The sequence below is a fragment of the Phascolarctos cinereus genome, unplaced genomic scaffold (genome assembly GCF_003287225.1).
Source record: "Phascolarctos cinereus isolate Bilbo 61053 unplaced genomic scaffold, phaCin_HiC Scaffold_4;HRSCAF=312, whole genome shotgun sequence".
Lineage (NCBI taxonomy): Eukaryota > Metazoa > Chordata > Mammalia > Diprotodontia > Phascolarctidae > Phascolarctos > Phascolarctos cinereus.
In genome coordinates, this window is record NW_027555847.1 from 660,473,127 (window position 1) to 660,724,447 (window position 251,321).

A 251,321-nucleotide genomic window follows, 5' to 3' on the forward strand; every position below is an offset into this window, starting at 1 on the left:
TCTGGCTTCTATCCCTACTCTAATAATCTTTCCAAGGTCACTAATTATCTTTTTATCAGTATAACACCTCCCTTCTGGGCTACTTCCCCAGGGGATAGCAGCTAGTTTTATACTCCTCAAACTACAGCTCAGGAGCTGCTCCCCTACTGATGTGTCTCCTATTAATAGCGAGCAATAAACAGAATGAGCTCAAATCTAGGCATTGTAAGAATAGAAACTACAAAATATTCTTCATATAAGTCTGGCCAGCACTCTCCCACAAGTACACACAGTGTCCATGGGAAAAGTGGACATGATGGTACAAGGGGAGCGAGGAACACATGTGGGACACATGTGGCTAAGGCAGCTTATGCCTCTGGAACTACATGGATGGTATTGGCATGCTGTGATCTTGATGGCGTGCTTGTGTTTGGACCCCAATTTCTCTCTAGCCTCAGAAACACTATCCCTGGCAGTTTCTCCTCAGCCCAAGGACATTGTGCCTAGCAATTACGCGTGAGTGGGCCCCAGCAAGACCGTTATCTCTTTCCCTGGTGCAACTACAAACAGCACCTGAAGGAATTATTAGTTTGAACTGACTTTGCACTAGGTCATAAAGATAGTCTGACCCACTAGACTATCTATACTACCTCCCTACCTCATTATCTACATCCTGGACTCCTCATCATCTGTATTCTAGCTCTAAGACACATGTATACTCCCTGCATCTATCTTGTCAAACAAGACATTTACTGGTGGCAGACTGGACAACTCTCAGTTACCCCTGAACTCTAGTTAACTTTGTGATATAGCAGACCTAAAACCACACCTCCATGTAGTCCCCCTTGTAGGCTTTTCCTAGTGAACTCTGGGTAAAACGCCTGCACAGTAGGTACAAGAAGTGCATGTTCCTTTAAGAACTGACCACTCCTTAACCATTCCCTAATCCCACCCTGAATCACCTGGTTAGCATATTTGGCACATGTTTTATTGTATTTTATCCTATTTAAACTTTAATTGTACCCCTCTAAGGTTGCAGGTTCCTTAAGAATCCTTGCCTACTGAAAAGAGTAACAATAAACTTTTTGCCAGCTTGACTTAAAGAACACTTTAGTCTGTGAATTCATTCCAGACGACCCTGTCCTGTACTCCAGTCTTTGAGGGGTTTCAACCTCTCAGACCGCAACAGTCTAAGGGTCACAAAGAGTAGGGAAGGGCTAAACAACAAGGCCTTGTCTCTTTATGCACCCCCTTCCTTGGTGATCTCATCTACTTTCATAGTTTTAATATCACTTGCATGCAGACAATTTCCAAAATCTAGATCTCAACCTTTAACCTCATCCTAGAGCTTCAGGTGTCTTATTTCCAACTGCCTGCTGGATTTCTCAACTTGAATCACAAAATTACAGAATCTCAGACTTGGAAGGGATTTCAGACCTATACCTGAACAAGCAGCCTCTTTATAACATACTTGACCAATAATCATACAATCTTTGCTTAAGACCTTTAGTAAAGGGGAACCCATGACCTCCCAAGGCAGCTGTTAAGATTTTTAGATAGCTATGATTTGGCAAAAGTTTCTCCTTACGTTCTGCCTCTTTTCAACTTCTACTCACTGCTCCTAATTCTATCCTTTTGGGCCGAGAACAAGCCTTATTTGTTTTCTAGATTCTCCACTTGGCCTCTCTTGCTGTGCCTGGTTGTAGCTCCACAGAATAAGAAGCCCCATTGCCATGCAGCTGATCCAGGCCTTGACCAACACTGCCTCCCTTTGCCTCTTCTCTGACTGGAGGGCTGGAGGGAGAGTGCCAAACTCAACTGGACTCAGCTCCCTCCACTTGGCACCTGCTGCTCTACCTGGTTTCCACTCCATGAAACAAGATGTCCCCGAGTACTGTCCCCTTTCTCCTCCTCTTTTCTTATACCCTTTTGTGTGGTGTTTCCCACCATTAGATTGTAAGCTCCTTCAAGGCAGGCACTATCTTTCTTTTTATTAATTGTATCTATGGTGCTTAGCATATAATAGGTGCTTAATAAATGTTTACTGGATTTATTGGATTGGATTTTCTATATGATAGTCCTTAAAATACTTGAAGACATCTATCAAGTCCACCCAAAGCCATCTCTTCTCCAGGCTAATCATCCCCAGTGGAGTGTCTTCAGCCTATCATGATATCTGTCATATGGCATAGGAAGCCCTTCCCACCCTGGTCACTTTCCAATTTACCAATTCAGTTCAACAAAAGTACTTACTAAGTAATGGCAGAAAAATAACAGAGCAGAAGTACTAAATTTGAAATCAGAGGATTTAGGTTCAAGTCCCAGTTTGACTACTTATTAATCAATCAATAAACATTATGTACCTACTATGGGCCAGGCACTGTGCTGAGCATTAGAGAGCAAAAGACAGTTCCTACCCTCAAGGAGCTTACAATGCAATGGAGGAGACAACATGCAAACAAATATATACAAAGTGAGCTATATACAGGATAAATAAGAAATAATGAAGGAAAGACACTGGAATTGGGAGGGGCTGGGAAAAGCTTCCTGTAGAAGGTGGGATTTTAGTTGGAACTTAAAGGAAGCCAGGGAAGCTAGTAGTCAGAGCAGAAGAGGAAGAGGGTTCCAGGCATGGGGGACAGCCAGAGAAAATGCCCAGAGCTGAGAGATGGGAGTGTGTTGTTCATGGAACAATAGCTAGAAGGCCAGTATCACTGGATCAAAGGGTACTTCTTGGGGAGTAAGGTGTAAGAAGACTGGAAAGGGAGGAGGGGCTAGGTGATGAAGGGCTTTGAATGCCAAATAGGACATTTTGTATTTTATCCTGGAAGCAACAGGGACCCACTGAAGTTTATTGAGTGGGGAGGGGGTGGTGGTGACATGACAGGACCTGTGATATAGGAAAATCACTGTAAGTGCTGAATGGAGGATGGATTAGAGTGGGGAGACATTTGGGGCAGGCCCCACCAGCAGCTATTACAATAATCCATGTGAGGTGAAGAGGACCTGCACTTCAGTGGTGGCAGTGTCAGAGGAGAGAAGGGGGCATATTCAAGAGATGCTGCAAAGGTGAAATTGTCAGATTAAATATGGGGAGGGGGATGAGAGATAGTGAGGAATCCAGGCTGACTCTTAGGTTGTGAACCTGAGGGATTGGGAGGATAGTGTTAGACTCTACAATAATAGGGAAAGTAAGAGGGGGGAGATTTAGGGCAAGGGTGAGGAACCTGCAGCCTTGAGGCCACATGTGGCCTTCTAGGTCCTTAGGTGCAGCCTTCTGACTGAGTCCAACTTGTAGAGAACAGATCCTTTTATTAAGGGGATTTGTTCTGTGAAGTTTGGATTCAGTCAAAGGGTGGCACTTGAGGACTTAGAGGGCCACATGTGGCCTCGAGGCCAGAGGTTCCTCATCCTTGGTTTAGGGGAAAGCTAATGAGTTTCATTCTTGACATCCAATTCAAGATTTCTGAAAGGCAGTTGAAGATGCAAGATTGGAGGTCAGAAGAGTTTGTGGCAGGATTGATAGATTTGAGAGTCATTGGCATAGAAATGGTAATTAAACCAATGGGAGATAAGGAGATCACCAAGAAAAGTAGTAAAGAGGAAGAAGAAGAGAGGGCTTAGAACAGAACCCTGAGGAATAACTATGGTTAAAGAGCATGATCTGGAGAGGGATCCAGCAAAGGAGACAGAAAAGAAGTGGTCAGAGAGATAGGAGGAGAAGCAGGAGTGGTGTCCCTAAAAACCTAGAGAGGAGAGAGTATCAAGGAGGAAAGAATGATCAGCACTGTCAAAGGCTGTAGAGAGGTAGAGGAGAATGAGGATTAAGAAATTGTTACTTGTACAATTTTGGGCAAGTCATTTAATTTCTCTTGGTCTCTGTTCTCTCATCTATAAAATGAGGGGGTTTATCTAGATGACCTCAAAGGTCTCCGCCAGCTCTAAATCTGTGGTCTTACAAGGCACTGTGCTAGGTTCAAGAGATTCAAAGACGAAAATGATCTCAAGGAACTTAAATTCTGCTGTTCTTCCTAAAACATGGAGCCCAGAACAGAAAACAGTGCTCAGGAAATGGTTCAACCAGGGCATGATACAGTTAAACACTTACATTCCTAGACCTGAACACTCAGATGTTGCTCTTTAATGCAGTCTAATCATATCAACTCAGTTCTTTTTGCTACCACATCACACTGTTGACTCATATTGAGCCTGCAGTCAGACTTCTTTTCAGATGAGTTACTACTGCCCAGCCATGCTTTCCCCATCCTGTACTTGTGAAGTTAAATTTTTGAACCCAAATCTAAGGCTTTACATTTATCCCTATTAAAATTTATATTTATTAAATTTAGTCAAATGTGCAAGCCTGTCCAAATTTTCTTGGATCCTGACTTTTGTCATCCATCATGTTAGCTATCCTTCTTAAGCTTTGTGTCATCTGCAAATTTAATAAGCATGTTATCTCTCCAAGTTTTTGACCAAAATGTTACAGCACAGGGCCAAGGACAGATCCCTTACAAATCATCCAAGCTGACATGGCACCATTAATGACTACTCTTAGGGTCTGGCCATTCAACAAATTCCACATTAACCTAACTGTACTATTGTCTAGCATATAGCACTCCATGTTGCCCCCCCCAAAATCCACAAAGGACTTTGTTAAATGTTTTGCTAAAATACAGGTAGACCATATTCCATAGCATTCCCCTGATTCTACCAATCTAATAACCCTGTCAGAAAAGGAGATGAGATTAGTCTACCATGACTTGTTCTGGATGAAGCTGAATACTGGCTCTTTGTGATATATGTGTGTGTGTGTTTGTGTGTGTGTACATACATACATACACACATATATACATACATATCTCTGTGAGATATATCTCTTTGTGATATATGTATACATATGCACACAATCCACATACATACATATATACATATACACATATATACATACATACCTAGGATATTTCTTTGTATACTCAGTAGATGAACACAGTGCTTTGCATATAGTACACATTTAATAAATGCTTGCATATAGTAGACATTTAATAAATGTCTGCTGAATTGAAGTGACTTGCTGGATGATGTATGGAAATTCCCAATCCTCCTTTGTGCTCCATGAGTTTTCCATTCTTTTCTTCATTTCCTGGGGATTTTGTGTGTAGTTCATACAAGAAATGAATTAATGTCCAGCCCAGCAGGGTGAGAAAAACAGAGACTATTACAGATAACATCATTTTAGGTGAGATAATCCATCATTAGCAAACAGAAATATTTGCATTGTAAGCCAAAGCTTACTTAAAGATTCTCATTTATTAATGTTGTTTTAAGGGAGAACTATCTGGAAATCAAGGGCTAGGCAAAGATCTAACAAACAAAGAGTGTCTTTTCCCCTTCCAGGAAAGACACAAATGCTGAACCTCCAATAACCTTAACCAAATGACCTGAAATTTGCAAATCAAGATAAACATCTTGCATTCCCACTGGCCCCTTGGGTTTATTCCCAGGACCACTGGGACTCCCTCCATCTGCAGAAAAGTAGAACAAGCCTTCCTATTAAGAGACATCAGTTGGACTTGAATGGCCTGGGCTTTCACTCCAGAAACTAACAGTGTTATTTGGCTCAAGCCACAAATTACAACCAAAACTTCTTTTCTAAAGAAGAAAAGCTACAGAGAAGGACTCCTGGATGAGGCCAAGAATCTCTCATCTCTTTGCAATTTTAGTTTGTTTTCATCTTGTATGGCAATGATCACTTTTAGTTTCTCAACAAAGCGTTAAAGCCCCACTCTTAGTTACTGAAGAGACTGATCCAGAGATATTCTTATGTCCGCAAAGGCCAGTTTTATAATCTAGATCTTGGAGAGGAAAATAATAATTGGGAATGGTCCCAGAAAACTATACTCAGGCTTCATTGTTTTTTACCAAAGGCTGTTAAGAGGCCTTTTAAACATCTGTTTCAGAGAGAGAGAAAACAGTTGCTTCAGATGGTCTGAGTTAAACACTCCACTTTGAAGGACCTTCTAATACCTGGAAGGAAAGAAAAACACATAAACCTTGAAGAGGCTCTGAGGTCTGAGCCACCTGAACTGTCTTTTTCAAGGGTCCTGCAGCCTTACTTCTCTTTCCATTTTTTCACAGAATGGGAGCAATGTGTCACTCCCTTTGCAGGATAGGGAAACTGGTAAGGGGGCTGCTTCCCAGCTGCTTTTCCCTTTCGGTGCTTTAGGCGTCTGAAGGATTCCAGGTCCCTATGGGTACTCATGATCAGTCGGCTAAAAAAGAATGGGGGAAACTGGATGTGAGTTATTATCATCTATATTGTCATCCTCATGGGCAATTAGATGATGTAGTGGACTGAATTCTGGACTTGGAGTCAGGAAGAACTGAGTTCAAATCCTACCTGGGATACTTCCTAAGCTATGTGATCCTGGACAAGTCACCTAGCCTCTCAATATCAGTTTCTCATCTGTAAAATGGAGAAAATAATATGCCCTACCTCTTCCAGGTTTGATGTGAGAATCAAAACACTCCATAAATCTGAAAATAGTATATTAATGCTAGCTATTTTTTTAATAAGCTAGAACAATATAAACCTATTTGAGTAAAAAAAAAACCCAACAACAAAACCCCTTTCTACAGTCCCAAAATTGTGACTTCTAAATCATTCTAAGAACATGGTGACCTGAAAAGGAATACAATACAAAATGGGAGATGAGTGATGAGGTCAAGGCAATCTTCCCCCAACTGGACCTGACTGAGTAATTAAGAGGAAGCCATCAGACCACACAACAGAAGAATAGATACCCATGATCTCCCTAGTCTCTAATCAAAATATTTCCATCATAGTGGTTCAGTGGTAAGTAGCACTGGACCAAAAGAAGAACTGTGTTCGAATCTCTGCTCCGAAACCTAGAGGAATTGTTATTTACTGTTCAGTTGGGTCCAACTCTTTGTGATTTTCTTGGCAGAGATATTGGAGTGGTTTGCCATTTCTTTCTCCAGCTCATCTGATAAATGAGAAAACTGAGGCAAACGGGATTAAGTGACTTGCCCAGGGTCATACGGCTAGTATGTAGTAAGTGCCTGAGGTCAAATATGAACTCAGGTAGATGAGTCTTCCTGATTTCAGGACCAGCAATATGTCCACTGTGCCACAGCTTAGTTGAATAATACTGGGTAGATTGCTTAATCTTTCCTAGACTTAGTTTCGTCATCTGTAAAACTGACATAATTATGTTTGCTGCACTACCCACCTCCTGGGGTGGACAGGAGGAAATCAGGCCATAAAATTAAAGTGCTATAGAAATGGGAGTTGCCATTATTATGGTAATCAAAAGAGCCCTGATCTTGGTTCCAAGAAGAGTTGGTTTCAAGTCTTGGCCCAAATGTTTGATGGCAACGTGCCTTGGCTAGTCTCGTTACTTCTGTGAGGACTAGCTGTCTCATCTGTTAAATGGAGATAAAAAGAACTGCTCTCTCTCTCTCTCCGAGGGCTGCTGTGAGGGCAATGGTTAGCATTCTATGAATGTGAGTCACTGTCATCATCATCATCATCATCATCGCTATGTTCATGGGAAACTTCAGGAATTCCACCAGAGCTACAACCTGCATGCCTGGGCAGGTAGGACATAGGTTTGGCTGTCTGCAGGTGGATTTACCTTGGGATTTGTTTTCTTTGCCTTATTATTGTTGATTCACATCCTGCTGTAGTCTCTGACAGAAATGTTTCTTTAATCCTGAACTCGCCCCCTCTGTTCTTCTTTCCCTCAGCCGCCTAACCTCTTACATTCCCATATTTATAGAGTGCTACTGTCCCCTTCCCTGATGCAGAAGCAAGTCCTTACTTGAGGTTAGACAGCTCAACAGTCAGGCCACAGACAATAGCTGTGGCGTCTTCTCTTGGGGGGTCACAGATGCTTTCTGCCATCTCATCCCTTACAGCAAAAAAGAAAGAAAAGGGTTAGGAGAGACTCAGTTGTGTGGATTCACTCCAACTCATTCCTTGGTAAAACAGATTTGAAGGTCTTCAGGCAAACCAGACATTGGCTTCTATTATCCCCCAAGCCACCCATTAAGTACTGTTAAAATAGCTGTGATTTCAAAATGGAATCCCCTTAAAGATAGGAGTCACAAGGAAGGCAGAAGGGGCAGCTGCTAATGAGGGACTATCAGGCGGTAGGCTGATCCCTGCAGGAGGGACAGAGGGACTGCTAGAAGCACATACACCACCATGATGATACAGGGCATGGATCAGAGCAAGAAGTGGGGACTGACAGAAACTGACAGCACAGGAGAAGAGGAGAGATGCTAACCAGAGGAGCACAGGAGTTGGGGCTACTTGGTGCAGAGGCAACTTGCCCTATATCCCTCAAGAATTCCTTAGGGAGTACATGGAAGTATTATAGAATAATAAAATAAATGATGGTCACAGTGGGGACCCAGAGTAATCGAGAAAAGTTTGGAATACTCATGCATTTTAGACTCTGAAGAAGGAACCTAAGAAGCCATCTGGTTCAACTCTTTCTGAGTAGTATTCCTCACTAGAACCTTCATCCTCTGCATGGAAACCACCAGTGATGAGGAACTCACCATGTTCTGAGGAAGTCCATTCCACTTTCAGAGAGCTCCAATTATTAAAATTTTTTTCAAGCCAAAATTTTTCTCTCTTCAATTTTCTCCTTATTGCCCTCTGGGATCAAATAGAATAAATACAATTCCTCTTCTGAAAGGTAGCATGGTTTAGTGCAGGAGTGGGGAACTGTGTCCCTTAGGCTACATGTGGCCTTCTAGGTCCTTGGGTGTAGCCTTTGACTGAGCTCAAGTTTTAGAGAACAAATCCTTTTACTGAGGTGACTTGTTCTGTGAAGTTTGGATTCAGTCAAAGGGCCACACTTGAGGACCTAGAAGGCCATATGTGGCCTTGAGATTGCTGGCTCCCCACCCCTAGTTTAGTGGATAAGGTGCTGGACTTGATGTCAGGAAGATCTGAGTTCAAATTCTGCCAATGACCCTTAGTAGCTGTATGACCTTGGGCAAGTCACATGACTTCCCTGCACCTCAGTTTCTTCATCTGTAAATGGCAATAATAATACCTGTAGTTCCTAATTCACAGGATTGTTATGAGGCTCAAATTAGTTAGTGGACCTAATTAATGTGCTTTGTACACCTTAAAGCATTATGTCAATGTTAGCTATTGGGTTCTTTTCTTTTATATAAAATAAATGTATTTTTGGTTAAAAAAAAGGTATCTCTATGCATTGAATACGTGTTACTAATCTGACAGCACTGCTTCCACGGAATAGGTCCAGTTAGATGGAGGAGATGCATGAAGGTGATGAGAGGCATGTGGCCCCACTCAGTGTGACCCTCAGTTACAGAGAAGATGCTGACCTGTACTGGTAGAAAGAGTTCCCTCGGCCTGGAGCTCTACATACAAGTGAAGTCACAGTCCAGGGCCTGTGCCATTTAGGACCCAAGTTACACATGTATAACAGTCCTTCAGATGCCTGGAGGCAGAAATCATATCCCCCTAATTCATCTCTTCTGTAGGCTAAAGTATCCCCATTGCCTTCAATCCCTTCCTGTACAGCACAGCTTCCAAGCCTCTCAGCACCCTGATCACCTCCACTGCAGAGGCTCTAGCTGTTAATGTCCTTCCTAGCAGGTGGTACCAAGAACACAGTCCAGAAGTATGGTGACTAAAACAGAAGACAGTGTGCAAATGACTGCCTTTGTTCTGGACATCATGTTTCTATTGATGAAGCATAGGATCACTTCAGCTCTTTTGACTGCCAAATCACACTGCTGGCTTGTACTGAACTCACCCTAAGCCCTCACTATTTCTTTTTTGTATGAACTTCTTTCTAGCTGGAATCTGTAATCCTGAATTTACAGAGCTGATTTTGTGAACCTAAGTTAGTGAAGGATTTTACATAATTTATTAACATACGGAGATACATTAAACATTTTATAAAGATTTACATGCAAATAGTTTAAATAAAATTTATTTTTGATGCTTAAAAGGATAAATTAGTTATATGAAAAAATTAGTCATTTAAAACACCCTAAAAAGAATTGATAAATGAGAGTGCCATACTCACCTAAGCAGGCCGGGCTCACTATCACATGAACATGCCATATTATTCCAGCCTCCCTGCCTCTGTTCATGCTATTCTTTCTTCTCTCTACCTTGAACACTCTTCTTTCTACTTCTCCAAATCCCATCCAGCCTCCAGGGATCGGCCCAAGTCCCACTGCTTCCAGGATGCCATCTATTAATCTTGTGGCTTACAGGTGAATTATGGAGAGAATCTCACTTTTGCTACTTATCATCTCCTTCACTTCCCCTCTGCAGGCTTGTGTAAAACAAGGTGCCTAGTTCTAAAATCCTATAATCTCATGACCACCACACACTCAAAGACAGAACAGCAAAACAAAGCAGTTGATAATCACGTGACAAATGAACAGTACAGACCACAGCAAATATGAAAGGAATTCAGAAGAAGGTTGACCACTTCCTGTCTGGGAAGGCTTCACTTATTTAATAAGATAATGGATTTAGGGCCTGAAGGGATTTTGTTGTTCTTCAGTCCTGTCTGACTCTTCAAGATCCCATTTAGGGTTTTCTTGGCAAAGATACTGGAGTACTTTGCCATTTCCTTCTTCAGCTCATTTGATAGATGCAGAAACTGAGGCAAACAGGGTTAAGTGACTTATCCAGGGTCACACAGCTAGTAAGTGTCTGAGGCTGGATTTGAACTCATGAAAATGAGTGTTCCTGATTCCAAGTCCTGTGCTGTATCCACTGCACCACCTAGGTTCCCTAAAGGGACTTTAGGAAACATCTAATCCAATTCCCTCCTGGTTAGTTAGTTTGTCCTTTCTTGAAGAGGACCATGACATCAGGAAAGAGATGTTATGACCTGCATGTGAATTGGATTTGAATGAGGGGGGCTATGCAAAGTCACTAGGCTCACTCTCTCCTTGGGAGCCATCTGGGTTCAGTGGCAAGATAGAGATCTGGACAATTGGGGATGGCCCCAGATGCAGTGGGAGACCTTAGCCTTTTTAAGTTATGGTCTTTCCCAGGTCTCAGTTTGTCTGGGGCAACACCCATTCAGTGATTAAGGCTAGGTAAGAAATGAGGCAAAGAATGCCTCTTTTACATAGAAGAAAGAAAGAAAGAAAGAAAGAAAGAAAGAAAGAAAGAAAGAAAGAAAGAAAGAAAGAAAGAAAGAAAGAAAGAAAGAAAGAAAGAAAGAAAGAAAGAAAGAAAGAAAGAAAGAAAGAGAAAGAGAGAGGGAGGGAGGGAGGTAGGGAGGAAGGAAGGAAGGAAGGAAGGAAGGAAGGAAGGAAGGAAGGAAGGAAGGAAGGAAGACAAGAAAAGATGAGGAGACCAAGAAGAGGGAAGTGAAATGACTTTTCTGAGTCATCAAAGGTTAAAGGAGGGGCCAGAATTTGAGCCAACATCCCTTGACTCCAGTAAAGTGCTCCCTCTACTGCACCATACTGCCACTGTCTTCTAGAAGCAAAATGGGGATACTCATGATTGTTTAAGTAGAAAAGAAAGTCCAGAAAGTCTGCTTCCTATGTTAACAATCATTTAACTCTTACACAACAGCCCCTTGAAGGAAGCAATCCCATAGCCTGGATTGGTGATCTCAAAGGGAAAGGGAGGCTGGAAGGACCAGGATAGCTTTTCATTCTACCACCTACCTGTGCTGTTGCTTGCTGTGGGAAGAAGTGCTTTTCAGGGCCCTTGGAGCCTTTGAGGGAACTTGTTCTTCATCAGGATGAGGATTTTTGCCAGGCAAGGAGGGGACCAACCCGTTCTCCACAGGAGATGCCTGGGAAAAGAGGACACATAAAAAGGCCATATGTGTGAACAGCAGCTCGAAGCCAAGCACTGCAGTAGGTACTTGGAGAATGGTCATTCAAACAAGCCTTCAAGTAGCAGCAGCCAGGTGCCCATAGCCTTTACTCTTACCCAATCAAAAATTAGGTTTGGGACAAACAGCAGTTAATATAAAAGAGCAGTGGGATAAAGGAGGAGGACCAAAAGGAAAAGAGGTAACCTGGTGTAGTAATTAGGGCACTGAACTGGAAGCAAAAGGACATGGATTTGAATCTCAGATTTGTTACTTACAACCTGGATAACCTTGGACAAGTTCCTTAAAGCCTATGGATCTCAGTTTCCTCATCTATAAAATGGATTTGCCCTACCTACATCACAGGACCACACAAAGGCAGTGATAAGATGGCAGAATAGCAGGAAGAATTGCAGTGGGCACTTCCCTCTCCCCTGCCAACTGATCTAAAAGGATCTAGAAAATGCACCAGAACAAATCTTGATCAGAAAAAAAAATCCTTCTAGTCCAGGTGGGCATAAGGAGACAGAGAGGTCTGTGTACCTTGGGATCACGCTCTGGTCAGAGAGTACAATAAATGAAAGCAAACAGAGCCTAGATCCAGCACAGAGGGACCCACATTTGTGTAGGGAACAGGAACAAGAGTCACCTGACACCTCTCTCACTCATTTCTGAGTTTCAGGTCATAGGTCCAGGGCAAACTCTGAAGGGGACCCACGCTTAGAGGCAGCATTACAGGTTAAGAAGCTGTCTCAGGCTCTAGACTATGTACCAAGAAAGGGGCACATTCAGAAGCAAGTAACAGGTGTGGTTTGGACCAGAAGAGCTGAGCAGAATCTCGGTTCTAGCTTCTAGATATCTGAAAGTTGTAGGGCAACAACCAGGGCAGGCATGCCAGCGTATAGTTCCATCACGCTGAACTAGCCGAGTTTCGTAGATGACTGAGAAAGCCTGGGTACGGCAGCAGACCACTGAAACTCCAAATGAGACTGCTGCTTAGATACAAACCCAGGGCCAAAAGTCACAGAGCTCAGACCAGGGGGCAATCATCAGACTATGCCCGATCACGTCACTTTGGGAACACCGAATACTTATAGGCCTCCAGCCTGAGATGCTCCTCTCAGAAGTGCACAGAGTCAGACCCAAAGTCAGGAAATAGGCTGGAAGGATGAATGAACAAAATAAGAATCCCTCATAAAGAGTTATTATAGTGACAGGGATGCTCAAGATAAAAGGCCCAAAAGAAAAGAATGACTCTAAAACATTTACAAGAACCTCAAAGAGAAACAGCTTGGGCTGGTCCTGCAGCTGCTTTCTTGGGGTATTGAGTGTTGTATTATTTCAGGATCTTAGGGATAGCTCAAGCTGAGAACCCTACATATTCAGCTAGAATTTCTAGATGAGATGAAGTAAGAATTTTTTTTAAAGCTTAAAAAGTTTTTATCAATAAAATGAGTGTTAAGAAGTGAAAATGGAAAAGAAATTAGAGCTACAGAAGAAGGAATTGGAAAGGCAATTAACAGGTGGCACAAGAGGTACAAAACTTTGCCAAGCAACACACTTCCTGACAATTAGAATGGAGATAGAAGCTAATGACTCCACAAGAAAAGAGATATTAAAACACAAAAGATAAAAAAGTAGAAGAAAATATAAGCTATCTCATAGCAAAAACAACTGACCTAGAAAAGTTAGAGGAGAGATAATTTAGGAATCATTGGGCTGAAAATCATCACCAAAAAAAGAGAGCTTAATCATCGTATTTCAAGAAATCTTAGAAAGAAAACTGCCCAGATCTTTTAGAACCAGAGGATAAAGTGGAAATTGAAAGATTATCCCAGTCCCCTCCTGAAAGAAACTCCCAAATGAAAACTCCTAGAAACATTATAGCCAAAATCCAGAGTTCCCAGGTCAAAGAAAAAACACTGCTAGCTGCCAGAAAGCAAGTGCAACACAGTAGCTGCTGGGCCCTCTATTCTGGTGGGGCAGGAAGCAGAGGAGGTGGGGGGGGGGGCTCAGATCTCCACTCCTCCTGCAGAGGTTTGGGGGCTTAACTCTCTGCCATAGGTTCTAGCCCACACATGATGGTATTCCCCAAGTGTATGAGGGTGGTCCCCAACACCCTACTTCCATCTGGCCACTAACAATCAGGTCAGCTTTTGCACTTCAGAAGGTACTATCACAAATAAACAAACTTAATCCCCCAACTCAGGGAGGCTAATCTTGCTCCCCTTTGCACCACCTCAGTCTCTGGGGAGAAAAGGCAGGGATCAGGTTAATAGTTTAGCTCAGTTCCCATAAAGCTCAGTCCTGGGTCCAAGTCTGGGGCTTGAGTCCCAGGACTCCTGGCTTCTCCCAGCTTCCATGCCACCTGCAATCCTGGCTTCAAGGTTGCCATGGCTCTAATTCCTGGTCTGTAAGGATCACTTCTAGAACCAGAAACTGAGGAGGAGGAAAACAGAACAGAAACAAACAACCCCAGGCCCATTTCTTGGAGCAAGGGAGAAGGCAAATATGCTCAAAAGGCCCCTCCAGGGTGTCTTCATGCTAGAACTGAGCATGCCCAGAGAAGCCTGGGTTACAAAAGAATTCAGGTATTGAGTAGTCACATTCAGAATCACACATGATTTAGCAGCTCCCATAAAGGAGAGCTTGGAATACCATATTCCAGAAAGCAATGGATAAAGACTTACAACCAAGAACAACTTAACCAGTGAAAATGAGTATAATCCAACAGAGAGAAAAATGGATCTTTAATGAAATAGAGGACTTCCAAATAGTGCTGATGAAAGACCAGAGCTGCAAAAGATACTTTGCAAACACATGAATTAAGAGAAACACAAAAAGGTAAACATGACTGAATAATCATAAGGGACTAAACAAGGAAAAACTGCTTTAAAACTATGGGGGGAAAAGAGAGGAAGGTACCTTTCATAACTGAGGTGTGCAAGTAGATGCTATAAAAAACGAGCAAGAGGTTGGGAACCAGTTGACAGTTGAACCCCATTCTCATCTGAACTGGTCAAAAGAGCAAAGAATACACACACACACACACACACACACACACACACACACACACACACACACACACAGAGGTAAAGAAATACATTTTGCCCAACAGGAAAATATGAGAGAAAGAGGAGAAGGGAGAAAGGAGAATAAGAGAGAAGGTAAGTTGGGGGTGGGGAATTAGTCCTAAGCAAAACAAACTTTCAGTCTGCACTAAAATATTGATAACTATTTTTGCTGTGCCAAAGAGTTAGAAACCAAGGGGGTACCCATCGACCGGGGAATTGCTGAACAAGCTATGGTATCTAAATGTGAGGAAGTACAATTGTTCTGTAAGAAGGAGGGAATGGAAAAGACTCATAATGAAAAATGCTATCTATCTCCAGAGAAAGAACTGATAGAATCTGAATGCAGATCAAAGCATACCTTTTTTAACTTACTTTATTTTTCTTGGGTTTTTTTTTCTGTTTTCTTTCACAACATGACTAGTATGGAAATATATTTTGCATGAATGCACACGTGAAAAAAAGAAATAAGGAATAGATGGGACAGTTTCAAAGAAACCTAGGAAGATTTTTATGAACTGATACCGAGTCAATTGAGCAGAACAAGAAGAACAATTTATAGAATGACAACCATATTGTAAAGACAAACAACTCTGAAAAGCTTCGGAACTCTGATCAACACAATGGCCAGCCACTATTCCAGAGGACTCATGATGAAACGTGCTACTTCCTGATAGAGAAGTGAAGGACTCAGAGGGCCAAATGAGACATGTTTTTGTTTTTATTTTTTTTGGATACCACCAATGCAGAAGTTTGTTTTCCTTGACTACATATATTTATAACAGGGGTTTTGGTTTTCTTTTTTTCTCAGTTGGGGTGGAGGGCAGAAGGAGAGAAGTTGGATTTCTGGTAATTAAAATATATATAATAAAAAAAACCTTTTAAAAAGGTAGTGTGGTATAGTGAAAAGAATACTAGATTCATGTACTATCTCCAACGCTTATTGTGTGGCCATAGCTAAGTCATTAATACTCTCTGAGCCTCTGTTTTACTTCTGTTACCTGTCCAATAACCTCAAGTTATTGTGATGAAAGCACTTTGTAAACCTTAAAGCACTACAGAATTTGAGTTATTATTGCTATTAATTAATACATACCCCTATGTGCCCCACACTGGACTAAAAATATTAGCCAGATCTGGTTCCCTAAAAGATAAGCTAAACTAAACACTTAGAAAACTAGTAATCCAAGAGCAAATCTTGAATCTGATTTCAGATCCAGGAGCCTATGCCAACTCCTAATTTACTTCAAGCCCTCTCAGTTTATTCTGAGTTACTGGATGTAAAGGTGGCAGAGAGAGTATATTATTATTCTATCTTTTTTATATCCTTCCAAAGAACCTAATATGACCCTTTGGTTTAGGTAGGCTTTAACTGTGGTCTTTAAACATGCAGGGAAATAGTTGTAATTTCTGTTAAAATCCCGTCAAGGTTACGCAGTAGATAGAGCACTGGCCCTGGATTCAGGAGGATCTGAGTTCAAATCTCACCTCAGACACTTACTAGCTGTGTGACCCTGGGCAAGTCACTTAACCCCATTGCCTAGCCAAAAGAAAAATAAATAAATAAATAACAATCCAGTCAAGGTGGTTGGAATGACCCAGAATGCAACATCAGGGATCAACCATCTGATGATGACTACTGAGCTGTGTGCTCTCTGCCTGAACACCGAGACTCTCCAACTTTCCACAAGCTGCATTGCACCCTCTGACCACTAGAGGATGCTCAAGGCCTGAGCTATCCCCCTCCCCCTTCCTGAAATGGCTGCCGGCCACTTTCAGCCTTTCCTGAAAAGTGCTTCCCCACTACTCCCCTCCCTGCTGCTTCCTATGTTCACACCTGGGGGATAAAAATATTAAAACAGTAACTGCTACAATTATCATGGTTCTGTCCCTACCCCTTGAAAGAATTCACTGTCTCAGTTCTCTCTTTACTCTCTTCTGGATACTTTCTAAAATCCAGAATCTGGTTTTGACACTGCTCTCTCCTGGTTCTATTTGCAAAACATTCCTTCTCCCTTCCTGTGGGCATCCCCCAGCGCTCTCTCCTGGGCCCTCCTCTCTCTATACATTATCTCACTTGATGCTTGGTGATCTCATCCCATGGATTCAATTATCATCTATCTCTATGCAGATGATTCTTAGGTCTATAATTTATCTAGCCTAGGCCTAACCTCTCCTAATTTTTAGTCTTGCATCTCCTATTAGACATTTTCTCATCTCTCCAGTCCAGTCTATCCTCCACTCAGCTGCCAAAGTGATCTTCCTAAAACACAGGTCTTGTCATGTCACCCTACCCCCAACCTCTACCCACTCAATAAACTCCTTATTACCTCCAAGTCAAACATAAAATCTTCTGGTTGGCTCTTAAAAACCCTCCACAGCCTGGCCCCCTAGTATCTTTTCCGTCTTCTTATAATTTCCTCTCCTCTACTACTTGGTGACCCAGTGACACTGGCCTCACTGTTCCTAGCACACTACACTCCATAGCCCTACTCTGATATTCTCCCTTCTGATCTTGGCTTCCTGGATTACAGACACTCAAATTCCACCTTTTGAAACAGTCCTTTCTCAATCCCTCTTCCCTAGCTTCTTGCCTTACAAATTACCTTTCATTTCCCTGTATATATCTTATATGTACACAGTTTGCATACTGCCTCATTAGAATGGGAGCTCCTTGAGGGCAGGAACTGTTTTTACCTTTCTTTGTATCCCCAGTGCTTAGTAGAGTGCCTGGCACACAGGAAGTACTTAATAAATGCCTGTTGACTGACTGACTGACTCTCTTCTGTACACACTGGTTCAAACATATATCATATAGGTCATTAAAGTTTTAATATTTGTTCAATTGAAATTTAAGTAAAACTGAGACTCTCTCTCCTGTCACTCTTAGATGTCATGATTTCTTTCTTTTCTTCCCTATTCCTAACCCCCTCTTCTGTGCTTGGAAATACTCCATGTACAAACTCCTCTAGCTTATGGAGTAAGAACACTTGCTCACAGCATTTCTCAGTAATAAAACAAGGCAAGGCAGCAAAGATTCTCATTGGTTCATGATTGTTAAGTAGGATTCATCAGGATGCCCTGGGCAAAAGCTGATTATGGTGTTTTCTCCTACTCCTCTAATCCTCTAGCAGGTATCTCTGCTCCTGATATGTTGGCAGTATCTTGACTCCCCTTAAAAGTTCCAAAAGAGGACAGTTAAATACAGCCATCCTTCTTTTATAGGTCCTCTGTCATAGGAGATTATTACTATCCCCAAGATAGTCCCTTTATAGTGAAAAAGGATCCTAGATCCTACAATTTATTCTACCTTCATCCAACTCAGAAGTTCAGAGGACAAGACCTGAGAGCTGAGGAGAAGGAAGAAACCTAGGATGGGAGGAATAAGACAGAGTAGTCAGTTTTTTTAAACATATGGGCCTTATAAGGCAAACACCTTTGGTCATAAAGGTTTTCTGGGAATTAGTTCATGTACATACTAGTTGGAAAACACTGTTAGGTGACTCATACTTGTCAAGTCACTGCTGGAACTGACAATAAAACCCAGGAATCCTAATTTCCAGATGATGTTACCATTATCAACTACTCAAACTACACCCTCTTTCCTTATCATTCACCTTTACCAAAGCATGATGATTTTTAAAAAATAGTACCATTTAACCATTCCAGGAAGAAGTTAGGATTTAGGGTACTACCAGGGCAACCTTATCAAACTGAGTCAGGACTGTTTCACAGGCAACCCTCCCATCTGCCCACTCCCACTAGTGAGGGGAAGAAGGGTTTCTGTTCTTCTCTTCCAACTGAGTCTGCTCCCTTGTCAAATAAAACAAAGGAATACCCTGATTCACAATAATAGAGGTAGTCAAATTAAACCCAGATCATTCATCCTCAGTGAGGTGTGAATTCATATACAGCAGCCCAGGAAATATCCTTTGCCTTTTCAATGAGACATTAATGGGAAGAGCCTTACCCTCTATAGGGCAAAGTTAGCCAAGTTCCCCAAAATGCTCACTGCTAATTAATTATCTTCTAGAACTACTCTGCCTTCTGAAGCCTCAGAAAGGTGAAGAGTAAGCCCACCATATTAAATACTCACTTTATAATAGGCTAAATGACACATGGAAAAATGTGATTATTTTTTCAAGGTTGGACTCTGCTGTACTCTAGCCTTTCAGTAAGAAATAGAAGCAGAAGATCCACTTATTCTCTACCTGAGCTAGCCCTGTTCCTTCCCTTTGGGCACTGAGCTGAGAGACTAGGCTGCCCTGACTTGCTCAAATACACACACACACACACACACACACACACACACACACACACACATAAATGTATCATTTTAGAACAATCACACACAACCAACAGACTTTGTATTGGGTCAACAGACTTGCTATCCCCATGAAATGAGGGCCAGCTATTGCCTTATTAAGTTTGCTTAGGTTCATGGTCTAAAGAAGGCCTGCACAACCTACAGCCCACTAAAAGACTTTGGTGGCCTGAGGGTTGAAGGTTGTGGAGTCCTGGTCTAAAGCAATAATCTCCTAAACTTTCTGATTGTGCAGCCATCAGTGAAAAGTTTTTGAGCACATCCTCTACCATAGATGCACGTTTACTTATTTATAAAATATATACATGTACTGCTACACAAATAATTATATACATTATAAAATTTATACAAAAATACAAAATTTAAAAGTATGAAAGATGAAATAAAGTCAAGTTATTGAACAGGGGAGTGATTTGGTCAGAACTATTCTTCAGGAAAATCTCTTTGGCATCTGTGAGGAATGGTTTGGGGGGGGGAAGACTTGAGGCGAGTAGGCTGATTAGGAGACTGTTACAATAGTCTCAGTGGGAGGTGATGAGGGTCTGAACTAAAGTGGCTGCCGAGTGAGCAGAGGACAGAGATCCTAGAAACATTATGGAGGAAGACGTGACAGGATGTGATAAGTGACTGGATATCTGGGATGAGGGAAAATGAAGAGTCAAAGATAATACTAAGGTCACAAACCTGAGCGCCCATAAGGATGGTGATACTTTCAATAAGGTAAAAATAGGGAAGTTCAGAAGAGAGACGTATTTGGGGAGAAAATAATATAAAAGGGGGACAATGACACTGGCCTGCTACACAACACTCCATCTCCCAACTTAGTACATTTTCACTGGCTTTCCTCCACTGCCTGGAATTCTCTCCCTCCTCATCTTTCCATCCCAAAGTCCCACCTTCTGCAAGAAGCTTTTCCTTGTCCTCCTCAATCCTTAGTGCCTTCCCTCTTAGATTATCTAAAATGTATCCTGTATATATTTTGTTTGTACACAGTTGTTTGCATGTTGTCTCCCCCCTAAGGCTATGAGTTCAGTGAGAACAGGAAATGTTTTTTGGCTTTCTCTGTAACTCTAGTGTTAAGCACATTTCCTGGAGTATGGTAGGCACTTAACAAATGCTTTTGATTTGACTTGACTGAGATGAAGACTGCAGCTCACCCATGCCTCTTCATTCTGTGGGATTCACCCTGTCCCACTCAAAACAAAAAGGGATGGGTGGTTATCTTACTCATTGGTTATAGTGCCTTCATAGCCACTAGGGGCAGGAAGTGGGTGGACTGGGGAGAGAGGTCAGTAGGAATTTTCCCAACAGCACCTGTACTGTTGCTACTAACCTAGGTGTGAGTAGATTACGACTGCCTATGCTGAGAGGCCAGTGCTGGAATCAGAAGTAAAGAGGGGGTTAGGATCTTACATAGCCAAGGGAAGGGCTGGAATAGGGAAGTACTGAGGAACAATGGGTAGGTGCAGTTGTGTTAGAGATCAGCTATCACAGAGAGGTGGGATGCAATTTATCTTCCCACCCTCAGACTGTTTAATCACACACCCCTTGGGATCATGCCATGGCCCTCACTTTACAAACCAATGGTCTAGAGGATTGATGCCTAAAGGGAAGAGAGAAGGGTGTCATCAAACATTGGGGTCTTTCAGAAGAAAAGACACTATTCATTTGTTCAGCAACTATCAAGACCAGATCAAATAAAAGGTTCTTTGAGCCCAAATATTCTCTGAAAGTCTTTCAGTGTTCAGCAAGCTATGCTCTTAAGTGACTCTTGATTTATAATAAATAACAAGTACAGAAGTACCTAAGGCAGGTAGAAGGCAGATTATACCTAAAGTTTTCTCTTATCCTTTTGCCCTCTCCCAACTCCCTAAACTTTTAAAGGTACTTTGCAACTCTCTCCTCCCATTAGAACTCTTATGAATGCTTAGGAATGCTCTCTTATCCTGTGTTCCCACAATGCTGCAAGTAACTGTTAACAAAGTAAAGTGTTTACTACATCTTGAGTGTCCTTTCCTTTTTTTTTAAACAGGATTCAAATTAAGGCAAAATTAAAGAGATTTTAATATCAGAACTTTAGGTCTTAGCCAAAGCCACTGAAATTACAAATATCATTACTAATAATGAGAGTCTGTCAGGGCAACCTGACCAACTTCATAGAAATTACAGGAAAGTGAACTTTTTGGGGGACATGGATTACATCTCCCTTTGGAGAGTATACACATGCTCCTTGACTGAGAAGCTCTTCATTGAGAAGCTTGAGGATATCTCTTGATTTCTTTCCAGTCTCAGATAAAATCTTGCCTTCTAGAGGCAGCCTTTGACAACCCCTCTTCATTTTAGTGCCTTCCTTCTTTTGATTCTTTCCCATTTATCCTGTATAGAGCTTTTGTGTACATAGTTCTTTGCATACTTTCTCTTCCATTAGATTGTCAGCTCCCTGAGGGCAGGGGGACTATCTTTTGCCTCTTTTTGTATCTCTAGTGCTTAGCACAGTGCCTGGCACACAGTAGGCCTTAAATAAATGTTTATTGACTACCTGACTAGATACCCATTCATGCTTCACTGATGATGAAGATATAATGTCATGGAGGACCAAAAACCTAGACTCTACCTTTTGCTACTACTTTGAAGTATCTGGAAGGTGCAGGTCCAATGGGAAAGATGATTATCTCTCTGGCAACTCTAAATTCATTTTCCATCAAAGACTTCTGTCTTAGGGTCATACTATTAAGTCCCTAGGATAAACATAAGACTCGCTAGACTGACAAGGGATTGCCCCTTTAGAGACTTAAGTTTGTTTTCCTTCCAGAAAAGGGAAGAGAATGGTATTAGCTATTTGTGACCTACCATGAGTCCTTTGTGATGTTTTGCGTTTTCTGTGGGATGAAATGAAGGCTGCAATTTACCTGATGTTCATTGTTACCTTCAGTGCTTACATGGGAACTAGAGACCTTTTTACACATATCTACAAAGACCTAGAGAAGAGTAATATTCTGAGGATCCCAGAGGAAACACTGGGTGATAGAAAAACAAACCACAGAAAAATAATTTGGGAACAGCCGGTCCTAGGAGTGAACCTAATCCATGTAAGCCTAAAACTTTGGGTGCTGGACCACAGGTTACAGTAATGATACCACATTGTAGGAAGCCAGGAAAGTCAGGTAAAAGAGATGAAGAGGGAGAACATTCCAGGTACAAGAGAAAGTCAGTGAAAATGCCTGGGGTCAAGAAATAGGAGTGACTTTTTTGAGGAATAGCAAGGAGGCTCTGTAGGGGAGTAAGGTGTAAGAAGACTAGAAAGGTAGGAGGGGGACAGGTTATAAAGGGCTTTAAACATAGAAGATTTTTATATTTGATCCTGACCACTGGTGTTTATTGAGTAGGGGAGTGACATGGTTGAACCTGCACTTCAGGAAAATCACTTTGGTGGCTAAAGGGAAGATAGATTAGTGTGAAGAAAGACTTGAGGCTAGTGCGACACACCGGCAGACTATTGTCCAGGCATGAGGTGACAAGATCACCAGGGTGGTGGCAACATCCGAGGAAAGATGGAGATATACAGGAAAGATGGTTAAGAAGGCAGAAAATCACAAGTCTTGATTAGATATGGGATAGGGGGAGAAAGACTGAGTAGTCAAGGATGACACCAAAATTGCAATCCCACATGACTAGGATAGTTGTACCCTCCATAGAAATAGGAAAATTAGAAAGAGGAGACAGCGTGGCAGTAAAGATAATAAGTTCTGTTTTGGACCTTGTTGCAGTCTCCTGGAATGTTGTGGGGGGATCATCTCAAAGAATTCAGTCAGAATACCTCTAATCCAAGTATAGGCATTTATTGAGGATTGGCATCCCTCAGAGCGGGCTAGATTCTAAGAGGAACCAGCAACTTAGTAAGACAAGATAGGCAATTTTATAATGTAATGATGCTGATTATACAACAGAAATTATGAATATTAAAAAGGCAGGAGGGGCTTGTTAAGGGATTAGGTAATGGGGAGGGGTCCCTTCTATGGTTCAGTGGTCAGACATCCTGGTCATACTGCTTTCTGGTTGGCTAGCTATTGTGATCCTGTCTGGTCAAGATGGATAGTTAGGTATTGTGGTCCTGTCTGGGGCTAGATGGATGATGTGATTCTGGTTGAGTACAAGGACACACTTGTTCAAATATGTGAATTGGATCTGGGGGCAGGGGCTAGCTAGGGGCAGTGACTGTACTGAGTCTGGGGGAGGCTTTATTAGGATTCCATCAGACCTGATGAGTTTAAGACGTCTATAAGACATTCAGTCTGAGATGTCTGGTAGGCAGTTGGATACACAAGAGTGGAGGTTAGGAGAAAGTTAGGGCTTGATAAGTAAGTAATCAGAGAATCATCTGCATAGAAATGATAATTGAATCCATGGAAGCTGATGAAATCACCAAATGAAATAGCACAGAAGGAGAAAAGAAGAAGGCCTAACACAGAGCCTTGAGGGACATTAACTATTAATGAATGTGACCTGGATTTAGATCCAGCAAAGAAGGCTGAGAAGCAATGGTTGGACAAGTAGGAGAACCAGGAGAGAGTAATGGCTAGAAAACCTAGACAGAAGAGAGTGTCAAGGAAAAGGGGATGTTTGACAGTGTCAAAGTCTCCAGACAGCTTAAGAAAGATGAGGACTAAGAAGAGGCCATTAGATTTGACATTTAAAAGAGCAATGGTAACTTTGAGGGGGAGCAGTTTCAGTTGAATGATGAGATTGGAAGCCAAGTTACAAAGAATTAAGAAGAAAGTAAGAGGGAAGGAAGTAGAGGCATTGACTACATATGACCTTCTCAAGAAGCGTAGCCATTAAAAGGAGAGTTATTGGATAACAGTTAGCTGGGATGAGTGGATCAAGTGAGAGTTTTTTGAGATGGGGCAGAGGTGGGCATGTTTTTAGGCCACTGGAAAGAAGTCAATAGACAGGGAGAAACTGAAGGTTAATAAAGAGGAGGGATGATAGAGCAGACAATATTTAAGAGAAGATGGCATGGAATGGGATCACTTGTGCATGTTCACATTGGTCAACCTAGTAAGATAAGCCTTGTTCCCACTATATGGATGAAGAAACTGAGGCTCAGATATATAAAGTACTTTGCCTATCATTGCAAAGTAAAGTAAATTACAGTGGCAGTATGCATGGCAGTTTACGACTGATGCATGGACATGAGGGAAAAGTGGGCCCTGAATGCAGTTCTAGTCCTAGTTTAGGTCGCTATGCCGCTTTGGTCAGGTCTTACTGTACTAATTCGTACAGAGATGAATCAAGGAGATCCAGACAAGCATTTGTTGACTGCAAGGCCCTGGAAACAGAAAGATGAATTGTACTCCAGTACATCCTGATTTATCAAGTGAACAGGGATCCTTCACTCATCCTACATGAGATTTACCAAATATAATGCTTCTACTTGTCCAGGCAAGTAAGCACAGATGGCTGGCACTGAGTCAACAGCAATAAAAGCCAACATTTATTTAGCTTTGCTCTTGTTCTGTTAATGGCTATTAGATCCTTAAAGGAAGTGAAGTCCCAAAAGAATCTCAAAGGGACTCAAAAAACTACATGTTTTCCACATGTAACTATCATGCTGATGTCTCAGAGTAGTCAGTCAAAAAGCAAAAGTTTAAGAAATTCTTCATTCTAGATTTGGCAGAAGCTGTGTGAGAAAATGGTAGTAATGAAGGGTTCACACCCAATTCTAGACACACAGTGAATGAGACAGTATTTAATTTGCCTTATGATATGTTCCAGGGATGGCAAAAGAAATTATTTTTTGCTGCTCATGGGTTCTTCAAAGCCCTGTAATTGATTAAGCATAGAAACAAGGAACATATATACACAGTATGCCCCATTGGTGATATATACACATACATAGACATATACATGCATATAATCATATATATGTATATGTGTGCGTATATATATGTATATGTGTGTGTGTGTGTGTGTGTGTATATAAAACTGAGACACTCAAGCCTTGCAGAATGCAGAATGCAGAATGTCTATAGTTTGTATAAAATTATTTTTCACTTCACTCATTACCATAGAAGTTCAACATGTTCTGGATGATATCCAGAATTAACAAATTAGATATTAAACACTTAAGACTTTTTTTGCTATACAAATGGCAAACATTAAGTTGTTATAAGAGAGGCTTAAAAATCTAGAGACAGGTTAGAAGTAAATACCATATTGCAACTGCCTTAGAGAAAGGAAATCACAAACATTCAGATTTAATTGAATCAGTGTCACTGACACAATGACTGTCTGGATACAATATGGAGAAGGCCTTACTTGCTCAGATGGAAATCCAAAGTTAAGGTCATCAAGAGCATCACGTATCTGGCTGTCTGGCAAAAAATCTAGTTCCAGAGCTAAGGATTCTCCCCAGTCAATGTGATCTTCAGAATTACATCCACTTTCAGACAAACCTATTTTTTCTGAAGATTTTCTACTGTTGAAGTTGGACTCAGTTTCTCCGGCAGGATCAGCCCTCATCTTTTCCCCTATAAACAAACAGGCAGTACTAACTGACAGATTGCTTTCTTTAGGGAGACCAAGGTTTTGCTCACTTCTCCCACTGATGATGCCTAACCCCGGTTCATTTTCATCTACCAAATCCATCAGCCACGGAGATGTGACTCTTGTGTTTGGAAGGTGACTTACTTCCTTTTGGTCAGTGCTGGTAGTTACCTGTTTCTGTTCCATATCTGGATACAGACTCTCTTTTTCCAGGGCTAGAACTATGGTATCTTTGTGTTCAGTTTCGGGTATAAGATCCTTAGTTGCTGATACAATAGAAGTCAAATGGTCACAGACCACCCTGATGCCTTCAGAGGGCTCACCTTCATGTTTTGCCTCTTCTCTATCTTCCCCACCCTTTTCAGTATAAGAGGTTCCTTCCAGAAGGACCTCAACAGAGGAGTTCTTATTGGAAAATGAAGGCACTCCAGTGCTTCCATTGATAGGCTGGCTAATCTTAGAAACCTGTGCCCTCCCTTTGGATTCAGAAATATCTGTGATTACTTTTGAGTCAGTATCTGTGGGACGTGAGTAGCTAAGACTTTCCTGCCTCAACATTCTGGACCCTTGGCTGTCATGGCTGAGTTCTGCTTTTTGGTTCATCTTGTTGGATTGTGGCATATTATCAGGGCACCCCTGATCTGTAGCATTGTCCCAGGGGTTCTCTTTGCCAATATTTTGTTCTCTAGCAGTTGGTAAATTAGAATCTGATGGAATCATAAGTGAGCTACTTTCTTCCCTTTTTCCTTGTCCTTCAGAGAAGTCATTACTATATAAACTTCCTATAAGCCCATATGTGGTTGAAGTTCCTACTTCCTCTTGAGTAGTGTCACCTTCGTGGGTGGCTCTTCTGTCTGGCAGAGGTCTGTTTTGCTGTAGCATTAAAGTATTACTGATTAACTGAGCTGCTTCTTTTTGGCTATGGCTGCCTACAGCCAAATTCTCATACATTGGCGTACCGTTCATTTCCATTTCAACAAGGGAGCCAGATTTCAAATTCTTGCTTTCTGGATTTTTGCCATTCAAAGTATTTGTCATTCCCCCTGAAAGATGCTCTTTGTTAGTTCTTTCTTGCATAGTGGTTATACTTCCCATCTCTTGAGGAGCATTGTTGAATGTACCAGCAGCAATATAATAGCTTCCATCTGTGGGCTTCAAGGGACTTTGGCTGTCCTGCTCCTGAAAAAGCAGAACTCTCCCACCACCAACACTGTCCATTTCAGTAATCAAAAACCCCTTTTGCTTCTGATCTTCCAACTCCCTGTCTTCCCAGATAGCTGCTACCAATGACTCATCAAACTGAACATTTTCTGCCTTCTGATGATTAGATTCTGGAAACATTATCTATGGAGAAAAAATTAGAAATTTTAGAGTCTTAAGTAGTTACTTGGCCTATTTTCTTTTTAAAAATATATTTTAAATTTATTTTGTTAAATATTTCCCAATAACAATTTAAAACATTTTAACACTGATTTAAAAAATTTTTTTGAGTTTTAAATTCTCTTCCTCTTCCCCCACCCCTTGAGGAGGCAAGCAATATGATATTGATTATTTATGTGAAGTCATTGAAATATCCTTATCTAGAAGTATTCTACAGCTGAAATCAGGGGTAGGATTAGGAATGGGACAGATACAAGCAGAAGCTAACCAGAATGGCCAAATATGTCAATCAACAATAATTTATTGAGTACCTACTATGTGCAAGGCACTATGCTGGTGTAGATAATATCACATAGTCCTGCCCTTAAAGAGCTTATAATCCAGCTGGGGGCGGGGTATAAGAATCATATGTATGAGTAGTTAATTTTTTCAAAAAAGACACCATATGGTAAGTGAAAGGCAGCATGGTTTGATGGATAGAGGGCTGATTTTGACGTCAATAATACCTAAATTAAGTCTTGCCTCTGTCAAATACTATTTTAGAGCTCATAGCCAAGCAAATGGACTCAGCATACCAGGAAACTCTTATGTCTTTAAGTTACAGAGGAGTTACCAATCTGCATTAGTAAAGGGAATTTCTACACAGGAGTTCCCTGTACAGAGGAAATCTATGTGGGAACCAAAGATAATGTTCAGCATCAAATGTGTGGTGCTGACCATAAGAGCCATCAGAGAGTCAAGATGGCAGAGTATAGGCCAGAACCTGGCTCAACTCTCCCAATATACCCCCTCCAAACAACTTTACAATAACATCTCAAATCAAATTTTGGAGCATCAGAGCCAACAAAAGGTCTAAGGGAGACAATTTTCCAGTCTAAGACAACTTAGGAGGTTTGAAGGAGAAGTCTATAAAATCAGGGTGGGTAGGGCTGGGGCATAGCAAGAACACCAGCGGTGAGCCTTGGAGGTAGCCACAATGGCAGCAGCAGTTCTAGAGCCCTCAGCCCAGAGACAGTAAATGGTTCAGGCAACTGATCAAAAAGAGATTACAGGGGATCTTTTGCTGGCACTGGGTGCAGCTGGCATTCATTTTGCCATTGATTTTTGGCATTGATTTAGTGTGATTTCCTACTCTATTGCCCATATACAGTTTTGGACCACAGTTCCAGGACAGAGAGGACCACTAGTGTTTGTGGCTGCAGCAGGGGCAAGGGCCCTTCCTAGGTAAAAACCAGAAGGGCAGTGACCACACCTCTCCCAGGATAACACTACCTTGGAGGCACTGAAAGCTTGCATACTCCCAGAACTAACTCTGAAAACAGCAGCACAAAAAAGTCTGAAGCTTGGCACAGTGCCTCCTCACCCCTCGGTGAGCAAAGCCCAACTTTAACATAAAGTTCGAAGTAAAGAAATAGGCTGGAAAAATGAAAAGAAATGAGAGGGTTGGCAGAAAACTATGAAAAGAGAATTAACAGCTTGGTAAAAGAGAAATATTGAAAATGAAGAAAATACTACCTTAAAAATAGAATTGGCCTAATGATAAAAGAGGCACAGAAATTCACTGAAGGAAAGAACTCCTTAAAAATCAGAACCGGACAAGTGGAAGCTAATGACTCCATGAGACTTCAAAAAACAATAAAACAAAGTCAAAAGAATGAAAAAAAATAGAAGAAAATGTGAAATATCTCATTGGAAAAACAACTGACCTAGAAAACAGACTGAAGAGAGATAATTTAAGAATTATTGTACTTCCAGAAAGCCATAACTGAAAAAAGAGCCTAGATATCATATATCAAGAAATTATCAAGGAAAACTGCCCTGATATCTTAGCTCTAGAGGGTAATAATAGAAATGGAAAGAATCCACCAATTATCTCCTGAAAAAGATCCCAAAATGAAAACTCCTAGGAACATTAAAGCCAAATTTCTGAGCTCCTAGGTCAAAGAGAAAATATCACAAGCAAGATTATTGCAAGCAAGAAACAATTCAGATATTATGGAGACACAGTCAGGATCACATAAGATTTAGTAGCTTCCACATTAAAGGAGCAGAGGGCTTAGAATATGATTCCAGAGGGCAAAGGAGCTAGAATTACAACCAAGAATAACCTACCTAGCAAAAATGAGTATAATCCCTCAGGAGGGGAAAAAAATAGGTATTTAATGAAATAGAGTACTTCTAAGCATTCCTGATAAAAAGACCGGAGCTGAATAGGAAATCTGACATTCAAACAGAAGACTCAAGAGAAGTATAAAAAGGTACACTTGAAAGAGTAATCATAAAAGACTCAATGGAGTTAAACTGTTTACACTCCTTTAGGGGGAGATGATACATATAACTCCTAAGAACTTTATCATTACTTGAGCAGTTAGAAGGAGCCTGCATAGACAGAAGGCATGAGTGTGAGTTGATTATATTGGGATGATCTCCAAAAAAGAATATAGGGGTGAGAAAGAGAGATGCACTGAAAAGGGAAAGGAGAGGTAGAATCAGGCAAATTTTCTCACACAAAGAAGGTGCATAAGGAAAAGCTTTTAAAATGGAGAGGGAAATGGTGGGTTGGGGTGGCAGGCAATGATTGAACCTCACTCTCATTGGAATTGATTTAAAGAGGGAAGAGAAGAGATATACACCCCCCCCCAACTGAAGATAGCAATCTATCTTATCCAATAGAGAGATAGGAGGGGAAGGAGATAAGAGAAATGGAGTGGGGGGAGATTATAAGGGAGAGGATAGATTAGGGGAGGCAATGGTCAGAAGCAAGACAGACTTTTGAGGAGGGACAGGATAAAAAGAAAAAGAGAAAAGGATAAACAGAGGAAAATGAGATGGAGGGAAGTGCATAGTGAGTGATCATAACTGTGAATGTGAATGGCATAAGCTAACCCACAGAACAGAAGTAGATAGCAGAATGGACTGGAAACTAGAATCCAACAATATGTTGTGTACAAGAGACACACTTGGGACAGAAAGTCACCCAGAGTTAAAATGAAGGGCTGGAGCAAAGTCTATCATGCTTCAACTGAAGTGAAGAGAGCAAGAGTGGCAATCATGATCTCAGACAAAGCAAAAGCAAAAATAGATGTAATTGAAAGAGATAGGAAACTTATTGTTCAGTCATTCAGTTGTGTCTGATTCTTTGTGACTCCATGGACCGTACTGTCCATGGGGATTTCTTGACAAAGATGCTAGAGTGGTTTCTTCAGTGGATCCACTTCTCCAATGGATTAAGGCAAACAGAGGTTAAGCAACTTTCCCAGGGTCACACAGCTAATGTCTGAGGCCATATTTGAACTCGGGTCTTCCTGACTCCAGGCCCAGTGCTCTATGCACTGAGCCATCTAGCTTCCTCCAAATCAGGGAAACTATATTTTGCTAAAGGTACTGTAGACAATGAAGTAATATCAAAAAATTTTACAGCAAGTTTCTCTGATAAAGACTTCATTTCTCAAATATATAAGTAACTGAGTCAAATTTATAAAAAATAATAGCTATTTCCCAACTGATAAACAATCAAAAGATATGAACAAGCAGTTTTCAGAAAAAGAAATCAAAGCTATCAATAGTCAAATGCTCTAAATCACTACTCATTCAAGAAAGGCAGATTAAAACAACTCTGAGGTACCACCTCACATCTATCAGAAATGACAAATGCTGAAGGGGATAAGGGAAAATAGGTACATTAATGGACTGTTGGTGGAACAGTGAACTAGTCTAACCATTCTGAAGAGCAATCTGGAAATATGCCCAAAGGGCTATAAAACTGTGCATACCCTTTGATCCAACAGCACCACTATTAGGTCTACACCCCAAAGAGATCAAAGAAAAAGGAAAAGGACCTATACATACAAAATATTTATAACAGTTCTTTTTATGGTAGCAAAGAATTGGAAATTGAAGGAATGCTCATCAACGGAGGAATGGCTGAACAAGTTGTCCATATGATTGTAATGCAGTACTACCATACTATAAGAAATGATGAGGGGAGGGGGGCAGCTAGGTGGCGCAGTGGCTAGAACGCCGGCCCTGAAGTCAGGAGGACCTGAGTTCAAATCCGGCCTCAGACCAAACACTTGACACTTACTAGCTGTGTGACCCTGGGCAAGTCACTTAGCCCCAACCGCCTAAAACACAAACAAACACACACACACACACACACACACACACACACAAGAAATGATGAGGGGAGTGGTTTCAGAAAAAACATGGTAAAATCAATATGAACTGATGCAAAGTGAAGTGAGTAGAATCAGGAGATCAATGTGCACAGTAACAGCAGTGTTGTAATGACGATCAACTGTGAAAGACATGATTATTCTGATCAATATAGTGATCCAAGACAATTCTAAAGGGCTCGTGATAAAAAATGATATGCACCTCCAGAGAGAGAACTGATGAACTTAGTGCAAACTAAAGTATAACTTTCTTGCTTTTTTTGCAATATGATTAATATGGAAACATATTTTGCATTATTTTACATGTATAATTGATATATTGTTTTCCTTCTCAGTGGGTAAAGGGAGGTGTGGAAGGCAAGGAGAGAATCTGGAACTCAAAATTTTAAAAGAATGTTAAATAATATTTTTTTAAAATTAAACAAAAATAAAGGCTATGGGAATTCAAATGAGGAAGAGATCACTGCAGGCTGGACTACAAAGGGAAGGTGTCACTGAAGAGGCAGGATACACATCATATCTCTAAAAATGGCTAGGGTATAAATAGGCAGAGAGAAGGAAAAGAGGACATGTTTTCTACTGCTGTTTAAAGCAGCAGAAGTAAGAATAAGCCAAGAATATCTGGATGACAATGAGTAGAACCACCTGGCTTAAGCTGAGGGGTCAGAATGTGAAGTTATGTCACAAAATGTACTAACTTGGAATGTGAAGACTGTACCTTATGGGCACACTACAGAAGGGGCTAGCTGCCCTTTCTTCCTCTTCCACATAGTATTATTACTGTCCCCAGGATCTAGATATTCACTTCACCATCAGCTCTTTATAGCCCAAAGTCTATAACACACTGATGACTCTGGTGATACTCTGGGACATAACTGACCAACTACAGGGCAAGCAAAACATTTTAATCCAATTTCATCAAAGTCACTGGGAACTACCTTTCTCAATTACTCTGTTCTGACAAGAGAGAACCTCCCCTACTTCTTTTTTTGTTGGAGTTACTAAATTCACATATTGAAAGTTGTGACACAACACTCTATTCAGCTATATTTGCAGCAAGAGACACTAATACCATCTGCAACTATACTTCAAAGCACTAAAAGCAGGAATGGAGAGTATCATGTTCATGTGTGAGACCTTAAGTGTCCCACAAGCCCCAGAAAACTTGAAAATAAAAGGTTGATTACAGGTATCTAAACTGGGCTGTCATGGGTTTGAATACCTACTAAAAAAGTATATAACTCTGGTTTTGTCTTTTACAATTCCCACAGAGCCATCCTAAATTCCTTTATTAAAAAAGGCTTACATATTATACATTTGAAAGTATACTTGCTTTCAGTGCCAAAGACTGACCCATGTAAAAACTCATATGACTCACATAAGGCAAAAAGGTTATTTTACCAGTAAGTGTTAACCAAATACTAGGATGATTTCAACATAGCATATTTCAGAGCTGTACCTGCTTAGTATTGCTACTCCTAGCAGCTTTTTCCTTTCTCTCAGGTTTTTGAGTCAAAGATTTCTTGGATTGTGCAAACACTGGAACAAACTTCATTTCTGAGTTCTATAAACAATAATAAAAGAGCAAAGTCAAAGTAGAAAATTAAAAAGTCATTTAAAGCTTTTCCTTTTAAATTAAAAGATTAACCATATCAAATGTTTTCCCAGGTAAAAGCTTTTGATGCTACTGAGAAAGTTACACAGAAGTAAATTTTTATCATTGTCTAGAAAAATCTGGCTCGATGATCTACTTCACAGTTCAGCAGTGAGAAGTTACACTTTTAATTTGTTTTTAGCTTTTCATAGATTTTTTTTGCATCATTTTCATCTCTTAATATGTCCCTCCACCTATCCCCTATCCAGAGAACCATCCCTTGTAATACAGAATAAAAAACAAAAAGAAAAAAAGCAATTCAGCAAAACTAATGTGTTAAACACATCACATCCCCCCACATCTGCAAAGGGAGGGGATTGCACAATCATTTTTCTCCTTGGGGACAAGCTTAGTCATTACAGTTATGGTGTTCAGTTTTGATTTCTTTTTTTTTGTTGTTGTTGTTGTTCTATTTGTATTGTTATAGTACATGATCGTACACACTCTTTCTAATTCTGCTTATTTTCACTTTGCATTAATTCATAAGTCTCCCCATACTTCTCCATATTCTTTATATTTGTTTCTTATGATGCAATAATATTCCATTACATTTACATACCATAATTTGCTTGTCCATTTCCCAGTCAATAGGCATCTATTTTTTGTATAGTTTTTTGATACTCCATAAAAAATGCTTTTATAATTATTTTGGGCAAATAGGACCTTTCTTTTCTATCTCTGGTCCCTTAAGTTATATGCCTACTAGTAGGATCTCTGGGTCAAAGGATATGGACATTTAAATCCTATCTTTAGCATATTTCTAAACTCCTTTCCATAATGGACATTCCAAATCATAACTCCAGCAGTAGTGCATTGGTATATTTGTTTTTCTAACCCTTTAACAAAGACTACTAGCATCTTTTGTCATTTTTGAAACTTTTCTGGTTTTGAGGTAAAACCTCAAAATTCTTTTGATTTGCATTTCTCCTAATATTAGAAAATTGCAGCAAACTTTCATATAGTTGCTAGCTTTCAATTCTCTTGAAAACTGGTTGTTCATATTCTTTCACCATTTATCCACTGGGGAATGGCTCTTGGTCTTACATATTTGTGATAGTTCTTTATATATCCTAGATATCACAGCCTTATCTTATTTCTGCATGTTTGATACAAAGGGTTTTTTTCCCCCAATCAATCACTTCCTTTCCTATCCTTGATCCTTTCTTATAATTTATTTTGCAAAAGCTTTTCACATCATATGATCTACATAATCCATTTCATCTTTTGTGATCTCCTTTATCCCTTGTTTGGTTAAGAATTTGATTAAGTCATAGCCATAAAAGTCATAGCCAACATTCTCTTCTAAATTTTTTTATGGTGTGACCTTTAAGGTCACATACTCATTTTGAACTTATTATGGTATATAGTGTAAGCTGTTGGTCTAAACCCAGTTTCTGCCAAACTGCCTTACACTTTTTCTAACAATTCTTGTCAAAAAGAGAATTCTTCCCTAACTAAATATTTTATGTTCTTGAATTATGTTCTTGAACACAGAGTTACTGAGTTCACTGGTTTCTGATTCTTCATCCTGCAGCATTTCCACTGATTTCTATTTTTAGCCAATTCCAAATACTTTATTACTTTATATAAAATTTGATGTCTGGAAGTGCTACACATCCTTCATTCCTACTTTTTTTTTTATTATTTCCCTTGAGATTCTAAAACTTTTATTCTTCCAAATGAATTTTGTTATTGATTTGACTAGCTCTACAAAGTATCTCTTTGATAGTTTGATTGGCACAGCACTAACTCTGTAAATTAATTTAGGTAGTTTCACCTCATTTTTATTTTACTGGTGCTGCCCAACCATTATCAATGACTCTTTATTCAATAAACATTTATTAAGCACCTACTATGTGTCAGGCACCATGCTAAGTGCTAGAGACACAAAAAGAGACAAAAGACAGTATCTGCCCTCAAGGAGCTTACAGTCTAATATCCTTCCAATTATATGTCATTTTTTTTCTTCAAACAGTGTTTTATAATTGTATCTATACAGTTTTGGGTGTGCCTTAGTGGGTTAACGACCATATATTATATGCAATTTGTATTTATTTTGAATGGGACTTCCCTGTTTTTTTCTCACCAATTTTGTTATTGCTGGACAGTAATGCTGTTGATTTTTGTGGGTTTATTTTATATCCCACTACTTTACTGAAGCTACTGTCTCAACTAGTTTCTTTGCTGATTCTATAGGATTTTCTAAGCAAATCACTGCGTCATCAGCAAAGACAAATAGTTTTATCTCATCTTTGCCTATTTATGTCTTTAATTTCTTTCTTTTTTATTATTACTATCACTAGTATTCCTAACACTACCAAATAACAAAAGAGAAAGGGGTATCCTCTTTTTATGCCTGTATTTACTGGGAAAGCTTCTAACGTCTTTCCACTAAATATAGTGACAGTTTCGGGTTTTAGATGCATAGTTTTTCATATTAAAGTGGTTCTAGCCTATGATTTGTAGGGTTAAAATAAATTAAAGTTATATGTTGCTACAGGATTTTTCTGCATTGATTGATATATGCATGTGGGTTGGTTTTGGATCTTTTTTTTTTTTTTGGTGTGAGGGGGAAAGGAGTGTTACCTTTTTAACATGATTAATAATGATAATTGTTTTCCTAATGTTGAATCATATTTACATCCCTGGTGTTAGATTTATAATCCAACTTGATCTTGGTGAATAAGCAGGTTGAACTTTTGGGGACTAATGAGGTCTTATCAGCTGCAAAGTGCCTGGAGGCTTTGAAAATAAGCTCACCTGGGAAAAAGAAAAGGGAACTGGGTCCTTTCTTGTTTGCCTACGTTCATTAGTAGGATCATCTGTTCTTTCATCAACTGACCTGGTTGGAGAAAGAGATTAAATTAAAAAGCAACTATAACTCAACTGGAATGCCAACTGAAATATAAAAGAAACATAAAGAACCGTCCAACAAACAGTATTGACAATCCCTAAAAAGAAAACCAAGATTATTTGACACACCCCCTCCCAAAATTACACTGAGTGAAGTCTAGCTTCTTTCTGATAGACATATAGAACAAAGACTGGTTGGCATAGGCCCTCCAGATAAAACAATTTATGTCAGTAAAAAGTTGAATAATAAAGTTAGATAATTATCCCCCTGTGATGGCTTAGATATAATTTTATTGGATGCCCCTGCAACTACTGACTGCCTCCTAAAGGCACTAGAAAGAGCACTAGATTTGGAATGAAAAGACCTGGGCTTGAATATCTATTGCCATTTACTAGTTACATGACCTGTTATAAGTGCATTAATCTCTACCAGTCTAGGCTTCTTCATTTATAACACAGGGGGAGTTTTACTCTTATGTCCTCATCAAGTGATCCCAGTTCAAGAAAAAGGAGGCAGACAGAATAAAAAATAAGACTGCACTGGGAGGTAGTATATATGCCTTCACAGGATCAAAAGAAAGACTTAGAACTGTAGGGATCTTCAGAGATCATCTAGTCCAACTCCCTTATTTTACAGATGAGAGATCAGAGGTCCAGAGATACTAAGTAATTTGTTCAACATCACAAGATTTGAACCCAAATCCCAACAAATAACCTTAAGCAACTCAATTTCTCACTTTCTGTAATTAAGGGCCATCTATGGATGGGAAACTGTGAGAAGTAATGAGCATTTTCAGGTGCTTTGAGATATATGAAGAGTGACAGAGTCAATAAAACTTTGCTGTAAAGCATTCCATACTATCTGGTCTCTGTAGTTCTACGCTCCTCTTCATAATGTATATAAGGATATGTCTGTATTTAGTATTTTTAAAAGTGAAAATATTATCCTAGTAAATGAAATTGCATTACTTGCTAGAAACATATCAAGGAGGCTTCCGGGAGCCAAGATGGCAGCGTGAAAAGGTAGTCGCTCTCACTCTCCCCTATCAACCTCTGCAAACCCAGAAAATATCAGCCCAGGAAAAAACAAAAAAACCCTGGAACACCTGAACTAGAAGAAAGATAAGGAGCAGCAGTGCAGTAGCCCAGCAAATGGATCTCTCAGTGCCTCAGCAAAAACAAGGGGCCCCAGGCGGATAAGTACCCTGTGGCACTCATCTGAAAGGAGATGAAGAAAACAACCTAAAGGCTTCCTAAAGCCCCGGTCTTGCTGATTCCAACCCAACACCAGGTGAGCTGCAGGAAGCCTCCAATTGTGAAGAAATCCTGAAGCCCAGGTGGTAGAGCAGGCAAACACCAACACCTGGTGCCTCAGTGAGGGCGGGGGAACCAGTGGAAACCAGCTCAGAAAACCACCAGGAGCCTCAGCACTCCACTGCAAAGGAATCTCCCGGTGCATTAGCAGAACTGAGGGAGACAACACTGCAGGGGACCCCAGGCAGATAAACATCCTGCAGCAGCCATCTAAAAGGAGCAGAAGAAAGCTAAAGGAAAGGAAAAGCAGGCAACCTAGAATTGCCTGAAAGTTCCAGCCTTGCTGATTCCAGCCCAACACAAGGTAAGCTGCCAGAAACCTACAGCCTCCAATCCCAGCATAAGAGGCCCCAGAACGCAAAGCCAGTGACCAAGACCTAGGCTCCCAACACAAGAAGCTTGGGTCAGTACCCTCTGTTCCCCAGCAGGAGAGCTCAATCTCTTTAAAGGCCAGGGAATAAAGAAACACCATGAGTAAAAAGAAACGTACCATAGATTCATATTATGAGAAGAGTGAAGATCAAGACAGAAATTCTGAAGAGGACAACATTGTCAACAAACCCACATCTGCAACAACAAAAGGGAATATGAACTGGTCTGAAGCCCAAAAAGCCTTCTTAGAAGAGCTCAAGAAGGATTTTAATAGTCAAATGAGAGAGGTAAAAGAGTCCTTCAAAAATACAATTGGCCAGTTGGAAAAAAAATACACTGAAGAAAACAAGTCCCTAAAAAACACAATTGGCCAATTGAAGAAGGAAGGACAAAAACTAACAGAAGAGTACACTGAAGAAAAAGTCCCTAAAAAACACAATTGGCCAGTTGAAGAAGGAAGTACAAAAACTAACAGAAGAAAACAATCTGTTAAAAACTAGAATTGGACAAATGGAAACTAATGTCTCTATGAGAGAGCAAGAATCAGTCAAACAGAAACAAAAAAATGAAAAAATGATGAAAATGTAAAATACCTCATCAGTAAAACAACCGACCTGGAAAATCGACTCAGGAGAGACAATTTAAAAATTATTGGACTACCTGAAAATCATGATGAAAAAAAGAGCCTGGACAGTATCTTTCAGGAAATCATAAAGGAAAACTGCCCAGAAGTCCTAGAACCAGAAGGGAAAATAACCATAGAAAGAATCCACCGATCACCACCTGAAAGAGATCCCAAATTGACAACACCAAGAAATATAATAGCAAAATTCCAAAATTACCAGATGAAAGAGAAGGTGCTGCAAGCAGCCAGAAAGAAAGAATTTAAATATCATGGAACCACAGTCAGGATTACACAGGACCTTGCAGCTTCTACATTAAAAGACCGCAGGGCATGGAACATGATATTCCAAAGGCAAAGGAGCTTGGAATGCAGCCAAGGATCAATTACCCAGCAAAAATGAGCATCATTTTTCAAGGGAGGAGGTGGATATTCAACAAATAGGAGACTTCCAAACTTTCCTGATAAAAAGACCAGAGCTCAACAAAAAATTTGATCTTCAAGTACAGGACTCAAGAAGGACTTAAAAAGGTAAATGGGACAGAAGGATACAATATGTTGTTAATAAGGGGGGGCTGTTTAAACCCCTACAAGGGAATATGAGACTTGCAACCCTTGAGAACTGTATTGTTATTACACCTTGTTAAAGGAGTATACATAAAGAGGGTGGATATTAGTTGACTTTGATGTAATGATAAAAAAAAATCTAATCAAGTGGGTTAAATGGATCCAAATAAGTGGATCAATCTGATCTTAGAAAAGTACTGAGAAAGGAGGAGGCAGACAAGGGTAAATTACATTACAGGAAAAGACACAAAATCCTATTACAGCAGAGGGAAAGGGGGGGGAGCATTGTTTGAACCTTACTCTCATCAGATTAGGCTCAAGAAGGGCATAATATAATCAGTTAGGTATAGAAATCTAACTTGCCCTATAGGCAGTAGGAGGGAAAAGGGGAAAGAAAAGGGAGGGGGAAAGAAGGGAGGGGGGAAAAAAGGGAGGGAAGCAGCAGTAAGACTAAAGGGGAAGAAAAGGGAAAGGGATAATAAAAGGGGGAAGGGACTGAAGGAGGTGGTGGTCAAAAGCAAAACACTAGTGAAGGGGAGAAAGGAAAAAGGAGAAAGAAAAGCATAAATGGGGGAAAAGGATGGAGAAAAAGACACAGATAGTAATCATAACTGTGAATGTGAATGGGATGAACTCTCCCATAAAACGGAAACGGACTGCAGAATGGAGGAAAAACCATAATCCTACAATATGTTGTTTACAGGAAACACATTTGAAAAAGAGTGACACATACAGGGTAAAGGTAAAAGGCTGGAGCAGAATATATTATGCGTCAGCTGAAGTAAAAAAAGCAGGGGTAGCAATCCTGATCTCAGACAAAGCAAAAGCAAAAATAGATCTAATCAAAAGAGATAAGGAAGGAAACTACATCCTGCTAAAAGGCACCATAGACAATGAAGTAATATCATTACTAAATATATATGCACCAAATGGTATAGCACCCAAATTCTTACAGGAGAAGTTCAGGGAGTTACAGGAAGAAATAGACAGCAAAACTATACTAGTGGGGGACCTGAACGTCCCCATCTCGGCACTAGATAAGTCTAACCACAAAATAAACAAGAAAGAAGTTAAGGAGGTGAATAGAACATTAGAAAAGTTAGGTATGATAGACCTCTGGAGAAAACTGAATGGGGATAGAACGGAATATACTTTTTTCTAGTCAGTACATGGCACATACACAAAAATTGACCATGTACTAGGGCATAAAAACCTCACAATCCAATGCAGAAAGGCAGAAATATTAAATGCATCCTTTTCAGATCATGATGCAATAAAAATTATATGTAATAAAGGGCCATGGAAAGATAGACTAAAAAAAAATAATTGGAAACTAAATAATCTAATCCTAGAAACATATCAAGGAGAAGCTATAACTCCTTAAAGCAAAAGCTCCAGCATTCTCCCCCAAAGAGCAAGCCTCAAGGCTATTCCTCTTGACAATGGAAAAACTGGTCAGAAAGAAAATAAAAATCCTTAGGATACTTTGTCCTCTGCCAGTCCACGCAATGTGCTACAATTATATTATTTTTCCTGATACCTCTAAATGGTTGGGAAGATTTCTCCCTGTTTCTAAAATTGTGATAATGTTCATCTCTGCCCAAGTGATTTTTTTGTAGCACCCTAGTTCCTTAGATAACAAATTTCTGCATCCTAAGTGGAGATAAGAAAGGCAAGCTTTTTCAGTCCTATGCTCATCATCCCATTCAGCCAGCCACTGCCCTAGAATCCCTGGGAAGTAGAAAATTTAAACATCCCTAATGTGCGTCAAAAAATATGAACTTTTTTATATAACAAGAAAACTTGTGAGCCATCTTTGGGGTAAGCTACTACCTCTCTCCCCCAACTAGCTATCAATAGTGCCAACTCAAAGGTTACCTTCTCTATACTGACACCCCACATATCTATACTAGCTGATCTGAGACCACAAGCCTCTTTACTACCCAGATGGCTAACAGAAAACTACCTTTAGAGCTGCAACCCTCCAAAAAACCCAGATAGTTGCCACCTAATTCCCACTGACCATTTGGGGAGTTGCCACTTTTCCCTCTTCCTCACTAGCTGATCTGAGACCACAGACTTTTGTTCTCAGATAACTAACTGGTGGAGACCTAACTCAAAGCACAGACATGAGGAGCATCCCATCTCATTTCTGGCTTTGCCAAAACTTCTACTGTTTACATGGTATATCCTTCAGTAAATTTCATTAGGATTCATAAGTTCTAGGTGTGTGGTGTGCTTTTTTTTCTTCTCTAAGGGCATTGCATAGTATACCACAAAATCACTCAGTTAAAGCGCACTAAGTAATATGAACAGAAAAATATGATCAATTCTCCTTTCCAGTTATTTTTTTGCAAACATCAAAAGTAACCCTAGTCCACTGGGAAAAGGAGTAGAGTACTAAAACAGAAAGGTACTACTAAGGTGTATTATTATGATTGACCTTGTTCTTTCAATAGAATCCTCACTTCCTTATATTAATGCCCTGTCTACTGCTTACATGCTGCTGTTTTGATTTCTGCTGCTGGGAAAAGCTTGCATGACATTTTACTTTAGGTTACCTGATATCTGCTTGGCTTCTCTCTTCTCCATCTTGTTTAGTGACTGCTGCTATTTCTGAATCTTCCAAATTAAAGTATCCTCCCATTCCAGAGTTCTCAGGCTTCATGTAAGTGTCTCTTATCCTTGGGATCTTCTTGAATTTAAGAAGATGGTTTTCATCTCCTGATTGGGAGACAGAGGAGGACAGACAAACAGGTATGTTAAGCTTCACCTTGGACACAGTAGGTGGTACTATCATTCCAAATAATTCAAAAAGCAAGTTCACTGCTTGATTAGGAAATGAAAGGGTACAGGTTTATTTCATGGGTATGTGGCAAAATAAATTGGTCCTGGAAGGTTATTGAATTGCAGAAATTCTCAGCTATTGGCTAAATGACAGCTTGGATTTAATTATTTTCCTACAAGTGTTATGACATTTAGGGACTGAGGACTTATGTGTGTCTGATAGTCCTAATGACTTTTCTATGCACTTGAGATATCATGAATTTTAAAGCACAAAGTATGCCTATGTTGGTTTAGTTGGATGGAGAGCTAGGGAGGAAAGACAAGAGCAGAAAATCTTAATAACAATTCCCTTCAACCCCAATCCATGCCAAGATGATAACTCTAACCAATAAATCTTACATCTCTTTTACTATTTGGCCTAGTCTGTTTTTAAGGTATTATTTTCTTCAGTATTTTTTTCCCTCTTTACCAAGTTGTTGACTCTTTTCATGATTTTCTTGCATACTCTCATTTCTTTTCCCAATTTTTCCTCTATCTCTCTTATTTAATTTTAAAAATTCTTGTGGCGCTCTTCCAGGAACTCTTTTTGGGCCTATGACCAATTTATATTTTTCTTTGAGGCATATAATCTGTTTTGGCTTTGTCGTCTTCTTCTGAATTTGTGTTTTGACCTTCATTGTCACCACGGTAACTTTTCATAGTCACATTCTTTTTTCTTGTTTACTCATTTTTTCAGACTATTTCTTGACTTTTAACTTTATGTTAAAGTTGGGCTTTGCTCCTAGGGTGTATGGGGTCAGGGTCCCAAGCTTCAGGCTTTTCATGTTGCTGTTTTCAAAGCTAGTTCTGGGGATCTGTAAATTTCCAGTTCTTCTAAGGTGGTGTGATCTGAGGAGAGGTGTGGTCACTGCTGTCCTGGACCATTCCTGGTCTGTGAGCCACTATAAACATTCTTTTCCACTCTGGAACTGTAAGCAGGGTCTCTGCTTCTCTGCAGCCATATGAGCTAGTGTGCTAGTGGTCCTCCTTGCCCTGGAACTGTGACCCTGAACTGTGTATGGGCAACGCAACAGAAAGTCCTGCTTCCTGTACCAGCAAAGAGTTCCTGGTAATCTTCTGTCTGACTCCCATCTGTGGACTGAGAACTCCAGAAACCTCCACTGCTGATTCAGTCACCCCCCACTCATGGCCTGAGTTACCACAGCCCATACTACCACACTCTCCACTCTCACCCCAGTGAGACAGACCTTTCCTGCTGACCTTTTAAGTTATCTTGGGCTGGAAAATTATTTCACCCTATCCTTTTATTGGTTTTGCTGGTCCAGAATTCATTTTAAGGCATTATTTTAAATTTGTTTGGAGAGGAATCTGGGAGAGCTCAGGCAAGTCCCTGCCTTTACTCTTCCATCTTGACTCTGTTTCTCCCCTCCCCCCCATCCCATCCCAATAAGTCTTTGTTCAGGCTGTATCCCACACTTGGAGTGACCTTCCCTTTTGTCTGATATCCAGATCTTGCCCATTTCTTCAAGGCCCAGCTCAAGTCCCACCTCTTCCAAAAATTAAATATTACAGGTATTTATGTAGTGATATTTGCACTGAATTCCATATATGTAAAAGTTGAGGAGTTCAATAGTTGCTCATGGGGCTTAAGGGGAAACTGAGTCCTGAGTATGAACTCTGGACAGGAATGAAGCTCTGTGAGAGGTAAGATAACGGGAGAGATTTTGCATATATACATACATCTCAGTCCTTCCCCCGTTTGCTGTTTCATGGGTTTTGTCTGGGAGAAAGACTGCCAGTCTACTATTCCATCTAGGTCTTCCCATATAGCTTATCTACCATTCTTTCCCATTCAGATGCCAGTTTGGATGCCAGAAGGCTAAGAAAAGAGACAATGAACTGCCTGTAAGTTGGCTATGATGACCATAGCAAGCTGGTGGCCAGAGCAGCACTCGAGATCAATATTTTAAACATGCTATCACTAAAGCAGCTGCCAGAGTCCCTCACTTCTGTGATAAGGACCAGTTAGAACTAAGATATAGACCTGGAACAGAGATGCAAGCTATCTTCCTGGCCTATGCATGTCAGCACTGCTGTGGTAAGTTAGGTCTAGACAAGGGATAGAGTTGCAGACATCTGGCCTAGTAGCCTTTAAACATTCTTCTAATTATATGTATATATAATACACACATACATACACACACATCTTTTGTTTTTGTTTTTACATCTTCTCCACTTCTCAGTATAACCCAAATGGACATGTCCAGACTAACCCTGGTGACACACTAGTATATCCCTCTCTTCCCTCTATTCATCAAGCCATTCCTTGTTATAATGACTAAAAGAGAATGAGGGGAAAAAAAAACAAAACAGCTCAGCAATCTAACCAACACATCAGTTGTGTATATATTATGCCATAATCCACACCCATAGTTCCTCAACTCTGCAAATAAGAGGACAGTATGCTTTTCTGGGCCAACCCTGGTTATTACAATTACAGTGTTCATTTTCATTTTATTGTTTTTTCCACTTACATTGATAGAGTTATTATGTATGCTTTTTCCCTATTCTTATTTATTTCACTCAATAACATCTAAGTCTTTCTAGGCTGCTCCAAATTCTTCATACACATTGTTTCTTATTACGCAGTTCCATTCCGTTTATGTATCACAATTTAACTATTTCCCCAATTGATGGGCATGTACTTTATTTAAGTTCTTTGCTATCACAAAATGTGCTGCTATGAATATTTTGGGACCTTTCCTTCTCTCTTTACTATCCTTGGGGTATGTGCTTTAGCAAGGGAATCTCTGGATTAAAGCAAAGGGATTTGCTAGTCACTTTTCCACCATCATTCCAATTGCTTTAGAGAATGGTTGGTATTGGTGCTATTTTCCTATAGCCCCTCCAATTTGACTTTTCATCTTTTACCATCTTTACCAATTTTCTGCAGGTGAGGTAAAACCTCAGAATTATTTTAGTTTTTAAAATTATTAATTATTAGGAGCAATGTTTACATGATTGCCAATAGGACACAATTCTTCTTTTAAGAACTATTTATTACTTTGACAATTTGTACTTGGAGAAAAGTCCTTGGCCTTATATATTTGTGTTAATTTCCAATATATCTTAGCTATAAGAACATTACAAGAGATTTTTGATGGAAAGATTTTTCCCCAATTTATTTCCCTTGTTATCATAGCTACATTTACTATTTATTCAAGATAGTTTCGATTTCATATAATTGAAATTTTCCATTTTGTCTTCAGTGATTACTTCTATTCTGTATTTGGTTAAGAATTTTCCCGTGAACCAAGGCTGTGAAAGGTACCTGATAATTTTCTCCCAGTGTGGCTTTTTAAATTTATGTTCATTTTGAGTGTATTATGGTATATGAATGAAAGAAAAAGCATTTATTAAACACCTGACATATGCCAGGCACTGACTGTGGTCTGAGACAATGGCCTAAACTCTGCCAAACTGCTTTTCACTTTTTGTAGTAGTTCTTGTCAAAAAGAATTCTTCCCAGAGTAATTTATATTCTAGGATTTACTGAACTCTGGGTTATTAAATTCACTGACTTTAGTCTTTTTTTTCTAGCTTGTTCCATTGTAATTAATCTCTTTGCTAATTCCTTGGGGTTTCCTAAGTGCCAGTAGCTTTTTTGAGAGCTAAATCAGCCATTACGTTAGAAAGAGGACAAACTCCTCCCTTACAACTTTTTCTTGCCCTCAGTTGATATAGGTTCCTGACCTCTGAAAGGGGGGACTCTGACACAACTCCTTCCTCTAATCCTTCTGCCCAAAAGGTTAGCCACAGTAAGGTTGGTTGGAAGCATCAACATGAGTGAAAGGGCTAAGGTCTCTATAGACTATCTCTTAACATGTAGCTTAGCAATTTTATTTGTATAATAAAATATGTATGACTATAGTGTGTATCATCTGTGCAATATAGAGAGAGAGTGTCAGATTAAAGGAAATCTCCTTAAGAATGGGATGGGAAGGGTACAAACAAATCAAGATTTTTATTATTTTAGAAATTTAGAGTGATAGTTCATATTTCATTTCCCTTAGATTAAAATTTTAGTCTGGTTCTTGAGGAAGGTTATACCTGCCCAGCTGTGCCTGGGGTAGGAACAGGAGTGATCTAAAAGCTGTCAGCAAGCACCCTCCATTGAGTACTGAGGATTCTGAAGGTTTAGGTTAACTTCCTAGTTAGTCAACATGGGGCTGGTAATCTCAGGGTGGTACTACCTGGTGGTTACACATAAGCTTCTTTGCTGGGAAATTAAATTATTTTCTTTAGGCTTTCATTAAGTGTCACCTAAAACATTCTGCCCCTCCCCCCCAACACCCACCAAGTACAAAGGTAGCCCACAACACTATTTCATTTATTCAGTGGCTAACTATGTGCAAGGCACCATGCCAGTTTCTGTGGGAGATGGAAGATGGGAATTGCTCTCAAGGAATTTATATATTTACATAAGGCATATCAACAAATATAATTCATATTAAAATAAAGTATATGAGAGAGAAAAATTGGCATGAGGGATACTGGAATCAGCCCATAGTGATCTTTCCATCCTTTGAATTCTGTACATCATTATATCTATGAACATTTGGCTTGGTGGTATAAAGGCAGAAAAGTGTGGTAGAAAGAAAGAACCTGAAAAGAGGAGACCTGGGTTGGAATCCTGATTTATACTAGACATGATAACGGCAAATCAATTAAACTTCTTGTAAAATGGGGGTTAATAATATTTGTTTTATTACCTCACAGACTTGTTTGAAAGTGTTTGTAAGACTTACAGCACTATGCAAATGTGAATTATTATATTTTCTAAGATAAAGTTGGAAGGGACCTTGGAGATCTAGTCCAACCACTTATTTTATAAAGGAAGAAACCAAGGGGTTATATGACTTGTCCAGGGTTATACAGGCAATAAGGAGCAGAGTCAAGATTATACAGGTAATAACTAACATAGCCAGAGAAGTAGTGAGGCAGAGTAGATAGTGAGCTGGCCAGTCTCAATACTGAAATAGCCCTGCTGTCTGACTCTGGGCAAGTAACTTAACTACTTGGCGTTCCAGGCAATTCTGTGCCCAGGGAGACTACAAGTTTCAGAGAAGGCACCAACATCCATTGGGTGGGGGGAATACCTTAATCCAGGAGTTCCCTATACTAATGAAATCACAGGTCTAGACTGTATCCTAGTTCTCAAGTAGCAGAGCCAGGATTTGAAGCCAGTCTTCTGATTTTCACATCCAGTATTCTTTGGTACTTGTTTTGCTGTTCAGATCATAGATCCATAGAGAGAACTGGAAGGGCCAGATGAGAAATCAAAATTCCTGACACTTGGCCAAGGTCATATAGTCAATAAGCATCAGAGGTAGCATTTGAACCCAGGTCCTCTGACCTAAGCCAGTGTGCTTTCTACTGTCCTATGCTGACTTGAACTAAACTGTTGAATAAATACATGCAAGTAAAGCAAAGTGTCAGTTTTATTTATTTAGGGGTTTTCAGATTTAAACACACTAGCCCTTGTTTAGTCATTTAAAGACATGTACCAAACAAAGCACAGCACAAACATGAAAATAGACTCTATCCTGTAATTCCCATAAGGTCATTTCAAGAAAAATCACATTTTAAAGAACTTTGTATTCAGTTCTGAAGGTCAACCAACTCCTTCCTGAAACAGAAAGGAAAGCCTATTTCTTCACATGCCATACTCTCCCCTCCCTCCTCGTCAAACAGGTACAGTTTAGGAACAAGCACAGTAACTCAGGTACGCTGGATCAGCCCAGCTCCCCTTCAGGTTACCATTCTGTTTCCCAGCGATGTGCAGTGAATGACCATGTCAGGGCATGCTTTTTTGTTCAGTCAGGTCTAACTCTTTGTGACCCCATGGACCATAGCATGCCAGGCCCTTCTATTCTCCACTATCTTTTGAAGTCTGTCCAAATTCACATTTGTTGTTTCCATGACACTATCTATCCATCTCATTCTCTGCTGTCCCTTTTTCCTTTTGCCTTCAATCTTACCTAGCATCAGGGTCTTTTCCAATGAATCCCATCTTCTCATTATGGAGGCACACTAGTCCTTACAATATCAACCTTAAAATGTGTGTGTATGCACATATAATATATTATGTACATGTATATGTACGTATATATACATACAAATGTGTGTATATATATGTTTTTTATTAGTAGGCATTTATTCACAAATTTGTTCTAACACGAGTTTTTGTCATCCAGCAAAACTATTTCTCTTAGTTACTTAAAAATGATTTGTTTGGAAATGAAAGTACCTGAAATCTGTGGCCTCCTCCTCTTAGGCATCTTGACCCTCCCTCTAGAAATCTGCAAACAAAAACTTCCATCACTAGTTATCACCATCAAAGACCAAAAGCCTGAGGCCCAGTATTCAGACTTCAGTTCACTACAGCATCTCTAGAGAACTGGGACAGCTAGGTAGCACAATACTTAGTGGACAGACTCATCTTCCTGAGTTCAAATCTGGCCTCAGACACATAGCTAAGAGAGAATTCTTCCCAAAGTAATTTACATTCTACAATTTATTGAACTGTGGGTTATTAAATTCACTAGCCTTAGTCTTCTTTTTCTACCTTGTTGCACCGTAATTAATGTCTTTGCTAATAGTTATGTGACCCCGGGCAAGTCACTTAATCCTGTTTGCCTTTGTCAAATGAATTGGAGTAGGAAAAATGGGAAATCACTCCAGTATCTTTGCCAAGAAAACCCCAAATGGGGTTAGTAAGAGTCAGACACCACTGAACAACAGAGATAACTGCCCCTGGTTCTAGGAACTAGCGCCTAGATTTGAATTATGAAGGTGGTTGTCCTTCTAAGCCATGTATATTTTTCTCCTTAGGGCTCTGGTTACACAGGATTCTATGGGATGCCAAGTATAACCTTGGCCTCATCTAGTACCAGTATGAGTTGTTCTACACAAACCATCTGCAACCCTTTAGCAAAACTAAATTGATTTATAGTGTGATAGATTTGTTTTCTCAGGGCTTGGGAATGTACAAGTTGAAACTGCCCCGAAGGAATCTGTCCAAGCTTCTGTCCTAATAATAAGAACCATCCCTTAAATTTGTATATATTTTATACTTTCTGGGATATTATACAGCACCCAGCAGCCTCTTGACTACAAGTACAATGTTGCCTTTAATGCACTAACTGAATTTTGGTCTTCTACATGGGGATATGGATACAAACTATATGGCCACTTTAGGTTTAAGTGAACCCAGAGCCCTAGTTAGAACTGTTCCCTGTCCTTTTATCTGACTCCCCTGAGATTAGCTCTGATTCAGCCTATCTCCCCCATTATACTGTGAGCTTGAGAGCAGGTTCTGTTTTTTGCCCTTCTTTATATTGGTATAGTTAGCATAGCGCCTGGCATATAGATTGTGCTTATGGATTGGGTTGTGACCAAGTGTGAGGAACCTGCAGCCTCAAGACCCCCCGTGGCCTTCTAGGAGTCCAAGTTTTACAGAACAAATCCTTTTCTTAAGAGTATTTGTTCTATGAAGTTTGGATTCAGTCAAAGGGTCACACTTGAGGACCCACCCCTGGGTTGTGACCCTCTATTTGGCTCCAGTGAGCTACCTTACACTATAGACAGACTGTACCCAGATAGCTGTGTTTTCATTGAAATAATGTATTGCAGATTCATAAAGTGCTGTTGGAAAGCTATATAATCCCAGTACCAGATAAGAGGTACCAGAGCACTGTCTGCCATGGGTGAAGGGGCAGCCCAATGGAGGGCTATGTGCCCATCCACTGAGCCCATGACTACAGCTCTGACTGGAAGACTGGGGTCCTCAGTCACCAAATCCAAAGATAAGGAAGCAATTTACAGCAGTTTTAATCCATTTTCCCCAAATTCCAAAGCAGCTAAATGGCAGTAGATAGAAAAATGGATTTGGAGACAGGAAAATCTAAATTTAAATTCTGCCTCAGGCACTTACTGGCTGTGTGACCACGGACAAGGTACAACTTGTCTGCTTCAGTTTCCTCATCTGTAAAATAGTAATAACAACAGCACCTCCCTCATATGGTAGTTGAGGATCAAATGAGATATCATGTTAAGCAAAGCATTTACCAAACCTAAAAGTGCTATTAATTTGTTGTTGTAGTTCAGTTGCGTCCAATTCTTCCTAACCCCATTTGGGGTTTTCTTGGCAAAGATACTGGAGTGGTTTACCATTTCCTTCTCCTCCCCATTTTACAGATGAGGAAATGGAAGCAAATTAGATCTAGTGACTTGCCCAGGGTCACACACCTAGTAAATGTCTGAGGCCAGATTTGAACTGAGGAAGAGGAGTCTTCCTGACTCTAGGCCCAGAACAACACCTGTCTATTAATTAGCCACTAAGGTAGCTAAGCAGAGCAGTAGATACAGTTTAGGTCCTGAAGTCAGGAAGATGCTAGTTTAAAACTGACCTCAGGCACTTCCTAGCTGTGTGACTAGTTGTCCTCACATACCCCTGTTTGCCTCAATTTCCCCATGTGTATAACAAGCTGGAGAAGGAAATGGCAAACCACTCCAGTGTCTTTGCCAAGAAAACCCCAAATGAAGTCAGGACTGAAATGACTGAACAATATCACTGAACTCTGTTGGTGCATTAAAAAGATTTCTGGGTTTGGAATCAGTAGACCTAACTGGGTTTCCATGCTGCCTCTGACACTTTCTGCTTGTCCTCAGAAAAGGCACCTCACTGGGACTGTTTCCTAAGCTGGAAAAGGGCCCCGCCAATTTGAAGTCCCCACCCGGGCCAGGGAGCAGGGCACACGCTCGCACTTTGGCGCCTTCGGCCTCAGGCTCCCCCGCCTGAGGGGGAGAGGAGGGAGGAGGGCCGGGGCCCATTTGGGCCTGACCAGGCTCGAGCAGGGCAGGAGCTCGCGCCTCCCAGCCCTAGCGCCAGGGCCAGCTTGACCTGGTGGGGAGGGGTCACAAGGGCGTTCCCAGGCTTTCAGGCGCCAACATCCCTTCCTCACCTGAGAGGAAAACCGCCTCTGACTTCGCGCGGGCTCAGCTTTCCCGCCCAATCTCAATAACACCGTGGTACAACTCTGGCAAGCCGGGACAGGCGCGCATGCGTGAATGTGCACACAGTTGGGGAGTTCCCGCGAGAGGAAGGGAAGACAGTGCTCGTCGGGAATTGTAGTCTCTCCTTCCTGGTCTCTCGCGCCGGCGCGTCTCCTGCCCGCTGGCACAGCGAGGGGCGGGGCGTGCATCTGGGGACAGGGCCTAGCCGGAAGTGAACCAACGAGGGAGGGCGGTCCTGGGGTCCCCGCCCCCCTACCCTCTCCAGCCCCGACGGAAACATGCATAAGAAGAAGGCGCCCTCAGGACCCCCGGGACGCGGCGCGGCGGCAGCCAGACAGGTGAGGGCTTCCCTCCCCCAAGGGAGGCCTGGTCCCCTCGCTCTTTGCCCTACCTTGCCTCCTCTCTCTGGCCCCCGCCCCCCCGTCTTCTGCCCTCTCTGGCCCTACTTTCCTCGTCCTCCCCAGCCCCGCCCCCTTTGCCCCCCGGGTAGTCCTGACCTCTATGGCTCTGCCCCCTTCAGCCCTCTCCCCTCTGGGAGGCTTGGCCCTCTCCCCCTTCCTCTCTTACCTGATCCTTCTGGCCCCCTCCTCCCTGTCCTCTGCCCTCCCGGGCCCCTGCCCTCTGACCCCCTCCCCCCTGGAGGCCTCGACCCCTTCCCTTCCCTCCTGCCCCCTCCTTGCCTGCACTCTCTGGCCCCCTCTCTCCTGCTGTCTGCCTTCCTTGGCCCCGCCCCTTCTAGCTCCCTCCCCTCTGGAAGGCCTGGCCGCTTCCCCCCACTCCCTTCCCAGGCCTTACCCCCTTTGCTCTCCTTGGCTCTGGGAGACTTGGCTTCTTCACCCCCTCCCCCTACCTTGTCAGTGAAGTCCTGTATAGTCCTGTTTCTACCCTATGAGAATCAGCCACCCCACTCTCTCCTCCTCCCTCACTGAGGCCATGCCACCCCATTTTCCATCCTTTCCACAGTGGCCCCCTTCTGCCTTGGTCCTGAGGATTGAGACACCTGCAGCTTTTTTGGGGGGAGGGTAAAGTAGGCCAGAGTTGATGATGGAAAAACCAGGGGCAAGACTGGAAATTACTCTGAGGTGTTTCTCTGGGTCCTTCCCTCCCTAATCTGCCCTCGCTCAGTTCTCAGGGTGCGTTCTCAGGGTGCTGAGCGGGTGTTAGGGATGAGGTTCAAAGCAGATAACAGGGAGGTGGCCTCAGTTTGCCATCTGGTGACGAGAGGTAAACAGGCCTGTTTTTCCTGTTGAGCTTCGCCCAGGAAATTTATGTTATGGTCTTCCTGGGAGCTAGGCTCAGACTCAGGCCCAAGTCCAGACTACTTAAGCCCTGGGGTGGAGCAGGCTTCAGGTGCTTGCCCTTTGCCCCAAGTCTATGAGATCAGATTGGCTGCTGTCCAGGGTGCCAAGATTTCTCTGAACTCCTGTTCAGTGACATTCTCAGTTTCTTCAGTGTTCCATTCAGATGTGGATGTTTCCTGGGGTGCTTGAGTAGGGTATCCATTTGGGACCCACCTTGAAGGCAAAGTGCTTCTCACTAATTCCCTCTCATCCAAATTTTTGAATCCACCCATTTGGGGAGAATTTTTCCTTGGGATGGTATATCCCCTTTCAGGAATCCTTATATATACTTGTTGTATCCTCAGAGAAGGTCTGAAAGGTATCTAGACTTAGCGTAGGCTACAGAGGAGTAGAGAGGTTTTAACATTCAATCATCTACTAGTCTAACAAGACTTTAATGAGGGCAGAGGCTGTATCTTAACTAACCTTTGTGTCTCTCCCAGCATCCGTCGTGGTACTTTGTACACAGGTGGTACTTAATACATGTTTTCCATATTTATACTAAGGATAATGAGCTTTTCCTTCCCGGTTTGACTCTTTATAAAATAGTCTTAATATTCCTCCAAAGGAAGATTGGTGATTGGTTGTGTGAACGCAAGTGGAGAAAGTAGCTGTGACCAGTAATAGTAGAGATTGTGATAATCCCAAGCTGATTGGGAGGGACCTCTAACTTGGCCTGGCAGTGTCCACTGTGGCTTTGCTGGGTGTCACTTTGAGGCTTGCTCTTACTTGGGTCTTTTTCCCTTGCCCTGAAGCTGGGCCTTCTGGTAGACTTCTCCCCTGATGGGATGATGATTCCTGAAGATGGTGTCAATGATGCTGACCTTGAGGCAGAGTTCATGGCCTTGGTAGGGGCCCAGCCACCTCAGGAGCTCAAAAGCAAAGGTGAGGGGGTCCCCACTGCCTGTTGGGAGTTGTCTTCTTATGCATCCAAAGCCTAGGAGATCCTGCTTATGTTCATCCCTGACTGTTCGTACTGAAGTTCTCCCTCTTCCCTGCTTACCATTGTCCCATATATGCTGCAAATCCTGAGCACCACTGGAAAGCCTTATTCAAAGTAGGATGTGGAGCAGTGTGATTGGGATGGCTGAGGGGTCCTGAACTACATCTATATTTGTTTTCTCTTTAGCTCCTTTGCCTATGGAGACCATTGAAAAGATGGCCTCCCTGTGTATGAAGGACATGGATGAAGGAGAGGAGGAAGAGGATGATGATGATGATGATGATGTGGAAGATGATGATGAGCTTCTGGTGAGGAAGAGGCTTGGATGGCTTCTCCAAGCACGAAGGGTCTTCCACATAGATCTGTTCTGCCCGAGTGTGGGGCGGGCTGGGTCCCTGGCCTCTGCAGAAGGAAGGAATTGGGAAGGGTGGGTAAGAGGAAATATGACAGCAACACTGTTAGCGTGGAACTCTCATGGAGCCAGGAACCGTTGAAGCAAGTTCTACCCCACCCCATCCTACCCAGAGAGCTGCCTCTTGTCACCACCATGGGACCTTTTCACTCTGTCACAAATCATATGGTTCTGCCTACACTCTGGACAAGGCTATACCAGGGGCTTCCCACTCCTTTTACTAACAGAACTGAGGTCAGTGGTGTCTCTGAGTGAGTAGTGGATATTAACCAAGACTCACTAGCCCTTATCCTCTTCTATGTGTGTGTCTAGGCAGAGCTCAATGAAGTTCTTGGGGAAAGGGAGGAGCCCCAAGATACCCAGAGCCTCCCCCTGGCCAAGGTATGCTGCTGTCTGTCTCTTTGGTTTGTTTTGTGTGTGACTTCCAGAGTTCCCTCCACAGCAAGCAGTTTCCTTACCGTCATCATTATCATCATGGCTGACGTTTATACAGCGCCTACTATGTGCTGTGCTGAGCACTTTACAAGTATTGTCATATTTGATTTTTACAATAACCCTGAGTAGTAGGTGCTGTTATTATCCCTGTTTTTACAGATGAGGAAACTGAAGCAAACGAAGATTAAGTGACTTACCTATGGTGACACAGCTAGGAATTGTCTAGATTCAAACTCAGGAAGATAAGTCTTCCTGACTCTAGGCTTAGCACTGTATCCACTGCTTCCACTAGTTACCCCTGCGTGCAGGACAGCCCCTCAAAGGTCATCCCTGAAGGCCCCTTCTAGCTCTCAATCCTGTGATTTTATGGCCTGAGCCCTATCCCAAGTTGAGCTAAAAGCTGAGATGTTGTTCCAGGGACCAGGTATGGGACAGATCCTGCAGCATGATGGGTGAACAGGTGGAATGGCTCCTGGAGGAACAATTCTTGGGCCTGGGGCATAATTTCCCCCTATCTCAGGGTCAGTGACCCCCATATTTCCTTGCAGTCACCCGGTCTTCTACAACCTAAGGTCAGCCCCAGCAGTGCTGGCATGGAAACCACCCTGGCTGAAAGACTGGCCATGTACCAGACTGCCATCACCAATGCCAAGCAGGCTGGGGACAGCTCGAAGGTCCGGAGATATGAGCGAGGTGTCAAGGTGAGCAGGAAGGGTCCTTGTTCCATAATTCAATCTCATCTTAAGCTGGCTCTGCCTTAGACTGAGCCTAGACTTCCCTTCTCTTCAGACATTAGAGAATATGCTGGTCTCAGTTAAGAAGGGACGTAGCATCAACGAAGACGACATCCCACCTCCTGTGGCCATGGGGAAGAGCCTGACACCTCCCCTGGAGATTCCACCGACACAGAGTACCATACCCACCCAGCCCCCTGAACGTCAGCTGCCAGCTGTTCCTCCCAAAACACTGTCTGTGCCTGCCAGTCATGGCTCTGGGGTGACTGAGAAGCCAGTTTCTGTGGCCTCACCTGTGAGCTCTGGTAAGTCTGACATGACCTTTGGCTGGTTTGGGCACTAGGAATGGTCCTTAGGCCCCAAGACAAAGTGGAGGAGATTGCAAAGTTCCATTCTCTTTTCTGTACTCCTGCACCCCCACAATCTTTTGGACATTAACTATTCCCCATCCTCTCTTAGAAGTTTCCAGAACTCGTGATAAAAAATGCTGTCTGCATCCAGAGAAAGAACTAATGGAGTCTAAATGCAGATTAAAGCATACTTTTTAAATATCTTTTTTTGGTCTTTGTTTTCTTTTACAACATAACTAATATGGAAATATGTTTTGCATGACTGAACATGTATAACCCGTATCAAATTGCTTGCCTTCTCAATGAAGGGGGAGGGGAGAGAATTTGGAACTCAGTATTTAAAAAAAGAAATGTTAAAAAAATTTTACATGTAATTGAAAAAAAAGATGTTTTAAAAGAAGTTCCCTGAGCAGCTTGACTTACCAACTTCTTTGGGCATCATCTCTTCGTAGGTTCTGGCAGCCCTGAGTCCCTGACCCTGTTGCAGGAGCGGCAGCGAGAATACAAAAGGGCCGCTTTGCGCTCCAAGCAGGAAGGCAACTCAGAAGCAGCCACTAAGTATTACCGAGTAGCCAAGGTAAGATGTGATAGAGGGCAGGGATCTTGGGCCTGACCTGGCTCCTTTGGTTTCCCTTATCACAACATCTGGCCCATTTCTTCTCTGTCCTGTCCCTGAGATAACTACAGCTATCTCCCCATCTCCCCCATTCCTCCCCTAGAGCTTTGATGCTGTCCTGGAAGCAATGACCAGGGGTGAGGCTGTGGACCTATCCCGGTTACCTCCCCCACCTGGTGAGGACTGTTCTATATGGCATCTTGGTCCGGGGAGGGAGTGAAGTGTTAGGGCATGAGTCTCTTCAAGGACATGCCAGGGACGTCTTACAGCTCTGTATTCCTGCTGCACTCGCACAAGACTGGGGACTCAGCAGAGGCTTGTTGGTTGTTTGAATAACTGGTCCTCTTGGTTTACAGATCAGATGCTCAAGACCTTGCCATCCCCAGGGCTCCAGCCTCGTGCTTCTACCCCTGGTGCTAGCACTGTCTCCCCTTCCATGCCAGGTAAGCACAGTCCCTTCAGGGGAGGACTGACAGAGCCAGCTGAGCTGCTGAGAGTCGCTGGTGGGAACCGAGGACCCGAGAATTCCAAGGCCAGGGAATCCAGGGGGTGGGAAGGAAAGGAAAGACTTGTCAATCACCTAGTCACTGAGCCTTTCTGCTTCTCTGCAGAGATGCCCCCACCTCCACGGGCCCTGCTAGAGGCCTTGGAACAGCGGATGGAGCGTTATCGGGTGGCTGCAGGGCAGGCCAGAGACAAAGGGGATGATCGCAAGGCTCGGATGCATGACCGGATAGTCAAAGTGAGGGGATGCGCAGGGTTGGGTCTGGGCTGAGCGTGGAACCAGGTTCAGGCTTAGCCCGTCTGTCTTTTCCTCCCCCTTCCCCCCCCAAAGTGAACCCTTTAAAAAACACTCATAACAGATATGCGTAGTTCAGCAAAATGAATTCCCACATTTATTGGACGTGTCCAAAAATGTCTGTCTCATTCTGAATCTTATGTCCACCAGCTTTTTGACAAGAGGTGGATATTGTACTCCATCCTTGGCCCTACAGAATTATGGTTTATCATTGCATTAATCAGAATTCTAAAGTTTTTCAAAGTGGTTTCTCTTTGCAATGTTGTTATCCTTATAGCTAGTTCTCCTCACTTCAGTTTCTGTCATTTCAGAGATATTCTGAACTGTTTCCTCTGTCATTTCTTATGATGCATTAATATTATATCACATTCATATGCTAGCCTTTGTTTAGCCATTCCCTAGTAGATTTCCAACAGTCTTTAGTTTCCAGTTCTTTGCTCCCACAAAAAGAACTGCCATAAACATTTTTGTACATAGGAGTCCTTTTCCTCTTTGATCTCTTTGGAATATAGACCTAGTATCAGGATTGCGGGTCAAAGGGCACAAACAGTTTAATAACTTTGGTGGCATAGGTCCAAACTGCTTTCCAGAATGGCTGACCCAGTTGACAGCTTCACCAACAGCTCACCGTTTTGTCCCCTCTGTTTTTCATTTTCCTCTTTGTCAGCTTTGCTAATCAGCCAGCCTTTTTCCTGCAGCAATATCAGGATGCCATCCGGGCGCACAAGTCGGGCAGATCTGTGGATGTGGCTGAACTGCCTGTTCCACCGGGTAGGTTCCTGGCAAGGTTGGGCCTGTTGGGGCAGTCCCTGGGTACAGGGCCCTAGCACCCAGGCTCTCCTCTGACCTGAGAACAAGAAGGAGCTAGGTCCCTCTGAGAGCTGTGAACTGGACCTAGGGATAGCATGCTTGTACTCCCTCCTCTGGGGAGCCAGGCAAGGGGGTTGGTCAGATTTGTGTGTGAGCGATTGGCTTTAGGTGTCTATATAGGTCCATGCTCTGTGAGTGGAGAGCTTCAGGGGGCTTTTATAGTCTGAATTGACTATAGAGGTTTATGTCATCCTAGTATGCTGTTGACAATCTTTGTTGGGGTAGAAGAGGTCTGTGATAGCTGGAACCTCTAAAGTATGATGCTGATTGGAGTCTCTTGCTGTTTTTGGGGCCAGGTTTCCCCCCAATTCAGGGTCTGGAAACAGCCACACCCACACAGCAAAGCCTAGTAGGGGTTCTGGAGACTGCCATGAGGTTGGCCAATCAGGATGAGGAGGAAGAAGAGACAAAGAAGGTATGAGAGAGAGAGAGAGAGAGAGAGAGAGATGGGGGTAAGGGAGAATGCTAAATTTGGAACAGGATCTGCGCCCCCCAGAATATGGTCGAGAGGCACTGGGACATGTGGCATCTGTCACCTGTGTCACCCTTCTGAGTCCTAGTGTCTTTCTGTCACGATGTTTGCACTACCTGCTTCACAAGGTTGGTTGTGAGGAACGTATTTTGTAAACCTTAAGAGAGTATAGAAGTGGAAGATATCGTTATGTGTCATTGCCCAGGACTATTGTAGTTGGCATTTGGACCCTTGGGTGAGGGGCACCTTGAAGTTGCATAGGTTGGGCAGTGCCATGACTTGTTTTCTTTGTTGTTCCCTCCATACCAGCCCAGCACCCACTCCCTTCCTTCTCCACAACCCAAAGTCCAGGCCTCCCGGCCCTCCATTCCAGGCCCTGGCCCAGCTGGGAAAGTGGCTGTAAAAGGCTCCACCAAAGGTAGGCTCCTTCTCCCCCAGAGGCAGGGCCTGGTGGGTGGTGTGCTTCCTGGCCATCCCTGGAGCTGGCCTCTCCCTGCCTCCTCCCCTGCCCCACAGCCCAGCAGCAGCTGGCTTTCCTGGAAGGAAGGAAGAAGCAGCTGTTGCAGGCAGCCGTGCGAGCCAAGCAAAAGAATGACCTCGAAGGCGCAAAACTCTTTCTTCGCCAAGCCAAGGGACTGGAGCCCATGTTGGAGGCTTCGGTTAATGGGCTCCCTGTCGACATCACCAAGGTGAGGGGCTGGCATGAGTCCCGGGACCCCTCGCTGTGTTCCCTGCTCACAACATCCCATGCCTTACCAGCATCACTGCCCTTTTCAGGTGCCGCCAGCACCTGTCAATAAAGAAGATTTCACACTGGTCCAACGGCCTGGCGCAGCCATCTCTCTGGAGGAGGCTGGGCATTATGCAGAGCTCACCAAGTTGATGAGGCAGCAGCATGAGGTATAGAAGGGAGGGCTGAGGCCACTGGGGCAGTGATAGTCCTGGACTCCAAGGCACTGGCTCCCCTAATTCTCTCCTTGTCTCTTCCCTTCACCAAGATGTGCCTGAAGTACTCCAATCAATTCACCCACCTGGGAAATGTTGTGGAAACCAGCAAGTGAGTTTCCTCTCCCTTCCTGTCTCCTCCCCTCAAATGGAATGTAGCATCTAGAATTGGAAAGCACCTGTGAGTTCATCCGATCCACGTGTTCTTAACGTGGGCCATCTGGTGAAGCCTACGGACCCCCTTCTCAGAATCGTGTGCTTAAGTGCACCAGATAAAATACTAAACCCCACATTTGCCTTGCATCTAATCAAGAAGTAATAATAGTATTAGCAGGTAGCATTTATATAGAAACCACTTTACATATATTCACTCATTTGGTCCTCACAGCAACTCTCTGAAATAGATACCGTTGTTATCATTCCCATTTTACAGATGGGAAACAGATGAGACAGACAGAGGTTAAGTGACTTGCCCAGGGTCACCCAGCTAGTAAGTGTCTGAGGGAGGATTTAGAACTCAGGTCTTCCTGACTCCAGGCCCAGCACTCTCTTCACCGTGCCTCCAGTTGCCTCTGCCAAATGGACAACATGTGTGTCTTCCTTCCTTCGCAGCTCTGAACTTGTCCATAGATAGGTGTACTCCTAAGGTATTTAGACTGTGGCAGAGGCAGAGAAGGAGGCTTTCTTCTCTGAGATGGGATCTGGGAAGGGGCCCTGCCTTGCTGTCACCTAAATGTCTTTTTTTCTCCTTTGCCTCCCCAAGGTTTGAGAAAATGGCTGAGGACTGTAAGAAGAGCATGGAGATTCTGAAGCAAGCCCACAGCCGAGGCTTCCCACTTCCCAAGTTCCACTATGAACAGAGGACATTCAGTGTGGTCAAGTAAGACCTTTAAGGATTCTCTCATCTCCCCTGCCCCAGGGCAGGCTTGGAACTAGTGAACCATGGGCAGCCATGGTCTGTGGGCATTTGCCCGTCTCCTCTGGGGCCATTGTTTCTGCTCCCCTGCCCTATTCTGTCCTGACCCTTCTTCTAGGATCTTCCCAGAGCTCAGCAGTAGTGACATGGTTCTGTTCATAGTGAAGGGCATCAACCTTCCCACACCGCCAGGTAACAGGGCCCTGCAAATGGGAAGGGGAGGGAGCGGGCTGGCTCTTGGGGTTGCTTTCTCCCTTTACCCATCTTCCTGCTTTTTTCCCCACCGGGCTGAAGGAGCCTTGACCCCAGGCCTTCATTACAGGGCTATCCCCCAGTGATCTGGACACCTTCGTGCGATTTGACTTCCCCTATCCCAATGCAGTGAGTGAGGACTGTGGAGGGAAGTAGGGGAGGTGGAGAACTGAGTCCCAAGGGCCTTGGGAGGTTGTATGCTTAAGATTGTTGAAGGGGTGGGCTTGAGCAGATCTGGGTGTAAGGGAGGATGCCTCTCCTCCTCCTTCAGAGGGCTCAGGTCTTAGGGCAGGGTCCTGAGACTTATCGGGGCTGGAAGTGGGACATCTTTTGGCCACTATCCAGCCTCAGCTCTCAATGTAGGAAGAAGCTCAGAAAGATAAGACCAATGTGATAAAGAATACAGCCTCCCCAGGTAAGTTGGAGACAAGGACAGGTTGCTCAGTACTTTGGAGATCCAGGGCAAAGAGGCCAGGGTCTGACGTCGGCCTGCCCCTTCTCCCTCTCCCTCCCGGGCAGAGTTCAAGGAGCAGTTCAAGCTTTTCATCCAGCGGGGACACCGGGGCTTCAAGCGTGCCATCCAAACCAAAGGAATAAAATTTGAAGTGATGCACAAGGGGTGAGTGAGGGAGTAGCCAGGACAGAGTGGTCCAAGCTGGTGTGAGGGCTCCTGTCCCATGGCTGCCTCTCCTCCGCAGGGGACTGTTCAAGCCAGACCGTGCCCTGGGCACTGCCCAGCTCAAGCTGGAGGGCTTGGAGTCAGCCTGTGAGATCCGAGAAATCCTTGAGGTATCTAGTTCTCACCTGCCTCCTCTCCCTAATTCCCTGTCCCTTGTACCCTGTCTTGCCCAACAACTTGACTTCTCTCCTCCTCAGATCCTGGATGGCCGTCGCCCCACAGGAGGACGGCTTGAGGTGATGGTCCGCCTGCGGGAGCCACTGACTTCACAGCAGCTAGACACTGTCACAGAGAGGTGGCTGGTCATTGACCCTCTGCCCCCGGTGAGGAACAGGGCCTGAGGACTCAGTGGACAAAGGGTCACCAGGGGCCAGGGACCTGGGAGAGGGAAGGGTACGAAACTAGAAGGGTTGGAATGGAACTGGGGTGGCCTTTGAGAACAAAAGGGACCCAGGTATCTGAGGACAAAGGGGACCTGATGAGACTTGTTCACTTTATCTTCTTCCTGTACCACCCTGAGCAGACGGCAGTACCCAAGGCCAAGGCCCCACCCATCCCTGTCCAAGGACGAGACCAAGGGGGCAAGTAAGTGGCTGGGCTGGGACGGTGGGGCTGTGTGACTCCTTCCCATCCCTCAAACAGAGAGTCATTTGTTTCATTGAATTGAACAGCAGATCAGCCCGCAGCTTACAGAGCCTCAGTGTCATGGCCTTTGACCGGGAACGGCTGGAGAGGAAGGTGTGTGATGGTGCTGGGGCAGGGGCTTTTAGGGGCCTCTCTTCCCACTGTCTCCTGAGGTGGGGCTCCCCAGGGCAACATCCTCTCCCTGCTCCCTCTTCATGGGGGTATTTCTAAAGCTCTATCCCAAAAGGAAGAGGTGTTTGGACCCTCACTCCCAGCTGGTGTTTGGCAGATTGTGGCATACAAGCAGGCCCGGCGGGTGGTGCCTGGGGAGCTGGCCCAGCAGTACCAGGACCTTGTTCAGCACAGCCAGTGGCAGAGAGCACAGCTAGAACAGGGAGGCTCAGGCATCAGGAGAGGTGAGATGTGTCCAGGAGGCAGGGTAGGCTGCCTCTCCCACCCCACCCTGGGACTTGCCAGGAGCTGGCTCTGGAGCCCCCTGTCTGAGCCCTCCCAAGGGCTGCTGGAAATACAGGTCAGCCTTACCAGGAGGCATTGGTGGGGAGGGCTTAATCCTTCCCTGGCCCCACTGGAGGTGGCTGGTGGGGGAGAGAATGGAGCGAATGGTGGAGGCAGAACAGGGTTTCTCCCTAAATCCAAGAAGTCGGGTACTTCCCTAATTTTCCCTAGGTTTTGGTGGGGACAGAGTTGGGTGGGCCACATCTAGGTCCTCATCACTCTTTGTCTGGCCTTCCAGAGTACCACACTCAGCTGGAACGGTACCTGCAGTACTACACAGAGGCCGCCCGACGCCTGGGCAGTGATGGCAATAGGGTAAGGCGTGGGAAACATCTTTAGAGGGCAACAGGGTGCCCTCCATTTCTGGATGCTAGGCCACAGGCCGGGATAGGTAATTGATGGCAACTGTGTTCCCAACAGGATGCGGCTAAGGAAGCTCTGTACAAACGGAACCTAGTGGTGGAGAGAGAGGTGAGAGCCTGGGGGTGGTGACCTTAGCTATGAGGAGGGACTTCTCTCCTACACAATTCTCTTTCTGTCTCTGTCTTTCTCCTGCCCCATCTCTGACCTGAGAATTAAGTAGAGCTTCTCAGTGTGGTGGGACCCTAATACCAACACGCCTGCCCCATCTCTGATCCAGGGCTCCTGCAGCCCCTCTGCTCTGAGCGGGGACACTTCAGACCTCCTCTGTCACAGCCCTAACACTCATGTCTGGGGTGGGCTTTCTTCTCAGCTGCAGCAGCTTCGGAGGTGATGGGATCATCAGGACTGTACCCAGGTCGCTGGGCTTCACCCAGTCCAAGCAACAAAGGCAGCTGAACTCTGGGAGCAGGTGTAGGGGCCCGGAGTGCTGGGAAGGAGGTGATGGGAGATAGGTGAACGTGAGAGCCCCAGGCTCCCTCCGTGCTCTCCAGCCGACCCTGAGGATTCTGCTGAAGACCAAATCTGCTGACAATCCCTTGACAATCATTAGGAGGGAGGGGATATCTCTGGCCTGGCCCCACACTCTAGGGGAAAAGAAAGTGGGGTGGCACCTGCTTCAGGTTGGATCTTGGTTTCTCTCTCTCACTCTCTCCCTATCCTGGTGGAATTGGAATTGTGGAAACAAGCAAGTTAAAGTTACCACGGAGGCATCTGTACCCACTATGCCATACAGAATTCCCTATTGGAAAGCCAGGCAAGCTGGCAGAGGCTCTCCGCTCCCGCGCCCTCAGAGATGGTGGCTTATCCCTTGGGCATCATTTCCCTTTCCCAGGTCCCCATTGTCCCCTCTGTAGAATGTGGTTTGCACAGTTGAGCCGGCTGCTGCCCCTGGCCTACCCAGGGAGGTGGGAGGGCATCAAGGAAGTGGTGAGGCCTTGGGGACCAGGTTCTGGCTGGGTCCCACCCCTTCCCTACCAGTTTCCCAAGCACTTTATTTTCTAATCTGCCAGTCTGGGGCTCCTAGGAAACCTAGAGGTCCCAGCCTCAGAAGCCTTAACTGGCCAGCACCCACCCCAAAGAACACTCCTACCTGGGCATGAGACCTGTGAGCTAGGCTCTCCCAGCCCCATCTCCCTAATCCTTAGCCTGCCTTGTCAGCTGCAGGAGGTGCAGACACATGGCCCTCCCAGGTGAGGCAGACTTGCCATTGCCACTGAGGAGGACCAGGACCTTGAGCCTCCCTGGATTGTGGTGCCCCTGGCAGGAGGAAGAGTGGGTTTGGGTCAGGGGGAGCAGGCACACACAATAAAAAGCAAGGGTTGCACACAGCACAGCTCTGTCCTTTGTTTCATCCTCTGTGGCTCTTTGCCATGACCTCTGACCTAACCAGGAAGCTTCCTGGTCCACTTGAGAGCTTCCCTCTGTGCTAAGCACCTGGGGGGAGCCTTAGTTTGGACAGGGAGCACTGAGGAATAGCATGTGGTGGTGACTCGGACATCCGAAAAGAAGAAAGGGTTATGTCACTGAGTGCTTGAGGGTTGGAGTATCTGGTGACATGTATATTGCAAGGGGGTCAGTGGTCTTTCAGTCAGGTGGATTAAATACCCCCGACCCTTATAAGTCACTACCAGGAGTTTGCTAGTCCTTATATCCTTGCCCCTGAAGATCCCCCCGCAAAGGCCACAGGGTGCTACTCCATTGGTAAAATCCCACCCATCCAGAAAGTGGAAGAGGGCCTTGTGTCCTCCAAAGCCAGCTTGGTGCCTGGCCCCCACTCTCACCCACCACACTAACTTCCTGGCACAGAGATGGCAAGCATTGGCCACTGAGTGCCCTGAAAGCAGCCCTGGAGAGAAAGGCAGCTGAGTGATCAGAGAAGGTATGCGCAGTAGCTCTGGGTGTCCCTGCTGGATGATAGGATGGTCAGCTTGCTTCAGTGAGCCTGGGGCTGTCTGGGCTGTTCCGGGAGTTTCACAATGACTGGCTCAGGGTTTCCTGATGTGTCCACCACGTCTAAATGGAGCAGGTTCAGAAAGGCCTCCGGGGAGATGCTGGTCATCAGCAGCTGGTTGGATCTGCAGGAAGCAGTGGGTTTCTGTGTATGTTTAAAGATGGGGTGCAACAAAGATGGAAAAGAACTTTGCCCCAACCAAGGAATCCAGGCATCCTAGTATCTAGCCAATGGCCTCTCTGCTTAAAGGAAAGTTATTGGGGAAGGGGGCAGGTAGCACAGAATGTCAGAAAGTATCTAGTTTGACCTGTATTGAAGCACATATCTCCTTCTATCACTGGATTACAGATTTAGAGTTGGAGAGGACTTTCAACAGTCCTAGAGAGGTTAAGTAACTTGTGCAAGGTCACACAGTAAGTAGCCAAACCCAGGTCCTCTGATGTCCCTAACAAGTGAAGACAGGTAGCATGATCTAGAGGGAAGAACTACATTCTAGATTCAAATGGAAAAGATTCAGAATCAAATCTCAACTTTGGGGCTTCAGGTTCCCCACTTGTAAAAGAAGAGCATTAGACAAGTTATTTCTAAATGCCCTTCTAGCACTTAATTACTGCGGTCCTTTGGCCCATTCATCTACCTGAAGACACTGCCTCCCTCCCAGAGCCAAGGACTCAGCTACAGTGGGGATACCTGAGGACAAGGGCCCGTAGGCGGGGTGTTGTGAGAAAGGCTTGGGCACCCACACTGCTGATGCGGTTCCCTTGAAGGTACAGGAATTCCAGGGCCTCAGGAAGATCAGGAGGCACAAAAGACAGCTCATTGTGGCTGAGATCCAGGAGCTGCAAGGAAGAAGGGGTCAGATGGGGGGACAGCTCAGATCACAGGTGACCCCACCTTTCACCTTTGAGCCCTTGCCTCCCCTCACCTTGAGGCTGGGCACTTCCTGCCAGGTCCCAGGCATGATGGAGCCCACACGGAGCCTGTTGTGTCCTAGGTGCAGCTCCTGGAGCATGCTCAAGTTGGTCATGGGCTCGGGGTCCAGGCTGTTGACCTGATTTCTGGGCAGCCTGAGCACCTGGAGGCTGCCAGGCAGACCCTGAGGCAACAGTGTAAGGCGGTTCCCTGCCAGGTCAAGGGTCCGAAGATGCCCCAGGCGGCGGAATGCCAGGTGGTGGAGGTGTGCACTGGTGAGTCGATTGTGGGCCAGGTTGAGGTCAACCAGAGAGGGTGTGGCCACCAAGGCACGAGGGCCCAGCTCACTGATGCGGTTGTGGGGCAACATGAGGGCATGAAGGCGGCGGGGCAGTCCCAGCGGCACCTGTTCCAACCCATTGGCATAGAGGTGTAGCGTATGCAGGCCCCGAAGACCTTGGAAGGCAGCCAGATCCAGTCCTCCAGGCCCCAGAGGGTTGTGCTGCAGTAAGAGATACTGCAGCCCCCGGGCCCCACTCAGCCGTCCTGCTGGCACGTGGCGGATCTGGTTCCTGCCCAGGTGCAGGATGACCAGGCTTGGCGGTAGCCCCTCCGGCACCTCGCCCAACCTGTTGTTGGACAGGTCTAGATACTCCAAGCTCTTGAGTTTGCTGAGGGCCAAGAAGATCCTGGATTGGAGACTGGAAAGAACCTTAGACATCACTGAATCCACCCCTCTCATCCAAGATCACACAGCTTGTTCAGACTCCAAATCCAATGTCTTTTCTCATCTACCACGGAAGGCAGGTGCATCCCTGCCACACCTCACAGTGCTATTCAGAACAGGCTTCCTCTCTCTGCCCTGATCTGTGGCTGCTCTCCAGGAATCTTTCCCAGACCATCCCAGCCCACAGGGAGGGTCACTTTCTCCTCCCTAGAGCAGTCATTTGGCCTTTCTGAGCCACACTTGGATCATATCATTTAGAGCTATCAGAGACTGTACAGACACCTGCTCCAACCTCTTCTTAAATAGATGAGGAAATTGAAACCCAGAGAGGATGACTCACCCATCTTAAAAGTCACCCAACTAGTAAGCAGCAGATTTGAATCCAGTCCCTCTGACTCTGTATGCAGTGCTCTTTCTACCACACAGGAGGGTGGGTAACACAGTGGAGAGGGTTGGATTTAGAGCTCGGACATTTGGGTTCAAATCCTAGCTCTGCTCTTTACTACCTAGGAGACCCTGGGGAACTCACTTGACCTCTGTCGGAGTTTCCTCGTCTCCAAAGTGAAGCAGTAGGGCTAAGTGACCTCTAAAGTCCCTCCAGCTTTAGATCTCTGACCCTGTAACTGAGTGGTTTTCAAATGGAAAAGTTGTACAGTTCTACTTATCTGCCCCTAACTAGACTACGCCCCCAACATCTCCGGCTCCACATTGCCTGCGGACAACGCCCAGCATGCAGCAGGCACTCAGCAAGTATCGACTTTGGGGTTCTGGTCAATTCCTAGAGCAGGAAAGAGCCTTCTCCAAGCCACCTTCTTCACAGGTGCTCCCACTGGGGGTGAAGGGGCCCCAGTTTCTTGGAAGCCATACCTGAAGGTGGTAGCATCAAGGCCAGCATCAGATAGCCGATTGTGCTGTAGATAGAGCTCCCTCAGCTGGAAGTGTCGACCCAGGGCCCCCCGGGGCACCTTGGCAATTTGGTTGTTCTGTGGGAGGAGGGCAGGGTCAGGGGCACCAGACACCCCCAGGGAAGGGGTTGGAATAACAGCATAGCACCGACCAGGGTCCTTCCTCCCACCCCATGGCACCTGCAGGTGGAGTCGAACTAGTGATGAGGGCAAGCTGGGCGGGAGGTAGCTCAGCTGGTTGTTGGAGAGGATGAGGGTGGTGATGGCCTCAGAGCCATGGAAGGCATCAAAGGGGAGACCCGTGTTGGTCAGCTGGTTGTCATGAAGATACACAGACCTGAAGGGGATAGAGCAGCCGGTGCAAGCCCATCTAGTTCTCTGTAGGCAGAGGCTACGTCTCACCCCTCAGACCAGGGGATCCCCATCCATACAAGGGGCTCCTTGAGCCTTTCCCTAGAGCCAGGTCTCCTTCCTCTCCCCACCCCGCCATCCATGCCAGCCTAACGGGACTGGGGCTTACTTACCTGAGGTCAGGCTTCTCTCCAAAGGTAAGTGGGTAGATCTCCATCAGCTGGTTGGCAGCAAGGTCAGCAATGCGGAGGGAGCGGGGCAGAAACTGGGGCGCCACAGTAAGCTGACAGAGCACAACCAAACCGCCACTCAGGGTCACGGATGAAGAGTTGGAAGGCACCTTAGAGCTAAGCTAGCCCAACTCCAAAAAACAAACCCCAGCTACAACCAGGTAGCCAAAGAGGTAGTGATTCACCTAGGATCACACAGGGATAGCAGGTGGCAGACCAAGATTATTTGGCTCCACTCTTTCTGCTGCACTGTGAGCCTAAGCAGCCCCAGGTCCCCTGGTCTCCCCTTTCCCTAACCTTGTTCACAGGTTTAAGACACAGAATAAAGCCCTGGGCCTGGAGTCAGGAAGACATCAATCCAGCCACAGGCACCAGCCAGGCAAGTCACTTAACTGCTGCCTCAGTTTCCCCACCTGTAAAATGGGGATCATAATAGCACTTAGCTTGCAGGATTATTGTGAGGATCAGATGAGACAATATTTGTAAAGCACTTAGCACAATGCCTGGCACATAGTAGGTGCTTTCCCCTCTCTTCCCTTGTTCCCACAGAACCACCAAACCCCAAGGTTGGAAGAAACCACAGGTGTCAGTCAGTCCAAACTATATCTCATCAAGAAACCTCTTCACAGAATATTCTCAACCACTATTAGGTAGCTGGATAGTGCATTGGTCCTGGAGTCAGGAAGGCTTGAGTTCTAGTCCAGCCTTAGACATTTACTAGCTGTGTGACCTCAGCCTCATGTCCTCATCTGTAAAATGGGGATAATAACAGTATCTCCCTTCCAAAGTTATTGTGGGGATCAAATGGCATGTCTGTAAGGTGCCTCATAAGAGCTACATAAATGTTAGCTATTATTATTATCATCTGGCCTTGATGACGGGGAGCTCACTACCTAGTGGGGCAGTCCATTCCGCTTTTGGACAATTGTAATAGATAAGAGAATCCTCAGTCTCCCTTCAGGCCACTTCCACACACTGCTCCTTGTTCTGCCCTCAGTGATTGATAATAATCATTGATGGTAATGAGCATTTTTGTAGCACTTTACTCGAATTATCTCATTTGATCTTTACAACGACCCTGGGAGGTAGATGCTATTACTATCCCCCTTTGCAGATGAGGAAGCTGAGGCAGACAACAAAGGTTAAGTGACGTGTCCAGGGTCACACAGCTAGTATGTGTCTGAGGTGGGATTTGAACTCAGGTCTTCCTGACTCCAGATCCGGGGCACCATGCGCTATGACAACGCCTAACTGTCGACAACATGACAGCTTCAGACACGATGCCAGTATGAGCAGGACATGGACCACACATAGATTAGCATGATTGTTGTGATGCCCTGGCATCAGTCCACATCAGTGTGGGTCTTCCCTACATGTGAGGCTGAACTGCAGGTCACTCATGTAATAATAATAATAAATAATTAATAATAACAACCATTTTCTGGCACTTCTGGGTTTACTAAGCACTTTCCTTACAAAGACACCCCTAGGAGGCAGTTAGTGCAGATGAGATCATTCCCATTTTGCAGGTGCAATGCCGAGGTTCAGTGAAATTAAATGACCAGCTTATAATCACACAGTGAGTTGCTGTGGCTGCCCAGCCTTCATTTTTGAAGAGGACCAATGACATCATGGGGAGATGTCTTGACTTGTAAGTAAGCATTCCAGGAAGCCCTTCCTCTTTCCATGGCACCATTTGGGCTTGGGGAGGCAGAAGGTAGCACCCCACCCTCTCCCCTTCCCCCACTGCCTTAGTAACCTGCAGCCTAGCCTTCTGTCACATGGGGAGCACTGTAGGTCCTTCTGGGCTCTTGGCTGTACTGGACTGGAATCAGGAGGAGCACAGTCACAGGATTTAGAGACAGCAGGCCCTTTAAAGATCACCTAGATCAGGGGTGGGAAACCTCCAGCCTCAAGGCCATACGTGGCCTTCTAGGTCCTCTGGTGCAGCCTTTTGACTGAGTCCAAGTTTTACAGAACAAATCCTTTTATTAAGGGAGTTTGTTCTGTGAAGTTTGGATTCAGTCAAAGGGCTGCACTTGAGGGCCTAGAAGGCTACAGGTTCCCCACCCCTGACCTAGATCATCCTCATTTAATAGAGGAGGAAATCAAGGCCTGGAGAGGGGACAGGGCTTTCTCAAATCACATGGGTACCAAGTGGCAATTCCAGGTCTTCGGGCTCCAAATCCATGGAGGCTTCCACTACACTGCTTCGGGCCACGTGAGTGGGGAGTCTTGCCCTGCCTGGCCCCTCTCCCCTGCCCTCCCCTCCCCAGGCCCTGCTCTAACCTGGTTGTTGGCCAGATAAATGTACTGAAGATCAGGCAGGGACTCGAAGGCTTCATCGGGGAGGCCTAGTCAAAGGAGGAGAGGATAGCAAGGCAGGGAGGGCAGGTTCCCACCCCACTGGCCTCAGCTCCCTATTAGCCTGGACCCTGCTTCCCTTCCTGTCTCTTGGAAATAAGGGCTTCTGCCCCTCCCCGGGGAGACAGCTTCACAGGGCTCCAGGCATGTCTTTCATACCTGTGTTCCCTGGGGTGAGGGGAAAATAGAATCACGAGACAGAGCTGGAAAGGACCTTGGAGATTGTCTTGCCCTCATCCAAGCCCCTTGTTTTATGGATGGGGACCTCAGGCCTGGGGGATGGGGGGAGGGGGTGTGGAGGCGAGTCAGGAACTTATCCCAAGCTCTGGAAATTGTAAGTAAGTGGCCAAGGCCGAAATCAAACCCAAGTCTTGTGACCCCGAATCCGAGGGCTCTTCTCAGTATCCAGTATGAAGATGCAGGACCCAGGAATGCCTGGCCTCCCCCTATAGAGGCTCCTCTGTGTAGCCAGCCCCTTGCCCTGGGCTCAGCTCCAAAGCCACAGGCTGCTCCCCTCCCCCTTTTCCGTTTTGTTCTGCAAACAGGAGTTTCTGGGAAGCTGGTGGTGGATTCCCCCAGCAGCCCCCCCCTTATGGCCTCAGGCGCCTGGCCCCTCCCCCACCCCCTGCTGTCTGGTGGGGAGGGGGCAGCAGGGGCGGCAGTGGAATAGAAGGAAGAGGAGGGGAAGATAAAAGGGTCCCAGGTGTCACTCACCATCCGAGGACAGCTGGTTATTGTGAAGGTTGAGAGTCCGAAGGTAGCAAAGGCGGGAGAGCTCATTGTAAGGAATCTCCAGGAGCTGGTTATTCTGAGGGAGACCCGGCCCTGCCACGTCATCACTGCCTCCTCACCTGAGACATGCCCCTGCCCTCAGGAAGCCCCCAGTTGGATGAGAGAAAAATGACTCGGTCCAAGAGCCCCTCGAGGCTAAGACTGCAGTTTAGTTTCCGAAAGGCTGAAATTTCCAAAGCTTCACAATCAAAGTTTTGGGGTGCTCCTATTTACAGCAACCAGGCAAACCAGTGAGGTATCATCCAACCGGTTAGCCAGTCAATAAGCATTTATTAAACACTTACTATGTTCCAGGCAAATGTGTGGATAAACATTTAAAAACTACTTCATGGGGGCGATTTTTTTGGAGGGGTCTCTGCCTTTTACTTTAAAAAAAAAAAGCTGTAGGCGTAAAATAGCCCTGCCTTCCTGCTTCCCCATATACATGGAGGAAATATGATCCTGCTCTCAGGGAGCACCTAGTTTGAGAGAAAGAAAGACCTTGTCCTCCGCAATCCCCTAGTTTGGGGGACAAAGGACCCATTGCCCTGAACAGTGGTCTTAAGACCCAGGAACAGAAGGATGAACAAGAGAGCTGAGATGTGGTACCTGTAGGGAGAGATGCTGGGCACCCTTGGTGATATTACTGGGGAAGAGCCGGAGGTCAAGGCCATCGCAGGACACAGTGTCATCCCGGGGGCAGGAGCATCGAGGGGGGGCAGGCTCTGGGGGGTGGCTGTGAGCTCTCCCCCAGGTGGGGGAAATTCTGGTCCTCTGTCATGATGGGGAGGGCTGTAGCAGCATTCTGGCTGTGGCTGGGCAGGCATCCCAGCAGCAACAACAGTAGTAGTCTCATTGGCTGGCAGGGGACATGGAGTTGGGAGAGGATCTCTAAGCCTGAGGGGCAGGGTCCCACACCACCTGGCTCAGGAGCAGGATCATCACCATGGGAACAGCAGCATCCCATGCTGAGCTCTGCACCTGGGAACACCCCGGAAAGGCTAGGCTAGGGATGAAGAGACAGAATCTTATCCCACAGAGCTCTCCCAGGGCATAGGATCATTGAGCTTGGAGCTAGAAGACATCCTAGGTGTCATCTAATCCACTCCCTCATTTTACAAGAGGAGGGAAGAGGCTTATCCCCAAAAGCTTATATCTAATAAGAACAGAAGAGTCTATAGAACCAAGAGCTGGTTATTAGATGGAAGTAACCTATTCCAATCACCTCATTTTAAAGTTGAGGAAACTTGAGGCATCTGTCACTTTTCCCAGGAAAACAAACAAACAGGTATCCAGGCGCTGGATACCCCTACAGGTTCCATTCTCCACACCCCAACCCAACTCCTCCCTAGGCCAGGCTTTTCCCTAGGGGCTGCCCCTCTGAGAGTCAACAGCCAGGAGGCTTGACTGCTGCCACCCCCATCCCCCTCACTGGACTGCCCCCCCCCGTCATACCAGCGGGTGGTCCCACCCCAGGGGGCACTACTGTTCCTACCCTCCCCCCTACTCCCTCCTTACCATAGCCAGACTCCAGCTCTGCCTCTGCTTAGCTTCTGCGTAACTTGGCTTCCTAATTGAATCCAGCCGTCAGCACACACGGGCTTCCTCCTCCTGCTCCCCCTCCTGTCCCCCTTCCCTCTGCCTGTACAAACACCATCAACATCCCCCACCTCCCACAGCCATCCCCCTGCCTCCAGCCCCCAGAGACTGTCCAGGGGAAGAGACTGGGGGCTGGGCTAGCTCCCCCCCCCCAGCTGGGGGAGGGGGAGTTAGAGGGATGGATTTCCCCCTCTGGACTTAGCTTGCGTAATTGGGGCTGGGAGGAATGCTTGGGAAAAGGCCCAGCTTCACCAGTCTGGTATTTCAACCACAGCAGCCCATCGCGTGAAGGCTTGGGGAGAGGTGGCAGGGGAGGGACAGCTGTTTGGGTTTGTTCTATTTTGAGGGGTTCCACAAACCCCCCTCAGCTCTGTGGCTGTTCCTGAGAGGCAACAGATTTAGGGGAGATGTGATAGCTATCTTCAAGCATTTGAAGGGCTGTCATGGGGAGTTTGCTGACCCCAGAGGGCAGAACTGGGAACCATAGGTAGAGACACTGAGGAAAGGCCGATTTAAGCAGGGCAGGAAGAAAAGATTAACTTCTTAACGTTTCCATTAGTTAAGCGAGGAATCTCCAGATGATCCCAGGTTACATAAAAGAGGAAGGGTAATCTTGTGAGGTAATGAACTCCCCATCATTGGAGACCTTCCAGTAGAAGCTAAATGACCATTTCTCGGCAAGATTGTAAAGGAGATTCCTGGTCAGATATGTTTGAACTAAAAGTCCTATCTAATTTTGAGTCTAAGATAGGTGCAAGGTATTGTATTGATCCCTACAGATGCAAAGATGAAAAATGACAGGGAAGAAGGGGGAGGAAAATTTAAAACTCAAAAGCATATGGAAGTGATTGTTGAAAACTAAAAATAAATTAATTAAAAAAAGATGAAAAATGACACAGGTCCTGCCTTCAAGGAGCTTACAATCCAAAAGGGAAAATACTCAAATAATACAGGAGAGGACTAATAGGAATGAATGTATTAAGTACTTAATTATGGGCAGGGTTACTGTGCTAAGCACTGTGTATACAAATACAAGGAAACAAAATGTTACCTGCCCTCATGGAGCTTGTATTCTAAAGGGGGAAGATGACCCATAAAGGCGAGCCAAAAAGGGAAGAGGGAGTGAGCCACAGAGTCACGATTTGGGAATGACTAGGAAGTGACAGGGTGACCTTCATTCTGGACAAGATAAGTGCCCAGAGTGCTAGTGCTGGTGGGGGGTGAGGAGTGTGGACGGATTGAGGCTTCACGGATGGGGTTGTAGGAGAGCCAAGCAGAGTGTGAAGAGAAATCCAAGGTGGGAGAGACCATTTTCACCTGAGGAGCAATGGTTAGGCAACTTCATGGATGAGGTGGTCCCTAAGCAGGGCTTTGCAGGGGAGGCCCAAGGTGTAGAGGAGCAGGAGTTTATTCCAAGTACAGGAAATGGTGTGAGCAGAAGCATGAGAAGGGGTGGAGGAGGAAAGCACACAGCTAGAGGAAATAGTTGGGGAAATGAGGAAGCCACTTGGGTCTGAGGTTTCCCCACTCCCTCCTGCTTTTTGTTGCTCCCCTTCCCTATGCCCCTAATCTCAGCAGAGAAACCTCCTTCCTCGAGGAGGGCTGGGTACTTGGGTGCTGTCCTACTCCCTGTTCGTAGGCTGCTGAGGTCTGGTGGATAATTCTTAGGTCTAGGATACTTGTCCAGGGACCAACTGGGGCTAATTCTCAGCCAAATGATGCATATGTCCTGAATCTCAGTCCTGCTCCTGCCCTGACAAGAATGCATGGTCCAGAAGAAGGCCAGGGTTCAAATCCCTGATACTATCTGTGTGACCTTGGGCTATTTTCTTGGAGTCTTATTTTCCTTATCTGCAAAATGGGGATAATTGTTTTCCTTATACAGAAGGAAAGTGATTTGTAAAAAACTAAAAAGATTTTGCAAACCTTACAGAGAAGTACTTTCAGAATATGTCCATATCCTAAAGTTTGTCCAGTGCTAGGGGGATATTTGATGCCTGTCTCTTCTGGGTACTGCTTTCCTCAACAATTCACTCTAGTTAGGCTTAGAGTCAGTCTGGAAATATGATTTTTAGCAACTAAAGGCATAGGAAAATCTAACTTTAAAAACAAGTGTAGTCACAGAATCTCTGACCAAAAGGCTCATCCTGAATGTATATATGGGAAAACCAAGGTCCCTCAAAAAAGGGTACCAGTGGTATGTATTGAATCAATTAACAAACAGGAATTACACCAAGTGTGAGGATACAAAGGCAAAAGGGAAAACCATTCTTGCCCTTAGGAAGCTTACATTCTAGCTGGGGAGACACATGCACATACATGAGTTTAATGGGGACTAGCCAATGAGAGTCTAGTCCTTACGAGTATATACAGCTTACAAGACACCATCTAATCAGCTCTTTCTCCAATACTCCTTTCACCTAAGAGCAGAAAATTACAAATGAAAAGAGCCGAAGAACAGAGATGGCACATTCATGGTGGCAACAGGAGGGAGGTATCATTATTGCCTTTTCCCCCATCTGGAAGCTTATAGCAGTCTTTGCCTTGATCACTGTCAGGAAAAAGAGAGAGTGGGTTGCTCATCTCTCTCTCTCTCTCTTTTTCTTTTGCAAGCTCTGTTCCAGCTCAGTAGCCAGAGGCCCTTTCCTTCACCATTCAGGAAGCATACAAGAAACAGTCACAGAATACTTGTGTATTCTCCGTGGTCTGCATTGGGGATTTCATCTGGTAAAGCCTGCTGTTCATATGCTCATATGACTGGGCTCTCCTTGGCCTGTCCCTGGTTACATAAGTATAAACAGAATATATACAAAAAGAATATGAGGTAATTTGGGGCTGAAGGGCACTAGAAATTGGAGCCAGGAGAGCCTTCATTTAGTTGGTGGGGCTTGAGCTGAATCATAAAGGAAACCAGAGATTCTAAGAGGTGGAGATGAGGCAGGAGACCATGTTAGGCATGGGTTGGGGGTGGGGACAACCAGGGCCAAGGCACAAAAATAGGATAGGGAGTGTTTTGTGTAAGGTCAAGTAAGTGGGCCAGTGAGGCTGGACCATGGACTGTGTGGAAGGGAGTGCCCTCAACAAAGAATACTGGAAAGGTAAGAAAGACAGCAAAGTGCTATTTTACTATTAATTGAAAGATATGGATACATGGAACTGTTCTAGGGCTCTTTGTCTTTCCTGGCAATCAGACAGATTATGGATGCTAGAATTTTACCGTAAGCATTAAGATAAACTTCCATAGGGGCAGCTGGGTACATGGTGGACAGAGCACCAGGTGGAGTCAGAAGGACCTGAGTTCAAATTCGTCCTTAGATCAGACACTTGATACTTACTAGCTGTGTGACCCTGGGCGAGTCACTTAACCCCAATTGCCTCAACAAAAAAATTAAAAAATAAACTTCCATTAAGTTATCTAACTGGGGCAAAAGATTTGGAATTTGGGGGTTTTGAGCCTTATAATGTAAGCTATATGGCAAAAAGAAGAATTCCCTTCCCTAAGTATGGGAAGAGTTTTAAATTCCAGGAAGAGAATTTATATTTGATTCCAGGAGAAATAGGGAGCCACTGTAGTTTATTGAGGAAGGGGACAACATGATAAGACCTGTGCTTTAAGAAAATCATTTTGGCAGTAGTGTGGAGGACGGGTTGAAAAGAAGAGAGATTTGAAGCATGGAGTCCAAGCTTCAATAGTCTAGGTGATAAATGATTATTGGTCATTGGACTAGAGTGCTGTGAGTGTGAACAAGAAGACACATGTGAGAGATGTGAGTTAGAAATAAGATTTGGCAAATGATTTAGATATGGGCAGTGAGTGGGAGTGGGAAGTAGAGAATGACATTGAGGTCACAAATCTGGGTGACTGGGAGAATGGTGGGACCTTCTGCAGAAAAAGGGAAGTTCAGAAGTGGGGAGGGGTGTGAAGGGAGTTGCAGATGTCTATAGGACTTCCAATTTGAGATGTTCAGTGGGCAGTTTGTGATTTGGGACCTGAGTTCAGGAGACAGTCTAGAGCTGGATATATAGATCTGGGAGTCTTTTACACTTAGATGACCATTGAACCCATGGGGACTGATGAAGTCAGCAAGTGAGAGAGTATAGAAAGAGAAAAAAATGGGCCACCCAGGACAGAGCCTTGGGGGTACACCCACAGTTAGTGGGCATGAAATGGATGATGGTCAAATAAAAGAGACTGAGGAAGAGTGGGACAGACAGGTAAAAGAAGAATGAGGAGAAAACAATAAATCAACAAATATTTATTATTCATCTACAATGTGTCAGGTTCCATGCTAGGTGCCTGGGATAAAAGTATAGAGAATAAAATAATCCCTACTTCCAGTGATCTTACACAAATGACAAGTACATATAAAAATATGCAGCATTAATATAAAACAAACAAATGCAAAGACATACAATAGTTAAATTCAAGGTAGTTAGGGAGGGGAGCACTAGCAGGTGGGGGAGATCAGAAAAGGCTCTGAATGCAGAAGATGATGCCTGACATCTATCTTGAAGGAAAAGAGAGACTTCATGAGACAGAAGTAAGGAGGGAATAAATTCCAAGCATGGGAACTAGCCAATACAAAAAGCATGGGGAAGAAAATGATGTGTCCTGTGTGAGGAGCAGAGAGGCTAGTTTGGCTCGCTCGGAGTGTGTGTGGGGGTAATAATGTCCAATAAAGTTGGAAAAATATGTTGGGGCAAGGTTAGGTAGGGCTATAAAAACTAAACAAAAGAGATTCTGTTTTATCCTGGAGGTAATAGGAAGCTACTGGAGTTGGTCGCGTAGGGGAGACACATGGTCAGGTCTTTGCTTAAGAACAATTACTTTGGCAGCAGTGATGGACTGGAGTGGTGAGCATTGAGGAAGAGACGCCAAATGAGGAGGATGTTGTGATAACCCAGGTGAGAGGTGATGAGGGCCTGAACTCAACAAGTAACCATTGAGGAGTCAGATTCAAGAGATGTGGTAAGGAAGTGGCAAGACTTAACAAATGATTGGATGAGGAAAAGGATGATGCTAAGATTATGATCTAAGACATTGGAAGGAGGGTGATGCCTTCACTCAAAATAGGAAAGTTAGAAAAAGGAAAGGATTTAGGGGAAAATACTGATTTCTATTTTAGACATGTTGAATTTAAGATGTCTCTGTGGCATTCACTTTGAAATGTCCAATTAGCAATTGGTGATCTGGGACTGAAGCTTGGAGGAGGCTGGACATATAGATTTGGGAGTCATCTGCATTACTCCATGAGAGCTGATGAGGGTACCAAGATGGGATAGGAGAAATTAAGAACATAGAAGAGGACCTATGAAAGAACTTTGGGGAAGATCTACAATTAGGGAAATGGAGTGGATGATAAGCCAGCAAAAGACTAAGAAGGAGTGGTCAGACAGGTTGGATGATTGAGAATGCAGCGTGCTAGAGAAGAAAGGAGGGGACTGGATCAAGTGCACATGTAGAGGGGCTGGCCTTGGCAAGGAGAAGAGCTACCTCTTTGTCAAAGACCAGGGAAAAGGAGACAAGAGCAGGAGATTTTGTCAAGGGGCTTTGAGATGAAGAGAATAGGACAACAGGGAACTCATGTAGGAGTATCTCAAGTTTTTCAGTAAAAGGAGAGTCAAGGTCTTCAGCTGAGAGAGTGGAGAGAGAAGGCATGAAGGGGGTTGACAAGAGAAGAGGTCTGGGACAGCTTTTGTAAGGAGTGAGAGAGAGAATCAACAAGGGAGGAATAAAAAGACTGCTTTGTTGCATATTATTAGGGCCCAATTGATGATGGATAACATGAATTTGTAATATACCCAGTTAGCACCACCGTGAGATTTCTTCCAGTTGCATTCAGCAACTTCGTAAGAGTGTAGGAATAGGATGATGGGAGTAACCCAGGACTGAGGTATTGAAAATTGAGTAGTGATAGGACAAGAGGACAAGGGATTCAGTGGCATAGGACAATGTAGTGTTGAAATGGCTAATTATTGAACTGAAGCTGGAGGGAAGCAAGTCAGGTCAGAGTTGGGGTACTATCTTGAGAAAACACTGAGGGGTGGAGGTAACAGGGCTCTAGAGGCAAACCAACAGGTTTAGGAGGAAGAGAAGAGAGTGCCTTGGAGGAGAGGATGGTCAGTAGTGTCAAACAATGCAGAGAAGTCAGGAAGGATGAGAATGAAAAAGGGGCCACTAGACTTGTCAATGAAGAGATCATTGGGAACGTTGGAGAGAACAGTTCAGTTGAGTCATGAGGTTGAAAGCACAAGACTGCAAATGGTTTTGAAAAAATTTAAAGAAGAAATTGGTGGCACCGTGTGTGAATAGCTTTTTCACAGAATTTAGCCAAGAGAGTAGAGATACAGGACAATAGTTAGTGGGGACAGTAGGATCTAATGAGATTTTTTTTTCAGGATGGGAGAGATTTGAACATGTTTGTAGGCACACAGGAAAGGAGCCAGATATGGAAAGACAGAAGATTGGGGGAGGGGGAATGATTGTGGAGGCAACATACTGGCGACCACAGAAAAGCATGAGATCAAAGATCTGTCACGCAGAAGCTTTCTGGGAGGGGGAGGGGAAAGGATATATAGGATACTATGGTGATATAAGAAAGAGAAAACATCAATAAAAACTTAAAAAAAAGAAGAGCATGGAATCAAGGGTACATATGGAGGAGCTTATTATGGCATGGAGAAGGGCTACTTCATCAGAGGCCAGAGTAAAGAAGGAAATAGTGGAGGATGTTGCCTAGGGCCTTTGAGAAGAAGGAGGGAAGAAGAGGAGGCTCACAGAGAATGGCTTTGATGTGAGGTGAGGTCCCTGGCTAAGAGGATGGGGGAAAGTAGTGCCATGGTAGGCTGGAGAAGCAAAGGGAAGGTCTTGAATAGATATTGTGATGAATGGGCAAGAGAATCAGTCAGGGAGGAGTAAAAGGATTGCTTTGCTACAAGGAAGGCTGAGTTGAGATTAGATAAAACTGGAAAGAATTACAAACTATTAACAACCATATTTAAGAATGTTCCAAATCACTAATATAAGAAATAAAAATCAAAACAACCCTGAGGTTTCACCTCTTGCCAAGCAAATCAGCAAAGACTTCTAAAGATGGCAATTTCTAATGGTTGTGGGAAAGGCAGGTATATTAAGGCATCGTTGATGGAGTAGTGAATTGATTCAAAAATCCTGAAAAGCAATTTGGAATTATGTAAATAAAGTGACTAAAATGTCCATGCCTTTTAACCTAGAGATTCCACTGCTAGGTCTTCCTTAGACTCTAAGGAAATAATTGACAAAAAAAAAAAAGACTCCATAGACATCTGAAAGTTTATAGCAGTAATTCTTGTGGTAGCAAAAAACTAGAACAAAGTAGATGTCTATCAATTAGGTAATGGCTAAACAAATTGTGGTATGTGAGTGTAGCGGAATGTATCATAGTAATCTAGTTACTATGCTGTAAGAAATTATACACGTTATGAATACAGAGAACCATAGAAAGAATTGTATGAACTGATGTAGAGTTAAGTAAACATAGCCAGGAAAACACCATCCACAATGACTATAACAATGTCAATGGAAACATCAATAGCAAAATCAAATAAAATGAATGTTGTGAAATTATAAAGAGCAAGCTACGGGCCCAAGGAAAACATATAAGTCACCTTCCCCACTCTCCTCATTTGTGGAGGTGAAAATCCATGGCCAGTCAGTCAACAAACATTTATTAGGCACTTACTATGTGCCAAGCACTATGCTAAACACTAGGGATACAAGAAAAGGGATACAAATACAGTCCATGTCCTCAAGGAGTTCATCTTCTATGGATATATAAGATACATACAATGTAGATGGTAGATAATCTCAGAGGAAAGGGGGAATAGAGAAAGGTATCTTGAAGAAGGTGGTATTTGTGATGAGTCCTCGAAGGAAGCCAAGAAGTAGAAATGAGGAGGGAGAAAATTCAAGGCATGAGGGACATCCAGTAAAAAGGCATGGGTCACCAAATCATGAAGTACAGGGAGGAGAGTAAAGAATAAGAAGACTGGGGGCAGCTAGATGGTGAAGTGGACAGAGTACCAGCCCTGGAGTCAGGAGGACCTGAGTTCAAATCCGTCCTTAGACACTGGACACTTACTAGCTGTGTGACCCTAGGCAAGTCACTTAACCCCATTGTCTAGCAAAAAAACAAAACAAAAAATAAGAAGACTCTAAAGATAGGAAGGGGGCAGGTTAAAAGAGGCTTTAAAAGCCAAATAAAGGATTTTATATTTGATCTTAGTTGTGATTGAGAGCCACTGGATTTTATTGAGTTTAGGGGTGACATGGTCAAACCATGTTCAGATCTCTTGGACAGCTGAGTAGAGGATAGACTGCAGTGAAGTGGAGAGAAGAGTACGTGTGTGTGTGGGGTGGGTGTGTGTGTGTGTGTGTGTGTGTGTGTATGCATGATGTATATATGTGTATATGTATATATGTGTATATATACACATATATATATATACACATCCATATACATACATATATGGAGTGAAGAGAAGCATGTGTGTGTGTGTATATATACACACACACACACACATATATATATATATATATATATATATCTACACACACACACACACATGTATATGTGTATGAAAGACGCTATAAAGGTAGAAATTACAAACTTTGACCACAGATCAAATATGTGAGGTGAGTGTGAGGAGTTGAGGATGAAACTGAGGATGTGAGTCTAGATGACTGGGAGTATGATGGTGCCCTTGACAGAAATAGGAGAATTTGGAAAAAGATGCCATTTTGGGAGAAAGATAATGCCTTCTGTTTTGGACATGTTGAATATCAGATAACTGCAGGACCATGCAGTTCAGTCATACAAGAGTTGTACAAGGTCATAAGAGAGGTTAGCACTAGATCTGAGAATTATCTACATAGAGATGATAATTGGACTCATCAGAGCAATGAGATCATCATAGGTATAGAACATTGCATGGAGTATCAGATCTTTTTGATGTGTTAATTGGTTTTGATGAATTTTTTTTCTCTTATTCCTCTTTTTTTTTTTTAAAGGTGTTTGTTGTAAAGGTTGGCTCTCAGGGAGAGGGATACAAGGAAAATGTAAGCAATGTAAAAAAAAAGCTCCCAATAAAAAATTTATTTTAAAAATCCGTAGATTTATAATGGACCCCATCAGCACAGTTGAGTGACCCCTCTAATTCTGCTCAGTAGTATGTAAGGGGGATCAGTGGAGGCAGATGATGGGAATAACCCAGGGTTTGGAGTTTGTCAAAGCCTGGTGGAGATAGGCCAAGGGTATAAGGGATTCAAGGGTAGAGGCCAGTACAGAATTGAAGTGATTTGGCAAGAGGTAGAGATGGGGAAGCTAGGAGAATGTGAAAAAGGACAGGACTGAATGGTGAAGGAATTGGAGGTCATGGTGAGGGTGAGGGATCGGTTTAAGAGGAGTGAAACTTAGGGAGAGATGGAATGACAGGGGAATATGTTCACAGAAAGGAATTTTAGAATTCTTGATTATGGAAGTGGAACACTTTATGGGTGAAGGAAAGATTAAAAGTGTAACGATCCCAGTAGGTGATAAGAGTTGAGTGAATTAGGGAACTGGGAAGTTAGAGTATTTAATGGAGCATTAACATGTGCATTGAGGTCATCTAGCATTAGGGCAGGATTTAGGGCAGAGAGGAAGATTGTGCCAGGTACTGAACTCACCAAATTTCTATATCAAACTCTGTGTAAGTCAAAGCCATTGTGAATGGCTTAGCACAGTGCCTGGCACATAGTACGTGCTTCATAAATGTTGATCAACTGATTGACTGAATGCATTGAGAGAGCTCTTGCTCAGAGTATAGGCTTTTGTAAGTAGTGCCATGACTGCCTGCAGGCTGCGCTCACCATGACTACCATGACAGTCACCCCCTTTTTTCTCTTTTGCCCTCATTTTTCTCATTTGTGAGATGAGGAGGTTGAACTAAATGATCTCCTAGGTCCCTTTCAGCTCTAGATCCTAGGAAATCTAAGATGCACTTATATAAAGTTGTCTTCTTTAAAAAACAAGCAAGGAGCCAAGATGGTAGAGTTAAGAACTAAGTGGCTCTTACCCTCACTTATGAACCTCTGAAAGCCCAGAAAATATCGCCCCAGGAAAAACCCTGGAATAGCTGAACCAGAAGAAAGATAGGGTGTAGCAGTCCAGTAGCCCAGGTAGTTTGAGGGATTAATGAGAAAGGCCCCTCTTGTCCTGGGGGAAGGTGAGCAGTACAGAACAGGAGGCATCCCAGCAAGCTAGTGGAAAGCCCCAGCTCAGCATACCAGGAGGAGATCCTGAAACCTAGGTGGTGGAGCTTGCAAACACCAACACCTGGACCCCCAAGTGCCTCAGTGAGGGGTGGGGAACTGTTAGAAACCAGTTTGGAAAACCACCAAGTGCCTTGGCATTCTACAGCAATTAGGTCTCCCACTGCCTCAGCAAAACTAAGGGAAGCAGTGCTCCAAGGGGCCCCAGGTGGATAAACATCCTGCAATATCCATCTAAAAGGAGTTGAAGAAAGCTAAAGGAAGGAAAGGCCCAGGTTAGCAGGAAATCTCCAGAAGCCACACTACCCAACCCTACCCCTAGAGTTCCAGTGTTGCTGTTTCCAGCCCAACACCAGGTAAGCTGCCAGAACCCTACAGCCTCCAACTGCCAACATCAGAGGCCCCAGCACACAAAGCCAGTGACCAGGCCCTAGGCTCCCAACATAAGAAGCTTGGGTCAGTGCCCTCTGCTCCCTTGCAGGAGAGCCTGATCTCTTTAAAGGCCAGGAAATAAGCAAACACCATGAGCAAAAAGGAACGTACGATAGATTCTTATTATGAGAAGAGGCAGAAATTCTGAAAAGGACAACATTGTTAACAAACCCACATCTGGAACCTTAAAAGGGAATATGAACTGGTCTGAAGCCCAAAAAGTCTTCTTAGAAGATCTCAGGAAGGATTTTAAAAGTTAAATGAGAGAGGTAGAAGAAAAAATGGGAAAAGAAATGAGAGGTAGTCAAGAGAGAGTCAATAGCTTGGAAAAGGAAGGACAAAAATTAACTGTAGAAAACAAATCCCTAAACAATATAATTGGCTAACTGGAAAAAAAGTACACTGAAGAAAACAAGTTCCTAAAAAATACAATTGGCAATGGGGAAGGAGGTACAAAATCTAATAGGAGAAAGCAATTTGTTAAAAATTAGAATTGGGTAAATGGAAGCTAATGACTCTATGAGAGAGCAAGAATCAGTCAAACAGAAACAAAAGAATGAAAAATAGATGAAAATGTAAAATACCTCATTGGTAAAACAACTGACCTGGAAAATTGATCCAGGAGAGATAATTTAAAAATTATTGGTCTACCTGAAAATCATGATAAAAAAATAGTCTGGACAGTGTCTTTCAGGAAATCATAAAGAAAACTTCCCTGAGGTCCTAGAACCAGAGGGTAAAATAGCCATAGAAAGAATCCATCGATCACCTCCTGAAAGAGATATCAAATTGAAAATGCCAAGGAATATAGTAGCCAAATTCCAAAATTACCAGGTGAAAGAGAAAATACTGCAAGCAGCCAGAAAGAAACAATTTAAATATCACGGAACTGCAGTCAGGATCATACAGGACTTTGCAGCTTCTACATGAAAAGACTGTAGGGCATGGAATATGCTGTTCCATAAGGCAAAAGAGCTTGGATTACAACAAACTCATTCATTCTGAAGAGGACAACATTGTCAAACAAACAAAATGCAAACAAAATGAGCATGATCTTTCAGAGGAGGAGATGGATATTCAACAAAATAGGGGACTTCCAAACCTTCCTGATAAAAAGACCAGAGCTCAACAGAAAATTTGATCTTCAAATACAAGACTCAAGAGAGACATAAAAAGGTAAACGGGCCAGAAAGAAACATATTATTAATAAGGGCAAACTGTTTACATCCCTACAAGGGAAGATGACACTTGTAACACTTGAGAACTGTATTGTTATTACACCATGTTAAAGGGGTATACATAAAGGGGGTAGGTATAAGATGACTTTGATGTAATGATCGAAAAAAAATCTAATCAAGTGGGTTAAATGGATCCAAGTAAGTGGATTAATCTGGTCTAACTGAGAGAAAAGGAAAAGAGGAGGCAGACAAGGGTAAATTACATTACAGGAAAAGGCACAAAAACCTATTCCAGCAGAGGGAAAGAAGGGAGGGAGATGAGCATTGTTTGAACCTTACTCTCATCAGATTTGGCTCAAGAAGGGAATAACATAATCAGTGAGGAACTAATATTGAAAGACTTAACCCTTCTCAGCAGTACAAGGATCTAAGACATCTCCAAAGGCCTCATGATGGAAAATGCTATCCATATCCAAAGAAAGAACCATGGAATTTGAATGCAGATCAGAGCATACTATTTGCTATTTTTTTTCTTCTGTTGTGTTTTGTTTCTTCTTTCTGGTGCTTCCTCTTATTGGTCGTAATTCTTACTTACATGTACATCACTAATGTGAAAATATGTTTAGTGGGAATATATATGTATAGCCTATATCAGATTTCAACCTGTCTTGGGGAAGGAAGTGGGGAGGGAGGAGGAGAAAAATTTAAAATTCAAAAGCTTATGGAAGTGATTATTGATAAATCAAAATAAATTAATTTAAACAAAACAAACAAAACAAACAAACATCTTCTCCTTATTGGTCCTCAGTTTTCAGCAGGGCTTTTCTGCTATGCGGTGTGCCTCCAAAAATGAGGTATACCTACATTTTCGTTTATGGTAAAACTCAAGCAGAAGAAAATAACCTAAAGGTGATATCAAATTTCTTAAAATGAAACTTATTCACTTGTCTGGAAGTAATCTGTGTGCCACAGGAGTGGAGCTACTCTTGTTTTATTTATTTTATTTTAAGCAGTTGGGGTAAAGTGACTTGCCCAGGGTCACACAGCTAGCAAGTGTTAAGTGTTTGGTCTGAGGCTGCATTTGAACTCAGGTCCTCCTCACTTCAGGGCCAGTGCTCTATCCACTGTACTACCTAGCTGCCCCAGAGCTACTCTTGATGTTCACTGGGGCAGCTAGGTGGTGCAGTGGATGAAAGTGTTGGGCTTGGAGTCAGGAAGACCTGAGTGCAAATCCAGCCTCAGATACTAACTGTGTGACCTTGGGCAAATCATTTAACCTCCATTTGCCTCAGTTTCCTCAACTGTCAAATGGGGATAGTATCTACTTTCTAGAGTTGTTGTGGGGATGAAATGAGATTTGTAAAGTGCTGGTATAGTGCCTGGCACGTAGGAGGTGCCATATAAATGTTAGCTGTTATATTCCTGCTTACACTGTGGAAATCTAGGCCACCTCTATGAGCTTCTTCAACTTCCTTCCTGAAAGGTACATAGGCTTAGAGTTGGAAGGGACCTCAGAAACTATGTAGTCCAACCTTCTCATTTTAGAGATGAGGAAACTAAGGCTCGGAGAAGTTAAGTAAGTGACTTGACCAAGGTTTAAAAGGTCCCAGAGCTGATTTGAACTCAGGTCCTCTGACCCTATGGGCTCTTCTTTTGTTCTCCTAACTACCTCAGAGGAGAGGATCCTCCTCTTCTGTAGGCTTTCACCTGTATTACCCACAAACTCTAAAGTCTTACCTGATCTTGTCCTGCCACCTCCTACCTTGGTGTAGTAGCACAGGCTACCCTCAAGGTCTGTATGTACTACCTCCTCATCATAACTCATTGAAATCTTTTTCATCCTTCAAGGATCAACTTAGGGGTTACCTAGAGGGAGCTAGGTAGTACAGTGGTTAGAGCTCTGGGTCTGGACTCAGGACCATCTGAATTAAAATCCATGGACTAAGGAAAGATCTCCTCTTGACCAAACCCCATGCAGCCATGATAGACAGCTCCCAATTGCTAGGGAGCTCTCTCATTAGTCTATATAAGCTTGTGAAAAGGGCCACATTCACATATTCTCCCTATCTTCACTTCCAGTTATGCTCCTAGAGAGTAAGAACCGGGTTACAACTCATCTTTTTATCTTAAAGGCCTATAAGATTTCCTTGAGCTAGAAGATGCATAGTAAATCTATTAATTGAATTGAATTTTGCTATTATTATTCCAACCCATCTTATTTGGAGCCTTGCTTACTCCTCGTTTATTTTTGATCTTTTCCTTACTGCTCTTTCCATGAAGCCTAAAATTATACTCGAATATCCCCATCCTAAAAAAAATGCCTTTTCCTCAACTCTACAACCTTCTGGAGCATCTCCCTTTCCCTTTTCATCACCAGACTTCTAGGAATCATTCATACTCACTGTCTCATCTTTCTCCCACCCAGTCAATCATTCCTTAACCCCATCACTCAACTGAAGTTTCACTCTCAAAGGTCACCAGTGATCATCTTATCAATAACTTTTCCCAGTCTTCATCCTTCTTGACTTTTTTTTGTTTGTTTGTTTACAGCATTTGACATTGGTGGCCATCTCCTCTCCTGGATACTTTTCTCCTCTCTTGACTTGTTATATTGACTTCTTATAGTTCTATATTCTACCTCTCTGGTTGCTTTTTTGTCTCTTTCACTGGCTCTTATTCTTTCTCCTACCCCATAAATGTAGGTGTCCCCTAGACTTTTCTTCTAGGATTCCTCTCCTTTCCTGGGACTTTTCTTATCTTCTGTCCTGGGACTCTTCTCCTCTGCATACTCTTTTCACTGTCTGTGGCTTCAATTATCACCTCAGTGCACATGGTATCTAAATCTGTGTCTTTATCCTCAAAATTCCTGTCTCACATGTACTGCCTAATGGACATTTTCACCTAGATATACTGCCCGGCACTTTGAAGTCAGGATGTCAAACTAAATTCATCCTAGAATTAGCCCTAGCAATGGTTTGGAATCCTGCTTCTTGACACTTACTGACTGAGGGGCGGAGCCAAGATGGCAGAGTGAAAGCAGTGACTTGCTTGAGCTCTCCCCCAAACCCCTCCAAATACCTGTAAAAAAATGGCTCTAGACACTTACTGACTGTATGATTCTGGGCAACAGCCCTTCCAAGCTTTGGTTTCCTTAATGGTTATAATAATATTTATAATACGTTCTATTCTACAGTGTTGTTCTAAAAATCAAATGTGAAAATATTTGTTTAATATCTGGCCCCCCTTTGAAAACTGCAAGTGCCTTTTGTTTTCCCTTTCCTTTTTTATTAGGTATAGAAGGAATTGTATCTACCAGGGTCTCTTACCATGTGGATTGGGCTAACTTTCCTAAGGCCCTGTTGCATGCTGTTAGGCTAATTTTTCTGAAAAAGGCATTTTAACTGTCTTTGAAACTTGGTTGGCACAGGGGAATAAGGTTTGGGCTGTTAACATAGCTTCCTCTTGCCTGAATAGAAAATCCAGGGCACTAGGAGTCATGGCCTCCTTCCTGAAGCTTCTTAGAATAGATTGGCAAACCAGCAACACCAAGAACACTGGGAAGCTGTGCATAATTAACTCAATGCTTTATTCTTGATGAATATCCTTTCTTTGTTCTGAACGTCTTTCCCTTTTAGACTAAGTAAACCTTCTACAACTGTCATTTTATTCCAATCTCAGACCTGAGCTACCAGCCTGGCCTAGTAGGCCCTGGCCTACTATAGCACCAAAGAGATATGCTCAACACAGCAAATGTTAAAATACTTAGCCACTGTAAAGAGCAACTTCCAGGGCCTTGACTATATCAAATCACAGCAAAACTCTACTTTTCCCCCACAAACTTTTTTTAAGTTAATTTTTTAAAAATGAACAAAAAATGTAATTTCCCCCCTTTCCCTTCCTCCTTCAATAGAGAAAAAAAAAGACAAACAAAAGCACTGCAACAAACATATATATTCAAGCGAAACAAATTCCTATATTGGTTATGTTTAATAACTCTAAGTTTCAATCTGCACCCTGAGCCCATCATCTCTTTGCTGGGAGGTGGGTAGCATGCTTCATTATGGGTCCTGTAGAAACATGGTTAGTCATTGCATTGGTCAGAGTTCTTAAGTTTTTCAAAATTGTTTTTCTTTCAGTGTTGTTATTGTGTAAATTGTTCTCCTGGATCTGTTTACGTCAGTCCTGCAGCAACATTCTTAAAAGGAACATTGCACTTGGAGACACTTTCTCATTCTTCTTATGGGATCTCTTTGACTACTAGGTGTCTACAGGCCAGAGCTAGTAGCATATGAATTGCATTTGGTTTTGACTGATTGGTAGGGATGCCAGAGCAACATACTAGAGAACTGTGGGAGGAGATGCCATATGGTGCTAGGCTATGTTCTCAGGTACTTGCTTGAGCCAACCTAGTTGTGGCTGAGAGTTGAGAGCAATCACTATGAGGTGGTAGTGGAGAACTTTTTCTCAGCTTGCCAGTCAACAACATTTTGTTAAGGAGACATTTACTCCTTTCCCTCTGATGATTTGAAAGTGGGGTATGGATGAGTGCTTCCCTAAAGAGTTGTGTGCATATGTGAGAACCAGGGGCAGAATATAGGCTGAGACTTGACTGGAATGGGAGGGATTGAAGATATAGATCTTAGTAGTAGTAACTAGCTTAGGAATTTCCAAGCTGTACCTTTCATTCAATCCAGACCAATGGTGGATTGATCCAGCTGGCTGAGACAGAGCTTCAGCCTATCATTGGAATGCTGGAGTAACTTATCACCAACCTGATACCCTCAAGTAAATTTTATGAGGATCTTTGAGAGAAGGAAAGTACATCTAGACCATGCAGTTCCAGAGTTGTGAGTTGTCATGGCTATGTGTGTTTTGTACATGCATCCCTACCTCATTACTATTGTACTGTAAACTGGTACTTTCTCTTACTCCCCCTCCTTCCAGTAGATTCTTAGTGTCTTTGCATGAGAGTGTGTTTCAGGATGTTTTTGGGAAATATTTTATTACTACCATTCTTGCTGTTTGAGTAAATGCTTTTGCTGAAGAAGTGAATTTACTGACTGATTGTTAAGGGGAAATACGTTAGTGGGGGCTTGTAAAATGCTAGTGTTAAGAGGCATTAATGACAACCCACAAGGGTGCCCTCTAAAACCAAATGAATAGTAGCATATACCTTTCTGGCGATTGATTATTCAATTCAATGAGTATTTATTTAGTGCTTACTATGTTATATCTATATACAAAGACAAAAGTAAACAATCCCTGCTCTCAGGGATCTTACATTTTATTTGGCTCCTAACCTTTGACTCATCTTTAATTCCTTCCTTATCCTCCTGCTTCCCCATCCCCTCCAATCAGTTGCCAGGTCCTGCTAGCCTTTACGGTTACAATATCTCTCATATTTGCTCTCCCTCTCAGTGCCATCATCCTGGCCACCCATTACCTCTTACCTGGACTGTTGTAATCACTTCCTAACCCTGAGTTCAGTTTCTGCTAAAACCAATCTTTCCTGCACGAGTCACCAGACCCATATTCATAATGTCATGTGCCTCCTCTTCTCAGTAACCTCACTGCCCATAGGAATAAATTCAAACTGTGATATTAACATTCAAGGTCCTCCATTCAATGGCCCCTCCAGACTGGCCCACTCTCTATACCACTCTATGTGCCCCCAAGTTTTCCCATTTCTATCTTTTGAGACGGCAGCAGCCTAAACCTGGAAGCCCTCCCCATTCGAAGCCTTTCCTGATACTTAGATGGGGAAGTTTCCTTGCTCTGAACCTCGTTATGATGTTATCCAGACTTTTTCATTCTCCACTGAAGGCAGGCTCTCATCACTCCCTCCCCAGCCCATAGTAGGTACTTGGGGGGGAGGGGAATGAATGAAAGGCTCCAGGTAGTTGCCAGGGTAACAGGACTTGAGTGTAGTCTATCAGGCACTATCCACAGACACCCCAAAGAAGTGGCGACTAGGCCCCTTCTGGACCACAGAGAGTCCTGGGTGCCAGGGCCTCTTATGGTCTCTATGGAAACCTAGCGGCCTCACGGGGGCGTTTCGATAACGAGATTGACAAATCCCACTGCCCATAGGCTAAGAGTTGTCTGCAGGGGAGCTGAGCACATTCTGCTTATTGATTGGTTAATATCACGGGGAAGGCGGGGTCAATAGAACTGGCAGCGCATGCGGCCTACCGAAATGCGACTGCGGCGCCAGGTTTACCAATCACCATCCGGGATGGCTTTGATGGACAAGTCGAGCGGGAAGAAGCTCCGAGGTCCGACTCCCCTCCAACCGGCTAGCCGCATCCCTCGGATAGGGCCAATGAAGAGGCGGAGGGGGTGGGGCGACGGGGCCGGTTGCTCCGGAAGTGGAGGGAGGGGGTGAAAATGGCGCCCAGCTCGAAATCGGAGCGGAACAGCGGGGCCGGGAGCGGCGGCGGAGGCGGCGGAGGCCTTGGAGGGAAGCGGGCCGGAGGGCGGCGGCGGGAACATGTCCTCAAGCAGCTGGAACGTGTCAGGGTGAGAGCTCGGCCGAGGCCCGGAGGATCGGGCGGGGGAGGGGGCTCCCGAGGGGAGAACCAGAGAGGGGAGGGCGTCCGGGGGGGAGGGGCATGGGGGGGGTGTGCATTCTGGGGGGAAGGGCCTTAGAGGGGAGGGCGCTGGGGGGAAGGGGGAGGAGAAGGAAGGGATTGTGGGGAGAAGGGAGTGGGGGGCTGGGCTTTGGAGAGGGAGGGGGAACGAAGGCCTTATAGGGGTCGGTGAGGTGGGTCGTGAGGGGCGAGAGCATCGGAGGTGGAGGAGAAGGTGATGGAGGAAAGCGCTTTATAGAGGAGGAAAGCTCTAGCAGATGGGAGGAGTGACAGGGAAGGGTGTTATGGAGACCTGGTAGTGGAGAAGGGGTACGGAGGAATGGGGGTGGTGGTAGGAGTGGGTATTATGAGAGTGGGCTCTCCAGGGGTGGGAGAAGAAAGGGGTGCTTCAGCGAGGGCGCTTCTGGAAAGGGGGGAGACCCTTCTAGCAAGAGCATTGGAGAAGGAAAGAAGTGATGGAGAAGAACATGTTACAGAGCAGAAGCCCTTATGCTGGGCATTAAAGGGTAATGTGGATAATAGGTGTTATAGGAAGAGAATATATTCTAGAGAATAATAAAACCTGATAGTTGATGTTAGAGGGGGTAGGTGTTGTAAGGAGATAGGCTGTTAAAGAGTAAAAGAACTATGAACGGGATGGGGATTGAGGGCAGTGGTGGGAGGCAGGTTTATGGTAAAGCCTTGGGTTAGATATGCACATATCTCATCTCCGACTGGAGCTTCAGGCTCCAACTCACTCATATGCTCACTCACATTGTCTCTGTCCCATCAGTACCTAACAAGAAAATGAAAGCCTAGGAAACTTGGCAGTTCTAGTAATGTATTCAGGGTCCAAGCAGTCCATTCCTAGACACTTACAAAATCCCACTGTGAGCCCATCTCGGGGCCAGGGAAGGATCATAGGTTTGGAGCTGGAAGGGCCTTAGAGATTATCTAAACCAACCCTTCCTTTTTCAAATGAGAAAACTGAGGCTTAGTTCAGTTATTTTTTTTAGTTGTGTCTGACTCTTCATGACCCCATTTGGGGTTTTCTTGGCAAAAATACTGGAGTGGCTTGCCATTTCCTTCTCCAGCTCATTTGACAGATGAGGAAACTGAAGCAAACTGGATTAAGTCACTTGCCCAGGGTCACACAGCTACTAAGTGTCACTGCTAGTAAGTAAGATTTGAACTCAGGAAGATTAGTCTTTCTGGCTCTAGGCCTGGTGCTCTATCCATTACTTCACCTGAGGCTCAGAGGGGTTAAATGCCTTTCCAGAAAGAGTCTAATCTTCAGGGGTTTACTTTTAGTGGGGATACTAGGGGTGTGTGTGTATGTGTGTGTGTACACAATGTATATATATCATTAAAGTTTTCATGCAGTGAGTGTTTCTTGAGCTTAGCCTTGAAAGATAGGAAAGCAGTGGTATTGAGCACTGAATTTGAGGAGTAGAATGGGTTCATGGTATTACTGTTTTTGTCATTGACTTGGATTAAAGCATAGATGGCATACTTATCAGTATTACCAATGTTCTGAGCTGGGAGGCATAATTGACACAAATGAAACGATCCCAAAATGTTTCCAGGAGGCTAGAATAGTGGGCCAAATATAATTAGATGAAATTTATTAGGGACAAATGTAAAGTACTTCGTGCTGGTTCAAAAAATCAACTTCACTAGGCCAGTATTGAAGGAACTGTGGTTGGACAATAGCTTATTTGAAAGACTTCTAGGGGGTTTGGTGACTGTAAGCTCCATGTGAGTCAGTGGTGTGAGATGGCAGCCAAAGAAGCCAATTCTGGAGATCTTGACTTTTGACAATCACATATAGGAACTGAGGATGCTTAACCCCAAGAGACTATAGGAAAGGATTTGATAGTCAAATGTTTGAAGATGTTATTGTGGGGAAGAAGGCATAGGTTTATTCCACATGGTCCCAGAGGGCAGAAGTAGGAGCAGTGGGTAAGAGTTGTAGAGAGGCAAACTTAGGTTTAATGTAAGAAAACATTTCCTCACAAAGACACCTTTCCCAAATGGACATGGGCTGTCTTAGGAGAAAGTAGCTTCCCCTTTCCTGAGGGTCTTTAAGAGATGGTTCAGTGATGTCTTGTTAGGGATGGTATCAAGAGCTTTCCAGTTCCATTCTGGGTTGGACTGGATGACTGATCTCTGAGCTTCTATGACTCTCTCTGTTTGGAAAGTGGGGATGGAGATTCTCTTTAGGAAGGGAGACATGAAAGCAACAGGATATGGATAATTGGGAATGGCAGGAGCAAAGGCACGAGGGGAGGAAAGGCTAACTGATGTTCAAAGGGCAGGTAAATTAGGCTCAAGACAATAAGACTGAGGCAATTTGGATTATATATTGAAAGCTACTTCTCTGAGAGAAGAAAGTTGGGAAATGGGGTGACAGAGTGACCGGGAGTCAGAGGAAGTTCATTGAAGGGAAGAGGAGAGCAGGGCAGACTTGGATGGACTCTGCCTCTGGAGTGGAGAGAAGTAGTTTGATTATTGGCCTCCCCCTCTTCCCATCCCCAGATTAGCGGGCAGCTCTCCCCTCGGCTCTTCCGTAAGCTACCACCCCGTGTCTGCGTATCCTTAAAGAGCATTGTGGATGAAGATTTCCTTTGTGCAGGGTGAGGTTGGAACAAGGCTGTGTGCTTGTATACTAGGATGGGGAGTATGGGGTGGGTGGGTGGGGGATGGATATCAGAATTAGGGGTGAAGTTGGGACAAGGCTGTGTGTCTGTATGCTAGGATGGGGCAGTATGGGGTGGGTGTCACAATTAGGGGTGAGGTCAGGGGCAGGGGTGAAGGGAGGAAGAGTAAGGCTGGTGCTTCTCAGATGCCAGAAAAGTACCCTCTCCACAGGCACATCTTCCTGGGCTTTTCCAAGTGTGGCCGCTATGTCCTCTCCTATACAAGCAACAGTGGCGATGATGACTTCTCCTTCTATATCTACCACCTGTATTGGTGGGAATTCAACGTCCACAGCAAGCTGAAGCTGGTAGGAAGGCGGGGCTGGAGTAACCCCTCCGTGGGCCTCCTCGCCACTTGCTCATCCCTTCTCTTCCCTGGGCAAGGGGCAATCCCACCCAGCTCTCAATCTGTATCCTGGGCCAAGAAGAAAGAGGCCTGGGTTTGAGTCTCCACTCTTCAAGTCCCTCCTCTCCTTGGGTTTTGGTTTCCTTTTCTGTGAGATGAGAGGGTTGGATGAGGTGATCACAAAGAGCCTTCTATTACTAAACGCTGTTCATGGTTCCTGTGCAATCCTGCCCACAGGTGAGGCAGGTGCGGCTCTTCCAGGATGAAGAGATTTATAGTGACCTGTATCTGACTGTTTGCGAGTGGCCCAGTGACTCTTCCAAAGTCATCGTCTTTGGCTTCAAGTGAGGGCTTGTGGGGCGGGGGACGGGGGGGGGGGCTGGGGATTGACATTGGGGAGGAAAGAGGAGGAGGTTGGGATTGGTGTGGGCTCAGCCTGCCCCCTGCCCCCTTAGCACCCGGTCAGCCAATGGGATTCTAATGAACATGATGATGATGAGTGATGAGAACCACCGGGACATCTACATTAGCACTGTGGCTATGCCACCCAGAGACCGCTGCCCTAGCTGCCGAGATGCCAGCCTTGCCCATCCTGGTGAGTGGACCTGCATGTGGCCCAGGCTAGGGACAGAGGAAGGATTCTTATCATTAGTGTACCAAGAATACCAGGGTATTTGTGTCATAAGGGTGCAGTGTAGCCATGAAGTAGCCCAGGCATGTACTGTAAGCATGCTTCTGTTAACATGTGTGTGTGGTAGTTGTATCATGGATGTCATAGGCTGTGTGTCCTATGTACTGCCCGTGCATTTGCAGATGCTTGTTGGGTGTACTCTTGTCTTGGGAGAGGCATGTCTTGGTGTGGGCATGTTACAGGTCTCTTCAGGTGTGTTTTGTTCATGTTTGCTGCATGGGGTACATGTGGAAATGTGTCACTATCATGTACCATAGGCATTTGTTACAGCCCTGCGTATGTGTCTGTGTGTGTGTTTCAGGAGACCCTAGTGCCCATTGCCTGAGACACGGGTTCATGCTGCATACCAAGTACCAGGTGGTCTATCCCTTCCCCACCTTCCAGCCAGCCTTCCAGCTCAAAAAGGACCAGGTGGTGTTGCTCAACACCAGTTACTCCCTGGTGGCCTGTGCAGTCTCTGTCTGCTCAGCAGGTAGGCTTGTGACTCCGAGCCATGGCTTCAGCCCAGCTGACTGGCCCTCCCTCAGCTACTTGTAGAGCTGAGGCACTGTGGTCAGTCCTGATGGCTTATAGGATTGCAGAGTTGGAAGGACTTTAGAAATCATGTAGTCCAACCTCTTTGTTTTATACGTGGGGAAACTGAGACTCAGAGAGGTCGTGACTTACTCGGTTTCGTGTAAGTAACAGGATTTGATTTCTGACCCAGTGTCTCTTTAGAATGATAGTTCCTAGACACCAACTCCATTCTCTACTGGGTGGAAAATGTCCTTCCTTTCTTTGTAGACTCAGCTTTCTTTCCCCTACCCTATGACTAAGTGAAAGAATTAGGCATCAGACAGAATTTTTCTTCAGTGTTATCTGTTTCTTGATGCTGCCTTGGAACACTAGATCATAAGATTTCTAGCCAGGAGGTACTTTATAGGTTATCTAATCGAATCCCCTATAGGAGAGAGAATTAAGGTCTAGATAGGGGAAGAGACTGACCTGCTCTCATGAGAGTTATAGAATATAGAGGTGGAAGGAGTCTTAGCTGCCATCTAGTCAGTGCTGCCTTAGTCTCTTGTCTCCCATTTTACATCTAAAGAAACAGATACCAAGAGAGAAATGACTTGCCCAGGTTCTAACCCAGAGTTCTCTGGTTTGCCTTTGTAAGTTATGAGCCCTCATGTTCTTTCCCCCTAACCTGCTTCTCTCCACTCCATCCCCCTATTCTAGGTGACAGCAGTTTCTGCCAAATCCTCTATGACCGAACCACCCATCCGCCAGCCCCACCTGACCCTCCTGGGCCCCCGAGCCGAGAGGATCCCCCTGTGTCCAGAGGACCCTGTCCAGAGGCCACCCCTGCTCGCCCTCCAGAGCCCTCACCAGCTGTTGCCAAAGCCAAGGAATTTGTGGCTGACATTTTCCGGAGGGCCAAGGAGGCAAAGGGTGGTGCTGTGGAGGAGGCCCGACAGCCCCCCTGCCTGGGGGCCTCGGGCAGCCGCTGTCGTCTGCCCTGTGAGGCCCCACCCCTGGACAGGGAGTCAGGACCCCGGGACAGTCCTCCTGACACAGTGCCCCCCATTGCAGAGCCGGGTTATGTCAACTACACCAAGCTCCATTATGTTCTGGAGCCTGGGGACTGGGCTGAACCAGAGGATGGTGAGGAGAGGGTGCAGGTGAGGGGAGGGCAGAACAGAGGCCTGCTCCAGACCTCAAAGTCTCACCCCTATCTATCATTCTGTTCCCCTCTTCCACCACCTCCAGGGTTTGAAGATGACAAAATCTCCCTTCCGTTTGTGGTGACCGATCTCCGGGGCAGGAATCTACGGCCTATGAGAGAGCGGGCAGTTTTCCAGGTATGCAGCGCAGGGGTCAGGGACAGAGGAAAGCCACCCTGGGCCAAAGAGGAGTGAGCATATGTGTATGTCTATCTCTGGCCCCTTGTCCATTAAAGGGCCAGTACCTGACAGTGGAACAGCTGACGCTCGACTTTGAGTATGTCATTAATGAAGTCATCCGAAATGATGCCACTTGGAGCCACCAGTTCTGCTCGTTCAGTGACTATGACATCGTCATTTTGGAGGTGTGTGCCCTCTGGGGTGGGAGTGGGCGTGGGAGACATAAATGGCATAGAAGTTCTTCTCACCTAAGACCACCTTGTGTCCACTTTGTATGGGTCTTGTAAATACACATATTGTCTCCTTAATGGAATGTAAGCTTCTTGGGGGCAGGGACTGATACATTTTTGTCTTTGTGTTCCCCAGCACCTAGTACAGCAATTTCCACAGAGTAGGTGATGAACACATGCCGATGTAGAGAGGAAGGAGCACTAGACTGAGACCGAAGGACCTGGGTTTGAGTCCTGGCTCTCATAATTTTTTAGCTGCATGATTAGGAAAATCATTTCCCCTCTCTCTACGTCTCAATTTCCTCATCTCTCAAGTGGGAATAATATCTGCTCACAACTGAGGGTTGTGAATTAAATACTTTGTAAATCTTAAATTGCCATAGAAATGTAAGCTGTTATTATTGGGTTCCAGCCTGTGATGCTGCAGGGCTCTGGGGCCTCTCCTCATTGTCCTCCCCTGCTCTCTCCCCTACCAGGTCTGTCCTGAAACCAACCAGGTCCTCATCAACATTGGCCTGCTGCTCCTGGCCTTCCCTTCCCCCAATGAGGAGGCCCAGCTCCGGTGAGGGAGGGGGGAGGGAAATGCTCGCCCCTGTGTCCCCAAGGCCTGCCACTGACCAAGCACAGGATAATGACACTGCCCCCTCAGCCTTCACTACAGGCCTTTTAGCTCTCCCACTTGACAGCTCTCATGGTTTAGTCAAAAGAGCAATAGATATGGAGTCAAGAGAACCTGGCTTCGGACCCTTTCTCTGCCATTTGGTAGCTGGGTGATCCTGGGCATAGTGCTTCCCTTCTCAAAGTGGTAGTTTTCCCCATCTATAAAAAGAGGGGGTTGGATGAGGTAACCTGTAAGGTTCCTTGCAGCTCAGAATCCTATGATTCTCTCATTTCCACTCTTCTCCACTCCACCCCTTCCCCAGCGGTCTAGGCCATTTCCCTTGGGCCTCAGTTTATCCTCTGTCCTGCCCTCTAGACCAAAGACCTATCATACCAGCTTGAAGGTGGCCTGGGACCTGAACACAGGTATCTTCGTTACGGTCAGCGTGGGTGATCTCACTGAGGTCAAAGGGCAGACCAGGTGAGGCCAAGGCTGATTTAGAAAGGAGGGGGTCTGTCCCACCCAGGATCCTGTGTAAGCTTCCTTTTTCCTTCCAGCGGTAGTGTCTGGAGCTCCTATCGAAAGAGTTGTGTGGACATGGTGATGAAGTGGCTTGTGCCCGAGAACAGTGGCCGTTATGTCAACAGGATGACCAATGAGGCACTGCACAAAGGTGGGGCTCAGGCAGTCTCAACCACCCAGCGTTCTCTTCCTCTGCTTGCTTGGCCTGTCGGTCTTCTTATCTGGCTTTGACTTCTGAGGGCGCAGAGGCCCCCACCTAAAAACCTGCCCTTCCCCTCATATAAAGGCCCTGCTCATTCAAGTATCAATCATTGATCTGTAACTGCAACACTAGGACTGTGCCTAGGACATGTTGTCCCAACTCCAGATAGAATGGAACTAGAGAAGGCCCCCAAGCTAACGGCAGCAAAGATAGAAGGGGGCCGCTGGAGGAGTAGGGAATGGGCAGAGAGGGACAGACTAAAGAGGACTCCAGTCTGGAATGGGAAGACTGGAGGGGGAAAAGAGATTTTGGAGGGCACAGACGGAGTGACCTTCAATGAATCTGGTCACCAGATCCCAAAATTAATAGGGTAAGGAGCCTTTATGTTTTTACACTATGAGATGATATTAGGACAAAAGGCTGCCCTACTCCTGTGATAGGAATTCACTTTATGGGGACTTGGGACCTCCCAGAGGTGTCTGTCAGTGACACAAAGCAGAGATGGGTTCATAAAGGTTTGGCTACATTGATAGTGTGTATCATATCCTTTATCCTAGAAGTAGCACTGGATTTAAATGCTGGCTCTTTTGTTTACTGTCTGACCTCGAGCACGTCATTTAACCTCTGGGCCTCAGTAGAACGGCCCCTCCACCTCTTAAAGTCCTGTGATCTTTCCTGTGTGATTTTGGCCAAGTGTCTTCTCTCTGTGCTTTAGTTTCCTCTGTCAAGTAAGGGGGTTGGATTGGATGTTCTGAGGGCCATTCCAGCTTAACTCCTTCGAGCCTATAAACAAGAGGCAGAAAGGGTGCCCAGAAGAAGTTGGGATGTACTTGTCTTGTGTGTGTGTGTATGTGTGTGTGTCCCACCCCCTCCAGGCTGCTCCCTGAAGGTCCTGGCTGACAACGAGCGGTACACATGGATTGTGCTGTGAGGAGCCCGGGGGCTCTGGCACCCACTGCTCTGGACACTGACTCGATACTACCTCCTCGTTTTGGGTTGGATTTTGTTGTTACTTGGGGGCTTCTTGTTTCTCCCATCCTGTCCCCTAGTATTAGGTTGGGAGGTGGGGGGGCGGGGGGGGGGAGGGAAGGCTCTGGCTCTGGAAGGCCTCCCCCCCTCCCCCCTTGGAAGGTGGGCTAGGCTGGGGGAAGGTAAGGTAAGGCCCCCCAGGAGCCCTGGAGCCCAGATCCCTTTTATTTATGCCTATTTAAGTGGGGGCAGGGGAGGGACCCCTGGGGATTAAGTGGCCAGGGCTACCTAGGTTGCTGAGTTCCTTGGCAAAGAGAGCCCTGTCAGCCCCGGGCACAGGGAAGAGGGCCAAGAGAAGCTTCAAGAGACTCAGCTTCTCCCCACCCCCTCCTCCCTTCCAGGCCAGGGCCTTTGGTTTCATGTATATTCTAAAAGTTTTCTTGGCTGCCAGTTGTGGATGCCAGTTCCTTGAGAGGTCAAGTTAACTGACCCCTCTCCCTGCCCCCTCCCCCCCATTCATGTAATAAATGTTTTAATTTCTGAGACTGTGTGAACTCCCTTCAGGGTCATATCCTCACCCCCGAGCCCCACCCCCCACCCCTACCCCCAATCAATCTGTGAGACAGTTGGCTCTGCATCTCATCTTTACCCTCAAGTCGGGAATGATTTGTGCTCTGGGTCAGAGATAGAGTGAGTAGTCAGGAACCAGAGCCCTGACCTGCACCAAAGCAGAAGAGGCTCCAGGACAAAGCTGGGGGAGTCAGCTGGTAGCCAAAGAACACAGCAGAATTTATTGTGTTTTAAGAAAGTCTACAAAAAGGTAGAAAACAGCTTGGGCTCTCTAGACTACCACACGCTTTGACACTTTCACCACCACAGGGAAGAGGGCCTGGCTGCCCAGGCCCAAGGTGGCACCAGCCACCAGCAGAGTAGGGGGCCAGTCCCCTCAGCTGCTGCTCTTGGAGCACACAAAATAGTGATTTTTTTTTTATACAATAAGGTCAGGTTTTTTTTTGTTTGTTTTTTGTTTTGCCATAAACATCTATCTCACATGTTGAAAACACTGAAAAAATTGGAACGAATAAGGCCATGATGGTTGGAAAAACCTCAACAGCTACCAACTCTGGAGTGGATATCGCTCACAAATCGCACAATAGTTATGTGGTTTAAGAGAGAGGGTTAGATCATTACATTACAAAAGCACAGATCTCTGGAAAACTAGAATAGCTAAGAAGGTTCCATGACAAACCAGCATCGTAGAGGGCAGCTGTTGAGGGGGTGAGGGGGGTGATCTGTATGAGTGAGGGCTACCCAGGCCCCTGCTGGCCTACCTGCTCCAGGGGAGGCTGGCCACACTTGGGAGGAGGCACCTTGGCCCGAGCTCCCTGAGCTGGGGTAGGCTGGCAGCTCTCAGGGCAGTGTCAATCTAGCACTGGTCTTTGGAAGCTAGGAGGGAACAAGGAAGCCTCTCCTGCTCATTCCCCCACATCAGCTGTCTGTCTCTCCCCTGCCCCTGGGGAGGGAGAGGGTCCTGCCACAGCTTCAGGCCTAGGTGGGATGAGGCAGAGGTGGAAGTACAGCCTGTGAAGGAGAGGGCCTCTCCCAAGGCTTGATGGAGGCCTGCAATGCTCCCTCACAGCAGAGGGTGCCAAATGTGTGTGTGGGGGGGGGTCAGGGAAGGAGATTGATGGGCAGGGCCCTGACCCACAAGCCCTCACCTAAAGCAGTGCCCAGAACTGCTTTAATTGCACTTAAACCAAGAAGGGAAGCGGGGGGGGGGGGGGGGGGGGGGATTCTGGGGGGTGACAGGGACCTCCGCACTTTAGCAAGTGCTCTTAAGAGAGCAGCGACCCCTCCCCCTACCCATACTACCTGTGTCCGAGGTGGCAGCTCAGCATCCCCTAAACCCCAGACAGACTGGGGTGGGGGTGGGGGGCAAGCCACTGTGCAAAGCCCGAGCTTGGAATCAGTTCCAGGGAGTAGGAGAGGGTGAGGGAAACCCGGGAGCCACCATGCCCACCACAGGGAGCTGTCTCCCTACAGAGCAGACAGCCCCTTGGGCCAGGCTTGGCACAGCTCTGGGCCTGTGCAGGTGGCCAGGGGAAGAGAAGATGCTGTACTCTCCCTCTTGCTCCAGGCCATGCCTACTGCCCTAGGGAGCCTGCCACCAGTCAGGACACTCAGTTTGTTCCTTAAGGCACATCTTGTCTTGTGTCAGTGTTTGCAGTATTGAGGAGCCAGCTCCCCTCCCCCCACAAATCCTTCCAGTGCAGCCAAGTGGTTCTTGCCCTGGGATTGTGCTGCCACCCACCCCCCGTACCCCGCAGGGACAAACAAAGGCCACAGGAAGGGGTGGGTTTGCAGGGGGCGAGGGGTGCAGGGCCAATGCTTTCCCTGCTTGGAGCTCTCCTGCTCCGCCCCCCTCAGTAGCTAGGGGTGCATCTTGCCCTACAATGAGGGCCAGAGCGAAAACACGCCAAGTCCCATGAGCTACAAAGAAGCCTGGAGTCTAGCTGGGACTTTGGTGTCTGTTGAGGGAAGGAGAGTAGGGGTAGAGGGTAGAAGGCTGGTGAGGCCAGGCTTCTCCTTTGCTGGAAGCCTGGGCTCATGGGATTCCCACAGCTACAAGGTGGGTTTGGGGTAGGTGGCCCTTGAAACAGCCCTTGCCCTGCCCTCTGAGGGCCAGAGTCCTGGGGAGCCCCAGCAAATAGCCAGGGCTTTTAGCTTGAGGGCAGGGCCTGCACGAAGATGCCCCGTCCGTCGGTCCTTGCCAGCTTGGCAGGGGGCTCCAGGGGCTCTGAGCTGAGGGCAGTCGACTCACTGGAATTGAGCGAGATCTCTTGGGGCAGTTCATCTTCACTCTCCTCCTCTTCTTCTTCCTCCTCATCTGGGTTCATGGAGGGGTCTGGGTTCAGGGCTTGCTCTAGACAGGAGCTCCTCCCCCCTCCCACTCCACTCCAATGGGGCTGGGATACTCAGGCCCCTTTGCCCACTCTGCCCCACAGCTGGTGCCCAAACGAGGTGGGGACCCAGGTATCCAAAGGTCCTCACCAGCCCCAGGAGGAGCTGAAGTGGGAGAGGCCCTTCCTACCTTTGTCGGGATCCAGGGGGTTCAGGGAACTGGCCAGGTTGGCAAACTGTACAGGGGAGAGTGGGCCCGGGGAACAGTTAGGGTGGGTGAGCTGCCTCTTTTTTTTCCCTTCCCCTACCTCCCCCACCTCCCCCCAACCTTCCTCAGTCTACCTACTGTACCCACCTCGCCCATGACAGCAATAGGTGTCTCTCCCTTGGCCTGGGCCACCCGGTGCTCAATCAGATAGTACATGTACTCGTCATACAAGAGGCGGATCAAGTGGAATGAGCCAAAGCTGGCCGCACTACGCAGGGTCAGGTCCCGGATGACCATGGAGCTAGAGGAAGAGGAGGCAGGCCTCGGGTTGGTGGGCTGAGCCAGGCTGCCCCTAGTCCCCATTCATCAGGCACCACCCACCTGTAGAAAGACCACTTGAGAAGGAAGAGTTTGGCAGCCTTGGGGAAGCTGGCACTGCCCTGGTAGGGCTTGAGCACCTGGCTCACCACGCCATCCAGCCAGCCTGCCCACTGCTCCAGTGAGTTCTGCTGCTGAAGAGTCACCTTGAAATCCTGCTCCAGCCGCTGCACAACGCGGTCCTCACAGCGGCATACCCATGAGGCCTGCTCCTGGGGAAACGCAGCCAGAGAGATGTGGCTTGGGACGTAGGCTCTGAGCCCACACCCAAGTGGTTGCCTCCTCGCACCATGTCATGGCATTCCCAGAAACCATTGTGGTTTCTGAGCAGGACAGGGCTGCCCATGAGCCTCCCCTCCCAGGATGGCCCCAGCTATCCTTAGGGACTGCTGGTACCTGCACATTGGCAAAATCAACGCGGTTGAGGTCGCTGAGCATCTGGTTGATTTGGGCCGTATTCTGAAGCACAGCCCGGGCCGCCTGGGCCAAATGATTGAGGGAGGTGTAGCGCCGAAGGGTCTGGGCAAAAGCACTGGCTGCGGCCACCTGCAGACAGAGCCCTTTCATGCCCTTGTTTCTGTGATCCCCTCCTCACCCACAGCCAGGCCCTGGAATAGCCCAACATCAGCACTACAGAGGACTTTTAAGACCATTGAGGCCAGCCTCCTTTTAGAGGTGAGAACTATGGACCAGAGTGTAGTGGTGACTTCAAGGGATCATAGGATTTAGTGCTAAATTATCTGGAGGTATTGAGAATATCTGGTACAACCAACTTATTTTATAGAAAAGTAAACTGAAGCCCTGTGGGGCAGCTGAGTGGCACAATGGATAGAGTGTTGGGCCTGGAGTCAGGAAGACTCATCTTCTTGAGTTCAAATCCGGCCTCAGACACTTCCTAGCTGTGTGACCCTGGTCAAGTCACTTAACCTTGTTTGCCTCAGTTCCTCATCTGTAAAATGAGCTAGAGAAAAGAAGTGACAAAATGCTTTGGTATCTTTGCCGAGAAAACTCCAAATGGGGTCACGAAGAGCTGGACATGACTGAAAGGACGAACAACAATAAAACCTGAGGCCTACCGAAGGAAAGAATTATCACACAGGTCGTGAGCGTGTAGCAGAGCTTGGGTCTGAATCCAGGTCTCTGGCTCCACATCAATTCAGTGTCCTCTCATTGGACCATATTCCTCTTCCTTCCCCTCTTACCTTGGACCACTGCAATAACCTGACCAGCCCGTCCCCTCTCATTTTTCCTGCATGGCTGCCAGTCCCCTTCCTACAGCCCAGCTCTAACTAGGTTGGGCTTCCTACTGTTTCTAGGATCAAGTCTAATTTCCTCAGGCTGGCATTTATGGCTCTTCACAGTTGGGGAAAAAGAGCACTGGGTCTGGGAATGAGAGGACATGAGTTCAAATTACAATTCTAGTTGCTATCTGTGTGGCCTTGAGTGACTCACTTTCTTTAGGACTCGGTTTCCTCTTCTGTAAAATAAAAGTGCCAAGATAACCTCTAATTCTAAATCCTACCTAAACTACACAAGTTCCAGGGGCCTTTGGTTTGGTGTTCTAGGATGGGGATGAGCTAATGCAGGTCAGGAAGCTCCATGCCCCTCACCTTCACCCGAACCATCTCTTCAGGGATGTTCATCATGGCATTGGTGAGCCAGCTCTCTAGGCTCTTGGCAAAATTCCGGATTGCTTGTGTCAAGGCACCTGTGGAGGACAGACAGAATGGTGGGAGAGGTGAGCAGAGCACTCCTGCCTCGGCTGGCTGCCCACAACCAAGCCCTACTCACTGGGGATGGGCCGCAGCACATCAGGGATAAGGATCTCCACCAGGCCCTGATACAGCAAGTTGTCACAGTCCTTGGTCCACTTGAGCACAGGCTCATACTTGGAGAGAAGCACCAGGCTGCTCTTGGGCAGTCGCTTCTCTGCTTCATCGTGGCTGTATGGAGACACACAAACAGGGACACAGACATGGACACATAATCAGGAACAGACATACATAGATATGATACGACACAGGGACGGTGACATGCATGTAGGGACATACATACATACATACACACATACATACATACATACATACATACGTGCATACGTACATACGTACATACGTACATACAGGAATACAGACAGACCCACACAGACATGAGTGAAGACCCCCTTCCTCAGTAAGAAGGCGTTAATGGGCTCCCTTGCTGTGGTTGCCCAGGGCTTCCTGCCATACTCACACAGTCAGGGAGGTGGCCTCACTGGGCTGATTGAGGTTATACCTCCAGAAGGTCTTCCACAGGGTCTCCACTAGTGTAAACTGCAGGTTAATCATGACATCCACAATGGCCTGGCAAGGAGGGGACAGAGAGTGATGAGGGCAGGGCAGGAACATCCCCATAGGAGGAAGAGCATGGCCCTACCCCCATGCTTCCTGGCTAGCAATGCTGGCCCTCTGGACCCTGATGCTGGGCCTGGCCCCATACCTCACAGTGCTCCCGGTACAGGACCTGGAAGGCCTTGATGTCTTCAGGTCCAATCCCCTCAGGGAGCACCTTGCCCTGTAGGTCAAGCTCAGTGAATTCTGGAAGGCTCCTTGAGGCATCTGTGGGGGTACAAAGGACCCAGGACAGGTCAGAGGAACGTAGCATTTATAGAAGGGACCTCAGAAATCATCTCATCCCAATTCCTCACTTTTGAGATGAAGAAACAGAAGCCCTGGGAGATTAAGAGAGCTGCCCAAGGTCAGGCTATCTAGTAGAACACAGGTCAGATTCTTAATCCAGTTCTTTTAATATTACACCTCTGTAGGGCTCAGGGAGTCTTGCCCCCCCTAAACACTTTTTGTGGTCCCATGTGGGTCAGGGAATTCCCAGGGGCAGCGGTGGGATTTGCAGTGTGGGCTGTGTAGCAATGTTCCTGGGCATGAGGACAGGTCTTTACCCAAGAACTGCTGGTATTGCTGAACTTGGGCACTGATGTCGGACAGGCCTGATGCCTGCTGCTGTCCTACTGCCACACCATTGGTCATGCCCTCCATCTTCTGGATTGGTTTAAGCCTGGGAAGGTAGAGGAAGTAAAGAGTGAGTCCAGGTGGGAGGGAATGTCTTCCCTCCCTGGTGCTTTGCCAGCCAGAGACCCCTAGGCTGGGCATCAAAGCCTACCTACCTCTGTTTCTGGGAGAAGGGCTGGCCTCGCATGGCCATGTGTTGCTGGTCTTCCATCAGGCGTAGCAGTGGAGAGTTGGCTTTGATACGCAGGCCATAGTAATGGTATTTGGAGTTCCCCCTGGAAAGGAAAGCAGCAAAGAAAAGAGGGGAAAGTTAGAGATAGGGTTTAGGCTAGAGATTCACTCATTTAACAATATTCATTGCCTGCTATTTGCAGAGCCTATGCTGGGCATGGTACAAAGTTTGGAGAAGACATTATCTTTGTGGAGGTCACAGTCTAGTAGGGAGATAATGTACTAACACAGATTGTTATAATTGACATCATGTGCACTAGGAAGGTATAAACAAAGTATTTTGTGAAGTCCCAAGGAATTCCAGTCATGGCTAAGGGAGGTGGAGGTGTGGAGTGATTCCCAGCATGGAAAACAGTAAATTTATTCTGCTGTCAATCTGAAAGACCCTAGGCCCAACCACCACCTTGTGGGCTTCCATCTAGTAATGCAGCCATTTAGCATGAGTATTGGCCAGGGCAAACCGAGAAGTTAAATGGCTTGCCCAAGGCCACAGTGTCAGAAGTGGGACTTGAATTCAGGTCTTCCAGATTCTGACGCCAACTCTCTATCCATTAGACCATACAGACTCTTTGAACAAGTTCACTGGGGGGAAATCTGCCCAAAATAACTCTCTAGTGGAGTGACTGAGGATGTCACCAAAAAGGGACTCACAACCTAAGAGGATGAGAAGAAATTCTTCACTTGACATATGTGATAAACCTGAGGCTTCATCATAACTACTAGTAGGTAGAGTTATGTGAGGAAAGGAGGAAGGGTCATCTCACTGGGGCCAAGGGCTTAATCCTGGGAACATCCTTGAGGCCTGGCTCTGGGGAAGGACCTCAAAACACTAGAGAGACCTACCGGGTGCCAAGTCGGCGAGTTCGGAGGCCCATGAAAACGGAGCGGATGAGTTTGCCAAAAGAGGCAGCATTGACGGGCTCTAACTTCTGCTCCTGGCAGTGCAGGAGGTAATGGCAATAGAGGGTGCTTCGGGGTAGGCTCACACCCTCAGCCGTCTCATAGTTATCCAGCAGCCACTGGACCTAGGGGGGGAGAGAAGTGGGGGGAGGGGGGAAGGGAGCCAACCCAGGGGCCAGCCCCCACCTAGGTAAGACCCTCGCTCATCACCCCTGTATGGCAAGGAGGCAACCAGGGCAGACCTAGGGCCCTCCTGGGGAAAGTGTCATGGGCTAACGCTTCTTGCTCCCTCTGTCCCCTCTGCTCATCCTCAACTCGGGCTCTCCCCTCCCTTTCTGATCCTTTCGTCCTGTACCCCTCACCTGGACAGTCACTACCCAGGGTAGTCACTAGAAGGCAGAAGACAGATGTGCTGCAGAAACATTCCCAAGGCTCTACCCCTGCCTCTGCCCCAAGTGATGTTCCTCTTCCCCACCCCTTCTCCCTCTAGGAGGGGGGCACTGGGGCACTTACAGTGGCTGGTGAGGCACGGGTGGTATGAGAGTACGACTGGCTGGAGCTGCCCAACATGTAGCCGCCCTGGATCACGTAGGTGCCGGCGCCGCCCCCGCCGCCCCCGCCGCCCCCTCCGCTGCTTGCGCCACTAGAGTTGGTGACGATCTGGCCACCCGACACATACATGGGCACTGAGCCACTACTCGCCACAGCCTGTGAGGTGGCAGGTGTGCTGACCTGCGCAGTTGTGCCCTGGGACTCATAGTAGCTGGTGCCCGCATTCTGGGTGTATAGTGGCGTCTCTGCGTAGGGGTAGGTACCTGAGCGACTGTAAGGAAAGCAGGGAAGAAGAGCGGCTGGGTGGCCATCTCTGTGGCAGAGCTTATGGGAATCCAAGAAATTACCAAATGTTTAGTGTCATAAGCCATGAGAGCCACTAATCAACCTGTCCCTAGAGCTAGGCTCTTCTTCTGCCTCTCAATAAGCTTTCTGGGACTTCTCCCATCAGAAGCATCCAACTGCTTTGGTCCAGTTGGGAACTGAGCTGAATATCATTCTTCCACCTTAGAATGGTACCAAAAAACTAACAAAGGGGAACTGAGAGAATGTTCTTTATAACTCTTCCACTTCTGTCACTGGCTCTATCACCCTTCTTGTCACTCTAGGCTAATGGCGGCTCTTCTTTTTATTTCCCCACCCCCTAGATCCAATCAATTGTCAAGGCCTATTTCTTCCCTCCTGTCCATTCCCACAGCCCTACACTTCCCACCTGGATTACTGCCATAGCCTCTGTGACGGAAGCCTTCCAACTTCAAGATCTTCCCTTCCATCTTGCCACAATTAATCTTCCCAAAGCCCAGCTCTGATCCCATTCCTTCTCAGTTCACAAAGAGCCTTCAGCTCTATCTTCCACTCCTTTTTAATGATCCTGTCCTACTCCTTTGGAGCTCGGCAGGTGGGTCTCTCCTGACAATGCCATGAAGTGCCAGGTTCACCCATCTCTGTGCCTTTGGGCACACCACCCCCTCCCCTGTGCAAGATGCCCTCCTTTCCCTCCACTTACAAAGATTCTGCCTGTCTACAAAAGACTATTTCAATCCCAGTCTCCTCCCATGTGACCACTGCCAGCATGAATCTTCCCACTTTCTGCTTGCCAGAACTGTTCTGATACGTTTCAGCCTCTCATGCCTTACAGAATCCTCTGATTGCTGGAGGTGAGCAAGCACCTTAAGGGTGGGCCTGTGATGGCTTTGCCTGTCTACAATGCAGAATAGCCCGGTCTATATCTGGAATTTGGGCTTCAGGAGAGCTGGGATGAAGGCTACAGGATCTTGCTCCTTGATGTACTCACATGGTGCTGGCTGTGTAGCTGGCATCACCGCCCTCCACATACTGAACCTGGCTGGGGTACACATGCTGCACGGGCACCTGCTGGAGCTGTTGCACCTGGGGCAAGAGACCAAGGGTTATGGGGAGGGCTAGCATCCTCTGACACTGGGGCCAGACAGCAGTAACTGAGCTGGAACTGAGGCACAGGCTGCACTGCAGATGATACAACAGGGCAAGGGACCCCTGGGACTGGGTTGCCTTCAGGCTTAAGCTTGGTCCAGGTCAGAGTTTCTACATGCAGGGCAGGACAGGCCTCTTCTTGGAAGAGCTTATATCACCTACAACTCTGTGCTCCTCGTCAACAGACACAGAGCCCAGAGGCTGACCTGTGAGCAGGAGGCCTTCCCAACAAGGGGTCTGGCTGTTTACCTAAGAAAAACTGTTGTTCAAGGTCTGGAACCCTGGTGCTCTTGTTCAGAATAAATTCACACCAGTGGCCAGAAACTCAGGCTTGCTGCCTGACAGTAAAATGGAGACTGAATGAAAGGTGGGGTGAGCTCGGACAGCGCTGTTAAGTGCAGGGGCCTAGGAAGGGGGTGGGCAGGGCTTGGATCTGTAAAAGGCAGAGCCTAGGAGCAGGAAGGCAGGGGCTAGGAGCCCTGGGGAGACAGGGAGGGGCGAGGGCCCCAGGACCAAGGGTAAAGAATCGCCTAGAGGTGGGGCCTGGCTAAATCGGGAGGCTGGGGGTACCAGGGCAGGCTCTGGGCAGAAGTCAGCCCCGCCCCGCCCCCTTCTCCCCACCTACTTTCAGGGCTGTGGCTGCAGTGCCGAACACTAGCACCTGGGGGACTCTCTGGATCCTGACTCTCTGGTCGGGGCTGGCTCGGGAGGAGAGCCCCGGTAGGGGCTCGATCACCACTTTCTGCTGGGGCAGGAGCAGCTGCTGGGGGAGCACGCGCACCAGCTCCACCCACTGCTCAGAACCCGGCTCGGCCGCTGCTGCCGCCGCCGCCGCCGCCGCCGCCGCCGCCGCGGGCAGGTAATGGAGCCGGGGCTCCGGGCTGCCGCTGCCTAACTGCGGGGTCTCGCTATTGCACTCTAACAGCAGGGGCGCCTCTCCAGCCCGCTCGCCCGGCTCGGCCCGCACCACAGGCGGCTCTGCTGCTCGCTCCTGCTGCTCTCCCTTCCTAGCGGGGAACTGACTGCCTGAGCACTGGAGGACAAACAGAGACACTGGCCCATCACCCGCAGCCCTGGCCAGGGGGCTGGGAGGAGGGGTGCGGGCAGGGTGCCTGGCAAATGCACCAAGCGCGGGACCCTCCCACGGGGCCTTAGGGGCCCCAGACGCTGCCCCGGGCCACTTGGGAGACAAGGAAGCCGGCCTGGGACGAAGGAGGGAGGCCCCACAGGTTCGCACGTAGCGGGAGCGGGGGGTGTGGGCGGGGCCAGGTCTGGGGCTGGGTGTGTCCGTCTGTCTGGAAGTTTAAAAGGTGCCCCTCCACGCCCTGGTCTATGTCCTACAAAGGTCCCACAGTCAAAGAAAATGTATAGCAGCTTCTCTTTTAGTGTCTTAGGCAGGGAAGTGGGCAAGTCAGTTTTATCCCTGACCTTGTCCTTGGGGCAAGATATTCTAACGGGCCTCCCTTCTGAAAGGTGAGTATTTAGCACTGGAGGGCCCTTAGTGATCATCTGCTCAGCCCCTTCGCTGTAGAGCCCATTGGCTCTTAGGGCCTCTCAGTGCCCAGAAAACTGCCCATCCAGTCACAACTTGGGCAGGAAAAACCTTCAGGGGAGTGGGGGGAGGGGAAGGGGAAAAGCCAGCGGCCCAGAGAGCACAGACCTCTTGAGTGACGTGGACCTGCTGCAACCCTTGTACTGTCAGCTGCTGCACTGGGCCCGATTTTGGTGCTTGTGGAGTGGTCTGCACGACAGATCTCTGCGGGGACACACAATATCCCAAATCACTGGAAGGAGCACCCGCATTCCTCCTCACTGTCCTGTCACTCATTAGGCTGAGAGCAGCTAAGGGCCTAGCACTCAAGCACGTGAAGGAGTCCCAGAGTCTGCGGCCCCTCTTGTTCCTACAGGGGGCGGCACAATCCAGAGCCTGTGGAATGGACTCCCCTATTGCCTCCTCTCATGGTTCTTTGCCAACAGGGAAATGCAGATAGGTAGTAATCAGTTCCTCCCTGACAGAACAGGCCAATACTCATGTATTCCCAGCCAAGCCATAAAGATGAACTATCCACTTCCTCAACTGAATCAGACAGAAAAACTCTGCCTCCCATCCCACTGCTCGCTCATTCACTTAAGAGATTCCCAGGACAGGACTCAGCATCTTGTGATAAAATGAGTAGTGTCAGCCGTTCTGGGGCAATGAGAAACAATGGAACGGAGGGCAGAATGGTAATCTCCAACCTTATTCTTGGGGCAGGTCATTCTAATGGACCTCAGTTTTCTTGGGTTCTTTGGTCCTAACTTGCTGTGTGGCCTTGGGTAAATCACTGAACATGACTGAGAACCAGCAAGGCCTAAGAAATCACCTCTAAATGAGGACCTGAGGCCCAAAGAGGTTGAAACTTGCCCAATGTCCCACTGGGAGTCAGCAGAGGGAGGATCTGGAATCTGGTCTCAACTCCAAACCCCATTGTGGGCCTCCCATTTCAAATATTGTACAGGGTCTGTGCTGGCTGGATGCTAAAGTGGTTACACATTCCAGACTGTTCCAGGACCCTTGGAAACAGCTCTGCCTGGGCACCTCCCCTGTCGGATACCTCTTGTGTGACAGGGACGGTCTGGACACTGTGCACCTGGAGCTGCTGCACGGAGCCAGCTTTGCTGGTGGAGCTGTTCCCCTGTCCTGGTGAACGCTGTTGAGAGAATGAGAGAGAGACAGAGAAAGAGAGACAGAGACAGACAGAGACACACAGACACACATGGAGGGAGGGAAGCAGAGAGAGAGATACACATGGGGGGAGGGAGAGGGGACAGAGAGACACACGGGAGGGAGGAAGGGAGAGAGACAGAGAGACACACACGGAGGGAGGGAGAGAGAAGGGGGGAGACACAGAGAGAGAGGCAAGGACAGGCTGAAGCACACATCAGGGTGGGCTGAGCACAGGCATCACGGTAGGCTTTTTTCTGGGACCCACTCTCAGCAATTCCCTGTATCTGCTAAAGGGCTTAGGGTGAAATTAGACAGATCACAGTGGGAAGAGAACTCCTTTTGCAACAACGTTTGCAAATGAATCCAGAGGTCCTGAGCTTTTTTGCTCAGTACCCAGTGCTGGCTGGGTCTCCCCCTTAAAAACTTGTCCCTGCTGAGGACTGATCTCAAATCTCTCTTAGACACTCTCTAAAGTCCAACTTGGCATTTTTCAGGCTAGCCCCTGGGACATACTTTGCCTCATGCCACCCACCACCCCCTGGTTTGGTACTGAAATGCTGGAATGGATTGGAGGGATATTACTGGAGGGATAATAAGACAGCCAAAGGAGGTAAAGACCTTGTCTTCTCCCTGGCTTTGCAGGGCTTATACTCCAGGGAATCCATGAATACTGCTTGGTTCTTTTATGGGTACTGGTCTGGGAGGGATCTGAGAGGCAGGGAGGGGTCAGGCTGAGTGACAGGCATCCCTAGGCTGTAGAGTGATGCTCCTAAGACACCTCTTGGCCTCTTGTGGAGTTGGCCCTTGCTCTCAGTGGCTTAGCTTATAAACCCCCATGTCTCACCTGCCCCCAACTCCAAGACTGGAAAATCCCTGTAAAGATCTTGGAGTGAGTGAGACATGAAAACCTGCTTTTATTTATCTATGAGGTGAAGCTGTCCATGGCAGGCTTGGGAGAGTGGGTTGGGGATGAGGCGTCACACAGCAATATCCAGCCTCATAAGCTGCTGTGCTTTCCATTCCCTGAGCTTAAAAGCCCAGGCTCTGCTGAAGCTCAGTCTGGGCTAGGACATTCTCTGTTTCCTGACAAAAATCCTTTGCTGCCAACCTTGGCTAGAGGCCATCCTGACCTCATTAAATGTCACCTACAGAAGCCAGGATCTGAGAGCTAGAGGCAAGGTAAGGGAGGAGACACGCAGAGAAACAGCTTAAGGAGAGAAAAAGATGACAGAAATGGGTGGGAAGGAGGGAAGGCCCACAGGGCTGGGGGCTGTCACTTACCTCTGGGGGAGAGTGCACCTGTTGGACACTATGAACAGCTAATGAAGCCGGCCCCCCTTTGCTGGCCTGGGTTGTGCTCTGCACCACCAATCGCTGTGTGAAGAATGCTTGTGATTAGGAAGAAGCTGGTGCAGAGAACATGACCCAATCCCAGATCAGGGGGCTGGCCTTTAAGAGTCAAAGCATGTTAGAGTTAGAAGGATCTCTTGACACTATCTAATCCAACCCCATAATTGTGCAGATGAGAAACTTAAGGTCAGTAAGGGGAAAGGACCAGAACCAAGTTCAATGCTTCTCCCCTACAGTTTTTGGAGTCTATTTCCAGTATGTTTGCCAGGTGTCCAGAAGACCTTCTTGGCAGTGGGATTCACTTGCATTAGCTCACCCTGTTGGGTGGGAGGTGTGGATTTTGCCTCCACAGTCCATGTTCTCCGACCCAAGGCTACTGGAATAGGGTTCTGCGTAAACCCAAAAGGTTTCTTTGTAATGGAGGTGTAAGGGAGGAAATGGGGCAAGAACAGGAATCTGCTTTCTTTCCACAGTTCCTGAGGCTAGGGGAAGGTCCCCTTCCTCTCCCTCACTCCTGCTGCACTTGCTTTAATTCAGGCTGTTTAGGTCCATGGGTACAAGGGCTAATCTCTTTTCTGCAGAGTATGAAAGAGGAGCCCCTGGCCTCTCGATCCAAGGTTCATAAGAATCGTTAATCTCAGAAGCCTACTATTTGATAGGGGCTGAAGTATAATGGGAAGAAGGCTCAATTTCCCTTAACCTTCCGAGGCTGGAGGGCTTTTTAGAGCTCATAGAGCCTTAGGGATCATCTAGTCCTAGTCCAATCGTCTCATCTGCAGATAAAGAAACCAAGACCAGAGAAGGGAAGGGGCTTGACTTAGGACACACAGGAGGTAAATAGTGAAGGGAGATTAGAGGCCTGGTCTTTTGACTCCGAGTCCACTAGCCCATGCTGTACCTCTGAGCACACAGAGCCTGGTGATCTCTAAGGTCCTTTCTAGTGCTGGACGTCACGATCCTATGAGGTTTTAGTTAACTTTCTCAAGGCGGCATAGTAACTTGGGAACAGAGAATATAGGGATGTCAACTCCCAGGGACAGTGTTCTTTCCCTGACACTGGCTGCCTCCTGAGAGGTAAAAAACAGACTGAACTAGCATAGCTCTTCTCAGTGGAGATCCCTGACCAAAAGGATAGCCAAGGGTTTGGCAGCTCTAATTTCCCTGATTAGAAATGGACTGGAACTGGGCAGGCCAGAAAAGGTTTCTGTTTTTCACGTTGTGGGCAAGCAACAGGGAGGTAAGTTAGTAAAGGAGGTGTCTCCATCCCCCTTTAGGAATCTTTGGTTTTCGTGGCTAGGGATGGTGGGACCCATGAGGCCCCAGAGAAGATGGTGTCACCTTCCTTGGGCACATCAGCCTTACCTGCTGGGGCACTTGGATGCTGGTAAGCTGCAGAGGGGACACGGCACCAGGCTTGGCTTGCACACTTGCTTGGACCAGCAACCGCTGTTGGAACAAAGCCCAGTGAGGTGAAGGGGGGCTGGCCCTGACCCCCAAACTGTGGGGTGAGGGAAGGGGAGGATGGGAAAGGGAGCTGAGCAGAATGGAGCAAAGCATCTTGATAAGAGAAGGCAAACAGATGGCTCTGGCAGATGGTGAGGGGTAGAACTAAAGGGCAGTGGTGGAGGAGGGAGCAATGAGAAGCAGTCTACTCATCTCCAAGGTGGGGAAAACTTGAGCTCCAGTGGTTGGAGACAGCCCCTTTTGGCCCTAAGAACCCGTCGTGCTGAGAGTCAGCTATTCAATCCCCTTACCTTGGGAGCCCCATACCTGCGGTGTGGCTTGGACCTGTTGGACCACCTGTGTTGGCACTCCAGATTGGCTGGCTGTGGAGACTGGGCTGGCTTCTGAGACGGTGTCACTGGCCCTCATGGTCCCTTCTGTAGGGAAGAAGGGAGCACATCAGGCACACTGTGCAGCACTGTCCCTAGGGTAGTGGGAGCGAGAAGTTTGGGATCTGGGTTTAGTTCTAGGGTCTGAGAAAGTCTCTAGAGTGGTAGGAAGAGGACAGAGGGGGTGGATGTAGGAAGCAACAGAACTCCAGCAGGGTCTACACTTCCTACTACAGATTATCATTCTGAATGCAGCTGGGGTCACCTCCCATGTCAGCTGCATGTCCACGGATCCTGTAGGAATGGGCTGGCTAGGAGCTCTAAGGCTTAGTGCCTGTCCACTCTAACCGTCCACTCTTCCACCTGGCTTCATTCCCAGGGGAAAGCCCCAAGCATGGCCCTGTGACTGGCATGGAAGAGGTATTCTAAAGTCTAGTGAGACATGGGCAAAGAGAGAGGGAAGGCTAGAAAGAACTAGAGCAATGAAGGCCTCATGAGACAAATTCTTGGATATGACTCTGCAGGAAAACAGGAGCCCAAGGCTCAAACTCCAATGCCCTTCCCTTCTCCCTGACTCCAGCCCCCTCTGACCTTTCCTTTCACCCAGGACGGCTTTCTCAGGAAGAACAACAGAAGCTCAGAATCCCACAGGTGGAAGGGATGAGCTTTAGAGGTCATTTAGTCTAACCTCTGAGCAAGAATCTTCTTTACAAGCAACGACAAAGAATCACCCAGCCTCCATCTGAAAGACCTCCAGGGACAGGAACTCACTGCCTCCTGAGGAAGCCAACTTCACTTTTAGACAATTGTCAGTAAGTTTTTTGGACATGCTAAGTTTTTCCTTTTCTGTAGTTAAAATAAGCCCCTGCCACTTCCCTCTAGGACTTCCCTTCCTAATTATGCCGCTCAGGGCCAAGCAGAACAAGTTCACTCCTTCCATACAACCACTCTTCAAATGTTGGAATACAAGCTATTATGCCTCTACTCAGTCTTCCCTTTTCTAGGTTAAATAAGTACTTCTAGCCCCTTCCACTGATTCTCCTATGGTACACATTCTCCAGTCTTCTTGACGTCCTCCTCAATGCTCCCTGCAGTTCTCATTCTATTTACCCCTGGCTAGGCTGATAGGAGTTTTTATGTCTTCTGCTCCACAGACACCACAGAAAGGCAGGAAGAGGGAGACCATCCTTGTCGAAGGAGGAAAACAAGAGCTCAGATGTGGAATATTTCCCTGACCAGGGTGGAGATTTGGGAGATCCTGCCTTCAAGTCTGGGCCTTTGGTCACACTTCTAAAGCACATTAGCACAATTTGCTAATGATTTTCACAACGTGCCCACCAGAGTACTCGACCAACTTATCTATTTTGCAGGTGAAAATATAGAAACTTAGTCTTAGGAGGCCGCAGAAGTCTGGGATATTGCCCCCCCCCGACCCCTTAGTTTAGGCTGCCTCCCTCCCCTCCTTTCCATTCATTCACACCCAGTTCCTTCCTACTTTTTATGGTCCTTCAGCAGGCAGAGTTGGGGGGGGGGTGTTACTCACGCTGGCAGGGAGCTGTGAAGAGGCAATCATAGAACATGATGCAGCCCAGGGGTGGCCTGCCTGGCCAGCTCCTGGTCACGCCTCTCTGCAGGAGCAGGTGGGAACAAGGACAGCTTTTATACCAGCAGCCTTGGTGAACTAATCCCCTCGAGTTTGCTCAAAGCTCCTTGGGCTCTCTCTGAATAAACATCCCCCTCATAGTAGGTACAAAACAAGGAGGGGCCTTTGCAGCACACTGAGAGGTCAGTACCTGGGCTGGGGAGATGCTATCGGGAAGGAGGTCAAGTTTCATGCACATCTCTCTGAGGTGATGAGCAGGAGGAGGGGCTATTTTTTTTCCCCCAAAGAAAATAAATCCTCAGCACCTCCCCGCTTCTGCCTCCAGCTCTCTGCATGAGTTTTTTGGGATCCTAACCCCTTGAAAGATATGTCCCCAGATGCTGGTGGCATTTTTTGCCCCCAGTGCTTCAGGGAAATCTGCTAATATCCCGAGTGAAGGTGCCTTTTTGCTAGGCTGAAGGCTTAGAGGGCAAGAACTGGGGTGGGGGTAGGGGGTTGTCATTTTGCCTTGAGGTAAACTGAGGATTAAAGCATTCCATTTTCCTTGTGTAGGAACAGCCAGTAGGAGTAAAAGGGGCAAATAAACCTGCTGAAGGGATGGTGAGGCTAAGTAGATCACTTCCTGATCATCTTCCAGAGGGAGATGGGATGAAAGTGCCCAGTACAGGGCCGATGGTATCGCCCACAGTTGAAGCCTCTGAAGAAGCTGTTTAAAAGCCCAGGACCTTCAGACTTGCCCTTCTGGCTTCAGGCATGATGGAGCTCTTTGGAGATGATGCCATGGGAAGCTGCTGCAAGCTGGGTCCAGGCCAATTAGGTACAATCTCGTTATCAAGAGAGTTTGCATGCTGATCTGATGAGAAAGAGAGCAGTCAAACCCCACTTCGGCTCAGTGCTGGGGGAAGGGATGGTCCTCAGAGGATGATGATGACAGGCAATACTTATTGAAATAGTTCTGGCATCCAGAGTCCTCAGGATAGCCTACAAAAGCATCAGTTTCTGGATTTAGCTTAATTGCTTTCTTTTGGGTTTTATTTGGGCCTCTCCTTGGCATCCTTGTGGGGCCTCAAGGGAAGAGGCATTTAATGACTCCAGCCCAACTGGTAAGGCTGGGAGCAACCTGAGAAAGCAGTATGCCACGTGAGGCTCCCCACACACCCAGGTGTGTGGGTGACCTGAGCCGGGACGCTGTGTCCCCAGTCAAAGGGATGGGCCATCAACTAAGCCGGCAATGGAGGGGTGGGGCTCTGGCTTGGTTCAGTGTTGTGCCTCCTATCTCACAGCTCAGTGCCGGGCTAGTGGCATCTTTGGCTGCCTGAAGAGGTCCAAGAGGGACTGCTGGGCAAGACCCAAAGTTAACAGCAGCTGTCATTTTTTCCCACAAGTCCTCATTGTTTCTACTTGAGGCAAAGCACAGGAAGAGGAATGTTCACCGCCACCAGGCTAACGGTCAAGAGTCCTTAGGCCTGGGCTGAGGCTCTAATTGGTTTGGTTGGTTTTCTAGAAGTACTAAGAACCCTAAGAGAAGTCAGCAACCGGTAAGTGAGCTTCCTAATAATTTCAGGCTTTTTGCTTCACACATATGTGTATATGCCCCAAAGGCATCTGTGGATCTATGCTTGCAGGGATGCTCTCGTGTGTTTGTGTGTGTGTGTGTGTGTGTATGTGTGTATATGTGTGCATGCGTGCACACATCTGTGGCCACGGCTATGTGACTACATCCTCCTGTGTTCTGATGGGTGTGTCTGCAACTATGTGAGTGTATATGGATAGTCTGAATGTCTTTGTTTGAATCGTGAAAGTGGGTAGGGGGTAGGCAGGTATTTCTCCTCAGCCTCCTGACCTACCATGCTCTCCTCATGTACACCCCTCTCTATAGGCACATCTGTGCTCCACCTTCCCTGCTTCCAGCTTCCAGCTGTCCATGGAAGAGGAATCGGACTTATCCTGCGTGGCCTCAGGGGTCAGAACAAGGAGCCACCTCTTGTTCTGCATCTGCAGAGGCAGAGTCTAGCCAGATGAAAAGAAAAACTGACTAGTGGTTACAGCTGTTCAAAAGTAGAATATTTTGCCTTAGAAAGTAGTGAGTTGCTCATAACTGTAAGACTTCAAGAAGTGGAGGCTACATGATCCTTTGTCAGGCATAGCATAGAGGGAATTTCTCTTCCATTCCAATCCTGAAATTCTGTAATTCTGTGGTCTGTGGCTATGTCCTCCTCTACACACACGCATCTCTCTGAGTAGGTCTGTCTGTAGCTTTCTGTGTATGTATGGATGATTTGTGTGAAAGGACCTCTCCCAAGAGGCCTCAAGTCTTGAAGTTAATAACCAGAATGCTTGGTGTCACAATGGTGGATTACATTGAATTCCTTTTCACTCATCAGTGTTCTTCAGCTTTCCTATGGATGTGCTGTGTGGTCCCAAGCCGGCTTGACCTCAGGTGCCTTATCTGAATATGAGAAGTGACTCTTTCAGTGAGAGAAGGATGTGAGGGTGAATTAGATTTCCAGTTAAAGTCTTTGACTTTCTTAGGCAAAGGGATCCTTTATAGACAGGGGACAGCTAGTCCAGAAATCAGGGCTTGACTCTGGGCCATATAGTTCAATGCAGACTCTGTGATGCTACCAACCTAGAGATCTGATACTCCCATTGGGGAGTTGGTTTGGGGGGAGAAAAAGGTTCCTGGAAATGGAGCTGTTCTTGGCTCCTAATTAAAATTCCCATTGCTCATAGGACCTGGGCAGTCTCCTGGCTCCCAACCTAAGTGTGTCTGTAGCTTTCACAGAAGCCAGGCGAGCCAGGAATCATAAAGGTCTGAGGCTTTCGGCCCAGCTCTGCCCCTTATATCCAATACAATCTGAGCCTTAGGCCATTGCTTTTTAAGCCTGTTTCCTATCTGTAGTGAGGGCTAATTTTTGATGCTGCTCATACAGAGACGGAGGGTAAAAAAGGCCAGGTGTCTAGGGAAATAGGTACATAAGACACCTATAGGATGCAGAATACCCATAGATCCACCTGCCCTTCTACTGTTAGAAATAACATGGAAAACAGATAAGGGACATCCTCCAGTGAGCTGGAGACTGGGGTGGGGATGGAATAGGGGGGTGTTGTACTTTACAGAGAGATAGATTTCAGTTAAATATAAAGAAAAACTTCCTACCAATCAGAATTTTCCAGATACCATGACTATCCCATACAACCTCTTCTGATCCTAGCAAGGACATTCAAACTTTCTCCCCATACAGAAATAGATTTCCAAGACAGCCCAATACAAAAGAAATAAAGATTAGATGTAAATTGTATGACATGTCATCTTGGCCCACTGCCTTATTTCTCTGCAGCTCTTGGTACCAAAGTTCGTAAAAGTGAAAGAAAGCATCATTCAATACAGTCTTAACACTGACAAGTTGGTACCAAAGGGCTACTTTCTTTCCTCCTGAGGAACTAGGGGACCCAGAATGCACATCCTATCCTCAGCTGGACATCCAGCCTCTCTGGGCACAGAGCCCACTGTCATCTACAGTACCCTTCCTCCCTCCTGCTCAGATTTCTTTGAAAAGTTTGGCTGCCTCTGAGAACAGAGATTGATGAATTCAGAGTACTGTTCCCAACTGTGAGTAATTTGATCTTTGCCAGTATCATCTTTAAAGTCACCTCCAGAGCAGATTGGCTGGGGACAGGATTCTGTTGTTAGTCTAGTCGGCTTTTCATTTTTTCCTCAACTTGCCTCCAGTTTGTGTGTTCCGGGTCTTACTCTAGAGAACCAATGCCGGGGGGCCCCTCCCTTCCCTGCTCTGATCCCTGGATAATTTCCAATTGCTTCTGGCCATGGAATAGACCTGGACAGTTCTTAGCCCACAAGATCTGGCAGTCCCTGAGCCTGAGCCAGTCTCCTGTGGTAAGGTACCTGAGGGTGCCCCTGTGGAAATGTTTTGCCCTAGATGAACAACTTGAATAGTTAGGACCAAAATACCTCAAAGCCGCATTCATTCCTTCAGAAGGTTGGCAAGTAGATATTTTGTCCCAGTGAAGGCCCATGAGACTGACAAAATAGTTTTGGATGAACATATTTGCCCCACCAGTCTCATTAAGTGATAAGGTTGAAAGAGATCCTAAAGGCTGGTGCGTCACTTAACCCAGTCGAGGCCTCCTCTACAGTATCCAGTAAACGGCTCCATCTTTCCTCATTACACACTGAAGCATCTATTCCATCTCTAGATGGCTCTAATTGTTAAGAAGTTTTCCCTGAGACTGAGCTGAAATGTCCCTCTGTAACTTTCACCTCCCACCCCACCCCCCATTGGTCCTTGCTATAAGTCTGAGCCTTCATTCAGTCTGTAAACACCCGAAGATGGCAATCCCAGGACTCCATTAAATACTCTCTTCTCTCAGCTGAACATTTTCGGTTCCTCTAACCCACCCTAGGCCAGCATGGTTGCGAGCTCTCACCATTCCAGTAACTGTCTTCCAGACCTAGTCTCGTTCCATTCATCCCTGGCTGTAGATGTGGTCTAACCAGGGAAAAGCACAGTGGCATCATCTGACTTCTCGTCTTGGAAGCTGCTCTGCCTGCTAACGCAACCTGAGTTGTGTGTGTATCTTTTGGCTACAACAATGCAGATTCCCAAGGAGCTTTGAATCACTAAGATCTGTTCAGTCTACCTGCAATCTCAGTTCAAACCATCTACTATGTTGACTACTCCTCTCATTTGACAATTACTAGGACACACACAATAAGTATGCCATTTAGACCTTCATCCTAGTCATGTTGGCTGGAAAAGAGGCAAAGACAATTTCTACAGAGGCCTCAACTGAGCAATATAACAGCAGCCTATGGTGGGGTGAGCTCAGTAACACCTTCAGGGGACTGTTACTGGACTGCAAGCTTACCTTACTCAGTAACACCTGAATTTGGGGTGTACCCAATCAAAGCTGACAAAGATGGCAAAAGGAATGAAATCCCATCAAGCAGACCTCATCCTCTAAGTCTGCATCATAAGTAATAACTTCTCCCAGGCTGGGACTCACTGCCCCAGTCTTGCAAGATTCTCCTGATCTTCATCTTCATCCGTATGGCCCTTCACTAACTAAAACTTCAAACATGGAGACTTCCCTATGTATCCTTCATATCCGTTACCCAAATGTACAAGATACCTAGTGAGAACACCGATCCCTACAGAAATATACTCTTTAAAACTTCTGTATTCTGACCCTTTGTTTCCTATCTCTAAATCAGTTCCTCTGGTGACCAAACAGACTTGCAAATGATTCACAGGCACTGAAGTGCCTTGGGTGATAATGCTACTTCGTGGGACTGGGGGGAGAGAGTAGAGGAGAGAATAATTCTGGGAGTCTGTTAAAGTCATGTAATTCAGATGTCTTCTGGGAATCTTATGGTGCCTGGGAGTGGAAGCAGGGACAGGGCCAGAGACTTTTAGGGCTACAGACTCATTGATTGGCTCATAGCTGTGCTCCCGAACCTCCTAGAAAATGAAAGCTGCTCCCCACATAAAGGCAGGTGAATTCTTTATATCCAAGTATTGATGCTATTAGCAATCCCTTTTAGTGGTAGTAAAAGGAAAATGAATACTATTATTTGTAATTATACTTCAAGGATCCACAATTTCATCATTGTGGCCAGTTGCTTGACTGATGAAAAGCTCCACTCCCCCTGCATGCATTTTATCTTAGACACCTAGAGCGGAGAGGATCACCAGGAATTATCTAGTTTAACCCTTACCCAAAGCAAAAATTCTTTCTAAAATAACCCTGACAAGGGGTTATCTAACCTTCACTTATAAGACCTCAAGTGAAGACACAATCCATTCCACTGTACAGCTCTAATCATTAGGAAATTGTCCCCCATTAATGAATCAAAATCGGCCTCCTTGTAGCTTCCACCCACTGGTCTCAGTTCTATTTTTTTGGAGGTCGGCAGTACATATGTAATCCCTCTTCCAAATAAGAACTCTTCAAACAATTGAGGACAATAATAATGTCCATCCTAAATCTTCTCTCCTTTAGGCAGGCTTTGTGAGTTGCTGTGGCTGAAAAGAATCATCACCTGACAGCCAATCCCCAGGAGAGATCCTCCAACCTTCAATGAAAGCCATGGAATGTGTCACCAGACTCATACTTGATACTATTCCATAAGTTGTATGTAGGCAGAGCCTGGTGGCATAGCCTTTGAAAAACCAAGATCATCAGGGAACCTAGGTGGGCAGTGGAGAGAGCACCGACCCTGAAGTCAGGAGGACCTGAGTTCAAATACGGCCTCAGACCACACACTAGCTGTGTGACCCTGGGCAAGTCACTTAACCCCAACTGCCTAAAAATTTAAAAGAAAAAAAGAAAGAAAGAAAAACTAAGATCATCTCCCTACTCTAAAGATGTATCAGAGTAGGTCTATTGCTGCTGGTACTATTATTATGATTACTTAATAACAACTAAACAAAAATAATTATTAGAAAGAATAAAACTAATAATAAAAGCAGCTAGCATTTATATGGCACTTAAAGGTTTACAAAGCACTTCACATATTAACTCATCTGATCATCATAACAACTTTGGGAAGCAGGTGATATTATTAACCTCATTTTACAAGTGACAGAACTGAGGCACAGAGAGGTTAAGTGACTTGCCGAGGGTCACACAGCCAGTACGTCTCTGAGACAGGATTTGAACCTAGGTCTTCTAGATTCCAAGCCCAGCACTCTATCCACTGTGCCACCTAGCTGCCCCTAGTCCTTCTACTAAATCACAGACTATGGGGCATTAGAACCAAGTACCTTAAACCCATGAAACCTTGAAACTTGTGTTATGCTAGACACTAGAGCTTAATCTCAAAGGGTTTTCATAGGTGGGATGCTCACAGATGCTCCAAGGGCAACCATTTCATGTAAGGCCTAGAAAACCAGGTCTTTCTTTCTTGTACTTACCCGAGACCGTCACCACGATAAACTGCTGGGGGGCCGGGGTCGGGGCAGGCTGGCCACTGGGCTGTGACTGTGCTGGGGGGGCTGGGATCTCAGTCACATACTGTTTCTGGCTGGCAGGTTGGGGCTGTGGGCTCTGAAGTTCACTAACATACTGTGGCTGGGAGGTGGCGGCAGCAGGTGGCGGTGGTGGCGGTGGTGGTGGCTGAGGGGCCGCTGGTGGCGGTGGTGGCTGGGGCTGAGCCTGCGGAGGGGCTTGTTGAGGCTGTGGTGGTTGCGGGGCTGCCTGAAGCTCAGTAACGTACGCCTGTGTTGCCATGCCAACAGTGGGGAAAATGATAATAAATAAGGCTTTTTTTTGCTTCCTTGGGAAGAGGAAAAAAACAAAAGAAGGAAAAACAAGAATTAATCCACAGTAGAGCAAATCAGGGACATCATACAGCTCCCAAAGGTCATTTGGGTTTGCCACTAACTTAATTAGACCCCATGGCCCATAACCAATTAGAGTCCATTATAACATGGGTGCATGGTGGGGACTATGGGTGAATTCATTATCAGAACTAGACCAGGAACCAATTCTTTGAAGGTCCCTGAGGCCAATCCCTTATTGACTGGAGCTCCATTCAAATGCTGGTAAAGTGCCCACATTTGTATCTAGCCTTGCCCTTCTAGGTCCCTGGCAGCTTTGGTAGCCGCTGCTTGCCCTGGGAGGCCTGGCTAGTCTACACTCCACCACCTCTGAGCCCTCACTGGCAAACAAACGTCTGATGAGGTTCTGCTGTCCTCGCTTTCTACACTGGACCAAGAGGTCCCCGTCACCCCATCTCCCCATGGCAAGCGGGGTTTCTGAAAAAGAGTTAAGACAGTTCCACAGCCAACTAGTGGTCCTCTTCCTTTGGATTCTGGGAATACCTGTCACACCCCTAGTTTATTCCTATTTCCAGATGACCTCAGGTAGGGAAAAGAGTCCTTTCAACCTATAGAACTGTCAAAGCCACCCTAGCTGCATAAATGCATGGAGTCCTAGCCCTGGAGATGGAAGGATCCTTGGAGGTCCTCATTTTACAGCTGGGGAGGCTGGGGGACAGCATCCATGCTGGGCTTGAACCCCAGCCTCTGATGTCAGAGCCAGTGAGCACTCCTTCCACTGCGTCAGGCTGCCTCCTAAGGCATTTGACATCAAGGGGGGGTTGTAAGAGTCAAGGAGAATATTCAAAATCTCTTTTCCCTGGTAAAACTGACTAACAAAAATGCTCAGTTATTGGCAACTAGACGTGAGATGATTTCTAGGAGATCAGAGCTCCTAATGGCTAAAGCAGAAACTTCCTCCCACATCTGAGGAGAACTGCTCTGGACTTTCCCCATAGAGCCTCTGGCATGGCCACAAAGCCACTGCCCATCTGGAACCTCCAGTTTTCCCATCTGCTGAATAGGCATGATATTGTCCTGAGGATATCGCAATATCAGCGATATTGGTTTGGATCAGGGAAATACTTGAAGTGCAGTAATTAAGGGGCATGTGATCAAGAGCCCCATTCTAGTCTACCTTTTCCTCAAAGGGGAAAGACGTGCCACCTCTAGGTCTGGTGGGTGGTGGGGAAAAAGAGGTAGTACCTCTCTCTAGTAGTAGCCTCTGCCACAAAATGAGTTCTTCTGTCCTGACCCTGCCATTTGTCTCCTGAAATGAGAACACTGCCACCCTGCCTCCAAAGCAGCTGCCTAGGCCAGGTCAAGTCTCCTTGACTCTTAGCCACCCAGAATCCCAGGATTAGAAAACAAGTCTTGAAGTCAACTCCTAGCTCTGACATTGAAGTTCATAGGGTGGGCCCTTGAGCAGCTCATTGGAATTTATTTCCCCCTCTGGAACAAAGAGAAAGTAATTCCTTTATTGCCCTATCTCAACAGAGTTCCCTAGGCTAGAGGCCACTAGGGCAAAAGAACACCTGTGAATCACCATGAACCAGAAAGATACCAGAGGATGCCAATGAACTATTCCGTCTTAACCTGGTTAACAGGCACTTTCTTTGGCCTCCATTTCCCCAAGTCTGAAATGAGACTCACCAGTTCCAAGGAATCACTAGGACAGGTCTACATGGCTGCTCTGACATCCTTGACCTTCCAGCCAAGGAGAACAAATCTGATTGCTGGAAAACCTTTCACTGATATCTGCTGGGCCCTGGCTCTTTTCCAAGAAGAGAGTGGCCAATCATCTTGGCATCCACTTCCTAGTCCACAAGTGACCCACTAACCAATGAGTCCAATGGTAAAAGCAGAGGTAAAAGCAGACAGGTGGGCTCTTGTACCCTATCAGAAGATAGTTTAGGGTGGAATACACTATGTGTGATTGTTTATGTGTTGGGGGGGCACACCTAGCTCTTCCAGCCTGACTTTTCTATTCAGTAGCTAAAAGTGCTTTCCAATTTCATTCTGCTTCTCCTACGCAAAGGTAATTTGGAATTGTTTCTTCCTGCATGTAAGATAATAACTTGTCACCCTTATCATTCTGAATGGGGTGGGGAGTAAGGGGAGGTTTGGTTACAGTACAGATAAGATATTGGGCTGAAAGGGAAAGAAAGTTTGTGGCTAAAAGGGAAAGAAAGAGTTCACCCTCCCAAATCAGACTCCAGTCTGCAGTAAGGCCATTAATTTGATCTTGCTGCTGTTAGGGATGGAGTTAGTCAGTCACATCTGTTCCATCTTGTCTTTGGCTAAGAGCTGCCTATTTTCCTCCAATCCACTTCTGTTTCCAGAAGGCCTAGACTTCGGGATCTTTCTGGGAATCCTGAAAAGATCAGCCCTGTTATACCATCACCTTTCCCTTTCTTGTTTTTCCTGATGAGATACACCTGGACCTCTTTGGCCCTCTCAGCAGGACTGTTCACAATTAGCTCCTTCAGTCTCTATTCACCAATCAATCCCCACCTGAGGAGGCAGCAGGACCCAAAAGCCCAAGGAGGCACTTACTGCAGTTATTCTTGCCAGCCCAGTGGTTGGGAAAAGTACTCAGAGAATCCAATCTTAAAAGTGAAAGTGAACTTAAATGTTACCTAGGTCAACACGCCTCCAACACTGGATCCTCTTCTACAACATCAGCATGAGAGATTGGTGACTAGGTTCTCCTCCACACTGCAGGCGTTCTGTTGTTTCCTATAATACCCACTCTTTGGGGCTAGTTCTGCCTTCTGGAGCAGCATAGAACAAACCCATTTCCTCTTTGACATGACATGACCTTTCAGAGGTCTGGGGGCTTTATCACACTTTCCCTTGGCTTTCTCTTTTCTTGATTAAAGATCCCACTTCTTTCAACTCTGTCTCATGTGGTATAGTTTCTAGACCTTTCCCTGTGCTAACTGCCTTCTTCTGAAGCTCTACAATTGGTCGTGATCCCTCCCAAAATGTAGCACCAACAGAATAAGACAGCACTTGAGATGCGGTCGGAGTCCATCAAGACAGCCACAGCTGCAGGCAGCTTCCACGGCTGCCTCAGGGGCAGACACAGAAAAAATCAGCTTCTCTTCTCTGAGGGTTCATTCAGACTCTTGGAGCTATCCACACAATTCAGCAAGTCATGTGGCCTGTTCCTGAACAATTTAATTCAAACATTCAAGGGCCTATAATGAGCAAGGCCTTGGAGATATAAAGACACACGAAACAGTTCCTGCCTCTCAGAAGCCTACATTCTACTGGAATGACATTGTATATACAAAAATAAGTATGAGGTGGGGCAGCTAGGTGGCGCAGTGGATAGAACACTGGCCCTGGAGTCGGGAGGACCTGAGTTCAAATGCGGCCTCAGACACTTGACACTTACTAGCTGTGTGACCCTGGGCAAGTCACTTAACCCCGTTGCCTAGTCCCCCCCACAAAAAAAAAAGGATGAGGCAAAGTAATTAAAGAGGGAAGGAGTATTAATACGTGGGGGAGGTGGGAAGAGAGAAATTAGGCTGGTACAGAGAAGATACCAGCCCAGTGGAGTCTCAATAACTCTGACTGGTACCGATGAGGAAAGAATGTATTCATTTCAGGAATCTGGGGGTCCAAGCATTCTGAACAACTTGTGGAGGTGCAGAGACGTACAGGCAGGTGACAGACATGCTGAGCTTGAGGAGAAGAGAGGAGCCTGGTTTGGCTGGAATGTCAAATTAATAAAGCGCTGAGGTTTGAAGTAAAGCTAGAAAGGTAGGTAGGTACCACCCAGGAACTGAAGTTTGTATTTCATCTCTGAGGCAGTGGGGAGCATGAGAGGTGTCTGAGGGAGGGACTGAAAGAAAAAAACTGAGCCTTAGGAAGATTTCAGCAGACAGATAAAGATGTGTCAGAAAAGAGAGGGAGTAAATAAGGGAAACCAGTTCTGAGGCTGTTATAACAGTCCAGCTGAGGTGATATGGCCCTGATCTAGAGCAGCGGTCATATCTCTACTATATTTATTTACATGTTGTCTCCCCCCCCCCCCCCCCCCCGTTACAATGAGCGCTCCTGGAAGGCAGGGACTCCGCCTCCCCTTCTTTATATCCCTAGTACTTAGCACAGTATGTGGCACATAGGAGGTACTTAATAAATACTTGTTTGACTGACTGGGTGGGGAGAAGGAATAGCTATGAGGGATGTTGTGAAGGCAGAAATGACTGGATATGGGGAATGAAGGAGAGGGAAGAGTCAAGCATCACTCCTCAGTTTACCAACCTGGATGAACAACAATAGGATAGAGCCTTCAATGAAAGTAGGAAAATCTGGAGGGAGAGGTTTTAGGGGAAGATGAGTTCTGTTTTAGAGATATCTAAGGGACACTCTGGAAATGTCTAGTGGCAGCTGGTGCTATGAGCCTGGACTAAGGAGAAAGCTTAGAGCAGTACAGACAGACGTGGGAGTCATCTGCCCAGAAATGAAACAAGGGAGCAGGTAAGATTATTAAGCACCAAGCAAGAAGGTATAGAGAGAACACAGAAGAAAGAGCAGGATAGAGCCCTGCGGTCCACCCAAAATAAGGGGCGAGGAGACAGGAGAAGGTCTAATAAGAGAGACTGACAAGAAACAGTCAGGTTGAAGAACCAACAAAGTGAAGCATCACAGAAGAAGGCAAGGGAGGGAACCCCCCAAGAAAGGGGTGTTCCAGTGTCATAAGTATGGAAAGCAACAGATGATGGAGAGCTAAGAAAAGATCATGAGATTTAGCAGCTAAAGGTCAGTCAGTGATCGAGCCTGGTCCTTAGGAAGACAGAAGATGTACTTCCTTTCTTTGTACAGGTGGGGAACTATGAAGGTAAAACATTGCCTACACTGTCAAAATTGGCTGAAGTACTGGTTAGTTTTGCTGAACTGCCGTCCCTGACACCCTTCACCTGCCACTTTCTTTGTTTTTTATTACTTGTTACAAGAAATGGACTTCTTTAAGAGAGATGTATTTAGAAATGAAGATAGCAAATAAAAGTATCAAAAGTGTTTTAAAAAAAGGGAGGGGCTCCTATATCAAGATAAAGTCAAAATAGGTACATGATTTAGATATAAAGACTGACACTCTAAGCAAACTAGGAGAGCAAGGAACAGTTTACCTATCAGATCTATGGAGAAGGGAAGAATTTATGACCAAACAAGAGATAGAGAACATTATAAAATGCAAAATGGATGACTCTGATTACATTAAATTAAAAAGGTTTTGCACAAAAAAAGCCAATGCAACCAGGATTAGAATGGAAACAGAAAGCTGGGAACCAATTTCTACAGCCAGTGAATCTGATAAAGGCCTCATTTCTAAAATATGTAGAGAACTGAATCGAAATTTATAAGAATATAAGTCATTCCCCAATTGAGAAATAGTCAAAGGATATGAAGAGGCAGTTCTCAGATGAAGAAATTAAAGCCATCCATAGTCAGATAAAAAAATGCTCTAAATCACTATTGATTAGAGAAATGCAAATCAAAACAACTCTGAGGTACCACACCACACCTATCAGATTGGTCAACATGGCAAAACAGGAAAATGATAAATGTTGGAGAAGATGTGGGAAATTAACATTAATGCATTGTTGGTGGAGTTGTGAAATGATCCGGTCATTCTGGAGAGCAATTTGGAACTATGCCCAAAGGGCTATAAAATGTGCATATCTTTTGACCCAGCAATACCATTTCTAGGTCTGTATCCCAAAGAGATCAGACAAATGGGAAAAGGACCCATATGTACAAAAATATTTATAGCAGCTCTTTTTGTGGTGGCAAAGAATTAGAAATTGAAGTGATACCCATTAATTAGGAATGGCTGAACAAGTTGTGGTATATGAATGTAATGGAATACTGTTGAGGTATAAGAAATGATGAGCAGGCAGATTTCAGAAAAACCTGGAAAGACTTACATAAACTGACGCTAAGTGAAATGAGCAGAATCAGGAGAACATTGTACAAAGTAATAGCCACACTGTGTGATAATTGACTTTGATAGACTTCGCTCTTCTTAGTAATGCAAAGACCTAAGGTAACTCCAAAAGACTCATGGTAGAAAACGCTACCCACATCCAGAAAAAGAACCACAGAGTCTGAATACAGATGGAAGCATACTGTTTGCTCTCCTTTTCTTTCATTGTTTTATTTCTTCTTTCTCAGGGTTCCTCCCATTAGTTCTAATTCTTCTATAAGTGAAAATATGCTTAATATGAATGTATAAGTAGAGCCTATATCAGATTACACAATGTCTTGGGAAGGGGGGAAGAGAAGGAGGGGAAGAAAATTTAAAACTCAAAAACTTATGGAAGTGAATGTTGAAAACTAAAAATAAATAAATTACTAAAAAAGGGGGGGAGGCCTCATTGGTAACCTTGAAGAGAGCAGCCTCAGCAGAATGGTATCGTCCAAAGCCACACTATAAAGGTCTAAGCAGTGACAGGGTTGTAAATAAGCGGAGTCAATAAGTACAGACAATTGTTTCAAGTAGTTTGGCAGTGAAAGAAGAGAAATGGGATGATACTTTTGAAGGGAAGGATAAAGCAGACCTACGTATGGTGTAGGCACTGAGGAAGAAGCAAGTAAACTGGAACACAGTAAAGATAGAATGATGGATGAGGCAAATTCCTGGAGAAAGAGATGGGAAGGACAGGTAGAAAATTGGCCTTGATAAGAAGAACCATATCTTCCTCAGGGACCAGATTACAGAAGGCAAGGATGAGTGGAAAATGTAGAGGAGTTTTGAGGAATCCAGTAGAGGAGAAGTAGGAGATCGTGACAGATGGCCTCAGTATTCTCAGAGAAAGAAGAGGCAAAGGCATCTGCTGGGAGAAGGAGTGGTTTTAGGGGTTGGAAGAGAGAAGAGAAGGTTTGGAACACACTTTAAAAAGAATGGGACAGTCAGTCGAGGCAAAATAAGGGATGGCTGTGTAGCAGTGAGATCCCAGATGAGATGAGATAATATGAATTTTAGCACATAGCAGGTGCTTAATAAATGCTTGCTGACTAAGTAATTAGTAAAGGACTTGCAGATGGCATTGTGCAATAACATCCTTCAGTGGTGGACAGCAGCTCTGGAGTATGAATGGAGAAGGCAATCAGTAGGAGTGATGCAGGGAATGAACAGTAGTAGTACAAAGCAGCAAGGGACTTCAGGGTAGAAGACAAAGCACAGCTGAACTGGTCCACTCTAGGGTCAAGTCAAATTAACCCCTGGTTAGTCCCTGTGTGCCAGGTACTGGGCTAGGTGCTAGGGATACAAAGAAAGGCCAAACAACAACAACAACAACTCCAAACCAAGTCAGAGTAGGGGATGACGGACTGGGAGATGGACTGGTATGAGGGGGACTAAATGTTGGGTGCTGTGGTGAGACCAAAACAGGTTTAGGAGGAGAGATGGATGGAAAGAGATTTTATGACTGGAGACAAGGCATCTTAGAATTCAATGACAGAGGTGGCGCAGTTCCAGATGTGGATGCTCAAGGCTGGAAGGTACTCCTTCCTCATCTCTGTTTTCTTCCAAGTTCAGCTTATGTGGCACCTCCTGATTTCCCTAGTTGTTAGTCTTCTCTCTCCCCTCAATTTTCCTTGTACTGTATCTGTTTTTGTATATGTGGTAACTTCTAGTAGAATGTAGGGTCCCTGAAGGCAAGAACTAGTTGCTGTTTTTGCATTTTTATTCTCTGTGCCTAGCACTGGTACAGGGAACTCCCAGTGATGGCACTCCTTCTACCCATGCAGGCCAGAACTTTCTCTGTTACTTATAGGCTTGGAAAGGTCCTATAGAACTGAGGTTAATGACTTGCCTACTATTGCATAGCCAACATGTGTCAGAAGCAGGGCCTGAAGTCAGTTCTTCCTGGCTCCAAGGCCAACTCTCTATCGACTATACCACTCTGCCACATAGTTGGTACTCTGCAAATGCTTGTTAAATTGAATTAAAGTCTTTCACTATGATATGAGAGAGCAAGAGAAGTGAGAGAGAGAAAGAGAGAGAGAGAGAGATTGAATGAGCCAGGTACAAATTCTTTGAGAACACTTTTGTGTATTCTCAAAGAAGAAGGATTTTCTCTCTTCCCATCTCCTCCTCCAGGAGTTCACCCCATCTATCATTTCTTCTTTCTCATATTCCCTCTTTTCCCATTACTGGCTCCTTTCTCTGTGCCTACACCACATTTAGGTCTGCCTCATCCTTAAAGAGTTATCCCTATGATAGGGCTGGTACATCAGAGCAACAAGAATTTGGGCTGGGTAATACAGATAGAATAAACCTTAAAGGAAGAGTTTTCTGAGTAATGGTGGAAGAAGGAGGGTCTGAAAGTGGCAGTAAGTAGCAAAGAATGTGAGAACTCATCCTCCTAACCCAGTGTATTGGGAAACATAAGAGAAGGAGCAGCCAATACTTGAGGGGGTCATCAGCATAATGTTTTCTAAAGAGAGCTGAACAAGATGGAAAGAGGTTGGAGAGATTTAGGATGAAGATAAGTTTGTAAATGTTAATAGAGTGGGAGGTCCTTGACCTAACCTAATGTGCTGCTATTGTCACAAAGGCCAAGAAAATGTTGAGCATGATCAAGAAAGACTTAAAAAACCCAAAAAACCTTGCTTCTTTCTTTATAAAAAACTGTCGCGTGTCCACAACTCAAACTCTGTGTCCCCATCTCTAGGGAGACTAAATGGAACTAGAGAATACTCAGAGCATAACAACAAAAAAAACCAGAGTCTGAGAATAGTGAATGCAGAAACAAGGACTCTTTAGTCTACAAAGGTAAAAGCTGAGCTCAGGAGGTTGTGGTAAGAACTATGATAGGTGTGGGCAGGGAGGCATGGATCTGGTTATAGGAATTCTTTGAAATTTTAACAATGTGAGCTCAGCACCAAAAAGGAGCCCTTCCTTCCAAAGTGGGAAACATCTTTAGGAGTCTAGGGGCTCCTTGAAGGGGGTGCTGACAGGAACAGAAAGGGTTTGTCTGCATCTGTGCTAGGCAGAAAAGGCTAAGGAGAGAAGCTGGGACACATAGGACTTTAAGGTTTCATCACTGGTGACAACCTTGGACTATCACTTTGAGGTCACTGGGCACAGCAATCCTGAAAGGCCCATGGGCTCAATCTGGTGTGATGTGTGTTCCTTTCCTGAAGCTGGTCTTTTAAGTGCTTGTCCAATGCTTGCTTTCTTGTGTGTATGCGCATGCGCACATAAACACACACACAAACATAAGTGGTGAAGGGCCAGAAGAGGGATGCATAGGGCAATATAGGGAACTTGTGGTCTTCCCCTTTCTTACTCAAATTGCTTCTTCAAGATTAGAGTGATAGCCAGGGCCACAGGTGGATTATAAGACAGGGAAGGAAAGGGAAAGGAATCAGCATTCATGTAGCAACTACTATGTGCCAAGCACTGTGCTAAAAGCTTCACAAATTTATCTTATTTGATATGATGGATTCTAGTATGCGCAGAACAAATGTTTTGGCATTTATCAAGCATGAAGAAAAAGCATTCTCTTGGACTTAGCCTTCAGTCTCACCAAAGTGAGATACCCTATGCCCACATACAGGAAGGCTCTGTTCCTCTAACCACTGAAAGGATAGGTCCACCATCTGTTTTTGTCATGGAACAGGCCACATTCTGACAGTTCCTGGGAGCCTGGTCAGTTTGTTTGGAACACAGAGAACAGAGAACAAGCATGGCTGTTTTTAGAGGAAGATGAATCAGGCTTTCCAAGCCATGTTGGCTGGACCAGGAATCTGGCCTTCAGGCAATCCCAGTCCGCCAGGAAATTAGCCTCGATGATTTGGGTTATTTCTCAAGTGCACTGAACCCAAAAGGTTTTTAGATCTTTCATCCATCCCTTGCTTCCCTTTGGAAACATGAGTTTACAGTACATCAGGACCCACAAAAGAGTCAATGAGTTGGGGCTAAGTGGAGGCAGAAAGTAGGAGAGTAGTAACTCCTGCATCTGGGGAAAATCCAGGGAATTACTATGGGCATAATAGTTGGGAAGATTTGGTCTAGCAAAGGAGAACTTAGGTCTCCTTTGCCTAAGTTAAACTTCAGCAAAAGGAGATACATGGTAAACACTATTTCAAAGCTGCCCTGTTTCCTTAAGAGGGAATCTTATGGATGAATTTTTACAGGAGCTCCAGGGACCCAACCAAATTAAGCCTCTCTCTCAGTCTTAGTCTGAAGCAAACGGCATCTAGGAAGTGTTTGAGGTCCTTCTGAGTGAGGCTGTCAATTCCCAGAAGGGACTAGTGACTACCTTACTCAATGTCAATAACTCCTTATCTGGGTAACTGGCACTTAGGCTTATGTTGCTGGTTCCAGTAGTAGGTGCCTGGGGCAGCTGGTGCCAAAGTAGATAGAATGCTGGCCCTAGTATCTGGTCTCAGATACTTAGTATCTTAACCCTGTTTGCCTTAGTTTCCTCATCTGTAAAATGAGCTGGAGAACAAAATGGCAAACCACTCTAGTATCTTTGCCACCCTAAATGGGATCACAAAGAGTTAAACAGGACTAATTGACCAAAAAAAAAAGGTTGGTCCCTAGGTGAGGGCTCTGGAGAAAGTCATTTACTGTCCCTATAAGGTCGTATTTTGAAGGAACTGCAAACTGACATCCTTGGGAGGGCCTGGTTTGGTTCTGCCCTCCCTCTTCCTCCTCCTACAGAGGAATCAGGGTGGTTCAAAGGAGAGGGGTGGGGATGCCAGTTCTAGAATGGGACATTGCTAGACAGGCCTAACCAGTGTTTTCTTGAGCTGCTTTGCTTTTGTTACCAACTCAAGGATGCATTTTGGAAAGCCCACGGCATAGTACAGTGCAGTCAGGTACTGTTCCTTCTTTATTCAAGCAAGTTGTTTAGTGTAGCATCTTGGGAACCAAAGTATAGGGAGGAAAAACCCCTTCTTATTTTCCAAGGGTAGAGGAAGGAGTTAAGGGAATTAATATATTCCCTATCCAGAAAGCCAAAGGAAATTTTCACATCCATTATTAAGCAATATTTATAGATGTACACTACTCCAGAATGAGTTCTGTGATCCGCTTGGATCAGACCATGTATCTCGAGTGACTCTATTCAGTTCTGGGAGGCATATGTTAAGAAGTAGAATGTAAGCTACCTGAAGACAGACACTATTTAGTTCTTTTCTTTCTAACCCTAGCCCTTAACACAGTACTTTGTACATAGCAGGACAGAAATTAATTTTTGTTGAATTGAAAAACACTGACAAATGAGAGTATATTCAAGAAGACTAAGAAGGTCAGGTGAAAGAAATAGAATGAGCCCAGAAATAAAAGACCCAGGGATATGTTGGCTATCTTCAAGTATCAGGAGAAAGGACCCAAAAGAGAACCACCACAGAATGGAGAATTGGAAGGGGCTTCTTATTCTACTTGGCCTCAGGGGACAGAACTAGAAACAACAGTGGAAGGTTGCAGAAAAGCTCAGCATCCTAACAACTGGAGCTTTTCAAAAGTAAGTTGGGCTACTCTGGGAAGAATCACCATAGAAGCCTTTAAGCAGAGGTTGGCTGACTGGCTCTTTATTGTACATGTTGTAAAGCAAATTCCTACAGACCTATGGTGGGCCAACTGGCTTCTGAGCCCAATGCTTGGGATTCTCTGTACAAACTTTCAAGAGTCTTACTGGACCAAATGCCAGTTTTCTACTTTACCTTGCAGATCACACACACCTTAACTCTCACTCCAATCTTTAAAATCAAACTATTATCAGTAATTTTATCTTACAGTGTTGCTTTCTTAAATTAAAAAGGAAAAAATATGCAAACACTACAATTCTAAGAGATGTGCTTAATGATAATATTGGCTTTACCTAGGCCAAGAGAAGTTAAAAAGTTTGTAGACTGAATTTGTAAGGCTACATTGAGCTCAAAATACAGTACCTGCTAATGCTGCAAATTCAGGATGTAGGGCTTGGGTCTACTCTAGAATTTCAAGAAATGCTAAGGTCTTCTTGGCCTTTGGTTTTCCTAGATGTGAATACATTTCCTGTTTAATCATCGTCTATCTAATGGATTCATCTTTTGCTTAAGACGGGGCCAACTTATATCAAGTACATTTATTTCCTTTTTAAAGGTTACTTTTATAAAGCTTAGATCTCAAACTCGAATTCTGTTTGTGAAATAAAAATTGGATAGGCTGAAACTAAAAAGGTTTTAGTCAGGTCTTGTTTAATGAAAAAGGATTTTAAATTTTTTATAAGACAGAAATAGCAAGCTGGAGATTTACAACTCACATCTTAAATGAAACAGCTCTGATCTCTGATGATGAAGAGCCCCAGAGTGATCATAAACACAGTGCTATTAGCCTCTCTGCAGCTTTAACAAATTTAACCCACATCAACCAATGGAGTTATTCCTTTCTGGACCAAAACACAGGCATTTTATCTAATAGGCAGGAAGAAACTGGTTTCACAAACTGCAGAAGGGGTTTGAATGCACTTCTTGGGCTAGTCTGTCCCTACCACAGCATCCTACTTCTGCACATATGATACTGACAGCTGGCACCTCTTCTGGGACATGTGACTAGCTTAAAATGGCCTAGCTGACATTGGCTGGGGCTTGACTGACACCCAAAAAACTTGTGTCTGGATATGAGAAGCAGCTCAAGGACTCTGAGAAATTTCAGAATAACATTTTGCATTACTTAATACTTAATATCCATAACTGAAAGGGAGGAAAAGGGGAAGTTAGATGGTAAATAGGTCTTGAAGGATACATCTATTAGTCATCACCTCTGAATACTGGAGCCTTACCACTGACAAAACACAAGAGGTATAAGTAACTTGCTTTTCCTTGCTTTAGAAACATTCTCTCTCTACCCTGGGAGCAGACTACATCTGGCCTGTTCGGAACCATGCCTGTCCTCTAAGTTAACACCAAGTCTGGCCCCTTTCACCACCTTTCTTGGCCAATAACTCCTCAATGAAACTTCCAACTAGTCTTCTCAAGGCCTTAAACAATCTGTCATCCTAGGAAGAGGAAAGCATGCTAGGGCTTAAAAGTCTTAGCTGAGATCAGCATTTAAATGGAGAAGGCTAGATACTCAGGTAACACACACACAATCCAAGCAAGTAACAGAGAACTCATTTTTTAAAATGAATGTGAGAAAACCACTGGGTGTTGGGAAAAAACAACTGACTGGATAGCTGGAAAGGGGGAAAGTGAATTATTCAACCCATCTTACAGAGGGGAAAACTGAGGCCCAGAGAGCCAGCAAAGCTTTGCCCAAGTTGACAGTTTAAAAACTGAACAGCTGTCAATTTGGAATGAAAGGGGTTGCAAGTTAGAGCGCCCCCAGAAATGCCAGGGCCTATTTTCCATAAGGGCTTCACCCTCTTCGCTGATTGGCACTGGGTCAAGTGGACCCCCGAGGAGAGAACTTCAGCTGCTCTGGGATACACTCCATCTTCTGCCCAGGCTTCCTCTTCTGCTCTCCACACTTCCCCTCGCCCCCGCCCCCCCCCAGCAACCAACCTCCCTCTTGGCTCCACCCACACCTGACAGGAAGGCTCCGCCCTCCGGCCCTAGCCACGCCTTCGCACCCCTCCCTCTCTCCCATTGGCTCAGCCTGTTGGACCCCGCCCATTCTCACCTCCCCATATAAAAGCCCCCGCACCGCCCCGCCAGTCTCCACAGAGAGGCGGGTAGTGCCCTCCCTTCCGGGAGGGGTCGGGCCCAATAGGGCGGAGGGGGGGAGGGGGAAGGGGTGTTGTCCTCCCTCCGGCGCAGCGCCCTTGCAGCCGCCGCCGTCGTCGCCGCCGCCGCCTTTTGCCCCCCTCCCCCACGGCACAGCCCCGACAAGCCGCAGCCGGGGCTCCGCAGACGCCATTTTGACCGCCCGCCCCCTTTTCCCCCCCTCCGGACTGTAATTACAGCAGGATCCCCCCACCTCAACAGACCCCGTCTGTCCTTCCGCCCGCGGCCCGGCCCGCAGCCCCGGGGGCCGCTCCCGTTACCTCAGCTTTCCCCCCCTTCTGTCCGCCGAGGGGGTTTCCGGGGGGCCTCGGAGAAGATTTTTTTTGGGGGTGGAATTTGCCAGGGTCCCGGAGCCGGGCAGGGGGGGTGGGGGGGGTCGGCCGGGGCTGTTGTTGTTGTTGACTCGCGTTGCCGGGTTGCTTGGTCGCCACGACTACCGTGGCTATGGCGCCTCCGTTTCCTTCACCGGGGCAACTGTTGCTACCCACCCTACTTACGTCAGGCATGAGAGGGCGGTGCCTGCGCTGATTGGAAGCGGCGCGGGAAGAGATAGGGAGGTGCTGCTGTCCGTTTTTCAGCGTCTCAACACTATTGGCTTATAGGCACGCTCTTCAGCGCCCGCTCGAACTCCCGGCGCCCCGATTTAGCCGCACCCACGCCCATCAAACGGAACTTCTCTTCGACTGGAAGTAGAGCCCTTCACTCCCGCGAGAAAGCCTGAAAGTCGGCTGGCTAGGGGAAGAGATAGTAGTGATAAGGTTGCGATTGGACTACTACTGGGAATACGTCTTCCTATTGGACTAAGTTGTCTGTCAGTCATCCCAAAGTGGGGGAGGGAGTGAGGAGGCAAACAGTCCCTCCTGAGTCTAGAAGAGATAGTACGGAGTGGGCCGTGCCTGTGGGCTAGAGGAGTAGTGCGCGTGCTCGACTCGCAAGGGCAGGCGGGAACCGTAGTCCGATCCTGCGGCACAGAGTTCCTAGTTTCACCCTCCCTCTAGGACCAGATGCCAACCTTGCACCTCTCTCAGTCGTCACCACCCTTCTTCGATTCGTGATGTCACAGGCCCCCTTCTCTGTATAGTTAAGTGATTGAAATGAGGGGGAGTGGCTTCATGACGTCACAATGCGCTAGGCCGGTGGTGGGAGGGGGGACGCCGAGCGCTTCGTTCTGCGGAACCCAGACTTTCGGCCCCGCCTGCCCCGGCCCCCCGCGTGCTTTTCCCGGGCTCGCGCTCCGCGGGGCTGAGCCACCCGGCTGGCAGGCAGGAAAGGTCAAGGCTGTCAGGCCGCGTCTGCTGCTATCTGGTGTTCGCAGGCTGCGACTTCTCCCGTTCCGGAAAGGTCTTCTGAATGGGCGGGGGAATTAATTAGCGGCCTCGGTAATGAGGGGAGATAAGCAAAGTTCAGAAGTGGGACCCGCCGGTCTGTCGGCGCCCCAGGCCCGCCCCGCCCCCAGGGACCCCGCGGGAGGTCAGTCTGCCATCCGGGCGCCTCCGGGAAGCCTTCCTGGCATGCCCCCTTCCCACCACCCTGCATTTGGAATCCATAGGTCCAATTTTTTAAAATTTAAAATCCTTTTCTTTGTAGGCTGCTGTATGAGACCCTGGGCAAGGTCACTCTTCCCTTTCTGGACCTGAGCCTCCTTATCTGTGTATTGATAGGTTTGTACTACATGGTTTTAAGGAAGGCTTTTCCAGCTCTCAGGGCTCTAAGTTAGGCTTTATATGATTCGTGCTGAGATTATTTTGGACCCCCAAAATTGGGGCAACTAGGTGATGAAGTGGATAGAGACAATTGGGCTTGGAATCAGGAAGACCTGAGTTTAGATTTGGACCCAGATGCTTCCTGGCTATGTGAACCCTGGGCAAATTAACAGAATTTGTCTGCCTTAGTTTCCTCATCAGTAAAATGGGCATAGATAGCACCAACCTCCCAGTGTTGATGTGAGGACCAAATCAGATGATAACTGTAAAGCTCTTACTTACAGTGCTTGGCACATAGTTAAAGATATGTGTTCAAGCTATTATTTTTAGTTATTATTACACACAGAAAGGCGTATTTCAAAACCATTTCCAGAACAGCCTTGGAAGATTTCTCCAGGCTGCCCTTTGTTCCCTTTGTCCCAAACAATGGAGAGAGAAACTTTCCTGAGAACCAGGAATATCTATCTGCTGATAAACATGGTCATTCCTGTGCTTTGGTGTCAGAGTTAGTTTTAGACTGAAGTAAAATTTTTGGCTTCTACAAATTCATAGCATTTTGTTTAAAATTCTAAAATTGGAGAAGTAGAATTTACTGAGGTTCTATTAGGTATGAATTTCAAAACCAGCTAACCCCTATTACTCGTATTTGAGGTGGAGGGTGGGAGGTTTTCTTTTCTCCAAAATATGCTGTGACTTCTGGTTCTTGTACCTCCTACTGTTAGTGAACTTTACTGGTGTGCCAGTGGGTGTGCTGGAAGGGGAGTTGGGTTTATCTTAAAAACTAGACTGGAAATTTAAGCTCGGTTGGGAGGGTGGGGGGCTGGAGCCTCTGTATCCACCCTACCCAGAAGCCCACGCTGAACTCTCAATAATATTTTGGATGATGGCATAACTTAACTCATTGGAAAATGCTGAATAGCATGCTGGGAGTCAAGTCCAGATTGCTATTCTTAACTATGTGACCCAAAGTCAACTTTCTTTTTCTGGGCCCTTCTGTAAAATGATGAATAGGCCAGAGAGCCTTCAGTTCAAAAAACATTAACTATTCAAGGTCACTGTGACTAATTCAGACAAAAATGAAACAAGCTTACAAAGAGTATGGGGAGGAATAACATTGTATACCCAGATCTGTAAGTAAATATAAAATAAAATTACAAAGTAATTTGAGGGCTTGAAGACAATGCTGGCAACTTGCCGGAAGGAGGAAAGCCCAGATCTCCTGGAGGAGACATGACCTTGGATTTTTCAAACAATTGGAGTCCTGTGTGCCTCAATTTCCCTCTATGAAGCCCAATGGGACTCTGATCCCTACCCCCAAGGATTTCTATTTCATTTTTTTCACAACAAACCTGTGAGGTAGAAGTAGATACAAATATATTTTATTATGTTATCTAACATCAACTGGGCCCTTACTGCGACCAGGAAATTTTTTAGTTCTCTAGTAATCTCCTAGAAATCATTTCAAACCTTCTCTTCCATCCTCAGCCTCTCCCTCTTTCTCAGCTGATTGCCTCACATCTATTGAGAAAACTGTGACTGTTCTGTGTGTGAACTGCGTCTTCTCCTCAACTCAGAATACCATTGACGTTATCCTGTAACACTTCTACAGTCTCCTAATCAAGTGACCAACCCTTCACTTGTGTCCTTGAATCCTAATACCTCCAGTCTTCAGCAAATTGCAACTTCCATTATATCCATTCTCTCTCCAAAATTCAGCCTCTCAACTGGTTCCTTCCCTGTAGCCGAACAGGCCCAATGGCCCCATCCTTAAAAAAAACTTTCAGGCTAGCATCCTGTGCTCCTCCTCTCTTTCCTCAAATTCCTTTAAAAAAAAAGGTTAATTTATTAAGCTCATGGTACTACGTGGAAGCGCTGGGAAGCTACAAAAAACCAAAACCAAACCAAAACCAAAACCAGAACCTCCCCGTGTCTGCTTACTCTCTAGGAACTCACAATTTCATGGGGAAGATAACGTGCCAATGACTATGTTGGTTCCACTTCCTTTCCTCTCTTCAATCTTTTGCTATCTGGAGTTAATCCTTAGTCTCTTGACTGAAACTTCCCTCTCCAAAATCACCAAGAATCTGGAAACTTGGAATTTATTGGTCCTCTTCCTCTTTGATCTGTCTGCAGCATTTGACATTGTCATTCACACCCCCTCCCCCCTCCACTAAGACTTGCCTCTGGTATGCTTTCTGAGTTTTCATGATCCGGCTTATTCTGGTTCTCTTCCAACCTGCTGGATGGACCGGTACCTTCTTGGTCCTTTGCTACATCATTGCGCTCTTCAAGGGCTCTGGTCCAAAGCCGCCTTCTCCCTCTTTTCTAACATCAATTCCTGCGGGTTCTGATACATAAGGACCAGAATTAGAATTTGAGCTCAGTGTCTCTGCAGACCAGTATCTCTCATGTGGATCGATGCTGTTCTCAGGTTCTCCCCTTGATGCCTCTTTACCTTAACTCTTCTGGAACATTTCAAACTAGATATCCCAGTGACACCTCAACCTCAGGCATGGCCAAAAAGAAGACTCATTTGCGTGCACTCTTGCTCTTTGGCCTCTGCATAGACGTCCTCTCTTCGAGCACTGCTGGTGGGTCTACATGAAAGCTGAGTTGAGGCCCTCTTCATCTCTTGCTTGAATTTTTATAGTCCTCTCCTAACTAGTTTCCTGGCTTCATCATTCTCCACTGTTGGCCCATGACCTCCTCCTATTCTGTGCTCTCACTTCTATCGCTGTAGTTCCAGGCTCTCATCTTTACTTAAATTATTATAGTAGTGTCCTAACTGGTCTGTCTCCTTACTTCCAAAGCAATCTTTTCCCTCTCAGATTTATCCGGCACACTTTTGACTCAAGAATCTTCCCCACTGCAGTTATTTAGATATCACTACTTTGCTCAAAAATCTTCATAATATAAACTACAAACTCATGTGTCCTGAGCTCATCTGGTAATCAGGTAAAGTAGAGGAAGAGCTTTGGAGAGCAGCAACAATCATAATGACAACTGGATTGCATTTGTGCATGTGGCTTATCCCTCTATGGATTGTAAACTCCGTGGAGGCAGAAAGCATGCTCCAGCACTTGTATTTCCACCCTTCCCCCCCAAGCGTGTAACACAGAATCAATTCCATTTAATTCAATAAGAAAACATATTTGTACAGAATTTCAGATGACCAGTCTGTAGCCTCCCTCCTCCCCCTCCCCAATCCCCACTACAATAACATCGCCAGGGGCAGCTAGGTGGCCCACTGGTCCTGGAGTTGGGAGGAACTGAGTTCAAATCCAGCGTCAGACACTTGACAGTAACTAGCTGTGTGACCCTGGGCAAGTCACTTAACCACATTGCCTGCCCCCCCAAAAAAACCACCAAAAAAACCCCAAAACAAAAACAAAAAACCATCCCAAATGGGTCTGACAGTCCAAGAAATAGTAATTGTTGTATGTTATCTTCAGCATCCTTATTGAAACAATCTTAACACCCAAGACCAAGTGCTATGGTTCTTCCACCATATATCACAAGTATTATAGTATTGGTGTTGTGTTAGGGTGAAATATCAACTTGGAATGAGAATAGGAAAAAAAATGGTTAGCAGGGAATAGAAACCCTCAAGATAAGGGGAAAGATATATAGCCTCTGGTGTCAAAAGTACCTGTCCTCAATTCAAGTTATCAGGCCTGAACGGACTACATCTTACTCCAAAAATAATGTTTTGAGCAGATGCGATTGCTGACCCTAAAAGATGCCAGTGGGGTTTCATGTTTGACCCTTCTTGTCTACACCTCTCATTATCTCATTTTCTTCTTGCTCTCTTCCTTCTCTTTGTTTGGAATGTCAAATGTTTGCCTTGTTTTGTTTATATCCTTCCATTCCTTCAACTGTGAGTCTTCCCTGATTCCAGTAGAATGTAAGCTTCTAGAGATCAAAGATTATTTCTCTTCTTTCTGTTGTTTTTAAATCCTGGAGATCTCAAAAAATAAATGTGCTGCAGGATTGGAGAAAGTTAAATATTGTTGCTGTAATTCTCAAAAAAAGGAATGGGGTGGAGCCTGCAAACTCTTATTGACTTGTAAGCTCAACGTCTATTTTTGGAAAAAATTGTAGAAAACACCATTAAGGAGTTGGTTTGTGAGCACTTAAGGAGGGAAGTGTGATCACAAAGATCCACCTTGGATGTGTCAGACCTGACAACTTTGCATTTCTTTTTTTCCCTTGTTTACCAGGGAAACCAGATTGGTACAGAGGAATACTGTGGATTTGAACAAAGCATCTTTGTTTGCATATGTTTGTGATAAAATGGAGACACTTTCCATGTGCTAGGTGATACAGTGTACTGTTTGATAGGATTGGAACTGACTTAATGACTGGATCCAAAGAGTCATTAATGAGTCAATATTGGTCACGGTAGAGGAAGGTCCCTGGTGTAAAAAGTACCCTAGGGAGCTAGCTATCTACTGGCCTTTTGCTATAATAGATCATTGCTATTGATCATCAAATATTAAGTGCCTGTTAATGTGCTAACTACAGGGTAGGTGCTAGGGATACAAATTCAAAATGGTTGATTATCGATGCCCTCAAGAAAGGAGCTTTTCTACTGGGTGGCTCTAACTTTACAAAGGCAAGAGGTAAATAATATGCATGTCATATTTGCAGATGAAACAGAGCTTTTGGAGGGTTAGCTAATGTAGGCCAGATTCTAACAGAGACCAGATTCAAAGCATGCTTAAACCAATAGGCCGGAAAGGATGACATTTAATAGGGATAAATGTTTATTTCTACACCTGAATTCCAAATAAACTTTCTAAATACACAATGTGAAAACCAAAGAAAATCTGGGGACTTTTAGGGGACCACAAGTTAAAATGAATCAACAGTGTGATAGGGCACCCAGTGCAGCTGTTTTTTATTCTAGACAGAATGCAGTTATATCATTGTCTAGAAAGAGGGAGGGAATAAGTGTTACTATATATACATGCTCTGTCAGGCTACATCTGGAGAACCATGTTCAGTTCTGGGGATCATGACTTAGATAAATGAGGAAGATTCAGAAGAAGTCAACCAGGATGGTGAGTACTACAAAACCTGTTCTAAGAGGATTACTTGAAGAATTTGAAGCCTGAAAGGAAACAAGCAATTAAGTACCTACTATGATATCAGACTGTGCTAAGTGCTTTTATAAATATTATCTCAGGAAAGATGAGCTGCCTCTAGAGGTGTAAGCTCATTGGGAGGTCTTTAAGCAGACCACATAAACCAGATTGTTGGGATATTTTCAAAGGAATTTTTTGGTCGGAGAAATTTCTTGAGTTTCATCCACCACTAGCTTGATTGTGTGATTCTGGCATTCTACAGCCTTAGCCGTAGGCTTATCTCACATGACTCTCCTCTTTGTAGTCTACCTCATGGTGTCAGACTCAAATAGAAATGGGGGCCTATAATCCAGTACCTTTTAAAATTCCTTCTTTCCTCTTTCCCCCCTCCTTTATTTCCTTCCTTCCTGTTTCAGTCTCTTTTATTCAGAATATTTATTTTAACAAACAGTTGAATCAAGATGAACTAGTTGCAATAGTGGCTGCTCTCTTGGGTTTTAGGTGTGTTATTTTCTTTCATGGAATCCATAGGTGCCTCATTGGACCAGTACTAGCAATGGTAAGTTTCTCAGCTTGGTACTCTAGTTATATTTTTTCTTGTGTTTAATAGGGTATCAACATTTGACACATATGACTTCTGAAGATGCTTTGCCTTGAAGCCACAATGAGGGCAGGAACTGTGCATCTTATTTTTAAACTTTTGAAATAAAAGACCCCTTTGTCATCTTCCTCCTGCATCCAGAACCAAAGAGGGATGGGGTGTTCTTTAACAAATTCCTGGAGTAGGAAGAGAATACAGGAAGGCATGGAGTCCAAAGGGAGACCTGAACAAATCTTTTTTTTTTTTTTTTGGCTAGGCAATGGGATTAAGTGACTTGTCCAGAGTCACACAACTAGTAAGTGTCAAGTGTCTGATGCTGGATTTTAACTCAGGTCCTCCTGACTCCAGGACCGGTACTCTATCCACTGTGCCACCTAGCTGTCTCAAGGGAGACCTGAACAAGAATTCCACCCCCACCCCCAACACCTGGCAAGTATTTTCTTTAAAATTCCCCTGTAGAAGGGTCTTAGGGCAGCCCATTCCACTTTGGAATAACTAGTTTTTGTTAGTAAGCTATTCTTTACATCAAGCCTGAAATCTTCATCTTTGTAACATCCAACAAGCAGAATAATTCTAAATCCTGCTTCACCATGACAGCCTTTGGAATTCTTGAAGACACTAAGATGCCCTTCTAAGTCTTCTCTAGGATAATGATCTCCCGTTCCTTCAATCCAGCTTTCTTTGACATAATCTGTTACTTGGGATGTTTTCCAGCTTATTAACGTCCTTCCTAAAAAAGGTGACTCCAGGGACTGAACAAAATTCTCTAGGTGAAGTCTGACTGAAATGCATGGTTAAGGTGTTAATTAAAAAATTAAATTGATATCCCCAATCGGCCATTGACTCTTCCCTTCTCAGCCTCACAGTTCGCTGGACTTCTCCTTTTCCCATTAGATTGTAAGCTTCTGGAGGGCGGGGACTGTCTTTTGCCTCTTTTTGCATCCTAAGTGTTAGGCACAGTGCCTGGCACAGAGTAGGTACTTAATAAATGTCGATTGATTTTTACTTACCTCAGGCTGCCTTGTATTGGCGTGTGTCTGATGATGCATGCCATATAGATGTATATGACTTGTCAGTTCCTTGAAAATAGGCATAGCCCTTGGTTCATCTTCGTATTCTGGGTACCCAGCACAGTATTTGGCACAAGTAGTTACTTAATAATTGAACTGAATTAAAATTTTCACTTTTCATAGCTAACACCTCTGCCCATACCTGGGGTGTTTTGTTTTGTTTTTTAAAGGAACAAGCCCTTTGGTTGAGTTCTATGCACCTGGGTGAAGAGATGTGCCTTCAGTTTCTTGGAGGACAGGAGAGGCCATCAGAGGACTGGAAATCTCTCTGGAGCCCTCAGGCCTCCCATCATGTCACTTGACTTTCAGAGTTTACAATCTTAGAGACTAAAATGACTGGAAATCCCCTTGGTGAGATGACTTCTCTCCTTGGTTGAGCTGAGCTCTTATTTCACTTCCAGCTGAAGAGCTGATTAAATCTTGTTTATTCTTTGATCTATTCTCTTTCTACCTAACATAATATTTGTAAAGTGCTTTGCAAACCTTAAAGCACCATATAAATGCTAGCTATTATTATTAATCTGTATAGCTCCCCTAATTTTTGTTAGCTGTTTACTTTGATAAAGAAATGTACTAGCTTATTCATGATGGTCTTTTCTGTAACCAGCTTTTGGTAAGAGCTAAGTTGGTAAAAACAATAAGCTAAGTGCTACCTTCCCCTTGAGAAGAGTGATCAGAGAAAGTGGGCCCCAAAGTATCATACCCCTAGACTACCAATACTTGAGTTGTGGTAGAGAGATATAATTCTAGCTCAATATCCCTTCTGGGTTTAAGTGAGGGAAAGAGCAAATGGCCAGCCACTGCCCCACTCCCGCTCCCCCACAAATGTGGAAATCTCCAGCTCTCTTTTAGAGACGTGGGCAAGGGGGCAGCTAGGTGGCACAGTGGACAGAGCACCAGCCTTGGAGTCAGGAGGACCTGAGTTCAAATCTGGCCTCAGATACTAAGGTGTGTGACCCTGGGCAAGTCACTTAATCCCCATTACCTCCAAAATTGAAAGAGAGAGAGAGAGAGAGAGGGAGGGGGGTGGGCCAGATCCCAGATTAGAATATCTATGCCACATTTCAAGCAGAGCTGTTCAAGCCATATATAGATTTAGACAGCTACCAACCACACATACCTTATGCACAGAACTCAAATCTGGGCCCCTTCTGAACCCAAGACCCATGATTTTCAGAGAAAGCAACTGAGGCCCAGAGGAAGGAGACAGATCAGTGTTTGAGTCTTGATATGAACCCCATAGCCCTAACTTGCAGTGTTTTACCCCAGGTCATGCTAATCTTGTCCCTGGAGAGAAAATAGGTTCATAGGTCTCCATAAAGATGGGAGACAATTGGTACAGAATTTTGAATAATTTATCAGATTCAGTTGCTAGATTATTTTTCCCCTTTTTACAAAAGATTCAGAGGGGGAGGAGATGAGTTATATCCTAGAAATTGCTGTGATAGAAAAGAAAAAGGCAGTACAACTTTACAAAGAAGAAGAGGTCATGTCAGATGACAAAAGCTTTCCTTTTTTGACAGGTTTCTAGGCTGGCAGATCAATGACACGTTAGAGAAATAATATCAGAAAAGCAGAATTTCCCTCATGTCGTCCTCATGAGTGAGATGGAAAAATATGAGTTAGGTGAGAGTACAGCTGGGTAGATTCTAAATTGATTGAATGACCAGACTCAAAGGGTGAGTCATTAATTAGTTGATGTCAGCTTAGAAAGGAGTGCCTCAGGGACCATCTAGATGTCTTTGGTCCTGAGCTGTTTGACATTTCTCAATGACTTGGATGAAGGCATACATGACATTTTAAATCCAATTTCCGATGACCCAAAGCTAAAGATAGCTAATATACTATATGACAGTCTGGATCTAAAAAGATTTTTGGCAGCTTGAATGAGGGACCATATCCAATAAGATGAAATTAAATTTAGATAAATTTTAAATCCTTCACTTAGATTAAAAAGAAATCACCTGCGCAAGTAATGGATGGGAAAAGTGTGGCTGGAAAACAGTTTACATGAAAAAGATCTGGAGGTGTTCATGGGCTGAAAACTCAGTATGGGACAGGGCAGTCAAAAGAAGCTAACTCAGTCATAGGTGGCATTTAGAAAATAGTAGCTAGCTTTTATATAGCACTTTAAACTTTGCAAAACACTTTGCAAATACTAACTTGTCTTCATAACAATTCTGAGAGGTAGGTACTTTTATTATCATCATTTTACAGATGAGGAAACTGAGGGACAAAGATTAAGTGAGCTGCCCAAGGTCATGGAACTTGAAATAGCTGAAGCTGGCTTTGAACTTAAAGGCCCATGTTCTAGCCACAGCGCCACCTAGCCGTCCAAGGAAAGTAGTGTTCATACAAAGGAAATAGTACCATAGCGTTTAGTCTTGGCTGCACCAAAGCCCCATGCTTGGAGCATGCCCAAAACAGAATGAATAGGTTGGTGCAGTGACTGAGGACTCTTCCATAAAAGGATAATTAGAAGGAAATAGGTTAACACTAGAGAAAGACACAATTAACAGAAAGATAATAGCTGAAGGGCTGTTCCATGGGAGGAAGACTGCGCTTGTTCTCCTTGGCCTCAGAGAGTGGAGCTAGGAACAATGCATGGAAGTCGATGGAAGGCCAGCTGAGGCTTGATGGAACAATTAGAGCTGCCCACAACTGGAATGGGTTGTCCCTAGAGGTAGTCTTCCCAAAGGCTAGATATCTTACTTGGAGTAGAGAGTAGTGCTCAGGTACAGGACAAGATGACCCCTGTGGTCCCTTCCATTTCTGAGATTCCTGTTCTGTAAATTGTATAATGCAGTGATTGAGTCATGCCTACTAACAAGGATCTGCCTTAGGTTCTCCTCTCTACTCTTTACTATTTCACTTGGTGATCTCATTGATTCAATTATCATCTCTATGCGGATGATTCTTAAATCCAATTATCTGTCCCTAACCTCTCTCATAATCTCCATCTTGTACTGGATGTCTTGTAAACATCTTAAACTCAACATGTCCAAAGCTAAACTCATAATCTTTCCCCCTAAAATCTCCCCCTTTCCAAATTTCCCTAATACTGTCACTAGTCTACCATGCTTGCAACCTAAGCGTCATCCTTGACTCTTCACTCTCATCCCTCACCTTTAATCTGTTGCCAAGACCTGTTGATTTTTACCTCTGTAACATCCCTCCAAAATGCCCTCTTCTCTCCTGGAATACTGCTACCACCATGGTGCAGGCCCTCATCTCCTCACTCCTGGACTATGGCAATAGATTTCTGGTTGGTCTGCCTACCATAAGTCTCCTCCTATTCCAGTCTATCCTGCACTCAGTCAAGTCCCAGCTAAAATCCCACCATCTACCAGAAGCTTTTTGTATCCCCTCTTAATTGTGTTACCTCCCCTTTGTTGATTATTTCCTATGCATAGCTTGTTTGTATATAGTTGTTTACATGTCTCTCTCCCATTAGATTGTGATCTCCTGGAGGTTAGGGACTATCTTTTATCTTTCTCTGTATCCCTAGCACTTAGCATAGTCTGGCACATAGTATGTGCTTAATAAATGTTTATTAACTGAGTGACTCATTTATCTTTTAGGTCCTATGATCCCTTGAATTCCCCTGGCTCTGTTCCCCTTAGCCTTGCTTCTCGTAGATCCTCACAACTTCTGTTTATGTTTCCCTGAGTCTCAGTTCCATTTATAAGTCCCTGGACCTTGCTGTATTTGGTTCTCTCTCTGTCTCTCTCTCTCTGTCTCTCTCTCTCTCTCTGTCTCTGTCTCTGTCTCTCTCTCTCTCTGTCTCTGTCTCTCTCTCTCTCTCTCCCTCTCTCTCTCCCTCTCTCCCTCTCTCTCACTCTCTCTCTCTCTCTCTCTCTCTCTCTCTCACTCTCTCTCTCTCTCTCTCTCTCTCTCTCTCTCTGTCTCTCTTTATCTCTCTCTCTCTCTCTCACTCTCTCTCTCTCACTCTCTCTCTCACTCTCTCTCTCTCTCTCTCTCTCTCTCTCTCTCTCTCTCTCTCTCTCTCTCTCTCTCTCTCTCTCTCTCTCTCTTCCCCCTTGGTAATGGAAAGAATACTTAGTTGGAGGCAGAAAACTGAATTAGAATCCTGATGCTTTCTAGCTATGTGATCTCAGAGCCCTTTTGGGCCTCTCCTCTCCTAATTAATAATAACTAACATTCGTACAGCAGTTTAATGTTTGCAGAATGCTTTCCATGTGTTATCTCTTGGTATTTAAGGTCTTCCACAGCCTGGTGCCCACCCACCTTTCCAGTCATATTTCCTAGTACCACATTTCATGGGCTTCACATCCCAGCCAATCTGGACTACTATTCACCCAACTCCATCCTCCACCTCTTGCCTCCATGCATTTGCACAAGCCATTTCCCATATTTAGAATGATTTACATCCTCTGCCTTTTCTTTCTTTAAGGCTCGATTCCTCTGGAAATTCCCTCAATCTCCACCATTTATTTGTGTTCACTCCCTCCTCAAGTTTCCTCATACTATATTTACTTGTTTATATATCTCCTCCCACATTCAGTAAGTACAGTGTAACATTTTTGAGATAAGAGACTTTCTTATTTTTACCTTTGCATGTACAGCTCCAAACTCTTTGAGTTCTACATGGCAGGGGCCTACTGTTCACTGAATTGAACTGAACTAAAATCACTTCTTTCTAGGCTTTGGTTTCTTCATCTGAAATGAGGGGATTAGATTACATGGTTTCTGAGATTCCATCTTGTTCTAAATCCTATGTGAGTGTTTTTCCCAGCAGAAGGATTCAAGCTCCTTGGCTCCAAGTTGGAAGTCCAGTTATTTTCCTCATCCGCAGCAATGTCAGTGACACATATCCTCTTCAGTCTCCCGCCTTCCCTGTCCCTGCCTGATCATCTGCCCTTCCCCAAGCCTCCCCTCATCGCTGGGGAAAGGTTATCACTAAGCCCAGATGACTTCCCTGGGAATAGAGGGGTCGAGGAGACAGACACTGGTCCTGCTGCTAGCTGGAGGAGATAAGAGAGGTCATATCTTATCTTACAGCACTTGGCTATAAATGGGGAGGCAGAAGCAGGGATGGAAAAAGGCAGCTAGGCCTGACATTGTGCTCTGGCTCCAGGCAGGTGTTTCTCCCCAGCAGTCATTGCCTCTGGTCCACCATGCCCAAGGGTTTGCTGCTCCTAGTACTGTGGGCTTTGCTGGGGGATCTGCCGGCAGCCGAGGGCCGGACATCTCCCTATGCAGTAAAGCTGTGTGGCCGAGAGTTCATCCGGGCTGTCATCTTTACCTGTGGGGGATCTCGATGGAGAAGGGCTAGGGCAGGTGAGTAGTGGGAAGGGAAGGGCGCCTGGGGGGAACAAAGACCCGGAGTCAAGCGAAAGCCCAAACAAAACACGGGGTGCTGGGGTGGGGGCTTCTTCAGGCTGAACCAGGGATAGCCAGGGATCAGAGTCAGAACTGGAAGGCTACCGATCTAGTCCTCTCATTTTACAGATGAGGAAACTCAGGCTCAGAGAGCAGACTGGAATTCACGCCGGGTCACATGGCGAGTCTATGTCAGAGACAGGATTGACATCCAGATCAGGGACGCAGCCAGAGGACACCTTAGAGAGCATCTCATCCAAACTCGTTTTATTGATGAGGGAACAGACATTGAAACGTGAACTGTTGGCATTACACTTCCACTCACATTTAAGGGCTCTGTGGGGGGTCAGACAGGCAAATGTAAGACATTGTCCTGTCCTGGGGAGAAAGGAGATGCACTCAAAACCCAGAGGGCCCCCAGGCGGGGATGAGAGGCACAAGCTGGGAGTTTCTAAATCCCTTTGTTGGGGAAGGAAGTGTGAGGCAGCTAAGGGACTAAGGTAGCCCATTCACGGGAGAAATTCAAGAAGCTATAATGTGTTACTCTTTTTTTCCAGGGGATGCCTTTACTGAGGAGCTGGGGGGTGAGTCCCAGGAGACCACTTCGATTGAATGGCTGTCCAGCCCCCTCTTGCCACTGTCCAGGGAGCCTGAAGACTTTTACAGCAGCGTGGGAGGCCCCAGCTGGTCCAGGATGTCCAGGAGCCCGTCAGAGTCAGAGCCTGAGGCCAGGTCTGGCCAGGGCTTCCTTCGAGGTGGTCGGGATGTTCTGGCAGGTGTCTCCAGCAACTGCTGCAAGTGGGGCTGTAGCAAGACTGAGATCAGCAGCCTGTGCTGAATGACCTTCCCCCTTCTACTCCTCCTGGTTCTAGACTCCAGGTCCCCCTGCCCTCTGCCCCTCCAGGGGCCACACTCTAGGTCTTCCCTCTCACTCTTGTCCCTACTTTGTTCTTCCCTCACTTCATTTTCCAGTGCTAGACTGGGGTTCCCTTCCCTTCCCTCTCTCTGCTCTACCTTCCTTTCTGGTGTGAGATTCCAGGGCCCTCCTCTTTCTCTCTGCCCCTTATTCTCTTCTTCAGACTGCCCCCGCTCCAGCCCTAGATCTGTATGTACTGTCCCCTCAACTTTGCCCCTCTCCTCTGCCTGGTCCTTGAGCTGTTTGGGAAATGGAGCCTGGGGAAATGGACCCTGCCTAATTCACCCCACCCATCACCCTTCTGCTGTTATTGTGGGTACCAGGAGGACATCGATTGTGGGGGTGGTCATAGAGAGCTCTCCTAAGTCACTAATTTCTGGTCTAGGGAAAAAAATTGTCATACAGATTTATAGGATCATAGATTAAAGCTGGACAGGAACTCAGATATATTCCCATAGTTGCAACCTGGGATCGGCCCACTTGTGATTGTGAATACTCACAACCACACCACACACAGTGATACCTACATTACTCTACACCCACAATCATTCAGTCATGCAGGCAATCGACAGACAGTTGCTATTCTGTACTCACTGTGGGGGATGGGGAAAGGGTGGGTGGCTGGGGCTGGGAGGCCGGATGCCTGGGTTCAGGATGTGGGTTGGCCCTGGTCCAAGCTCTCTCAAAGTCTCAATAAAACTCAGAATAACTTTGTGTGTGTGTGTGTGTGTGTAGGTCATTGTAGGGGTGGATGGTCGACCAGCACCCATTCTCCCCACCCCCCCAGCTGAGGGGCACACTTCCCTTCTGCCTCAGTTCCCCTCAGAAAAACGTTCATCTTCATAGGCCCTTCAGTTGTGGCACACCTCCCTCCCACGATCTGGGACTTTCTGCCCCAAGTCTGGGTTAACTGGAGGGAGCACAGGGAGCCAGAGAGGGGCCACCATGGAGGCACTTGGGTTCAACTGGACTCCAGGCACCAGCTTCCCTCTGTTCCTGATGCAGCCACTACCACCAAAGCTGCTGCTAATGCTGTGGCTGTTGCTGACTTTGCCAGTGAGGTCTCTGGATGTCCCAGAGGGTGAGTGATTAACGGCTCTATAATCTTCCATGCCCCTGGGCTGTTCACCCAGCTCCGGTGGCCCTGGAAGACCCCTCCCTTCTTGCTGAGCCTCAGGCAAATGCTGGGTGGGATCCTTCTTGCCTTCTCTTTCTATCCCCCCCCCAACCCCCCAGAGGCTGGGAAGCTAACTCCTCAGGGCCCCACAAGGGATGTAGGAGAGCTGGTGGATGAGATGTACTCAGCTTAGCAAGGGAGGAGGGAGGGTTGGGAGAGCTCTGGGCACCTAAGTAAGGCCCCAGCCCCTGGTGTGGCAGAAGCTGGAAGGCTGGTCATTCAAATGATATTTATTAAACTGTCTCTGTGCAGAGCTTGTGCTGGTCCCTGGGTAAACTAGGAAATTCTGATAAAACATATCCCTTGAGTTCTTCGAGATTGCTGCTAGTGCAGGGGGCACATGCCAAGTGTAAAAAAAAATTCAAGACTTAGTTGAAACCTGAATTGGAATCCTGGCTCAGACACTTCCTCACTAGCAGTGGGGACCATGGGCAAATCACTGGACCTCTCTGAACTTCAGTTTCTTCTTTATCTCTAAAATGTACAGGTAATACCTATAGTCCCTACCTCCCAGGGTTGTTGGGAAGAATGAACTAGAGAATGTATATAAAGTGATTTGTGAACTTCAGTGTAAAAATTTCACTTAGTATTGCTGAGTAGTTTTATCTCTCAGTCTTAGTTTCATCCTCTGTAAAATGGGGATGAAAGTATTTACATTGCTTCACTTACAGGATAGTCATGAGGAAAGTGCTTTGCCAATCTCAAAGCACCAGGACACTACTTTATGAGGCTTTATACTCTTCATGATTACATGATCAGAGAGGTAGAAAAGAAGTAATACTTGTAAACCCAGAAGAAGGCCATTATTGAGTCAAACCAAAGAATTCAGGGGCTTCCAGGAAGAAATGGGAAGTCAGGGAGGTCTATAGAAAAGAGTTCAAAAACAGATGACTTGGGGTGCCTCCCATCCCTGCCACTGACCAGCTGCTGGACTTGAGCCCTCTCTGGCTTCAGTATCTTCTTTTATGAAATGAGAAGATTGGATCCAATAATCCCTTTCAGGTCTGACATTCTGTGAGTTGGACTTTAAAAGACTCTGGGAATTAAGCAGATAAAAGAGGGAGAGAGAGAATACTCCAGACATGGGGGAAAACATGAGCCAGGAGAGTGGTGAGTGTAACTGGGGGGTCAGGGAGGCCAGTAGTTTGGCTGGAGTGTGAGGAGGGGAGTGGAAAGTGAGTAGAGGGGCAGGACAGGAGACGAGGTTGGAAAGGCCAGACAGCAGAGGTTGATCTTGACCATGGGGGAAATGAGGAGCCTCAGGCTTGCGGGGGGGGGGGGGGGGGGGGGGGGGAAGGGAATAACGTGACTAGCTCTCTCTGGGTTTCCTGGAACAGGGCAGCATGCTGACCAGGGATCCCTGTCCTCCTCAGCTCCACTCCATCAACTCCAGTGCTACTGTGTGAGACCCAAGGGGCACATGAACTGTACCTGGGAACGCAGCTTGGACCCTGGCATTCCTTATAACTTCTACTACCAGAGCTTAAAGTAGTGAGTAAAATGTGACTTTTCTACCTCCTCCCCCACATCCCTTCCTCCAACAGCACCACAGAAATGGCCGCTTTTGGGTCCCACCCCCTAACCATACTTCCTCCTCCACGTGACCGTCTGTCCCTTCATGAAGAGAAATGTGGTGCATTGGAAAGAGCCCCGGCTGGGGAATGGGAGGACCTGGCTTCAAATCTTGCCTTTGAAGCTTATTAAATATCATCTTGGGCAAATAATTTAATCTCCTCAGGCCTCAACTTCCTCCTTTGTAAAATGGAGAGGTTTAAGTGAATTGCCTCAGAGGCCCCTTCTTTTTTTTTTTTTTAAGGCATTTGGGGTTAAGTGACTTGCCCAGAGTCACACTAGCTAGCAAGTGTCAGGTGTTTGGTCTGAGGCCAGATTTGAACTCTGATCCTCCTGACTTCAGGGTCAGTGCTCTATCCATTGCGCCACCTAGCTGTCTGAGGCCCCTTCTAGCTCTAAGCATATGATCCTATAACTTCTCTCCTGTCAAATGAGAGGACAGGAGTCCAGTGCTATAGTGCTTCTAGCTTGCTGTGCCCTGCCTCCTCTACAGTCTTTCTGTTTTCTCCTTCACCAGCCACCCTCACAGGATCCAAAATATCACAGTGCCCAAAGGCCAGAGTTGGATCATTGTGGAACGGGAGCATCTCACTGTCTCTGATCAGTACCGTGTATGGCTGAGCCCAAAGGACAACACTTCCCAGCCTGGAGACCCGGAGCCACTAAACTTGTATCTGGATTCCATAGGTACTCCCAGAGGCGGGGGTGCCTGTCTGGAGAGTGGCAGCTTGGGGGACCCTGGGGCCCACAGGGACATTGCTTTTTTCTCTTCCACAGTGAAGCCTGAGCCACCAGAGCTATCTCATGAAGTAGAGTTCTCTGATGACCCCACAGTGGTCACTGTGACTTGGGCTGCCCCGACCTGGCCTCCCCATGAAAATTTCAAGTATCAGCTTCGCTTCCGGGACATCTCTGCTTCAATATGGCAATATGTGAGTCACATCTCCCAAACTTCCAAAGGCCATCTTGAGTTTGACTTTCCAGATAATAGTAATAATGCTCATAATTAGTATTTATATGGTACTTTAATGTTTGCAAATCACTTTACATATGTTAACTCAAATGATCCTCCTAATAGCTCTAGGAGGTAGGTACTATTATCATTAGCCCCATTTTGCAGATGAAGAAACACAGGGAAGGGAAATGATTTGCCCAAGGTCACACAAACAGTAAGTGGCAGAATCCAAATTTGAACCCAAATCTTCTGGGTTCTCTTTATATCATACCATGCTACTTCCATTATAAGCAGGCTCTGGATAGGATTAACCAATGACTGCATGTGACTATGTCCATCAGTTAATCAATAAACATTTATTAAGCACCTCCTATGTACCAGGCACAGTGCTAAGTGCTGGGATACAAAAAGAGACAAAGGGCAGTCCCTGACCTCAAGTAGCTTACAGTCTAATAGGTGAGACAATGTGCAAACTAATATATACAAAGCAAGCTATATAAATGTTGTTGTTCAGTCATGTCTCACTCTTCATGACCCCATGTGGGGTTTTCTTGGTAAAGATACTGGAGTGGTTTGTCATTTCCTTCTCCAGCTCATTTTCAAGATAAGGAAACTGAGGTACACACGGTTAAATGACTTGCCCAGGTCATACAGCTAAGTAAGTGTCTGAGGCCAGATTTGAACTCATGAAGATGAGTCATCCTGACTCAAGGCCCAGTACTCTATCCACTGCGCCATCTAGTGGCCATATACAGGATAAATAGGAAATAACAGATGGAAGGCATTAGAATTAAGAGGAGTTGGGGAAAGCTTCCAGTAAAAGATGGGATATTATTTGGGAGATATTATCTGGGACTTAAAGAAAGCCAGGGAGGTCAAGAGTGGAGAAGGAAGAACATTCCAGGCTTGGGGGAAAGCCAAAGAAAATGCTGGGAGCCAAGAGATGAGTGTCTTGTTTATAGAACAGCTGGGAGGCCAGTGTTACTGGATTGAAAAGTACAGAAAGTATAAGAAGACTGGAAAAGTAGATGGGGACTAGGTTATGAAGAGCTTTGAATGCCAAACAGAACATTTTGTGTTTGATCCCAGAGGGAATAGAGAGCCACTGGAGTTTGTGGAGTAAGGGGAGGGGATGACATGATCAGACCCAGAATAGTCAAGACCACATGTCTGTGATAGGGAGAGAGAGATGGGCTAGATTATAAAATAATTCTGAAGATTTAGGTTAGGCTGAATGACTAGCCCCAAAGAGTAGTGGCTAATATCTCCATCCGTGTAATAAGGGACAATTACCAAGTAGAAGAAGCTGGACAGCCTGCTTCTGCAAAGTATGATGGAAGTACCCTGCTCTGGATTTGGAGCACGTGCAAACATTCTAGAATTGATGCCAGTTTTCCACGAATTCCTTTGCTGCGGCAAGGGGTCCGTGGGTGTGTCATAATGCATATCATATCTTTTCAACATACTGATTAGTTTTGCTAGGGATTTGTTTTTCTTCTTCCTTTAAAAAAATGTTATAAGGAATGGCTCTCTGGGAGGGGAGAAGAAGAGGGATATGGGGGAAATATAGGTGATGTAAAAATATAAAAATCTTTTTTGTTTTAAAGACATCCTTTAACATTGGAGAGATCACTTTCATTTGAATGAAAGTTGAGGTCTGAAAATAGATTGGAAAGAATTGAAAAGTAAAGGAAGTGAAGGCAATGAGTCTAGATAGCTTTTTCTAGGAGTTTGGCTGTGAAAAAGAAGAGAGATAAAGGATATTACCTGAAGGGACTGGTAGGGTCGTGCAAAGGTTTACTAAGGAAGGGAAAATCACAGGATTACTTGTAGGTGACATAGGAGCCAGTAGTGCAGAGCTATTGAAGGTAAGAGAAAGTTGATGGAAGGGAGGCGATGGTAAGGGCAGTCAGAGATACAAGACAAGAAACCTAGGAGGAAAAAAAAGTTTTCTTACAGTATGTGAGGGGTATGCTTATGTGGATGAGTGATTGGACTTTAGCCATTCGGTCCCAGAGGCTAGAACTGGGAGAAATGGGGGGTGGGTGTTATGGAGAAGCAGATTTCAGTTCACTACAAGGAAGAATTTCCCAACAACTAGAAGCAGACAAAGATGTGATGTTCTGCCTCTTTGCTTCTCCATGAACAAGACACTCCATCTCTTGGCTCTGAACATTTTCTTTGGCTGTCTGAGAGATATTATCTGGGACTTAAAGAAATCCAGGGAGGTCAGTAGTCAGAGTGGAGGAGGCTTTGCCTGGAATGCTCTCCCTCTTCATCTCCAACTCCTTCAAGTCCCAACCAAAACCCCACCTTCTACAAGAAGCCTTCTCCAATCCCTCGATTCTAGCGTATCCCCTGTAGGAGGTATGTACTCTATCTGTGGATCATTTCCTATTTATCCTGTACAGAGTTTGCTTGTTGTCTCTCCCCCACCCCCCATTTAGATTGTGCACTCCTTGAGGGCAAGGATTGCCTTTTGCCTCTTTTTTGTATCCCCAGCACTTAGCACAGATTAGGAATTTAATAAATGTTTATTGCTTCTGTGGCCAACTGCCTTGGGAGGTAGTGAGGTCACCATTAAAGGCTGAACTTAACTAGTATGGGGTAGAGGACATTCTTATTCAGGGAGAGATTGGACTGGGCCACCTCTGAGTTTCTGTCCACCGCAAAGATTCTGGGCTTCTGCTCCTTACGGGGCCTCATGGGGATTTTTACGTGGCACATGGAAGTTATTCCATGGCTTGTGGGGAATGACAAAGCCCAGTGGGGTTTGTTATGTGGCTCATGAAGGCTACTATTAATTTAAAAATCCATTTTATTTTAACTTTCATTGAAAAATAGTATTTAAATGTATATATATATATATATGTATATGTAATATATAAAAATATAAATAGATATACACACATGTACACACACACATAGGTATTATGGAGTTGCTAGGTGGCGCAGTGTGATAGAACACTGGGCCTGGAGTCAGGAAGACTCATCTTCCTGAGTTCAAATCTGGCCTCAGACACTTCTTAGCTGTGTGACCCTGGGCAAGTCACTTCACCCTGTTTACCTCAGTTTCTTCATCTCTAAAATGAGCAAGAATAGGACATGGCAAACCAGTCTAGTATCTTTGCCAAGAAAACTCCCAATGGGATCATGAAGAGTTAGACACAAGTAAACAACAACAAATACATACTGTATGTTTATAACAGAGATTTAAAAATTGATAGATGATAAAGTTCCAGACTTGTGATTTCCTTGTTGTCAGGAGCTCCTAGTGAGAAAATTCCCTCTATCAATGCAGGTCACCAGCTACTAAGCACCTCGTAGTCTTAGAGAGTTGCCTGGTGAGCCAAGAGGTCAAGGGACTTGCCCAATGTCACACAGCCAATATGTATCATATTGAGCCCAGTTTGTCTCTGGCTATTCTGCTGTTACCACTCGCATATAAGTAAGAACAAAAGCTTTGCACAGTGGTGATATTGTAGCCAATGAGGTTTATCCAAGGTGAGATTACTGCAAATCGAAAACTCTTCCTAGTACCCCACTGTGATGGCTTGACGTATAGTTAGCATTGGCAATTTTTGACAGTTTCTATGGAGACTGAGTTTATTCTTATTTAAAAAAAAAGAGTGTTTTCTAAATTCTCATTGCCCCTGGAGTCTATGTTTCTAAAATTTTGCTTTGGAGTTCATAATAAAGCCTGTTTAGTCTTTAAAAAAAAGAAAAAGAAACAAAACTAGAATAAAAAAGAGATTATAAATTACTATATATGTTTGGGAACTTCTGTTATTTCTCTCTTTCTCTCTTTCTCTTTCTCTCTGTCTCTCGGCTATCATGGGTTAAGTGACTTTCCCCCGGGTCACACAGCTAGTGAGTGTTTGAGACACTGTTTGAACTCAGGTCCTCTTGATTCCAGGGCCTGTGTTTTATCCACAGTGTGCCCCACTGTGCCACCTCAGGGCCTGCCTGGCAGCCTGCAGGTGTTCAGGCTACCCAGGAATCAGGTAAGCACCCTGGCCCCTGAGCCCATGACCAACTTGAACACCTTCTGTTATGTCTCAGCTGTTAATCCCAGAACAAAAGAAGTGTATATTACCTTTAATGTGATAATAGTCAAATCACCTTCCTTGTTTTGAACATTTTGGTGATTTATTTAGCATGGATTTTGTTGCTGTTATTGCCTTAATTTCATCATTATGAACCATGGGAAGGGGCTGTGTGGTCAGCACGGGACTTGGGGTCAAGAGCAACTTGGGTTCAGATCTTCACTCTGACACTTACTAGTTGTGTGACCATGGATGACCTTTCTGAGCCTTAATTTCCGTATCTGTAAAAATAAAGATATGATGATGCCTATAATGTTGGGCAAGAATCAATCAAGACCCTAGAAGCATAGAACTTGGAGCTAGGAGGGGTCTAAAAAGCTGCCTAATTCAACCCCTCATTTTGTCAATAAAGAACTTTCCGAGAAATTAGTTTAATAGTATTTCATTTTTTTCCCAGTTACATGGTCAAGCAAATTTTTAGCATTCATCTTTATAAGATTTTGAGTTCCAAAATTTTCTCCCATCCTCTCTCCCCCCCCATCCCCTTCTGAAAATGGCAGGCACTTTGATAATCCTTCAGAAAAATGACATGAGCTGCCCAGGTATTATCTAAAGTACTTTGTAAACCTTAAAGCCCAGCATAAATGGTGGTAGTTATTATTACTATATTGGTTTGGCTGTCTTCATTCTTTTAAAAAAATATTTTATTTTATTATTTACTCATTTTTTAACAGTCTTTTCTCTTTAAATTTTGAGTTCCAGATTCTCTCTCTCCCTCCCACCCCCTCCCCCACCCACTGAGAAGGCAAGCAAAATGAAAATCAATTATACATGTGAAATCATGCAAAACAAATTTCTGTGTTAGCTATGTTGGGAAAAAAAGCAAGAAAAATAAAAAGAAAATTATACTTCAGCTTGTTCTCAGAGTTCATCAGCTCTCTCTCTGGAGGTGGAGAGGATTTTTTCATCATAAGTCCTTTGGAGATATCTTGGATCATTGTATTGATCAGAGTAAACCAAGTCTTTCACAATTGTTCATTATTATGGTATTGCTGTGTACAATGATCTTCGGGTTCTTCTCACTTCACTTTGCATCAGTTCATATAGGTCTTGCCATGTTTTTCTGAAATTCTCCCCCTCGTCATTTCATGGATCACAATAGTACTCCATTACAATCATATACCACAAGGCTGTCTTCATTCTGTATCACTTCATAAGGCTTCCCATGGGATAATCATATGTTAAGTGGGCCCACTGAGATTATTATATGGCCCATGGCAGGTATTGTGTGACCCATGAGAGTAATTACATGTAATAATACAGGCCTATTGGATATTATTCTATGTATTGTATTATAGAATATTATATTATTATATAGTATATTATTCTATAGATCCATAGAGGTTATTACAGGACCTATGGGAGCTATTTCTCACCCATGGGGGTTATTACCTCTCCTCATCTCTCCCTCAGGCAGAGCCTAGAGATTTATCAACCTCATCCTTTCTGGAGCTTCAGGGCTTAAAGCCAGCCACGGTTTATGAGGTATCCTCCCGCTCCCAACTGCAAAACAATATGGGCTTTTGGAGTGACTGGAGCCCCACCCTGAAATTCCAAAGCCTCCCAGCTGGTAAGTCCTTTCCTCTCTTAGGGCTGGGAGACCCAAGTCCTGGGTGCTCATATGTCTCCACCATCTCCCCTCCCCTTCTTAGCACCTGGAAGAGTTTCTCACTCCACCCTTCTCTATCCTTGTGCTTCTGTTTAGCCCCAACCGGCCAGGTGGACGTGTGGGTCTTTGGGTTGCCTTGCAGTGACCCACATCCTCAAGAAGAGTCCTATGTTTTGCTATGGAAGGTGACCTGGGGTCTGGGGGTGTTCCTTGAGGGTGTGCCTGGGCCCCAGGCCAGAGGGAGCTATAGCTTAGGCATGGGAGATGGGATGGGAAGGGGAAGATAGATCCACAGAGTCTGAGAAAGAGAGAACTTGGACTTAGTTTCCTGAGTCCCAACTGGGGCAGCATAATATAATTGAAAGTGTGATGGACTTGATGGTCAGGGACCTGAGTTCAAGTCATTTATTCTGGCCGCTGAGTAGCTATGTGACTTTGAGAGAGACTGTTCCCCATCCTGGTCCTCGATGTCCTTTGATACTTGTCAACCTTAAAGGGTTCAAATATTCTAATATAAGGGAATGTCCTTTTCCTAGACTATGGGCTGGGGAGGGTAGGAACTCTTGTCTTAGTATATTAATGGATTTTAAAAGCCTTCTTCTTCTAACAACCCTGCAAGGAAGGTGGTACAAGATATATTATTTCCTCATTGCAGATGAGTAAACCAAGGTGGGGGTGGGGGGTGACCAGCCGAGGGTGGTCCAGCATTAATGGCAGAATCAAGACCTGAGCTCAGGCCTCCTGACTCCAAGTCCAGCAATCTAAGCTAGACTTTGAATCCCGTCCTTCCAAAGTGGCTTAGCACTCAGCACAGGCCTTCATATACAGCAGACACTTTATTAATGGACATTGAATGAATGCTGATCCCCCTCATGACACATTAATCCCTTCTCTTCCTGGCTTAGGACCTCATGCCTGGGTTGGGGCTGAGCTATAAGGTGGTGTTCCAGGTACGAGGTGGAGACCTTCACCTTATGGTCAAACCCTGCTGCAGTACCATCCTTCCCAAAGACACAGAGTGGGTATCAGTAGTGGCCTTCAATATTACTGGCCAGGGGCATCCATCCAACCTAACCCTGGCCTGTTCAGGTAAGGCACTGTGAGCTTCCTCCAGGAAGTATCAGGGAGGGATGGTGAGGCCATCCTGGCTCTGGGTGGTCCTAACTATCCCAGAGTAGGGGTGCATTGCTTCTGGAAGAAATGAGTTCCCCATCACTGGAAGTGTTCTACCTACTGACCAATGAGGGATATTGTCAAGATATGTTAAGATGTAGTTTGAAACAGATGAATGTAGACATGTCTTCCATCTCTGAGATTCTGTCATTTGGGGGGAAAGGCCATGCAGAAATAGTAGATATCAATGAGGGACTCAATGGACGAGAGTTGAAGAAGCAGAAATGAAATGGAGGGGCCGGGGAAGAGGTGGACTAGGCCCTGACTCCCCTACTGTGTTGGTAGCTGGGGCACCAAGCCTCCTGGTTCACACCTGTCCCCAGGTTCTGCTCCTAAGAGGGTCCAAGTAAACAGCATGGGAAATCAGGGGATGTTGGTCACATGGGTACCAGAGCCACAGGAACACCAGGAGTTTATAGTGGAGTGGACCAAAGAAGAGACATCTCTCCAGGAGCTCAACTGGACCCGTCTGCCAAATGGGAGTCACAGCACACTGCTGAGAGGTGAATTAAGGAACCAATCAGGCTGAAGGGATGCCTCAGTCCTCCCTCCAAGCTGCTGAAGGGTTCTACAGACTGATAGACAGATGGACAGGAAAGAATTGTGTCATGGTGAAAACATGAGTTAGGAGTGGTTAAAAAAAAAAGAGCCAGTGTCCACAGTGAACTGCAAACTCAAAAGGAATCAGTCATACAGTACAAAAGAGTGACTCTGCATTGAGTGTCACTGGGCCCAGAATAAAGGGGTGATAATCCCACTATCTTCTGCTCTACTCAGACCTCATTTCCAATACTGTGTTCAGTTCTGGACCCCATATTTTAGGAAGGACATTTGACAGGATCCAGCATGTCCCGAGGAGTTCAACCAGGATGGTGAGAGGACTCAGGATCAAATCATAAGATCAGTTTGGGAATGCCGAGCTTGGAGAAGAGAAGACTTGTAAAGGGGGCAGTAGTAGTTTAATGACTAATAGCTAGTTTTACACATTCAAAGGGCTTTCATGGTGGTTGGTGGAGATTGCAGATGTAGGCTTAATATTAAGGAAAACTTCCTCCTGGTGAGAGTGGTCCAAAAGCAGAGTGGGCTGTGTCAGGGGGCAATGGGTCTTCCATTTCTAGGCCTGATGACTGACCATTTTGAGAGGATGTTGCAGGAGATATGGGCTTAGTCAGAGGTGGGAGTGTTCTCAATGTCTTCCAAGGTTCTCTACAACTGTGAGATTAGATGGTTCTGGGAAGCCCTGGAAAGGAGGGGCTCATAGGCAAAAGGGATGAAGAATAGAAGATGTGATAGGCAGGGGGAAGCAGGCAGAGGGATGGGGTAGAGAAGGGTAGAGTGGACTTTCCCTATGGTTTTTCTGGACCCATGCCCCCTCCCTCTCTTCCAAGGAAACTTCAAGAAAGGAGTTCCATACCGAGTGACCGTGAGTAGTGTCTCTCTGAAGGGTCTGGCCTTTGCGACTCCAGTCTGGGGGTACAGTCAGGAAATAGGTAAAGGAATAGGGATGGGGCATAGGAGGAGGGGTGGTGGCATGCGGGTCCTAGGGAAGGGGTTGCAAAGCAAAGCAAAGCCTCTGATGTTTACTCTTCCCAGCACCACCAGAAGGGCCAGTTCTGTGGCAAATTCCGAATGCTGCCAGTGGGGCACTGACTGTAGCATGGGCTGAGCTCCCCAGAGGACGACGTGGGGGACACTTCACACACTATACCCTGTATGTGCAGCCAGACTCTGGAGCCCTCACCCTTCTGAATGGTAACTCTCTACCCTCTTCTTCTCCATCCCCCTATGTTGGCCCCTAATCCAGCCTCATATTCCACCTTCTCTAGGAAGTCTTTGTGAACTCTCACTGGCCAATCCACTGTGGCTAATTCTGGAACCTGCCACCCAGGGACTTCTCCTTACCTATTACAATGTTGCTCACAGAATCACAGAATTCTGGAAAGGTCCTCAGAGGGTACCTATATCATCTCATTTTACAGATAAGGAAACTGAGGCCCATGAAAAGGAAAGAATTTGCCTAGGGTCACACAAGTAAGCACAGGAGTCCAGGAGCATAGGAATTAGACCCAGGTGGGGCTTGAGAGATTATAGTCCAATTCTTTCGTTTTACAGATGAGGAAACTCAGAAGCCCAGAAAAGGGGCAGGGATTAGCACGAGGCCACTCTGTGAGTTCGTGCAGAAACAGGACTAAAACCCAGGTTTCCTGGCACCTGGCATAGAGGTCTTTCCATTGCTCCACACTGCTTCTGAACCTGGCCCAGAGCCTGCTTCCTCCAGGAAGCCTCCCTAGAATGAACCCATCTTACCCTTATCAGTCCCCTTCACTCTACCTTCCTCTCACTGACAACTCTGTCCACATCTTCTCTGTCCCTCTAGTGAGCGCGGATACCCTAAATGTGACCCTATGGGACCTGCCTGGAGGATACTATAAGATGTGGGTGACAGCATCCACTGTTGCTGGCCTGGGTCAGCCTGGCCAGCTCCTCCAACTCTTCCTCCCTGGTGCGTATGCTGGAGACAGGAGGCCCAGGTCCTGTTGGGAGAAGGAAGGGGTGGTGGCTTTGGGAATGACAGTTATACCTTCCACATCATAAGGGTTAGGGGCGCAATGCCCCAGTAATCTGGAAAATCCAGGTAAAATTTTTTTTGGCCCTCCTGGAAGTCTGAATTTTTTTCTTTTTCTTTTATGGGGTGTTTACAGTACCTTACTGTAAAATTTGGATTGAATATTTGGTCGTAGGCTATCTTATACAATACTATACACATGTGTTTCTGAGTTTCTAAACTTTTTCTGTGTCATCTGTGGCCTTTGCAAAACTCACAAAAAATTTTAATTTCTTATGCTGACCTGTGATATATCAAAACCATGATGGGAAAAATCGTGATGTAGAAGGGATAATTGTACTGACAGGTGATGATGGTGAATGGTAAATCCTAGCTCTTAACAGAGGTTTTGGGTTTAAAAGGACCAGCTGTTGGATGCTAGAATGCCTGGCTTTGCTGGGGAGTCAGGATGTTAGGGGCCTTGGAGATAACTGGAGGTGAGGGTGGGGATAGGCCATTATTAGCAAGCATTAGAAAGAAGAAGCCTATTTCCCTGATCTTTTTGGTAAGTATGTGTGTGTGTGTGTGTGTGTGTATGTATGTGTGTGTGTGTGTTGGGGGGGCAGGGTGGTTTAGGGGAACCTGCTAGGTAGCACATTTCCCTGGGCCCTGACATCTGATCCTTGCCTTCTTCTGCTCCTAGAGAAGAATTGGAAAGAGTCGAAAATACTGTGGAATGTTCTGCTGTTCTGCGTTTTGTTATTGATGAGTTGCTGCCTGGGTTTGGTGTTCTCCAAGTGGTGAGGGTACTGGATGCCTAGGTCCTGGTCAGGACTCCCAGAGGGGAGGGGAAAAAAAGTGTGGCTTGTACCATGGGGCCCCTGGGGCAGAGAAATTCTGGATTTCTTAGAGGACAGTGTATCCTGGGGTGGAGAGCTCAGGTGCCTTCATGTCACCACCTTAACTGTGTCATTGACCTTCTTTCCCTGGCCTGAGTCAGCTGCCTCTGTCAAAAGTTTCTGCCCCATTGGGTCTCTGAAAGGATCCCTGATCCCTCCAATAGCAAGAGCATGCAGCCTTGGGGAGAGGTGAGTAGAGGAGAGAGCCTGGCTTCCTAGTCCATAAACTTTGAATTTGAATTCCCCCTCTCTGAACTACCAAGCTCCCCCTGTCTGTCATACATTGAGCCCCAATGGGAAAGGGGAGGAATGGCCAGTTGGTGGGGGAGGAAGGAACTAATGCCTCCCTCTTCAATGATTTTCCCTAGGAGCTTCCCCAGGCTCCACCTCCCAAGGACGCCCTTTTCCTAGACGTGGAAGAAGTAGAGACTCCAATGTCCCCAACCCCCCAGCCTCCAGAGGCTCCCATCCCACTTGACTCTGGATATGAGAAACACTTCCTGCCCACACCTGAAGAGCTGGGCCTTCTGACCCTGCCCAGATCACAGACCTCCACCTGAGGAGTCCTGGACAATGAAACTCTGTCGAGAGGGTGGATCCATGATGTAGAGGAGCCAAGCCCAGGATCAAGGCATTGCCCTGATTTGGGGGGCACTAAGTCTCAAAACCACAGAAGACCAAACCTGGAAGGGGCTTAGAAGTTGCTTTGTCTGCTCCATGTCCTGTCTTACAGCAATGGAGACTAAGGGGGCAAGGATGAGAATGGGAGAAGATTTGCCCAAAGCCATACAGCAAGTTAGAATAAGGCCTGGGATTCAATTCTTGTCCCCTACCCCACCCCACCCAGTTCCTTTCTGCTCTGGGAGGAGAGCCATGGGAAAATCCTGCTGTGTTCCTCGGATCATTCTGTGGACGTGTGGAGAAGAGCACATGATGTCCTACAGTGGGCCAGAGAGTTTAGGGCTAGAAGGATCCTCAGAGGTAAAATAGTCCAACTCCCCTCCTCATACAGAGTAGGAGGCAGAAGTGCAGAAAGAGAAGTCCCTCCCTCAAGGATGCACAGCTCATCAGGAGCAGAAGGAGAACTCAGCTAACACCTGAGCTCCCTGACACTAAACCCAATGCTCTCTCTTTTGCCTTACACTCCTCGTTCATCCTACCCACATATATGAGCAGGGGATTCAGTCAAGTCTCTCCCCTTCCCCCAAATCTTGAGTGACCTCCCCACTGCCTATAGGACCAAGTCTAAACCTTTCTTCCTGGCATTCAAGGTCCTACTGTTTTGTCCCGGCTCTCTAGCTTTACCTCCCACAGACCCACTCTGTCCTCTCCAGTGCCCGACAGCCTACGTACAGCTCACCGTTCATATCTGAAACACACCTTCTCACCATTTCTCTAGGTTTTGGTTCCCTCGGTTCATTCTGCCTTTCTCCCCTGAACTCTAAACCATTCTTTCAGACTCAGCTCAGATGGCACTTCCTCCAGGAAGTCTTCCCTGCAGACCTGACCCCTTTCCTCCTTTGCTCTCCCTAGACTCCATTTGTACCACTCTCACTAACACAGATTATATGTTCCATTGGCCTTGGATTCTAGCTACCCCTGTATCTGTCTTATCTTAAACTGGGCTACAAAATCCCTAAGGGTAAGGTCTGGGACTTCTCTGTTCTTGCCTCTTCTCCGGGTGTAACCCAGAATAAGAGGTACTTCAGAACAGAGAATATCAGAGGTTGAGAGCTGGAAGGAACCTCAGAAACCTTCCAGTCCAACCCTTTCATTTTACAGATGAAGAAACTGAGGCCTAGCATAGAAGTTAAGTGACATGACTAAGGCCATCCAAGTAGTGACTGGGGTGAGATTTAAACCTAGTTCTTTTGATTCTAAATCCAATGCTCTTTGCACCCCACATGGATGCTCCGTAAGTGGGTTTGGAATTGAATTGAGGAAAATTAAGGTCTCAAGAGGTGTTGGTCAGGGAGAAGGAACACCCTGGAGCCTCCCAGGTCCCAGGGCACCAGGTGACAGGGTGGACTTGAAGTCAGGAAAGTCTGAGTTCGAATCCTTTCTAAGCCCCTTCCTAGCTGTGCTAACTATGGGCGAGTCACTCAGTCCATCTCCCTCAGCCTCAGTTTTCTCACTGGTAAAATAAGGATAAGAATAACACCTACCTCATGGGGTTATGAGAATCAGATGAGATCATGCCTGTAAAGTGCTTCACAAACCTAAAAGTGCTATAGAAATGATAGCTATTTGTTTAGTATTATTCCTAGCTCGGTCTCCCAAGTAGAGGCGGAGAAGGCCTTCCACTCTCATCACGTACCTTGATAACAGATCCAAGGATTCAGACCCAGAAGGGACCTTGGAGATAGCCTAGTCTACTCACTTCCTTTCACAAATGAGGAAACTGAGACCCGAGTGACTAGCGAGTAGCAGAGGCTTCTGTGCTGTGATGTCACCGTGATTGCTGGAAGGCAATCTCAGTGGTCCTTCAGTTCACCCTTTTCATTTTATAGATGAAAAATCTGAGAGCCAGAGAGGGTACCACAGATAGTGGTGAGTCATAGAGCTGGAATCTGAACCCAGATTCTTGATCTCAAATCCAGAGTTCTCCATGTCATTCTGTTCTCCTTTTTATTTTCAAGTATTAAGGCATCACTGGGGGCATGGGGCTGGGAGAGGAAAAGGAGAAAGGCCAGGATCACTGAGGCAGTGGGTGAGAGCCGAAAGGGCAGCAGGGCCTCCAGAGTCCTGCCTGTGCTGAGGGTGTGGTGGCCGGTGCCTAGGCCCTGTGTTGAATCCCGGCTGCGCTGGGCAGTGGCCCCACCCCCACCCCGTGGCTGTGCCCAGGGTGGAAGGGAGGGCGAGGTAGCTGTGAGATTGACTGGGTCAGGGTCAGGATGGGAGGGGGAAGCCTCACACCCCAGGCTCCTCCCTGCTTCCACAAGGTCTCTCAGCTGGCTGGAGGGATGGCTCACATCATTATACAGCACTGACATGTCTGCTTGGAGCCACTGGCCTGCTCGCTGTCAGGTGGGGGCTCAGCCCGTTGGGCAGGTGCATAGGTGGGCACTGGGCGGCTGGCGGGGTTCACGATGCGAGTGGCTGGCTGCAGCAGGGGCTGGCATTCTGGGGGTCCCGATTCAGGGGCCGGGAGCTGCTCCAGGGATGGGGCTGGAGCCTGGGGCTCACCCGGGGCTGATGTGGCCTCTTCAGCCAGTGGTTCTGGTCCTGCCTCAGGCTGGGTAATTTGCTTCATCTCCTGTTTCTGCTCCTCTGTCTCCTCAGAGTCGGTCCCCTTCTCTCCTCCGGGATCCTTCTCTGCTGGCATTTCCTTTTCTACCTCTCCTTCCCCCTCCTTTTCCTCTTCCTCCTTCGACCTCAGCTGTTCTCCCTCTTCTTCCTCTTCTCCTCCAAGCTGTTTGTCTTCCCCTGCTTCCTCCTCTTCCTCCAGCTGTTTCTCTCCCCCTGCTTCCTCCTCTGCCTCCCCCTGTTCTTTTCCCTCTCCTTCCTTTTCTACTCCCAGCTGTTCCTCATCCTCTTTTCCTTCCTCTGCTCCTACATGTACTTCTCTCCCTCCATCCTTCTGAAAGACTTCCTCAGTCTCACCTTCTAACTCCAGCTTCTCTGTCTCCAAATGCTTTTCTTCCCCTCCTTTCTCTGCTCCCAGCTGTTCTTTCTCCCCTTCCTCCTCTCCCCCCAACTGCAAGCTTTCCCCTGCCTCACCTTCTTTTGATTCCTTGGTGGTTCCTTCTGATTCCTCGACTAGTACCTCCTCCCAGTCTTCAGTGATGAGTACCCTTTCCACCCAGATGAAGGAGCCCTCTCCTTGGTCTCCCAACTCAGGACTCCCCCCAGGGCCCTGCTCTTTGGACTTTAGCTCTGAGCTAGCAGGGCTGCCTGATGCTGCTTCCTCTCTAGCTATTCCCTCTGAGTCCCCCATGTCACTGCCATTAGTTCCCCCCAGTCCCTCCCATACAACCTCAACAATACCCCTGTCTTTGGTCACCCACTCGGGAAGTTCTGGGGCTTGCATCATTGACCGGTTCTTCATTGCCTCCAGAACCATTTCCTCCACCTCCTGGACTCTCCTGTCCTTGGTCATCCATTCAGGAAGCTCTGGGTCTCCTGTTACCTGGTGGTCCCCTATCACCTCTAAGACTATCTCTTCAACCTCCCGTTCTTTTACCTTCCCCCTTTCTGTACATGTGGGGGCCTCCCTGGCACTTTCCTCTAGGAACCTCAGCCCATCCCACTCCACCTTTACTATGCCTGGTCCCAGGACTGTTCCCCTAGAGCCGTCCACCCCATCCCCAGCACCTGGACCCCTGTCTTCTGCTGTGTCCACCTGATTCTGGGTCAGCTCCTGCTCCCCAGAGACCGGTGCTGGGCATGGACCATTGACCTCGATAGTATCTGCTGTGGACACCTCCTCTTTCTTTGGCGCTTGGGAAGTTGTGGCTGCCTCTACCCCCAACTCCTTGGGGATCCTTGAGGTAGAGGGATCAGGCATGGAGACCGCTGGCATAACAGGTAGGGAGGCTCGTTTTTCAAGATCTTCCTTGCCTAGGAGCAGAAAAAGGGAAGACCTAAAGGGTGAGTCAGGTTCATGATATCTGCTTCTGCCTTCCACAGAATCTTGGGAAAGGGCTTCAGAAGGCATCTAGCCCAAGCTGTGCCTAAATAAGGGGGCAAGCTAGGTGGTGCAGGGGACAGAGCACTGGCTGTGGAGGATGTGAGTTCAAATCTGACCTCAGACACATAATACTCACTAGATGTGTGACCCTGAGCAAGTCACTTAACCCAGAATACCTCACCAAAAAAAAAATCCCTTTAAAACATGCTTGACAAGTAAATAGTCATCAGCCTCTGCTTAAGGACTTTCAGCAATGGTGAGCTCATTTTCTCCTGGGAGGACCTAGTTCACTTTGGACAGCTCCAATCGTTAGGAAGTTGGTTTTTTTTTTCCTTCTAACCTTCCTGCAACCTCCCATATTGCTTCTAGTTTCACCCTTTGGAGCCCAGCAAAATAAGTCTGATCCCTGTTATATAGAACAGTTCTTTAAGTGTTTGGAAACAGCACTCATTTTCCCTTAACGTCTTTTCTGGGATAATGTCTCCAGCTCCTCTGATCAGCCCTTGTATGGCACAGTCTCCAGCCCTTTTCCCCATCCTGCTCTTTGGGTTTATCCTCTAGTTTGCTGTTGCCCTTCCATAAATGGGATGCCCAGGATTAATACAGTATGCTAGGTATAGTCTAACCAGGAGAAATGCCAGAGAGACCAGGACAAAAGACCAGGAGAACACTTGCCTCTCTCATTCTGGATCTAAGCCTCAATTAATGCAACCTAAGATGACATGAACATTTTTGGCTTCAGACCCTGCTGCTCTGTTGACTCACGCTGAGCTTATAGGTCCACTAATAACCCCAGAGCCTACCTACCCTCCAATTCCCCCATGGAAACTGTTGTTTTGGGTGGTAGAAAGAGAATTATACCTGCCATCCTAGAGATCTGAGTTCAAACTCTGACTCTTACTTACTACTAGGGGGTGTGACCTTGGATAAGTCACCTCTCTAAGCCTTGGTTTATTCATCATCTTTAAAATGAAAATAATAATAGTCAACTATTTGCCTCGTGAGATTGTTGTGAAGAAAACATTTTGTAACTTTAAATAGTGCCATGTGTGGGGGTCATATAGTGCTTGTGGTGTGCTGGAGCCATCTTAAACTGGCTTGAGAGAGCTGGTTGTTAAATTTTCAGTGTGAGCATTTATAACTTGGAAGTAGGCAAATGCTACAAATCAGGGCATGATTGATTGTTTTGTTGATTGTCTAGGCTTAGGAAAGTGATTGCGCTCATGTTAATAATGCAGATTAAATTTAAAAGTGTGTTCTGAGAATTCTTTTCTGGAAGCCAGTTGTTAAACATTTAGCAATAGCTCTGTGTGTGTATGTTAGCTATTATTAGCCAAGTCTTGACATCTTTGATTTTTTTTTTAGTTTTCTTCTAGTTGATTTTTTAAAATCCACGTATAGGATTTTAAATTTTTCTTTATTAAATTCCATTTTATTAGAATAAACCCATCATTCTAGCCTCTTGAAATCTTTTGGTATTTCGACTATGTTTGCTGTCCTTCTCAGCTTGGTGTTATATGCAAATTTGACAAATATACTATTAGTGCCTTTATCCAATATACCATTAAAAATGCTGAATGGGCTTTTTAGGTGATGGACAGATCTTAGGGAACTCTGAGGCCTCTCATCTGGGAATGAAACCCAAAGTGGCTCCCCAAAAAAGAGGCATGAAGACACTCACCTTCAGGGCCTGGCTCCATGGCAGTCTGAGAGAGAGATCGGGATACCTAAAGGGAGACACACAGAACTCTGTAGTTAAACTTGGTCTCTCCCCCTGGTTCCTCCTTCCTCCTAATTCTGGACTTCATCTCCCCTCACTTAAACCATTGGTAACTGCCTCTTAATTCATCTCTCTCCAGTTTCTTCTCTTCCAATTCTTCCTATTGAGATCACTAGGCTCATCTTGCTAGAGCCTTATTTTGATAATGACTGTCTTTCATGGCTCTCCACTGCCTCTGAGATAAAATTCAAACCCCACATCCTGGCATTCAAGGACCTCCATCATCTGGGTTCAACCTATCTTTCCAGCATCCCTCCCTGATTTCATACACTAAGCTTCTGGTCCAGACACACTGGTTTTGGTGTTCTCTCTAACTTACCAAGTGTCTTTGATCTATAGAGTCAGAGAGTGAGAGACACAGAGAGAGACAGAAAGACAGAAAGACAGAGAGAGAGAGAGAGAGAGAGAGAGAGAGAGAGAGAGAGAGAGAGAGAGAGAGAGAGAGAGACCAAGACAGAGAGACACACACACACACACATACAGAGACACAGAGACAGACAGAGAGACAGACAGACAGACACACACACACACACACAGAGCACTTAGATGGCTTAGATGTCATCTAACCTAACTTCTTCCTTTTATAGGTAAAGAAACTGAAATCCAGAGAGAGGACTGTCCAAGGCCACACAGATTATGAATGGCAGTCAGGACTTGAACTCAGGTCCTCAGTCTCTAAGTCCTGGGTTCTTTCTACTCTGACTTACTACTTCTGCCTATCCATATGAAGGACTTAGAACCTTAAAGATGCCTTAAAGATCAAGCCCTCTCTGCCTTCCAAGGACCATGTTAAGTCCCAGCTTTCTTTCTATCCCTAGCACTTAGTATAGTGCTTAGTAATAGATGCTTATTAGCTGGCCAGCTTCTCAAAACTCAGCCCAAGCATGGCCTCCCACATGATGACATTCTGATTCTCCTGGGTATGAGTGCTCTCCCTGCCAGACCTACCTCGTTTTCATTTTGTCAATATCTGTAGGCATTTATATCTTTACCTGTTGTTCCCCAAATCAGGTTGCAAGTTTCATAAGGGCACAGATAATTTTGTCTTTTCATCTCCAGCACTTAGCCCTGTGCTTGGCACGTAGTAGACACTCAATAAGGCTTGTTGATTGATTGCCCACAATCTTCCCTGACCTACACAATGACCCTTCCGTTCTCTGACTCCTGTAGCCCTTTCTGAATCTCTTGCTGATCTGACCTGTGCATGAGGACATTGGCTAGACTTTGAATCAGTCCATAGGACCTACAGCTGGAGGGGATCTTTGTGGTCAGTGCCACAGAATCTCTGTTTGAAGAGACCTCCAGAGGAGTCAAGTTAACAAGCATTTGCCAAGTGCTTACTCTGTTCCAGGCAGTGCATCACACACTAGGAATACAACAAAAGACAAAAATACAGTTCTTTCCCTCAAGGAGCTCACATTAGCTCACCCACAAACAAAATATATACACACAAAATCTATAGCTAGCATTTATGTAGCACTTTAAGGTTTGCAAAGCACTTTTATGCATGTTACCTCATTTGATCCTTACAACAAGCCTGAAAGATAGGTGCTTTTATTATACCCATTTTACAGATGAGAAAAATGAAGCTGAAAGGGGTTAGGTGACTTGCGTAAGTCACACAGCTAGTAATTGTCTGAGGCAAGAGTCAAACTCAGGTTTTCCCGATTCATATTCCTGCACTCAATCCACTGAGTGACCTCGCTGTCCCATTTGTAGCCAATATATAGGGTAAATTGGAGGTAATCTCAGAAGGAAGGCACTAATATTGAGAGAGATGGGGAAAGACTTTTTTTGTGTTTTTTTTTCCTTGACTTTTTGAAGAAGGTGGAATTTTGCCTGAGACTTGAATGAAGCCTGGAGATATGGGGACAAGTAGCAAGAGCATTCTGGGAATACTTTAATTGGCAATTAAAAAGTCACTGTGGTCACTTTAGAGAAAGCAGTTTCAGTTGAATGAGGAGATCAGAAGCCAGACTGCAGAGTTTAAAAGAGAATGAGAGGAGAGGAAGTGGAGCCAGTAATTGTGAACAGCTTTCTTTAGTTTAGCCATGGAAGGAAGGAGAAATATAAGATGAGAGAAGAGATGGGCACATCAAGCTGAGGGCTTTTTAAGGATGGAGGAGAACTCAGTGTATTTGTAGATGGCAGAGAAGCCACTAGTAGACAGGGAAAGACTGAAGATTAGTGAAGGACTGGGGATGATAAAGGGGGGATTCTGCTGGAGAAGATAGGATGTGCTGAGATTACTTGTGCCTTGGAAAGGGGAAAGGTGATCTCTTCATGTGAGAAAGGGATGAAGGAGGAGAGAATGGGGGAAGATGTCCAAGTGATGTGAGATGGGGAGGGGAGAATAGGCAGCTCTGACTAGGAATTCCTCCTATATCATCTCTAAGAAATAGTCATTCAGTCTTTGAAGATCCCTAGTGAGTGTCAATCTGCCTCTCGGAGGCAGCTCATTTCACTTCTAAATAACTGATTGCTAGGAAGGTTTTTCCTGACATTTGAGCTGCGATCTGCCTCTCTACAATCTTCTCCCATTTCGTCTACCTCTGTCTTCCAGGGCTAAATCAGAACAAGTCTAATGCCTTCTCCATGTGACCAACCGACTTTCAAGTACTTGAAGACCCCATACCTGCAAAGAGATTCTGGTGCCAGTGCAACTAGAAAGCTAATTGTTAAATTTTCAGCATGAACATTTGCACCTCGGAAATCAGCAAATGTTACAAATCAGGGATTGATTTATTGTTCTGTTGATGTCTAGTCTCAAGAAAATGATGGAGAAATGTTCATAATTCAGATTAAAATTAAGAGTTGTAGGTAGTGCCTATATACATGTATGTATGTGTATATGTATACACATACAGTTGGAGAACTGGTTGTTAACCACCAAATAGCACATCATTTAGATCTCTTGTTCTCTGGAGTAAACATCCCAGTTCTTTCAAGCAGTCTTTATATTGTATTATCTTGGGGCCCCTTCACCATCTTGGTTGCTCTTCTCTGGGTGATATAGAGTTTATCAATGACCTTCCTAAAATTCATTACTCAGAACTGAAACACTGTAATCTGAACAGGGCAGAGTAGAGTAGGACTATCTTGTTCCTAGACACTCTGTCTCTCTTGGTGGAACCCAAATCACATCAGCTCTTTTGGTGGCTGGACCTCCCTGTTGACTAGTCTTTACCCTGCCATGCACTAAAGCCTCTAGATTTTTTTTTTCTGATAAACTATTATCCTGCTTCCCTGCTTCCTCTGTCTTGTACTTTTGAAGTTGATTTTTTTAACCTAAGTGCAAGATTTTATATTTCTCTCTACCCACCTTTCTAGCTTAGTTAGATCTTTGTGGTTCCTGATCATCCCATGAATTTTACAGGTTGGAAAGCTGAGGCTAAGAGAGGGGAAACAATTTGCCTAAAGTCACACAGCTACTGGTGGGAGAATCAAATCCAGTGCTCTTTCCACTCTACCTATTCACTACTGTTCAAAGAGCACAGTCTAGCAGACACCCAGGATATTTTACCCCTTTTCTCTTCCCTCAAAAGAATACACATGTTTTACATCCTGTTCCTTCTCACCTGTCGTCGCCAGGTGGGCCAGGCAGAAGTCTTGTGCTGGGCACCTGTTGAAGCACTCTGTAGTAACTGGAGTTGTGACTGGAGTCTGGGGAAGAGGTTGCTGCTAGAAGCCAGGAATCTGGTTTCCCAACTTTCACCCCTCCAACAATTGGGACCCAAGTGTCCAGCCTCCCCTCCCAGCATCCCAGGGCCAAGCCTCAGATGGCCTGCCTTCATAGGCTCATGAATGGCCCTGAGAGGTCATCTAATCCAACTATTCATTTTGAAGATGAGGGAACTGAGGCAAAGGGAAGGGAAGGGTAAGGAAGGAAAAGGAATGGAAAGGTAGGAGTGGAAAGAGAAGGAAGGGGGAAGGGGAGGAAAAGGAAGGGAAGAGTAGAGAAGGAAAAAGGAAGGGAAGAAAGAGAAGGGAAGGGGAGGGGGAGGGGAGGGAAGGGAAGGAAAAGAAAAGGAATGGAAGGGTAGGAGTGGAAAGGGAAGGAAGGGGGAAGGGGAGGGGAGGGGAGGGAAGAGTAGAGAAGGAAAAAAGGAAGGGAAGAGAAGAGAAGGGGAGGGGACAGGAGGGGACAGGAGGGAAGGGAAGGGAAGGAAAAGAAAAGGAAAGGGACTTGCCCAAGGTAGTCAGTAGCAAAGCTGGCTCCCAGCCCACATCCTCTCATTATAGTTCAATGATTCAGAATATTTCTGATCTACTATAGAAAGGGGCAGGGCCCAGTTGTGAACAGGAATCCAAGGGCCAGGTGGGCAATTAATTACAGAGCCCTCCCCCCCTGCCCCTTACGTGAACAGACTGTCTTCCAAGTGTTGGATTCTGGCCTGGGCCTGGCCCTGAGGGGAATGGGGATCCGCCTCTGGCTCAGCGCCCTCGGGTCCCTCAGCTGTCCCATCCATCAGCCATCGCTCCCGAAGGGACTTCCTCTTGGGGAAGGGCAAGAAGGAAGGTGAGAACCCAGCCAAACACTGGACAAGCCACCCCACCCTCCGAGACTGGGACGGATTACCCCCACCCACAGACCCTTCCCCAAATGCCCCAACCCTAGACCGGGACACACCTCCTCTCCCACTTCCCCCTCCCACAGGGACAGCCCTTTTTCTTCTGCTCTCACCATGGATGCCCTCCCTCATTGACCCCGCTAAGGTAGGGACATTCCACTATTGCCCTCCTTCCCTGGATGTCCTCAGACCGGGCATCATCAGGACTCTTCCCACCTTTAGTCGCTGCACTCTTAATTTTTCTTCCTCTAGCTCCCTCCGCGCTCCGCAAATCTGTTCTTGAAGCCGCCGCTTCTCCTGGTCAGAGCGAAGCAAGTCGGGGCTGTGGCGGCCCAGCGAAGTCCAACCCTGCCCAACCCAGCCTAGACCAGAAGAAAGCCCAACCCAACCCCGTCCAGGCTAGGAGGGAGAGAGCCCAGCCTAGTCTAGCCCATCTCAGACCCGTGGAGCCTAGCAGAGCCCAGCCTGGCCAAACCAGCGGAAACAGGACAGGGGGATCGCTCCAGCCTGCGCCTCTCTCTCGGGCTCTCTCCTTTCTCTCTGTCTTTGAGGGGCTCCCCTGGGATGCCTGCAACCGAGATGCCTAGAGCTGAGGGCGAGGGAGGGGCAGGATAGGGTATAGGGAAGTCCTACTCGGGTTCTGGGAAGAGGTGGAGTGGGGAAAGACCCCCACCCCCTACCCTCTACAGTCTGGAGCTGAGACCTGCTGTGGGTGCGGGGAAAGAGGGGGTGGTCTGGGAGGCGCTGACTCAGCAGTTCTAGGAAGGGCGGGGGTGAGGGACAGGGGAAGGGGTGGTGCTGGCCGCGCCCCGGGGCCGGATCCTGCGGCTCTCTGCCAGAGGCGGGAGACTGAGAAGATGGAAACGGGGGATGGGGGGACAAGGATGGTGTGGGGATGAAGAAAAGGAGAGAATGAGGAACAGAGAACTGGGGGAAATGCAGCTCAGGGGATGGGGAGATAAGGAACGGGTCAGGGAAAAGGAAATATGGTGATGAGCACAGGAGGATGGAGAGAAGGGAGTGGTGAGATTGTGAATAGGTCCTTCACAGAAGAAATGGGGACAGAGAGATGGAGAGCACAGGAACGGGGGGAATGAACAAAGTAGGGTATAGATAGATGGGGGACTGGGCGGCAGGGTGAGGAGGATTTGAGAGGACGGGCTAATCAAGGCGTGGGAATACGGGAGTTTGGGTGTCAGGATGGAGAGACACGATTCGGACAAGACATGAGATGGATTTTGGGGAAAAGGAAACAGGAGGTGAGGAACTGGGGACAGGGAACTTGGAAGTATGAAATGGGAGGATCGAGGTATGGAGACATAGGATATTGGGGGGACAGGAAAGAGAAATAGGAAATTGGAAGAAAGGAGATGGAGGTTTGGGGAATTGGGAGGTGGAGGGCACTTTAGCTCCGGAGGCACTGCTCGCTCACTCACTCCAGAGGTGAGTCCGTCCAGCCTCAGCCCACTCCCCCCAGGAGGGAATGGGGAGCAGAGCTCCGTGGGAATGGGAATAGGGACGGGGCGCGGGCAGAGGCTGCAGTCCCAGGCTCAGGGCTGGCGGCAGGTTTCGCTGAGGGGAGCATAGAGCGGGGTTCGAACGGTCCCCGAAGCCTCCGGGAGGGACCGGAGAGCGTTCGGTCACTTACAGCAATGACCTCCAGCCGCTGACGGTAGAGGGCGCTCTCGACCATGGGCCTGCAAAGAGATAGGGAGAAAATAGAGGCGAGGTTGGGGGAAAGTGGGAGGAGACCAGAGGTGGAAGATGGGAGAGTTTCATGCCCTCAACCCCTACCCTTTCCCCGTAGCTGAATGACATCACTGCTGAGTCCTGGCCCTGCTCAGGGTGCCCAGGAACTAGCCAAGGTTGCCTTGACTGTTTTCCCCTACCTGGCCAATGAGTGTCTTTGGAACTTGAGAATGGAGATCTGAGGCGTCGATCTGTAACCCTGGTCAGAGCTCCAGGCGGGAAGGGCAATATATAGTACAAAGAGCATTGGATGGGGTGGAGGGAGGGTCACAGAACCTAGTCCCAAATCCCTGCTCTAATACAGGGTGTGATGTTGAGCAATTTACTTAAACTTTTTAAGCATCAGTTTCTTCCTTTAGAAAAATGAAGAAATATCAACAAACCACATTTAAAAAAAAACACATTCCAACTCACTACCAATAAGAAAAATGCAAAGCAAAAGAACTCTTGAACTTTCTTTTCGCACCTAATTGTCAAAGAAAACAAAAGATGGAAATAGTTAAAGTTAGAGGGGTTGTGTGGAAAGACAGGCACACTATACATTGTTGGTGGAGCTGTGAAGTGGTCTAGGCAGTTGGGAAAAAGCAATTTGGAAAAATTGTGGGGCAGCTAGGTGTCGCAGTGGATAGAGCACCGGCCCTGAATTCAGGAGTACCTGAGTTCAAACCCGTCCTCAGACACATAACACTTACTAGCTGTGTGACCCTGGGCAAGTCACTTAACCCCATTGTCTAGCCAAAAAAAAAAAGAAAAAAGAAAAATCGTAAGAAAGTCACCAGAATGTCTACACCTTGGACTCAGAGATTGCACTATTAGGTATATGCCCCAAAGAGATCAATAACAAAAAGAATGGCCCCATTGACATCAAAATGTTTATCAGAGCACTTTTTGTAGGATAGCAAAGGATTGGAAACGAAGTAGATGTCCAAGGTTTGGAGAATGATTAGACTAATGGTGGTACACAATGCTAAGAGAATATTAGCATGCTGTAAGAAATTATGCCTATGATGAATATAGAGAAAGATGGAAAGACTTATAGGAAATGATGCAAAATGAAGTAAGTAGAGCCAAGAAAACAATATATACAATAACTAAAAGCATGTTAATGAAAAGATCAGCAACAGAACCATTGAAATTAAATGCAATGAAATTAATCAAGCTTGACTGAAAAAAAGAGATATGAGAATGTATCTCACTCCCTTCTTTGTAGAGGTAGGAGGCTATGGGTGTGGAACACTCCAGATGATTATTACACTTTTTTTTAAATTTAAGGGCTTATTTTGCTGTATTTCCCCCCTCCTCTTTTTTTTTTTTAATGCTCTGTTATAAAGGATAACTGGGAAGAGGTAGGGGACATCTTGGGAGATATAAGTGTTATAAAAACAAAAGATATCAAAATTTATTTTAAAAACATCAATAAATGTTTGTGGGATTGAATTGAAGAAAAAAATGACTAAACTGATAGTCTTTGACCCAGCAATATCACTACCAGGTATAGTATATACCACAAGGAAGTCAAAGACAGAGGGAAAAGTCCTATATATAACAAGATAATTATAGCAGCCCTTTTGTGTTAGTTAAAAACGAGAAACAAAGTGGATGCTCATTCATTGGGGAAATAGATGAATGTGGTAATATAGGAATGTAATGGAATATTTTTGTGCCATAAGAAAAAATTGAAGATATTTGCTGACATCTTCCCTTTCTATCTTCCTTCTCATCTCACCTTACTGATATATCTTCCCCCTACTATCTCATTCTTTTACTCTAATCTTGAATGAAAAGGTGGCCCTTTGCTTTGCCAAGATCAACCCCTCTACATGCACCCTTGATCCTGTCCTCTACCTACTTCTCCAGCAAATTGCCTCCTCCCCCATCATCTCCAGTCTCTCTTATGTTCAATATCTTCCTATCTACTGGTTCTTCCCCTGCTGCTTACAAATACACCCCCATCCTTATTAAACTCTCATAAGATCATACCATGCCCATCAGCTTTCATCTTATATATATCTTCCCCTTTTCTTGGTGCTTCTACTTCCTCTTGTTTCTCACTCTTCTACACCCTCTGCATTCTGTCTTCAGACCTCTTCATTCTGCTGAAACTATTCTCACCAAAGAAATGAATTTGCCAAATCTGCCTTTTCTCGACATATCCTTCCTGACTTCTCTGCAATCTTTGATATTGTGGATCACCTGCTAGAGAGTCTCTTTTTTTCTGGGCTTTCCTCATAGACCTCTCTCCTGGTTTGCCTTCTATCTCTCTAATCACTGACCCTTTCCTGATTATTCATCATCACACTCACCAAGCATGAGTGTCTCCCAAGTCTTTGTCCTGGGCTCTATTCTCCTTTCACTCTATTCTTTCTCATTTGGAAAATTCATCAGCTCCCATGAGTTCAACGATCCTATTTATACAGATGATTTTCAGATCTATATATCCATCCCTTCCTAGTCTTTTTGCTGAGCTACAGTCACACAGTTCCAACTACCAACTGCCTTCTAGACATCTTGAATTGGATATTCCATAGGCATCTCAAACCCCAAATGCCTAAAACAGAGTTCATCACCTCCCCTAACTCTCTCTTCTTTCAGACTTCTCTGTTACTGTCAGGGGTACCACTGTCCTCCCAGTCACATAGGCTACCTTGCTATGTGTCATCCCAGACTTATTCTCATTGATCCCACACATCCAATCTGTTGTCAAATCCTGTCATTGCTGCCTTCATATTTCTTGTGTATGTCCTCTCTCTTCACTCCCACAACCATTATCCTGGTACAGGCTTCTAATGGGGGCTGCTACAATAGCCTTGGTCTTCCTGCAGCAAGTCTCCTTGCTCCAAGCCATCCTCCACGCAGTTGCCAAAGTGGTTTTCCTAAAGCACTTTGTTGTTCAGTTGTGTCTGACTCTTCATGACAAAGATACTGGAGTGGTTTGCCATTTCCTTCTCTAACTCATTTTACAGATGAGGAAACTGAGTCAAAAGGGGTTAAATGACTTAGCCAGAGTCACACAGCTAGTAAGTGTCTGAGGCTGGGTTGAACTTGTGAAGATGAGTCTTCCCGATTCCAGGCCTGCCACTCTATCTGCTGTGCCACCTAGTTGCCCATCTATACAATAAATTCCAGAGGCTCCCTGTTACCTTCAGGATCAAACATAGAGTCCTCTGACATTTAAAGCTCTTCCCAATATGGCCCCTTCCTCTATTTCTATACTTCTTCCACTTTATTCCCCTCCACATACACTACAATACAGCTACATAGGCCTTCATGCTCTTCTCTCCATAATACACTCCATCTCCTCACCCTCTATCTTTTTACTTACTGTATCCTGAGTCTAGAGTGACCTTCCTCCTACCTCTGCCTCCTAACTTCCCTGGCTTCCTTTAAGGCTCAGCTTCAATCTCACTTTCTGTAGCAGGCCTTTTCTGATCCTCCCCAGTTACAAGGGCATTCTTCCCTGAAATTATATTTCAAAACTAGGCATAGATCAAAATCTCACATCATATACCAAAATAAAGTCAAAATGGGTTCATGATTTAGATATAAAGGCTGATACTATAAGTAAACTGGGAGAGCAAGGAATAGTTTACCTATAAGATTTATGGAGAACAGAAGAATTCATGATCAAACAGGAGATAGAGAACATTATGAAAAGCAAAATGGATAAGTTTGATTATGTTCAATTGAAAAGTTTTTGCACAAACAAAGCCAATGAAACCAAGATTAGAATGGAAACAGAAAGCTGGGAAACAATTTTTACAACCAGTCTCTCTGATAAGGGCCTCATTTCTAAAATATATAGAGAATTAAGTCAAATTTATAAGAATACAAGTCATTCCCCAACTGATAAATGGTCAAAGGATATGAACAGGCAGTTCTCAGATGAAGAAATTAAAGCCATTTATAGTCATATGAAAAAATGCTCTAAATCACTATTGATTAGAAAAATGCAAATCAAAAGAACTCTGAGGTACCACATCACAGCTATCAGATTGACCAACATGACAAAACAGGAAAATGATAAATGTTGGAGAAGATGTGTGAAAATTGGGACATTAATGCATTGTTGGTGGAGTTGTGAAATGATCCAACCATTTTGGAGAGCAATTTGGAACTATGCCCAAAGGGCTATAAAAATGTGCATACCTTTTGACCCAGCAATAGCACTTCTAGGGCTATATCCCAGAGAGATCATACAAATGGGAAAAGGACCCCCATGTACAAAAATATTTATAGCAACTCTTTTTGTGGTGGCAAAGAATTGGAAATTGAGGGGATGCCCATCAACTGGGGAATGGCTGAACAAGCTGTGTGGTATATGAATGTAATGGAATACTACTGTGCTGTAAGAAATGATGAGCAGGATGACTTCAGAAAAACCTGGAAAGACTTGTTTGCTCTGATGCTGAGTGAAGGGAGCAGAACCAGGAGAACATTGTATACAATAACAGCCACGTTGTACGATGACTAATATTGATAAATTTAGCCCTTCTCAGCAGTACAAGCATCTAATACATCTCCAAAGGCCTCGTGATGGAAAATGCTATCCACAAAGAAGAAAGAACTATGGAGTTGGAATGTAGATTGAAGCATATTATTTGCTATTTTTTTCTTCTGTTGTGTTTTGTTTCCTCTTTCTGGTAGTTCCTCCCATTGGTTCTAATTCTTCCTTACCACATCACTAATCTGAAAATATGTTTAATAGGAATGTGTATGTATAGCTTATATCAGATTGCGTTCCTGTCTTGGGAAAGGAGGTGAGGAGAGAGGGGGAGAAAAATTCAAAACTCAAAAGCTTATGGAAGTGATTGTTGATAATTCAAAATAAATTAATAAAAAATTTAAAAAAGAAATTATATTTCATCTCTCTCTCTCTTTCATCTGTGTATAATATACCTAGTAATTTACAGGTTGTCTCCCCCATTAGAATGTGAGCTCCTTGAGAGCCTTCCTTTCCATCATTTACCAAACTGCCTGGTACACAGTAAGTGCTTAATAAATGCTTATTTCCTGATTAACTGACAAAAAAATAAGGAAGGAATTCCAAGAAAGTTAGAGAGACTTATTTGTACTGTTGCAGAGCAGAGGAAACAAAACCAACAAAACAATATACACAATGCCCACAATGATGGAAAGGAAAGGAACTATATGACATCAGAACTTAGATCAATGAAATGACCGAATCTTGACTCCAGTGACCTGATGATGAAACATCCATCCATCTATTGGGTAAAAAGGTGCAGAATAGGGCATATGGCATCAGATATGATTAATGTTTATTTTGCCTAAATATACTTCTTTGTAACAAAGGAGTGTTTTATTAGAGAGGGGGAGAGTTTTAGGACCATCTCTTTTTAAAAAATTTTTATTTTCTTGGAGGCAATCAGGGTTAAGTGACTTGCCCAGGGTCAAACAGCTAGTAAGTGTCTAAGGCCAGATTTGAACTCAGGTCCTCCTGACCCCAGCGCACTGTGCCACCTAACTGCCTTGTCTTTTTTTTTTAAGGAACAATAAAACATTAATAAAATAAAACAAGCATGGTTGTTTGATTTCTTCTCCATTTCCTCTGCCTGTGTCATCATCCATATCCCATCCCTAACCATTGATGTCCTTCAACGATCTGTCCTGGGTCCTACTCTTTCTCTCTCTATCCCCTCTCTCTCAGTGATTCCATCACCTCCCATGGGTTCAGTTAACTCTATACTGGTGACTCCCAGTTCCATATATCCAGCGTTAGTCTCTCATCTAAGCTTCAGTCTCACATACCAACTGCCTGAAGGACACCTCCGCCTAGATGTCCCACAGGCATTTCAGACATATACAAAAACACAAAAGAAACTCATTCTCTTCCCCCTAAGCCTGCCTCCTTCCCTATTTCCACTGAGGGTACCACCTCCCTCAAGTCATTCAGATTCATAACTTCGGTAGCATCCCTGACTCTTCCTTCCTGCCTCATCCTCCTTCAACAATTAGTTGCCAAGTCTTGTTTCTACTTCTACAACTTCTCTCATATCTGTCAACATCTTTCCACTTCCATGACTAGTTCAGGCCTTCATCACTTTTCATCTAGGCTATTGCACCAGCCTCCTAATTGGACTTGTGGCTTCCAGTATGTCCACAGCAACAGAACAACCATTAGTTATGTGCCATAGTGGATATCACACAGAACTGGGAGTTAGGAAGTTCTGAGTTCAAATCCAGTCTCAGATACTTACTAGCTCTGTGACTCCAGGCAAATCACAACCTCGTCTGTAAATGAGTATAATAATAGCACCTGATTCCCAAGGTTGTTTTGAGGATCAAATGAGATAATATTTCTAAAGCACTTTGAAAACCTTAAAGCACTATATAAAAGCTTGTTATTATTATTATTGTTATAATATACTGAGGCTCAAATCTGACCAGGACATTTCTCTTTTCCAGGCTCTTCAGTGGCTCCCTATTGCCTCTAAGATAAAATACAAACTTTTTAGTCTGACATTTAAAGCCTTTTACAATTTCCCCCCCAGATTACATTTCCAGGCTTATTTCTAATTACTGCCTTTCATTCACTTTAAGTTTTAGCCAAACTGGCTTAATGAGCATTCCTGTTACATGATATTCTCCCTCCATCCTTGGGGCCACTGCTCAGCCTGTCCCAAATGCCTGAAAGACATTTCCTCTTTAACATCATCTTTTAAAATCTCAACTTTCCTTCAAGGCTCAGCTCATGACCCACCTCCTATGGGGGAAACCCAAAAGTCAAGCAGTACAGTTTCTGTTGGGTGTGAGGAAATGGGGTACAGTGGACAAAACACTGGATATGATATAAGAGGACCTTTGTTCGAATCCTGATTTTCTTACTTACTACCCTCTGTTTTGCTGGATAAGTCCCTTAACCTCTCTGGGCTTCAGGTCCCTCATTTAAAAAAAAAAAAGAGGAGGTTGGACCAGACAGGGCCCATAACACTTCTGAGAGTTGGCCAAATCAGATTAAAATATAATTGGGAAATACTGAACAAAATAAAGAAAAATATAATACAACATAGATAATGTTAATTCTTGGTTTTCTAAGTAAATATGCAACCTTCAAGGATCCTTATATGCTACCATTCAGTGGTCCCAGTTTCCATTTTTTGACATTTTTTGGATTAGATTACCCCTGAGGTCCCTTCTATCTCTCCCTCTTTTTTTTTTTTTTTAGGCAATTGGGGTTAAGTGACTTACCCAGCGTCACACAGCTAGTAAGTGTCAAGTGTTTGGTCTGAGTCCAGATTTGAACTCAGGTCCTCCTGACTTCAGGACCGGTACTCTATCCACTGCACCACCTACCTGCTCCAATCCTTCCATCTCTTAATCTGGGTCCCTAGGATCCTTCCTTCTCAACGTGTGCACACTTCTCTTTTTTACTTCCAGTTAACATCTCACCTTCTACGGGACAGCTTTCCAGATTCCCTTTGTGCTAGTGCCTTTCCTCTGCTTATTATTTCTAATTTATTCAGTAGAGAGCTTATCTGTACATAGCCAGTGTGCGGTCTCCCCCATTAGACTATGAGCTCCTTGAAGGCAGGGACTGCCTTTTGCCTCTCTTTGTATCCCAAGCTCTTAACAGAGTGCCTGGCACATAGTAGGGCTTCATAAATGTTGCCTGACTGACTGACTGATTTACTTGTTGAACCGCTCTAGGAGAATGTAAGCAAGCTCTCTGAGGTCAGGGACTGTTTTTCATCTTGGTGCCCAACACAGCACCCAGCACCCAGTAGGTGCTCAGATGAAAGTGTGTTGGATCACTCCAAGGCTCATTCTGGCTATAACCCTCTGATTGGAGAATACTGGAATTGGAAAAAGCTTTAGAGATAATTTAGTCCAATCCTCTAATTTCACAGATAAAGAAACTGAGGTCAGGAGGTGAATCCACCAAGGTAACACAGCCAGTAAATACATAAATCCAGGGCTTCAAAATCTTTTGATCTTAAGGACAGTGATCTTTCTACTCTACGGGACTCTTGGGTCTTAGGAACACCACTGGCATGATGCTCAGAGTCCTAAAGGTTAAGGAGCCCTACCCCCTACCCCCATTGCCTTTGTAATATCAACCTGTTTGCTTCCTGGAGTGTAGACACTGAGGGCTACCCCTCTATACTGACTGGCTTTTACAGGATAAGCTTTCGGATTTGTACACATCCCCTTGCCTCCTCTCAAGGGAACCAAATCTCTGCTGTTACCATGACAACTTGGAGAGATGGCTTGTTCCCCTACCCCTATAAGCTAAAGGTTTCAGGGTAGATTCTGACCCTGGCGGGTGGGGGAGGGTGGGATGAGACTGGATTCCCTTCTCTCTAGGAATGTCCATAGCCTATGGCATCTAGGATTTAGAGCTGGAAGGGGCTTTAGAAGTCATCTAATTCAAACACTCAAGTTTATAGTTGGGGAAACTGAGGCTAAGCAACTTGATCAAGGTCATTCAGTTAGTAATAGTCAGAATTTGAGCTCAGGTCCTTTTGATTCAAAATCCCATATTCTTCCAGCATACATACTCATTTTCATGATTGAGAACTCGGCTAGATCTTCCAGGGGATAGTCCATAGGGATGCTAGAGTCACTGACTGAATCCCTTCCAGTGAGCTCTGGAGGACAAAGGACACTGGGTCTTTGCCTGGCTCCCTTAGGAAGGGTGGCACCTTGGGGGTGTTTGGAGTTTGGAGCTGGAAAGGCCTTCTAGATCAGGGGTTCATAATCTGGGGTTGATGGGCCATAGAAAAATTTCAGGGGGGGAACTTGGAAGGGGAAAATTATGTCTTTATTTCATATATTGAAATAAATTGATTTTATTTGTAATTCTATGCAATTTATCTTATGCATTTAAAAACATTGTTTTGAGAAAGGGGTCCCTAGACTGGATCAGGCTGCCAAAAGTTGAGTCCAAGACACACACAAAAAAGCCAAAAATCTTTGCTCTAGATAACCTAGTTCAACTCACCTCACCCATTTTACAAGGAGGGAAAATGAGGCCCCCTAAAAAAAGAGGCTTGCTCAAAGCCACACAAACAGTAAAGAGCAGAACTGGAATCCACACCCAGGTCTTTTGACTCTAATCAGGTGTTCTTTCCATCAGATCAAACTGTTTCTCAGGATGGGGTCCCTAGCTGCATTCCTCCAGGTTATATGGGGGTAGGGCCGCCTGAGGCAGAAGGGGGTGGGTCTTCTCAGAAGAGCTGCCTTTCCTTTTAGGTAGGTCCAAGTGGGGGGCCCTCTCCCTCCCAATAAGACTCCCCCTGGGGACTTGATCACCCCTGCCAGTTCCCTGCTGGGGTGATCAGGTTCCCTGTTGCTTAGCGACTAAGTTTCTAGATGGTGAATAATGCAGGTAGCAGATCCAGGGGTTCGACAGGCTTGGAGGAGGCCTCTCTGGAGCTCTCTGGCCCTTTGCCCTCCCCTGTATCCCCTGAGGGGTCAAGGGAGGGGAGAAGAGGACCAGGGGGGCCCTATGAACCCATGGGTAACTCAGAGTTCCTAGGATTTAATGCTTCAATGAAGAGTAAAGATCATCTTTTTATAAATGGGGAAACAGAGGCCCAGAGACAAGTAATGACTTGCCCCCTGTCATACACCCAGTAAGTGTAGAGTCAAATATAGTTTCTGTCCCTCCAAAATTCAGGGTTCTTCCTGCTATACTGTTTTTCATGCCTCCTACACTTCTGTTTAGCTCCTGGTCTCTTTGGAGTCCCATGAAATCCAGTGGCCCTGGCTGGGGGTTTCCCCTCCCACCTCACTGACCTCTCTTCTCAAAGGGTCTTATCCTGCAATGCTGGGCTACATTCCCACCTCCAGCCCAGACTTTGCCCCCAAGACCCATGTGACTCCTGGATAGTCTGTATCAGAGTCCAGAAAGGGGGAGGGCATGGAGAATGAGGGCCTGAGAGTCCTCTCTTTTTCCCAGGGACAAATGAGTGCTCGGGGTTTGCAGAATTTGTCTCCTTTAAAATGGCAGCTCAGGGCTGTAATATTCCTGCTTCTGTCAGGGCCCCAGAGCCTGGGACTGATTGTGACCTCCACCAGGGGGCAGGTGCTTGCCTGAGGAACTGCCCCCTTGCTAGGTGGGGTCACAAGATTTGGAGCCAAAGGGATTTGAAAAATTATCTAGCCTAGCCCCTCATTTTACAGATGAGAGAACAAGGGTTCATCAGGGTTGAGTGACTTGCCCAAGGTCACACATTGAGTCAGTGGTCAATCTGGAATTTAAATTCACATCCTCTGACTTCCAATCCAGTGTTCTTTCTACAACACACCCCCTCCAACTGTTCAGTGCAGCCTAGGTAAGCTACACCTTTGAGCTGCTCTACTCCCGTGCCCTCTCCCAAGCCCTGGTACTTACATTGGATTTGCTGGGGTCCACCCACTGGGGGGCAAACCCTGGCTCTGTAAGGCCATCTTGCTTGTGGGGCTGGGCTGCCCAACTGGGCAGCAGGTGCCCGGAGAGGTTGGGACGACAGGTGGGGGCCGGGGGGGCTGCTGCGGGCACCAGGAGAGCTGGTCAGGCTGGTTTGGGCGGAAGGAAGTAGGGAGGGAAGGGAAGGGAGAGGGGGGCCTGAGCCAGAGCAGGCTGGCGGGCCTGGGGAGGCACTATCAGCTGTCCTGATGAATTATTTACCAGCCACCAGCTGCCTCCCTCTGCTGCTACAGCCATCCTGTGCATACACCTTCACAGTCATGCACAGGCATGTCAATGGTGACTTGCCAGTATGGTACGTGAATGTAACGGGATATGTGCTGTGAGAAATGATGAAATGGACAATTTTGGAGAAAGCTGGGAAGATCTGTATGAATTGATGCAGAGTGAAGTGAGCAGAACCAGGAGAACAATTTCTACTATAACAACAAAAAGCTGATAAACTTGGAAAGACCTAAGAACTCTGATCAAAGTAATGACCGATGACTATTCCAGAGGACTGATGATTAAGCCTGCTACCCTCCTCTTGACTGGACAGTGAGAGATGATGGACTCAGGATTCGGAACGAATCCTGAATGAGACATACATTTCTGGACACAGCCAATGTGGGGATTTGATGGCCTTAACTATGCATATTTGTTACAAAGGTTTTGTTTTTCTATTTCTTCCCCTCTCCCCAGGAGGGGAGGCAGGAAGGAGAAAAAAGATATGTTTGTTAATTAAGGAATAATATTTAATTTAATAAAGAAGAAAAAAAAATTGGCCACTCAAGCACATGCCCCTTGTGCATTTGTGGGGAAAGCAGCAGACAACTCAAGATAGAGGATTTAAAGCTGGAAGGGACCTTATACATCACTTAACCCTTTCATTAGGGTATTGAGGGTATTGAGGCCCAGAGAGTGACCGAGGGTCCCAAAGTTTGGGAGAGATCCAGGTCCTCACACTCCAAATCTGGCTGGCAGCTAGGTGACAGAGTAGATAGAGCCAGACCTGGAGGCAGGAAGACCTGAGTTCAAATCCAGCCTCAGACACTTACTAGTTCTATGATCCTGGGCAGGTCACTTGTGCTCCCTGAGCCTCAGTTTCCTCATCTGTAAAATGGGCGTAATAACAGCACCTATCTCACAGGGTTGTTATGAGGCTCAGATGAGATGGCACTTATCAGAATCGGCACATCATAGGTGCTACATAAATGTTAGTTAGCAGTAGTTGTAGTAGTAGTGGTAATAGTGGTGGTAGTGATAGTAGTAGTGGTGGTGGTGGTAGTAGTAGTAGTGGTGGTAGTGATAGTAGTAGTGGTGGTAGTGGTAGTAGTGATAGTAGTAGTGGTGGTGGTGGTAGTAGTAGTAGTGGTGGTAGTGGTAGTAGTGGTGGTAGTGGTAGTAGTAGTGGTGGTAGTAGTTCTGGTTGTGGTGGTGGTAGTGGTTGGTAGTTGTGGTAGTGGTGGTAATAGTGGTGATGGTGATAGTGGTGGTAGTGGTAGTAGTAGTGGTGGTGGTGGTAGTAGTAGTAGTGGTGGTAGTGATAGTAGTAGTGGTGGTGGTGGTAGTAGTAGTAGTGGTGGTAGTGATAGTAGTAGTGGTGGTAGTGGTAGTAGTGATAGTAGTAGTGGTGGTAGTGATAGTAGTAGTGGTGGTAGTGGTGGTGGTGGTAGTAGTAGTGGTGGTGGTGGTAGTAGTAGTGGTGGTAGTGATAGTAGTAGTGGTAGTGTAGTAGTGTGATAGTAGTAGTGGTGGTGGTGGTAGTAGTAGTAGTGGTGGTAGTGATAGTAGTAGTGGTGGTAGTGGTAGTAGTGATAGTAGTAGTGGTGGTGGTGGTAGTAGTAGTAGTGTTGGTGGTGGTAGTAGCAGTGGTGGTAGTAGTTCTGGTTGTGGTGGTGGTAGTGGTTGGTAGTTGTGGTAGTGGTGGTGGTGGTGGTAGTAGTAGTGGTGGTGGTAGTAGTAGCAGCAGTAATAGTGCTCTAACTACTGCCACAGGCCCCCGGCCAGCCTTCTCATTTCTAGGAGCCTCCTTCCTTCTTGAGCTCTGGAGCAGGGTAGAAAGGAAAACTAGAGGGGGGTTGGATCAGCCTGGGAATCCTGAGGACCAGTCACTGGGGGACTCCTAGTTTTATACTGGAGGAGCAGAAGGGGACAGTTAGAGGGGGATGGATCCTACTTCTCCACCTGTTTCTCCCTTACCTTTTAGTGTTGTGAGTCAGTGTGGAGTAGAGAAAAAGACTGAGAATCAAAAGACCTGGATTTCACTCCTGGCTCTGTTTCTTTCTTTTTTTTTTTTGTATTTTTTTTTCCTTTTTAGGCAATTGGGGTTAAGTGAGCTGCCCAGGGTCACACAGCTAGTAAGTGTCAAGTGTTTGGTCTGAGGCCGGATTTGAACTCAGGTCCTCCTGACTTCAGGGCCGGTGCTTTATCCACTGGGCCACCTAGCTGCCCCCCTAGCTCTGTTTCTTGATCACCACATGACTATGGACAAATCCCATTGAATTTCTCAGCCTCAGTTTCCTCATCTATAAAATGGTGATAAAAACATTTGTGCTACTCATCTCTAAAGGTGGTGGTGAGGAAAGTGACTCTTAAAACTTAAAATCCGAGAGGCAATATTGTGTCATGGGTAGTGACTGACCTCAGAGTCAGGAAGAACAGAGTTTAGCTGCTGTCTGTGACACATACTGGCTATTTAACTCCTTCAGGGCCCCTTATCACTCTCTGAGACTAAACTGTGGCCCATCTGATCCGCACTGGTTCAAATCCTGCCTCAGATACTTTCTGGCTATGTGACTCCAGGCAAGTGTCTGAACCTCTGTTTACCTCAGACTCCTCATCTGTAAAATGGGGATTATAATAGCACCTACCTCCCAGAGTCCTGAGTATCAAAATGAGATAAGACTTGTAAAGTGCTTAGCACAATGCCTGGCACGTAGCAAGTGCAATATAAAAGTGTTTGTTGTTGTCGTTGTTGTTTGAAGGAGTTTCTTAAGGGGGAACTCCTTAGGCCAATTAAATCAGAGTCTGAGACAAAAATAAATTCCAAACATAAGGTGCAATAGAATTATTGTTATTATTATTGCAGTAGAATTATGAGCTATTATTAATGTCTGTGTGACTTTGGGCAAGTCACTTTTCCTTTTGGGGACTCAGTATCTTCATCTGTAAAAGGTAGGGGTTGAACTAGATGACCTCCTCACCAACTCTAGCAGTCCCACCCCCACCCCATTTCACTTATTCTAGATATGGTGTGCTGGTTACTGAGGATTGGAGTCTAAAAACCAGAAGCCCTGCCCTTCAAGGTCTCTCATCCCTGGCTAAGGAGAGGAGACACACACAGGAGACTAGATAAATAACAATATCAGGCATGTGGGATCCCTGTAGTGTAATGGAAAGAGGACTTGATCTGGTCAGAGGATCCAAGTTTAAACCCTGAATCTCTTCATTATTATCTATGTGATTTTAGGAAGGTCGCTTCTCTTGTCTGGGCTTAAGTTTGCAGTAATCTGTAGTAATGGGGTGGTTACACTAGATCATATTTGAAGACCTCCAAATCTATGACTCAAAAAGTTTAAATGGTCAACAGATAGTCCAGGCTACAGTAGCTTAGAGAAAAGAGATATCTCTGGGTGGAGGGGAGAGGAATTGGGGAAGCCTGCTTGGAGATGGTGGTGGTAGTGGGGAAGGGCCTGAGTAGCACTGGCACTCAGCAGAGTGCCTGGCACATAGCTGTCCATCTTTCAATTTCCGAAGAGGACCAATGACATCACAATGTTGTGGTAAAATGGTGGATCCTGGCTGATGTGCTGACTTGCACACAAATTGGATTTGAGTGAGGCAGGGTTGCACAAAGTTGTCTTTCTTTCACAGTCATCGAAGTCCAGTAGCAAGACAGTTAAGAGGACTGGTGATGGCTTGGGATGCAAGAGATGACCTTGTGTCTTCAGTGTCTTACTAAGCTCTAAGCACTCCATAACAGCTGTTTCAGGTGCCTTCATGGCTGGTTGGACAAATTATTTTCATCTGTCCATTCCACTTGGGGGAAGTATTCACATGCTGGAGTAGACATCCTCTTAACCCACCAACGGGTTTGAGACCTGTAGGTTACCATCAACCTGGTTTAGTCATCTGCCAAGGCAGTTTACCAGGGTGTGACCACTGCATTCTTCATCTTCTTGGAGTCACAGGTGAGAATTGGGTGAATCAGTTGGACACCAAAGACAGATGAGCAGCCCTGAAAAGGGCTTGACAAGTCCTCACACCAGAGGTGTTCGTCTTCCTCAAATACCCCATGCCTGGCACATAGCAGGTGCTTAATAAATGCATGTTGGCTGACTGACAGACTCTGAGAAGGATCTGAAGTTGTTAAATAGAGGAGAGCAAGGAGGAAGAGCATTTGTTTGAAAAAATGCAGGAATTTAATGTGTTCTTTCCATGCAATGGTGTGCTGGTAAATGTTTCACAATGAGCTCTCTGAAGGGAAAGAAGTATGAATGATACACTTTTAACTTTAGTTATTAACATTTTCTTTATTACTTTCTTAAGCCTAGAGAATTAACAAAATACTATATAAAGCCCAAATTTGTAGAAGTTGCTCATTTCTGAGGTGTAAATGTTCACACTGAGAATTTAACAATAGTCTCTCCAGAACCCAGCAGGCTCCACTACATCCAATCCCTGTAGGTGGCAGCCCTCCCTCCCTCCATACACATACAAGACCATGGTTTCTCTCCATCTCATGTGGGTCTGAGTTTTGGTAATGTGACCAGAACAAGCATAGATCTAGGAGCACTGATTCTGTAAGGCAGGTTCCAGTGGGGTATTATGTCTGGAATATTTTGCTTATTTCTGGGATCCCCATTTTAGGAAGGAAAAGAGACAAACTGGGGGGTGCCCAGAAAGTTAGGATGACCATCTTGTAAGAGGATCAGCTGAATTGGAGATGTTTAGCCTGGAAGACAGAAGATGTAGAAGGGGCATGAGGGTTGACTTGAAGGACTGTCATGAGAAAGAGGAATGGGATTTAGAGATGTAGGATATAGTACTAGGGGAGAGACCCTGCAATCATCTAGTCGAATGTTGCCATTTTACAGATGAGGAAAATGAGTCACAGAAAAAGTAAGTGGCCTGCTGAATGTCACACAGGTGATTGCACCCATTTCTAGCACACTTTCTTCACAAAAATACTGAGACATTTTTGATGAATTATTATACTCATTTTACAGAGGAGAGAATGAGACTCAGAGGGGGAAAGTGAATCACCTTAAGTTATAAAACTTTTAAATGGCAAAGCTGGGATTGAAGTCAAGTTCTCTGGCTTCAAACTGGGTCCCAATCTCTTTTGCAAAACTAAGGACAGGCAAGAAAGTAGCAGCTAGTAGGAAGGATCTAAGGGGGAAGGATGTTGGGAAAAGAGTGAGTCAGGGGAGGGGAAGAGAAGAGAGATTCTGGGAAGAAGAGACACTAAAAATGTATTGGATGAAAGGGCTAATGAAAAGTCAATTCCTGGAACTCAGGGAGAAAGAGTATGTCACCACGGAACAGGGAGAGAAGAGGAGCTGAAGTTACTTTGTGTTGCCACTTGGGGTGCTAGACATTGGTTGATGGGTATTGAGAATCTGTGTAGACGGAAGGTAGGGGGCACAGAGGTGTAGATACCCTCTAAGAGCCTCAGAAAACTCCCTAAACATAGAGTCCTAGGACACCTATGGTGTTATCCTAATCCCCAGGGATCTCTATTTGGGAATATCTGCCTTCTGCCTGTTCATAAAAATCAAAAAGAGAGATGGAGGCTGGGTTCCCTGACTTCTGGGTTCTGAAGGGAAAGGGCTACAGGATCAGAGAATTTTGGTGTGAGAACAGGCGACAGATGCCTAATTGAGGAAGAAAAGAAACAGAAAAAGACCCATACATAAGGCAGGCAGATAGGCAGACCAAGAGATAGACAGAAACACATAGAGACAGGCAGACAATAGAGAGAATGACAGAGAGATAGAACAGAGACAGAGACAGAAACAGAGATAGATGCAGGCAAAGAAACAGCGAAAGAGACCAAGACAGAAATAGAAACAAAGTGAGAGTCAAAGAGGAACAATGGCAGATTATTGATGTTCAGTTGTGTCCCATTTTTCACGATCCCATGGACCATAGCACATCTGGTTCTACTATCCTCCACTATCTCTCAAAGTCTGTCCAAGCTCATGTTCATTGTGTGGCTTTCATGCCACTATCTATCCATCTATCTCATCCTCTGGTGTCCCCTTTTCCTTTTGCCTTCCATCTTTTCCAACCTCAGAGTCTTTCCCAATGAGTCTTCTCATTATGTGGCCAAAGTATTTGAGCTTCTGCTTCTGTATTGGACCTTGCAGTGAATAGCCTGAATTAATTGCTTTAATTATTGACTGATTTGATCTCCTTGCTGTCCAAGGGACCCTCAAAAGTCTTCTCCAACACCATAACTTCAAAAGTGTCTATTCTGTGGCACCCAATTTTCCTTATAGTGCAACTCTCATAGCCATACATTGCTATTGGAAAAACCGTAGTCTTGACTACCTGGACCTTTGTTGGCAAAGTGATGTTTCTGCTTTTTAGTATACTGTCCAGCTTTGCCACAGCTTTCCTTCAGAGGCAGATAGACAGAGATATTGAAAGATATGAGAAATGTAGAAATAAAAAAGACAGAGAGCCAGGGACCCTGAAAAGCAATAATAGACAAAAACAGAGCAGAAGAGATACAAGGAGATAGAGATGAAACATAAGAAAAAATGGAGTAGCAGGTTGGGAGGGAAGGCTGCACAAAACAGACAGGGACACAGAGGCAGAGAGATACATAGAGACAGAAAGAGAACTGAAATTGGAGATAGAGAAAAGCAGAAAGAAAGAAACACGGAGATACAGGTGTGGGTACTGAATCACTTAAATAGAGGTTCAGAAAGATAGGAAGACAGAGGAGAAAGAAACAAAAATACAAATAGAGAAAGAGAAAGCGATGGGCTAAAGTGGGTGTGTCAGAGGTGCCTGTAGAGAACTAAGCAGAGAAAAGCAGAACAGTACATGTCACTCCAGTTTCCTTTTTCCTTAGGAGGCTCCTGATCCTGTGCAAATAGCCTGTAGAAGGCCCACTTTCTCCCTTCTTTCCACACTTAGATCTCAACTGGCCCAAAGTCACCCCTGCACAGACTACAGTACTTAGCTTCCCACAGCCAACCTGCCCCAGGACAGATTCTAGGGGAGAGGAGCATGTTCCATTCTCTAGCGCTTCCACTACGGTGGAGGAGGGGGCGCAGCAGCTTCTATAGCTGGAATACTGAAGTTGAACATTTCATGCCAGTTGCCAGAAGCCCGGTTGGTCTCCAGCAGGAGGGAGCAGAGGCTGCTGGGTCTAGAGGAACCACTAGAAGTTGGCTTAGATATGGGCCTCGGTGCTATCGTAGATGCCCAGGAATTCTCCCCATGGGAGGATCAGACTAGCCTCGGGGTAGTTGTTCTTCTGTGGGGGTGAGAAGTGCCAGCAAACTGCCAAGCTGTGGGATGGGGGTGTACCTCGGTGTAGAGTCCTCAGACTAGTTAGTGTTTAGTTTGTGAGCGGGAACCCAGCAGAGGCTAGAGCGGAGGGTGAGAAGGGGGACAGGGATTTAAGCGCCCCCGGGCGCCTCCTCCGAGTGACACACTCCTCAGGAGCAAGGCTGTATCTCAAGGGAGAGTGAGGTGGGATAGAGGCAAATCCCATCTCAGTGCTGAGTTAGGGTCCATGGATGGTGGGATAGGTTCAGGTGACGCTAGGGGACCAACTGACTCTAGACCGGAGACATAGAGCCAAATGCCCCCTGGAGGTACAGTCTGGACAGCAAGAATGTGGGGACAAAGCTGAGAAGCGGCATATAGGGTAGGGTAGAGGCGGTGGGTACGGCGTCAAGCGCTAACTCAGGGGGCATCAGCCACGATGCTTCCTGAGGAGAACTCTCTCAAGGCTCCTTTCATTCTAAAATGGCCATCCTAGAATGTCATCCTGGAATACCCCCTCACCCAATCCAAGACCACAGGAGTCAAGGAATCTAATCTGCGTGGCGTCAATCAGATTGACGCCTGGCTCAGTCTCACTGACCAAGACAATATTCGGTATTCGGATGAGGGCCCAGGGGCAAAAGAGGGTGTCCCAGCCCAGGTCAAAGAACTAAGCACTGTGCCTGGGCCCCCCCGGGTGAGCCTAGAGGGTTGCAGTCAGGGCACCTGTGGCTGCACCAGGGGCTGCGCGGGGCGGGGCCGAGGTCCAGGCAGGTGCAGGGGGCGGGGCCAGGCCTGCCCCCAGGGCGGGGGGGGCAGTTCCCGGAGGCCAGGGGCGGACGCGAGAGGAGAGTTGGGCGGGGCCGGCGGTCAGTAGCCCTCAATGCCTCAGAGCCCACGGCTGGCCGCTGCCACGGGCGCAAAGCTAGGCATGGAGCCCCCCCGCGGCGGCCACCACGACTGCCACCGAGACTCCAATTGAACGGGAGATCCGTCAGAGCCAGGAGCGCGAGGCAAGCCTGCGACGGAGCCGGGGCTTAAGCCCTAGCTTCGCCGGTGGGGAGCTGGTGGAGTTGCGCCTCCGGCCCATCCTTAGCCTGCTGCCGGGCCCAGGTCCTGGGCTGCCCCGGGACGTGAAGCGCGCCCGGGCAGGCGCCCAGATGCAGCGCGACATCGTTCGGGAGGCACACCGGGAGGAGGCGCTGGTGCGCCTGGGCTCGGGGCCCTGCGGTGGCCCGGAGTGCGGCCAGGGGCCGCAGCCGCTGAGCGAGCGCAAGCTGGTCTTTGAGGCTGGGGGCGCGCATTCTCGGGCAGAATCTGTGGGCCGGGGCCCTTCGTTCACCGAGGCCAGTGGCGCCGCCCATGTGGTGGTTCTGGAGCATCGCAGCCGGCTGCGGGCATCATTTCTAGCTCAGGCTCCTACTTTTGCTCCAGTTCTAGCAACGGCTCCGGCCCGAAACCAAGCTCTAGTTGTCGCCCGGACGCCAGACCTAGCCATAGTCCCGGCTCCAGCTCCGCCTCTGGCTCCAGCTCCGGCTCCGGTCCCACGTGCCCCGGTCCCGCCTTCAGTCTTTGCCTTGAGAGCTCGGAGCCCGGCTCTTGCCTCGGCATCGGCCCCAATTGCTCGCCCCCCGGTCCCAGTCCCACCTCTGGCCCGGGTCTCTGATCTAGCTTTGGTCCCAGCCTCCGCTGCGACCCCGGCTCCGACCCGTCGAGTCCAATTGTCGCTGCTGGAGCAAGAGGTCCGAGAAGTTCGCCAGAGGGAGCGGGAGCTGCAGCTCCAGAGGCGCAGCATCTATGGGGCCTCAGAGTTCAAGGAGCCGACCCCAAGTCTCACAGGCAAGATGCCGGGTCTTTCCCCTGCCCAGGTTCTGGGGCTCCCTGGGCAAGTCTCAGACTGAAGCTTCTGCCTTCGGACCCTCGGTTCCTTCCGTCTCGTCCCGTTCCCCTTTACGGGACTGAGGGAACCTCCAAGCGCTGGGAATCCGTGCCAAGGGAGTGGGGTTGGAGAGGACCGGAGCAGGCCTCTTGCTTCTATGTACATTTAGTAGGGCGTGGACTGCTGTGGCCCCGAGCACCAGGCTGGGGGTGGGGTAGAGTGGAAGAGGTGGAACTTTTCCGGGCCATAAAACAGGAAAATCACCGATGTGGGACGGTAGAGATGCTGCTCCCCATTACTTTATTTTCCTCCTTTCCTTGCAGAGAGCACACCCTCAGGGAAGCTTTCAGTGGTGTGGCCCCCTCGACGGGACTCTGAGAACGGCCCAGAGCAGGTGAGAAATATCTTCAACATTCAGGAATTTATGAGTGTTCCAAGTACTGGAGACACGCATAGGCAGATGCTCCCCTTCCACAGTAACCCTAGGCTCCACTGTAAGAGACTCCACTCCAGGAAGGAGACTAAATTCATGAGACCCCAGGCCCAGCTCTTCACTCCCCTAGGCTATGTATGTCATTTGGACAACCTCAGTAGAGTAGAAATGACAGTCGCAGTATTGTCTTTGCTACTCATCCCCGTTGTGGTCTAAGGCTAGTCCCTTTTCTTTGACACTTCTTTGGGCTTCAGTTTCCCCTTCTTAAAAGGGGGGGGGGGAGAAATAAGATCATAGATATAGACCTGGAAGGGACTTCAGAGGCCATCTAGTACAACCCTCTCATTTTACAGAGAAGGAAACTGAAGCCTAGTTGGGGTGGGGGTGGGGGAGGAAAGGAGGGTTAAATGATTTGTCCAAGGTCACACAGCTAATAGGTGTCAAAGACAGGAATAGAAACCAGTTTCTTCCAATATCAGAGCAAATGCTGTTCCCACTGTACTCCATAAATAAGATAAAAAAAAATAGATACTGAGATGCTCTAGAAAAGGCACTGGTTTTGGAGTCAAAGGTCCTGGATGCTAATTGTGCTCTCTACTCACTATCTGTGTAACCCTGGGCAAGTCACTTCCCCTCTGGTGCTTCAGTTTCATAGGATGCAAAATGAAGGAGTTGTACTACTGGATGACCTGGAAGGTCTCTTTCCAGCTTTGGAATGGAAGCTCAGGTTTTTGACTTAGCAACCCTTCTTTGCCCAGTTCTGTTTCTCCTGCCCTCTGATTCATTCACCCTCTATTGTTCTCCCTCCTTCTCAGAATTACCGTGGAAGTGCCTGGCCCTTTAAGCGAGGGAAGAAGATCTTGATCCACACTGGGGAGCCCCTCAGCCAGGAGTAACTAGTCACCTGTCCCTGCCCCCTCAACCTGGACTGGGGAGCCCTAAGTAGTCCCCCCCACTTCCTCCACTAACCCGGACTGGGAGTTCTGATTGATTATATACACCCCCCCCCCACTAACCCGGGCTGGGGACTCCTGATTGGCCACCTGTCCCCAATGCCGCTGTGGCCCCCTAACCCATCCAAGAGGGAGACAGAATGCCTACCTCCCCTATCCTCTCTGGGAATCTGACCAGCCCGTACCCAGGCGCCTGACTGTTACACGTCTGGGGGAGAGGGAACCCTCCTCAACCTTCTCTGCTCATTGTGCCATCAATAAACACTCCTTCTCCCCAAGGTTGTTTGTCTGTGGCTCTTTCTTCCCTAGGGAAACCGTGGAACTCTGCCTAGGGAGAGGGAGGGAAGAAAAGCAAGGAACTTTTGGGGAACCAAAGAATTCTGGTGGGTCTAATTCTGGCCAAACCTGAAGAGGGGGTAGGGTGCAGGGAGAACGCTTGGGTCTGGGAAAGCAACGGGAGGAGCCCTCCGGAATCTAGTTTTTGTTACTTAGAAGGGAGCTGGCAGCCCCTTATCTGCTGTTCCTGCCCGGCTTATTCCCCGGGACCACAGCCGTGGGAGGACGAGGAAGGGACCGATCAGTTCACATCCTTCTTTCCTGGGCTGCCGGGCGCTCAGAGTTCTATCCCTACTCCCTACTCCCCTGCCCCCGCGTGTTCTAGGATGCTCAGGGCGCGGAGCAACCCTATCTCCGAGGGGCTAGGTCTTGTCTCATACTGCCTCCGCGTGGCCTAAGATAGGAAGTGCGATCTCAATTGGATTTCCCCTTACCCCTCCCCTTGGAAAACTGAGGCTGAAAGGGAGTGGGGTGCGAGGGGAGACTGCACCCTTCCTACAGACACATACACCTACTAATGTAGGATAATAGGATTTAGAGCTGATGGGAGACTGAGACAGCCTACTGAACCCTATTTTTTTACAGAAGGCCCAGAGAGGTTAAATGATTTGTCCTAAGTAGTTAGCACAAGGATTCAAAGCCAAGTTCTCTGCACTGTGCACACCGCCTCTGAATTGGTATTCATGTTTGCAATTTCTCCCTTAACCAATCTGTTACTGAATAAGAAATCTTCCTCACGTCCAGAACGGAGCATGCCAAGCCCTTGACCAAAAAACCTTCAGCTGGTTCCTCTCTTCATACAGGATGAAATGCAAACTCCTTATCGTGGCATTCAAGGCTTTGCAGTCCTTCCCCACCTCCATCTACTCCCATTTTATCCATACCAGACTATGAATCTGCTCCCTCATTTCTACTTGGTATCTCCATATTCCCTCTGTGGGGGCAATGTGCACCCCTTTAATGTACTTCCCTCATCTCTGTTCAGGGAAATTCTTTTCCTTGAAGACTCCACTCAAGTGCCACCTTCTCAGGGAAGATTTCACCCTCTGCCTTCAGCTGAATGTTATCTTGATCCCATCAAATTCCTTAGAGTACCTTCCCTAGATAGTTCCTTTGTCATTATATTCTATGTTTTATAACAATTACTTGTGTATATGTCATACTAACTCCCCCCCCATACTCATAAATTCTGTGAGGAGAGGGATGTTATTTTTCAGCCTTGTACCTCCCAGGTGCTTAATGAGTGCTGGCTCAATGAAGATGCCAAACACAAATGGCCCTTTTCCTTCTCTGAATCTTTTTTTGCTCAGACTGTGTCTTCTCCCTACCCTTGGCCCTAGCTATACCTGCTGAAATCCTAACTATGCTTCCAGACCTAGCTCAAATGTCAAATCCATTCATTCATTCCACCAGCAACATATACTAAGCATTTCAGGCCAGTGCCTTAAATAGTGGAGATACAAAAGCTAAAAATAATCCCTGCCTTATTATAGAGGGAGGGGAATACAACAGCTGGGAAGAAGCTTAGAGGATTCCCTTGACCCCTCCCCAACACCACCATTTTGCAGATGAGGAAACAGAGGCTAAGAAAGGTTAATGGCATTGCCTAGAGTCTAGGCTAGGAAGTCTATGAGGCTGGATTTGAACTAAGATCTTTCTGGCTAAAAGCCCATTGTGCCTCCTAGGAAATGAGTTTAAACAAATGTGATGATGGAATAACTGAGGGGGATCCAGAATGGAGTCTCTTAGGAGTGGCTCCCATGCTGAGCCATGAAAAAAGGGAGGGCTTATAAAAGGCACAGGTTATGAGAGAGCATTCCAGGCATGGGAGACAGACAGGGTGTGCCACAGTGCAGAGGGAATGCTGGCATTTAAGTAGTACTTTAAAGTTTGCAAAGTGCTTTACAAATAGTCTTATTTTATCCTCACACCAACCAAGGTACTATTATCACTTCCATTTTACAGTTGAGAAAACTGAGGCAGACAGAAGGTAAAGTGGCTTGCCCTGTGCCAAACAGCTTGTAAGTGTCTGAGGCCAGATTTGAACTTGGGCTCTGTTACATCACTTGTTTAGTCCTATCTGACTTCTGACACCATTTGGGGTTTTCTTGGCAAGGATACTCAAGTGGTTTGCCATTTCCTTTTCTAGCTCATTTTAGAGATGAGGAAACTGAGGCAAACAGGATTAAGTGACTTGCCCAGGGTCACACAGCTAGTAAACCTCTGAGATCAAATTTGAATTCAGGTCTTCCTGACTCCAGGCCTGGCACTCTATCCACTGTGCCACCTAGCTGCCTCATTATACTATTTAGCTGGTTCCAAAGCACAATATGGAAGGCTGAGGTCAGAAACTAAATAGCTAGTAAGCCAGTCTAACTGGAACATAAAACATTCTAGAGGGGAAGTGAAAATGGAATAAAATGTCTGGAGAGGCCAGCTGGAGCTCCACTCCTCCCCCAATCACTACAGATTGGCAGGCTTTCTCTCTTCTTAGGGCACTTATCAATCATGATAACAGCTAACATTTGTAGAATGATGTAAGATCACTTGTCTCTTTACATCTTCATAACTACTCTGTGAGATAGGTAGCAGCTGTATTATTACTCACATTTTACAATTAAGAAAGTGAGGCGCAGATGAAATGACTCTGCCCAGTTGCATACCTAGGAAGCTAGGAAGTCTCCTCTATTCAAGTTAGCTAAGTACATCTTTCAGGGTCCCTACTACCAGGGGTTCTTAACCTGGGGTTTGTGAACTTAAATTTTTTTTTTTTATGACTGGCATGTCAATTAATTTCCTTTGTAATCCTATGTATTTTATTTTATGTGTTTTAAAATGTTATTCTAAGGAGTATATAGGCTTTACTAGGTTGCCAAAGGGACTCATGACATAAACAAAGTTAAGAACCTTTGTATTTTATCGATCTCCAAGAAGGTAGAGACCCTATCGTTCTTCTTGCTGTCTCCTTCCCCTTAGAATGCCCTCCTTTTATCCTATATGCCCTCCTCCTTTCAGTCTGGACTGAATATCCATCAGTTAGCAACATACATGTATTGAACATCTGCTGTTTTTGGCCTATTATAAGACACTGTGGGGGATCCACAGAAATTCTCAAGGTACTTGGTCTAGCTTTCAAGACAAGACAAAAAGTTAAATGGTAACAGAAGAGTTGAGCAATGCAAGAGATGTTACAAAATGCAAGATGCTAAATCTCAAAATGGATCATTTGTACCACATTTGAGGAAGGACTTTAAAAAACTGAAGGTCGAGAAGACTTTCTACCAAAATGGTGACTTAGCAGACTTGGTCCCCCCCAAGACTCTGCTGAAACAACTGCCTGAAAAGTGAAGACGGGGGAGGGATGATAAGTGTCTTCAAATATTTGAAGGGCTGTCCTTGGGAAGAGGGACTTACCTAAACCAAAGGACAGAGCCAGGAATAATGGGGAGAAGTTATGGAGAGGCAGATTTAGGCTGGGTGACCCTGTGAAGTCACTGAAGCTCCAGGCATCTCAGGCAAATGTTTGGATTGACTAAGTCAGTCTAGTACAAAAGAAGCAGCACTGATTCTGGAGTCAGAGGATTTGGGTTCAAATCTCATCTCGGATGCTTACTTGCCTGTGTGACCATAGGCAAGTCCCCTTGACCTCTTTAATTTTCCGTTTCCAAAGCTGTAACACGCTTGGTTTGAACTAAATGGTTTCTGAGGTCACCTCCAGTTCTAGATCTTTGAAATAAAAGGCTTAGCACAGTGACTGGCACATAGCAGGGACTTTGACAAATGCTTGTTTCCTTTCCCTCTCTCCCCAAGATTTTTGAAGTTTGCATTGGTGGAGGGGTTCCTACAATGGCAGTTCCTCATGCTGATAAAATCAACTGTCTTTTGCCTATATAGAACACAGTTCTAACAATCAGAACTGTCCAAAAGGTGAAGGGGCTGCCTTGAAAAGTAATTAATTTTTCACCACTGGAGATCTCTTAGCAGAGGATGGACGGTTGACCATTTTAGAGAGGATATATGCCCGGCTTAGAGTTGGAATCGTTAGGGTTAGAGCTCTTGCAGCTCTGTGACCCTTGACTTTTTAAATCTAGGGACTCCTAAGCCAGAGGAGACGGGGATCGGAAGGGTGAGGGGAGGAGGGGGAAGGGAAAGGAAAACCAGGATTCAGAGAGCTGCCAAGGGGCGGCAGAATAGAGCAGGCGCTGAGCTGCGGTTTCCACTGCGGCCACAGGGCGGCATCCGGGAGCGGCTCGACTCCTCCGAGTCCAGGGGCCAGCCGAGGTTTCCGGGGACAGCAACTCTGGTCCCAGCCCACGCGGAGTTAACCGGAAGATATAACCTCGACCCTTGGAGGGGAAGGGCGGGTGCCAAGGAGCCTGTTCGTCCCTCCGCAAAAAGGGAGGGGTCAAATGCCATCCGAGCTCAGGCTGGAATCTGTGGCAGGGGCTCCAACCAGTGCCCAGCCTACTCCTGGGGCTGGGAAAACAGAGCAGAACACGTGATAGGCCTGGTTCCCGCAGGGTAGAGTGGGAATCGTAGTCTTTTCTAGGCCAGCGCTGGAAGGGACCGTGGAGGTCATTAAGTGCAACATTAGGTGGACAGGTTAAGGGCTATTTAATTCCACTTTTTGCAGAGGAAGAAACCGAGGCCGAAAGAGGTTAAAACTCGGGATTAACTAGCCCAACCCCTTTATTTCCCAGTGGGGAAAAGGGGTCCAGGAGGGAGGAATGAGACTTTCCCTGGGTGACGCAAGTCAGTAGCAGAGTCAAAATTCGAACTCGGGTCCTGTCCCTCTCAATCCAGGGATCCTTCTATTATATCTGGAGGCGGCCTTTTTTCGAAAGAGATCATTTCACGGCTAAAATGTTCTCCCCTCCCCTGCATCCCTTTCAGAAGCCCTGTTTTGTGATCTCGCAGCTGACCACACTGGCCAGGTTAAGGAAAGGACTGCGAGCCGATCAATCAACTTTATCGCTAGCTTTCCCGTTTCCGGAAGGGTATGGGCGCAGGTGCTTCCGTTTGCCTTCCATTGCACGATTGAGCATGCGCTACCTCCCGCCCTCCCCTGCCAAGGCTGTGTACCACTCCTTTTCAATCCCTAGGCAGTTCGCCCGCCCCTATCCCCACCCCTTCCCCCTCGCCGGAGTTGCGGAGCTTCCTCGACGGGAAGGACGCGGTACTTAAACCCACGTTGCTCAGACCGAGGCATCTCTGAATTCTTTTCTCTTTATTAAATCCAAGCAGAGCCGTCTTTCCATTCTCGCGGGAGTCGTCACATTCCAGCCTTCTCTGTCTATGCTGCCTGCGGGTTAGAGGGCTGGAGAAGAATCCCCATCCTTCTCCCACCCCTATCCCGTTTCCCCGTAGCCAAAACCGAGGGCGACCGAGGGCTCAGGTCCCGGGAGCCGCAGGCCAGCCAGGGGGACTCGTGGCTGTACTTGGGGCTCGTCCTGCGCTCCCTGCCTGGCCCGTGAGAATCTGTACCAGCAAGTCGGTGGCCAGGGTGTGCGATGGCTCTTCAAAGCCTATGGTCAGCAACTGCTGGTATTCCCCCGGGGGCTGAGGGCACAGGATCCTGGCGGGAGGGGGAGGGGCACATTTCCAGCTTGTTTGAGGCAGCCCAGGGGAAATTGTGAGAATAGCGGGGATGGAACTCTGAGCCTTCCCTTGCACCACCTGCCTCCCTCGATTGTGTCTGGGGCCCAAGAGTTGCGGATGGACATGCTGGGAGGAAAAAAGGAATCTTGCTCCACCAATTCTTTGAAGGGGGTAGAAATTACAAAGTATTTGGAAAAGCTAATCACCCCCCCTTCTTTTTTCTTGTGGGGAAAGCTCTGGAGATTGGATGGTTGGAGATAGGGCCAGATCTCCAATCCCACCCCACTCCCTTACCAGGAATAGATATCCGAGGAGCCGTCTTGGCCTGGGCCCAGGGGCACCCAGCGCCCAATGGACCAGAGCTTTTGAATCTGGGCACAAGAGTTGGCAGGACTCTTGCCCGTGTCTTCCCAAGTATCTCGATAGCACAGGAAGTAGCTGTGGGAAAGAGAAGGAAGGGATAGGATGGTAGATTCTGACAGTATTTACAGTCTGGTCACTGGTTGTTTCTTTTGGTTCAGGGAGGAGGGAATCGGAGGGGACTTTTATCAGAGGCTGAAGTAATTGTGAAGAGGGACTTTAGCAAATAATAACAGCTTCTCTAGCACTTTTAGGATTTACAAAACTCTTTCCCCACCAGGATTCTGAGTAAGCCAGTGCAAGCGTTATTATCCACATTTTATGGGTTGGGAAACCTGAGCTTGGAAGGCTAATTACTTGGCTCACAGTCACCCAACTTTTAAGTTCTGAGTAGTATAATTAGTATTTCCCCCATTTTAAAGATTGTGAAACTGAGGCCCAGAAAACAGAAGTGATTTCTCTGTATAGTGTCCGAGTTGGAAATTGAAGCCAGTGTTCCTTGATTCCAAATCCAGGGCTCAGGCCACCTTTTGGTGGAGGAGGGATACCTGCTTTGCTTAGAATTTTCTCTAAGGGCAGCCTTGACCAGGGAGACTGGTTGGGATTTTCATTAGGAGTGAAAAGTACTTTGGGGCTTTGATTTGGAGGTCTTTTTCTGGTGGTAGAATTTTTAAAATAGTAGTGATGGGTGCATTGAGTTAGGAAGACTCACTATTCTACATGAGGCCCATGTCCCCTGTTGCTGTTCTCAGGACTAGCTTCTAGATTCCAGCGCATCTTCTTGTACAGGTATCTGGGAAGTCGGCCAGCTGTATAAGGGGGCTGGAGAGCAGTATCGGAAAACTGAAACTTGATGGGAGGGGCCCAGTGAGAATTTTCCGCAGAAAAAACAGGAGACGCTGATTGGGAGGTGAGAAAGGAGAGCTAGGATTATAGGTCTTTACTGGTGATCTAGTCCAAAAACCACCACTCACCCCTCAAGACAAAGAGAGACTAAATAATTTGCATAAGACCATAGATAGGCTGATAGTGAGTTCCCAGTCACCTGAAGTGTCCAAGCAGAGGACAGATGGCTCAGAGGCTGGAGGATGCAAGGGAACTGTTTGGAAGTCGCCTCCAGGGACCTTTTTAGTTCAGAGATTTATGAGGTGGGAGAGTCAAGGGGGGGAGGGAGGGGGGAAATTTCTAGGACCTAGACCCAGACTTCCTTATTTCTGTCCCCCTCCCCCCCAACCCAGTTACCTGAGGGGATTTGTCTCTTCCAGTGCCACAAACCCGAAGGAGGCATACATAAGCACCAGTTGCTCCAGCCTAAGGGCCAGCTGTTGAGAGATTTCCAGCAGCTGGAAGGAGAGGGCAGTACATATCAACCCAGATGTGGCTCCCTCCCAACTGCAGAGGGAGGCAGTTCCAAGCTCCTGATCCTCGATTTTGTCCAGGAGCTAGGGTGAGGGCCCGGATCCAGCTTCCCCTCTGCTGACTCACCTTTTTCCGAACCAGCTCTTGCAGGGCCCCATGAATTGGGGGCATGCCCCTGGCAGCAGACTCCAGGTACAGGAAGTAAGGCTGGCACATCTGCAGGAAAGTTGGCATCGCCTTGGCCAACTGCTCCTTCTGGACCCGGTCCCTGCTAGGGAGGGGCACAGCCCCACTTGGTCATGGGAGGGGAGGGAGCTCCAGCTTGGGCTTCCACCTCACCTGTTCCGCCCACAGCACCCGTCCGCCCCTTCTGCTCCCCGGGATAGCCAGGCAGCCTGGCCCCATCACCTGTAGAGCAGGTAGCTCTGGAAATCCTCCGCTTTCTTGAGCAGGTAGCGAAGCTGCTCCGTGATGGGGCTAAACATACTCTCCAGGGGCAGTAGGGTAGGGCCGGGGGCGGGGGTCGGAGGCGGGCCGGGCAGCGGGGCTGGAGCCAGAGGCTGCCCTAGGACAGGGCCCGAAGGCTCAGCATCGGCCGGAGCCCCTCCTCGTCCAGGGGCCATAGGCCAAGGGGACTCAGCACTGCCGTGCGGGGTAGGGGCCGGTCCGGGGACCGAGTCTCCTGCTGGTAGGGGGTCTCGGACCCCGGTAGGCAGAGACCCCCCGAACCAGGGCTCGCTGGCCATGGAGGTGATTGGGGGGGGGCCCACACTGGGCCCTCTTCCCCCTGTGGAGAGCTCCCCACCAGGTTTTCGGAACAGTAGCCTCCCGGGCTTTCTGCTCGCCCACTCCCACCACTACGGAAGGGAGGCCGGGGCGGGGTGGGGGGGGTCTGGCCTCATTTGAATGTCAACACGCGCTAGGTCAGGGTTGAACTTCTCTCCCAGCGGCCACGCGCCTCGGGCTAGCTCGCTCCAAGCTCCAAGTTCGGGTTCACGATTTATACCCATCCTGTCTCACTCTGCTATCCCAGAACCAAAGTGCCTCCGACGTTCAACTCTTTCAAAAGAGCTACCTCCACCCTCAAAATTTCCCTGGGGATTGGCAGTATGTACTGTCATGTTAAGAATAGGAAACAGGTCCAGGGAGGTGAGCAATTTAGAAACATACATAAAATGTCCGACCTGGAAGGGACCCTTAGCAGTGACCAAGGCAGATGGACCTTAATTTACCCCGAGGGATAATGACGTCATAGTCCATAGCTGGAGGGAGGATTTAGATCACCTAATTCAACCTCCTTTATTTTACAGATGACTGACATCCCGGACTGGAAACAGCCTTCCCCCAGAGTCACAGTTAGGGAAAAGTACTAGGTGGTCTCCAAGGCCTCTTTCTGCTCTATATCCTAGTAACGGGCTGGCGGGAAGGTACATTGGATTTGGAGGCAGAAGTGATAACAGCTAGAATTTATTGAGCACTTTTAAAAGGTTGGCAAAGTGCTTTTCATATGTTAACTCATTCGATCCTGGTCAGGACCTCCTCTACCTCTTTCTGAGACTCCGTTTTCTCTTTTCTAAATTAGAAGGTTGGAGTTGTTTTAAGGTACCTTCTAGGGCTACAGCCTATGATCTGATAATGACCCTTCCATAAGGAGAGAATTTGTAAGGATGGGAATCTCCCTGCTCAACCTACTTCACCCCGCCACCCTGTATCAGGCAAGTGCACACACACACACACACACACACACACACACACACACACACACACACACACACACACACACACAGAGACTTGAGAGAATTTTATTTTAATTTTATTTAAAAAACCTCAGGTGCAATATTAAAAAGCAACTTGGACAGCCAGAGCAACAATCAGAGAGAGAGAGAGAGGAAGGAAACAGGACAACCCACCATTTCAACCCTGGGAATCTCCAAACTGACCAAGGCTGGAAAGAAAGGCATTGGGATGAGGGGAAGGGGGGGGGCATGTGAGAGGGAAAGGCCAGTCCAGTCCTGTCCTTACTTCCTCAGGGTGAAACATTTACAAAGGTGAAGTCTGGCTGAATTGGGGAAAAGGGCTGGGGAAAAGGAGGGCATTCCTTCCCCTTGGCAGGAGTCTAGTGGGGGGGGGAGGCGTTGGGGTCCCCTCCTGGTATGATGCAGGATCCTGCATCTGCCCCTGCCATCACCCCCAGCTTGGAATGCAGGATGTGGATAGAAGAAAGATACCTACAGTTAAGGGAGAGGGAGTTGGGAAGGGGTGACAATGAGGCGCCAGCCTCCTGGAATCTCTTTGGGGAGTGTGTTGGGAAGAGGGCTTTCTCCCCCTTAGGGAGTTCCTGGATGCTAGGGACTCTTAGGCAGATGGGGCACAAGGGAACTGAGGAAAAGGAGAGGGGTAAGGGAAGCTCAAGGGTCACAAAGAGGCTGGGGCTCAGCCAAGAAACCCATCAGGGTCATCATCTTCAAAGTGGCCCTGCTGAAGGACCTTGATGTGATGCTCATAGATTTTGAGGGCTGGCCCCAAGCGGATAGAGAGGCCAGTTAGCACATCCGTGCGCTGCATCAGCAGAAGGGACTTCCCATCAATTTCCTGGGCAAGGAAAGAAGGAGGGCTCACTTGGGTCAGGCCTGGGACTCCCTGCAATCCCTTCACATGGCATTCTTCCAGTTCATAGTGGGTCCCACCTTGGGGTGTGTGTGTGTGTGTGTGTGTGTGTGTGTAAGGACACACAAGATGGAGGGACAAGGGACCGAGGGAAGAGAGCAAGGAACCCCAGGGGTGGGGTGCTGGCTCCAGCAGGATGGAGGTCTCACCTGTTCCTGGAAAGCAGAAGCCTGTTCAGGGAAGCCAGCCTCAGTGAAATACTCTACCACATCCATCACTGTCCACTCCACAGGATCAGATGGCTTTTCCTTCCTGCCAGAGCTATGTATGCCCAAACAGACCATTACATTATCATCATCCTATTTAACACTTGCCAAACATTTAACATGTGAAAATGCTTTGCAAATGATCATCTCATTTCATCCTTACTGACACCAGCCTCCTTCAGCAGATAGGGGTGGGATGGGATTACAACCCCTATTTCAGAGGAAACTGAGGCCCAGAGGGGAAAGGTTAGATGGTCATAAAATTTGGGTCTGATGTTTATTAAACAAATGTTGACTGTGCTCAACCCTGAGGATGAACAGGTGATATGTTACTGCCCTTTAGGAGTCTCACTACTGCTCACAACCTTTATGAGGTAATTATACCCATTTTATAGATGAGGAAAGTGAGGCCCAGAGAGGTTGTGACATGACCATGTTCACATAGCTTCTAAGTGCTGAGAAACTAACAGGACCAAGTCTAAAATTCTACCTATAAAGTCCTTATGTTGTCTATTTGACTCCCACTGACCAGCCACGGCCCCTACTCAACATCAGGCCCAGCCTGAAGAGACAAAAAACATTCACTGACTTACGAGCAACCGAAAGGAGTTCCATCAGCACTGGGCAAGGCCGGCTTTCCGGGGGGCAAAGGCACTGGCGAAGGGGAATCTGGGCCTGTGGCAGCTGAGGCTAGGAGTAAAAAAGGGCATACTTGTCAGCTTATCTATCCTTCTACCTATCCTCCCTCCCCAGACATATTCCAGTACCAAAGAAAGCCCCTCTGAATTCCTTTTCCTCCAAATCTACCTTGTTTCCTAGGTGACCCCACCCACTTTTAGAAAGTAAGGTAGCTTCCCTGCTGCTCCATCACAAAGGGAACCCCAGCTTCTGGAAGCTTTCTTACCTGAACCCCCTTCCATCTTCACCACTCCCATTGGGAAGGCCTCCCGGGTTCCATCTGCTAGGGCTGAACGGTGACCCTCATCCTGTCGCCCTGGTGCTATGGAAGAGCTCCACTCCCTGGGCCGATCTTTTCCACCTTCCCGCTGGCCAGTCTCTCCATTATACTGATTCTGTCCACCATGGGCACCCTCTCCCTCGGGCACCTCAGAACACTCTGACAGAGCAGACACCTCTTCTTCATCCTCTTCTTCTTCCTCTCTGAGGGACTCTTCCCCAGACTTCTATGGAAAATGAATAGAGTTGGAATGTTTTACCCAATCTTTTCCCATTCATCTCTATTCTCTAGGTGTCCTCATTCTATTTGTTAGACTTGAAAGACAGGGGCTGTCCAGACTTCTGGGCCCCAAGTTGACTTCTGTCCTTGGAGTCTTTACCATGTTCCAGGAAATTAACTCCTGGGAACCCTGATGTGACACATTTCTCCAGGTCCCAAACCAGACTGTCCACCCTACGGCTTCTGGCCTGTTTTTGAAGTGGGGGGGAGGGGGCGGCTCACTTTCTCACCCTTCTCTTCCAGACTCAATGACCCCATGACCAGCCTTCTGGGTCCTTAGCCCCAACCCTCTCCCTTCTATCCTTGGTTGAGGAGGCGCTCAGAGATTCTAAGCTCTTACTGGCCAGGGACCTCTAGTCCTTATAAACACCCTTGCTCTCTCCACCGGGACTGATCTCATCCATCCTTTGCCTCCTCCCTGATCCCTCCTCCCCAGTGCAGTCTCCCCTCCAGTCCTGCTTCCAACCTCATCCACCCGGGAATCCTAAGTTGATCGCCCCCTCCCTATACAGGACTTTCATCCCCAGCCCTAGTCTTACCTTGGTTCGGGCTGCTCTGGAACTGGTGGCAGGAGGCGCCCTTCCCGAACGATCGTTGCGGGGCAGGGCAAGACCGGTGATGCGGGTGCGCTCGAGGCGGCCTCGGGCGGCCGCCGCCTCCTCCTCCAGCAGCAGCCCCTGCACGCGCCCGCGGGTCAGCCGGCCTCCGCCGCTGCCACTGCCCCCGAGGTAGCGCACCACTTCCCGCAGGCTTACGGGCCGGGCTGGTCCGCTCCGAGACGCGCCCCCCTCCGGCGGCAGCGGCAGCGGCAGCGGCGACGGCGGCGCCGGCTCCCGGGCGGCGGCCCCGGCAGGCGGGGGGGCACGGCGCGGGCCGGGTGAGGGCGCCCCGGCCGGAGGCGGCGGTGGGGGCAGGGGCGCGGCCCGCTGCGCGCGGGGGGGCGGCGACGGGGCCGGGGCGCCGGGAGAGGGGGGCGCTGTGGCCGCCGCTGCCCGAGGCGCTCGGGGCGGGGAGGCGACGGGCGCAGGCGGAGCGGGCGGAGGCGGGGGTGGCGCGGCAGCGGCAGCCCCCCGGGGGCCGCGCGGAGGAACGGGCGGGGTGGCGCCCCGGCGCGGCGGCTGCACGCGCGCCGCGTTGCGGTACGAGATGCTCCCCTTGTAGCTGACCCGAAGCACGGCGCGCTGCTGGATCAGCTTCTCCAGCTCGGCGCGCGTGCGCTCCGGCTCCGGCCCGTGCCGCCGCCTCACCATCCGGCAGATGCGCTCCAGGTCCGGCCGCGCCTTGCGCGAGCGCAGCGAGTCGATGGTGTCCAGGATCCACTCCTGGTAGCGAGGGGACGAGGCGGACGACGAGGCGGCGGCGGCCGCCGCCGTGTCCGGCGGGGGCAGGGCCGGGGGCCCCGCCATGCCTCCCGCCCGGCCCGGCTGCACCGTGCGCGCCGCCTCCCTCCCAGCGCGGCGCCCCCCTTCCCCCCGCTCTCCCCTCCCCTCTCAACCCCCGGCTCCCCTCCCTCTCTCCCTCAGCCGCCCGCCTCCTTCTCCTCCTCCTCCTGCTGCTGCCGCCGCCGCCGCCGCTGCCGCTGCCGCCGCTGCTCTTCCCCCTCCCCCCGGGGGGCGCAGCGCCTTGGTGGAGCGGCGGAGGCGCTGCTGTTTCTTTGCAAAAAGAAAAAAAAAAGAAAGAAAAGAAAGAAAAGAAAAAATGCACAGACAGAGACACACGCACACTCACACAAAAACCCCGCTCCTCCTGGGCGCGCGCGGGTCCCGAGGATGGGAGGAGGGGGAAGCGCGAGCCGAGCCCCTCCCCGCCGCCACCGCCACAGCCGCCGCCGCACGCGCCGCCCGCCCCGCGGCCGGGACACTCCGGCCCCCCTTCTCAGCTATCCACCCACCCACCCCTACGCGCTCGCTTTTAAGGTGGAGCCGGGGCCCCGCTAAGCGCGCGCGACTCTACCCCCCCCCCTCCGGCGCCTCTCTTGCTCAGTCTCTTCCTAGCCTCAACCCGCCCCCCCCATCCCCCCCAGCCCTTTACAACTCCCGCGCGCTTTTTAAGGAGGCGCCGCGGAGTTGGCGCCGGGGCGGAGGCGGGGATGGGGGGGGAGAGATAGAGAGGGGGAAAAAAGAGAGAGAAGGAGAAAGAGAGAGAGAGAGGGAGAGAAGGAGAGGGAGCGCGCAGGGGGAGGGGGAGGGGAGTGGGCGGGCTGGGCGGTGGCGCTCTCCCTCCAGCCATTGGGCGCGGAACCCAGACGTCCCCGTCGCCCAGCCCCCTCCCCCTTTCTGTCCCCCCATTTCCCCTCCCTCCCCTTCCCCCCCCCGCCATTGCCGCCCAGCGCTCCAGGCTCAGGACCGCACTTACCACCAACTCGGGGACTGGCGGAGCCAGACGTCCCGCTTTCTCCGCCGCACTGCTTGGGCTGCGCTGAGAAATCGGGGGCCGCGACGCCCGAACCTCTCCTCTGCCCGCTCGACCCTGTCCCCCGCGCCCGCCGGTGCCACCAACTCTGGACACCGAGGGAGGGAGGATTCGGCCCCCTTCCCCCGCCCAGTCTGCCTTGGCCTCGCTCCCCCGGCGGCGCTGGAGCCGCCTCTCCAACAGCCGCACCGTGGATCGCGGAGCGAGGGAGGCGGCGGCGTGGCGTAGCGCTTAGAGCTCAGGACGTGCACTCGGAGGGACCCCCAGGGTTCGCGTCCCCGCTCTGCCACGTACGTGCTGGGTGTGTGCCCTTTGGCATGTCACCTTTGGGGGCTGTTTTCCTCCCCCACTCCCCAGTAAAGGGAGGTTGAAGAGGTCTTATGGAAAAAATGCCGAATCAAGACTTGAACCTGAGTGCGATTTCCAGCTCTGCCCCTCTCACTCAGAGACCTAGGATAAGTCATTTCTGCCCTAGAGACCTTGTTTGCTGGCTGGTCTACCTGAGGGGGTTGGATTACAGAAGCTCTTTAAGTCCCTTCCATCTCCAGAGCCTATGATCTAGTTCTAGCCCTAACGCTATTAGGTGAGGCTTAAGCTTGCTTCCTCCACTGGGGGGAGAAACCACACCGGGAGCAGGTTTTAAAGGTCATTCTTCTACCCCCCCCCCCTTCAGTTCTCTGCTCAGAGGATATTGAAGGCAAAACCACCTTGCAGCACAGAAAAGGCCTATCCTGAGGAAAGGACTATAGAGCCAGGCAGGGCCATTCCACCATCCCCACCTTGACTTGTAATTCCAAGGCAGTTTTTCCTTCACTGTTTCTGGGGTGCCAGAGAGTATGCAAGTGGGTAGGGGGTCAGGAATGAGAGGTTTTTTTTTTAAACAAAACTTTATTGGTAATAGTTTTCAAATATGTTTACAACAAAGCACACTGTTAAAGAGGAAGTCATTTCCGTGAAACAAATTTCTTCGAATCACACAGGCTGACACTCCCAGGTACCCCCCCACACCCACCCCTACCCCAGGCCTATGAACTCCTTCAGGGATGGGGGGAAAATGACAGAGGGACAAAAAAAGAGAAAAGGGGTGGAGAGAAGTGGGCTGCTCTACCCCCAGCTACTTCCTGGGGGGGGGATTATAATTCAGATGCCTCACAAGGGGTCACTGGGTAGCTGTCAGACAAGCCAGATGGAGGGTGCTTCTAGGGACAGATGGTGGTGAGGCTATCAGGTGAATAAAAATTGGCATTCCCATGGCAAAAGGAAGCTCTCTACCTTGCAGCTGTGGCACTTCCTGTTTCCTTTCTCCCAGTCCTCCTCCTTTTCCCCTCCTAGGGTGGGCTATATCCTTCAACTTGCTTTTAGGGAGTGATACTCCCAGATAGAATGGGAAGTTAGTGACTGTGCATTAAAAATCTATAGATAAGAATGGCTAAAATGAAGGAGGTGTGCCCCAGGGATATCTGGGAGGCCTCTTTGGCAGGATCACAAGCCAGGCTGCCTGGGTGGGTTGGGAAATTTTTTTTTCTGGTGCCCTAATACCCCAAGTGAGCAAAAACTGGGGAGCAGGGAAGATTGGGGGTAAATACAGCTGATCATGAGGCAGGGAGACCACTGGGAGTGGGGGGCAGGCTGAAAGAGGCCAGGGCTCTTTCAAATTTGGCAGGATACCCCTCAAGGGGATCTCACAATTGTTCCCACAACTCCCTGGTTGAGATCAGCAGCAAAAAATCCCCATCCCCAAGTCACAGACCCAACTCAAAACCATCAGCTAAGATCCCAGAGGTTAAAAGCTCCATAGCTTTTGACCTAGGCAGGTCCAGACACATTAAAATGTATTTGGGACAGCTAGGGAAGGTGGGAGGGAGTTAGGACAGAAGGCAAATATAACTTAAATAATATTTTTTAAAAAAATTTAAATGTAAAGGAGCCATGAAAATTTTACTAAAACATCTTCCCAGGCAGGGTCTCTTCTTGTGGGGAACTAGTTTGTCTGTCCTTTTACCCCTAGATAAGGTTCTGAAGTTCCAGGGAGAGGCCAGGAAAAGGACAAATAATGGGAAACTGTACCAGTTTTGGAATTGGAGGTTTTCCAACTTGGGATCCCTGACTCCCCTGCCCCAACTTCCCAGCACCAGGGGGTCCATAAGGAGCTACAAAAACAAAGGCCTGGCTCTAGGTACTACTATCCCACTCTGAGTGGGGGGCTGGGGTGGAAAGAAACTGGATCTCTGGTGGTGTTAGGGGGCAAGGTTCAGGTCTGTTTGGGCTGGAAAACTGATATAAAACTTGTAAGGAGTTAGGCAAAGAGCAGAGGGAACCCAGCCATGGGGTCTACCAGCTGGAGTGAGACAGTGAGGAAAAAGCCAGTGGGGGTTAGGGATGGGAGGGAAAGGGGGGGGACCATCTGATATCTGAATCTCCCTTTTCCCATCCTGCAAACATCTCTGCTTTCAGATCTCCCTAGGGAAAAATTAATATGCAAGGAACTCTGGGGCCCTCAGGCTGTTCAATCCACCCTTCCCACCCCCACCCTCCCCGGGACCCAGGGACACCATTAGAACTCAGCAAACTCCTTGGCGCACTTCTCATTGATGGAGATCCGGAGCTCCTCCTCCTCGTAATCATCGAAATTACTTGTGTCACCGGGGCCTTTGCACTTTGGTATAAAGGGAGCTTCCACCTGGCAAGGAGTGAGAGAATCTTAGAGGTGAAGGGCCCCCAGCACACCCTATACTCCCATGTCATACATGAACAAACTAAAGCCCTAAGAAGGAAGTGACCTGGTTGATGACCTAGACCTAGATGTTTCAGTAAATTGGGATTTGTTCTGTGAAGTTTGGATTTGGTCAAAGGGCTGCACTTGAGGACCTAAAGGGCTCTCTAGGGGGCCCTGGAAGCCCTGAATAGAGCATCAGTGGCAGAGCCTGCTGTAGAAGTAGATCTCTAGGCTAGTGGCTTAATTCTCTTTCCAATACCACACCATACCTCTAGGACACGGGAAAGAACATGACCTGCGAAGGAACAGGGGTGGTACCTGCTCCACCCCCCCCCAGCCTAAAGAGAACCTGAGGGGCATCTCCCCAGGCTTCCCTAGGCAGAGCATGAAGGGTCAGGGACAGCAGGAAATGAAGGCATCATGTAGCCCAAACTCATTTTACAGAGAGGGAAACAGGTGCAGGGAAGTGGCTCCAGAGGTGAGTGACAGAGCCAGGGCTGAAGTCATATTCTCTGATACTAGCCCCCTCCTCATCCTTCCCCCACCCCCGCCCCCCAGGCCCAGCGAGGGACCCCACCTTCCTCTGGTAGATGGCGATCCAGTCGGTGGTGGAGAACCATTTGTGGTTCTTGATGTCGTTGACACCATTCTTGAGGTTCCCGTAGCGCTTGGTGAGGTCCACTTGGAGCAGGTTCCGAAGCAGGTCCTTTAGGTCGGAGCTGAAGTGAGAAGGGAATCGAACCTGGAAGGACGAGAAAGGCATGCCAACAACACACAGACAGTGGCCTCAGATCATTCCCAGTGTTTCTAGTCTGTGTGATCACGTGCTTCTGTGTGCACATCCCCATCCTACCATCCGTCACGTCCTGACATTATTTCAGCCTTCCCTGCCCTTCATTTATTAAATAAAACAACTCGATTAAAGTTCCTTACACGTGCAAGGCATTATGCTAGGCCCTGGGGAATCTAAAGACAAAAATGGCTTGGTTTCTGCCCTTAAAGAATTTGTATCCATTGGAACATGAGTTTGTGGAAGTTGGGGCCCTGTCTCTGCCTCAGGGCTCCGCACAGAGCATGGTACATAGAAAAGTACCAATAAATACTTGTTGGATGATGAGGATACTACCTAGGGGATACAATGTTTAAACAATGACTACAAAGTTTATACATAATAATAAAAACAATTTCAAAAAGGAAAGAGTGTTACTAGCTGGGAAGGAATCAGAAAAGGTCTCCTGTAGCAATGGTTCAGTAAAGGTTTTTTGGAGATGGAGGTAAGACGGCGGCTCATGCTAGATGTGGGGTACAGGCTATGCAAAGGCAGAGTCAGAAAAGGCACAGGAGGGGTGGAGAATGGTGAATGGGTCAGTTTCGGTGGAGAGTGTGTCCGGAGGAGTAAAAGGAAATAAGAATGGAAAGGTAAACGGGGTACAAATTCTGAATGGTTTTAAATGCTAGACTGTGGGAGCTGGTCTCTGAACCAAGAGGCAAATAGGTAGCCATTCAAAGTGGGGGGAGGGTGTGGATGGATGGGATCAGATCTGTGTTTTAGGAAAATCAATTTGGTGCGTGGGGAAAGGCAAGGCTGGAGGCAGGAGATCAATTAGGAAGCAAGAGCCTGAACTAGTGCAGAGGCTATCAGAATACGTAAAACAGGGACTGATGTGAGTGACAGAGAGGACCAAGGGAAGACTGAAGAGGGCTGGGGCTCTGGGGGAAACATAAGTCAATAATGACTCCAAGATGTCGAACCAGAGTGATTGCAAGAATGGTGCTGCCATCAATAGAAATGGGGAAATCGGTTTTGCTTTTTAATGTTTATTTTCAGCTCCAAATGCTCTTTCTCCACCCCTACCCCGCACTGAGAAGCCACTATGAAGGAGGGAGGGATGTTTTTTGTTTTGCTTTGTTTTGTTTTTTGGTGGAGGGAGTGGAAAACAAAGAATCCGGTTTTTCCCACGTTAAGCTTGAGATACAATCAGTAAATGGTAGAAAAAGGATTCAAACCTGAGTCTTCTAGTTCTGGTACCATGCTCTAGTCTTCCTCTTCCACACAGTCATTTGGTGCATGTTATCTAATGACATCTCTCATACTGTTGTACTGAACTATGATCACTTGGAAAGAGCTGGACTGACAGGGCACTGACAGGTTGACTCCCCAACTACGTAGATGCAGGGAGCCTTATTCATCCTCGTTCCTTCACAGTGCTTAGCGCAGAGCCTTAGACATCACAGAAATCAGTAAGTGCCTGTTGGGCACCTTTCTGATTAATAAGAATTCTCTACCTGGCAGTCAAGTGATTACCCTTTGATGACTCTCACAATATATAATCCAGGACAAAGCATCACTTTACTGAGTTATTCTGTGGGATAGGAAGGCTAGGTAGTCCACAGAAATATCTTTCCTGAGATCCCCAAAATGCCTAAAAAAAGTAATAAGCTGTCAGCCTAGACCCCGAGGTCTCACCTTCCCAGAGACAATCTTTTCATAAATCTGGATGGGCTGGTCAGCAAAGAAGGGGGGGTAGCCTGCTGCCATCTCATAGATCAGGACGCCTAGGGCCCACCAGTCCACAGCCTTATTATAGCCCTGGAGAAAGAAAGTAAAGGTCAGGATGGAGGAGAGAAAGGCCAGGGAATTAGAGGAAGAAGGGGCCACGAGAAAAGAGCTCTGTCTAGGTTAGGGTGAGGACTGAAAGAGTAAAAGACAAGCCTCATATTGGTCTTATGAAAGAAGGGAGAGTCAACTGTGTCAGAGGAGCTCACCTTGCTAAGGATGATCTCAGGAGCCAGGTACTCAGGAGTCCCACATAAGGTCCAGGTTCGGCCTTTCACACGCTTGGCAAAACCAAAATCTGTCACCTATGGCCATAAGAAGTGTATGCTGTCACACCCTGGCTAAGAAAGCACAGGAAAGGCCAAGCAGAAGTGAGTGTGTGTGTGTGTGTGTGTGTGTGTGTGTATACACTCTCCAGAGTGCTCAGGCAGGAAACTGCTGGAATTCTACTCTGCAGTGATTTGCCATCTCTGTCCTGGGAAGTACCTGGATATAGCCCTGCTGGTCAATGAGAAGATTCTCGGGCTTCAGGTCTCGGTAGATCAGGTCCAGTGAGTGAAGGTATTCAAAGGTCAGGACAATCTGAGCTGCGTAAAAGCGAGCATGGGGCTCACTGGTGGAAGGAAAGGAAAAGAAAGGAAGGATGAGGTACCAAAGGCTAATGGGGAGAGGAAAGCTTACCAAGAATCAGCCCATCTCCCCAAACTCTGGGCATCCTCTGACCAATACGTCTTTAGCAACCTTCCCCTACTTCCTATTAGACATCAGGCTCCATGCTACTTATTCACCATTTGTAACACCATAGATCAGGAAGTCCATTCCCTGATTCCAGGAGGCTGTGAGCTGGCCTGGAAAACACCTTTGCAAGCTGCTCACCTGAACCTTCCGATCCGCCGGAGGTGGGAGAACATTTCCCCACCTGGGACATACTCCATCACCATGTACAGGTTTGTGTTGTCCTATGAAGAAAAGACATCCTTTTCCACCCTCATCCATAGCACTACCTCTACCCTTACCAGAAGCCTGGCCCTCTCCTTCCTCTTGAAAGTCTGGGAGGCCAAGCTCACCCCCAGCTTCTCCTGCCTCTTCTTCAACATGCTATTTCCTCTGCCCCACCTCTCCCGCAGTGGCATGAATCATGTTCAATGTTCACGTGTGGCCCCACAGCAAAGGCTTCAGAGAAAACTTTTGGTGAATGTAGCTGGATACTAATTGGCCCAATTCATACTCACTGCAAAAGTATGAAATGGAGCAGTATGCTACCACCTGGGGCAGGGGCTGGCCTCCCCACTGCTGCCACCCCTGCCCTCTGGCTGGCCAAGGCCAGGGCTGTCTGGGATACCTTGAAGGAATATTCTAGTAGGACGAGGAATGGGAAGTTGATGGCCTGCAGGATGCGCTTCTCATTCATGGTGTGCTCGATTTGTTTCAGCTTCACCACCTGTGAAGGGGGATGGGGAAATGAGATGAAGGAAGTTAAAGGGAGAGAAGACGGATCAGCTTTCAGCCAGGATCGATCCCTAGGTTTAGAGGGGAAAAGGACTGGGGGGGGATCAAGTCCAATGTCTTCATTTTTAGACATGAGGAAATGGTGGCTCAGAGATGATACGTGATTTGCCCAATGTAACCCAGGGAAGCTCGGGGGCCAGGCCCCACCGACTCCAAAAAGTTTTCCATTACACTAAGTTGCCCTTTCACATCTCTGTTTTCCTGGTCCATTTAGGCACATCCTCTACTCCCCTCTCCCCCACTCTCCCTCCTCCCCTCCAAATCCAGGGCCTGTCTCCCAGCTTTCTTCGTCACTTGGGAATCTGGGCCAGGAGCAGCTCTTTCCCCATATCCCCAGGATAAGGAGGAGACAGAGAGGCAGAGAGAGTGTATGTGTGTGTTTAAGTGTAGAAGGAGGAAAGGGTCCATGAAGTACATGGCACTAGAGTGCTGGGGATTTGGAGGGCAATGCTCACCTTCTGTTTATCAAGGACTTTCATGGCAAAGTACTTCCCAGATTCCTTGTGCTTCACAAGTATCACTCGACCAAAGGAACCAGTGCCTAGAGTCTTGATTCTTTCAAAATGATCCAGCTGGACTGTACTCTGCTGAATAAAGCGATGAAGAAGTCTGTCTCTCCTTTAGCCTGCAGAGGCACCACCCACCACTGCCCCGTTTCCTCCTCCCTTATCCAGTTTGGGGCAGCCAAGTGTCAGGACTGAAGGTGCTAGGATCTCTTTTTGTACCACAAGAGAGGAGCCTTACCAGGACAGAAGGAAAGGGGGCAGGGAAGATGGCAGGTGAAGACATGTTCCTGAGGTTTATGGTAGGGGGTGGGTAGAGCCCTGGCAGCTGCTGAGGGAGCAGCTGGGGCTGGGATGAACCCTGTGGCTCAGAAATGGTGGGGGAGAGGAAGAGGATGGTGGGGAAGACAGAGACAGATATCTCCTCAGGGTGATAGGATGGTGGCCAATGAAAGAACCTGTATGGAGGCTTTGGGGTTAGATGGATATAGGACTTCCTGGAACACTTTGGGAGGGGGGACCCCAGTGCTCCCAGCACCTGCCTCCCTCCTAGCCCAGGTACAGAACTTGAGTACCTGAGGTGGACTTTCCCATTTCTTGAGGAATTCTTCTTTGGCTTTAGCTAGAAACTCTTTCACTGAAAGGTAGGGAGAGCACAAGTTAGAGGCTTCAAGAAACAGGGAAAGGAGCAGAGGGGCTCAGAGAGACTCTGGGAAGAGCCCTTAAGACGCTGCCAAGGGAACACCACAACTGCAGATGTTACAGCTTTGAAGGGATACTGAGCCTGCGGGAGGGTGTGGAAAAGGGAACACTAGGCTCTGACTCCCTGACATCTGGAGGGAAGGGGAAGACAGAGAGAGAGAGAGATTGTGTGTGTGTGTGTGTGTTGGTTAGGAAGAGTTAAGAATAAACCAAAGGTTTCGAACACAAGACTGGATGAGGGTGGTGCCATATTGACAATATACAGTTGTTCAAAATCCTGAGGTCATCCTTAACTCTTCTTCCTCCTTCACTTCTCATGTGTGGTCAGTTAATGGACCCTATGATTCTGCTTCCCCATCTGCTCTCATCCTTCGTTACTTCCTCTTTCCTCACACTGTCACAACCCTCACCCAGGCCCTCGTTGCCGCCTACCTGGGCTACTGTAAGAGCTTCTTACCAGGCCTTGCTGCCTCTATCCCATCCTTTGTACATCTGCCAAAGTCATTTCGGTTATGTACAGAGCTGGTCACATCAGTCCTCTGCTCAGAACCCCTTAGCGGTCGGTTCCTGCTTGTCAACTATGTTCAAGGCCTATTTGCAGGTCCTCTATACTCCAGGCAGGGGAGAGAGTTTCTGTACCGTTGTCTATTCCCATCAGACAGAATCTTTGCTCAGGCACATCCTCCTTCCACACATCTGGTGAATTCCAACCCATCCTTTAAAGACCAACTCAAAAGTCCCATCCTCCAGGGACAGTTCCAGTTCCTGCCAGGTAAGGAAGACCTCCCTCACCCTTGGGCCTCGTGGAGAACTTTGTTTTGGACTGCTCTAATGCATTCCTCATGTATGATTATGTAGTAGAGTTATCTGTGTTGGTGTTAGTTCCCATTTTACTGTAAGGTTCCTATGGGCAGAGTCTGTCTCACCCAAACTTTTTTTTTTTTTATATATCATTCCCAGCACTTAGAATAAGGCTTTGCATACAGTAGGCACTTAACATTTTGTTGTTACTGCAGAGCTGAGCCTGATCCACTTGAGGTGGGCCCTGGGTAGCTCCAACCCAACTGAACCCGTCTAAGCTACATGCTAACTCTTTCCTCAGGGTTCCATTCTTCTAACACCGTTCCTCCCCACCCCTAACTCCTCAATAGGGGGCCTATTGCCTTCCAGGATGGGGCCAAGTGAAGAAAGCCTAATTTCTGGTCTGTGCCTTCTCACTTTCACAACTAAAGAGTATACTCTAGCAACGTCACCAAATGTCCCAAGATGGGGGGCTTTCTCCAGGGAGAGGGGATAAGGATCTGAGCTACAGGCCAGGGTTCTGAACACCCCACCCCCCTCCCCCCAAGCTCTGACCTACATTCCATGGACTCCAATGTGGGCTGAGGTATTTATAGCCCTGGGATTTGGCTGCCTGCTCCGGTCCCTTCTCTTAAGAGCATTGGGCCTTAGGGTGGAGAAAGTGTCCCCCACGGAAGGGCCTCAAACCTGCTTAGTGGCCTTGGCCCCCCAGCCTGCCTCTGCATGAACCTTCTAATATACTTGCAGATCTTCCCCTTGACCTCTCCCAGGGACCTCATGCCTGCCTCCTCTACAACTATCTCAATGCCATCATCATCATCACCTCTTTCTAATAATAGCAGCAGATGTTGCTGGAGCGCTCCAAAGCTATTTGGCAACATCCCTATGGGGTGGCAGTACCAGTACTATCACCTCCTCTTTATATATGGAGAACTGAGGCTCAGAGACCTTCAGTCCCCTCCAGAGCCTCTTGATACTACATCCCCCGCCCCTCCCTCCTTTCCACCTCTCTGAGTCCTTGTCTTCCTTCTAGGCTCCTTCCTCCCTGAAGCTTTTCCTGATCCCACACCCCCACTCCAGTGCTCTGTCTTCCCTCACTTACGTACATACTACACCCCCCCCATAGACAGTACACCCCTAGAGGGTAGGGCCTGCTTTCTTTTTATCTTTGTAACCTGACAGTGCCTAGCAGGTTTTTTTTAAATCTAGATCTGTGATTTCATCCACATAGGGAAAGTTGTGCAGATCCACAACTTATCTGTACCTTTACAGTGTCAGAGAACTGTCTGGGGCCCTAAGGTACTTGCCCACTGTCACAGTTATGAGTCAGAGGCCTTCTATCTGCTGTGCATTGTCTCAGGCCAAGGGTCTTGCTTGGACTCTTGAAATATAGTGAGGGCTTAGTACCTGCTTTGTGAATTAAATTAAGTGATTATTCCAGGGTCACTGGGCTAGGACTTTAAATGAGGCCTTCTGCTCTTCCCATTGAATCATCCTGCCTCTTACAACAGCTTACGTTTCTCTGACGCTCTAAGGTTTACAAAGTGCTTGCTTCACAACAGATCTGTGAGGTAGGTACTGTAAGAACCTGTTCAGTCTGATGAAGAACCAAGGCTTGGCGGAATTAAGTAATTTTTCCAGGGACACTTAAACCCTGTCATGAGACCTTTCCATCTACTGTCCAAACCTGGTTCCATAGGCCCAGGAATCTCTTATTCATACAGCATGGGAGACCTAGCACTTTATCTTTATCCAAATAGGGAGGGCCCACTTTGGGGTGAGTCTGAAGGTAGCAAGAAATAGGTGCTAGATAAGGGTAGAAGATGACTGCAATTGGTATGGAGGTAGGGGACAGTTTGAAAAATGTCAGGAGCTCAGGGTTCTCTTGCGGGCTTGGCATTTTCTTGCTTCGGTGATTCTGGGCTCAGTGCTGTCACACTCTGGGTCTTAGATTCCCTGTCTATAAAATGAGCAGGTTGAGCTTCTAAGACCCCTTCTGCATCAGAAAGACTTGGGAAGTAACTGAGGAGCTGAGGAGACACAGCTAAAGGGACTATCCTACCCACCTCCCCCAATTAGAAGGGAGACAAGAACTGTTCCCAGGAAGGTAGGTGAGCCCTAGGCCCAGCCGCCCATGCTCCCTGCCAGGTCCTAGGCCCACTCCACCAAGGCACAAAGGCAAAGCCTCATAGGTGTGATGTCAGCAGTAAGCAGCCAGTCAGCCCCTGCTAACTTTGTGGAGAAACAAGGCAGTACGTACAGCTGAGCATTTCTACTAATCTTCCTAAACCAGCTGCTGACTCCTCCAGAAGAGATTCTTTTGCCATAAGGGCTTTCAGCTTCAGGATGGAACATAGCCTGCTGAAACCAACATTCCAGAAGATTCAGTCCCTTCCAGCTGCTTCTCACCCTCTTCCTCCTTGTTTAACCATTCCACCCCCCAATCTGAGGAAGCCAGGTCACCTGGGAAAGTCCTGAAGTCCTTCCTCCTCATACTAGCTCACTCTGCAAGGAACAGCGGGAGCCCCAATCCCCATCCCTCCTTCCAGCTCCCCCGAGGAGAATCAGTGGGAGAACAACATCTGCAAGCTGGGCTGGCCATCGTTTCTGCTGCCCCTTTTCTAGTGTCCCAGTGAGGGAAGTTCCAGCCTGTAGTACTAGCTCTTGGAGAAACAGGGCCTCCTTCGGGGGAGAATGTGAAGCAGAGCTCCTCCTCACTGGGGAAAATATGAATTCTCAATTGCTCCAAGGAGGCGCCAGGGAGCTGAGGCCAGGCAGGCCAAAGTGATGCCACAGCTTAGGGCTTTAAATAGATCACTGAGGCGGCACTGGGTCTCTCCAGATCCCACCCATTGTCCCAGAATTAGGCAAGGGGCGGGGCAAATGAAGTGAGACATGGGGGTAGGGGAAAGGGACCCAGCCAGGTGGTCCTACACCAACCTCTACTTCCTGACTCTTTGAAGGCTGATTCCCCAGTGCACATGGGGGTGGGGTGAGGATCCAGGATGGATGTCAAGCAGCAGTGAGGATTATGAGCCAGTGCAGGTTAGGAGCTGGGGTGGCTGGCTACAGCTTGGGCGCCCAGAGAGCGTGTCGAAGGTAGCTGACAAAGCGCACAGCCAGGTAGGCCCAGAGAAACAGCTGTAGCCACAGCTGGAAGGTCAGCTCTGAGGTGCTCTCAGGCTCCATGCCCTCTGCCCTCATCCCTAGAGATTCCTCTGGAAGCCCTTCCTGGGAAGGCCTGGGAACAGGAGGATGATGAAGAAGCAACAGAGCAACAATGTCAGCCTGAGCCTTCTGCAAAGAGACAGCCAGGATGGGAGGGGAGGAGGAGGAGCTGGTTGCCAGGGAAGCACTTAAAGGTACCTGCTTTCAGAGTCTCTCAAATGTTCTTGGGAGTCACAGGAGCATGAGCTCTACAGCTGAAAGAGACTGTAGAAATCTAGTCCAACTCCCTCGTTTTACAAGAAGCTGAGGTCCAGAGTGAGGAAATGACTTGCCTAAAGTCACAAAGGCGCTTCACAGGACTCCATAAGGGGGCAGGATAGCCCTCTCTGATTGTTTTTTTTTCTTCCTCAGGCCACTCAACCAAGCTGTACTGTTTCTGCTCCAAGGAAGTCAGAGCTTGCTCTGTCTTGTTCTTCTTAATGGGTAGCACTGGGATCAGGACATGCTCCTGGGAACCTGCCCAGTGGGTAGGCTTCCCTTGCCTGTCCTTACTATAGGGTCAGGACCTGAAGGGGTTAATATCAAGGAAGGAGCTACTGGGATTCCCAACAAGGCAGAATCACTCCTAGGTCTTCCTTACCTGATATAAGAAGATTGAGGGGAAAAGGAAAGATGGAACCAGGTACCCACACATGGTATTTCCTTAACAGAATTTGCTCCCCTCCCCAGATCACACCAAGCTTAGTGCCCCCCTCACTCAAGTCTCCTGTAGATTGGAGTAGAAGAGAGGGAAGGGATAGAATTCATCTTCACCTTGTGGCATGGCCTAAAACAGAAGGCTTCAAAGCTGACTAACTGCTCATTTCACTCTGAGCTTCAATTGGAAAAGGAACCATAACCCCAGAGATGGAAGTTACTCTAATTAACATCAAGTATAGACTTCATTTGAAGACCTGAAGTGATGAAGAACTCACTACTTCTTCAAGACAGCTCACTTCTGAACAGCTTTTAAGTGTTAGGAAATTTTTTCTTTTATAGAGCTGAAATCTGCCTCTATGTACCTCGTACCCACAGTTCCAAGTTCTATTCTCTGGAGCCCAATAGGGCACCTTTTGCCAACTGCCTTCCTATCAGGGAATGAAGAGTATAACACACACACACACACACACACACACACACACACACACACACACACACACGCAGCTAGTATTTCTTGGGATTTGCAAGTACTTACTCGGGCAGCCTCTGGAAAGAGACATAACTGAGAAACCACTGGCATCAAGTTTCTCTACCTCCAGATGAGAATTTTTCCATATTCAAGCAACCCCCTCATTCCAAGCATTTTTGATCACTGATAACTACTCTACAGATTTTCAATCTGATTTTAAACCTGAGGAAAACGCATAAAAAAACAAAACAAACCCTCAATACTGCTCCTCACACATAAGAGAGGTCAAAACAGCAAAGCCAAAACAGGAGGTGGTACAATCTGATCTCAGAGACTTTTCTGACAAGAGGAAGTTCTAGTCACAAAATTCTAAAGCATCAATTTACTCAAGGGATTGGGAGCTCCCTCCCAGGCCCATGATGCTAGAGTATTAAAAACCCATCCCAGAAGCAGAGCAGCAAACATCACTCTAGTAATGCCAGGGGTACCTACCTTTGTATTTCAATTTTCAAAACCCAGGAGCCAACCATACCAGTCATGAGTTAACCATAAGTCATGAGTTAAAACAGTCCTACCACCTCCCAAATAAAAACTAGGATCATAGTTCTAGAATCAGAAGGAACCAAGGCACATTTTGAGGTAAACAAAATCCTCTCCTCCCAACCACTCTATGGTGTGGGAAGTACAAACATTACTAGGTCACTTTACAGATAAGGAAACAGTCAAAGGTGATGTGACTTGCCCCAGGTCTGATGGTCTTTAAATGGCAGAATCGAACTCCAGGATTCAAACCCCAGGGGTCTTCACCTCTAGCCCAGAGCTTCTTCTTTTATAACACATTGCCTCCCCATACAAGGCCCATGGGCAGTTCATCCCACCCTTACTCCTCTCCTGTGGGGAATATATGTATGTGTGTGTGAAGGGGGTATGTTGGGGAATGGAGGGGTTAACTACAACTCCTCAAGGGAAAGGCTGACAAAGTCATAAGACTTTAGAGCTGCAGAGACTTTAGAGTTCATCTGATCCAATTCACTAGTGTTATAGACAGGATAACTGAGGCCCAGAGAGATGCCAAACCAGAGGTCTCACAGGTTCTAAGTGGCAGGTATGATTCAAACCCAGGTCCAGGCTCTTTGCAGAGCACATACACTGTTGGTGGATGGGGGGAGAAGACAGAAATGTGGGAGGTGGTGGGTGCCCCCTCCTTCTGGAGGATTCCTTTAGAAGGCCATGGCACCCCAAGCTCTGCTCTTTGCCACAACTGTCTCTTGCCCATCTACTCACTCCTCTCCCAAACTCTGCTAGGCAGGGAGCATGGCATAGCTTGCCTACAGGTTACTATGGCCAACAGGGGTCTCAGGGGGCTCACCTAAAACATTCACCATGCCGTCTCTCTCTCACAGGACAGCTCCGACTATGGTGGCTGCAAAGGGCCCAAGCTGGTCTGGGGGCTCCAAAGGGGGCTTTTCCCCACCCTGGCCCAACAAAGGGTGAGAGGTAAAGGAAGAGCAGCTCAAGCCAGGAGCCTGATGAAGGGGTGGATTAACCCCTCTGTAGGAAGTGGACTGGGCTCAGCAGGTGGAAAATCCCTTGGACCTGCCTTGGGACCCACACAACCACCAAAGCCAAGGGCAGACTGACCCTCTAGGGCTTTTGTAGGGCAGCACCCTCTCCTCGACTAGAGAAGGGGGCTGGAATGCATGCCCTCGGGGATTCCCAGCTCAACTGTGGGGACTTAGGAGCTCTAAGACTCCTCTGAAGCCTTCAAGTCCACTCAGCCCTCATGCTACAGTTTGCAGATGGGGAGCTAGGCTAAGGGACTGCTTATGGGTTCCGAGTCAAAGTAGTGGACAAGCCTGATCTAGAAGCCAGCACTGCTGCCTCAAGCCCCATGCTCTCCACCATAGTCGATCCCCTGGGGGTCCCTCCCACGTCCTTCTGCTCTGTCCCCCTTCCCACACTAAGGGCAAATGCCCAAAGGATTGTTCCTTTGGGCATTCGGCCCTCCTCTGCTTCATGCCTTTTCCAGGGAAAGTGGAACATCTGTTAACAGGTCTCCTCGCAGGTAGTTGTTGGGGTCCAAAACGCCTTTAAGCCCCTCCAGCCCCAAGCTCAAAGACGTTCAGCACTCAATTTTCTTTCTCCGAATCTTCCCTCGGTACTTTGCCCTTCTCTTCCCCAGGACATCCCCACTCTTGTCTTAATTCATAATCACCAACAAATTCTTTCTAGTCCCATCCCAAAGAGAAACAACCCCCCACCACCTGAAAACATTGGCTGCTTCCCACCTTCTGGTTCTCAATGACTCTGTCTCTCTAAACTGGGAGCTTACCTACTCTCCTGAGTTTTATCGGAGGCCCTGCCAAATGACAACACCTTCCTCTGCTTCTCCCTACCCCCCCCCAACAACTTCTGACCTGTAGAATATTTTTGAATCTGGCTCTTCTGAAGCATCAATACCTCCTCTCTGCCCAGGGCCTATTCCCTTGCCGGTAGAGAGAAGAATAGCTGTGTGGGGCCAAACTTGGAGAATCAGAAAGCATTGCAATGTTTTTATCAAATGAGTTTCAAAAATGATTTGCAACAAATCATCAGATGATAGGATTTGGAGTTGAAAGGGTCCCTTGAGATCATCTAGTCCACTGGTGTCAAATTCAAATAGAAAACGAGGCCACTGAACTGCATAAGAATCCCTGCAGGCCAAATATTAACTTAGAAAACCACACAGTAACATTATCTACGGTCTACTATATTTTTGATTCTGTTAAATATTTCCCAATTACTTTTTAGTTTGGTTCAGTCAGTGCTCATTTTTGACACCTCCAAAGTCCAATTCCTTTATCTAGGCAACAAGCATTTATTAAGCATTTACAATATGCCAGGCACTGTGCTAAACACTAGTGATAGAAATAAAGGCCATCTAGGTAGAGCAGTAGATAGTGTTGGAGTCAGGAAGACAGGAGTTCAAATCTTCAGACTCTTACTAGATGTGTGACCTTAGGTAGGTCTTAACTTTTTTCAGCCTGTTTCTTCAACTGCAAAATGGAGATATCAATAGCACCTACCTCCCAAGGCTACTGTGAGGATCAAATGAGATAATATTTGTTAAATGATTGTGTGCTGTATAAATATAAGCTATTGCTATTTTAGAATAGAATATATGTTCCATGAGGACAGGGACTTTCATTTTTAATTTGCATTTTCAAATGTGCCTGGGACATTGAAAAAAAATTGTGGTTTCACAAAATGGAACTTCTGACTGAGGGTATTCTTTCTGTTAATGCAAATCAGCACTGATTGTTTCCTGGGACACTGAGAAGTTTAGTGATTTATTCAAGGTCACACCACCAACATGTGTCAGAGGTCAGGATCTTCAAAGTATGCGTTCTCTTTCTATGGGGTGTCAGCTTTCAGGGGGCTTGTCCTACTTGGGAAGACTGTCATAAGGTCATAGGACTCAGAGGTCATCTGGTCCAATCTATCCATTTCACAGATGGGGAAACTGAAGCTCTGCTTGAACCCAAGCTATCCTGATTCAGAGGCCAGCTATACCATACTCCTCTTGCCTAACACACAGTGGGTGCTTAATAAATGCTTGTTTAATTGGATTATAAAAACTGAGCTCCAGGGAAGGGAAGTGATTGAGGATCAAAGGATTTAGATCTGGCAGGAAACTTAGTGCTCACCTAGTCCAAGCCCCCCATTTTACTGAGAAGGATACTGAGACCTAGAGAAGGGATTGGACTTGCCCAAGGTCACAGAGCTGAGAAGTAGCAGAGTCAGGATTCAAAACAAGGTCCTCTAAGTCTAAATTCACTGCTCTTTCTACCACATCACCCTACCACCAGGATGGCCTTGCTCCTTTTACAAGGATCCTTGGGTATGTCTCCTGAAAGAAGTACAATGGATGTCAATGTTCATCTAGTTGAATTTATAGGTCTGTCACAAAGTGAGTGGTTTTACCCCATGGCCAAACAACTTAGCTGAACTCTAAGTGCCCCCTTTAGAACTGTCTAACTACAGCCCCAGGCACAGTTTGGACCAGAAGGTGCAATAGGATTCTACCTAGTCAGATAAGAGAGGGGAGATCAAGGAAAGAACTTTCCCAGGGCCACTGGAAGGGCTCCCTCTAGCTCTTCAAGACCACCAACAATCTTGTATCTACCTCCATCCCTCTCCCAAAGTGTCTCTCATAATCTTCTGTTCCAGGGGAGCTCTATTTAAAGGTAATTTCTTCCAACTAGGCAAGCAATACAAGCTTCTGGTCCATCCTCAGCCTTTCACACTTTCAGAAGTGACCAAGCCCTCACAGGGCTCTCACTCCTGCTGTTCTTCCATTCTAGGACTGGCTCTACCTGCTCCATTCCTAGCAAACCCTTGGCTCTAGTCACACTTTGACATCCTCTGCCCAGTACATGGTAGGTAGGGCTGTCTTTGGCCAAGCTGCTGCCACTTCTTTCTTCCCCAAGTTTTGTGTCATGGGACATCCCAAGGAGTGACAGAGAACAAGGTTCCCTGGTTTTCATGCCTGGGCCCAGCAGGGAAGGGGTGGGGTGTGAAAAATATCCAACATAGTTCAGACTACTGAGTTGGACACTTACAACCACCCCCTGCTCTGAGGGCCCAAGTGCGTGGGACTGGGATGTAAAGGATTAGGGTTGGAGGAGTTTCTATCCAGTTTTAGTAGAATAGATGATTCCAGTTCTTTGCCCTGTCATCCTGAGTTAGTGGGGGCAGAGGTAAAGTACTGTACCCTGACAGCTGAGTCTGCTCATAACCAGAAAATCATAAAGTCACTCATAAAATCATAAAGTCACCTTTTCTCCTCACCATTTATTTTCCAGTGAAGAACCCCAGGCCATGCTATCCTATTTCAATCTGAGCTAGAGTAGCCCTTGCTTGGTAAAATTGGAAGATCACCAATTCTCCCACCTTTCCAGAGCTATAGACCAGACACCTATCATAAGAAACCGTCTCTAACAGGAAACTGCCCAAAGTGGGAACAGGCAGAGAATCCAGGGGCATCTGGCAGACTGAGGGAGCCAATTACTGGCCACTGCAAGACAGAGCTTCAGTTGTGAAATATCTGTTTATTGAGGGATCTGGAGGTGGGATAGAGAGGGAACATCCAAGAGATGGATCGTGGTGGAGAAGACCTTAACTTCCCTCTTCCTAATCTTCAGCCACCTGGGGTGGGGGGGAACAATGGTTAATCCCTGAAAGGAAAAAGTCTGGCCTTGGAGGAGATGGGAAAGACCCAGGGCCCACAAGCAAGGTCTGTTCATCTTGGGTGTACACAGGGTAATAAGAAAGAGACAGAAAAGATGTGAAATGTCAGAAACACGGATAAGGAGTCAAAGAGAAGATCTGATTAACTTGGAGACAGGGAACTCCAACTCTTACTCTGACCAAATGCTCTAATAACTAGAGAAAAAAAGAGAGACAGACAGAGAGTGAGTGAGTGAGAGAGCAAGTGAGTGTGTGAGTGTAGGAGTGTGTGTGTGTGATTACAGCTATGAGTATTCTGGGGAAATACAGACCTGGATATAGATATTTAGAAAGAGGGGGAGGAAGGAAAGGGTGAGACAAAGATAGGGGGGTACCATATGAAAATATAAGGGTGATATGGAGGGCAATTATATTGAAAACTTCAAAACTACTTGGAGTTCCATAACAGATAAATGGTCAAAGGATATAGACATTCTCAAAAGAATTGCAAACTATAAGTGACCAAATAAAAACATACCCCAAATCACTAATAAAAGAAATGAAATTAAAACACTTAGGTTTTATCTCACATTCCGCAAGTTGGCAAAGATGACAAAAAATGGAAAGTCATTGCTGGAAGGTCTGTGGAATGTCGGACACACTAATACAGTGTGGGTAGAGCTATCATTTGGACCAATTGGTCTAACCATTCCAGAAAAAAATTTGGAACGATTTAAGAAAAGTGACTAAAATGTACAAAATCTTCAAACAATCCATCCTACTCTAAGGAACCCAAAGAGGTCAAGGACAGAAAGAAAGGTCCAATATATATCAAACTCTTCATAGAGGCATTGTTTGCGTTTGCAAAGATCAGGAATCAAAGTCAGTTACCACTGATTGGGGAAAGGCTCAACCAACTGTGAAATATGAATGTAATGGAATATTATGTAGTTATGATATATATGTACACATACATACCCATGCATAATCTAAATGAAGAATTACGAGAAATATAGTAGGATACATATTAATTGATGCATAATAAAATAAAGTTAACCAGAGGAACAACATACACAATTACAAGAATGTAAATCAAAAGAACACTCTAGAGGAAGCTAACTCTTTTTTAAGTGTAATAACCAATCTGTTCTGTAGAAAAGATAATCAAATACACTTCCCTCCTCTTGCCAGAGAGACAGGGAACTAAAGGGTCAGAATGTTGCATGCGTAGCCAAAGAAATCACTGTTATCTGTTGTTTTTGCCCAACTGTTTTTCTTTGTTACAAAAAAGGATTCAATGAGGACCTAAGTGCAAAAATGACTGTGATGAAAAATCAAAAGGTATCAATAAAACATTTAAAACAAAACAACCCTTCGAAGGAGGGTTAACAGACGGGAACCTTCGAAGATGCTTTTTAAAAAAAAGGGTGTGGTGGGGCTCCAGAGGAACTCCTGGTCATTGGGTGACTGGGCCATAAACTATGAGAAGGGGCAGGGTGGAGATCAGGCCAAACTTCTGGGGGGCCTTGCAAGAGGAAGGGTGGGCCAGGAGGCAAGGCCCCAGCTCTGTGGTTGACAGCTGGCCGTGCCTTTGGCAGCGGTGGGAGGAGGGGGGAGGTGACGCCAGAAGGAGGGGGGAATAGGCAGGGACCACACTTGGTATTTTCGGTAGCGACGGGGAATGAAAACAACAACAATAACAACAAAAGGGGTCGTAATTTACAAAGCAGAGGGAGGGGGGAGGGAGGGAGGCGGGCAGGGACCGCGGAGGATGACCGGAAGGGGGGGGAGCGGTGGAGGTCATACGTTTCAGAGCTGCTGGAAGGAACCTGATAAAAGTAGTCCGTCCCCATCTTTTTACAGATGAGAAAACAGACCCAGAAAAGTTCAGAGTCGGACGGGGAGCGCAGGAGCTCATTCGGGGCCAGGGTGGGAGTGCGAAGAGTCGCGCCGAGAGGCTCAGCGGCCTCGGAGTGGGGGGTGGGGGTAGAACGGACGCTGCCAGAGGGCAGGGGCCGTTTCGTTTCGTCTTTGTGCCCGCGGATGAGCGGGCGCTGGGGGGCTGCTGGGGTGGGATCGGATTGGGTCGGGGCCTGACCACTTACCGCTCTCCAGCTCGTTGCCCTTCTTGGCGGTGGCCGCGTTCCCCATCTCCGCGGCGCTGGCTCCGGCTCCGGCCGGGTCCCCCCCCCCCCGCCCCGGACTGCGGCGCTGACACGGGCGCTGGCGACCGGGTCCCCCCCCCCCACCCCCCGCCCCGGGCGGCGGCGGCGGCAGCGGTCGCGGTCGCGGGCTCAGTTGGCTCCCGTGGTCCCGCTCCCCCCCACCCCCCAGCCGGCTCCCAGTTCCCGGCTCCCGCGTCTCCCTCGAGCTCGGCAGGGGAACCAGAACCCTAGTCCGTGGCTGCCCGTGACGCCCCACGGCCCCCGCACCCCACTACCCATTGGCCCTCGACACCTTGACTGACGGCCCCGCGCCCGCCATTCATTGGTCGAAGAAAATCCTCCCGCCTTCTCATTTGCCCCCGACACAATGACGCCAGACACGGCCCGCCAGCTGCCTACTGGCTCAGAAACCATCAGCTGGGCGGGCCGTATCCCATCATTGGAGACAACCTTGATCGCATCACAGGCTCCACCCTTCGAACCTTTGCATTGGTGGTGGCGGGGTGGCTGGCGTTTTATTTATAGAAGGTTGGGACTGGCTCTCCCGGGAATGTTCGGTGTCAATCCCAGGAGAAGGGGGTGGGGCAAAGCGAAATCTTGCAGGCCGCAAAGAATGGATAGAGGCCTGGCCTGGGCAGAGAAACTGAGGATCCCGAAAACCAACCGGCTGAACACTCCCTTTCACATTATGGCTCAAATAAGAGCCATAATGCATATGTCCTGGGCAGCCAGCACCCAACCGACAAGCATTAGGGGCCCCCACTACAGTCAGAACCCATCTGGATCTTTCCCAGAGGTCCCTGACCTGAGCAACCATTCTTTAAGGTTCCCAGGTAGTTTGTCTGGGACTAGACTTTGAGGTGAGACAGCTGCCACAATGTTAATACATCATTTAAGGGCCATCATCCCCCAAACAGTTTAGGAATCGATAAAGTGGAAGGGACAATGAATTAACAATTGCAAGACAGAACTGTATCACATTAAAGGCAATAGTCAAATGAAAAAAGCAAGTAATCTGGGAGTCAAGAGGTTTCTCTTAGAGAGGGCCTGGCTCTGGTATTTCTCATCAGAGGATTGGCTGATTGAAATAAAACATTTTGCAAAAGGCAATGTGCTGTAACAAGAGCAAAAGGGGCATCTCACCTTTTATTAGTAGGTTTTAAAAATTTGCATGAGCTGCTCATCTCAGCTTGTAAAGAGTCCTGCACACATTGCTACTTATTTCTGCCTTCTAGTCCTTCACAGAATAAATCAGGAGTACTAGCATGTTTCTAAGATCAGTTAAGAGAACCACCTGTGAACCTACTACATTACTCTTAACATCCTCTATTCAAAGCCCCAAAACTGTGTCAATGTGAATTGACAGACCGCACCTCCGTCTTAAAGGTACTCTGCCTGGAAGCAGATTTTAAATAGTTCTTGAATAAAGGAGCTGTTTTTTCTCAGCTAAAAAAAAAAACCCACACACAGACAACCCAAAACCAGTTTTAGTGTAGAAAACCAATTGATGTTAGATAGGAAAGAGGCTTTTACTTAAGGAAGGATGGAAAGTAAATCCTTTATTTCTCTCCACAACATTCTATCTCATCTCCAAAGGTTCAGACCCAGTTTTTCAAAAGGATTGGTTGATGTTTTGAGGCTAAAGTGAGAAAAAAAATCACTATAGTCCAGTCTAAGTGCTTTTTATTTCTCCAGTAACCATAACTTCTAATATAAAACCTTTAATATACAAATTGCATAAGCAACAATAGCCACAGGGACAAAGGACAGGTGAGAGGAAAAGAATTGAGGGCTAGGGGATGCTTCCATGTGCACAGAGGCCCTCTTTTCCTTTGTCTTCAAAGCAAAAGAACCATCCTATCCTCCCATAGCCTGAGAGATCATATGGCCCCAGAAGAGGTTAAGTGCAGCCTTTTGGCATTAACTCCTAGTTAAGGGGTGTGGTTTATAGTGCGTATGTTTCTGTTACTCCTGTCCAGAGAAAATCAGTTGGTTAGTTCTTGATCAAATCCTCTGATCTGGCCAACAGCTGAGAGGAATGAGTCATATTTGAGTTGAGTTGCCACCAATAAAAGGAAGAGGATGGCCTTATCTTTAAATAGTCCCTCAAAACTCCATTCTTGGCACCTAAGGGAATGGGCCTTTCCAGGAGTTGGCAAGATGGAGGCAATAAAAAAAAACAGCTGGGGAAAGAGTGGCAATCAACATACCAAAAGCCATCCATCAAAACTGCTGGAGCCCAAATCCTACCAAGATTATTAATGAGTAACTCCAGAAAGTCAGGGCAAATCACTGATTGAAGATGGTTGGGAAGGTGAAGAAACTAAGAAGAAACAACACGGGGGGAGAGAGAATCTCCAGTTATAGGTCAGAGAAACCCACAAGCTGCCCAAAACAAGAAAAACCTACCCACAGATGCAATTATCTCTGCAGAGTCATAGTACCTCAAAAGGCAAAAAAGCTAGAAGGAAAGAAGGCAAAATTCACAATGAGTAAAAAGAGCTAAAGTACCATTTCCTCTGCAGACCTGTAAGAAAACAGGCAAATAGTCTCTCTGTGCTGAACTAATGGACATATCAATGACAGGTTTTCCTTCCCATAAGGACCAGTTTAACTGGCTTATAGCCCCAACCCAAGTCCTTCAGGCTTGCCCCAGAAGGCAGGACAAAACCATTCATTTGGCAGAAATTAGGGTCCATCATACTGCCAAGGCCTCAGTTTTAGTTAGATGCAGTCCATGGAGTTTTCAGGAATGATGCTGGGGGCACAATCTGGAAGATCTAATCCTTTAGCTGGGGGACAACTCAGAGGTAGCCCCATGTTTAAGACTGGGTCTTGGTTTTCAATGTCCTCCAATTTGTCTGTGGTACTGTCCCAGTTGATATGGAATCGAGTTACTCGGGGATTAGAAGCCAAGATGTTTCGTTGGAGCTAGGACAGAAAAAGTGAGCCTCATCAAGGATTATATAGCAGAGACCTACCTTTGTTGCTACTTTCTCCATGCCTCATCTCCCCCTTCCCTCAAAAGACAAACCCAGGGACAATGAACTTGAAAATAGCACAGTGATAGGATCAGGCTGATACTTTTCCTTCTTCCTCCAAATTTTACCTCATGTCAGCCCAACTCTAGCACATCATCTGTTCAATGTTGGGAGTCTAGAAAGAGCAATGCTTGTTCCTGATAATTCTGCACAACAAACTAAGACCCTACTGGGATGTTCCTTCCCTTGCTCTGGTCAGAAGGCTAGGCATGTGGCTAGGACCTCAACTGATGTGCTATGGCAGGAAACTCATACCTTTAATACACTTGAAAGGTTTGGATAATATGATCTTTAAGGTACCTTTCATGAAGGTCAGTAGATGATTCTATGATTCTGCTGTCCTGAACTGCTGGGACAGAAGGAACCAGGCCCCTCCGAGTTAGAAAACCAACTTACCTGAGAGAAGTCTGGTTTCAGGGGCGGGTTCTCCCGAAGCTCAGGGTTGGTATATTCATTGTTGACATAGTAGCCAACTCGGATGAACTCCTGCCCATGGTAGGTGCAGGTTATAAGGACCACAGTTACACCCACTGCATCAGTTTCTGGGATTAGGGAGGCATTAGGGGCATCTGCCTGAGGAAGCAAAACAGATTCTATGCTTCAGCATGCTTTGGGGGTAAAAAAGGGGAAGTTTCCTCAGAGTTTAGTGCTACTAATTGCTAACCTCTTACCTGAAAGACAAACATGTGTCGCCCTGCTGGGACTGGCCCAACCAGTACTGAGTCTAATATCTGGTCAAACTCCTCACTCTCTGCTGAACCCACATAAATGATTTTCCATTCTAGGTCTGAAAAGGAATAAAGGAATGTCAAAATGGCTTATGAAAGTGGAAAAGCAGGAAGATGTTTTCTGACATCAATTAAACATTTATCCAGGGCTCACCATATGCCAGGTATTGAGATACAAAGACAAAAGTGAGAGTCCTTGACTTTCAAAAGCTTATTCTAACAGTGAAGGCTTTTACAAAAAACACATACAAAATAACCTTGAAAGGGAAGGCACTAGGTGCTGAGGGAATACCAGGAAAAATCTTATGCAAGGGGCAGCTAGGTGGCACAGTGGATAGAGCACCGGCCCTGAAGTCAGGAGAACCTGAGTTCAAATCTGGCCTCAGACCAAACACTTGACACTTACTAGCTGTGTGACCCTGGGCAAGTCACTGAACCCCAATTGCCTAAAACAACAAACAAACAAAAAACCAAACCTTATGCAAAAGATGGCACTTGGATTTCCCAGAGGCAGAAGTGAAAGAGACAAGGGAGTGGGGGGAGAGAGATACAACCTGGAGAAAGGCATGCAGATGTAGTATCATGTATGAGGGGCTGAACTTAGGCCAGGAGGCTGGATAGTAGAATTTGAGCACAAAATAAGATCTAGCATTTATGCATTGCTTTAAGGTTTGCATAGCACTTTACACACATCATCTCACTTGATTCTCACCACAATTCTGTGAGGTAGATACTATTATCCTATTTTACTAAGGAGGCTGAGGGACATTAAAAGACCCATCCAACGTCACAGATAATAAGCATCTGAGGCAGGACTCAAACTCAGGTCTTCCTAACTCCAGATCCAACACTTTACCTACTGTGCTGCCTCGCTGTCTTTAAGACAGGATGTATGTGAAGACTGGAAAGACAGGAAGGGGCAAGGAAGAGCTTTAAATGCCTAACAGAGAAGTCCACATTTGAGCCTAGAAAGAGTAGGGAGCTCTTGGAGTTTACTCAGTAGAAAGTTAAATAGTCAGGCTTGATCTTTAAAGAAAATCACTTTGGTAACTGTGTCTAGGATGGACCATAATAGAGAGAGACTAGAGAGGCAAAGATAACAATTAGGCCATTTTGATTTTTTTATTTTAGGTAATCGGGGTTAAATGACTTGCCTCGGGTTACAATGCTAGTAAGTGAGACTTGTTTTGAACTCCGGACTCCAGGGCCGGCACTGCATCTGTTCGAACACCTAGCTGGCCCTAGGAGGCTATTTCAATGACCCAGGCAAGAAGGGAGAAGGATTTGAAAGAGGGTGGGGGCTATTCAAGTGGAGACAGGAAATGGATGTAAGAGATGTTGAGACAGAAATGACAAAATTTAACATACTATTCCAAACAATTTTTGAAGCTTGCCTTCCATTAACAAAACCACTTTCCACCCCATGTATAGAGATATATATATTCTACATATTAGCAAGTGGCCCTGGAATTTAACAGATTAAATACCTCCCACAATACACTGGAAAGTGACTGGATTTGGGATCTGGAGATCTGGGATTGAAACCTGGTTCTTTTACTTGTAGTGTGGCCTCAGGCAAGTTACAACCTCTCTAGGCTTCCTTTTCATTATATGTAAAATGAAGGGGGGGGGGTGGCAGCAGAGGTGGACTAGCTGGCTTCTGGGGTCCCTTTCAGTTCCAAGTCTATGATCCAATGTTAAATCCCAGTTTTCTGAGTAATCTTGAGAAAATCTGTCTTAGCACTGATACATTGTTGGTGGAGTTGTGAAATGATCCAACCATTTTGGAGAGCAACTTGGAACTACGCCCAAAGGGCTATAAAAATGTGCATACCCTTTGACCCAGCAATAGCACTTCTAGGGCTGTATCCCAAAGAGATGGGAAAAGGACCTACATGTACAAAAATATTTATAGCGGATCTTTATGTGGTGGCCAAGAACTGGAAATTTAGGGGATGCCCATCAAATGAGGAATGGTTGAATTAGTTGTGGTATATGAATGTGATGGAATACTATTGTGCTATAAGAAATGATGAGCAGGCAGACTTCAGAATAACCTGGAAAGACTTGTATGAACTGATGCTGACTGAAATGAGCAGAACCAGGAGAATGCTGTACACAGTAACAGCCACGTTGTGCGGTAACTAACGTTGATAGACTTGGCCTTTCTCAGCAATGCAAGGATCTAAGACATCTCCAAAGGTCTCATGATGGAAAATGTTATCCACATCCAAAAACTATGGAGTTTGAATGCAGATCAAAGCATACTATTTGCTATTTTTTCCTTCTGTTTTGTTTTGTTTCCTCTTTCTTGCAGTTCCTCCTATTGGTTCTAATTCTTCCTTACAACATGACTAATGTGAAAATATGTTTAATAGGAATGTATATGTACAGCCTATATCAGATTTCGTGCCTGTCTTGGGGAGGTAGGTGGGAAGAGAGGAGGAGAAAAATTTTAAACTCAAAAGCTTATGGAAGTGATTGTTGATAAATCAAAATAAATTAAAAAAAAAAAGAATAAATCTGTTTTAGGTTCTCCTCTGTAAAGTATCTGCCTATCAGGAGCTTGTGAGGATGAATGGAATGACCTAGGCTGAATTAAGGCCCAGCTCAAGGCTGAGGTATGCAAACAACAGGAGCCTGGGGTCATTTAGAGCCCTGCCAGTTACATCACAGGAGCAGTCATTAAGGTAAGGTAACATCTTCTCCAACAGAGGGATCGGTACCAAAGAGTAAATCCTTCGACAACTGGGGCAGGATCACCTGCTCAGGCCTGGAATAAGATTCTATCAGAAAAGGGAGGGTGATAAGGCTGCTCCAAGATTTAGCCAAGTCTCCAAATCATTCAAATCCAGGCAGTAAGAATAATCATACCCACTTATGGAGAATCAAGCAGAACTTGAGGCCAACATGCTCAAGAAGCAGGGCTCACAGGCCTTATACTTAAACCCCAGTTCTCTAATATAATAGGAATAGTGCCTTTCACCCAATGAAACAAGCATATTCAAGAGAAATGAACCACAACTGTTCGATAGGTCAGTTATTTCCTGTGAATGATAATGCCAACCAAAGCAACTATCTTGAGTTCCAAGTATATCCAGGGCAAACTTATAGCAATGTAAAGGGATTTGGCAACTAAACCTGAAAACATTTTAGACGCCTTAAAGTTACAACCCTAGGCTGAAGATGCCGGGGAAAATTTTCACAAGCTATGGTTTCACAGAATGTGATTACTTTGGGACAACATCTTCGGTAGTATCCTTTTAAGAAAACAGCTTCTGATCTGAGGTAAATGCAGCCTGGATAATTTCTTGCTAAGGTTCTTCTAGAACACCAAGTCTTTCATTTCTACAGCAACTATTTGCTTGTCTACCTTTTCAGTTTAACTGGAGTCTCAAGCAGAGGTTCTTAATTTTTTTCAGTCACAGATACATCAGAATAATGTTTGAAAATATATAAAATGCATAGTATTACAAAGGAAACTGGTTTTATTGAAATAGTCATCAAAATTAAACACAAAAACCCAAGTTCATGGACCCAGGTTAAGAACCTGTGTCTAGAGGTAGCAGTCTTAAATTTTGAATCCAGTTAGATCCAGTAAAACAGAGCTAAACTTTAGGAGTATCAGAGTATAGTAGATCTATTTCAGAACATCTGGGTTCTACAACTTGCTGACTTATAATTATTGCCTTTTGAGAAGAATCTTGGACCAAAGGATAAAGTGAAGTGCTCAATTTCTAAGATGAGGTGCTTTAGTTGTTTTATGGAATGTTGACAGGGTTGAGTGAGGGGTGAAAAATGGTGTGTGTCAGGGAAAAAGAGAAAAAGATCAGCTAAAAGAGGGAATTTGTTATATGGCTTGTTGGATCTTAGAACTGGCAAGCTGTGATTTCTTTAGCACCTTTAAGGAATAGCACGCCATCCCTCTAGCCTCAAGAATTCTGTGCAAAAGGCAGCAAAAAGGTGTTTTTCAAAAGGAAAATGCAAATTTCCTAGGTGATCAAGTCACTAAGAGATTCAGATATGGAATTATTGAGTTCCAATTCTTAACCTAGAAATCAGGCTTCCTTAACCATAAGTTTTATGCCATACCTTTAAAAGGTAAGAATGGTAATACTGTTCCTTCTTCAGGAATATAACAAGAATGAAGAACATTGAGTCAGGAGCTGGGAGACTCAAGTTCTAGTAATTACTCTTCCACTTAACCATGTGACTTTGAGCAAGTTAACTAAGAATTGAGTCTCTTCAAACTACTGATTCCAGGACAGCTAGGTGGCATAGCAGATAGAGCACCAGCCCTGGAGTCAGAGGGACCTGAGTTCAAATCCAGCCTCAGACACATAACATTTACTAGCTGTGTGACCCCAGGCAAGTCACAACCCCATTGCCTAGCAACACCCCCAAAAAAAAACCTCAAAAGAAACTATTGGTTCCAAACAGCATATTCAAAGATGTTAAACATAATAAAGGCTAAGGCCTATATGAATAACGTGTAGCCCTGGAAGTAAGTTAATCCAAGTGGCAAAGATGAAGATGCTAGTGGCTGAAACACCTGGATTTTAAATACTCTATCTTTCTACATTCTGCCTTATTGTCTCTTCTACTATCCCCACAGTCAAAGACATAGTCTAGTAAGAGTACCAAATGGAAGTCAAGAGTGCTTCTGTTCCTTGAGATTCATTGAACAACCCTGGCTATTTTGTTAGTTCAATGTGTGAAGCATCTTTTCTCAAAGGAGAGAACTTTACTCTTTGTTGTCTCAGCCTTCTCATCTGGGAAATGAAAATGTGTTGCCTTTTATGTTGTTTGGTTGAACAAGTACTTTCAAGAGAGGATACAAGGTTACAACCTACCAAGTACTTATTCTAAAGGATACCTATCTTCGTCAAACCACACAGCCCTTTCTTATAAAAAGCACGTTTTTGGAGATACGTGTGTCATGTTCTTTGCAAACTTTTGAAGCACTATATAAATGAAATGTTTAAATATTACTGCTATTCTCAAATAATAGACCCCCAACTCATGGAACCCTCTGCCACTTTAGTAGCAGAGGCAGTAGGAATGGCTCTTCAGGAACAAGGCAGGTAACAGCTAGCCCCTGGATACAGGGCAGGGGTCCACACTAATTCAGGCAGCTATAGAAAAGTAGAGGGTAGGAAAGATTAAAGAATTGCTCCAAGCACTGGGGCATTTAGGAACCACTATCGCACAGCTGAGGGTAGATTGGAGACATCATCCAGGAGGAAGCCATCTAGGGTTTCAGTATACTTATTCTTCTAATAGGTACAAAAAGGTAACAGAAATGAATGAGGCAGAGTAACAGGGGTAATCTATTGGAGGTTAGAAGATGGGAAGAGTATATGAAGTAGTAACAGGCAGAAGAGTAGATATCCACCTTACTTCACAGGTTGCTGATACAAAATCCGTTGTAGTAATACTAGCTCCAGAACCTCAGAGATGGATGGGACCTCAGTGGCCCCGAGGCTTCACTTTTCTATTGCTCATTTTAAAGCCTGCAAAGAGCTTGGCATTAGGCGCCATCATCTCAAAAGTACAGAGGAGAAATCTAAGGCTCAGAAGGGTTAAAATACCTTGCCTAGGGTTACACAGGCTAAGGACTGGCCAACAAATGTTGAACTAAGCGCCGACCACCCAGGCCGAGTGGCTGGGACCCAAGTATCAAAGTGAGACAGTCCCCCTGCCCTCAGAACATTTGTATTCTACTAGACTAAGAACAGAGCACTCTATTAAGATGAGGGTTGGTACTATGGGGAAGCTTTAGGATCCCGGGGCGGGGAAGGAGCCTTATTGGTGGGAGTCAGCATAAAGGAGTCCCCTCGATCAGGAACGCGCTGGGGGAGACTGGGAGATCCTGTGGGTGAGGGAGGCGTGGGGGAGGGGAGGGCCGGGGCTCACCGTCGGCCAAGGCCTCGCTGCACTCGAAGCTGATCTCGAACTGGAAGGGGCTGTGGAAAGGGCTCGGGTTCTCCAACACCGACACGTTCAGAACCGAAACTTTGGCCATGGCCTCGCGGGGGCAGGAAAGGACACCCTGGAAGAAGCAGCAGCTGCTGCCGCCGCCGCCGCCGCTCTCCCTCTCACGTCCCCTCCGCGCGGTTTCCACACCAGACTGAGGCGGCATTCCCCCCCCTTCCCCCACTCCACCCGCCCCGCGCCCCCTTCAAATAGCCGGCTCCGCCCCCCGGCCAATCGGCTCCAACGTTTTCCGCGTTCCGAGTTTCTAGGGGCCAATATACGGTCGCCCGTCGAAGCGCGTTAAGTTCCTTCCCAACCAATCGGCTGCGCTCCCTCGCCGGCACGCGCGCGCCCGATTCTGCGCGGATTGGGGTGTGTGTATGTCGCGGGGTGTTAAGGCAATCATCATCCCTCGTTTGGCTCCCCAGCGTGACCGCTCTCTCTTCTTGTTGCCAGCCAATCCCCGGCGCCTCCGCCTGAGCGTACTTGTGGCAGAGCGCAGAGTGAGCGCGGGGATCCTTGGGGCCAATTGGCGTTGGGGGGAGGGCCTTCGGGGCGCGCGCTCGGCCCCGCCTCTTTTTTCCTTCCGCTTGCGCTCCTTTTCCCTTCGGAGTAGGGAGGGGCCGGGGGAGAGGAAGCAGAGCCGCTAACTGTCGAGTGGGGGCGCGAGGCGCTAGCGGAACACTGCGGCTCGGGCTCTGAGAGTTCCCGTAGTGATTGACAGAAGGGGGAGGAGAGACAGAGTTGTGCCCGAAGGGGATTGGTCAATTCAGTCTAAGGGGGCGGGAGCAGGCGGAAAGTGAACCCGTAGTGTGCTGAAGCGGCGGTTACACTCAGGCACCGCCTTCGATTGCGACTGACGTTCTCCGCCCCTTGTGAGCGTCGTGGGCGTTTGGGCCGAAAGGCCGGATAGTCCCAGACCTCTGGCCGGGGCGCCCCCGAGGCCTGCAGCCCACTGCGGACCGCAGCCGGGGTCGGCCCACGGAAGCCTCCCCACGGAAGCCTCGGTGTCTAGAACTGCAAAGACCTTAGAGGTCGTTTAGCTCCACGCCTTGTTTTGCAGAAGAGGAAGTTGAGGCCCAAAGAGTGTGACTGGCCCAAGGTCACACAGACAGTCAGGGACGGAACCTGGATCCCAGTCCAGGCCCTCGGACGTTGTTGCCCATGGCATCACGCAGGAAGCAAATGGCCTTAGCAGCAATTGGAGCCCAGCAGTGACCACAGTGCTCTTTTTTTTTTTAAGGCAGTTGGGGTTAAGTAACTTGCCCAAGATCACACAGCTAGTAAGTGTCAAGTGTTTGGTCTGAGGCTGTATTTGAACTCAGGTCCTCCTGACTTCATGGCTGGTGCTCTATCCACTGAGCCACCTACCTGCCCCCAACTTTTTTTTTCTTTTTCTTCCCCCGCCCAATACTCTTTCCACCACATCCCGTGAAAGAGGAGAGTTTACTAAATTCAACAAGCATTTTGAATTCGACACCTATTGAACATATCCAGTGGATGTCTTGTGGGTATCTCTGCCTCAACATGTCCAAAACATCTCTTGTAACTTTTCCCTTCAAACCTCCCAACTTCGTGAATTCTGTTTCCATGTGGAGGGTGCCACCATTTTCCCAGTCACTCAGGCAAGAAACCTTGGAGTCTTCAATGAGTGGGTCTCTTCCCTTCCATGGTCAAATCTCTATTCTGGAATCTGCCTCTATGACATCTCTCCCATCAATCTCTTTGACAAGGCCACTACCCTAGTCCAGAAGCTCATTCCTAATTGGGCTCCCAGTCTCGAGTCTCTCCCCTCTCCAATTAACCCACCATACAGATTCAAAAGTGATTTTCTTCCCTCAACATGACTTCACACAGGTTGCCCCCTAAACTTGGCAGTTTTTCCCCCCTCACTTCCATCTTTTATATTCCTTAGCTTCCTTTAAGGCCCAACTCAGGTGCCTTTTCTTGGAAGATGCCTATTCTTATGTGTGCCACCCCCCCACACACTTTACTAATCCTTTCCCCTACATTACCTTGTATATATTTTGTATTTATCCGTGTATGAATTGTTTCTCCCCAAAAGAATGAAAACTCATTGAAAGTAGTGAATCTTTGTATCCTTAGTCAACTAATATTTAAGCTGCTGCTATATGCCAGTCACTGTGCTGAGAGTACCTGGCAGAATCTCTGGCACAAAGTAGGCTAAGGATACTGAAATTTAGTGCCTAGAGCTCAGAACCAAGCAAAGTGTCTTGTTAAATGGATGAAATAGTATAGACTTTGAGCCAGTAAGAGCTCTGTTCTAATCCTATCTCTGACACAGACTGTGAGACAGTGAGCATATCATTTAACATCTTAGACCCTCACTTTCCTCATCTGTAAAATGGGATAATAATGCTTATAGTACTTACCACACTTCCTCACAGGACAGTTGTGCCTTGTACATAGTTGGTGCTTAATAAATAATTGCATGAAGGATTGTCTCAAGTGATAATATATGTAATGTATTCTTCTGACTTTAAAGCACTATACAGATATCAGATAACATGGCCTAACATATGAAAAGTACCTGAAAGGAATGCAAAGATAAAAAAAAATTTTGAAGTGCTTCGAGTATTGAAGTATGTGTTTAGATGTATTTACTGGATGCCAAGCTTAAAAATATTGGCCTCTGCCCTCAAAGAACTTATGGTCTACTTGGAAGTGAGGTTGGGATAGAATAGAAAGTGTAATGCAAAGTAGAATGTAATGGGTCAAAGGAAGGTTCAGAGTACTCTAGGAATATTTGAAAGGAAGGAGATAACTCAACTGAAGGATCCAATACTCCAACCCCCTTGTTTTGTAGAGTATGGATATTGGGGGCCTGAGAGGGGATATAGATAATTGGGATAATAATTGCTTACAATTTTAAAGAAATTTAAACTTTATAAATCACTGAGCTTTATAATTACACAACTGTTGTCTACTACAAATTTATGTTATACAACCTCAACTGGGCCCTCACTGTTGCTACGCAATCTTTCTATATCTCCCTTGTCAAGTCATTATCACACTGTCCGCAATGTCTCTTCCAAAGCTTTTCATCCCTCCTCAAACATGCTGTGGCTCTACCTTCCCCTCCACTCTCAGTTCAGATCCTTGCCTCATATTTTACAGAAAAAAATTGAGACCATTTTCCCTGAGTTCTTTCTCCCCTTTTCTTCATCTCCCATCATTCAGCTACTTCTGCCATGATCTCCTTCACCCATTAGATCTGAAGAGGTGGCCTCATGCCTTACTAAAGCCAACTCCCCTACTTGAACAAGTGATCCTATTCCATCACTTCTTCAACAGATAACACCCTCTGCAGTTCCCACCCAATCACTTATCTTCTTTTTTTAAAATTAAAATTAATATGGCAAAATCTATTTCCATTGTAACTGTATATATATGTATATATATATATATATATATACATATATATATATATATTTTTAAGCAAGAAAAATAAAGAAAATTATACTTCAATTATACTTCATTTCATCAGTTCTCTCTCTGGAGGTGGAAAGCATTTTTTTAATCATGGATCATTCAGAATTGTCTTAGATCATTGTATTGATTAGAGTAGCCAAGTCTTTCACAGTTGATCATCATCACAATATTGTTGTTACTGTGCACAATGATTTCCCTGTTCTTCTCACTCCATTTTGCATCAATTCGTATAGGTCTTGTCATATTTTTCTGAAACCACCTCCTTCATTATTTCCTGCAGCGCAATAGTATTCCATCACAATCTTATGCCACATCTTGTTCAGCCATTCCCCAACTGATGTGCATCCCCTTAATTTCCAATTCTTTGCTGCCACAAAAAGAGCTGCTATAAATATTTTTGTACATGTAGGTCTTTGTCCTTTTCCTTTGATCTCTTTGGGATACAGACCTGGTAGTGTTATTGCTGGGTCAAAGGGTTTGCACTGTTTTATGGCCCTTTGGGTCTAATTCTCCAGAATGTTTGGACCAGTTCAGTCCTCCACCAACATTTCATTAGTGTACCTATTTTTCCCTCATCTCCTCCAGCATTTGTCATTTTTGATAGGTGTGAGGTGGCACATCAGGGTTGTTTTGTCGATCACTTATCTTTGATCTCTCCCTATTGGCTACTTCTTTTCCACCTAAAAATATGCCCGTATCTCTCCCATCCTCAAAAAACAGTCACTTGATCCTTCCATCCCTACTTTTGTCCTATGCTGCCTACAATAGATACCTCCATGTTCTCTCCTCTCACTCTCTTCTTAACCCCTTGCAATCTGGCTTCCAATGCTATCATTCCTTTGTCCAATTACCAATAATCTTTTAATTGCCAAATTCAATGGCTTTTTTTCAACCTTCATTCTTCTAGACCTCTCTGTAGACTTTGACACTATTGTTTGCTCTCTTTTTCTTGATATTCTCTTCTCTCTAGGTTTTCAGGACACTACTATCTCTTGGTTCTCCTTCTACCTATCAGGCTACTCCTCAGTCTCCTTTGCTGGATCCTCATCCAGATCATATCCTCTACCTGTAGGTGTCCCAAAGGTTTCTATCCTGGTCCCTCTTCTCCCTCTGTACTCTTCACTTGGTAATCTCATCAGTTTCCTAGATTCAATTACCATCTCTATGCTGATGATTCTCATATGGATTTTTTTTTTTTTGGTGAGGCAGTTGGGGTTAAGTGACTTGCCCAGAGTTACATAGTTAATGAGTATTATATGTCTGAGGCCAGATTTGAACTCAGGACCTCCTGACTCCAAGGCTGGTGCTCTATCCACTATGCCACCTAGCTGCCCCCTATCCTGATGATTCTCAAATCAACTTATCCTGCCACAACCTCTCTGCTGACCTCCAATCTTGAACCTCCAATCTTTTAAATATCTCAAAACTGGATGTCTAGTATATGTCTTAAATACATGTCCAAAACTGAGCTAATTTTCTTCTCCACTTAATCTTGCCCCCCCCCATATTTCCTATTACTGTGGAGGGCACCACCAGTCCCCCATGCTAACAACCTAGGAATCATCCTGGATTCCTTACTATCTCCCCACCCCTAGTGCCATATCCTATCTGATGGCAAGACTTGTTGGTTTTGCCTTCATAACATCTCTCTTATATGCCTCATTTTCTCCTCTAACACTGTTGTCATCCTGGTACAGGCCTTTATCACCTCATGCCTAGACTATTGCAATAGCCTGATGGTGGATCTGCCTGCCTTAAGACTCTTCACTCCAGTCCATCTTTTATTCAGTCACCAGAGTGATTTTCCTAGAGTGCTGATCCAACCATGTCATACCCCTATTCAATAAACTCCAGTGGCTCCATATTACCCCCAGGATCAAATACAGAATCCTCTGGGATTCAAAGCTCTTCATACCCTATCTTTTTTCCCTCTTACCTTTCCAGTCTTCTTACAGTCTTACTCTCCACCATGTACCCTTTGTTCCAGTGGCACTGGCAACAACGCTCCATTCTCACCTCAAGGCATTTTGTCAGGCTGTCACACCTCATGCCTGGAATGCATCTCTGCCTCCTCATCTCTGCCTATTGACTTCCTTGGTTTCCTTTAAGTTCCTACTAAAATCTCATCTTCTACAGAAAGCCTTTCACAACCCTTCTTAATTCTTGTGCCTTCCCTCTTTAAATTGTTTCCTATTTATGAATATTTATAAATTATAAATTATTTCCTATATCCATGTATATGGCTTGTTTGTACATATTTGCATGCTGTCTCCCCCAATTAGACTGTAAGTTTCTTGAGGGCAGGGACTGGCTTTTTGCCTCTTTTTGTATCCCCTGTGCTTAGCAAAGTGCCTGGCACATATTAGATGTTAAGAAATGTTTATTGACTAACTGGCCTTGCAACTCTTGTGAGGTGGGTAGTAGAAGTATTATTATCTCTGTTTTTCAGATGAAGAAACAAGGTCAGAAAAGGGGAAATGACTTGCCCACATTGACATAGCTAGGAAGAATCAGAGCCGTGAATAGAACTGACATTTGCTGACTCCAATGACCAGGGCTCTTTCCACTATATCTTACTGCTTTCTTTTGTCTGATTTGCTAACTGAATGCATGGCCTCAGGCAGGTCTCTTGACTTCTCTGGTCCTCATTTTTCTTATCCATAAAATGAGGGAGTTGGAGTCCTTAATCCTTTTTGTGTGGTGGAAGTCTTTGGAAGACTAGTTGCCGTACATGCAATGTCTTAAGCCATGCCTCAATGCAAATGAGGCTAGTTTTCCTCAAAAGGCATTGAGACCATTCTCACAACTTAGTTGGCTCAGAGAAGTAAAGGTTTCGGTTGTTGCCATCAATTCCTTTTCACCTAGGTATAAAACAGCAGAAGGTGGGGAGGAGCTCCAGGTGCCATCTGTGATGCTTGGCTGGTGAATCATAATGGGCAACTCAGAGAAGGGAGCTTTGCCCTGCTGAATAACTTGAGGTGTTCTTAATGCCCCTCTTTGTTAAATATCCTGCTATGTCTAACTGAATAATGACTTACTGTTGAATGACCTATGAGTGTCTCATTTTGGTCCAGTATCAATAACCTATACTACCAGGGAACTGGCCCGAGTCAAGTCTATTCTAGAATCCTGGTGTGACCCATGGACCCTATCTCAGCATAATGTTTGTAAATATAATGTGTAAGATTACAAAGCAAACCATTATGTTGAAATATAGTTACCAAAATATTAAAAACAAAATAAAACAAAACCAGACCTTGGGTTAAGAACTCTTGGACCACAAAGTTTCTTTTTCTTAGTTTTGAAGTTTCATATGTATTTTTTAAATCAGCAAAAATCTGCCTTCTATTCTGTCTCCCACTCCCCAACTGACAATATAATAATAACAATAAACAAAATCCCTGTTGCAAACATATATGTTCAAGCAAAATAAATCTTTACATTGTCCATATCTGAAAAAAATACCTCATTCTGCACTTTGAGTCCTTTATCTATCAGGTGGGTAGCATGTTTCATCATTAGTACTTTAATAAGAGTGCCTAATTCAAATTCTTTACCATATTATTGACCTTGTACAAATTGTGTTCCTTGTTCTTTTTATTTCATTCTGTATCAGTTCATACAACTCTTCCCAGGTTTCTCTGAAGCCACCCCCTTATAATTTCTTTCAGAAAAATAGTATTCTATCACATTTTTGTAACTTGACCATCCATTCCCCAATTTATGGATACACTCTCAGATTCCCATTCTTTGTCACCTCAAAATGAGTTATAAATATTTTTTAGGAATAAATATTTTTGCACATCTTTAAGTTAGAGTTTATTTTATTTAGGATGACTCTCTTAATCTACCCTCTAATCTTCACTTTCTCCTTTTTTCTTTTAGTTCTTTGTTGAGTGAAATGTATTTCTATACCCAATTCTCTTTCTGTCTCTCTGTGTGTCTCTGTTTATCTGTGTGTGTGTGTGTTGGGGGGAGGCAGTGTTTGTATTTTCTTCCTTAGCCAGTTCAGATGAAAGGGAGCTTCAAGTATTAGCCATTGTCCCTCCCTCCCTCCGATTTGTTTGAATAGCTATCTGCTTGCACACTGTACATATACAAGATAATTTCCCCTAATCATCCTTTCCCTTTCCTGCCTTCCCTCTTCTCTTTCTATTTTTTTCTTAAGATCATCACAATATAACAGAACCACTCCCAGGCCTTCTGCTAATTAGATTCCTATGCCCTTTGATGATAGAGTTGAAAAGGG

At 46.3% G+C, this 251,321-nt stretch overlaps 13 protein-coding genes, 1 long non-coding RNA gene and 1 other non-coding gene across 47 annotated transcripts; 7 read left to right on the top strand and 8 right to left on the bottom strand.

Annotated features, from left to right (window-relative positions):
- Nucleotides 1-4,975: 4,975 nt before the first annotated feature.
- On the bottom strand, nt 4,976-50,873 carry BRME1 (break repair meiotic recombinase recruitment factor 1). 3 transcript variants are annotated; one of them, XM_020994829.2, is made up of 9 exons: nt 50,538-50,873; nt 47,822-47,873; nt 41,286-41,448; nt 35,757-35,838; nt 32,802-32,906; nt 25,959-27,131; nt 11,695-11,825; nt 7,824-7,913; nt 4,976-6,251 (listed from the first exon to the last, which is right to left on the bottom strand). In XM_020994829.2, exons 1-9 carry the CDS (start codon nt 50,871-50,873, stop codon nt 6,092-6,094), a joined length of 2,292 nt encoding a protein of 763 aa, XP_020850488.2. In that variant the 3' UTR covers nt 4,976-6,091. The 3 variants fall into 3 exon arrangements, with proteins under 3 accessions (XP_020850488.2, XP_020850489.1, XP_020850486.1); XM_020994830.2 differs by having other exon boundaries at nt 25,560-27,131; XM_020994827.2 differs by lacking the exon at nt 47,822-47,873 and having other exon boundaries at nt 25,560-27,131; nt 50,538-50,625.
- CC2D1A (coiled-coil and C2 domain containing 1A) lies at nt 50,844-63,246 on the top strand. 6 transcript variants are annotated; one of them, XM_078153928.1, is made up of 28 exons: nt 50,844-50,927; nt 52,685-52,814; nt 53,059-53,180; nt 53,597-53,665; nt 54,268-54,420; nt 54,509-54,758; nt 55,256-55,380; nt 55,523-55,595; nt 55,776-55,862; nt 56,031-56,161; nt 56,917-56,989; nt 57,385-57,503; nt 57,870-57,978; nt 58,077-58,249; nt 58,338-58,460; nt 58,559-58,617; nt 59,269-59,385; nt 59,540-59,613; nt 59,744-59,802; nt 60,037-60,088; nt 60,193-60,292; nt 60,372-60,462; nt 60,550-60,675; nt 60,876-60,937; nt 61,024-61,090; nt 61,266-61,392; nt 61,731-61,807; nt 61,913-63,246. In XM_078153928.1, the coding sequence occupies exons 1-28, from the start codon at nt 50,868-50,870 to the stop codon at nt 61,982-61,984; spliced, it is 2,880 nt and encodes a 959-aa protein (XP_078010054.1). In that variant the 5' UTR covers nt 50,844-50,867; the 3' UTR covers nt 61,985-63,246. The 6 variants fall into 6 exon arrangements, 4 of the variants coding, with proteins under 4 accessions (XP_078010054.1, XP_078010055.1, XP_078010056.1 ...); XM_078153929.1 differs by having other exon boundaries at nt 61,027-61,090; XR_013486395.1 differs by having other exon boundaries at nt 61,266-61,807; nt 61,913-61,935.
- PODNL1 (podocan like 1) lies at nt 63,235-71,776 on the bottom strand. Its single transcript, XM_020994831.2, is given in 11 exon segments — nt 63,235-63,990; nt 64,557-64,705; nt 64,792-65,449; nt 66,373-66,488; nt 66,591-66,747; nt 66,935-67,044; nt 69,281-69,345; nt 70,070-70,163; nt 70,736-70,843; nt 70,845-70,985; nt 71,645-71,776. Coding segments are annotated over 11 exon segments (1,743 nt in total). The 5' UTR covers nt 71,648-71,776; the 3' UTR covers nt 63,235-63,848.
- An 18,196-nt stretch (nt 71,777-89,972) lies between these two features.
- Nucleotides 89,973-98,878, top strand: DCAF15 (DDB1 and CUL4 associated factor 15). 2 transcript variants are annotated; one of them, XM_020995280.2, is made up of 13 exons: nt 89,973-90,145; nt 92,734-92,831; nt 93,067-93,202; nt 93,478-93,584; nt 93,696-93,835; nt 94,233-94,403; nt 95,147-95,572; nt 95,678-95,769; nt 95,868-95,996; nt 96,518-96,603; nt 97,018-97,122; nt 97,200-97,315; nt 98,242-98,878. In XM_020995280.2, the coding sequence occupies exons 1-13, from the start codon at nt 90,014-90,016 to the stop codon at nt 98,295-98,297; spliced, it is 1,794 nt and encodes a 597-aa protein (XP_020850939.1). In that variant the 5' UTR covers nt 89,973-90,013; the 3' UTR covers nt 98,298-98,878. The 2 variants fall into 2 exon arrangements, with proteins under 2 accessions (XP_020850939.1, XP_020850938.1); XM_020995279.2 differs by having other exon boundaries at nt 97,200-98,878.
- Nucleotides 98,879-99,103: 225 nt separating this feature from the next.
- On the bottom strand, nt 99,104-137,131 carry RFX1 (regulatory factor X1). 6 transcript variants are annotated; one of them, XM_020995041.2, is made up of 22 exons: nt 137,032-137,131; nt 122,393-122,754; nt 113,790-113,899; nt 113,382-113,465; nt 111,951-112,043; nt 110,557-110,652; nt 109,623-109,718; nt 108,588-108,995; nt 107,805-107,899; nt 106,472-106,781; nt 105,902-106,083; nt 104,983-105,102; nt 104,758-104,873; nt 104,301-104,419; nt 104,055-104,164; nt 103,614-103,765; nt 103,433-103,530; nt 102,219-102,368; nt 101,826-102,034; nt 101,592-101,745; nt 101,427-101,472; nt 99,104-101,222 (listed from the first exon to the last, which is right to left on the bottom strand). In XM_020995041.2, the coding sequence occupies exons 2-22, from the start codon at nt 122,706-122,708 to the stop codon at nt 101,056-101,058; spliced, it is 3,231 nt and encodes a 1,076-aa protein (XP_020850700.1). In that variant the 5' UTR covers nt 122,709-122,754; nt 137,032-137,131; the 3' UTR covers nt 99,104-101,055. The 6 variants fall into 6 exon arrangements, with proteins under 6 accessions (XP_020850700.1, XP_020850702.1, XP_020850699.1 ...); XM_020995043.2 differs by lacking the exon at nt 137,032-137,131 and adding an exon at nt 136,795-137,004 and having other exon boundaries at nt 106,691-106,781; XM_020995040.2 differs by lacking the exon at nt 137,032-137,131 and adding an exon at nt 136,795-137,004.
- Nucleotides 108,995-120,654, top strand: LOC110214243 (uncharacterized). 2 transcript variants are annotated; one of them, XR_002326238.2, is made up of 4 exons: nt 108,995-109,191; nt 113,294-114,663; nt 115,006-115,221; nt 116,007-120,654. It is a non-coding gene; the product is annotated as an uncharacterized LOC110214243 (long non-coding RNA). The 2 variants fall into 2 exon arrangements; XR_013486398.1 differs by having other exon boundaries at nt 114,459-114,663.
- A 306-nt stretch (nt 137,132-137,437) lies between the features above and the next one.
- RLN3 (relaxin 3) lies at nt 137,438-151,970 on the top strand. 7 transcript variants are annotated; one of them, XM_078153941.1, is made up of 4 exons: nt 137,438-137,614; nt 144,182-144,358; nt 150,098-150,296; nt 150,896-151,970. In XM_078153941.1, the coding sequence occupies exons 2-4, from the start codon at nt 144,185-144,187 to the stop codon at nt 151,174-151,176; spliced, it is 654 nt and encodes a 217-aa protein (XP_078010067.1). In that variant the 5' UTR covers nt 137,438-137,614; nt 144,182-144,184; the 3' UTR covers nt 151,177-151,970. The 7 variants fall into 7 exon arrangements, with proteins under 7 accessions (XP_078010067.1, XP_078010068.1, XP_078010064.1 ...); XM_078153938.1 differs by lacking the exon at nt 137,438-137,614 and adding an exon at nt 137,782-138,004; XM_078153939.1 differs by lacking the exon at nt 137,438-137,614 and adding an exon at nt 137,782-137,913.
- A 7-nt stretch (nt 151,971-151,977) lies between these two features.
- Nucleotides 151,978-174,648, top strand: IL27RA (interleukin 27 receptor subunit alpha). 9 transcript variants are annotated; one of them, XM_020995051.2, is made up of 15 exons: nt 152,271-152,335; nt 153,434-153,541; nt 153,769-153,922; nt 154,521-154,690; nt 154,781-154,935; nt 160,478-160,634; nt 160,770-160,858; nt 161,579-161,762; nt 162,170-162,349; nt 163,235-163,336; nt 163,440-163,598; nt 164,224-164,349; nt 165,095-165,191; nt 165,392-165,479; nt 165,659-167,532. In XM_020995051.2, exons 2-15 carry the CDS (start codon nt 153,514-153,516, stop codon nt 165,848-165,850), a joined length of 1,881 nt encoding a protein of 626 aa, XP_020850710.1. In that variant the 5' UTR covers nt 152,271-152,335; nt 153,434-153,513; the 3' UTR covers nt 165,851-167,532. The 9 variants fall into 9 exon arrangements, 8 of the variants coding, with proteins under 8 accessions (XP_020850713.1, XP_078010059.1, XP_020850708.1 ...); XM_020995052.2 differs by having other exon boundaries at nt 152,272-152,335; nt 153,805-153,922; XM_020995054.2 differs by lacking the exon at nt 153,434-153,541 and having other exon boundaries at nt 151,978-152,335; nt 165,100-165,191; nt 165,659-165,747.
- LOC144457376 (U4 spliceosomal RNA) lies at nt 158,418-158,558 on the top strand. Its single transcript, XR_013486678.1, has one exon. It is a non-coding gene; the product is annotated as a U4 spliceosomal RNA (small nuclear RNA).
- On the bottom strand, nt 167,905-188,540 carry PALM3 (paralemmin 3). 4 transcript variants are annotated; one of them, XM_020995048.2, is made up of 7 exons: nt 188,375-188,540; nt 177,920-177,968; nt 176,488-176,568; nt 176,060-176,196; nt 175,279-175,363; nt 171,602-171,647; nt 167,905-169,850 (listed from the first exon to the last, which is right to left on the bottom strand). In XM_020995048.2, exons 1-7 carry the CDS (start codon nt 188,428-188,430, stop codon nt 168,259-168,261), a joined length of 2,046 nt encoding a protein of 681 aa, XP_020850707.1. In that variant the 5' UTR covers nt 188,431-188,540; the 3' UTR covers nt 167,905-168,258. The 4 variants fall into 4 exon arrangements, with proteins under 4 accessions (XP_020850707.1, XP_078010062.1, XP_078010063.1 ...); XM_078153936.1 differs by lacking the exons at nt 177,920-177,968; nt 188,375-188,540 and adding an exon at nt 176,975-177,074; XM_078153937.1 differs by lacking the exons at nt 177,920-177,968; nt 188,375-188,540 and adding an exon at nt 176,952-177,002.
- Nucleotides 188,541-194,037: 5,497 nt separating this feature from the next.
- MISP3 (MISP family member 3) lies at nt 194,038-199,481 on the top strand. Its single transcript, XM_020995078.2, has 5 exons — nt 194,038-194,067; nt 196,434-196,634; nt 196,867-197,776; nt 198,140-198,210; nt 199,065-199,481. Exons 1-5 carry the CDS (start codon nt 194,038-194,040, stop codon nt 199,143-199,145), a joined length of 1,293 nt encoding a protein of 430 aa, XP_020850737.1. The 3' UTR covers nt 199,146-199,481.
- Nucleotides 199,482-204,833: 5,352 nt separating this feature from the next.
- CUNH19orf67 (chromosome unknown C19orf67 homolog) lies at nt 204,834-207,601 on the bottom strand. Its single transcript, XM_020995317.2, is given in 7 exon segments — nt 204,834-205,113; nt 205,431-205,574; nt 206,209-206,315; nt 206,317-206,395; nt 206,739-206,839; nt 206,982-207,126; nt 207,264-207,601. Coding segments are annotated over 7 exon segments (1,098 nt in total). The 3' UTR covers nt 204,834-204,929.
- A 1,051-nt stretch (nt 207,602-208,652) lies between these two features.
- On the bottom strand, nt 208,653-212,416 carry SAMD1 (sterile alpha motif domain containing 1). The gene is made up of 5 exons (XM_020995323.2): nt 211,505-212,416; nt 210,633-210,912; nt 210,322-210,418; nt 209,672-209,783; nt 208,653-209,447 (listed from the first exon to the last, which is right to left on the bottom strand). The coding sequence occupies exons 1-5, from the start codon at nt 212,369-212,371 to the stop codon at nt 209,289-209,291; spliced, it is 1,515 nt and encodes a 504-aa protein (XP_020850982.1). The 5' UTR covers nt 212,372-212,416; the 3' UTR covers nt 208,653-209,288.
- Nucleotides 212,417-214,245: 1,829 nt separating this feature from the next.
- On the bottom strand, nt 214,246-234,133 carry PRKACA (protein kinase cAMP-activated catalytic subunit alpha). Of its 2 annotated transcripts, none has more exons than XM_020994937.2 (10): nt 233,815-234,133; nt 221,238-221,299; nt 220,615-220,746; nt 219,993-220,091; nt 219,527-219,609; nt 219,137-219,263; nt 218,860-218,955; nt 218,561-218,683; nt 216,671-216,835; nt 214,246-216,057 (listed from the first exon to the last, which is right to left on the bottom strand). In XM_020994937.2, the coding sequence occupies exons 1-10, from the start codon at nt 233,858-233,860 to the stop codon at nt 215,932-215,934; spliced, it is 1,059 nt and encodes a 352-aa protein (XP_020850596.1). In that variant the 5' UTR covers nt 233,861-234,133; the 3' UTR covers nt 214,246-215,931. The 2 variants fall into 2 exon arrangements, with proteins under 2 accessions (XP_020850596.1, XP_020850597.1); XM_020994938.2 differs by having other exon boundaries at nt 220,615-220,743; nt 233,815-233,923.
- Nucleotides 234,134-235,540: 1,407 nt separating this feature from the next.
- Nucleotides 235,541-243,812, bottom strand: ASF1B (anti-silencing function 1B histone chaperone). The gene is made up of 4 exons (XM_020995370.2): nt 243,560-243,812; nt 237,587-237,702; nt 237,312-237,488; nt 235,541-236,805 (listed from the first exon to the last, which is right to left on the bottom strand). Exons 1-4 carry the CDS (start codon nt 243,783-243,785, stop codon nt 236,599-236,601), a joined length of 726 nt encoding a protein of 241 aa, XP_020851029.1. The 5' UTR covers nt 243,786-243,812; the 3' UTR covers nt 235,541-236,598.
- Nucleotides 243,813-251,321: the final 7,509 nt, after the last annotated feature.

Excerpts from the sequence above, each read along its gene's own strand:
- RLN3 (XM_078153941.1), top strand. The coding sequence starts at position 144,185 with ATGGGATTAAGTGACTTGTCCAGAGTCACACAACTAGTAAGTGTCAAG. Across the intron at positions 144,359-150,097 it reads CCACCCCCAACACCTGGCAA|GTGTTTCTCCCCAGCAGTCA; the intron begins GTATTTTCTTTA and ends GGCTCCAGGCAG. Across the intron at positions 150,297-150,895 it reads ATGGAGAAGGGCTAGGGCAG|GGGATGCCTTTACTGAGGAG; the intron begins GTGAGTAGTGGG and ends CTTTTTTTCCAG.
- PALM3 (XM_020995048.2), bottom strand. The coding sequence starts at position 188,430 with ATGGCCTTACAGAGCCAGGGTTTGCCCCCCAGTGGGTGGACCCCAGCA. Across the intron at positions 177,969-188,374 it reads TGGACCCCAGCAAATCCAAT|GCCCATGGTCGAGAGCGCCC; the intron begins GTAAGTACCAGG and ends ATCTCTTTGCAG. Across the intron at positions 175,364-176,059 it reads TTGGAAGACAGTCTGTTCAC|ACTCCAGTCACAACTCCAGT; the intron begins GTAAGGGGCAGG and ends CCTCTTCCCCAG.
- SAMD1 (XM_020995323.2), bottom strand. The coding sequence starts at position 212,371 with ATGGCGGGGCCCCCGGCCCTGCCCCCGCCGGACACGGCGGCGGCCGCC. Across the intron at positions 210,913-211,504 it reads CCAGAGCAGCCCGAACCAAG|AAGTCTGGGGAAGAGTCCCT; the intron begins GTAAGACTAGGG and ends CATTTTCCATAG. Across the intron at positions 209,448-209,671 it reads CTTCTGCTTTCCAGGAACAG|GAAATTGATGGGAAGTCCCT; the intron begins GTGAGACCTCCA and ends TTCCTTGCCCAG.
- PRKACA (XM_020994937.2), bottom strand. The coding sequence starts at position 233,860 with ATGGGGAACGCGGCCACCGCCAAGAAGGGCAACGAGCTGGAGAGCG. Across the intron at positions 220,092-220,614 it reads AAGTCCTTGATAAACAGAAG|GTGGTGAAGCTGAAACAAAT; the intron begins GTGAGCATTGCC and ends CCCCCTTCACAG. Across the intron at positions 216,058-216,670 it reads TCGCCATCTACCAGAGGAAG|GTGGAAGCTCCCTTTATACC; the intron begins GTGGGGTCCCTC and ends ACTCCTTGCCAG.
- CC2D1A (XM_078153928.1), top strand. The coding sequence starts at position 50,868 with ATGCATAAGAAGAAGGCGCCCTCAGGACCCCCGGGACGCGGCGCGGCG. Across the intron at positions 57,979-58,076 it reads TGTAAAAGGCTCCACCAAAG|CCCAGCAGCAGCTGGCTTTC; the intron begins GTAGGCTCCTTC and ends CCTGCCCCACAG. Across the intron at positions 58,461-58,558 it reads TGATGAGGCAGCAGCATGAG|ATGTGCCTGAAGTACTCCAA; the intron begins GTATAGAAGGGA and ends CCCTTCACCAAG.
- BRME1 (XM_020994830.2), bottom strand. The coding sequence starts at position 50,873 with ATGCATGTTTCCGTCGGGGCTGGAGAGGGTAGGGGGGCGGGGACCCCA. Across the intron at positions 27,132-32,801 it reads GGAGTAGCAATACTAAGCAG|ATAATGTTTCCAGAATCTAA; the intron begins GTACAGCTCTGA and ends TTTTCTCCATAG. Across the intron at positions 11,826-25,559 it reads TTGGATTTCCATCTGAGCAA|GCATCTCCTGTGGAGAACGG; the intron begins GTAAGGCCTTCT and ends CTCTTTTCCCAG.
- MISP3 (XM_020995078.2), top strand. The coding sequence starts at position 194,038 with ATGGGTATTGAGAATCTGTGTAGACGGAAG. Across the intron at positions 194,068-196,433 it reads AGAATCTGTGTAGACGGAAG|AATGTCATCCTGGAATACCC; the intron begins GTAGGGGGCACA and ends TGGCCATCCTAG. Across the intron at positions 196,635-196,866 it reads CTGTGCCTGGGCCCCCCCGG|GCATGGAGCCCCCCCGCGGC; the intron begins GTGAGCCTAGAG and ends GCGCAAAGCTAG.
- RFX1 (XM_020995041.2), bottom strand. The coding sequence starts at position 122,708 with ATGGCAACACAGGCGTACGTTACTGAGCTTCAGGCAGCCCCGCAACCA. Across the intron at positions 103,531-103,613 it reads TGTGCTGCGGCCCATCCCCA|GTGCCTTGACACAAGCAATC; the intron begins GTGAGTAGGGCT and ends TGTCCTCCACAG. Across the intron at positions 102,035-102,218 it reads TTGATTTTGCCAATGTGCAG|GAGCAGGCCTCATGGGTATG; the intron begins GTACCAGCAGTC and ends GCGTTTCCCCAG.
- IL27RA (XM_078153933.1), top strand. The coding sequence starts at position 152,200 with ATGGAGGCACTTGGGTTCAACTGGACTCCAGGCACCAGCTTCCCTCTG. Across the intron at positions 163,337-163,439 it reads GGGGTACAGTCAGGAAATAG|CACCACCAGAAGGGCCAGTT; the intron begins GTAAAGGAATAG and ends TACTCTTCCCAG. Across the intron at positions 165,192-165,391 it reads GGTTTGGTGTTCTCCAAGTG|CTGCCTCTGTCAAAAGTTTC; the intron begins GTGAGGGTACTG and ends GGCCTGAGTCAG.
- DCAF15 (XM_020995279.2), top strand. The coding sequence starts at position 90,014 with ATGGCGCCCAGCTCGAAATCGGAGCGGAACAGCGGGGCCGGGAGCGGC. Across the intron at positions 93,836-94,232 it reads TGCCAGCCTTGCCCATCCTG|GAGACCCTAGTGCCCATTGC; the intron begins GTGAGTGGACCT and ends TGTGTGTTTCAG. Across the intron at positions 95,770-95,867 it reads GAGAGCGGGCAGTTTTCCAG|GGCCAGTACCTGACAGTGGA; the intron begins GTATGCAGCGCA and ends TGTCCATTAAAG.
- ASF1B (XM_020995370.2), bottom strand. The coding sequence starts at position 243,785 with ATGCCGCCTCAGTCTGGTGTGGAAACCGCGCGGAGGGGACGTGAGAGG. Across the intron at positions 237,703-243,559 it reads CAGCGAGGCCTTGGCCGACG|ACCTAGAATGGAAAATCATT; the intron begins GTGAGCCCCGGC and ends ATTCCTTTTCAG. Across the intron at positions 236,806-237,311 it reads TGAAACCAGACTTCTCTCAG|CTCCAACGAAACATCTTGGC; the intron begins GTAAGTTGGTTT and ends TTTCTGTCCTAG.